The sequence below is a fragment of the Lucilia sericata genome, unplaced genomic scaffold (assembly GCF_015586225.1).
Source record: "Lucilia sericata isolate MDLA Ls3-8-SP2 unplaced genomic scaffold, ASM1558622v1 Contig000456F_arrow, whole genome shotgun sequence".
Taxonomy (NCBI): Eukaryota; Metazoa; Arthropoda; class Insecta; order Diptera; family Calliphoridae; genus Lucilia; species Lucilia sericata.
In genome coordinates this window covers 5,268-291,292 of record NW_023994471.1, presented here as the reverse complement: position 1 = coordinate 291,292, position 286,025 = coordinate 5,268, and the positions used below count along the sequence as shown (strand labels likewise).

Here is a 286,025-nt window from a genome sequence, read left to right as displayed (position 1 = left end):
CTAGTCTATAGTCTAGTCTATAGTCTAGTCTATAGTCTAGTCTAGTCTAGTCTATAGTCTAGTCTATAGTCTAGTCTATAGTCTAGTCTATAGTCTAGTCTATAGTCTAGTCTATAGTCTAGTCTATAGTCTAGTCTATAGTCTAGTCTATAGTCTAGTCTATAGCCTAGTCTATAGTCTAGTCTATAGTCTAGTCTATAGTCTAGTCTATAGTCTAGTCTAGTCTAGTCTATAGTCTAGTCTATAGTCTAGTCTATAGTCTAGTCTATAGTAGTCTATAGTCTAGTCTATAGTCTAGTCTATAGTCTAGTCTATAGTCTAGTCTATAGTCTAGTCTATAGTCTAGTCTATAGTCTAGTCTATAGTCTAGTCTATAGTCTAGTCTATAGTCTAGTCTATAGTCTAGTCTATAGTCTAGTCTATAGTCTAGTCTATAGTGTCTAGTCTAGTCTATAGTCTAGTCTATAGTCTAGTCTATAGTCTAGTCTATAGTCTAGTCTATAGTCTAGTCTATAGTCTAGTCTATAGTCTAGTCTATAGTCTAGTCTATAGTCTAGTCTATAGTCTAGTCTATAGTCTAGTCTATAGTCTAGTCTATAGTCTAGTCTATAATCTAGTTTATAGTCTAGTCTATAATCTATTTTAGTCTAGTCTATAGTCTAGTCTATAATCTAGTTTATAGTCTAATCTATAGTCTAGTCTATAATCTATTTTATAGTCTATAGTCTAGTCTATAGTCTAGTCTATAGTCTAGTCTATAGTCTAGTCTATAGTCCAGTCTATAGTCTAGTCTATAGTCCAGTCTATAGTCTAGTCTATAGTCCAGTCTATAGTCTAGTCTATAGTCCAGTCTATAGTCTAGTCTATAGTCTAGTCTATAGTCTAGTCTATAGTCTAGTCTATAGTCTAGTCTATAGTCTAGTCTATGGTCTAGTCTATAGTCTAGTCTATAGTCTAGTCTATAGTCTAGTCTATAGTCTAGTTTATATTCTAGTCTATAGTCTAGTCTATAGTCTAGTCTATAGTCTACTCTATAGTCTAGTCTATAGTCTAGTCTATAGTCTAGTCTATAGTCTAGTCTATAGTCTAGTCTATAGTCTAGTCTTTAGTCTAGTCTATAGTCTAGTCTTTAGTCTAGTCTTTAGTCTAGTCTTTAGTCTAGTCTATAGTCTAGTCTATAGTCTAGTCTATAGTCTAGTCTATAGTCTAGTCTATAGTCTAGTCTATAGTCTAGTCTATAGTCTAGTCTATAGTCTAGTCTATAGTCTAGTCTATAGTCTAGTCTATAGTCTAGTCTATAGTCTAGTCTATAGTCTAGTCTATAGTCTAGTCTATAGTCTAGTCTATAGTCTAGTCTATAGTCTAGTCTATAGTCTAGTCTATAGTCTAGTCTATAGTCTAGTCTATAGTCTAGTCTATAGTCTAGTCTATAGTCTAGTCTATAGTCTAGTCTATAGTCTAGTCTATAGTCTAGTCTATAGTCTAGTCTATAGTCTAGTCTATAGTCTAGTCTATAGTCTAGTCTATAGTCTAGTCTATAGTCTAGTCTATAGTCTAGTCTATAGTCTAGTCTATAGTCTAGTCTATAGTCTAGTCTATAGTCTAGTCTATAGTCTAGTCTATAGTCTAGTCTATAGTCTAGTCTATAGTCTAGTCTATAGTCGTCTATAGTCTAGTCTATAGTCTAGTCTATAGTCTAGTCTATAGTCTAGTCTATAGTCTAGTCTATAGTCTAGTCTATAGTCTAGTCTATAGTCTAGTCTATAGTCTAGTCTATAGTCTAGTCTATAGTCAGTCTATAGTCTAGTCTATAGTCTAGTCTATAGTCTAGTCTATAGTCAGTCTATAGTCTAGTCTATAGTCTAGTCTATAGTCTAGTCATAGTCTAGTCTATAGTCTAGTCTATAGTCTAGTCTATAGTCTAGTCTATGGTCTAGTCTATAGTCTAGTCTATAGTCTAGTCTATAGTCTAGTCTATAGTCTAGTCTATAGTCTAGTCTATAGTCTAGTCTATAGTCTAGTCTATAGTCTAGTCTATAGTCTAGTCTATAGTCTAGTCTATAGTCTAGTCTATAGTCTAGTCTATAGTCTAGTCTATAGTCTAGTCTATAGTCTAGTCTATAGTCTAGTCTATAGTCTAGTCTATAGTCTAGTCTATAGTCTAGTCTATAGTCTAGTCTATAGTCTAGTCTATATCTGGTCTATAGTCTAGCTATAGTCTAGTCTATAGTCTAGTCTATAGTCTAGTCTATAGTCTAGTCTATAGTCTAGTCTATAGTCTAGTCTATAGTCTAGTCTATAGTCTAGTCTATAGTCTAGTCTATAGTCTAGTCTATAGTCTAGTCTATAGTCTAGTCTATAGTCTAGTCTATAGTAGTCTATAGTCTAGTCTATCTAGTCTATAGTCTAGTCTATAGTCTAGTCCATAGTCTAGTCTATAGTCTAGTGTATAGCCTAGTATATAGTCTAGTCTATAGTCTAGCCTATAGCCTATCTAGTCTAAAGTCTAGTCTATTGTCTAGTATAAAGTCTAGTCTATGTGTGTCTCAAAACGTTTAAACTTCCCCAATTTATATTAAATATTACCTTATGAAAGCCCTTCTGAAATTATACGCAAAAAAAGCCAAAAACTTTTATTAGAAATATCTTGGCAAATTTGTTATATCCTCCCCCTTTTGACTTTTTCCCTAAAACTTGGCAGGATGTAAAAATAAACTTGATATTGTCAAAGTTTTCGTTTTGTAAAGCTTTTTTATTATTCTTAGAATATGATGGTCAACCATTAACAAAAACGGAAGAAAGAAAGTCTATATCCTCCCTCACACACACACACCCACAAGACAAATTACATATTTACACAATAGAAAATGCATATGTGTGGGTACCATATAAAAGCAGATGTGTATGTGTTTTTGTTGTTTTTGTATTTTTGAATTATAAGTTTGAGGTTAAATTTCATGTGATCTCTTCTTTTCTAATATGAGCCACCATTAAACTTATTTTTCTTATTCCTGAAATCAATTTGTTATCGTCCTAGTATATACATACATAGGTATCTATAGCAAACTTTATAAATTTATTTCATTGAATATTGATGAAATGGAAAATATCTCATTAAAGTTTTGTGATATTAAATGATTTTTCATTTGAATGGTTGTAGAAAATAAAAAATAATGATTTTTGCTAATAAAAAATAATAAACGGAAAATAATTTTTAAAAAGATATTTAATTTTTTATTTTAGAGGGTATGAAGAGTCAGTTGTTATCTTTAACATAAGGACGAAAAAAATAAATTGCTAAAAATTGCGATAAAAACATTTCCTTTTTTTTCTTTAGACATCTTGAAAAAATGGGTGTACTCTATAGTTAAATGAGCAAATTTTAAATGAAATTTTTGGGCATCAAGTAGGATTGGAGACAGATTTTGGAATTGAGTATAGACTACACATGATCCTTCAACGCAGACTATAGACTACACTGAAGTTTAGACTGGAGACTTAACAGTAGTGCAGGCTATAGACCAGACTATGGATTAGACTAAACAGTAGACCAGACTGCAAACCAGAATCAAAAAGAGACTACAAACCGGACTTTAGACTAGACTATAGACTACACTATTGAACAGACTAAATATAGACTAGACTATAACGCAGACAAGAGATTAGACTATAGACCAGAATATAGACAGAACTATAGATTAGATCATAAAGTAGACTATCGACTAGACTATAGGCTAAACTATAGACTAGACTATAGACAGACTATAGACTAGACTATAGACTAGACTATAGACTAGACTATAGACTAGACTATAGACTAGACTATAGACTAGACTATAGACTAGACTATAGACTAGACTAGACAGGACTAGACTAGACTATAGACTAGACTATAGACTAGACTATAGACTAGACTATAGACTAGACTATAGACTAGACTATAGACTAGACTATAGACTAGACTATAGACTAGACTATAGACTAGACTATAGACTAGACTATAGACTAGACTATAGACTAGACTATAGACTAGACTATAGACTAGACTATAGACTAGACTATAGACTAGACTATAGACTATAGATATAGACTAGACTATAGACTAGACTATAGACTAGACTATAGACTAGACTATAGACTAGACTATAGACTAGACTATAGACTAGACTATAGACTAGACTATAGACTAGACTATAGACTAGACTATACTAGGCTATAGACTAGACTATAGACTAGACTATAGACTAGACTATAGACTAGACTATAGACTAGGCTATAGACTAGACTATAGACTAGACTATAGACTGGAGACTATAACTAGACTATAGACTAGACTATAGACTAGACTATAGACTAGACTATAGACTAGACTATAGACTAGACTATAGACTAGACTATAGACTAGACTATAGACTAGACTATAGACTAGACTATAGACTAGACTATAGACTAGACTATAGACTAGACTATAGACTAGACTATAGACTAGACTATAGACTAGACTATAGACTATACTAGAGACTAGACTATAGACTAGACTATAGACTAGACTATAGACTAGACTATAGACTAGACTATAGACTAGACTATAGACTATAGACTAGACTATAGACTAGACTATAGACTAGACTATAGACTAGACTATAGACTAGACTATAGACTAGACTATAGACTAGACTATGACTAGACTAGACTATAGACTAGACTAGACTATAGACTAGACTATAGACTAGACTATAGACTAGACTAGACTAGACTATAGACTAGACTATAGACTAGACTATAGACTAGACTATAGACTAGACTATAGACTAGACTATAGACTAGACTATAGACTAGACTATAGACTAGACTAGACTATAGACTAGACTATAGACTAGACTATAGACTAGACTATAGACTAGACTATAGACTAGACTATAGACTAGACTATAGACTATACTATAGACTAGACTATAGACTAGACTATAGACTGGACTATAGACTAGACTATAGACTAGACTATAGACTAGACTATAGACTAGACTATAGACTAGACTATAGACTAGACTATAGACTAGACTATAGACTAGACTATAGACTAGACTATAGACTAGACTATAGACTAGACTATAGACTAGACTATAGACTAGACTATAGACTAGACTATAGACTAGATTATAGAACAGACTATATAATTATGGACCAGACTGTAGACTAAACTAGACCATAGACTAGACTACACTATAGAGCAGATGATAGACCAGAATGTAGACTTGACTGGACTATATGCTAGACTATAGACGAGACTAATAACTTATGGTCAGACTATAGAACAGACTATTTAACTATAGACTAAACTATAAATCAGACTATAGACCAGATTATAGACAGAACTTTAGAGCTGGCAATAGACTAGACGATAGTCCGAACTGTAGACTTTGGACCAGACTATAATACAGATGAGATTAGGGTCCTTACTATAGATTAGTTTGTAGTTTGGATTGTAGACTAGATTATAGTGCAGAATATTAGTAGCATACTTTAGGGTGTTTGAGTTTCATATTACCCAACAATAATTTAAACATTATGTATGAAAACGCTAAAATACACACACATGGCCACCAACCCACTTACACTTGAGCGAAGACTTTAACATTTACACACGAATTCAAACCAACAAACATGCATCCACCAGCACTGAACCGGAAATACATTCGCATGTAGTGTAACGAAATGCAGATGTTTAGAAAGTTAGAAGTTTTCTACCCTTTGTTTTTTTTTTTTTTTTTTTGGCTGTTTGCCTGTCTGTCCATCCGACTTCCAGTTCGTTTAGGTTGTACTGCCTTTTATCATTGCTTTACTTTTACTATAGATAAATAAATGCGAAGTAAAATAAATGTAAAAAAATAAAACGCAAACATATTTATAAAGTTATGAAATGTGTGTTTGTGTGTGTGAGAGAATCTAGTATATAATAAAAAGTGATAAAATAATAAATAATATTTATGTTTGTTTGATAAAGAATTTAACATTGAAGGGAAGTTCTTATACACTTTACTTAACTATGTTTTGGGAAAGTAAAGGAAACAGTATTAATGCTTAAAGCACACATACACATATAAACCTCATTGCCGTGCTTTGATACACTTCCTTCGCCAAACGGAAGTTTGCATATGAAACCATGAAACAGTCAAGTTAAGTGATAAAATATTATACTTCCTTTACGAAATTTTTCCACTTGTTTATTAAGAGCTTCTTCTTGTGTGTTTCTTGTCTTTGGTATGTTTTTCTTTTTTTTTTTTTTTTGGTTTTCTTGTCTTAGTTCTTTTCGAGTTATAAGTATCAGGTAGAAAGTAGCAGACGGAAGAAGTAGAATTTATAAATAATTGTTGGGGAGGAATGGACTCTTATAATGTTTAAAGAAAATAAAATTATTGAAAATAAATTTATGAAAATTACAGAACTAGCGTAACACCTTAGATTTTTTAGAATACAGACTATAGACTAGACTTTAGACAATACTATAGGCAATAATATAGACTAGACTATTGACTAGACTATAGACTAGACTATTGCCTAGACTAGACTATAGACTAGACTATAGACTAGACTATAGACTAGACTATAGACTAGACTATAGACTAGACTATAGACTGGACTATAGACTAGACTATAGACTAGACTATAGACTAGACTATAGACTAGACTATAGACTAGACTATAGACTAGACTATAGACTAGACTATAGACTAGACTATAGACTAGACTATAGACTAGACTATAGACTAGACTATAGACTAGACTATAGACTAGACTATAGACTAGACTATAGACTAGACTATAGACTAGACTATAGACTAGACTATAGACTAGACTATAGACTAGACTATAGACTAGACTATAGACTAGACTATAGACTAGACTATAGACTAGACTATAGACTAGACTATAGACTAGACTATAGACTAGACTATAGACTAGACTATAGACTAGACTATAGACTAGACTATAGACTACTAGACTAGACTATAGACTATAGACTAGACTATAGACTAGACTATAGACTAGGCTATAGACTAGACTATAGACTAGACTATAGACTAGACTATAGACTAGACTATAGACTAGGCTATAGACTAGACTATAGACTAGACTATAGACTGGACTATAAACTAGACTATAGACTAGACTATAGACTAGACTATAGACTAGACTATAGACTAGACTATAGACTAGACTATAGACTACTAGACTAGACTATAGACTAGACTATAGACTAGACTATAGACTAGACTATAGACTAGACTATAGACTAGACTATAGACTAGACTATAGACTAGACTATAGACTAGACTATAGACTAGACTATAGACTAGACTATAGACTAGACTATAGACTAGACTATAGACTAGACTATAGACTAGACTATAGACTAGACTATAGACTAGACTATAGACTAGACTATAGACTAGACTATAGACTAGACTATAGACTAGACTATAGACTAGACTATAGACTACTATAGACTAGACTATAGACTAGACTATAGACTAGACTATAGACTAGACTATAGACTAGACTATAGACTAGACTATAGACTAGACTATAGACAAGACTATAGACTAGACTATAGACTAGACTGTAGACTAGACTATAGACTAGACTATAGACTAGACTATAGACTAGACTATAGACTGACTATAAACTAGACTATAACTAGACTATAGACTAGACTATAGACTAGACTATAGACTAGACTATAGACTAGACTATAGACTAGACTATAGACTAGACTATAGACTAGACTATAGACTAGACTATAGACTAGACTATAGACTAGACTATAGACTAGACTATAGACTAGACTATAGACTAGACTATAGACTAGACTATAGACTAGACTATAGACTAGACTATAGACTAGACTATAGACTAGACTATAGACTAGACTATAGACTAGACTATAGACTAGACTATAGACTAGACTATAGACTAGACTATAGACTAGACTATAGACTAGACTATAGACTAGACTATAGACTAGACTATAGACTAGACTATAGACTAGACTATAGACTAGACTATAGACTAGACTATAGACTAGACTATAGACTAGACTATAGACTAGACTATAGACTAGACTATAGACTAGACTATAGGCTAGACTATAGACTAGACTATAGACTAGACTATGGACTAGACTATAGACTAGACTATAGACTAGACTATAGACTAAACTATAGACTAGACTATAGATTAGACTATAGACTAGAATATAGACTATATAGACTAGAATATAGACTAGACTATAGACTAGACTATAGACTAGGCTATAGATTAAACAATAGACTAGACTATAACCTAGACTATAGATTAGACTATAGACTAGACTATAGACTAGACTATAGACTAGACTATAGACTAGACTATAGACTAGACTATAGACTAGACTATAGACTAGACTATAGACTAAACTATAGACTAGACTATAGACTAGACTATAGACTAGACCATAGACTAGACCATAGACTAGACTAGACTAGACTAGACTATAGACTAGACTATAGACTAGACTATATACTGGACTATAGACTAGACTATAGACTAGACTATAGACTAGACTATAGACTAGACTATAGACTAGACTATAGACTAGACCATTGACTAGACTATAGACTAGACCATTGACTAGACTATAGACTGCACTATAGACTAGACTATAGACTTTACTAGAATTAGACTATAAACTGCTTTAAATAGCTTATGAAGAAAATTTCGTACTTAGTCTTGCCTATGAGCCCTTAAGTTAAAAATTTTTTTTGCTAACTTTTCCTAGACATTCCTTTAGCACAATTTTTCTTATTAAACATTAAATTCTCCCAATGACTTGCTTCCTTTCTATCAAAAGAATGTGAAAATTTCTTTCTTTAAATAACATTAAATTGTTTAACAAACATTAAGCATAAATTATTTGCTATTGTTTAAAATATATTGCTTTCATAACTACGAGTAGGAGGGTGGGGAGACAAACAATGTTGTGAATAATTAAAAAACAAATTAAATTATGTGAAAAAAAACAAAACGAATTTCATTTTCACTAGCACTATAAAGTGGCGGAAAGATAGACAGACAGGCAAAGCAAGACATTAACAGCAAGATTAAGATAATTTATGGTTAATATTCTAGGAAGGAGTAGGTGTAGTGTTAAGAGCTATTTTCATTTGTTATAAGATATCTGGTGAGAAAAAAGAGGCTAAAGAAATACATAAATCTTTACATTATGAAAGCTATTGTAATTTAAATTATACAGTTAAATTGTTTAGTTTTTTCGTAATTTAAAACAAATTTTCTATAAAACCCCTTTAATGTATTTGAGTTTTGCCAAAGATATTACTAGTGGCCAATAAAAAGAAATCGTGCAAAATGTTTGCAACAAAAAATGCGTAAATTACACTACAAATACACTTGCCATAAACTACTTTATCACAAAACAAACAAATAAATACACATACGTATTAGGTTATACATTAGATACATACACTTATAAACTTAAAAAGGATCCACATATGGCAGTGTATGGGGAACGAACAAACACATCAGTATATGTTTTTTAAAGAAGACTTGATGCCAACAAAATGTTGTTGTCGTTTTTTTGTTGTTGTTGTGTATTGTTTGTCTTGTATCTTTAACTAACTATAAATGGTGTTTGCGATTACAACCACTTTTGCTCTTAAATACACTTATAGACAAACTATTTTATACTTGTAAGGATTTAAAGGACACACTGGCAGTGAAATTTTATGAACCAAAGAACATTTTTTAAGAATAGTCTGGACAACAGACTAAACGTAAGTCCAAACACGACTAGACTATAGACCAGACTATAGACTAGACTATAGACTAGACTATAGACTAGACTATAGACTAGACTATAGACTAGACTATAGACTAGACTATAGACTAGACTATAGACTAGACTATAGACTAGACTATAGACTAGACTATAGACTAGACTATAGACTAGACTATAGACTAGACTATAGACTAGACTATAGACTAGACTATAGACTAGACTATAGACTAGACTAGACTAGATATAGACTAGACTATAGACTAGACTATAGACTAGACTATAGACTAGACTAGACTAGACTATAGACTAGACTATAGACTAGACTATAGACTAGACTATAGACTAGACTATAGACTAGACTATAGACTAGACTATAGACTAGACTATAGACTAGACTATAGACTAGACTATAGACTAGACTATAGACTAGACTATAGACTAGACTATAGACTAGACTATAGACTAGACTATAGACTAGACTATAGACTAGACTATAGACTAGACTATAGACTAGACTATAGACTAGACTATAGACTAGACTATAGACTAGACTATAGACTAGACTATAGACTAGACTATAGACTAGACTATAGACTAGACTATAGACTAGACTATAGACTAGACTATAGACTAGACTATAGACTAGACTATAGACTAGACTAGACTATAGACTAGACTATAGACTAGACTATAGACTAGACTAGACTAGACTATAGACTAGACTATAGACTAGACTATAGACTAGACTATAGACTAGACTATAGACTAGACTATAGACTAGACTATAGACTAGACTATAGACTAGACTATAGACTAGACTATAGACTAGACTATAGACTAGACTATAGACTCGACTATAGACTAGACTATAGACTAGACTATAGACTAGACTATAGACTAGACTATAGACTAGACTATAGACTAGACTAGACTATACTCTAACTAGACTATAGACTAGACTATAGACTAGACTATAGACTAGACTATAGACTAGACTATAGACTAGACTATAGACTAGACTATAGACTAGACTATAGACTAGACTATAGACTAGACTATAGACTAGACTATAGACTAGACTATAGACTAGACTATAGACTAGACTATAGACTAGACTATAGACTAGACTATAGACTAGACTATAGACTAGACTATAGACTATACTATAGACTAGACTATAGACTAGACTATAGACTAGACTATAGACTAGACTATAGACTAGACTATAGACTAGACTATAGACTAGACTATAGACTAGACTATAGACTAGACTATAGACTAGACTATAGACTAGACTATAGACTAGACTATAGACTAGACTATAGACTAGACTATAGACTAGACTATAGACTAGACTATAGACTAGACTATAGACTAGACTATAGACTAGACTATAGACTAGACTATAGACTAGACTATAGACTAGACTATAGACTAGACTATAGACTAGACTATAGACTAGACTATAGACTAGACTATAGACTAGACTATAGACTAGACTATAGACTAGACATAGACTAGACTATAGACTAGACTATAGACGACTATAGACTAGACTATAGACTAGACTATAGACTAGACTATAGACTAGACTATAGACTAGACTATAGACTAGACTATAGACTAGACTATAGACTAGACTATAGACTAGACTATAGACTAGACTATAGACTAGACTATAGACTAGACTATAGACTAGACTATAGACTAGACTATAGACTAGATATAGACTAGACTATAGACTAGACTATAGACTAGACTATAGACTAGACTATAGACTGGACTATAGACTAGACTATAGACTAGACTATAGACTAGACTATAGACTAGACTATAGACTAGACTATAGACTAGACTTAGACTAGACTATAGACTAGACTATAGACTGGACTATAGACTAGACTATAGACTAGACTATAGACTAGACTATAGACTAGACTATAGACTAGACTATAGACTAGACTATAGACTAGACTATAGACTAGACTATAGACTAGACTATAGACTAGACTATAGACTAGACTATAGACTAGACTATAGACTAGACTATAGACTAGACTATAGACTAGACTATAGACTAGACTATAGACTAGACTATAGACTAGACTATAGACTAGACTATAGACTAGACTATAGGCTAGACTATAGACTAGACTATAGACTAACCTAAAACCTATAGAATAGACTATAGCCCCGACTATAGACTAGACTATAGCGCAGACTATAGACTAGACTAGAATGCACCAGACTATAGACTAGACTATAGACTAGACTATAGTCCAGACTATAGACTAGACTATAGACTAGATTATAGTCCAGACTATAGACTAGACTATAGACTAGATTATAGTCCAGACTATAGACTAGACTATAGACTAGACTATAGACTAGACTATAGCCCAGACTATAGACTAGACTATAGCCTAGACTATAGACTAGGCTATAGCCTAAACTATAAACTAGACTATAGTTCAAGCTATAGACTAAACTGTAGTTCAGACTATGGACTAGACTATAATCCAGACTATAGACTAGACTATAGTCCAGACTATAGACAAGACTATAGCCCAGGCTATAGACTAGACTATAAGCCAGACTATAGACTAGACTATAATCCCGACTATAGACTAGGCAGGCTATAGACAAGACTGTCAAAATTATGAATAAGACTATTGACTATAGTCCAGAATAGACTAAGTGACTCTACTCCATGTTTTAGCCAAGAGTTATAGCCTGTAGTCCAGACTATTGCCTATAGCAGAATTTACATCTAGTGTAAACACCCACTTGCCTTTTTAAAAGTCATTTAATACTTGAACATTTATAGCAACTTTTTATATACGAAGAAAAATGGTTCTTTGTATATGGCCACCAAACAGCAGTGCTCTCTAAGAAACCAAAACCAAATACAGTAAACGTGCAACAAACACAAATACATTACAACATGTATAAAATGTTATTAGTTTTTAAGACCCTGATACAAACAGCAGCAACAACAAGAATGAACAACATTATAACGACTTTAGAAATGTTGTTCGTTCAAGTTGTGATTTTGAGTTTTTTTTATTATAAACACAATTTTATTTCTTTCTCCACAATTCTTAAACAAACCCTGCTGAGTTTTTTTCAAGTCCCTTTTAGTATTCTCTTACCAAAAGGAGCCACAAAATGTCCTGTTCAGTAGTTAATGGTAAAAGAAGGGAGTGTAGATTGTTGCACAAATGCAAACATGCTTGGTTGCAGCTTGTTGTGATAATGAATGTTTAAAATGAAGCAAAAAGAAAGAAGGAACAACAACAACATAATAGCAACAAATGCATTTAATTTATGACTTGACAAAAGCTTCAAGCATGAAAGAAAAACATTTGCAGCAGCAAGTTAAATGCACCTAAAAATATGCAAGAAAATATTAGCAATTTCCAAACATACAGAAAGTATGATATAAAAGCTTAATAATTGCAGTAAACGACTGCTGTTAATGGTTACAAACAGCCAAAGAAATAAATAATGAAGGGAACAGCAAAAGGAAGAAAAAAAAAACTGTTTTGCAAAATTAATTTTTATGAAATTAATAAAAATTTATATATTATTAAAAACAGTGGGATGAAAAAGGAAAACATAAACGATAATAGTTTTAAAATATATCTGACAAACTGGACTATAGATTGGACCGTAGCCTGGAAAAAAGACTGGAATATAGTCTAGTCTATAGTCTAGTCTATAGTCTAGTCTATAGTCTAGTCTATAGTCTAGTCTATAGTCTAGTCTATAGTCTAGTCTATAGTCTAGTCTATAGTCTAGTCTATAGTCTAGTCTATAGTCTAGTCTATAGTCTAGTCTATAGTCTAGTCTATAGTCTAGTCTATAGTCTAGTTTATAGTCTAGTCTATAGTCTAGTCTATAGTCTAGTCTATAGTCTAGTCTATAGTCTAGTCTATAGTCTAGTCTATAGTCTAGTCTATAGTCTAGTCTATAGTCTAGTCTATAGTCTAGTCTATAGTCTAGTCTATAGTCTAGTCTATAGTCTAGTCTATAGTCTAGTCTATAGTCTAGTCTATAGTCTAGTCTATAGTCTAGTCTATAGTCTAGTCTATAGTCTAGTCTATAGTCTAGTCTATAGTCTAGTCTATAGTCTAGTCTATAGTCTAGTCTATAGTCTAGTCTATAGTCTAGTCTATAGTCTAGTCTAGTCTAGTCTATAGTCTAGTCTATAGTCTAGTCTATAGTCTAGTCTATAGTCTAGTCTATAGTCTAGTCTATAGTCTAGTCTATAGTCTAGTCTATAGTCTAGTCTATAGTCTAGTCTATAGTCTAGTCTATAGTCTAGTCTATAGTCTAGTCTATAGTCTAGTCTATAGTCTAGTCTATAGTCTAGTCTATAGTCTAGTCTATAGTCTAGTCTATAGTCTAGTCTATAGTCTAGTCTATAGTCTAGTTTATAGTCTAGTCTATAGTCTAGTCTATAGTCTAGTCTATAGTCTAGTCTATAGTCTAGTCTATAGTCTAGTCTATAGTCTAGTCTATAGTCTAGTCTATAGTCTAGTCTATAGTCTAGTCTATAGTCTAGTCTATAGTCTAGTCTATAGTCTAGTCTATAGTCTAGTCTATAGTCTAGTCTATAGTCTATTCTATAGTCTAGTCTATAGTCTAGTCTATAGTCTAGTCTATAGTCTAGTCTATAGTCTAGTCTATAGTCTAGTCTATAGTCTAGTCTATAGTCTAGTCTGTAGTCTAGTCTATAGTCTAGTCTATAGTCTAGTCTATAGTCTAGTCTATAGTCTAGTCTATAGTCTAGTCTATAGTCTAGTCTATAGTCTAGTCTATAGTCTAGTCTATAGTCTAGTCTATAGTCTAGTCTATAGTCTAGTCTATAGTCTAGTCTATAGTCTAGTCTATAGTCTAGTCTGTAGTCTAGTCTATAGTCTAGTCTATAGTCTAGTCTATAGTCTAGTCTATAGTCTAGTCTATAGTCTAGTCTATAGTCTAGTCTATAGTCTAGTCTATAGTCTAGTCTATAGTCTAGTCTATAGTCTAGTCTGTAGTCCAGTCTATAGTCTAGTCTATAGTCTAGTCTATAGTCTAGTCTATAGTCTAGTCTATAGTCTAGTCTGTAGTCCAGTCTATAGTCTAGTCTATAGTCTAGTCTATAGTCTAGTCTATAGTCTAGTCTGTAGTCTAGTCTATAGTCTAGTCTATAGTCTAGTCTATAGTCTAGTCTATAGTCTAGTCTATAGTCTAGTCTATAGTCTAGTCTGTAGTCTAGTCTATAGTCTAGTCTATAGTCTAGTCTATAGTCTAGTCTATAGTCTAGTCTATAGTCTAGTCTATAGTCTAGTCTATAGTCTAGTCTATAGTCTAGTCTATAGTCTAGTCTATAGTCTAGTCTATAGTCTAGTCTGTAGTCCAGTCTATGGTCTAGTCTATAGTCTAGTCTATAGTCTAGTCTATAGTCTAGTCTATAGTCTAGTCTATAGTCTAGTCTATAGTCTAGTCTGTAGTCTAGTCTATAGTCTAGTCTATAGTCTAGTCTATAGTCTAGTCTAAAGTCTAGTCTATAGTCTAGTCTATAGTCTAGTCTATAGTCTAGTCTATAGTCTAGTCTATAGTCTAGTCTATAGTCTAGTCTATAGTCTAGTCTATAGTCTAGTCTATAGTCTAGTCTATAGTCTAGTCTGTAGTCTAGTCTATAGTCTAGTCTATAGTCTAGTCTATAGTCTAGTCTATAGTCTAGTCTATAGTCTAGTCTATAGTCTAGTCTATAGTCTAGTCTATAGTCTAGTCTATAGTCTAGTCTATAGTCTAGTCTGTAGTCCAGTCTATAGTCTAGTCTATAGTCTAGTCTATAGTCTAGTCTATAGTCTAGTCTATAGTCTAGTCTGTAGTCCAGTCTATAGTCTAGTCTATAGTCTAGTCTATAGTCTAGTCTAGTCTAGTCTGTAGTCTAGTCTATAGTCTAGTCTATAGTCTAGTCTATAGTCTAGTCTATAGTCTAGTCTATAGTCTAGTCTATAGTCTAGTCTGTAGTCTAGTCTATAGTCTAGTCTATAGTCTAGTCTATAGTCTAGTCTATAGTCTAGTCTATAGTCTAGTCTATAGTCTAGTCTATAGTCTAGTCTATAGTCTAGTCTATAGTCTAGTCTATAGTCTAGTCTGTAGTCCAGTCTATGGTCTAGTCTATAGTCTAGTCTATAGTCTAGTCTATAGTCTAGTCTATAGTCTAGTCTGTAGTCTAGTCTATAGTCTAGTCTATAGTCTAGTCTATAGTCTAGTCTATAGTCTAGTTTATAGTCTGGTCTATAGTCTAGTTTATAGTCTAGGTTATAGTCTAGTTTATAGTCTAGTTTATAGTCTAGTCTATAGTCTAGTCTATAGTCTAGTCTATAGTCTAGTCTATAGTCTAGTCTATAGTCTAGTTTATAGTCTAGTCTAAAGTCTATAGTCTAGTATACACTCTAGTTTATACTCTAGTCTGTACCCTAGCCTATAGTTTAGCCTATGGTCTAGTCTAACGTTGTTTTTCCTTTTTAACCCCACTGTCTCTTAACCAATTTCCTATTCAATGCTAAACTGACATTTGGCTTAGAATGGAAGGTCTTGTGTTTTCTCAGTTGACACACATTTTTTCTCCATATTTTATTTTTTCAAAATTATGACAAAAACATGCAAAAATTTCATATTCATTATAAAATGATTAAATACAGCATTTCTCTTTTATCCCATTCACCATTTGCACTCCCCCCTGTCCAACAGGTTTTTAACTATATGTTTCAGTTTCATCTATTCCTCATCCCAGCTTAAATGGTTTCTAACAAATCAGTGTCATTCGCCATCATGGACAAAGTTTATTCAACAAATTAATGGACCAAAATGAATAAATGACCGTCATTCTTGTTAAGGCTGGTTGACAGCGAAAAAAAAGGGAAAACTATTGAATAAAACTGGAACAACAACAAACATATTATAAAATTCGAGAGCAAAACAATGAATACCAGCGTTTAAATAGCGTACTTGATAGTAAACAATAATGGTTGGTAATAGAAAAGGTTACAAAAAAAACAGTATCAAGAAAAATAAATTGAAGGCAGAGAAAGGCTAAAAAGTTTAAAACCAAACGACAAGTTAAGCGCGTAAAGAAAACCCTGGAATTTATAGGATGAAAATGATGAAGCTGGTATCAATTTGGGTGGACTATGGACTAGATTATAGAATATACTATAACTATGCTAAAGACTAGATTATAGATTAGAATGAATATACTCCAGCCTATAGACTAGACTGCACAATAGGTTATGACTAGCTAGCTCTGAAATAGAACTGAACAGAACTGAACCAGAACTGAACTAGAAGTGAACTAGAACTGAACTAGAACTGAACTAGAACTGAACTAGAACTGAACTAGAACTGAACTAGAACTGAACTAGAACTGAACTAGAAACTGAACTAGAACTGAACTAGAACTGAACTAGAACTGAACTAGAACTGAACTAGAACTGAACTAGAACTGAACTAGAACTGAACTAGAACTGAACTAGAACTGAACTAGAACTGAACTAGAACTGAACTAGAACTGAACTAGAACTGAACTAGAACTGAACTAGAACTGAACTAGAACTGAACTAGAACTGAACTAGAACTGAACTAGAACTGAACTAGAACTGAACTAGAACTGAACTAGAACTGAACTAGAACTGAACTAGAACTGAACTAGAACTGAACTAGAACTGAACTAGAACTGAACTAGAACTGAACTAGAACTGAACTAGAACTGAACTAGAACTGAACTAGAACTGAACTAGAACTGAACTAGAACTGAACTAGAACTGAACTAGAACTGAACTAGAACTGAACTAGAACTGAACTAGAACTGAACTAGAACTGAACTAGAACTGAACTAGAACTGAACTAGAACTGAACTAGAACTGAACTAGAACTGAACTAGAACTGAACTAGAACTGAACTAGAACTGAACTAGAACTGAACTAGAACTGAACTAGAACTGAACTAGAACTGAACTAGAACTGAACTAGAACTGAACTAGAACTGAACTAACTGAATAGAACTGAACTAGAACTGAACTAGAACTGAACTAGAACTGAACTAGAACTAAACTAGAACTGAACTAGAACTGAACTAGAACTGAACTAGAACTGAACTAGAACTGAACTAGAACTGAACTAGAAACTGAACTAGAACTGAACTAACACTGAACTAAAACTGAACTAGAACTGAAAGAACTGAACTAGATTTGAACTAGAACTGAACTAGAACTAGAAATGACACTAGAAACTGACTAGAACTGAACTAGAACTGAACTAGAACTGAACTAGAACTGAACTAGAACTGAACTAGAACTGAACTAGAACTGAAACTAGAACTGAACTAGAACTGAACTAGAACTGAACTAGAACTGAACTAGAACTGAACTAGAACTGAACTAGAACTGAACTAGAACTGAACTAGAACTGAACTAGAACTGAACTAGAACTGAACTAGAACTGAACTAGAACTGAACTAGAAACTGAACTAGAAACTGAACTAGAACTGAACTAGAACTGAACTAGAACTGAACTAGAACGGAACTAGAACTGAACTAGAACTGAACTAGAACTGAACTAGAACTGAACTAGAATGAACTAGAACTGAACTATAACTGAACTAGAACTGAACTAGAACTGAACTAGAACTGAACTAGAACTGAACTAGAACTGAACTAGAACTGAACTAGAACTGAACTAGAACTGAACTAGAACTGAACTAGAACTGAACTAGAATTGAACTAGACTGAACTAGAACTGAACTAGAACTGAACTAGAACTGAACTAGAACTGAACTAGAACTGAACTAGAACTGAACTAAACTGAACTAGAACTGAACTAGAACTGAACTAGAACTGAACTAGAACTGAACTAGAACTGAACTAGAACTGAACTAGAACTGAACTAGAACTGAACTAGAACTGAACTAGAACTGAGCTAGAACTGAACTAGAACTGAACTAGAACTGAACCTAGAATGAACTAGAACTGAACTAGAAACTGAACTAGAACTGAACTAGAACTGAACTAGAACTGAACTAGAACTGAACTAGAACTGAACTAGAACTGAACTAGAACTGAATTAGAACTGAACTAGAACTGAACTAGAACTGAACTAGAACTGAACTACTAACTGAACTAGAACTGAACTAGAACTGACTAGAACTGAACTAGAACTGAACTAGAACTGAACTAGAACTGAACTAGAACTGAACTAGAACTGAACTAGAACTGAACTAGAACTGAACTAGAACTGAACTAGAACTGAACTAGAACTGAACTAGAACTGAACTAGAACTGAACTAGAACTGAACTAGAACTGAACTAGAACTGAACTAGAACTGAACTAGAACTGAACTAGAACTGAACTAGAACTGAACTAGAACTGAACTAGAACTGAACTAGAACTGATAGAACTGAACTAGAACTGAACTAGAACTGAACTAGAACTGAACTAGAACTGAACTAGAACTGAACTAGAACTGAACTAGAACTGAACTAGAACTGAACTAGAACTGAACTAGAACTGAACTAGAACTGAACTAGAACTGAACTAGACTGAACTAGAACTGAACTAGAACTGAACTAGAACTGAACTAGAACTGAACTAGAACTGAACTAGAACTGAACTAGAACTGAACTAGAAACTGAACTAGAACTGAGCTAGAACTGAGCTAGAACTGAACTAGAACTGAACTAGAACTGAACTAGAACTGAACTAGAACTGAACTAAACTGAACTAGAACTGAACTAGAACTGAACTAGAACTGAGCTAGAACTGAACTAGAACTGAACTAGAACTGAACTAGAACTGAACTAGAACTGAACTAGAACGAACTAGAACTGAACTAGAACTGAACTAGAACTGAACTAGAACTGAAATCGAACTGAACTAGAACTGAACTAGAACTGAAATAGAACTGAACTAGAACTGAAACTAAAACTGAACTAGAAGTAAATTACACTGATCTAGGTTAAACTATGTTACACGTAGTTCAATTTCTTTAACATTTAAGTAATTTAAATCTTATTAACAATATTTTCCTTTAAACCTCTTGCGGCTCTTTCAATCATTAGAGCTATTATGAAAAATAATTTCCCTCTTAAAATTTCTTATTCTATTTGGGGAAAAAGATGAAAGAAAAATGTTTAAGTACAAAAATTACATTTACTATCATTATTTGAAATCAAAAAGACATTTTGACAAAAACATCATAAGTTTTCCATACTTCTTCTAGATACGAGTATCTTACAAATTGTTACTTTGCAAGCAAGTGTATTTATACCAGTCATGGGCAAACATACCACCATGTGTATATTTGTGTGCGTTAAGCAGCAGAGAGATGACTGCACGTTTATAACAAAATGGTGGTACACTGAGAAAAATTTGAAATTTGTTTTCTATTGCAAATACTTTTTACGACGAGAAAAACTCATGAACTTTTGGGCATTTTAAACAAAAATGGAATAAAGGGAAAGAGTTTTTCATTTAAGAAAAGTAGTAGTATTTTTAAAAAGTAGTATTAAATAAAACTACTGAAATATCATTAAGAAAATCACGACTTTCTATTCGATTTCGAACTTTTAAGGGATATTACCGAGATATTAACTGAACTTAATTTAAAGTTCAACTAATCTATCCAAATCAATGTTTCCTTTATATTCCTTAATACGCAATAAGTCACCAATGTGTTGATCGGTTAACCTTTTAATTGCAACAACTTTACTTTTCTGTCATGTCCCCTAAGGTCATTTAAGGGTCCATGGCAAGTTTCATAATGCCTTTTCAAAAAAAATAAAGCTTTTCTACATATAATTTTATACATACGACGCATTGTGCCTCACCGTCCATGTTTTCTATAAAAAAGAAATCATTTTCCCAATTTATATCAAACATTTTGCTAGGTGTAATAAAAGAGAAAAAATCATAAGCATAAAAAAATCCGCAACGTGATCTTGCTTCTACAAAAGCTGAACAGCAACTGATTTGATTTTGATCTCTGAGATCGTAACAAAGCAACAAACAAGTGGTCATTTTAGTAAAACACAGACACACTAATACACACAATCTTATAGTGTAGGTGTGTCAACAAAGCGTCAGCAGAATTTCTTGGCCCATGCACGCGTGCATTAGAATTTCAGTTTTGCTCGTGACTGATTTATACACAAATGACTTTCGAGTACAAATATGCTGATTGAATAAGTCTACAAATATAGCTACAATTTCTATGAATGTAGAAGTGTACAAATTTTCAAACTACATCCTGGCAGGTGGCATAAATTCCTAGGAATCTTACAAAGTCCTCTTTCAATACGAGGGTTAAAATTTGTTTTATTTTTACCATTATGGTGACCTTCAAGAAACACTAGGGCGTATGCTTATGTTGTTAATATTGTTATAGCGACCCTCGCATTTACCAGATACTAAAGCAATCATCTTATAATTTTGCACCTGTCGTAATGTTTTTCATCTGAAATATTTCGAAAATGTCTTATCTTTAAGAGTAGCTAGATGTGTGTAAATGTATCTTATATTCCAGTATAATATCAAACGATATGTTATAAATGCATTAGTATTTGTCTGTCCGTCTGAAAGGTATGTGAGTATGTGAAGTATTAGTGGTAGAAGTGTGTAAATTCTCATTTGAATTTTTAAAGGGTGTTTGTTTAAATAGAGGAAGAAAACTAAATTTAGACCAAAATCGGGTCTATAGACTAGACTATAGACTAGACTATAGACTAGACTATAGACTAGACTATAGACTAGACTATAGACTAGACTATAGACTAGACTATAGACTAGACTATAGACTAGACTATAGACTAGACTATAGACTAGACTATAGACTAGACTATAGACTAGACTATAGACTAGACTATAGACTAGACTATAGACTAGATTATAGACTAGACTATAGACTAGACTAAAGACTAGACTATAGACTAGACTATAGACTAGACTATAGAATAGACTAAAGACTAGACTATAGACTAGACTATAGACTAGACTATAGACTAGACTATAGACTAAACTATAGACTAGACTATAGACTAGACTATAGACTAGACTATAGACTAAACTATAGGCTAGACTATAGGCTAGATTATAGACTAGACCATAGACTAGACTATAGACTAGACTATAGACTAGACTATAGACTAGACTATAGACTAGACTATAGACTAGACTATAGACTAGACTATAGACTAGACTATAGACTAGACTATAGACTAGACTAGACTAGACTATAGACTAGACTATAGACTAGACTATAGACTAGACTATAGACTAGACTATAGACTAGACTATAGACTAGACTATAGACTAGACTATAGACTAGACTATAGACTAGACTATAGACTAGACTATAGACTAGACTATAGACTAGACTATAGACTAGACTATAGACTAGACTATAGACTAGACTATAGACTAGACTATAGACTAGACTATAGACTAGACTATAGACTAGACTATAGACTAGACTATAGACTAGACTATAGACTAGACTATAGACTAGACTATAGACTAGACTATAGACTAGACTATAGACTAGACTATAGACTAGACTATAGACTAGACTATAGACTAGACTATAGACTAGACTATAGACTAGACTATAGACTAGACTATAGACTAGACTATAGACTAGACTATAGACTACTATAGACTAGACTATAGACTAGACTATAGACTAGACTATAGACTAGACTATAGACTAGACTATAGACTAGACTATAGACTAGACTATAGACTAGACTATAGACTAGACTATAGACTAGACTATAGACTAGACTATAGACTAGACTATAGACTAGACTATAGACTAGACTATAGACTAGACTATAGACTAGACTATAGACTAGACTATAGACTAGACTATAGACTAGACTATAGACTAGACTATAGACTAGACTATAGACTAGACTATAGACTAGACTATAGACTAGACTATAGACTAGACTATAGACTAGACTATAGACTAGACTATAGACTAGACTATAGACTAGACTATAGACTAGACTATAGACTAGACTATAGACTAGACTATAGACTAGACTATACTAGACTATAGACTAGACTATAGACTAGACTATAGACTAGACTATAGACTAGACTATAGACTAGACTATAGACTAGACTATAGACTAGACTATAGACTAGACACTAGACTATAGACTAGACTATAGACTAGACTATAGACTAGGACTATAGACTAGACTATAGACTAGACTATAGACTAGACTATAGACTAGACTATAGACTGACTATAGACTGGACTATAGACTAGACTATAGACTGGACTATAAACTAGACTATAGACTGGACTATAGACTAGACTATAGACTGGACTATAGACTAGACTATAGACTGGACTATAGACTGGACTATAGACTAGACTATAGACTGTACTATAGTCTGGATTGTAGTCTAGACTGTACTCTGGACTATAACTAAAGACTGCACTATTCTTTACTATAGACTAGAGTCTAGTCTATAGTAAAGAATAGTCACTAGACCATAGACTATACTGTTCTGTACTAAGTATAGATTAGACTAATTCTGGACTATGAACTACACTTTCTGAATTACAGATTTAGATTACAATTTTATTTATTCGGTAGGATGGAGCTTGGTCTCCAGTCTAACTTATTCTAGTTTATAGCCATAAGTTTAATCTATTATCAGGACAAAAGCTTGATGTCTGATTTGTAAAACTTTTGTTATCACCCTATTGTAACTCAACATCAAAAGCCAACTACTACGCCGCCTTTCTCTTTAGACATAGTTTTCATTTTTGTCTTTAACGTCTTCTTATTATTTTCATTTTGTACTTGAGAATAGTAAATGAAACTTTCAAAACTACTATATCTAGATGCAATTGTCAAGTGTTTCTATATATGCAAACATATGTATGTAGTCCTACAAGTTTCATAACTATGATATTAAATTTAAAGGAAAATAGGGAGGCTGGAAAACTTTTAAGAGAATTGGTTGAATACAAAAAATAATAATAAACAACAAATTTAAATAAAACATAATTAATATTAATCATACGCCTGAGTGTTCTTATTTTTAATAAAGTTTAAATTTTGGTAGATGTGGGATCATGGGGAGGGGGGATAATTACGCTCTTTAATTTTGAATGTTTATTTAGCTACTACCCTAATAATCGTATATGTATGTATGTATAAGAATGCATTGATAAGTATAAATATGTGTATTTCCTACTTTAAGCTGTTGTGCTCAGGTATTCGTTTGGAAAATGGCTACAATTTGTATTTCAAACTTGGATATTTTCCACATGATTTCTCCTCTTCCTATCTTGAGTAGGCTTTAAATCTTAATATGGTGTGTGTGTAAATATTACCCCATGCAAGTGTTGGGGCAAAACTATAAACTCAACCTCCTGAGCTATTTTAAACCTCTAGTACTTTTCTCTCTCCCTCTTTCTTGCTCTGTATCCATTAGTTACATTAACAGTTTGCCTGTATCCTAGGTATCTGTTTAGTGTACAAAACAGCCTTAAGGCTTTACATATTAAACTTTAAGTTACTTATGTATAGATATAGATATTTGTCGGTTGTTAAGTTTGTAGTTGTATGAAATGCATTTTTTCTTCTTCTTTTGCTTAAAGTTTGCAAGAAGGCTTAAGAATCGATACGATTTTATTTTCAAATATCCTTATGACACAACAGAAAAGAACAAGAAAAGAATAAAAGGGTACAATTTTGGTTTACTGAGACTTTAAGGCAATTTTCTTTCTTTTTTGTTGTTGTTTTTGTATAGTGGTAGTTTGTGATTGTTTGCTTGCATCTTAAGGATACATTGTAGTTGTTGGTCCTGCTGCTATTTCTTCTTTATTCTGCTTCATTTTCTTTGAATATCTTTTATGAATTCTTAATGTGACAAATGAAATGTTACTCAAATTGTATTTTTGGCCAAAAGTTTGTATCGTTATTATATTTGTATGTGAGAGAGCATGCATAGTTTTGTTAAAGACAGTGGGTTAAAGAAGGAATGACACTAGGAATACGCTACAGTAGATGAAGTCTACTACGTTCAAACTAACTAACTAACTAACTAACTAACTAACTAACTAACTACTAACTAACTAACTAACTTAACTACTAACTAACTAACTACTAACTAACTACTACTAACTAACTAACTACTAACTAACTAACTAACTAACTAACTAACTAACTAACTAACTAACTAACTAACTAACTAACTAACTAACTAACTAACAACTAACTAACTAACTACCTAACTAACTAACTAACTAACTAACTACTAACTAACTAACTAACTAACTACTAACTAACTAACTAACTAACTAACTAACTAACTAACTACTAACTAACTAACTAACTAACTAACTAACTAACTAACTAACTACTAACTAACTAACTAACTAACTAACTACTAACTAACTAACTACTACTAACTAACTAACTAACTAACTACTAACTAACTAACTAACTACTAACTAACTAACTAACTAACTAACTAACTAACTAACTAACTAACTACTACTAACTAACTAACTAACTACTAACTAACTAACTAACTAACTAACTAACTAACTAACTAACTAACTAACTAACTAACTAACTAACTAACTAACTAACTAACTAACTAACTAACTAAAAACTAACTACTAACTAACTAACTAACTAACTAACTAACTACTAACTAACTAACTAACTAACTAACTACTAACTAACTAACTAACTACTAACTACTACTACTAACTAACTACTACTAACTAACTACTAACTAACTAACTAACTAACTAACTACTAACTACTAACTACTACTACTACTAACTAACTAACTAACTAACTAACTACTAACTAAACTAACTAACTAACTAACTAACTAACTAACTAACTAACTAACTACTAACTAACTAACTACTAACTAACTAACACTAACTAACTAACTAACTAACTAACTACTAACTAACTAACTAACTAACTAACTAACTAACTACTAACTAACTAACTAACTAACTAACTAACTAACTAACTACTAACTAACTACCTAACTAACTAACTAACTAACTAACTACTAACTAACTAACTAACTAACTAACTACTAACTAACTAACTAACTAACTAACTAAAACTAACTAACTAACTAACTAACTAACTAACTAACTAACTAACTAACTAACTAACTAACTAACTACTAACTAACTAACTAACTAACTAAATACTAACTAACTAACTAACTAACTAACTAACTAACTAACTAACCTACCTAACTAACTAAACTAACTAACTAACTAACTAACTAAACTACTAAACTAACTAACTTAACTAACTAACTAACTACATAACTAACGAACTAACTAACTAACTAACTAACTAACTAACTAACTAAACTAACTAACTACGACTAACTAACTAAACTAACTAACTAACTAACTAACTAACTAACTAACTAACTAACTAACTAACTTACCTAACTAACTAACTAACTAACTAAGCTAACTAACTAACTAACTAACTAACTAACTCACTAACTAACTAACTAAACTACTAACTAACTAACTAACTAACTAAAACTAACTAACTAACTACTAACTAACTAACTACTAACTAACTAACTACTAACTAACTAACTAACTAACTAACTAACTACTAACTAACTAACTAACTAACTAACTAACTAACTAACTAACTAACTAACTAACTAACTACTAACTAACTAACTAACTAACTAACTAACTAACTAACTAACTAACTAACTACTAACTAACTACTAACTAACTAACTAACTAACTACTAACTAACTAACTAACTAACTAACTAACTAACTAACTAACTAACAACTAACTAACTAACTAACTAACTAACTAACTAACTAACTAACTACTACTAACTACTAACTACTAACTAACTACCTAACTACTAACTAACTGACTAACTACTAACTAACTAACTAACTAACTAACTAACTACTACCTAACTAACTACTAACTAACTGACTGACTAACTAATAACTAACTAACTAACTAACTAACTAACTAACTAACTAACTAACTAACTAACTAACTACACTATAAACAAGATCAATCTCTAGTCTATAGACAAGATAAATCTCTAGTCTATAGACAAGATCAATCTCTAGTCTATACACAAGATCAATCTTTAAAATATAGACAAGATCAATCTCTAGTTTATAGTCAACATCAATTTCAAGTCTATAATCAAGATCAATCTCTACTCCATAGACAAGATCAATCTTTAGTCTATAGACAGGATTAATCACTAGTTTTAACTTTACTATTAGACTACTTTAATCTCTAGTCTACCAACTATATTATTAATTTGTCCCTAGTGTTCCATTACTTTTGCCCGCTCACTGTAACTTCTCCATTAAATAAACATATACATTTCGGTATATTATTTGGTAGTTTCTATTTTTTTTTTCTTTTCACAACAAATATCTAACTATTTTTGTATACAGGACATAGAATAGAAGAAATCTTAACATTCATGAGGCAAAATCTCTAAAGTATAAAATAAACATTGAATTTCCCGTAGAAAATGATAAATTAAATTTCAGTTATTGCAACCAATGAAATAAAAATACATACATAGAAAAAGATATACAAATAATAGAATAAAAAAATCAGTTTCGTATGAAAATTAAAAAAAAAAAACTTTGCTTTTTTGCAAATAACAATAAAATTTTAAAGTTAGAAGAGCAAAAGCTGTGAATAAGTAATGAAGGTTAAAATGGGGAACATTAACAGCAATTAAAGTACTAAAATTTCAAGGGTTTAAAGAATTTATAGCAAAATGTAAACGCAGGAGATCAGGTTAATATAAGTGATTAGAGCTTAATATAGTCTATAGAATAGAGCTTAATCTAGTCTACAGAACTAGAACTTAATCTTGTCTATAGACTGGAGTTTAACTTGTCCAAAGACTAGAGATTGATCTTGTCTATTGACTAGAGCATGATCTAGTCTATAGACTATAGCTTGATCATGTCTATAGACTAGTACTTGATCTTGTCTATAGACTAGAGCTTGATCTTGTCTATAGACTAGAACTTGATCTTGTCTGTAGACTAGAACTTGATCTTGTCTATAGACTAGAACTTGATCTTGTCTATAGCCTAGAACTTGATCTTGCCTATAGACTAGAGCTTGATCTAATCTATACACTAGAGATTGATCTTGACTATAGTTAGATAGGAGTTTGAGCTTGTCAATAAAATAGAGCTTGATCTTGTCTATAGAGTAGAACTTGATCTTGTCTATAGACTAGAGCATGATCTTGTCAATAGACTAGATTTTTATCTTGTCTAAAGGCTAGAGTTTGATCTTGTCTATAGACTAAAGCATGGTTTTCTCTATAGACTAGAGCTTGATCTTGTCTATAGACTAGAGCTTGATCTTGGCTATAGACTAGATCTTGATCTTGTCTATAGACTAGAGCTTGATCTTGTCTATAGACTAGAGCTTGATCTTGTCTATAGACTAGAGCTTGATCTTGACTATGGACTAGAGCTTGATCTTGTCTATAGACTAAAGCTTCATCTTATCTATATACTAGAGCTTGATCTTGTCTATATTCTGCAGCATAATCTTGTCAATAGATTTGAGCTTGATCTTTTCAATAGACTAGAACTTTAAATTGTCAATAGACATGAGCTTGATCTTGTCATTAAATGTAAGATTAATCTAGTCTATAGACTAGACCATCATCTAGTCCATTGACTAGAGTTTAGTCTATAGACTGAAGCTTAATCTGGTCTATAGACTGGAGCTTAATAAAAACACAGCAAGTTATTATATTTTAAACGTTTTAAAAGTTTATTCTAATGAATCTTAAGCTTTTTTCAAGTTCTTACATAATTCTTAAGATTAACACTTTCAAAGTTTAGTTATCCTTCCCTTGTCTTATTTCCCAAAAGTATCCTTAGTTCTTTAATGCACTTACTTAAAGTGTTTTTAAACATGACTTGCGTTTTAGTTAAATCTTTAATATTTCATTTATTATTCCATTCCATTTTCTTGAAAATCATCTTCCGATTAAACCACAACACTTCAACCATAAAACATAAAATGGCCGCCAGCATGAAAGCAGCATAAATAAAAATAATCGTTATAAAATGACTGATACTAAAAGGTTTTTCATCCTTTTCCTCTTCAGGTTTCCAAATTTTAATCAATTTCATGCGTGTAGCCTGATAGATGCTCCAATGAGACCAGGCTTGTCTTAGACCAGAATCGGTGGTATATATAATAAACATTTCTAGACTCTGTATAAAGGGAGAATCCCATTGTAGAGGAAAACGCAAATACTGCTGCACTGTGCAAAGATGTTTGGTATGGGCAATACGAAAGCGTGGCCGCCACATTAATTGCTGTTGAAAATCATATTTACCCCATTCTTCACTATTGACCACATAGGCATAGGAGGTGTTAAGGTTGTCTTTGTGTTCTTGCAGCTCGGATTCATTGACTACATGTAAAATGGGTTTTAGAGCCGGAGGCAGAAGATTTTGATCAAAATATACCTCCTTTTCGTAGATAGTAGTCATTATTTGTAAACCTGATTCTAAGAGATCTTCTACACTGCTGATTTGTTTACCCACCAGGGTGGTGCTTAGTATAGAGGTGAGAGAAGCACTAAACCCCGAATTAACTAGAACACTTAGTAGTATAACAAATAGGTGCAGAGATCTTAATAAACCCCGGCGTTTTTCAAACTCTTGTATATTTAATGGTTGAGACATGAGCGTACGAAAGGAATAAATAATGCCACTGCCGATATCTATCCGTCCCAAATGCACGCACTGGATGATAAAAAGTGCCAACAGTTCTCCTATCCATACCAACCAAATAAAGGCGGGCATTACTCTGAGTATATACTGGCCATGAGCAATTTCTGGTATTACTGGCACTATAACACAGGCATTGGTTAAACCCACAGGATAACTGCCCTCCGTAAGATTGGCATAGGGCAGGAGCGAAGAATAGGGATGTATACCAATATCTATGAGTTTTTTCGCAGCATAAGTAAGAGTTTTCTTTTGAAAATGATAATAACTGAGACTGTGGGTAGGCTTTACTTTGATAGTACCATTAATATAATGTATATATTCGTGGTAGGTGCGTCCTGCGGTACCGGTTACGAACAACAGTACCCGTTTATTACCATGCTTTTCATAATGGGTCTTAGGGAGGTAAAATATTTTTTTAAATTATATTGGTTTTAAACTTTTCCTTTCTACTCACCAGAAACACCGTTGGTGTATCCATAAACATGGGTGTTGAAAAACTATAACCCTGCACATCCAGCAAATCGCCATTAATAAATGAACCCTCATGTTTATAGGCCTGTTCGGTAGCATTAAAAATTGTTAGCTTCGGAAAGGGTGTGTAATTGAAAACCTCATTTTTGATTTCCAACCTCATGGCATTATCTATATAACTCCATTTTCTCTGCATAATTTGATAAGTTAAGGCCACATTTAATATATTCTCCTGCCAACACCATTCAAAAAATGCTCGTATTTCCCCTAATGTTGGCGGACGATTATGTTTCCTTTTAAATATGAAAACCATGGGCATATAGTGTATACCTTCCAGAGTACTGCTCACGACAGAGAGTATAGGATCATTAACTTTTGATATATAAACGAATATCAAATTGTTAACACCTATACGATAACGTAACTTAGCCGTAGTCTGTCTGCCCCATACCACTACTGGCACTTGAAACTCTTCCATTAGGGCCTGTTCCAGAGGCCTTACTATAACATGTTCCGCTCTATTGTATTCACGCTTTTCACTAAACGCTATAAAACTATGAAAACGATGTATACGATGTAGGTAACGGGTAAAGTTGAAAACAAATTCCAAATCATAATTTCCGAGATGAACTGGCAGTATTATATCGAGTCTTTGCGTTGTATTCAAAGCATTAGTAAAGTATAGACGAGTTGTAAAACAATAGAGTAAGAATGAAATAATATTCATGTTTTCAGCTATAGTTTTTAAATGCTACTCAACTCAGTAGTTAACTAGTTAAAGGTTTTTATAGTTATTGTGAGAAGGAATATTGTTATCACATCATGCTTTTTAATTAGTTATTTACTTAATAATGCAAAAACTGTCAGTGAGTAGAAGTGAGGGAAGAGAATAGGTTTTATGGGCTTAATGAATTTAATTATCCTTGTTTTCTGGTTGGCCTGGGAAAAGTTAAAAATAGTGTGATTTTTGTAAATGTTAATTGTGGAGAATTTAATATTAACTAAATCAAGGGTAATACGTTTTAGTTTGAACATTTAATGGCTAAAATTAGCTTTACTTAAGTGATTTAAATGAACTATGTACATTCATCGGTGACGTATGAAAACAACTCTTAAACTATTCAAATGTGACGAAACACAATTCCAAACAGTTCATTAAAGTTCTGGCTTCAAATGTTCACAAAGTATCAATTCTCTTGTTTTCAATTGGAATCAGTATTGATCGCCAAAGAATGCATCATGATACCACTTCTTTGTTAGTTTAGTTTCCAGAACAAACTTTATCTTCTAGAGGTTAAATTGAAGCGTATGGATCTGATCTTAACAATCAGTGATGTGTGTCCTTCGTGTGCACATTAGTAATAATGTATTCCGAGTTATGGTAATGCTACCAATAGCAAAATGGAGTTCGTTTCCGTTATTTCGGGAAATACAAGCGAAAAATGAGGCTGTGATTGCGCAAAGTTAATATATCGAATTCTGAGCTTATTGATAGATTTCGAACCACCGGTCTCTAATCAATATTTTCACAGTATTCGTGGTGTTGTTTCCGAACCGAGATTAAAGAATTCTGATTGGTTCGATCGCATACGAAATAGTTTGGTGGCCTGATACTGCAATGTCGTAGACAGTGTTCATTGTATGACAGATCGGTTGCTTTTAGAATCAGCAGCTAACAGGCTGATGAAGTTCCTTTCTTAATCACCTGTGATATTAATCCTAACTTTAAAGGTTAAAGATATATGTTAAACTTCAAACCTTCTTTCGCATTTTGATGCTGCGATGTCTCTTTGGTTTCCTTATTACTGTCGGTGACAATATTCATAGCATGATTAATCGACATCTGGTTTCCGAATCGAAATGAAGATCCCTTAGGCTGATGAGGGTCTCAGACAAAAGTTAAATGTCTTTTGAGATTGTAATGTATCGTTAGCTTCGATTATCGAGCAATGTAATATCGACGACAAGGTTTATCACTATTCAATACATGCATTTCAAGCTGAGCCATCTATTTAGCCTCGTTTTTCAAGTGATCAGTGTCCGACTATTGAACCGAAATCAATGAATAGTTCCAATTGAACCAAAATCAAACAATGGTTCCTCTTGAGTATTCGAAGTCTCTTCAAGAAAATGTTTAGAGCAGACAGTGTTCATGGCAAGAGTAATCGAAAGTCGGCTTTAGGCCAATGTTGATTGCGACTTTTGGGTGTCGCAAACTAAGGTGAACATATGATTGGAAAGAACTGTAATTTTCAATCGGTGCAAAGCTACTTGGTCCGCAGGGTCATGTAGAAGACGGTGCCATCTGGGTGATTCTTGCAAGACATATCCTTAATGGTCCCTTTGATATCACATGTGTAAGAATCCTGTAAGATTTGCGATCTGTGGTGCCACGACCAAGGACTTCCTATAATCATCAAATTTTCTGATGTTCTCGTATTCCATCTCACCGTAAGAGAGCCCTTATCATTGTAAAAGATGCTGCCATCTGTAAAACTGATCTTCTATTGAGAGCCAAACTTTTCATGGCCCTTCATTATTGTATTTTAGTTACTGTACAATAACCTTTATCCTTTAACCTTTTCGTTATCCCTACCATTCATCCAAGGACATCCATTAGTGAAGCACAGCAATGCTCTTTATTAGTTCCACACAAGGCTATGATGTCTCTTTAGCTTCCTTGTTCGGAAAACGTATACTCAGCATGAGTAGTCGGTCTCTGGCTTTTGTATAGCTTCCGGCTGGTGTGGGTCACAAACATTTTGCCGACAACAGTACTTACAGTTTATTCCTTAACAATGAGGCGACAACATTCATATATAATGGCATCGATGGAACATTTTCTTTTTACTTCCAATGACATCAAAACCCAAACTAAATTCCAAGACGTTTCCCAATCGGCCAACTTTAGAATCTGACCATCACTGATCCCTTTGTGATACTGATACTCCTCCAAAAAAAAAGTTACATCCGCTACTACTTTCCATAAATTTATTACATCTTTATTAATTTTCTTTCCAAACTCTTATAACTTCTAATTGAAAAACTTTTGTTCTTTTCAAAAGCAAAAAGCTCACGTTTAATATTAATATCGTTTAACTCATAACACTTTTTTAATTATTTTTTCTGAAAATCTTTTAAATTAATTCACTTTTCCTGTTTTCTATTTTAGCATTTAAATAATTTTTGCATAATATACTTAATTTAATTTAAGTTTAATATTTTTCTTTATTTTCTTGCAGCCTGCTATCCATACAATTTTGAAATACGTATACGTATGACGTGATTTAAAATCTACAATTTTTCTTGCATATGATTCTCTGCTACTGACACAAGTTCATGTAGTTTTTGAAAAAATAAAGAAGGAACCTGAAGGTATTGCAGTGTAAGGAAATGGCAAAATAGAACTTGAAATTGGAAAAAAGCAAGACAGTGGTAGTAATTGTACTTTTTGAAAGGTAATAAAGGTACTTAAAACGCCCTAGTAAACGCCTAGTAAAGGTAAAAAAAATTCATAAACTTATGAAGTAGATTTAGTATTAGATAATTTAATGCCCCCACAAACCCCTGTATTTACTTTTTGCTACTAAATTGTTACCCTTCAAAAGTATTTTTTTAGTACTATTTTATAAAAAGTTATTGTAACAACGACCTACAGTACGATTAAGTTAGGTTACCGTGCTGTAGGGCATTGCAAAAAAACTCTAGAAATGTATAATTCTTAGTTAAAGTTGATGTTGATGCTGTTGCATAAAATGCTTAAGCGGCATAAATTAGTATTCAGGCAGGCAAGAAAATAAATCTAGAGAGCGAAAACATTTTAAATGTCATATTTTTTATTTAAATTACAAAACAAACAAGAAATTAAAGATAATTTCGATAAGACTTTAAATAATTTAAAGAAAAATAAATAAATAAAGTATCTCGGAACTAGAACTGATCTAAACCTGAACTAGAACTGAACTAAACTAAACTAGAATTGAACTAGAACTGAACTAAACTAAACTAGAACTAAACTAGAACTGAACTCAAATTGAACTCAAGCTAAACTCAAACTGACCTCAAACTGAACTAGAACTGAACTAGAATTGAACTAGAACTGAACTAAAACTGAACTAGAACTGAACTAGAACTTAACTAGAACTGAACTAGAACTGAACTAGAACTGAACTAGAACTGAACTAGAACTGAACTAGAACTGAACTAAAACTGAACTAGAACTGAACTAGAACTGAACTAGAACTGAACTAGAACTGAACTAGAACTGAACTAGAACTGAACTAGAACAGAACTGAACTAGAACTGAACTAGAACTGAACTAGAACTGAACTAGAACTGAACTAGAACTGAACTAGAACTGAACTAGAACTGAACTAGAACTGACTAGAACTGAACTAGAACTGAACTAGAACTGAACTAGAACTGAACTAGAACTGAACTAGAACTGAACTAGAACTAACTAGAACTGAACTAGAACTGAACTAGAACTGAACTAGAACTGAACTAGAACTGAACTAGAACTGAATTAGAACTGAACTAGAACTGAACTAGAACTGAACTAGAACTGAACTAGAACTGAACTAGAACTGAACTAGAACTGAACTAGAACTGAACTAGAACTGAACTAGAACTGAACTAGAACTGAACTAGAACTGAACTAGAACTGAACTAGAACTGAACTAGAACTGAACTGAACTAGAACTGGAAAAAGTTTCTAAAAGTTTTATTATTAAAAATTATGCATATTTTTATTAAATATTTAATTTTTCATTAATTTTCACAAAAAAATAAATTTTAAAAACATTTATTTTTGACTTACTCATTTTAAAACTGCGTTTTCTCCTAGGAGTTTAATATTTTTTAGTTTTCTTAAATATTTATTGTTCTTAATTTTAAACTAATTTTATTAATATTTTAAAATTATTTTATTAACAATTTTACTCTTTTTATTATATTCTTCTAATATCTAAATGATTTTCTTTTATATTAAACAGGTGCAAAATTTCCCCTTATTAATTCACACTTGCAATAACAAAAACAATAAAACATCACTACTACACTCTTTAATTTTCCCCTTTTCTTTACACCACAATTACTCTTTTTTATTACTTTTTATTTACTTATACTAACAACAACAACACTTTGCTAAACCATATTTTTTATTTCTTTGGCTTGGGAATTTCTTTAACTTCTATGGCAATTTTCACTAATTTCTATTATAGTTTTTAACCAGATTTTTACATAAATTTATTCAATAACATTTAAATTTTATGTTTATGCAAAAATATTTTTAATTTCTTCACTTTTTACACGATTTATTAACGTTTGAACAGGACAACTAATGAAATAACCGGCAAACTGTAGCAAATAAAAAGAATGACTGGCAAATAAACTGTCAAATGGATGAATGACTTATCGTTGTTGTTGTTATTAATGTTTTGGTAATTTGCTTATTATGATGTTATGTTTGTGCATCATTTTCTATTGAATGAGGAGAGATGGGAGAAAGAGTTTATTAAAGAGATTTAACAAAAACAAATAACATGAGCTTAACAACAGCAACAACAAACACTTGTTATTTACATCATCATCATTATTGTTGTTAATGTTTTACTAATTTGCTTATTACGATGATGATGATTGAATATGAATATGTTTGTGCATGTTTTTCTGTTGAATGGGTAGAGATGGGAGAACGAGTTTTATTGAGAGATTTAACAAAAACAACAACAAACACTTGTTATTAACATCAAAATTATTCAAGTGTTTTGTGTCTTTTTTCATAACAACTTGTAAATAGTAATAAAAAAAAAATAGTATTAATTAAACCAATTGATAATATTTTTGCATAAATATGTTAATAAATATTGTTTTAATAATTTTTTATAAAAATGTCAAAGGAATATAACGGATTAATTAGTGAAAATTCTAAGGGAAGTTGATGAAAAAAATTTGTCCAAACTTTTTAAGTAGCTGCCTCCCGGCCGGAGTTGTGTCACAAGACTGTTATGACAGTTTCATTTAGATAAGGGTCTTGTAAAGACAGTTTTCTTTAGAAAAAATGACTAGTCTGGAGAGTTTTCTTTAAAAAAAAGTCTTGTAAAGACAGATTTCTTTAGAAAAGAGTCTTGTGAAGACATTTTTCTTTAGAAAAGTGTCTAGAAAAGACCGTTTTATTTAGAAAAGTGTTGAGTAAAGACAGTTTTCTTTAGAAAAGTGTCTTGTAAAGACAGTTTTTTTTATAGAAGAGGGTCCGATAAAGACAGTTTTCTTTAGAAAAGTGTCTTGTAAAGACAGTTTTCTTTAGAAAAGTGTCTTGTAAAGACAGTTTTCTTTAGAAAAGTGTCTAGTCAAGACAACTTTCTTTAGAAAAATGACTAGTTTGGAGAGTTTTCTTTAGAAAAGAGTCTTGTAAAGACAGTTTTCTTTAGAAGTGTCCAGTAAAGACAGTTTTCTTTAGAAAAGTGTCTTGTAAAGACACTCTTCTTTAGAAAATTGTCTAGTAAAGACAGTTTTCTTTAGAAAAGTGCCTTGTAGAGACACTTTTCTAAAGAAAACTGTCCGAGTTTTTTTAGAAAGTGTCTAGTAAGGACAGTTTTCTTTAGAAAAGTGTCTTGTAAAAACAGTTTTCTTTAGAAAAGTGTCTTGTAAAGACAGTTTTTTTATAGAAAAGGGTCCAGTAAAGACAGTTTTCTTTAGAAAAATGACTAGTCTGGAAAGTTTTCATGAGAAAAGAGCCTTGTAAAGACAGTTTTCATTAGAAAAGTGTCTAATAAAAACAATTTTCTTTAGAAAAGTGTCTAGTAAAGACAGTTTTCTTTAGAAAAGTGTCTAGTAAAGACAGTTTTCTTTAGAAAAGTGCCTTGTAAAGACAGTTTTCTTTAGAAAAGTGTCTAGTAAAGGCAGTTTTCTTTAGAAAAGTGTCTTGTAAAGACAATTTTCTTTAGAAAAGTGTCTTATAAAGACAGTTTTCTTTAGAAAAGAGTCTTGTAAAGACAGTTTTCTTTAGAAAAGGGTCTTGTAACGACAGTTTTCTTTAGAGAAAAAGTATCTAGTAGGAAGAGTTTTCTTTAGAAAAGTTTTTCGAATTTTTTTTATAAATATTTTATTGTTAATTAAAAATATTATTTTTCTCAGGCATCTAACTTTTTCCCAATTTTTATTAAAAAATACTTAAAAAGACTTACCCATTTTATTACTCCTTTTTTTACTGGACATTTAAAAATTTGTTTCTTTTAAAATTAATTTGAATTTTTTTAAATTATTTTGTATTTAAAATTATTTTTAATATAATTTTTAATTTATTTAATTAATTTTCTCAAACTTTTTAATAATTTTCTTTTAATATTTAATTTTAATACAATTTTCCCTTTTAAAATCACACTTGCAATAACAACAACAAACAAGAGTATAAATTCCCTTTCTCTTTACTCCACAAACACTACACTTTTTCTATACTTATACTAAAAACAACAACAACACTTTGCTAAACCATTTTTTTATTTCTTTGGCTTTGAAATTTTTTTCCTTCAACTTCTTTGCCAATTTTCACAAATTTCCTTTATATTTTTTAACAAGATTTTTACATAAATTTATTCAATAACATTTAAATTTTATGTTTATGCAAAAATATTTTTAATTTCTTCACTTTTAATCCAATTTATTAATGTTTAATTAGGACAATTAATGAAATAACCGGCAAATTGTAACAAATAAAAAGAATGACTGACTATAAACTGTCAAATGGATGAATTACTACGTATTGTTGTTGTTGTTATTAATGTTTTACTAATTTGCTTATTATGGTGATGATGATGATGAGAGTGAATATGTTTGTGCATGTTTTTCTGATGAATGAGGAGAGATGGGAGAAAAAGTTTTATTGAGAGATTTAACAAAAACAATAACATAAGCATAACAAAAACACCAACAACACTTGTTATTTACATCAAAATTATTCAAGTGTTTTGTGTCTTTTTTCATAACAATTTGTAAATATTAATAAAAAATAGTGTTAAAATTAAACAAATTAAAAATATTTTTGCATAAATGTGTTAATAAATATTGTTTTAATAATTTTATATAAAAATTTCAAAGAAATATAATGGATTAATTAGTGAAAATTGCAAGAGAAGTTGGTAGAAAAAAATTTGTCCAAACTTTTTAAATAGCTGCCGCCCGGTTGGCGTAAAGACTGTTTTCTTTGAAAAAGTGTTTTCTAAAGACAGTTGTCTTTAGAAAAGTGTCCTCTAAAGACAGTTTTCTTTAGAAGAGTGTATTGTAAAGACAGTTTTCTTTACAAAAGTTAAAACTCTTAGACACTTTTGTAAAGAAAACTAAATTTTTCAGACACTTTACAACACACTTTCTAAAGAAGCCTGTCTTCACAAGATACTTTTCTAAAGAAAACATTCTTTAGAAGACGCTTTTCTTAAGACGTTACAAGACTATTTTTCAAGAAAACAGTCTTTACAAAACACTTTTCCAAAGAAAATTATCTTTACACAACTCTTTTCTAAAGAAAGTTGTCTTTACAAGATATTCTTCTAAAGAAAACTGTCTTTAGAGGACACTTTTCTAATGAAAACTGTCTTTAGAAAACACTTTTTCAAAGAAAACAGTCTTTACAAGACCCTTATCTCAAGAAAATTTTATTTAGAAGACACTTTTCTAAAGAAAACTGTCTTTTCTAAGAAAACTGTCTTGAGAAGACACTTTTTTAAAGAAAACTGTCTTGAGAAGACACTTTTCTAAAGAAAACTGTCTTTAGAAGACTTTTCTAAAGAAAACTGTCTTAAGAAGACTTTTTTCTTAAGACTTTACAAGACAATTTTTCAAGAAAACTGTCTTTACAATACACTTTTCCAAAGAAGACTGTTTTTACAAGACACTTTTCTAAAGAAAATTGTCTATAGAAGACACTTTTCTAAAGCAAACTCTCTTTACAAGATACTTTTTTAAAGAAAACTGTCTTTAGAAGACGCTTTTCTAAAGAAAACTGTCCTTACAAGACACTTTTCTAAAGAAAACTGTCTTTAGAAGGCACTTTTCCAATATCTTTACAAGACTCTTTTCTAAAGAAAACTGTCTTTAGAATACTTTTTATAAAGAAAACTTTCTTTAGAAGACACTTGTGGAACTTCGGCCGTCTGCTACTTAGAAAGTTATGCCAAATTTTTTTTCCACCAACTTCCCTTACAAATTTCTCTATTTTATTTGTTATATTCCTTTCAAATTTTTATATAAAACTATTAAAACAATGTTTATTAACATATTTATGCAATAATAATATTAAATTGTTTAATTCTTACACTAATTTTTTAATAAATGAACGATTTGTTATGAAAATATCACAAAACACTTGGTGTAACTATCAAGTGTTTATTATTGTTTTTTTTAGGCTTATGTTATTTGTTTTTGTTAAATCTCTTTAAAAAAAAACTCTTTCTTCCATCTCTCCCCATTCATCAAAAAAAACATGCACAAACATTCACACTCATAATAAGCAAATTACCAAAACATTAATAACAACAACAATGATAAGTCATTCATCAATTTGACAGTTTATTTGCCAGTCATTCTTTTTATTTGCTACAGTTTGCCGGTTATTTCATTAGTTGTCCTGTTCAAACGTTAATAAATCGGGTTAAAAGTGAAGAAATTAAAAATATTTTTACATAAAGATAAAATATAAATGTTATTGAATAAATTTATATAAAAATCTTGTTAAAAAATATAAAAGAAATTAGTGAAAATTGCCAAGAAAGTTAAAGGAAAAAAATTGCAAAGTCAAGGAAATAAAAAAAATGGCTAAGTAAAGTGTTGTTGTTGTTTTTAGTATAAATAAATGCAAAGTTGAAGAGAAGGAGTGATTGTGGTGAAAAAAGGAGAAGAAATTTTTCTCTGTTTTTTTTTTTTTTTTTGTTTTTGTTATTGCATGTGTGATTTTAAAAGGGGAAATTGTTTTTAAATTAAATATTGAAAGAAAAATCATTAGAAATTTAAAGAAAATTAATAATATATCACTAATAAGAGATGAAAATATGGAGTTAAAATAATAATAAAATTGATTTTAAATAAAAATAATTTTAAAAAATTACAATAACTGCAGCAAAATATTAAATTCTCAGGAGAAAAAGCAGTAATAAAATGGGTAAGTCATAAATTTATTTACAATTTTAATTGAATATTTTTGTGAAAAATTTAATTTTTATGAAAAATTAAAATGAAAGAAAACTGTTCTACAGAAAACTGTCCTAAAAACTGTTCTAAAGTAAACTGTTCTAACGAAACTGTTCTAAAGAAAACTTTTCTAAAGAAAACTGTTCTAAAGAAAACTATTCTAAAGAAAACTGTTCTAAAGAAAACTTTTGTAAAGAAAACTTTTTTAAAAAAAACATTTGTAAAGAAAACTGTTCTAAAGAAAACTGTTCTAAAGAAAACTGTTCGAAAGAAAACTGTTCGAAAGAAAACTGTTCTAAAGAAAACTGTTCTGAAAGAAAACTGTTCTGAAGTAAACTATTCTAAAGAAAACTGTTCTAAAGAAAAATTTTCTAAAGAAAACTTTTCTAAAGAAAACTGTTCTAAAGAAAACTGTTCTAAAGATAATTGTTCCATAGAAAACTGTTCCAAAGAAAACTTGTCTAAAGAAAACTTTTCTAAAGGAAACTTGTCTAAAGAAATCTTTTCTAAAGAAACCTTTTCTAAAGAAAACTTTTTTAAAGAAAACTTTTCTAAAGAAAACTGTTCTAAAGAAAACTGTTCTAAAGAAAACTATTCTAAAGAAAACTGTTCCATAGAAAACTGTTCTAAAGAAAACTGTTCTAAAAAAACTTTTCTAAAGGAAACTGTTCTAAAGAAATCTTTTCCAAAGAAAACTTTTCTAAAGAAACATTTTCTAAAGAAAACTGTTCTAAAGAAATCTTTTCTAAAGAAAACTGTTCTAAAGAAAACTTTTCTAAAGAAAACTGTTCTAAAGAAAACTGTTCTAAAGAAAACTGTTCTAAAGAAAACTGTTCTAAAGAAAACTGTTCTAAAGAAAACTGTTCTAAAGAAAACTGTTCTAAAGAAAACGTTTCTAAAGAAAACTGTTCTAAAGAAAACTGTTCTAAAGAAAACTGTTCTAAAGAAAACTGTTGTAAAGAAAACTATTCTAAAGAAAACTTTTCTAAAGAAAACTTTTCTAAAGAAAACTGTTCTTAAGAGAACTGTTCTAAAGAAAACTGTTCTAAAGAAAACTGTTCTAAAGAAAACTGTTCTAAAGGAAACTTTTCTAAAGAAAACTGTTCTAAAAAAAACTGTTCTAAAGAAAACTTTTCTAGAGAAAACTGTTCTAAAGAAAACTCTTCCAAAGAAAACTTTTCTAATGAAAACTGTTCTAAAGAAAACTTTTCTAGAGAAACTGTTCTAAAAAAACTGTTCAAAAGAAAACTGTTATAAAGAAATCTGTTCTACAAAAATCATTTCTAAAGAAATTTTTTCCAGTGAAAACTTCTAAAGTTTCTTTAGAAATATGTATTCTGTCAAAAGCATTTCTTCTCAAGAGAGTTTTCTTTAGAAAAAAGTCAATACAGTTTAAGAAATTTTAAAGTTTTAAATTAAAAAAATAAAGTAAAAAAGTAAAAAAAAAAACATTAAAGATTTACCACAAGATGACCAGGACAAACCACCCACTAAAAACTTCATGTAAAACCTTAACAAGTTGTGCACACATCTTACAGGACATTTATTCTTCTCCATTTTTTTTTTTTTTTTGGGTGAATTTTTTATTTTATATTTCCACTTTCGTTGGACGTTATTAAATTTTGCTTAATTTGCACAATTGTGTGAACACGGTCAGGAACATGAATGCCAACAAGATGCACGTACACATATAGAGCTATACCATAGTAGTGCTAGCATAAAACTGTATTGTATTGTGCAGGACATATACTCACACATACACATAAATAAGCCTTGCCGGTGTGGATTTTTTTTCTCAAAACGGAAACGGAAGCATACAAATGCTAACCGTATATTGTTAATTTAAAATAAAAACGAGAATAATAATTTATAAATAAAAATTCGCACACGCAAAAGGTAAGTGCGTTAGTCACAACAGCAACAACAACAATAACAACAATTTATCTACTGGTCCCTCTTAAAAAACAAAAAAAAACTTTTAACAAAATTGTATGTTTTTTATAAACTTTAAAAATTATCCTTAACAATGAAAACAGTAAATAAAATGAGAACAAAAAAAATCAACAATAACACTAGCTAGATATAAAGGACAACGGATATTGTGTGTTGGCTGTGTTGTTGTTGAAACGGAATAAATGAATGAATAGTGGTCGTGCAACCAAGCAACCACACAGCTGTAACGTTCAAAAAAAAAAATAAATAAATTCATGATGAAGTGCAATTTATATTCTTCCATATTAATACGAAATACATACAACAATAATAACAGGTGAGAGTGATTTATTTGGTTAAGGTGAATGTTATGTAAACTACATAGTGACTGGTCCAAAGACTTGTATATAGGCTGGTCTACAGATTGATCTATAGACTAGTCTATAGTTTGATCAATCAACTAGTCTATAGTCTGATCTATAGGCTATAGGCTATTTTATATATACTAGTCTATAGTCTGATCTATAGACTGATATATAAACTAGTCTATATTTTGATCTGTAGTCTGATCTATAATCTGATCTATAGTCTGATCTATAGTCTGATCTATAGACTAGTCTATCGTCAGCCATATACACTAGTCTATAGTCTGATCTATAGACTGATATATAAACTAGTCTATAGTTTGATCTGTAGTCTGATCTATAATCTGATCTATAGTCTGATCTATAGACTAGTCTATCTTCAGCCATATACACTAGTCTATAGTCCGATCTATAGACTGGTCTATAGTCTGATCTATAGACTGATCAATAGACTGATCTAAAGACTGGCCTAAAGTCTGATCTACAGACTGGTCTATAGTCTGATCTAAGGTGAATGTTAAAATAGTCTATAGTCTGATCTATAGATTACTCTATAGTCTGATATATAGACTAGTCTATAGTTTGATCTATAGTCTAATCTATTGATAGTCTTGATAGTTTGATCTATAGACAAGTATATAGTCTAATCTATAGACAAGTCTATAGTCTGATCTATACACTAGTCGAGACTAGTCCATAGTCTGATATATTGACTAGTCTGATCTATAAAAAAGTCTATAGTCTGATCTATGGACTAGTCTATAGTTTAATCTATAGTCCGATTTATAGACTAGTCTATAATCTGATCTATAGACTAGACTATAGTCTGATCTATTGACTACCCTATAGTCTGATCTATAGACTAGTCTATAGCCTATAATCTGATTTATAGACCAGTCTATAGTCTGATCTATAGACAAGTCTATAGTCTAATCTGTAGACTAGTCTATAATCTGATCAATAGACAAGTCTATAGTCTGATGTATAGACTAGTCAAGACTAGTTCATATTCTGATGTGTTGACTAGTGTGATCTACAGAAAAGTCTATAGTCTGTTCTATGGACTAGTCTATAGTCTATCGTTTGGCCTATAGACTAGTCCATACTCTACTCTATAGACTAGTCCATACTCTGCTCTATCGACTAGTATATAGTTTGATCTATAGACTAGTCTATAGTTTGATCTATAGACTAGTCTATAGTTTGATCTATAGACTAGTCTATAGTTTGATCTATAGACTAGTCTATAGTTTGATCTATAGTCTGATCTATAATCTGATGAATAGTCTGATCTATAGACTAGTCTATAGTCAGCCATATAGACTAGTATATAATCCGATCTATAGACTGGTCAATAGTCTGATCTATAAACTTGCCTATAGTCTGATCTACAGACTGGCCTATAGTCTGATCTATAGACTGGTCAATAGTCTGATCTATAAACTTGCCTATAGTCTGATCTACAGACTTGTCTATAGTCTGTAGTCGGTTCTATAGACTAGTCTGTAGTTGGTTCTATACACTAGTCTGCAGTCGGTTCTATACACTAGTCTGTATTCGGATCTATAGACTAGTCTATAATCGAATCTATAGACTCGTCCATATTTTTGCTGTTACATTCAATTAGCCAAATCTTGCTGTTAGTTCACATGATGTAGAGTATAACAAGGATGTCTATCGTTTGGTCTATAGACTAGTCCACACTCTGCTCTATAGACTAGTCCATACTCTGCTCTATAGACTAGTCTACAGTCTGCTCTTATAGAGCTTATAGAGACTTGTCTATAGTCTGTAGTCGGTTCTATAGACTAGTCTGTAGTTGGTTCTATACACTAGTCTGCAGTCGGTTCTATACACTAGTCTGTATTCGGATCTATAGACTAGTCTATAATCGAATCTATAGACTCGTCCATATTTTTGCTGTTACATTCAATTAGCCAAATCTAGCTGTTAGTTCACATGATGTAGAGTATAACAAGGATGTGTGATGTTGTATATTAATTTTCAAAGTGTTTGTTAGTTATCTCCAACTATTACCTACCAGCAATAGCTACATGTCCTTTTTAAACCAGTTGAAATTCGCATATAATAAATAATTCTTGATTTTTAGAAAACTTTTTGTACAGGTTAGCAGAAATTTCTATTTTTTTTTCTATATTTTTTTTAACATAGAGTGAATAATATAGTTTCTAAGATTATTTTATTAATGGTGTACTAAACTGTAGTCAAAGGATGCTAAAAAAAGGAAGTTTAAGGAAGTCTAGTTTAGTATAATTTAAAAGGAAAAATTTATCTTAGTGAAACTTAACCTTTTTTTTATAGATTTAAAATATCGTTTTTAAAAAAGGTCCTTCATTTTTAATTGTTCTTTGAATTACTTTATAACATTAGAATTATGGCACTTTCTCAACACTTGATAGACATTATACTTCCTCTTAATTTTTGGGTTTTAATGATGGTTGTTTAAATATAAAAGATATTTTGAGTGAAATTTACGTTATAATTAGCTCATTACTATGCAAAACATTAATGTTGTCATTCAAACGTAAAATTATGTGTAAAAACCTTTAAAACAAAAGTACACATACTGTATAAAATTTTAAATGCAAATAACATTAGGGAGGTTCATTTCATGAAATTTCTTGGAAAATGGTTTAGACATATAGATGATAAGGAAATAAGTAAAAGTGAGACACTATATAGTCTCGTCTTTGGGTTTTTATTATCATATAAAGATAGTTTTTCCTTTCAAAAGTATCACCCTAATACCTTCATAAAAATCCTTATGAGTATGAGGTGGCATCAAAATATAAATGAAATTTATTTCTAAGTAACTCGCTCCTTTTTAGGTTATATACATTTTAAATAACAACAACGACAACAATCTTTAATCTCGCGGTTAATTTTTGAAACAACTTAATTAAACTTAATTAAAAATTTACAAATTTGGTTAAATGAAACATTCTAACACCTTTACAAGAATACACCACGTAAAGGAAAATTTAAAGTAAAATAACATAAATTTTCATATAATTTATTATCAGGCTTATATCCTCTTAACCATCTCGATTTATTGCACGCACTTTTAAAGCACATCAATTGAGGTTGATGTGAAGGTTGTGAAAGGATTCGTTTCCTTTTACTCTCCGTATTATGTCAAGAACGTGTTAATGTGCATTTGAATAATTAAAATTCGTTTTAATTAAAGTAATAAAAAGTTTTTAAAACATAAAATATTGTTAAGAATGGAAATAAATCTCTAATTTCTTAGTTAGTCCTTAACACACAGACACTGTTGTATCGAACACTGCCTTATCCAACATTGAAATGCCATTAAATTTTCCTCTAAACTTAACATTTCCCTGTTTAATTCTTAAACAATCCATACTTATTCTTGTACTAAACTTTTAGCTTTAAAGAGGGGTCCAATAAAAACGTGTCATTTTAATTTTATTTCCTTGCACTCACTCTCTACGTCTTTGCACTCAAGTCTGACTGTCTGTCTGTCATCTTCCTTTTTCCATCTGTTTAATGGTCGTTTGCTTTTAACATGTGTGCGGTTACGAGATTTGTAAATCAAGTGTACTTTTTTCTAAAAAGGTTTCCTGAGTTAGTGTGGTAAAAACTAAATTTCTATATGATGGTTTTTCGAAAAACAAATAAAAACAGAGCAGGTTTCAGCTTCTTTTTTATGGTTTCTGCAAACATTACTTTGTTATTTTGGTTGCCAGAACATGGTCACATGTGAGTGATGTAAAGGTCATTTGGAAATGTGTTGGACAAGTGAGAGATTTTTTGATGTTATTTAATTGACAAACTATGGGTTACAGAGAGACTAGTCTGGACTGTAGTCTATAGTCTGGACTATAAACTAGACTATAGTCTGGTCTATAGACTAGACTATAGTCTGACTTATACTACTAAACTGTAGTCTGCTATATGAACTAAACTATGCATATTCTGGACTAGTCTGCACTATAGACTAGACTATAGTCTGGACTATAGACTAGACTATAGTCTGGACTACAGACTAGACTATAGGCTAGACTATAGACTATACTATAGACTATGCTATACAGTAGACTATATTATGGACTAAAAACTAGACTATATTCCGGTCTGTGAATTTGACTATAGTTTGGACTAAAGACTAAACTAAACTATTGTGTGGACCATAGAGACTATACTATAGTCCATCCTTTAGACTAGACTATAGTTTGACCTATAGACTAGACTATGGGCTAGATATAGTCTTGCCTATAGACTACACTATAGTCAGGAATATAGTCTGTACTGTAGACTATAGTCTGGACCATAGCTAACTAGATTAGTTAGTTAGTTGGTTAGTTAGTTAGTTAGTTGTGTTAGTTAGTTAGTAGTTAGTTAGTTAGTAGTTAGTGTTAGTTAGTTAGTTAGTTAGTTAGTTAGTTAGTTAGTTAGTTCGTTAGTTGTTAGTTAGTTCTTAGTTAGTTAGTTAGTTAGTAGTTAGTTAGTTGTTAGTTAGTTAGTTTAGTTAGTTAGTTAGTTAGTTAGTTAGTTAGTTAGTTAGTTAGTTTAGTTAGTTAGTTAGTTAGTTAGTTAGTTCGTTAGTTAGTTAGTTCTTGTTAGTTAGTTAGTCGTTCGTTAGTTAGTTAGTTCGTTCGTTTTTTCGTTCGTTCGTGTTCGTTCGTTCGTTTTGTTCGTTCGTTCGTTCGTTCGTTCGTTCGTTCGTTGTTCGTTCGTTCGTTCGTTCGTTCGTTCGTTCGTTTCGTTCGTTCGTTCGTTCGTTCGTTCGTTCGTTCGTTTCGTTCGTTCGTTCGTTCGTTCGTTCGTTCGTTCGTTCGTTTCGTTCGTTCGTTCGTTCGTTCGTTCTTCGTTCGTTCGTTCGTTCGTTCGTTCGTTCGTTTCGTTCGTTCGTTCGTTCGTTCGTTCGTTAGTTCGTTCGTTCGTTCGTTCGTTCGTTCGTTCGTTCGTTCGTTCGTTCGTTCGTTCGTTCGTTCGTTCGTTCGTTCGTTCGTTCGTTCGTTCGTTTCGTTCGTTCGTTCGTTCGTTCGTTCTTCGTTCGTTCTTCGTTCGTTGTTCGTTCGTTCGTTCGTTTCGTTCGTTCGTTCGTTCGTTCGTTCGTTCGTTCGTTCGTTCGTTCGTTCGTTCGTTCGTTCGTTCGTTCGTCGTTCGTTCGTTCGTTCGTTCGTTCGTTCGTTCGTTCGTTCGTTCGTTCGTTCGTTCGTTCGTTCGTTCGTTCGTTCGTTCGTTCGTTCGTTCGTTCGTTCGTTCGTTCGTTCGTTCGTTCGTTCGTTCGTTCGTTTCGTTTCGTTCGTTCGTTCGTTCGTTCGTTCGTTCGTTCGTTCGTTCTTCGTTCGTTCGTTCGTTCGTTCGTCGTTCGTTCGTTCGTTCGTTCGTTCGTTCGTTCGTTCGTTCGTTCGTTCGTTCGTTCGTTCGTTCGTTCGTTCGTTCGTTCGTTCGTTTCGTTCGTTCGTTCGTTTCTTTCGTTCGTTCGTTCGTTCGTTCGTTCGTTCGTTCGTTCGTTCGTTCGTTCGTTCGTTCTTCGTTCGTTCGTTCGTTCGTTCGTTCGTTCGTTCGTTCGTTCGTTCGTTCGTTCGTTCGTTCGTTCGTTCGTTCGTTCGTTCGTTCGTTCGTTCGTTTTCGTTCGTTCGTTCGTTCGTTCGTTCGTTCGTTCGTTCGTTCGTTGTTCGTTCGTTCGTTCGTTTTCGTTCGTTCGTTTCGTTCGTTCGTTCGTTCGTTCGTTCGTTCGTTCGTTCGTTCGTTCGTTCGTTCGTTCGTTCGTTCGTTCGTTCGTTCGTTGCTCGTTCGTTCGTTCGTTCGTTCGTTCGTTCGTTCGTTCGTTCGTCCGTTCCTCCGTTCGTTCGTCCTTTCTGCCCTCCCCTTCCTTTCCTTCCCTTTTCCTTTTTCCCTCCCCTCCCTCTCTCTTCTCTCCCTTCCGTTATTGTTACCTTTCCGCTTTGTCACACATCCTGCATAGATATGAAAACAAAAAACAATACAATAAACCTCGCTATAAGATTACTTACTGCATCTCTATACATTCTGTACAGTAACATGACTTTATCTACTGATGGAAATGCCAATTTACAACAATGTGTGTTGCACATACACACACAATAAAACCATTGTTGGAAAACCTCTAAGTAAAAAAGTAACTAAACACAAAATGTTGCAACTAGATTTATTCAACACATGCAAAGTAACAAAACGAAAACAAACAAAATAGAAAACAATGGTTACAAACTTAATTGTTCATTTGAATTGGTATTTCCGTTTTATTTTCTTGCATAAACATTTTATATAAATCTCTTGTTTTAAATTCAACCTCAAGCGCTCAGATTGAAGGGTCAGTGGATGGACAAATTGTCAAATTTTAGAAGAGATGGTAGGATAATTTAAAAAGGTACCAAACATTTTTATTTCAAAAATAGTTATGAAAAATTGGAATAATCTATTTGTATGAAATCGGTGATTTAAATCAAAATATGCATGTTGCAAATAATGGTTTGGTACTTAAATACCAAATTATTCCTTTCCCTGTATTTTAACTGAACTTTAAACAACCTCCTCACAATTTAAACTTGAGTTTGATTATTCTTTCCAAACAATTGCTATTTTTATGCCTGGTTGCTAATACACAAGTTTGTTTGTGTTGGGTTTTTTTTCCTGATCTTTTCACTATCCCCAAGAGATTGTGGAAACAATTGTATCTTTTAATTTTATTAACAAAAACAACGGCAGTAGCTTATTCGTAGTCCTTTTGCGTGGAGCTTTTAAAACAAAGGAACAAGAAAAAATTACGTTTTATTGTGGTTTTATTTTAAAAACAAACACATCCGTTTCCGCTAACTAAAACAACAAAAATGGCTAACTGGATCTTGCTTATACATGCTTTAAAGGAATTTACATAAACAATAATACTTAAACAAACACACATACATATGTATGTATGTGTGTAGTTTATACGTGAGAAAAATGACCAATGGCAATTTGGAGGTGCGACTAAGGCAAGAGTCGAAACAGTATAAAACTATTAAACTGTAGACTAGAACATAGACTAGGCTATAGACTATAGACTAGACTATAGACTAGACTATAGACTAGACTATAGACTAGACTATAGACTAGACTATAGACTAGACTATAGACTAGACTATAGACTAGACTATAGACTAGACTATAGACTAGACTATAGACTAGACTATAGACTAGACTATAGACTAGACTATAGACTAGACTATAGACTAGACTATAGACTAGACTATAGACTAGACTATAGACTAGACCTATAGACTAGACTATAGACTAGACTATAGACTAGACTATAGACTAGACTATAGACTAGACTATAGACTAGACTATAGACTAGACTATAGACTAGAATATAGACTAGAATATAGACTAGACTATAGACTAGACTATAGACTAGACTATAGACTAGACTATAGACTAGACTATAGACTAGACTATAGACTAGACTATAGACTAGACTATAGACTAGACTATAGACTAGACTATAGACTAGACTATAGACTAGACTATAGACTAGACTATAGACTAGATAGACTAGACTATAGACTAGACTATAGACTAGACTATAGACTAGACTATAGACTAGACTATAGACTAGACTATAGACTAGACTATAGACTAGACTATAGACTAGACTATAGACTAGACTATAGACTAGACAATAGACTAGACTATAGACTAGACTATAGACTAGACTATAGACTAGACTATAGACTAGACTATAGACTAGACAATAGACTAGACTATAGACTAGACTATAGACTAGACTATAGACTAGACTATAGACTAGACTAGACTATAGACTAGACTAGACTATAGACTAGACTATAGACTAGACTATAGACTAGACTATAGACTAGACTATAGACTAGACTATAGACTAGACTATAGACTAGACTATAGACTAGACTAGACTAGACTATAGACTAGACTATAGACTAGACTATAGACTAGACTATAGACTAGACTATAGACTAGACTATAGACTAGACTATGACTAGACTATAGACTAGACTATAGACTAGACTATAGACTAGACTATAGACTAGACTATAGACTAGACTATAGACTAACTATAGACAGACTATAGACTAGACTATAGACTAGACTATAGGCTAGACTAGACTATAGACTAGACTATAGGCTAGACTAGACTTTAGACATAGACTAGACTTTAGAATAGACTATAGACTAGACTATAGACTAGCCTATAGACTAGACTATAGACTAGACTTAGACTAGACTATAGACTAGACTATAGACTAGACTATAGACTAGACTATAGACCTAGACTATAGACGAATAGACTAGACATAGACTACTATGACTAGACTATAGACTAACTATATACTACTATAGACTAGACTATAGAACTATAGACTAACTATAGCTAGCTATAGACTAGACTATAGACTAGACTATAGACTAACATAGACTAGACTATAGACTAGACTATAGACTAGATAAGACCTATAGACATAGACTAGACATAGACTAGACTATGACTAGACTATAGACCAACTAGACTAGACTAAGACTAGATATTTACCTAGAGATAACTAGACTATACTAGAATTAGACTAGACGTATACACTAGACTATACACTAGACTCTACTATAGACTAGACATACATTTACTAGACTATACTATTGACCAGTATTAGACAAGACGACTCACTTTCTCCTTCCTTCACATAACACGTAAATTTGCCATTTTGTTGTTGACAACAACGACAACGATAACAACAATAAAAACACACAGCAAACAACAACGTCGAACAAGGCAGCAGAAAAAAAAATTGCTCAATAATAAAACATTTTTCGTTATTTCCTTGTTGTTTTTAATCAACCCAAGTTTATCCTGCCCCAAAACAAACCAAATAACAACAACATATACTTACTTCCACATACAACAAATGTAAAATGTTTTGAAAACGGCAGCATGTAACTAACACACACTCACACATACAATACTTTTGAATTTATTATGCACAATCGCATCAAAAACTCATTTGTTGCCGGTTTTAGCTGACTGAAGGAATGAAAGGAAATATTTGCAACCTGTAAAATGTTCACACACACTCACACACACACATAAACTCTCATACACATACTTAAATAATGCCAAGAGCACCATCATCACCACAGCTATTCGTACTATTACCGAAGTACACACACACACACTCCAAACTAAGCACTTAAGGAATTCACAATGGGATGATTTGCAATAAAACGCGATTTGATAGAGTCTAGAGTATAGTCCAGAATATACTAGTCTATAGTCCAGACTATAAACTAGACTAGAGTCTAGACTATAGACTAGACTATAGTCCGGACTATAGTATAGACTAGACTATAGTTCGGACTATAGTATAGACTAGACTATAGTCCGGACTATAGACTAGACTATAGTCCAGACTATAGACCATACTATAGTCCAGACAATAGACCATACTATAGTCCAGACTATAGACCATGCTATAGTCCAAACTATAGACCATGCTATACTCCAAACTATAGACCATACTATAGTCCAGACTATAGACCATACTATAGTCTAGACTATAGACTAGATTATAGTTCAGACTATAGACCATACTATAGTCGAGACTATAGACTAGATTATAGTTCAGACTATTGACCAGACTATAGTGCTAGACTATAGTCCAGTCTATATTCTTTACTATAGTCCAGTCTATATACTAGACTATAGTCCAGTATATATATTAGACTATAGTCCAGTATATATATTAGACTATAGTCCAGTATATATACTAGACTATAGTCCAGACAATAGACTACACTTAAGACTAGAGTATAGTCCAGACTATTAACTAGACTATAGTCCAGGTTATATATTAGATTGTTTTTCCGACCCATAGTTCTCAAACATTAAAAAAACATTTGCACAAAATATATGTTTGTGTTCTAAAACGTGTTTTTGAACTTGTTTAAACGTATGAATGTGTGACAAACTACATGTGTTAGAGAACAATATGTGAAGCCAAAACTCCTCGCTCCCTCTCTCTCTCTCTCCTTCACCCAAAAAAGCAAACGTTTTCTCGCTCACTTTACACCACAATAACCATTAATTTACCAAAACATATGCAGGCTGTGGCGTGTAGCTTCTTTATTGCTGTTGCATACTTTTCAGCTGATGTTGTTTCTCTTCTGTGTTGCATACTTTACGGCAATAGTTTAGTCTACATGGCAGTCACAGACGACATCATTTGCTATTTTACATTTCATTAAATTGTAACCTCTCACTCAATGATAATGACACATAAAACTTTTCTCTCTTCTCCCCCCATCCTTCTTCCAAACGACCACATTATTAGACCACAGGCATTTCCCGAAAACTAAAATAATATATATAGAAAAAAACTCTATTGTCGTAGTCAACCACTACAATAGTGTTAACTTTGGCAACGAAAAATTACATTAAAAATAGAAAGGGAATTATTATTTGGATTTAAGCATAAAGTTGTATTTCGTATTTTTGGGGATATAGCATACATTAGGGGGATAAAAGATAGAGAGAGCATAAATTAGGGCACAAGATTGTAGTTAAGAATTTGAACTAGATTATAATAGTGGCGATAGATTAGATTATAAACAAGATAACAGAAAATAGTCGAGACTATATACCGGATTATAGGCCAGACTAGACTAGATCATAGACTAGATTATAGTCGCGACTATAGGCTATAATAGAGACAAAAGACTAGACTATATTGTCCCGACTATAGTCTAGTCTATTCTCTAGACTAAACTATAGTCGGGACAATAGACTAGACAGTATAGTCTAGAGAATAGATTACAGTTGAGACAATAGATAAGACTATAGTCGAGACAATAGACAAGACTATATTCGACACAATAGACTAGACCACAGGCGAGACAATAGACCAGACTATAGTCAAGACTATTGTCAAGGTATTTAACGAAACTTAGTCGAGACAATTGCCAAAACTTAGTCTAGACAAGAATCTTAACTGCAGTTGAGACAATAGATTACAGTCGAGTACACTATAGTCAGGACAATCGATCAGACTAGACTAAACTTGAGTCAAAATATATTATTAAATCCTTCCCCCACTCTCAGACTACATAAACAACGCACATCATTGACAACAATAACAAAAATATCACGGAAAAAATTTATTTGAAACTATAATGAAAGACATAGGAAGGATGCATTCCAAATAAGTGACAGACGACTAACAGTTTTATATTCTCACATATATAATGACAAATAATTTTCCTTGTTAATTTTAAATTTTAATATTTTAGTCGTTATTAATTGTGTGGCAGCAGTTGTGCCATTGTGGTCATGATAGAAACCACAATAGCGCACCAAACGATAGGGCAACAAAAAACGTCGCAGACGTAAACGCTGCAATTCGGTGGAGGAGCAACTTTTTAATTTCTGTTCGATTTTATGCATACAGAGACGGCATAAATCTAAATCCTCTTCGAAATTATGCCAGTAATCTCCAAGCGGTTGTTGTTCACATTTATGGCAATGGGCGGTATTGAGGGGAGAACAAATTGTTTGTACCTGAGGAGAGATTTTACGTTGTTTACCAAAGGCGGTGTTTATTTGTAGTTGCGGGCGTTTTATATGATGCGCATAGGTGTTGGGTCTGTAAGGAGGAAAATAACCTTCAATTACTTTATTTTAATTTTAAAATAGACATCATTATTACGCTGGTGTTAGAAATTTAGGGGACTCAGCTCTTATTGCTCCCACATTAAATGGCTTGAAAGCTTTTCTTTCTCGTATCTTGACATCCACATCATAGGTACCCACACAGGGATTATTGGAGGTCTCAGTTGCTGGCAAGCGCAATAATTTACTAGCAAAAGCACTATAGCCCAGTTTAGAGGGGTACTGTTAAAGACATTTTAATGTATTAATACCTTTTTAATAGATTTCCTTTAATATACCTTAATTTCCAAATGATCTCTTTCATCTACCCGTGCCATGGGTCCTGGACTTAAAAAGACATCTCCCTGATGTTGGCGCATAAATGAAGTTAAACAGGGTCCCCGTAAAGGCAAAGTTTCACGTTCCATACAGGAACCAAAGGCCACGCGAGGTATTTCGGGAGGATTGACGACATAGACAAAGCCTGTGGGTAAAAACAAATGCTTAGTCGGGATAATAAACTAGACTTTAGTCGGGATAATAGAATGTAGTCGAGACAATAGAGTAGATTATAGTCCAGACTATAGAATGTAGTTCAGACTATAGACTATGTATAGTTCAGACCATAGACTAGACTATTGTTCTGACTATAGTTCAGACTATGGTCCAGACTATAGACTAGACTATAGTCCAGACTATAGACTTGACTATAGTCCAGACTATAGACTAGACTATAGTCCAGACTATAGAATAGACTATAGTCCAGACTATAGAATAGACTATAGTCCAGACTACAGAATAGACTATAGTCCAGACTATAGAATAGACTATAGTCCAGACTATAGAATAGACTATAGTCCAGACTATAGAATAGACTATAGTCCAGACTATAGACTAGACTATAGTCCAGACTATAGACTATACTATAGTCCAGACTATAGACTAGACTATAGTCCAGACTATAGACTAGACTATAGTCCAGACTATAGACTAGACTATAGTCCAGACTATAGACTAGACTATAGTCCAGACTATAGACTAGACTATAGTCCAGACTATAGACTAGACTATAGTCCAGACTATAGACTAGACTATAGTCCAGACTATAGACTAGACTATAGTCCAGACTATAGACTAGACTATAGTCCAGACTATAGACTAGACTATAGTCCATACTATAGACTGGACTATAGTCCACACTATAGACTAGACTGTGGTCCAGACTATAGACTAGACTATAGTCTAGATTATGGACTAGACTATAGTTCAGACTATAGAATAGACTATAGACTAGACTATAGTCCAGACTTTAGACTAGACTATAGTCCAGACTGTAGACTAGACTATAGTCCAGACTATAGACTAGACTATAGTCCAGACTATAGACTAGACTATAATCCAGACTATAGACTAGACTATAGTCCAGACTATAGACTAGACTATAGTCCAGACTATAGACTAGACTATAGTCCAGACTATAGACTAGACTATAGTCCAGACTATAGACTAGACTATAGTCCAGATTATAGACTAGACTATTGTCCAGACTATAGACTAGACTATAGTCCAGACTATAGACTAGACTATAGTCCAGACTATAGACTAGACTATAGTCCAGATTATAGACTAGACTATTGTCCAGATTATAGACTAGACTATAGTCCAGACTATAGACTAGACTATAGTCCAGACTATAGAGCAGACTATAGTCCAGACTATAGGCTGGACTATAGTCCACACTATAGACTAGACTGTAGTCCAGACTATAGACTAGATTATAGACTAGACTATAGTCCAGACTGTAGACTAGACCATAGTACAGATTACAGACTAGACTATAGTCCAGGCTGTAGATTATAGTCCAGACTATAGACTATAGTCCAGACTATAGATTATAGTCCAGATTATAGACTATAGTCCAGACTATAGACTAGACTATAGTCCAGACTATAGACTAGACTATAGTCCAGACTATAGACTAGACTATAGTCCAGACTATAGACTAGACTATAGTCCAGACTATAGACTAGACTATAGTCCAGACTATAGACTAGACAATAGTATAGATTATAGACTAGACTATAGTGCAGATTATAGACTAGACTATAGTCCAGACTGTAGACTAGACTATAGTCCAGACTATAGACTAGACTATAGTCCAGATTATATACTAGACTAGATTATATACACGCTAGACTAGATTACAGTCTAGTTGACAAATTTTGTGCACTCTTTGATTATTTCTTCATTTTCTAGAATAACTCCTAAATTTACTTCCATACTTCTTTCCTTGGCCCTGGCTCTAATTAGTTGATTCTCTTTACGCTGTAAACGAATTTTTGTTCTTTGTTCTCGGGAGATTTTCTTCAAAAACATAACGCGCACTTTTACTTAATAACAAGAACTAAATACAGAATGGAAAACCTACAGTATACTAAATGAAAATTTTGTTTTCCATAGTCCTTAAAACAATCTATCTACATAACTAATTTCCTATATGGAAAAGTTTTTATTTCTAATACAATTTATATTTATTATATTTGCAAATACACGTAATAATTTTCAATATATCGAATATTGAATAGAGAGTTCAATATCACGCACGCACGCACTTCTCTACTAATTTGACACGCTTCACTCATATTATAAAGAGACTTTGGCAATATAATGTAGCTTTTTTTGATAATAATAAATCAATAAATATTTCATAAACATAATAATAAATAAGATAATTTAAGGATATACCTATACATACATACCTTCCATTAAATATGTAAATTTTATTTATTAATCTTCAGTTTGTCTTTAAAGAGCTCCTTGGTAAAGCAAGTTTATTTGTTGTTGTAAGTAAATATTATGAATAATGCATTTATTTTTATGCTGAAATGACAAAATTTTATCACTTTTTTCTGTTTGTTTCTTTTTTGTTTATTTTGTTAGTTTTAATTACTTTTTTGTAACGAAAAAAAGGAAAAAGATATATTTTTGTAAACAAACCAAAAAATAAATAAACTTTTAAAAACAATTTGTTAAATATTTCATAGCATACTTTTAGACATTTATTTTATTACAAACACAGGCAGTTTAAATAAAATGCAACCGTTACACAAATGCATTATAAAAGAGTACAAGTGATAAAAACAGGGGCGTGTTAAAAATAAAATAAAAAATTATACACATTTTCCTAATCTAGTCTTATGTAAGTCTAGTGTATTGCCTAGAACTGAACTGAACTGAACTAGAACTGAACTAGAACTAGAACTGACTAGAAACTGAACTAGAACGGAACTAGAACTGAACTAGAACTGAACTAGAACTGAACTAGAACTGAACTAGAACTGAACTAGAACTAAACTTGAACTGAACTTGAACTGAACTAGAACTGAACTAGAACTGAACTAGAAACTGAACTAGAGCTGAACTAGAACTGAACTAGAACTGAACTAGAACTGAACTCGAACTGAACTCAACTGAACTAAACTGAACTAGAACTGAACTGAACTAGAACTGAACTAGAACTGAACTAGAACTGAACTAGAACTGAACTAGAACTGAACTAGAACTGAACTAGAACTGAACTAGAACTGAACTAGAACTGAACTAGACTGAACTAGAACTGAACTAGAACTGACTAGACTGAACTAGAACTGAACTAGAACTGAACTAGAACTGAACTAGAACTGAACTAGAACTGAACTAGAACTGAACTAGAACTGAACTAGAACTGAACTAGAACTGAACTAGAACTGAACTAGAACTGAACTAGAACTGAACTAGAACTGAACTAGAACTGAACTAGAACTGAACTAGAACTGAACTAGAACTGAACTAGAACTGAACTAGAACTGAACTAGAACTGAACTAGAACTGAACTAGAACTGAACTAGAACTGAACTAGAACTGAACTAGAACTGAACTAGAACTGAACTAGAACTGAACTAGAACTGAACTGAACTAGAACTGACCTAGAACTGAAATAGAACTGACCTAGAATTGAAATAGAACTGAACTAGAACTGAACTGGAACTGAACTAAAAGTGAACTAGAACTCAACTAGAACTCAATTAGAATTTAACTAGAACTCAAGGAGAACTCAACTAGAACTGAAAAAGTACTTGAACTAACTAAAACTTTGTGGCGTTTTTCTCCTTAGATCTTAACACACCGCTGCTTTTCTTATTCCTTACTTTTATGTGTTTTCTTGTCAAATAAAAAAGTACTTGCATTAACACAAAGTTTTTTTTCTACATTTCTAGGTTTTCTTACATTTAAAAAGTTGCAACTTAAAACATGCAACACAGTTTTTAGCGATTTACACAGAAATTTTGATTAAAAAGTCATGTTTACATGGAGAACATTTTGTAAATGCGGCAAAGACATGTAGTGGTACAACAAACATTAAGGTAGAAATGGAAAAAGAGGAAAATTTATTCGAATGAAATTCGAAAAAATGTATTTGAATAAAATTGGAAAAAAATTTATTCGAATAATTTTATTCGGTTTTTCGAATAATTTTATTCGGTTATTCGAATAATATTATCAAAAAATTTTATTCATATAATTGTTTGCTTATTATGAAATATCTTTCAACTATAGAAATTGTAATTTATTTTGCTATTCGAAATATATTATTCGAATATTCGAAAAATATTTTTCGATTATTCACACTATTTTATGCGATTATTCGAAAACTTGTTTAATTATTAAAAAAAAAACATTCGTTTATCGAAATTTATTTGATTTTCAAATAATTTTATTCGATTATTTGAAAAATTTTATACGGATATTCAAAAAGTTTTATACGATTATTCGAATAATTGTTTGCATATTATGGAATAACTTTCGACTATAGAAATTGTAATTTATTTTACTATTCGAATAATTATATTCGATTATTCGTAAAATTTTATTCGAATATTCTAAAAATTTTATACGATTTTTCGATTTTTTTTTAATTATTTTAAAATATCATTCATCTAAGAAATTTATTCGATTTTTCGAAAAATTTTATTCTATTGTTTTAATAATTTTATTCGATTATTCGAAACATTTTAATCGGATATCAAAAAATTTTATACGATTATTCGAAAATTTTTTCAATTATTTTAAAATATCATTCAACTATTGAAATTTTTCCAAAAATTTTATTCGAATATTTCAGTAATTTTATACGGTTATTTTATTCGAATACATATTCGAAAAATTTTGTTTTACATATTCATAAAATTTTTATATTAAAAAAATATCATTCGACAATTTAAATTTATTTGATTTTTTGAAAAATTTTATTTGATTATTCGAATAATTTTTTTCGTATAATTTTATCCGAATAATCGAATAAGATTATTCGGAAAATGTTATATTTTTAAAAAGTAACATTCGACTACATATTTAAATTTATTTGATTTTTTTAAAAAGGTTATTTAATTATTCGAATAATTTTATTCGTATAATTTTATTCAGATAATTTTTTCGATTATTTGATAATTGTTATAATTTAAAATAATATCATTCTACTATTCAAATTTATTAGATTTTTCGAAAAATGTTATTCTATTATTCGAATAATTTTTATTCATATACATATGTACATACATAGTTTTATTCGTATAATTTTATCCGTATAATTTTCTTTAATTATTCAAATTTATTGCTATTTAAATTTATTAAATTATTCAAGTAATTTTATTCGATTTTTCGAATAATTTTAATCGATTATTCGAATAATTTTATTCGGTTATTCGAATAATTTTATTCGGTTATTCGAATAGTTTCATTCGATTATTTTACTCAATTATTCCAAAAAAAAATTATTCGATTATTCGTAATTTATTCTTCTTTGAAACTGTTTTATTTAGAAAAACCCTTTTGTTGAAACCAAAAGATCATTTGATCTTTAGCTTAAAACATATGGCAACTTTGTTTAAATCCTACAGAGAGAGAAAAGTAACAAGAGAGCAAGGCTTCTAAAACACAAATGACCATGTGGCAACTTCTTTCAAAATCCTAGAAAGAGAATGAAAGAGAGCAAGAGAGAGATAGAGTTTTATAGAATACAAAAGATCATAAAAGTTTTTTCCACAGAATTTAGTTTTTCCTTTTTTTCGTTGTTTGTTTCACACTAATTTTCCGAATGGTGTATTGTTATTGTTGTTTTTGTTAAACCCAAAAAAGAACAGCCACTGTGATATAAACTATTGTATGTTTTAATACATCACTGCAACTGTACTCTCTTCAATTTGAACAAACAAAAAGGCATCATCTTTGAGGCCTTGCTTAAGATTTAGGAAAATTTCAAGGTTACGATTAAGATTTTTAGAAAAAAAACAAAATGAAGACTTGAAACAAACACTAGAGTTAACTATAGGTACTGATGAGTTTTATTGTAAAACTAAAAAGAACAGCCACTGTGATATATTACATATGAAAGGAAATGTTATAAAACTACATCACAAGCAACAGTTCTTTTTAATTAAACAATTAATTAATATAATTAAGGAAATTATTATACGATTAAAGGGAAAATTATTAATTATAAATATATGTTGATTAACTATTAAAAGTAAAAAGAACAGCCACTGTGATATAGACGACAAAAAAAAAGAGACTATTTCACAGCCACTGATCTCTAGACTTGAAAAAGTTTGAAACTATTTAAAAAGCGCACAAAGTAAACACTTTTTTTAACACTAGATTGAAGCTTGAAATCTTTGCAATATAAAGGAAAATCACTGTGATATGTTAATGAATTAAACTCATATCACAACGATCGTTCCTTTGATTGTAAAAGATCAGTTATTTTTTGAAATTTTTGAATTAAATGTTGCACTTTTTTTAAAAAAAGAAGAGTTAATAAACAACGAATTTCAATGGTTGTCTAGCTTTATGAGTTTTGTAACCATCACTAAAGCCTAAACTACCACTGGAATTAATTGTTTTTTTTTCACTATAACACGATCACTTTTTTGCGTTTCTCTTTCACTATAAAATGTTGTTTATTCTAAAATTATAGCACGAGTGTTCGGTCTAGTCACTTGATATTGTATAGAAAAGAGACTATACCGACAATCGCCATTTAATTTTAAAATATTTTTTTCTAAAATTCACCGAAATTCCAACACTTTTTTTTTTAAATTTCAAATATTTTAATGTTTTTCTCTTCTCACCCTTAATGAGACACACTTTGCCCAGTGTTGATCGCTTGACACTAAACAACAAACTGAGCAAATTGTATCCCACTAAAGATCAGTTAACCGTTTGTTATTTTTTTTTTCTTTTCACTCTCACACACTCTCACCAAACTATCACTTAGCACTCTTTTTGTAGTAAGACTAAAATGTAGAGTTGTTTTTAATGATTATAAGACAAACTTCACCCAGTGATGACTAGATCATTAGAAGAAGAAAAAACATCATTAAACCGGAACAAGGTTTGTCGTATAATTTAAAACTTTTTAGAAAGACAAAATTATTAAAAAATATATATTTTTATAACAAAATTTGTTTTTAAAATAAATCTTTTTCACAATTATTTGTAATGCTGTAATGTTTTGATGAACAGATGCCAATGAACTGATGTCTTCTCTCAATTTAGTTTGAGTATTTATACTAAAATTTAAATATTACATTTTAACTATAGAACATACAATAGATTTAGTATATATACCTGCTAGTTCCAAGAATTATTGTGCTAATTACCTTTGCTCTTGATCCTTATAACTTAAGCTATACTAAAGAAAACGAGAGAGAGTGAGAGGGAAGGAAGAAGAGAGCGAGTTTTAGATGGCTAGTGAGTATGTAAGTGATCATAAAAGGCTCATTTATTATTATTATTACCTGTTGCTGGTTTTTTGAAGGTCGTATGTATCATTTGCCGCAAATTGTATATCTTGTAAATATTTGCTTTTGCTACAAATTTGCTTGATCAGTCTAAATTTGTAGAAGTTTTACAAAATTTGCCTAAAATCATTTATAATTGGGTGTAAGATATATTAAAGATTATTAGAATCATATTACAAATTATGTTAATACATTTATTAAACAATTAGACAAATTCCCTAATTTAGTCTAGATTTAATTTAAACAATATCGGGAAGTTTAGAAGGACTTTAAGTCTTTCCTTAGACAAATTGATCCACACATTTTAAGTCTATATTCTACAATACATATAGTCCAGACAGTATTCTATACCATATTCTAGACATTAGTTTAAACTATATAGTCCATTGTTACCATGACAATTGGTTGTTCGCTCCGGAGCGAAGTCGAGTCATACTGAGTCAAAGTTTGTCAACTCTGCAACAGCTATACCAACCTAATGTTTTGGTAGTCTAGTATTTTTGTTAAATTTAATCTATTATATAGTCTTGTTTATAGGCTTATCTAGTCCATAATCTTAACTACATATAGTCTGCTCTATAATCCTCGACCATAGCTTTGTTTAACTATAGTTTTGTCTGTATAATGATCTTGAATTTCTTCTAGTCTAAAGCATTCTAACTATAGTCTTAAATATACATTACTCTATAGTGAGGTTTATAGTTTTGAATATAGGCTCTCTTATGGACTACAGTATAGTCAATAAATTTGACCTTCGCCCGGTTTATAATCAAGCCTATATTGTATATAATTTGCTCTATAATGTTGACAAAAATCCTAATTATAATATGGTGTGAAGTTTTGACTATAGTCTAGTCTACTATTTTGACAATCCTATATATAGTTTTGTTCATAGTCTAGTCTCGCTAGTCTTGGAGTCTAGTGTTTTGACTAGTCCATAGTGTTGACAATAAGTTAGTCTATAATCTTTACAATAATCACGTGTTGTCACTATTCTATAGGACAGCACGAGGTCAGGACTATAGCCTTCACTGTTGTCTGGACTATTAACTGAACTATAGCCTGAACAAAGTTCTTAGTTTCTCTTTTTCCATGGTCTCTGTCTTGACTACAGTGTAGTCTATAGTCTTGACTATACTTTAGTCTGTAGTCTAGACTATAGTTTAGTCTATAGTCTTGACTATATTTTAGTCTTGACAATAACATTGACTATTGTTTAATCTATAGCCTTGACTATAGTTCAGTCTGTAGTCTAGACTATAGTTTAGTCTATAGTCTTGACTATATTTTAGTCTATAGTCTTGACTATAGGTTAGTCCATAGTCTTGACTATAGTTTAGTCCGTAGTCTTGACTATAGTATAGTCTATAGTATTGACTATCGTTCAGTCTATAGTCTTGACTATAGTTTAGTCTATAGTCTTGACTATAGTTTAGTCTATAGTATTAACTATAGTTTAGTCTATAATCTTGACTATAGTTTAGTCTATAATCTTGATTATAGTTTAATCTATAGTCTTGACTATAGTTCAGTCTATAGTCTTGACTATAGTTTAGTCTATAGTCCTGACTATAGTTCAGTCTATAGTCTTGACTATAGTTCAGTCTATAGTCTTGACTATAGTTTAGTCTATAGTTTGGATCATAGTTACGTCTATGGTCTTGACTATAGTTTAGTCTATAGTCTTGGCTATAGTTCAATCTATAGTCCTAACTATAGTTCCGTCTATAGTCGTGACTATAGTTCAGTCAATAGTCCTAACTATAGTTCAGTCTATAGTCTTGACTATAGTTTAGTCTATAGTCCTGACTATAGTTTAGTCTATAGTTAGGATCATTGCTTCGTCTATGGTCTTGACAATAGTTTAGTCTATATTATTGACTATGTTTAGTCAATAGTATTGACTATAGTTTAGTCTATAGTATTGACTATTGTTCTGTCTATAGTCTTGACAATAGCATAGTATATAATCTTGACTATCGTTCAGTCTATAGTCTTGACTATAGTTCAGTCTATTGTCTTGACTATAGTTTAGTCTATAGTCTTGACTATAGTTTAGTCTATAGTCTTGACTATGGTTTAGTCTGTAGTATTGACTATAGTTAGGCTATAGTATTGACTATAGTTTAGTCTATAGTATTGACTATAGTTTATTCTATAGTAGTGACTATAGTTTAGTCTATAGTCCTGTCTATAATTTGGTGTATAGTCTTGACTATAAGTAAGTCTATAGTCTTGACTATAGTTAAGTCTATAGTCTTGGCTATAGTTCAGTTTATTATCTTGACTATAGTTTAGTGTATAGTCTTGACTATAGTTTTGACTATAGTTCAGTCTATTTTCTTGACTATAGTTTAGTGTATATTCTTGACTATAGTTTAATCTATAGTTTTGATAGTAGTTCAGTCTATAGTCTTGGCTATAGTTCAGTCTATAGTTTTGACTATAGTACAGTTTATTATCTTACTTTAGTTTAGTGTATAGTCTTGACTATAGTTTAGTCTATAGTTCAGTCTATTGTCTTGACTATAGTTTAGTCTATAGTTTTGACTATAGTTCAGTCTATAGTCTTGAGTACAGTTCAGTTTATAGTCTTGACTATAAATAGTTTAGTCCATAGTCTTGCCTATACATAGTTTATTCTATAGTCTTGGCTTTAATCTGGTCTATAGTCTAACTTTAGTATGAACTATATTTTAGTCTACAGTATTGACTACAGGCAAGTCTTTTGTCTAGACTATAGTCTGATTTATATTCTTGATATTTAATAAAGTCTTGTCTATACTCTAGACTTTAGTCAGATTACAAGCCGTTCAATAGTTTGATATTTATATTATTTCATAGTTTGCACTACACACTATACCCTAGTCTACTGTTCCGAAAATCCTATAGTTTTAACTAAAGTCTTGCCAATAGTCTTGACTACAGTCTAGTGCAGGTCATTTACATTTAAAGAGCATTTCGGATCATTTTTGGCTGAGAAAGATTGCCTTTAAGGACCTCATTTCTGTTTTTCAATTTGTTAGGACTTGAGTAATTATTAGGGTGATCGACTCGATTTTTCAACCGGTTTTAAAACCGGTTTTTTCTGCTTTACCAGTGTCGGTTTTTTCTTAATGTTGATTTTTCGAATATCGAATAACCCGGATTTTTCACTTTTTAAAAACCGGTTTCGAATACTTTTATTTGCTTTGTATTCAAAGATTATTTAAATGAAATTTTTAAGTAAATAATAATACAGCCCGCCTAAATTTTAAAAATATTCGAGTCGAGGAGCTTGCGTATATTTTTCTAAAGCTCCTTTGGTTAAACTTTTTTGATTTTCCTAATTAATTAAAAAAAATTTATTTGTAAAATTGATAACTATTTGATAAAATTTTATCAATCTTAAGATTATATTCCAATTACAATAATTAATTTACGGCTGAAATTTTATGGAAGTGTTGGAATGCCTACGCAAATTTCCTAAACAGGGCTTTTAAAATAAGCTAGGATTACATAGTACCTTATGTTTAACAGAAGTGTCCCACTTTTTTCCTAATTTTTTTATATTAATGAAATAATGTAAATCAGACGACTAGATCTAATGTTATACTCTTTTAAACTGTTAAAAATCATTTCGGGCCATGTTTTATTAATCAAATTTAAACATAAACATTAAGTTTTTCAAATTAAAATATGTTTTTTTATTTATAATGAAAAACCGGTTAACCGGTTTTTTCTGAATTTGAAAAATATCAACCGGTTTTTTTTAAATGTCAACTATTCGAACTATTCGAAAACCGGTTTTTGGAAAATGTCGAATAATCGATCACCCTAGTAATTATCAAGCAAGAAAGTATTATAGGGCATGGCCAACCATATAATATCCTAGCTAAAATCGCTAAACAATACATATTGGTACTTTAACTGAAAGAATTTCAGCTAGTAAACTCTTCCCTAAAATACACTGCAAAAATCTGCTATTGAAATATTTCATATCTACCTTAACCTTATGATTGCTTAGAAGAGAAAATGCTTTCTTTGTACATTCTCCCATCTCTGTCCCGTTAATACCTGTGAAAATTTAAATTTTGTCGCTTGTTAAATTATGTTGCTGCGCTACACTTAAGCATGTACCTAAGAACAAAAACTTCGCTATACAACCGTTAGTTAGTTATTCCTAACAATATGCAAGCTGTAAGTTGGAAACGCACACAAACACAATAGATTTACTTAATCCTGGGTCATAAAATTAAACAAGCAATAAAATTTACAAAATTTGTATTTGCTGCAAAACATGTATTGCTGCTGTTCCTAATAACTTACCAACAAAATAAGGATATTCCAAGGCTTTAAGTTATAGACTAAAATCCATATACCAAAAAGGACATTTTAGTTAATACATACAAATGTATAGGATAAAACCGAGTTTTTCCCAAAAATAAAAAAAGCAACAATAAAATTTAAAAGGTTGGTAGGAAAATGAAAGATATTATGATTTGAAAAGTAATTTCTTACATTAGTATAGTCTAGGCTAAAGACTAACAATACACTACACAAAAGACTAGGCTAGAGAATACACTATAGACTATACTCTAGTCTCAATAGTCTAGGCTAGAGACTACACTATAGAATATAGTCTAATATATAATCTAGTCTTTAGTCTAGTCTATAGTCTAGTCTATAGTCTTGTCTACAGTCTAGTCTATAGTCTAGTCTATAGTCTAATCTATAGTCTAGTCTAGTCTATAGTCTAGTCTATAGTCTAGTCTATAGTCTAGTCTATAGTCTAGTCTATAGTCTAGTCTATAGTCTAGTCTATAGTCTAGTCTATAGTCTAGTAGTCTAGTCTATAGTCTAGTCTATAGTCTAGTCTATAGTCTAGTCTATAGTCTAGTCTATAGTCTAGTCTATAGTCTAGTCTATAGTCTAGTCTATAGTCTAGTCTATAGTCTAGTCTATAGTCTAGTCTAGTCTATAGTCTAGTCTATAGTCTAGTCTATAGTCTAGTCTATAGTCTAGTCTATAGTCTAGTCTATAGTCTAGTCTATAGTCTAGTCTATAGTCTAGTCTATAGTCTAGTCTATAGTCTAGTCTATAGTCTAGTCTATAGTCTAGTCTATAGTCTAGTCTATAGTCTAGTCTATAGTCTAGTCTATAGTCTAGTCTATAGTCTAGTCTATAGTCTAGTCTATAGTCTAGTCTATAGTCTAGTCTATAGTCTAGTCTATAGTCTAGTCTATAGTCTAGTCTATAGTCTAGTCTATAGTCTAGTCTATAGTCTAGTCTATAGTCTAGTCTATAGTCTAGTCTATAGTCTAGTCTATAGTCTAGTCTATAGTCTAGTCTAGTCTATAGTCTAGTCTATAGTCTAGTCTATAGTCTAGTCTATAGTCTAGTCTATAGTCTAGTCTATAGTCTAGTCTATAGTCTAGTCTATAGTCTAGTCTAGTCTAGTCTATAGTTTAGTCTATAGTCTTGTCTATAGTCTGGTCTATAGTCTAGTCTATAGTCTAGTCTATAGTCTAGTCTATAGTTTAGTCTATAGTCTTGTCTATAGTCTAGTCTATAGTCTAGTCTATAATCTAGTCTATAGTCTAGTCTATAATCTAGTCTATAGTCTAGTCTATAATGTAGGTCTATAGTGTAGTCTATAATTTAGTCTATAGTGTAGTCTATAGTCTTGTCTATAGTCTAGTCTAAAGTCTAGTCTATAGTCTAAGTCTGACCTATAGTCTAGTGTACGCTTGTCTAACTTATAGTCTATTCAAAATTCTGTTCTATTTTCTAGTGTATAGCCTCGACTATACTTTTGTCTATAATTAGTAAAAAAATTCTTTTAAATTTCCTTTTGGGTCTTTCATTTTCCAAACCAGCAACAGGACTTTTAACATTTCTCATACTTACTTACACACTACCATCTACAACTTCAAATATTTTCATTTCATTGTCTTCTCTTTCAACACCCAAGGTTGAGGTTTATTGTATTTGTCAATTGTCTGCTGCTGCCAGGAAGAAATATACACATATTTTTATCCATTCTCATTGTTAAATACAAATCTATTGTTTTGTTTTCGAAGAAACAAATTTCCAAGAATTGACTCATTAGCATGCTGAGCCAAGCTTTAGCATGAGCTAAAAACAAGGATACTAAACAAATACCTTACTACGGCTCAACATGCCTCAAAAAAACATTTTTTACTTTAATCCAGATCTCTGCATGTTCTTAAATCCTTTTTTTGGCTCAATAGATATTTAGAATTCTGCTTGTGTTATTTTTTGGGATCTACGGTATTAGTTTAGTTAGTAACGGTTTATAAAGGTTACATATTGTTTGTTTTTTAGTTTAGTTAGTTACAATGTTAAGCAGCAGGACTTTCTTTTGGTATAAAATATTAGGGAAAATTACAACAAGGAAACTAAATCTGCTGGGTTTAAGGACAAAAACATATATTTTTGTTTAAATACAAATCTAAATTAGTTTTACATTTTACATTTAGGAGTAGGAGTGCAGCGATATAGCAATTTGGTAGAATTTGCTAGAAAATATTATATAGACTGATCTATAGTCAAGACTATAGACTGATCTATAGTCAAGAATACAGACTAATATATAGTCAAGCCTATAGACTAATCTATAGTCAAGCCTATAGACTAATCTATAGTCAAGCCTATAGATTAATCTATAGTCAAGACTATAGACTGATCTATAGTCAAGACTATAGACTGATCTATAGTCAAGACTATGGACTGATCTATAGTCAAGACTATAGACTGATCTATAGTCATGACTATAGACTGATCTATAGTCAAGACTATAGACTGATCTATAGTCAAGACTATAGACTGATCTATAGTCAAGACTATAGACTGATCTATAGTCAAGACTATAGACTGATCTATAGTCAAGACTATAGACTGATCTATAGTCAAGAATACAGACTAATCTATAGTCAATCCTATAGGGCGATATATAGTCAAGAGTATAAACTGATCTGTAGTAACACTATAGACCGATCTATAATCAAAACTATAGACTAATCTATAGTTAAGACTACTAAAGCTGAACTAGAACTGAACTAGAACTGAACTAAAACTGAACTAAAACTGAACTAAAACTGAACTAGAACTGAACTAGAACAAAACTAGAACAGAACTGAACTTGAACTGAACTAGAACTGAACTAGAACTGAACTAGAACTAAAAATGAACTTAAACTAAACTAGAAATTTACTTGAACTGAACTAGAGCAGAACTAGAACTGAACTAGAACTGAACTAGAACTGAATTAAAACTGAACTAGAACTGTACTAGAAGTGAATTAAAACTGAATTAGAACTGAACTAGAAGTGAAGTAAAACTGAACTAGAACAGAACTAGAACTGTACTAGAACTGAACTGGAACTGAACTGAACTAGAACTAGAACTGATCTAGAACTAAAGTAAAACTGAACTACATTTGAACTAGAACTAAACTGAATTAGAACTTGAACTATAGAATGATTTATTGTCAAGACTGTAGATTGATCTTAAATTCTTTTAACTCGCTATTCTTTTAAAATCCGTTAATTTTATTAACTAAGTTTTAAATTTAAGAAAAAAGACTTCAGATTTTTTTTGTAAATATTTTAATTTTCAAATAGAATTTGAAAATATGTATTTATTTAAACCTAAATACTTAAACTAATTAAATTTTGTTTAAAACTTAAAAGAGAAAAAATGCAGTTTTGTTTTAAGAAAAGAAAAGTGTTTTAAAATAAAGAACCCATTTTTAAAGTTTTGTTTTTATAGAAATTTTTTCACTTTATTTTTAATATTTTTTTTTTTGCTTTTAATTTTTTTTTTATATTTCTTTTTTTTAATATTTTTTTTATATATTTTATTTTAAATTGAAAGAAATTTATTTTATTAGTTATTTTTTTAAAAAATATTTTTTTTATATAAATGAATTTACCTTTTTTTCAGTTTTCTTGCTTTTCTTGTTTCCAAAAAAAATAAATATAATTTGTTGTACCATCAAATTAAAAAAAAGAAAAAACATGAAAAGTAAATGAAAAGGACACAAAAAAAAAAACGTAAAACTAATTAAAGATGTTAGAGAAAAGGAGTTTAGAAGTCGTTATTAAAAAAATAGGGAAATAGGGCAATGGAATAGAAAAATAATGGAAAATAATAAAAAATAATGTACTTCATTTTGTTTTTGTAAAGAAAATGGTGTCGCGGTTTACTCGTTGTTAAAGTTGTGTTGAGGGCGGCTGGTAGATTATTGCTGAAGTTGAAGTTATGTATTATGTAAAAAGAATCCTCTAGATGTAAGACCCTAAAATCCAGTGTAAACCTTTATTCAGAGCCTTCCTTAGGGGGGGATAGTTGTTGGTTGGTTGGTTGGTTGGTTGGTGGAATAACGATGTTTGAAAAAAGCTTTTAAAGCTGTAAAAATAAATATAGATTTGTTTTTTTAATAACAATTAGTTTACCATTGTTATTATTGTTGTGTGAGTCTCTGTGTTTAGTTTTCTGTAGTTTTTTTCCTAAAAATTTAAAGTTGAACACGTTGTTTGCTTAATAAACGATTTCATTTCCTTTGCTATTTTTTGATTCCAGATAAAACTCCTTTTTGTTATTGTTGCTGATCTTGTTTCTTTCATAAGTCCAGTAGTGTATTTTTTTGGGTGCAAATATTTTTGAATTTTTTGTTTTTTTTTCTGAAATTTAAATGAAAAAAAGAGACAAAAATTCAGAATAAAATAGAAATTTAAATGGAATTTGAAATAAATAACTGAACTAAAACTGAACTAGAACTGAACTAGAACTGAACTAGAATTGAACTAGAACTGAACTAGAACTGAACTAGAACTGAACTAGAACTGAACTAGAACTGAACTAGAACTGAACTAGAACTGAACTAGAACTGAACTAGAACTGAACTAGAACTGAACTAGAACTGAACTAGAACTGAACTAGAACTGAACTAGAACTGAACTAGAACTGAACTAGAACTGAACTAGAACTGAACTAGAACTGAACTAGAACTGAACTAGAACTGAACTAGAACTGAACTAGAACTGAACTAGATGTGAAGTAGAACTAGAACTGAACTAGAACTAGAACTGAACTAGAACTGAACTAGAACTGAACTAGAACTGAACTAGAACTGAACTAGAACTGAACTAGAACTAGAACTAGAACTGAACTAGAACTGAACTAGAACTGAACTAGAACTGAACTAGAACTGAACTAGAACTGAACTAGAACTGAACTAGAACTGAACTAGAACTGAACAAGAACTGAACTAGAACTGTACTAGAACTGAACTAGAACTGAACTAGAACTGAACTAGAGCTGAACTAGAACTGAACTAGAACTGAACTAGAACTGAACTAGAACTGAGCTAGAACTAGAACTGAACTAGAACTGAACTAGAACTGAACTAGAACTGAACTAGAACTGAACTAGAACTGAACTAGAACTGAACTAGAACTGAACTAGAACTGAACTAGAACTGAACTAGAACTGAACTAGAACTGAACTAGAACTGAACTAGAACTGAACTAGAATTGAACTAGAACTGAACTAGAACTGAACTAGAACTGAACTAGAACTGAACTAGAACTGAACTAGAACTGAACTAGAACTGAACTAGAACTGAACTAGAACTGAACTAGAACTGAACTAGAACTGAACTAGAACTGAACTAGAACTAGAACTGAACTAGAACTGAACTAGAACTGAACTAGAACTGAACTAGAACTGAACTAGAACTGAACTAGAACTGAACTAGAACTGAACTAGAACTGAACTAGAACTGAACTAGAACTGAACTAGAACTGAACTAGAACTGAACTAGAACTGAACTAGAACTGAACTAGAACTGAACTAGAACTGAACTAGAACTGAACTAGAACTGAACTAGAACTGAACTAGAACTGAACTAGAACTGAACTAGAACTGAACTAGAACTGAACTAGAACTGAACTAGAACTGAACTAGAACTGAACTAGACTGAACTAGACTGAACTAGAACTGAACTAGAACTGAACTAGAACTGAACTAGAACTGAACAAGAACTGAACAAGAACTGAACTAGAACTGAACTAGAACTGAACTAGAACTGAACTAGAACTTAACTAGAACTGAACTAGAACTGAACAAGAACTGAACAAGAACTGAACTAGAACTGAACTAGAACTGAACTAGAACTGAACTAGAACTGAACTAGAACTGAACTAGAACTGAACTAGAACTGAACTAGAACTGAACTAGAACTGAACTAGACTGAACTAAAACTGAACTAGAACTGACTATATATAATTAAACTAGAGTTGAACTAGAGATCACTTGCAACTTAATTATTTCATTCAATTTCCCCAATATTTACCTTTTTGTTTAAAATGTTTTCCAATTTTTTTTTCTTTAATTTTTTATATTTTGTATTTAATTAATGTGGCTTTAAACCATTAGTCCTTATATCTAGATCCTTATACTACTTTGGGGGGGTTAATTGGATAAGCCTTATTACACTGTTGGGAGAAAATTGTAAAAAAAAGTAAACGGAAAAGAGAAAAAGAAAAAAATACAAATATTTAGTGGCGTTATTCACTTTACATATTTTATTAACTACTTTTAAAACTTAAAAAGTACTTTAAAAATAGATGTACGATAGCACTTACGATTTTCTTAAGTTTTTCTTATAACAAAAACCCACTTAGACCTAGAAAAAGTTCTACTGAATGTTTTGAATAAGTAAACAACTACGAATGTTTTCAACTTTTACCAGTCAAGATATGTAACTTCTTTGTAACTGAAGGTTTTAATGTGTCATAAGAATAAAATCAAATTAATGAAATATTGATAAAATAGAATACTTCGGATGATAAGGAAGGCAAACTTTAAATCAACAGTGTCCACTGCAATCCACTGTTCCCATGACCATCGAATATTCTCTTCATAATGATATGAATTCTAATCTCACAAATATTTCAACTCAGCAATCATATACTACAAAGTCGTTTCTCCAGGGAAGAACTTGTACTTCTGATCGAAACTTAAACCAATTTCTAACTTCTGTGGAATTGACATCTGTATAAACCCAACTAAACTTGAACTGATGTACAAACAAACTATATATTAATTTAAATTGATCTTGATGAAAACTAAAACAGAGCTCGAACCTTCATAGATGTGAAATGAATAAAAACTAAACTAGAACTTAAATAGAATCGAACAAAAACCGAATTGAAACAAATATAGAGTTGAACCAGAACTGAACTAGAACTGTACTAGAACTGAACTACAACCGAAGTAGAAATGAACTAGAACTGAACTAGAACTGAACTAGAACTAAACTAGAACTGAACTAGAACTTAACTAGAACTGAACTAGAACTGAACTAGAACTGAACTAGAACTGAACTAGAACTGAACTAGAACTGAACTAGAACTGAACTAGAACTGAACTAGAACTGAACTAGAACTGAACTAGAACTGAACTAGAACTGAACTAGAACTGAAATAGAACTGAAATAGAACTGAAATAGAACTGAACTAGAACTAGAACTGAACTACAACTGAACTTGAACTGAACAACAACTGAAGAACAACTGAACAAGAACTGAACTAGAAATGAACATTTAACTGAACTAGAACTGAACTAGAACTAAACTAGAACTGAACTGAACTAGAACTAGAACTGAACTAGAACTGAACTAGAACTGAACTAGAACTGAACCAGAACAGAACTAGAACTGAACTAGAAACTAGAACTGAACTAGAACTGAACTAGAACTGAACTAGAACTGAACTAGAACTGAACTAGAACTGAACTAGAACTGAACTAGAACTGAACTAGAACTGAACTAGAACTGAACTAGAACTGAACTAGAACTAGAACTGAACTAGAACTGAACTAGAACTGAACTAGAACTGAACTAGAACTGAACTAGAACTAGAACTGAACTAGAACTGAACTAGAACTGAACTAGAACTGAACTAGAACTGAACTAGAACTGAACTAGAACTGAACTAGAACTGAACTAGAACTGAACTAGAACTGAACTAGAACTGAACTAGAACTGAACTAGAACTGAACTAGAACTGAACTAGAACTGAACTAGAACTGAACTAGAACTGAACTAGAACTGAACTAGAACTGAACTAGAACTGAACTAGAACTGAACTAGAACTGAACTAGAACTAAACTAGAACTGAACTACAACTGAACTAGAACTGAACAAGAACTGAAAGAACTGAACTAGAAATGAACTAGAAATGAACTAGAACTGAACTAGAACTATAACTAGACTAGAACTGAACTAGAACTGAACTAGAACTGAACTAGAAACTGAACTAGAACTGAACTAGAACTGAACTAGAACTGACTAGAACTGAACTAGAACTGAACTAGAACTGAACTAGAACTGAACTAGAACTGAACTAGAACTGAACTAGAACTGAACTAGAACTGAACTAGAACTGAACTAGAACTGAACTAGAACTGAACTAGAACTGACCTAGAACTGAACTAAACTGAACTAGAACTGACTAGAACTGAACTAGAACTGAACTAGAACTGAACTAGAAACTGAACTAGAACTGAACTAGAAACTGAAATAGAACTGAAATAGAACGGAAATAGAACTGAACTAGAACTAGAACTGAACTACAACTGAACTACAACTGAACTTGAACTGAACAACAACTGAAGAACAACTGAACTAGAAATGAACATTGAACTGAACTAGAACTGAACTAGAACTAAACTAGAACTGAACTGAACTAGAACTAGAACTGAACTAGAACTGAACTAGAACTAGAACTAGAACTGATCTAGAACTGAACCCAGAACCGAACTAGAACTGAACTAGAACTGAACTAGAACTGAACTAGAACTGAACTAGAACTGAACTAGAACTGAACTAGAACTGAACTAGAACTGAACTAGAACTGAACTAGAACTGAACTAGAACTGAACTAGAACTGAACTAGAACTGAACTAGAACTGAACTAGAACTGAACTAGAACTGAACTAGAACTGAACTAGAACTGAACTAGAACTGAACTAGAACTGAACTAGAACTGAACTAGAACTAGAACTGAACTAGAACTAAACTAGAACTGAACTACAACTGAACTAGAACTGAACAAGAACTGAAAAAGAACTGAACTAGAAATGAACTAGAACTGAACTAGAACTGAACTAGAACTGAACTAGAACTGAACTAGAACTGAACTAGAACTGAACTAGAACTGAACTAGAACTGAACTAGAACTGAACTAGAACTGAACTAGAACTGAACTAGAACTGAACTAGAACTGAACTAGAACTGAACTAGAACTGAACTAGAATGAACTAGAACTGAACTAGAACTAGAACTGAACTAGAACTAAACTAGAACTGAACTAGAACTGAACTAGAACTGAAAAGAACTGAAAGAAAACTGAACTAGAAATGAACTAGAACTAGAAATGAACTAGAACAGAACTAGAACTGAACTAGAACTGAACTAGAACTGAACTAGAACTGAACTAGAACTGAACTAGAACTGAACTAGAACTGAACTAGAACTGAACTAGAACTGAACTAGAACTGAACTAGAACTGAACTAGAACTGAACTAGAACTGAACTAGAACTGAACTAGAACTGAACTAGAACTGAACTAGAACTGAACTAGAACTGAACTAGAACTGAACTAGAACTGAACTAGAACTGAACTAGAACTGAACTAGAACTGAACTAGAACTAGAACTGAACTAGAACTGAACTATAACTGAACTATAACTGAACTAGAACTGAACTAGAACTGAACTAGAACTAGAACTGAACTAGAACTGAACTAGAACTGATCTAGAACTGAACTAGAACTGAACTAAAACTGAACTAGAACTGAACTACAACCGAAGTAGAAATGAACTAGAACTGAACTAGAACTGAACTAGAACTGAACTAGAACTGAACTAGAACTGAACTAGAACTGAACTAGAACTGAACTAGAACTGAACTAGAACCGAACTAGAACTGAACTAGAACTGAACTAGAACTGAAGTAGAATTGAACTAGAACTGAACTAGAAGTGAACTAGATCTGAACCAATAATGAATTAGAACACAGAACTTAACTATAGCTTAATTAGAACTGATCTGAAACTGTTGCGGAACTGATTTATAACTAATCTAGCACTGAGCTGAAATTGCAACAAAACTAGAATGAAATCACTCCCTAAACCAACATTTTTAGTAGAATTGAAAATTTAAACATTTGATAGTGTAACAAATTATTCTTTAAATATGTTAAAAGCAATTTAAAATAATTAAATTAAAATGAAAACCCTAAACCAACCAAAAAAATTAATTATAAAAAATAATCGAAAAGAAAAATAATAAAGATAAAAAATTTTGAATTTGGGTTTTTAAGTTTTTTTTTTGTTTTCTTTTTTTTTAATACTTTTCTTTTTTGATTTATTTTATTTTTTTATTTAAAAATATATAATTTTTTGTATAATTTTTTGTTTTGAAATTGTAAAAAATTTTGTACTTTTTTTCATAAAAAACTTTTTGATTTTGATTTTTTTTTTGTTTTGTTTTTTGCTCTTTTTTGTTTTTATTTTTTTAAGTTTTTTAGAAAATAAAAAAGTTTTTCGTATAATAAATATTAATAAAAAAATATATCATATTTTATATAAAAATAGTAAAGTTGTCCTAAAAGATGTTTTGTTGGTAAATAGAATTGTAAATTTATATAAAAAAATAGGAAATATTTAAAGATAAATAATAGTTAAATGTTAAGAGATATTAAGAGGTGCTGATGTGATGAGAATTGCTAAATGATCTGATTAGAGTTCTATAATGTTTAGCAAGAAATTTGATTAAGAAACAAAACAACACAAAGAATACAACAAACACACAAATATTGATGAAAAATCAAAGCAGAGTAATGAGGTGAAGTGAGAAATGTTGGAAGTATTTGATGGGAAAGAGAAGCAATCGTAAAAATATGTTGAATTTTTTTTTGAGAAAAGAAAAATCTGGTTTTAAATACAAAAAAAATAAACTTACAAGTTATGGTTGTGGTTGTTGTAGCTGTAGTTCCAGTTGTTAATAATTCATCAACATCATCATCGTCATTAACAAGATCAACTATATGATTGTTAGAGTTGTTACTGTTGTTGCTATTGTTGGTTTGATTACTGGAATTGTTGTTGTTATTATTAATATTGGTATTGTTGTTGTTGCTGCTGCTACTATTATTATTGTTGTTGTTGTTGTTGTGTTTATTATGTGTATTTAAAGACGACGTCATCATGAAAGAGTTTGAAGAATGATGTTGCAAATGATGATGTTGCTGCTGTTGTTGTTGTTGTGTATGATGCAGATGATGTGGTTGATGATACAGATGATTGCTATTGTGATTATAAGTGGCTGATAAACGTCTTGGATTACGACCATACAAAGACGTTGCATTACACGACGACAACGCCGCCGAGGCAGACAAAGAAGAACTTGTGGAGGAGGAGGAGGAGGCAGCAGCAGAAGAGGAGGACGACGTAGCCGAGGAGGAGGTTAAACGTTGACAAAAAATGCTATTGGAATTGGCAGCTGCAGCAGCATTATTGTTTTTGCGAAATTTCTGTGTATTATGATGCGGTAGTGTGGCATGGGTCAGCAACGTATGTGTGGGTGGATATAAGTGTGAATGGGGTAGTGAGGCCAGCGGTATAGTTGGCGGCGGTCACGAACATGCCACTTCAGCTGTGGGTTGTGTTGAAGCCGTATTACTATTGCTATTACTGTTGCCTCCATTACTATTATCGGAAACCTCTTCCTGCTGTGGCGTCGTTGATTGCTGTTGTTTATTAAATGTTGGTGCCGTTTGTTGCTGTGAAGTGGGTGTGGTGGGTGTAGTATTACCACCACCTCCAGCATCACTAGAAGCATTTGAATTATCTTCCTGCTATTAATATAACAACAATAAATTAAAAAAAGTCCATAAACTAGAAATTCCTATTAAACCTACCGATTCACTGACTCGTGATCGCTTGACAGTACTGCCATTGCTGCCTTCTTTCTGTTGCATCTCATTGGAGAGCCGTTTGCGATTGGCCAGTATAGCATTATTGAAACTATTGTGACTGTCCATGGATTTACGTTCACGTTTCAAGAAATCAGCATCTAAATACTGTGACAACTGTTTGCGTTTGACGTGACGGGCCTCTATGGACATGCCCTCCTTTAACATTTTAATGTTGACCTATAAAAAGTGTGAAAGATTAATAAGTTAATAAACAGCGTTGGAACTGAACTAAATCTTTAAATATAACTGGACTAGATCCGACAGGATTTGAAAGTGATCTGGAACTGATTTTAAACTGATCTAGGACTGAAGTAGAATGAAAACTGAACTAGAGCTGAACTAGAACTGAACAAGAACTGAACTAGAACTGAACTAGAACTGAACTAGAACTGAACTAGAACTGAACTAGAACTGAACTAGAACTGAACTAGAACTAGAACTGAACTAGAACTGAACTAGAACTGAACTAGAACTGAACTAGAACTGAACTAGAACTGAACTAGAACTGAACTAGAACTGAACTAGAACTGAACTAGAACTGAACTAGAACTGAACTAGAACTGAACTAGAACTGAACTAGAACTGAACTAGAACTGAACTAGAACTGAACTAGAACTGAACTAGAACTGAACTAGAACTGAACTAGAACTGAACTAGAACTGAACTAGAACTGAACTAGAACTGAACTAGAACTGAACTAGAACTGAACTAGAACTGAACTAGAACTGAACTAGAACTGAACTAGAACTGAACTAGAACTGAACTAGAATGAAGAACTCGAAACTGAACTAGAACTGAACTAGAACTGAACTAGAACTGAACTAGAACTGAACTAGAACTGAACTAGACTGAACTAGACTGAACTAGAACTGAACTAGAACTAGAACTGAACTAGAACTAGAACTAGAACTGAACTGAACTAGAACTGAACTAGAACTGAACTAGAACTAGAACTAGAACTGAACTAGAACTGAACTAGAACTGAACTAGAACTGAACAAGAACTGAACCAGAACTGAACTAGAACTGAACTAGAACTGAACTAGAACTGAACTAGAACTGAACTGGAACTGAACTAGAACTGAACTAGAACTGAACTGAACTAGAACTGAACTAGAACTGAACTAGAACTGAACTAGAACTGAACTAGAACTGAACTAGAACTGAACTAGAACTGAACTAGAACTGAACTAGAACTGAACTAGAACTGAACAAGAACTGAACAAGAACTGAACCAGAACTGAACTAGAACTGAACTAGAACTGAACTAGAACTGAACTAGAACTGAACTGGAACTGAACTAGAACTGAACTAGAACTGAACTGAACTAGAACTGAACTGGAACTGAACTAGAACTAGAACTGAACTAGAACTAGAACTGAACTAGAACTAGAACTGAACTAGAACTGAACTAGAACTGAACTAGAACTAGAACTGAACTAGAACTGAACTAGAACTAGAACTGAACTAGAACTGAACTAGAACTGAACTAGAACTGAAATAGAACTGAACTAGAATTGATCTTAAACTAAACTAGAATTGATCTTAAACTGAACTAGAACTGAAATAGAACTGAACTGGAACTGAACTGGAACTGAACTAGAACAAGAATAGAAATGAACTAGAACTAAACTGAAACTACAGTAAAACTTAAGTAGAATTGTTCGGGTTCTGAACTACAACTTATCTAAGACTAAACTACAACTACTTTTAAAATCTTCTTCTGAATAACATTGAAAACCATTTCTTAATTTTAATCATACTTACACCATGCTGTATAACATGCTCTGTAAAATTCTGTATACTTTCGGTTAAATCAACATTTAAATTTTCCGTCCGTTCAAATTCCAAACCAATAAACCACATCGAACAGTAGGGCGATGTAGATAATGAGGCCTGGCCGGCAGCAGGAGCTGCATTACCACCAGCTGCTGTAGCAGGATTTTGAGATTTATCATCTTCATTGCCGCTACTGCTATTTTGCGAACAGGAATTATTACTATTACTATTGCCCTTTTTATGATCAAAACACTTGGGATTGACATGGGCCAATGAAATGTGTTGATTGCGCTCTAAGTTTCCAATCAAGAGACGTATCTTAGACTCGACCAGACCGCACCATTCCAAATGATCGTCGGCGGTTTGTGAATTAACCAATAAAACAATAAAGTGGCGATATCTATAGAGAAAGAAAACAGAATCATAAAATGATATGTTGGGGAAAGAAGTGTAGTGCTTTACCTATAAAAGAAACTGGGAGCCTCAAATAATCTATCCCACGAAGCTCTGCCCAACATAATTTCATCTGTTGTCGACATGCCCCTATTAAACTCCATTAATATAACTTTCTTTGTTGATTCCGAAACGTTAAAAGTGGAATTTTGTTGTGGATATGCTGGCGTTATAATCGGCATTAAATGATAACGATCTGAGGCATTAACACGAGGATCCCATACCTTTATTTAATAATGACAATAAAATGTTAGTTGTTCTAGTAGTTGTAGAGTGCGGAAACTACTTACGGGAAATCTTAAATTAACATTATCGGGATGTTTTAGCAAGACGGGATTTGGCCACTTCCAACGTGAGAAAACTAAAAAGAACTTATGAACCAATGTGGAGGCTGTGGCATTCGGATACAATTGACAGGTACGAGCCACCAACATGGCCCAAGTAACACCACCAAAATAACCCAATGAATTTGAATAGATGCCATGTTCTGAAAAAGGAAATAAAAGGAAAATCGTAACAAATTAAAAAGAACTGTAAATAAGTAATAAAATTCCTAGATACTTTTCAAATTTCTAAATACAATTTATGAATTTCCATTTAACTTATTATTCCACAAAACTGTTTTACTCTTTCAAAACCTTTTACTCACTTTTAGCCCATAACTTTATGGAACGCAATGCTAAACGAAAATTCTCTATATTCGGTACTAACGACAATATCTCATCTGTCACCCGACAACCGTTCAAACTGCGCACCGAACGTGGATCCAAATTCTTTAATAGGTTGTCATCGCGCAAATCAAAATCGTCCGGTATCTCTTTGAGAGATAAACGAGCGAAAAGTAAATCAATTTCGATGCCATCGAAATTCATTTTTATAACCGGTACAAAAGCCTCTTCAACGGCTCGACATTCGGTTACTTCAGGTTGTTTTTTCAACAGTTCAAAGAATGATGTGAAATAATCAGCACGTTCTATATTGCGTGGTGCTACACACAATGCGTCAATATCAGCTCCTTTATGGTGAACTCCCAAACGATACGAACCGAAGGTATAGATTTTACCACCCAACTTTTGGGCCGCCACTTCGGGCATATTCTTAGCTAATGAAATCTCTTTAACCCACTGCTTGACCAGAGTATTAAGTTTGGCAAGTATTTCCATGCGATGATTCAATTCTTCTTCAGTTTCAAAAACCTTATAAGGCTCTAAAGCCTTGCGTAACTCTTCAGTTTTTTGTAAATCTTCTGGTCGTGGTCCCGCCAAACTTATGGCTGAAGTCATACCCAGCTGTTTGGCCTGCTGCTGTGACGAACCATTGCTGCCACCATTATTCTGTGCATTTTGTCCAGAAGAATTGTGTATTGTATTGGATGTTGAGGTAGTAACACCATTTTGCTGCTGTTGTCGCGCCTCCGAATTCCACATGTTTCTATAGTTTGTCTTACTGTTAAGTAAAAGAAATGTTTCTTTTGTTTAATACCTATATATTATAATTTACTATTGATAAGCTTTTTTTCAAACTTACCCTTTAGTTAGGCAATTGTTTGCAAAATTTTTCCTATTATCTAAGTATGTTTATTGTATAGAAAAAAATCTAAAATATTGCTGCTATCTTCTTTTTCTTACTTGTTCTGCTGCGTCTTAATTTAATGCGTTTCTTTTTATTTTAATTATTTTAAATAAAAAAAATCTTTTTCATCAATTCTTGAGTTTTTAACTATGTAGTTGTTGCTGTAAGAATAACAATAATAAACATAAATAAATATGAAAGCGTGGATAAAGGAAATTTATTTTGATAAACAATAGAAATATGAAACTGCCAACTCCTACTGTAGAAAAATCTTTAAATTTGAACAACATTTGAGTTCTAGTTGTAATTTGACTCTAGCTCAGTTGTTGTCTTCTTCTAGTTCAGTTATCAGTTCTAGCTCAGTTTTAGCTCAGTTCTAGTTCAGTTCTAGTTCAGTTCTAGTTCATTTCTAGTTCATTTCTAGTTCAGTTCTAGTTCAGTTCTAGTTCAGTTCAAGTTCAGTTCTAGTTCAGTTCTAGTTCAGTTCTTGTTCAGTTCTAGTTCAGTTCTAGTTCAGTTCTAGTTCTAGTTCAGTTCTAGTTCAGTTCTAGTTCAGTTCTAGTTCAGTTTTAGTTCAGTTCTAGTTCAGTTCTAGTTCAGTTCTAGTTCAGTTCTAGTTCAGTTCTAGTTCAGTTCTAGTTCAGTTCTAGTTCAGTTCTAGTTCAGTTCTAGCTCAGTTTTAGCTCAGTTCTAGTTCAGTTCTAGTTCAGTTAGTTCATTTCTAGTTCATTTCTAGTTCAGTTTTAGTTCATTTCTAGTTCAGTTCTAGTTCAGTTCTAGTTCAGTTCTAGTTCAGTTCTAGTTCAGTTCTAGTTCAGTTCTAGTTCAGTTCTAGTTGAGTTCTAGTTCAGTTCTAGTTCAGTTCTAGTTCAGTTCTAGTTCAGTTCTAGTTCAGTTCTAGTTCAGTTCTAGTTCAGTTCTAGTTCAGTTCTAGTTCAGTTCTAGTTCAGTTAGTAGTTCTAGTTCAGTTTCTAGTTCAGTTCTAGTTCAGTTCTAGTTCAGTTCTAGTTCAGTTCTAGTTCAGTTCTAGTCAGTTCTAGTTCAGTTCTAGTTCAGTTCTAGTTCAGTTCTAGTTCAGTTCTAGTTCAGTTCTAGTTCAGTTCTAGTTCAGTTCTAGTTCAGTTCTAGTTCAGTTCTAGTTCAGTTCTAGTTCAGTTCTAGTTCAGTTCTAGTTCAGTTCTAGTTCAGTTCTAGTTCAGTTCTAGTTCAGTTCTAGTTCAGTTCTAGTTCAGTTCTAGTTCAGTTCTAGTTCAGTTCTAGTTCAGTTCTAGTTCAGTTCTAGTTCAGTTCTAGTTCAGTTCTAGTTCAGTTCTAGTTCAGTTCTAGTTCAGTTCTAGTTCAGTTCTAGTTCAGTTCTAGTTCAGTTCTAGTTCAGTTCTAGTTCAGTTCTAGTTCAGTTCTAGTTCAGTTCTAGTTCAGTTCTAGTTCAGTTCTAGTTCAGTTCTAGTTCAGTTCTAGTTCAGTTCTAGTTCTGGTTCCGTTCTAGTTCAGTTCTAGTTCAGTTCTAGTTCGGATCTTCTTTCCTTCGAAATCAGTCTAGTTGAGTTTTAGTTCAATTCTTCTTCAGTTTAAGTTCTACTTAGTTCGGTTCTTCATTCCTTCGAAATCAGTCTAGTTCCCTTCTAGTTCTTATCTAAATCACTTTTAGATCAGTTCTAGTTTAGTTCTATATCAGTTTTAGTTTAATTCTAATTCATTTCTATTTCAGTCCTAGATGACTTCTAATTCAGTTCTAAAATTTATCACAATTTTGTGTTAGTAAAATTGTCAACATTTTCTTTAAGAATATTTGTCACAATTTTTTAGTAAAAAAAAACTCATGTATTTATTTGACCAATTATAAAATTGGGAAACACAATTTACCATTTAGTTGTCAACAAAAATATACTGAGTCACTATTCCGGGAAAAACTCTTTGAATCATATTAGTATGTTTAGTCTAGTTAGAAAATCTAAAACAGAAATAGTTTTTTCCCTTTGAGTCGCATATTTATTATGCATCCCCAATAACAATTGAAATCTCATGTTCGGTTTCCCCCATTTTATTTATGTATTTATTTTCAATTAACATTTATTGTATTTTATTTCGATCAAGAATTTCCGGATAAGAGGAGAAACATAAGAAGATAATGTAAAACTGAACTAACAATAAGACAAATAGACAGACAGACAAACTAACAAGTAAACAGAGACAAGACAAATGTACACAGCCACACACTCCAACACTAACAAATTACTCTCGTTTATTGGTGTTGTTATTGTTGTATACAACATTTATAACTTCCTGTTTATGCAGCCGAGAGAAGAGATAAAACAGGGAATAAATAACAAAAATTCGTTCCATTATCCAGCACCTGCACTCAAACATCAGGAACAGATATATTTTTGTTAACAACATTTTCAACCCCTAAACTAAGTTTGGAAAATATAAAAATAGCTTAATTTTTAAGAAAAATCTGTATTTCACTGAACTCAACTCAAAATAACTTAGAATTTTTTTTATTGATAAAGAAACATTTTTTATATATTTATTTGTTTACCTTCCTCTTTTTGTATTAATTATTTATTATGTGTATGTATGCATGTGTGTATATATAATTTTTCTTTCTTTTCTTTTAGTTTTTTGCAATGCCAATGTATTTTCTTTATTTTATTATTTTCTTATAGCCTCCATAAACATTACAAAGCGTTTTACTTTTATTATTTTTTGCTTATTATTTTTTCTCATTTGCTATCCACGCATTTAATTTCTTCTTTATTTCTCTCTATATTTTGCTTCGTTTCTTTTTTTTTTTTTCAAGCCACTGCTTTTTCTTATAAAAAAAATTTAATGTTCTTTTTTTTTCTTCTCCAGTCCTTCGAATGGGAATTTTTCACTTGATTTTTTTTAATATAAATTCATTAAATTAACACTTTATTTCTATTAATTCATAAAGAACAAACATTTATTTACATGTTTATTAAAAATTTAATTAAAATTTTAACACATTTACTGCTAATAATTTAATATTAAAAATCGCGTAATTTTATAGAAACGCTTCTTTTTCGTTTGCAGAAAAGTAAAAACACGATAAGAAAGAATACAAAATACACATACAAAAATTCAATCAGAGTGTGTGTTGAAAACTTGGCAGCACTGTTGCAAAAGGTGAGTTTCTCTGGAGCGAATGAAAAATCATAAATACGGGTGAGTTTTATTATTTGTAAAAAGTAGGGGGAATCACTTTATGAAAGATTTTTTTAAGTAAAATAATAGTAACAAATTAGTTAGTTAGTTAGTTAGTTATTTAGTTAGTTAGTTAGTTAGTTAGTTAGTTAGTTAGTTAGTTAGTTAGTAGTTAGTTAGTTAGTCAGTTAGTTAGTTAGTTAGTTAGTTAGTTAGTTAGTTAGTTAGTTAGTTAGTTAGTTAGTTAGTAGTTAGTTAGTTAGTAGTTAGTTAGTAGTTAGTTAGTTAGTTAGTTAGTTAGTTAGTTAGTTAGTAGTTAGTTAGTTAGTTAGTTAGTTAGTTAGTTAGTTAGTTAGTTAGTTAGTTAGTTAGTTAGTTAGTTAGTTAGTTAGTTAGTTAGTTAGTTAGTTAGTTAGTTAGTTAGTTAGTTAGTTAGTAGTTAGTTAGTTAGTTAGTTAGTTAGTTAGTTAGTAGTTAGTTAGTTAGTTAGTTAGTTAGTTAGTTAGTTAGTTAGTTAGTTAGTTAGTTAGTTAGTTAGTTAGTTAGTTAGTTAGTTAGTTAGTTAGTTAGTTAGTTAGTTAGTTAGTTAGTAGTTAGTAGTTAGTTAGTTAGTTAGTTAGTTAGTAGTTAGTTAGTTAGTTAGTTAGTTAGTAGTTAGTTAGTTAGTTAGTTAGTTAGTTAGTTAGTTAGTTAGTTAGTTAGTTAGTTAGTTAGTTAGTAGTTAGTTAGTTAGTAGTTAGTTAGTTAGTTAGTTAAGTTAGTTAGTTAGTTAGTTAGTTAGTTAGTTAGTTAGTTAGTTAGTTAGTTAGTTAGTTAGTTAGTTAGTTAGTTAGTTAGTTAGTTAGTTAGTTAGTTAGTTAGTTAGTTAGTTAGTTAGTTAGTTAGTTAGTAGTTAGTTAGTTAGTTAGTTAGTTAGTTAGTTAGTTAGTTAGTTAGTTAGTTAGTTAGTTAGTTAGTTAGTTAGTAGTTAGTTAGTTAGTTAGTTAGTTAGTTAGTTAGTTAGTTAGTTAGTTAGTTAGTTAGTTAGTTAGTTAGTTAGTTAGTTAGTTAGTTAGTTAGTTAGTTAGTTAGTTAGTTAGTTAGTTAGTTAGTTAGTTAGTTAGTTAGTTAGTTAGTTAGTTAGTAGTTAGTTAGTTAGTTAGTAGTTAGTTAGTTAGTAGTAGTTAGTTAGTTAGTTAGTTAGTTAGTTAGTTAGTTAGTTAGTTAGTTAGTTAGTTAGTTAGTTAGTTAGTTAGTTAGTTAGTTAGTTAGTTAGTTAGTTAGTTAGTTAGTTAGTTAGTTAGTTAGTTTACTTTTACCGATTTTATCATATTTTAAAAAAATACTTCACATTTTTTCTTTAATCTACAATTTACCACAAGTAACGGTAATTTGCATTAAAAACGCTTATTTCCAGCAAATTACCAGAAATAACTATTGGCAACACTTTCAACATGGTGAATTTCTTTAAAGCAGACAAGCAAAAAAACTTTCGAGTCGAATTTCTTGTTTTTCCCAAAATACTACTAAAGAAAATTGGTTTTTCCAATTATCCTACTGTTTCCTCTTTTTTTTGTAAACAAAAGGATAAAAACTTGTTAAAAAAAATGTAAAGATTCATAAAAATTCCTTAACATTCTATTAAAAAAAAGAAATAAAATGTTTAAAATGTTAAAATATAAAATAAGAACATAAAAGTGTTGCAACTAGAAGTATTACTATTTGGGGGTCATTGCTGGAAGCAATGATTCCATGGGTACGTGAAAAATTTGCAGAACGTCGTGCCAAATGGCTGGCGGCCCGTAATAAACGTTCCACGAATAAAAGTGAAGATGAAGATGATAATTCATCGACTAGTGCCAGTGATATAGCGCCCAGACTGCATCGTCTGCAAGATAATCCCGAAGAGTCGGCCAATAGTTCAAACGCCACCGTAACGGTAGCGGCCCCTGCCAGTGGCCGTTTACCACTAACACCACAAACCGCCCATAGATCAATGAGAGGGTCTTCAGCAACATCACATTGTCATCATCATCACCATTCATCGTCATCATCATGTTCCTTGACCAACTCAACGTCTAATAATATTAAGTTAAATAAAATGTAAGTGGGCCGAGAGAATTAAGTTTGATTTGGATTATTTTTTATTACAACAAGTGTCAAAATTTTCAGTTATGCAAAAATTACGAAATTTATTTGCAAAGTACTTAATTTTCAATGGAATCTGTACAATTTTTATAATTTTTACTAATTGCAGAAGAAGTTCTCGTCGTTCTTCGGCTGCCTCTTCATCTGTGGGTTCTTGCCACAACAACGATGATGTCCTTAAAGGTCCATCCACCAAAGAGCGTATCAAGGTACGCATTGTTTGTCCTTCGGCCCGTATTTTGGTTTTCCAAACGGATATCAATAGACGTTTGCTAGAGTTAAAGAGTGAAATACTTTTAGAGCTTAAAGATGATATGGGCTCTATGCCCCTTTTCGCCACAGATCCACGCTCGCTGGGTCCTAGGTTTCGTTTACTAAAGGCTGATTATCAGGGTTCGGAGCTAAATGAGAATTTGACATTGGCTCAATTGGAGATAGGCAATAATGATACTTTAGTGTTGGTGGCTAAACGTAATCATTTGCAGAATTTAATGACTCAAACGCGAGAGACGCGTACACCGCCCGAGGTTGAAATTGAAATGGCTACGAGAAGTTTGCCCGTACGTACCAGTGAGATACCAATGGTTGATATTAATGAGATATTTCAACAGTCTAATGTAAGTGGAATATTTTTAAAATTTGTCAAATTTAAAGAAACCTTTTTGAAGTAGAATAGAACAAGAACTGAAGTAGAACTGAACTAGATTTGAACTAGAACTGAACTAGAACTGAACTAGAACTGAACTAGAACGAACTAGAACTGAACTATAAGAACTGAACTAGAAATACTAGAACTGAACTAGAACTGAACTAGAACTGAACTAGAACTGAACTAGAACTGAACTAGAACTGAACTAGAACTGAAACTAGAACTGAACTCGAACTGAACTAGAACTGAACTAGAACTGAACTAAACTGAACTAGAACTGAACTAGAACTGAACTAGAACTGAACTAGAACTGACTAGAACTGAACTAGAACTGAACTAGAACTGAACTAGAACTGAACTAGAACTGAACTAGAACTGAACTAGAACTGAACTAGAACTGAACTAGAACTGAACTAGAACTGAACTAGAACTGAACTAGAACTGAACTAGAACTGAACTAGAACTGAACTAGAACTGAAACTAGAACTGAACTAGAACTGAACTAGAACTGAACTAGAACTGAACTAGAACTGAACTAGAACTGAACTAGAACTGAACTAGAACTGAACTAAACTGAACTAGACGAACTAGAACTGACTAGAACTGAACTAGAACTGAACTAGAACTGAACAGAACTGAACTAGAACTGAACTAGAACTGAATCTAAGAACTGAACTAGAACGGAAACTAGAACTGAACTAGAACTGAACTAGAACTGAACTGAACGAACGGAACGGAACTAGAACTGAACTAGAACTGAACTAGAACTGAACTAGAACTGAACTAGAACTGACTAGAACTGAACTAGAACTGAACTAACCTGAACTAGAACTGAACTAGAACTGAACTAGAACTAAACTAGACTGAACTAGAACTGAACTAGAACTTAACTGAACTGAACTAGAATGGAACTAAGAATTGAACTAGAACTGAACTAGAACTAAACTAGAACTGAACTAGAACTGAACTAGAACTGAACTGGAACTGAACTAGAACTGAACTAGAACTGAACTAGAACTGAACTAGAACTGAACTAGAACTGAACTAGAACTGAACTAGAACTGAACTAGAACTGAACTAGAATTAACTAGAATTGAACTAGAACTGAACTAGAACTAAACTAGAACTGAACTAGAACTGAACTAGAACTGAACTGGAACTGAACTAGAACTGAACTAGAACTGAACTAGAACTGAACTAGAACTGAACTAGAACTGAACTAGAACTGAACTAGAAATGAACTAGAACTGAACTAGAACTGAACTAGAACTGAACTAGAACTGAACTAGAACTGAACTAGAAATGAACTAGAACTGAACTAGAACTGAACTAGAACTGAACTAGAACTGAACTAGAACTGTACTAGAATTGAACTAGAACTGAACTAGAACTGAACTAGAACTAAACTAGAACTGAACTAGAACTGAACTAGAACTGAACTAGAACTAAACTAGAACTGAACTAGAACTGAACTAGAACTGAACTAGAACTGATCTAGAACTGAACTAGAACTGAACTAGAACTGAACTAGAACTAGAACTGAACTAGAACTGAACTAGAACTGAACTAGAACTAAACTAGAACTGAACTAGAACTGAACTAGAACTGAACTAGAACTGAATTAGAACTGAACTAGAACTCAACTAGATCTGAACTAGAACTGATAGTATTGACTATATATAGTCTTGGCAATACTTAGTCTTGACTATAGACAGTTCTTGATGAAATTCTGATTTTTGTACCAAAAAGTTTTCTTAAATTTCTCTTCCAATTCCAGTTGCAATTTGATGTCCGTAAAGTTTTAATTTCCTTGGCACAAGCCTCATCCGTTATTATTGGTTCCGGCCCCTATGCTAATCGTTTGATAGCCATGCTCAAGCAAAAACTTATCAATAAACGTAACTATCAAAATGATACTCTACAGTGCCTTGTGGACATGGGTTTTAAAAAAGAAAAGGCTGAATATGCTCTAAAAATACACAAGTAAGTGTTAAACAAGAAACTAAAAGGAAACAAGATTTAAAATTATTGCAAAATTTGGTTTGATTACAGCAATATCTATTCAAATGCTTTGGAATGGCTTATTTTACGGCAATCAGAAGAGATGGGCATAGAAGAAACGGTCATGGGTTTGCCAAGAACTAATTCTATAGCCTCACCATCGGGTATAATGTCAAATGATGTAAGTTGTGTGTTAATTTTTAAAAATTCTTTAAAAGTATTCATGATTATTTGTGTTTTTTTAACAGGGTCCTATTGATAATATAGCAGCTTTATTAGAAATAGTGCGTATTTATAGTCATCGTGATATACCGCCCACACCGGAGACCATACAAAATCTTGTCGAAATGGGCTTTCCTGAAACAGAAGTTATAGAAGCTTTAAAAAAGACTTGCAATAATAAGGCAGCTGCTTGTGAATGGTTGTGTGGTAATCGTACCGGTAGTTTAGTTGAATTACGTGAAGGTTTAGCCCAAGATTCTCCCATATTAAAAACAATACTTGAATTACCACAAGTACAATTGAGCCTAAGCAATCCCAAGATATTATTAGGTAAGTTTAAACACTTTTATTTTTTTAATAAATTATTATATAGCAACATAACTTTCTTTTTGGCTCAAATAAATAAAGCCTTTTTAGCAATATTGGAAAATGAGCATACTATACGTGTTTGGGGTGGTGATAATGATACCACCTCGGTGATAACACATATCCTGCAAAAATACCATGAAGAAAAACATGTTTTAGGCATCAATCAATTCTATAGTAGTCGATAGTTTCTTTTTAATTTTACAATTCTATTTCTTGGTTTTCTTTAACAACTTGTTAACACTAAAAAAATCTACTAAATACTTAGAAATAAATACAATTTTTATTTCAGTTTTCTTCTATAACTTAAACCATAATAGTAATTATTAATTAAATTATTCTATTAAATAAGATTGACACCACCTAAAGCCCCCAACAAACACAAATTAATTGCAAAAATAAAAACAACAACTTTTTAGCTTAACATTTACTCTTAGTTAATATTTTATAAACATTACTAACGCACAGCCTCTTAAATTTATAGTAAAACTTAATGAAAAAGTAAAATTATTAATTTGTAGTTGTTATGCTTTTTTAAAAAAGTCTTTAGCTTTCTTAAACTAACGTTTTAAACTAAAATTTAACTTATTAACAAAACAAAATATTAAAAAAAAACAAAAGTGCAATTCTCTTAAAAAACATAAATAAATAAAATATATTTACAATTAAATATTATACACCAAAAAAGAAAAAAAAAAACAAATAACAACAAGCATTATCAAATCAAGTAAAACTCATCATCATCATCAAATCATATTAAATTAAAAATAATGAAACATATTGTAGATGGTACCTAATTTTAGCATTTTAGCTTTTAAACAAACAAAAAAACACAAACAAATATAAAATTTTAAACCACAACAAAAAAATAACAAATTATCATGCTTTTGAAACCCATAAAAAAATATAAATTTTAACCCAAAATATTCTTAATTATAAACTAAAATTTATCGTATTATTACTGCTTATGTGTATGTTTAATAATTTTGATAGTTTTAAACACTTAAATTAAAACTAAATTATGCCAAAAAAAATTAAATAATTAAACAAAAAATTATTAAAATAATGATCTCTACTTTTAAATAAAGCAAACAAAAAAATCTTAATTTTGAAATAAAAATTAAAATAATAATAAACAATAAAACAATCAATTTTAAAAAAGTATCAACTAAACATCTGTAATGAATTATTTACGAGCATAGGTTATCTCAGAACAGCGTTATAGACTTTAGATTAGACTAAACTGAACTAGAACTTAACTAGAAATGAACTATAACTGAAAAAGAACAGTAGTAGGACTGAACTGGAAATGAACTCAAGTTGAGTTACTCAACTATAAATTAGAACTGAACTAAAATAGAGCTGAATATGAACTCAATAGAATTGAACTAAAACTAAATTAGAACTGAATAAGAACTGAACTAGAACTGAAGAAGAACTGAACTAAAACTCAACTAGAACTTAACTAGAACAGAACTAAACTAGAAGTGAACTAGCACTGAACAAGAACTGAACTAGAACTGAACTAAAACTAAACTAGAACAGAACTAAACTAGAACTGAACTAGAACTGAACTAGAACTGAACTAGAACTGAACTAGAACTGAACTAGAACTGAACTAGAACTGAACTAGAACTGAACTAGAACTGAACTGGAACAGAACTAGAACTGAACTAAAACTGAACTAGAACAGAACCGAACTAGAACAGAACTAGAAAAGAACTAGAAAAGAACTAGAACAGAACTAGAAGAGAACAAGAACAGAATTAGAACAGAACTTGAAAAGAACTAGAACAGAACTAGAACAGAACTTGAATAGAACTAGAACAGAACTAGAACAGAACTAGAACTGAACTAGAACTGAACTAGAACTGAACTAGAACTGAACTAGAACTGAACTAGAACTGAACTACACTGAACTACAACTGAACTAACTGAACTAGACTGAACTAGAACTGAACTAGAACTGAACTAGAACTAACTAGAACTGAACTAGAACTGAACTAGAACTGAACTAGAACTGAACTAGAACTGAACTAGAACTGAACTAGAACTGAACTAGAACTGAACTAGAACTGAACTAGAACTGAACTAGAACTGAACTAGAACTGAACTAGAACTGAACTAGAACTGAACTAGAACTGAACTAGAACTGAACTAGAACTGAACTAGAACTGAACTAGAATTGAACTAGAACTGAACTAGAACTGAACTAGAACTGAACTAGAGCTGAACTAGAACTGAACTAGAACTGAACTAGAACTGCACTAGAACAGAACTAGAACAGAACTAAAACAGAACTAGAACAGAACTAAAACAGAACTAGAACAGAACTAGAACAGAACTAGAACAGAACTAGAACAGAACTAGAACAGAACTAGAACAGAACTAGAACAGAACTAGAACAGAACTAGAACAGAACTAGAACAGAATTAGAACAGAACTAGAACTGAACTAGAACGGAACTAGAACTGAAATAGAACTGAACTAGAATTGAACTAGAACTGAACTAGAACTAAACTGAACTAGAACTGAACTGGAACTAAACTAGAACTAAACTAGAACTGAACTAGAACTAACGTAGAACTGAACTTGAACTGAACTACATAGAACCTAACTAGAACTGAACTAGAACTGAATTAGAACTGAACTAGAACTTAATTAGAACTGAACTAGAACTGAACTAGAATTGAACTAGAACTCAACTAAAATTAAACTGGAACGGAACTAGAACTGAACTGGGACTGAACTAGAACTATACTAGACTGAACTAGAACAGAACTAGAAGATTATAGTCTAGTCTATTGTCTATTCTACAGTCCAGTTTATAGTCTAGTCTGGAGTCTTTTCTATAGTTTAGGCTATAGTCTAGTTATGGTCTAGTCCGGATTACTGTCTATTTCTTGAAAATTATTTGAATTAAAACAAATTTGTTTACTTTTAAATAACATGTTTTCGTTTTATTAGACGTTTGGTTTTTCAATACATTTTAATTTTTGTGGTTTTGTGTTTGTTTTATTTTTTTTCGTATATAAAATAATTTAAATCGTATTTAAGCTTAACAACAAAATTTTCTTAACTAATAATAAAAGTTTTTTTATTTTTTGTTCTTTTGTTAATATTCAACTAAAAACTAAACTTACTAACTGTACAAAGAGGTGGTTGGTTAATTTTTTTAATTTTCAGTTTTGTTCTTCGAGGTTAGTTTAATATTTTACAAATTTTACATAAATACAAGTTTTTCTTATTTTTAGGGATAATTTAGAGTTAAAATTAAAAAGTTCGTTCGTTAAATCGTTAAATTTTAAATAAATCGTTTAAAAGAAATTAAAATTAAAAAGAACACAGCTGTAGAGAAGAAAAGTTGTAGAAGGTTTGCAAACAAAATTTTGAGATAAAAAGCCAAAAATTTTTGAAATCTTTTTTACAGCATAACTTCAATATCTTCTTGAAAGCAGGAGGCAGGCTATAGAAAATTAATAAAATTGCAGCAGGCAAAATAAAAAAAGAATAAATTAAAAAAATAAACATTTTGAGTAAAAAAATTAAATTAGGAAAAAATTATAATTTATTTATTTATTTAGAAAAAGTGTTTTTCATAAAATTAGATTTATATTTGCATTCAATATGAATGGTTTAGTTGTAGCATTAAGGTTAAAAGGTTAAAATATTAATATTATTTTGTAAGAAACAATACATTGAAATGAGAAATAATTTGACAATACACAATTATTTAATAGTTTATTAAATTAATAAATTAAGTAGTTAAGAGGGGAATACAAAGTTTATAAAGTTATAATTAGTAAAGTTAAAATTAATATGGCTTTTTAGTTCAAGAGTTTTATGTTAAAGGTCAGACTTGACAAAAAGTCTTCTTTTTCAATCAGTAAAACAATTATTCCAGGTTTTAGTATTTTTTGTTAAAATGATGCTTTATAAAAGGGGGGGGGGGGGGGGTCTTCTATGGTTAATTCCTTTAGCACCTTCAGATCGCGTTTCGTTTTCTAAATTCAGACTTAAATCGTATATACTTATAAACTAAATTAAAATTATTTTCAATCAAACAAAATTAAAAAAAAAAATGCTCAAGAAAACTCATAAATGGAAATTAAAAAAATTTCCCTTCAAAAATTAAAAACAAAAACTTTGTTAAACAAAAGTGTCTTTAAGTGTAACAGGTGCAAAAACTCCAGTGTGTATATAGATATGTTATGAAATGAAATCTATTTTTGAATATGTGTTAAAAATATTAAAGTGGTAACAGTGGATGTTGGCAATGATGACAATAATGATTAAACGTACGTTACAATTCATTTTCCATATTGGAACGTACGTTCTTAAGGACATTGTGTGTTTTGAGTATTTGATTTTTAATGTCTTTTTCAATTTGTGCCTTGCGTTGATTAGCATTGCGTAGTTTTTCATATGTGTCTTCAAAGGCACGTTTGGTGCGTAATAATTTACGACGCAATTCAGCGTTTTCTTGTTCTACCTTTAGGCAATCGTGTTTCTTGGCCAGCTGCTGTGTTGTCAGTTGTCCATTGTTGGCATCTGTGTTATTATTGGAAGGTTTAATGTTTTCGGTACTGCTGTCATGGAGACCTGAAAGGAAACAAATATTTAGAAATATATTTTAAACAAAAGACTGTAAGAAGAAATTTGATGAAAAATTTAACAGAGAAAATAAGGCAGTATAAAGACTATAGATTAGGACTATAGACTAGACTATAGACTAGGCTATAGACTAGACAATAGACTAGACAATAGACTAGACTATAGACTAGACTATAGACTAGACTATAGACTAGACTATAGACTAGACTATATTATAGACTAGATTATAGACTAGACTATAGACTAGACTATAGACTAGATTATAGACTAGACCATAGACTAGATTATAGACTAGACCATAGACTAGACTATAGACTAGACTATAGACTAGACTATAGACTAGACTATAGACAAGACTATAGACTAGACTATACCCAAGACTATAGACTAGACTATAAACATAACTACAGACTAGATCATAGACCAGACCAGAGTCATAGTCAATAGTCTAGTCTATAGTCTACTCTATAGTCTAGTCTATAGTCTAGTCTATAGTCAGTCTATAGTCTAGTCTATAGTCTAGTCTATAGTCTAGTCTATAGTCTAGTCTATAGTCTAGTCTATAGTCTAGTCTATAGTCTAGTCTATAGTCTAGTCTATAGTCTAGTTATAGTCTAGTATAGTCTAGTCTAGTCAGTCTAGTCTAGTAGTCTAGTCTATAGTCTAGGTCTATAGTCTAGTCTATAGTCTAGTCTATAGTCTAGTCTATAGTCTAGTCTATAGTCTAGTCTATAGTCTAGTCTATAGTCTAGTCTATAGTCTAGTCTATAGGTCTATAGTCTAGTCTATAGTCTAGTCTATAGTCTAGTCTATAGTCTAGTCTATAGTCTAGTCTATAGTCTAGTCTATAGTCTAGTCTATAGTTCTAGTCTATAGTCTAGTCTATAGTCTAGTCTATTAGTCTAGTCTATAGTCTAGTCTATAGTCTAGTCTATAGTCTAGTCTATAGTCTAGTCTATAGTCTAGTCTAGTCTATAGTCTAGTCTATAGTCTAGTCTATAGTCTAGTCTATAGTCTAGTCTATAGTCTAGTCTATAGTCTAGTCTATAGTCTAGTCTATAGTCTAGTCTATAGTCTAGTCTATAGTCTAGTCATAGTCTAGTCTATAGTCTAGTCTATAGTCTAGTCTATAGTCTAGTCTATAGTCTAGTCTATAGTCTAGTCTATAGTCTAGTCTATAGTCTAGTCTATAGTCTAGTCTATAGTCTAGTCTATAGTCTAGTCTATAGTCTAGTCTATAGTCTAGTCTATAGTCTAGTCTATAGTCTAGTCTATAGTCTAGTCTATAGTCTAGTCTAAGTCTAGTCTATAGTCTAGTCTATAGTCTAGTCTATAGTCTAGTCTATAGTCTAGTCATAGTCTAGTCTATAGTCTAGTCTATAGTCTAGTCTATAGTCTAGTCTATAGTCTAGTCTATAGTCTAGTATATGTCTAGTCTATAGTCTAGTCTATAGTCTAGTCTATAGTCTAGTCTATAGTCTAGTCTCTAGTCTAGTCTATAGTCTAGTCTAGTCTATAGTCTAGTCTATAGTCTAGTCTATAGTCTAGTCTAGTCTATAGTCTAGTCTAGTCTATAGTCTAGTCTATAGTCTACTCTATAGTCTATACTCTATAGTCTAGTCTATAGTCTAGTCTATAGTCTAGTCTATAGTCTAGTCTATAGTCTAGTCTATAGTCTAGTCTATAGTCTAGTCTATAGTCTAGTATATAGTCTAGTCTATATTCTAGTCTATAGTCCAGTCTATAGTCTAGTCTATAGTCTAGTCTATAGTCTAGTCTATAGTCTAGTCTATAGTCTAGTCTATAGTCTAGTCTATAGTCTAGTCTATAGTCTAGTATAGTCTAGTCTATAGTCTAGTCTATAGTCTAGTCTATAGTCTAGTCTATAGTCTAGTCTATAGTCTAGTCTATAGTCTAGTCTATAGTCTAGTCTATAGTCTAGTCTATAGTCTAGTCTATAGTCTACTCTATAGTCTAGTCTATAGTCTAGTCTATAGTCTAGTCTATAGTCTAGTCTATAGTCTAGTATAGTCTAGTCTATAGTCTAGTCTATAGTCTAGTCTATATAGTCTATAGTAGTCTATAGTCTAGTCATAGTCTAGTCTATAGTCTAGTCTATAGTCTAGTCTATAGTCTAGTCTATAGTCTAGTCTATAGTCTAGTCTATAGTCTAGTCTATAGTCTAGTCTATAGTCTAGTCTATAGTCTAGTCTATAGTCTAGTCTATAGTCTAGTCTATAGTCTAGTCTATAGTCTAGTCTATAGTCTAGTCTATAGTCTAGTCTATAGTCTAGTCTATAGTCTAGTCTATAGTCTAGTCTATAGTCTAGTCTATAGTCTAGTCTATAGTCTAGTCTATAGTCTATAGTCTAGTCTAGTCTATAGTCTAGTCTAGTCTAGTCTATAGTCTAGTCTATAGTCTAGTCTAGTCTATAGTCTAGTCTATAGTCTAGTGTATAGTCTAGTCTATAGTCTAGTCTATAGTCTAGTCTATAGTCTAGTCTATAGTCTAGTCTATAGTCTAGTCTATAGTCTAGTCTATAGCTAGTCTATAGTCTAGTCTAGTCATAGGTCTAGTCTATAGTCTAGTCTATAGTCTAGTCTATAGTCTAGTCTATAGTCTAGTCTATAGTCTAGTCTATAGTCTAGTTTATAGTCTAGTCTATAGTCTAGTCTATAATCTAGTCTATAATCTGGTCTATAATCTAGTCTATAGTATAGTCTTTAGCCTATTCTATAACATGGTCTATAGTCTAGTTTTAATTCAATTTGTTTTTCTCCCCACACTTACCTTCTTTCTCATCCGATTCAGTACTACTAAGTTGTTTCGAGGACGGACTCATTTCCACGGTCTTCAATTGAGGACGTTGTACACTATTCAGTTCCACACTACTAACACGTCCCGCATCACTTTCTATACCCAAATCGGGTGATGAATTCTGTATACGTTGCTCACCCAAGCGCTGTTGAGCCACGAGGCTTTGTGCATTAGCAGCAGAGGAATGCGGTAGGGGTACTTCTTCGGAAGTGTAACCGGATTGGCAATTTTGATCGTCTGGCTTAACCAAACGTTGTTTAGTTTGCAAGACGGCCAAACGTTCGAGTAGCGATTGCTGTTCTTGTTCCAAATGATCAATTTGTTGTTGCATTTGTAAACGTTGTTCTTCATGTTGGTTTATTTCCAGGGTTAATTCTTCGACACGTTTTTCCAATTGCAGTTTATCATTTAGAGCCTTTACACGTTCCATAGCGGCCTTGGAGGCTCTTAAGGTGCTTTCATCGATTTGTTTTTGTAGATTACGTGAGGTTAGTTCAGATTCTACCAGGGTTTGTTTAAGTTCCTGCTCATTTTCCTGCAAACAATCGATGGTTCTTTGAGCTTCTATGTATTGTTTTTGTAATTCATTTAGTTGTTGTGAACACTCTTCGTAGAGTTGTTTTGCTATGTAATCTCTTTCGAGACATTCTTCATATTCTTGTTGTTTCTCCATTAGAGTTTGTTGCAATTGTTGTTGCATTTCTTGTTTGAGGGCGTTCAGTTGTTGCTGCTCTCTTTCGGCTGCTTGCTGCAGAGCTTCTTCATAGGTTTGTTTGACAATTTCCATATCGGCCTTTAGGGAATTGATTTGTATTTCTGCTAATCTTGACTCTACCGTAAGGCGTTCACGTTCTTCTTGTAGTTTTTCTAGAGAACGTGACTTTTCATCGATTTGCCTTAACAGCAAGGATTCATTGTTTATATTACTGGGTTCTTGGGAACCTATGGCTATTAGATCATGATGCAGTTCTTCATTGCGTTGCTTTAGTTGCTCCAATTCTTGATTGGCTTCTAATACTTTCAAATTTTCCTTTTTCAAACGATTATCAGCTTCCACCAGCTGGCATTGGATTTCGAGAATACGTTGATCTCTCTGCTGAAGCTGTTGCTCTAATTGGGCAATGCGTTCTTGGCTGCGGGCCTTAAATGAGCGACTATTCGATTCACTGTAGTCACTATCGGTTTCATTGTGTTGTGCCGCCAAAGGCTGCTCTTTGGCCATCAAGGAGGCTGAATGATCTTCTAATCCTATGCGAGCCAAGGACACCTTACGATCAGGCTCGGACCAGGCTTCGGATTCACTTTCCCTATTTTCCGCCATCATGGGCAAAGGCAAAGAACGTCGCTCCTTCTTTGAATCTGCTGTACGGCGTTTATCCAACTCCTTTTTAAGAGCCTTATTTTCAGCCTTAAGTATTTCGATAGACTGGCCGTGTATGTCTTCGTGTGAATTGAAAGTTTTATTTTCCAAATCTATATCTAAGTCACCCAGAATATCCGACAAATTATGCAATTCTGCCAAACTTTGGTCAATCATAGAAAGACCCGAAACCGATAAAGTCATATTAAGACTCTTGGACAAGTCCAAACTACGATCCACTGCCCTACGCATAGCCTTGCGTTTCTCTACCGCCAAAACACCCAAAACATCTTTGTGTTTGAGTAAAGAATTAAGGAAACCAGCCAATTCTTCCAGGCGGGTAGATAGAGTTTGACACAAATCGGCACATTGACGACGCCATTTCTCCGCAGTCTCTGCATCCAAACGGGCCTGCTTCAGTTCAGTTTGCAGTTGAGCTATTAAAGCATCATTTTGTCTTTCTGTACCCAAACGTTGTATTAAAATATCCACTTTACGCTGCAATAGCTTATTGCGTTGTAATGCCTTGGTATATTCCACATCAGAGAAAGACTGTTGTAACTCACCATTCACCTCTCCTTGACTAACATTGTGCGTCTGAGGCGACATAGGGGAAGTGGTGGTTTTGTTAAGGATTTTATTGAGACGCTCAATTTCACGATTTTTCTCCCAAAGTTCTTTGTTAACAAGATTCTGGAGTGATAAAAGATAAAGATTTAATAGGTGTTTAGGGAATATAAAGGACCTTTTTTGGACCTTACCTGCAAATCGGCAGTTTTCTTTTTCACTTCAACTTTGAGATTTTTAATGGTGACCTCTTGCTGTTCGATTATATGGTCGTATTTTTGTTTTTGTAATGATGTCAAATCATTTAAAGCCTCTGTATCGCTAAAGGAACGACAAAAGCCGGTACACTCCAAGCCACTGATACCAACGGCAGTGTGATGCTATAAAAATAGGTTTAAAGAGAGGATTAGTTTGAGTAAAACTAGAATTGAGAACTGAAATTGAACTGAACTAGAACTGAACTGGAATTGAACTAGAACTGAACTATAACTGAACTAGAACTGAAATAGAACTGAACTAGAACTGAACTAGAACTGAACTAGAACTGAACTAGAACTGAACTAGAACTGAACTAGAACTGAACTAGAACTGAACTAGAACTGAACTAGAACTGAACTAGAACTGAACTAGAACTGAACTAGAACTGAACTAGAACTGAACTAGAACTGAACTAGAACTGAACTGAACTAGAACTGAACTAGAACTGAAATAGAACTGAACTAGAACTGAACTAGAACTGAACTAGAACTGAACTAGAACTGAACTAGAACTGAACTAGAACTGAACTAGAACTGAACTAGAACTGAACTAGAACTGAACTAGAACTGAACTAGAACTGAACTAGAACTGAACTAGAACTGAACTAGAACTGAACTAGAACTGAACTAGAACTAGAACTGAACTAGAACTGAACTAGAACTGATCTAGAGCTGAACTAGAACTGAACTAGAACTGAACTCGAACTGACCTAGAAATGAACTAGAAATGATCTAGAACTGAACTAGAACTGAACTAGGACTAGAATTAGAACTGAACTAGGACTAGAATTAGAACTGAACTAGAACTGAACTAGAACTGAACTAGAACTGAACTAGAACTGAACTAGAACTGAACTAGAACTGAACTAGAACTGAACTAGAACTGAACTAGAACTGAACTAGAACTGAACTAGAATTGAACTAGAACTGAACTAGAACTGAACTAGAACTGAACTAGAACTGAACTAGAACTGAACTAGAACTGAACTAGAACTGAACTAGAACTGAACTAGAACTAAACTAGAACTGAACTAGAACTAAACTAGAACTGAACTAGAACTGATCTAGAGCTGAACTAGAACTGAACTAGAACTGAACTTGAACTGACCTAGAAATGAACTAGAAATGATCTAGAACTGAACTAGAACTGAATGAACTAGAACTGAACTAGGACTAGAATTAGAAACTGAACTAGGACTAGAATTAGAACTGAACTAGGACTAGAATTAGAACTGAACTATAACTGAACTAGAACTGAAATAGAACTGAACTAGAACTGAAATAGAACTGAACTAGAACTGAACTAGAACTGAACTAGAACTGAACTAGAACTGAACTAGAACTGAACTAGTACTGAACTAGAACTGAACTAGAACTGAAATAGAACTGAACTAGAACTGAACTAGAACTGAACTAGAACTGAACTAGAACTGAACTAGAACTGAACTAGAACTGAACTAGAACTGAACTAGAACTGAACTAGAACTGAACTAGAACTGAACTAGAACTGAACTAGAACTGAACTAGAACTGAACTAGAACTGAACTAGAACTGAACTAGAACTGAACTAGAACTGAACTAGAACTGAACTAGAACTAGAACTGAACTAGAACTGAACTAGAACTGATCTAGAGCTGAACTAGAACTGAACTAGAAACTGAACTCGAACTGACCTAGAAATGAACTAGAAATGATCTAGAACTGAACTAGAACTGAACTAGAACTGAACTAGGACTAGAATTAGAACTGAACTAGGACTAGAATTAGAACTGAACTAGAACTGAACTAGAACTGAACTAGAACTGAACTAGAACTGAACTAGAAGTGAACTAGAACTGAACTAGAACTGAACTAGAACTGAACTAGAACTGAACTAGAACTGAACTAGAACTGAACTAGAACTGAACTAGAATTGAACTAGAACTGAACTAGAACTGAACTAGAACTGAACTAGAACTGAACTAGAACTGAACTAGAACTGAACTAGAACTGAACTAGAACTGAACTAGAACTAAACTAGAACTGAACTAGAACTAAACTAGAACTGAACTAGAACTGATCTAGAGCTGAACTAGAACTGAACTAGAACTGAACTTGAACTGACCTAGAAATGAACTAGAAATGATCTAGAACTGAACTAGAACTGAATGAACTAGAACTGAACTAGGACTAGAATTAGAACTGAACTAGGACTAGAATTAGAACTGAACTAGGACTAGAATTAGAACTGAACTATAACTGAACTAGAACTGAAATAGAACTGAACTAGAACTGAAATAGAACTGAACAGAACTGAACTAGAACTGAACTAGAACTGAACTAGAACTGAACTAGAACTGAACTAGAACTGAACTAGGACTAGAATTAGAACTGAACTATAACTGAACTAGAACTGGACTAGAACTGACTAGAACTGAACTAGAACTAGAACTGAACTAGAACTGAACTAGAACTGAACTAGAACTGAACTAGAACTGAACTAGAACTGAACTAGAACTGAACTAGAACTGAACTAGAACTGAACTAGAACTGAACTAGAACTGAACTAGAACTGAACTAGAACTGAACTAGAACTGAACTAGAACTGAACTAGAACTGAACTAGAACTGAACTAGAACTGAACTAGAACTGAACTAGAACTGAACTAGAACTGAACTAGAACTGAACTAGAACTGAACTAGAACTGAACTAGAACTGAACTAGAACTGAACTAGAACTGAACTAGAACTGAACTAGAACTGAACTAGAACTGAACTAGAACTGAACTAGAACTGAACTAGAACTGAACTAGAACTGAACTAGAACTGAACTAGAACTGAACTAGAACTGAACTAGAACTGAACTAGAACTGAACTAGAACTGAACTAGAACTGAACTAGAACTGAACTAGAACTGAACTAGAACTGAACTAGAACTGAACTAGAACTGAACTAGAACTGACTAGAACTGAACTAGAACTGAACTAGAACTGAACTAGAACCGAACTAGAACTGAACTAGAACCGAACTAGAACTGAACTAGAACTGAACTAGAACTGAACTAGAACTGAACTAGAACTGAACTAGAACTGAACTAGAACTGAACTAGAACTGAACTAGAACTGAACTAGAACTGAACAAGAACTGAACTAGAACTGAACTAGAACTAAACTAGAACTTGAACTAGAACAACAATTTCTTGAAAAAGTTGTTTTTATCACTTACCTCCTTTTCATTATTTGAGACATTCGAAGCCTGTGTACTGTTCTTCAAGCGACTATTTTCCACTTGTTGATTTTTAATGCTCAGCATTAATTTCTGTATGGTTAAACGTGCCTTTTCGTAAAGTTGATCACGATTTTTAAGTTTCTCCTCAAGATCTTGGATCATGCAACTTTTATCGGCAGCATCCATTTTATGTTTTTGTAATTCTTCGCGTAGTTGTTGAGCCTTAACAGGGGGAGAAGGAAAATTTTAGGGATTTTATGGGTTTTATTAAAATTGAACAAATGAAATGAAGCTTCACCTTTTACCAAACCCATTTTATAATGCGACATGAAATGGCCAAAAGCCGTAGTGAATTTATTGTGAATTTTATTGACAAATGAAAATTATTAGATGATTTCTTACCAGTTGAAACATAAATGTTATTTTACAGATAAAATATTTATATATTGGAGAAATGTGATGATTAATACAGATAACAATAGAAAATATATAAAGCTTTTGAAAACATACAACAAAATATAAAATGATTTAAACAATCGTTAACAAAAGGTCCTATTTTTAATCGTTTAATTATTTAACCAACTTCTTTGAATTCTATCTTAGTTCAAATGTAATTTTGCAAATCTCTTGTAATAGAATTAAGGAAATTTTCCAAATTTTGAATACACATAACGTATGCCATCTAATGCTGAATATTTGCTAATATTTTGTTTGCTCTGCTGCTGCTTAATATCAGTATCCTTGAGGGAAAATAGAAAAGGATGTTTATTTAAACTTTAAGATAAAATTTCGAAACGAATCACCTTTAAACAAAATACTTCTTCCATATCATTCGTATTGCAGCAACCCAAAAGACTTGAGGAAAATCTGGGAGTCGATAAGGTTAGTGAAGTGCAACTACTATTGGATTTTGTTAAACTTATGCCAACTGCATTATCAATATTACCAAATAAACTACTATCACTAATGGTATAACGTATGGGTATAACCGGTTCATACTGATGATTTACATCCCAACAATAATTGTGCCAATAATCACCCACACCTTGACCAGAAGTTGTATTCAAATTAAAATCTCTTAAACAATTAAAATCTGTTAAATCATGAGAACAATGAGGCGTTACTTCTTCATATAAAGAAGGCGGCGAACACTTAAAACATTCCGAGGAGGAGTTAGATTTCTTGCTATGAAATTGACACTTATCATTATTACAAATATTAACACATAATTTTTGTTTTAATTTAAAAGCTGCTCCCTCGGATCTCTTAGCAAATTTATCCTCTTTTTTCGATAATGGCAAAGTTTGTTGATTCGTATAATCTTTTTTGTTTCTTTTATTACTCTCATATTTTCGATAAATTTCTTGAGTTTCATAAGTATAACATTCATTATTATTCGCATTATTACTGCTGCTGTTGTTGTTCGCTGCTTGCAATTTACTGATTATGGTTCTAAAGAAACGATTTTCTCTTTTAACAATATTACGTTCTATATTCATTTTGTTCACCAATTTTTCATAATCCTGTATACGTTCCAGCAGGCGGGCTGTATTTTCGGTTTTCAAAGAGATTGTGGACTAAAAAAAGGGGTTGGAGTAGGGGAATGTTATTGAAATAAGCGGATAAAGTTTGTATGTGTTTTTATTTTCATTTCATTAAAGTGGCTTTAAATTGTAACAGTTTTTATGAAATCATTTTTTTTTTAATTAAAACATTTATTTATATTTTTTAATTCTATTTAATGAATGCATAATGAACTTTGAAAGCATATGAATATGATGAAATTATTTGCAAAAAGCTTGTGCAACCAAAACCTTATGGATGATAAAGACAAAGCAGCAGAAATGGAAAGGAATGTATTGTACAAATGGATGATACAAAAAAGTTCTGAACTAGAAGTGAACTAGAACAAAACTAGAACAGAACTAGAACTGAACTAGAACTGAACTAGAACTAAACTAGAACTGAACTAGAACTGAACTAGAACTGAACTAGAACTGAACTAGAACTGAACTAGAACTGAACTAGAACTGAACTAGAACTGAACTAGAACTGAACTAGAACTGAACTAGAACTGAACTAGAACTGAACTAGAACTGAACTAGAACTGAACTAGAACTAGAACTGAACTAGAACTAACCTAGAACTGAACCAGAACTGAACTAGAACTGAACTAGAACTGAACTAGAACTGAACTAGAACTGAACTAGAACTGAACTAGAACTGAACTAGAACTGAACTAGAACTGAACTAGACTGAACTAGAACTGAAACTGAACTAGAACTGAACTAGAACTGAACTAGAACTGAACTAGAACTGAACTAGAACTGAACTAGAACTGAACTAGAACTGAACTAGAACTGAACTAGAACTGAACTAGAACTGAACTAGAACTGAACTAGAACTGAACTAGAACTGAACTAGAACTGAACTAGAACTCAACTAGAACTGAACTAGAACTGAACTAGAACTGAACTAGAACTGAACTAGAACTGAACTAGAACTGAACTAGAACTGAACTAGAACTGAACTAGAACTGAACTAGAACTGAACTAGAACTGAACTAGAACTGAACTAGAACTGAACTAGAACTGAACTAGAACTGAACTAGAACTGAACTAGAACTGAACTAGAACTGAACTAGAACTGAACTAGAACTGAACTAGAACTGAACTAGAACTGAACTAGAACTGAACTAGAACTGAACTAGAACTGAACTAGAACTGAACTAGAACTGAACTAGAACTGAACTAGAATGAACTAGAACTGAACTAGAACTGAACTAGAACTGAACTAGAACTGAACTAGAACTGAACTAGAACTGAACTAGAACTGAACTAGAACTGAACTAGAACTGAACTAGAACTGAACTAGAACTGAACTAGAACTGAACTAGAACTGAACTAGAACTAGAACTAGAACTGAACTAGAACTAGAACTGAACTAGAACTGAAATAGAACTGAACTAGAACTGAACTAGAACTGAACTAGAACTGAACTAGAACTGAACTAGAACTGAACTAGAACTGAACTAGAACTGAACTAGAACTGAACTAGAACTGAACTAGAACTGAACTAGAACTGAACTAGAACTGAACTAGAACTGAACTAGAACTGAACTAGAACTGAACTAGAACTGAACTAGAACTGAACTAGAACTGAACTAGAACTGAACTAGAACTGAACTAGAACTGAACTAGAACTGAACTAGAACTGAACTAGAACTGAACTACTAGAACTGAACTAGAACTGAACTAGAACTGAACTAGAACTGAACTAGAACTGAACTAGAACTGAACTAGAACTGAACTAGAACTGAACTAGAACTGAACTAGAACTGAACTAGAACTGAACTAGAACTGAACTAGAACTGAACTAGAACTGAACTAGAACTGAACTAGAACTGAACTAGAACTGAACTAGAAGTGAACTAGAACTGAACTAGAATTGAACTAGAATTGAACTAGAACTGAACTAGAACTGAACTAGAACTGAACTAGAACTGAACAGAACAGAAATAGAACAGAACTTTGGACTCTAGACGAGCCAATAGTAAGGACTATAGTTTCTTCTATATAGACTACGGTATAGTCCAGCTAAAAGTTAGGACAGACTATTGACAGGACTATTATTTAAAAAAATACACTCCTTTCCAACACTGCCTTCGAGTTAAACATTATACCCACTCCGAACATTAATAACAAAGAACTCAAGTGTTTGTGATATAATATTACATAAAGTTACAGACGAACGAAACAAAGGAGACCCTCTTTAAAAAAAGAAACAAAAAAAAAAAACAACTTACTTGCATTCTCGATAAAACGTCTTGTTGATCACGCATTTGACGTTCATACGTTTGTATGTTCGACATTTCTTTAGAGAAATTGTCTTGAGTATGTTTAAAGGCGACCATAAGTTTTTCATTATCAGCTTTAAGATCTGCATTCTTAGAGCGTAAACCTCTTAAAAAACGCTTTATGTGGTTTTGTTCAATTTTTTTTAAGTTATAAAATGGGTTGGTTGGTATGAGGCATCATTTACAAAAACATTTATACAAATTATTAAGAAAGAAAGACTTACCTCATTATTAGCAATTTCCGCATCCTTGGTATCGATGGTTTCTAAAAGTTCATTATTTTGGAAGACAAGTTCTTTGACTTTTTCCTCATATTCCTTAATGGTTTCATCACGTTTCACTAGAAGTTCTTCTAGGCTATAGATTTGTTGTTGAAAATCCAAAAGTTTGTCATCGGACTGTTTAAGCAAACCCTCCAATTCGTGTAACTAAATAAAGAGAGAAATTTTGAAATTGTTTTAATAAAATTTATTTTTGCAGAATTTTTACAATTAATATTTGAAAAATTTCTTTTAAAAATATACACACTTTTTGCAAAGCATTTAGATTTTCTGCTAAATCCGATCTTTCCATTAACTCGTTGAATTCTTGAGCTCCTCCGGCCGGTATATTAATACGTGATTTTTCCATTTCTCTTTCCATTTCCAAATATTGTATTTTCTGATTTAGTTCCTCGACTACATGTTGATATTTTGTTTCAGATTCTTTAAGAATTTTCTCCATTTGTATCATACCCTGGGCGGCCTCTTTAAGTAGATCTTGTTTCTCCTGAACTTCTTTGCGTAGAATTTCCATTTCTACTTTGGTGTCGATCAATTGTTTCATGAGAGTATCTTCCGAAGAGGTATTATTGGCTTGTTTATAACCGGGTATACTTTCTTCGATGAAATACAGACGCAATTTCAAATTGAAATTTTCTTTACGCAAAGTGGCCATTTGTTCTTCGAATTCCCGTACTGAACGACCCTGAGCGGCGGGCGAGGTGGAACCCTGATAGGGTTGTAGACTAACGCAAGGCGAACGATAACCGACGCCATCTGTGAAAATATAAGAGAAGAATTATTAGTTAAAAAGAGAATTTTAAAAATGTCTTCTAAAATCTCCCATAATAAGGGGAAATTGTTCTGCAAATCACATCTGTATTATAATTTTAATGAATTACAATAAAATTTTGATTAAAATTGTAAAAATAAAAATTTCCCTTTAAGGGAAATTTTGAAAATTTTTTCTGGAAATTATATATTTAACACGATTTCAATAAAATGCTATAAAAATTATTTTAAAATTGTGAAATTTGTGAATTCCCTTGAAGGGAAATTTTCTAAACAAAGGGAAATTTTGAAAATTTTTCTGGAAATCATATATTTAACAAGATTTCAATAAAAACCTATAAAATTTATTTTAAAATCGTGGAAAATAAAAATTTCCCCTCAAGGGAAATTTTCAAAACCAAGGGAAATTTTAAAAATTCTTGTAAAAATCAAAAAGTTAACAAGATTTCACAAAATTCCAATAAAATTTACGTTAAAATCTTAAAGAAAAAAATTTCCCTTTAAGGGAAATTTCGAAAAATTTTCCAGAAATCAAATATTGACCATAATTTTAATGAATTAAAATATAATTTTTACTGAATTTGTTAAAAATACAAATTTCCCTTCAAGGGAAATTTTCTTAGCAAAGGGAAATTTTTAAATTTTTTCTAGAAATCAAAATTTTACTAAAATTTTAATGAATTACAATAATTTTTTTATTAAAATTGTGAAAAATAAAAATTTCCCTTCAAGGGAAATTTTGAAAATTCTTGTAAAAATCGAAAAAGTTAACAAAGTTTTACCCCCTCATTTTATAAAACGAAACTTTCGTTAACGTAAAAAATTTGTATGAAGAATACTGGGAAATTTTTGAAAATATGAATTTTTTCCATACAAATTTTTTTGAACGTTTGTCGTTTCGTTTTATAAAATGAGACCCTTAATAAATTACTATCAAATTTGCATTAAATTCTTTAAAAATAGAAATTTCCCTTCAAGGGAAATATTGTAAACAAAGGGAAATTTTGAAATTTGTTCTAAAAATAAAAAATTTAACATTATTTTAATAAAATATTAAAATCTTTGAAAATAAAAATGTCCCTTAGGTCAAGGTTTCAAAAGGGTCTCTAAATTCTTCTTCAGATTTTCACAAAAACCTACCCCCACTTTCGGTAAAATTATAATCTCCATACATTAGTGTTACATTCTCTTTTAACAATTCAATTTTATCCATTTCCTTGCTCTCATCAACATCATTATTATCTTCATTATGATGAACTGCTGCAGTTTTACTATTATCACTTAATTTCATAGAATTTTTATGCATTTTATTTGTGAAATTCAGCAGCGTCCAACTAGCCGAACGCTTGAGTTTTTTATCTATTTATTTTGTTTTGTTGCTGGTATTCAATTAATAATTATTATCAAATATTTTTATTTCCGCTAAATAAATTTTTAAACACAAAATTCTTATGTTGAAATGCTCAGTTGTGAGATGAGGAGGTAGAAGAATATTTGCAAAATTTTGTATTTATTTAATATTGAAATATTTGTTTGCTTTTTTTGAAGATTATTATTTTTTTTCTTTGACGTTTATGTTTTCTTATTTTTTCTATAAATTTCAAGGTTTTCTTTGAAGAAAAAATGTTTAGAAAACTATTGTAAAGTGATTTTTTTATACTTTAAGGGAAAAGACAGTGTTCACACTAAACTGTGCTAAAACAAAAGTTTTGTATAAAAAACTGTGTTCACATTTTTCTAAAGAAAACTGTGTTCACATTTTTCTAAAGAAAACTGTGTTCACATTTTTCTAAAGAAAACTGTGTTCACATTTTTCTAAAGAAAACTGTCTTCACATTTTTCTAAAGAAAACTGTCTTCACATTTTTCTAAAGAAAACTGTGTTCACATTTTTCTAAAGAAAACTGTCTTCACATTTTTCTAAAGAAAACTGTGTTCACATTTTTCTAAAGAAAACTGTCTTCATACTTTTCTATAGAATACTGCTATAGTTCAGTTCCAATTCAGTCCTAGTTCAGTTCTAGTTCAAGTCCTAGTTCACTTCTAGTTCAGTTCTACTTCTGTTCTATTCTGTTATAGTTCTGTTTCATTTCTGTTCTAATTCTTTTCTAGTTCTGTTCTAGTTCTGTTCTAGTACGGTTCTAGTTCTGTTCTAGTTCTGTTCTAGTACTGTTCTAGTTCTGTTCTAGTTCTGTTCTAGTTCTGTTCTAGTTCTGTTCTAGTTTTGTTCTAGTTCTGTTCTAGTTCTGTTCTAGTTCTGTTCTAGTTTTGTTCTAGTTCTGTTCTAGTTCTGTTCTATTTCTGTTCTAGTTCTTTTCTAGTTCTGTTCCAGTTCTGTTCTAGTTTTTTTCTAATTCTTTTCTAGTTCTGTTCTAGTTCTGTTCTAGTTCTGTTCTTGTTCTGTTCTAGTTCTTTTCTAGTTCTATTCTAGTTCTGTTCTAGTTCTTTTCTAGTTCTTTTCTAGATCTGTTCTAGTTCTTTTCTAGTTCTTATCTAGTTCTTTTCTAGTTCAGTTCCAGTTCTGTTATAGTTCTTTTCTAGTTCTGTTCTAGTTCTTATCTAGTTCTGTTCCAGTTCTGTTCTAGTTCTGTTCTAGTTCTTTTCTGTTCTAATTCTGTTCTAATTCTGTTCTAGTTCTGTTCTAGTTCTGTTCTAGTTCTATTCTAGTTCTGTTCTAGTTCTGTTCTAGTTCTGTTTTAGTTCTGTTCTAGTTCTGTTCTAGTTCTGTTCTAGTTCTGTTCTAGTTCTAGTTCTGTTCTAGTTCTGTTCTAGTTCTGTTCTAATTCAGTTCTACTTCTGTTCTAGTTCTATTCTAATTCTTTTCCAGTTCTGTTCTAGTTCTGTTCTAGTTCTGTTTTAGTTCTGTTCTAGTTCTGTTCTAGTTCTGCTCTAGTTCTGTTCTAGTTCTGTTCTAATTCAGTTCTAGTTCTGTTCTAGTTCTGTTCTAGTTCTGTTCTAGTTCTGTTCTAGTTCTGTTCTAGTTCTGTTCTAGTTCTGTTCTAGTTCTGTTCTAGTTCTGTTCTAGTTCTGTTCTAGTTCTGTTCTTGTTCTGTTCTAGTTCTGTTCTAGTTCTGTTCTAGTTCTGTTCTAGTTCTGTTCTAGTTCAGTTCTAGTTCAGTTCTAGTTCAGTTCTAGTTCAGTTCTAGTTCAGTTCTAGTTCTGCTCTAGTTCTGCTCTAGTTCTGTTCTAGTTCTGTTCTAGTTCTGTTCTAGTTCTGTTCTAGTTCTGTTCTAGTTCTGTTCTAGTTCTGTTCTAGTTCTGTTCTAGTTCTGTTCTAGTTCTGTTCTAGTTCTGTTCTAGTTCTGTTCCAATTCTGTTGTAGTTCTGTTGTAGTTCTGTTCTAGTTGTGTTCTAGTTCTGTTCTAGTTCTGTTCTAGTTCTGTTCTAGTTCTGTTCTAGTTCAGTTCTGTTCTAGTTCTGTTCTAGTTCTGTTCTAGTTCTGTTCTAGTTCTGTTCTAGTTCTGTTCTAGTTCTGTTCTAGTTCTGTTCTAGTTCTGTTCTAGTTCTGTTCTAGTTCTGTTCTAGTTCTATTGTAGTTCTGTTCTAGTTCTGTTGTAGTTCTGTTGTAGTTCTGTTCTAGTTCTGTTGTAGTTCTGTTCTAGTTCTGTTATAACTCAGTTCTAGTTCTGTTCTAGTTCTGCTCTAGTTCTGCTCTAGTTCTGTTCTAGTTCTGTTCTAGTGCTGTTCTAGTTCTGTTCTAGTTCTGTTCTAGTTCGGTTCTAGTTCTTTTCTAGTTCTTTTCTAGTTCTGTTCTAGTTCTGTTCTAGTTCTGTTCTAGTTCTGTTCTAGTTCTGTTCTAGTTCTGTTCTAGTTCTGTTCTAGTTCTGTTCTAGTTCTGTTCTAGTTCTGTTTTAGTTCTGTTCTAGTTCTTTTCTAGTTCTCTTCTAGTTCTGTTCTAGTTCAGTTCTCGTTCTTTTCTAGTTCTTTTCTAGTTCTGTTCTAGTTCTGTTCTAGTTCTGTTGTAGTTCTGTTCTAGTTATGTTCTAGTTCTGTTCTAGTTCAGTTCTAGTTCTGTTCTAGTTCTGCTCTAGTTCTGCTCTAGTTCTGTTCTAGTTCTGTTCTAATTCAGTTCTAGTTCTGTTCTGTTCTAATTCTGTTCTAGTTCAGTTCTAGTTCTGTTCTAGTTCTGTTCTAGTTCTGTTCTAGTTCTGTTCTAGTTCTGTTCTAGTTATGTTGTAGTTCTGTTGCAGTTCTGTTCTAGTTCTGTTCTAGCTCTGTTCTAGTTCTGTTCTAGTTCTGTTCTAGTTCTGTTCTAGTTCTGTTCTAGTTCTGTTCTAGTTCTGTTCTAGTTCTGTTCTAGTTCTGTTCTAGTTCTGTTCTAGTTCTGTTCTAGTTATGTTCTAGTTCTGTTCTAGTTCTGTTCTAGTTCTGTTCTAGTTCTGTTGTAGTTCTGTTCTAGTTCTGTTCTAGTTCTGTTCTAGTTCTGTTCTAGCTCTGTTCTAGTTCTGTTGTAGTTCTGTTCTAGTTATGTTCTAGTTCTGTTCTAGTTCAGTTCTAGTTCTGTTCTAGTTCTGCTCTAGTTCTGCTCTAGTTCTGTTCTAGTTCTGTTCTAATTCAGTTCTAGTTCTGTTCTGTTCTAATTCTGTTCTAGTTCAGTTCTAGTTCTGTTCTAGTTCTGTTCTAGTTTTGTTCTAGTTATGTTGTAGTTCTGTTGCAGTTCTGTTCTAGTTCTGTTCTAGTTCAGTTCTAGCTCTGTTCTAGTTCTGTTCTAGTTCTGTTCTAGTTCTGTTCTAGTTCTGTTCTAGTTCTGTTCTAGTTCTGTTCTAGTTCTGTTCTAGTTCTGTTCTAGTTCTGTTCTAGTTCTGTTCTAGTTCTGTTCTAGTTCTGTTCTAGTTATGTTCTAGTTCTGTTCTAGTTCTGTTCTAGTTCTGTTCTAGTTCTGTTCTAGTTCTGTTGTAGTTCTGTTCTAGTTCTGTTCTAGTTCTGTTCTAGTTCTGTTCTAGTTCTGTTCTAGTTCTATGTGTGTGTTCACACTATTCTAAAAGAAGCTTAGTTCACACTTTTCTCTAGAAAACTGTGTTCAGACTAAAAAACATTTCCTTTTAAAATACATTTTATTGACTTTGTTTAGCGATCATTAAAAATTCGTTTAATATTTAAAAAAAAATTCTGTTTATTTTATATGATTTGGACTCGAGCCAACATAATTTTTATTGTTTGTTTTGTGGTCTAGCCATTCAGGCATGAGGTTTTTTTGACAGATTTTTATTTTTCTTTTATTATTAAACACTTTTGAAAATTTGCCGCAAAAAATAAGAAAATAAGAGACGAAAAATAAATAAAATATAAAGAAAATGAAAACAACTTACAGGGATTTTCCATGGTTACATCTTGTAAAGTACCGGGACTAGAGCTAGAAAGAGTAATAAAAAAAGATAAATAAAAATGTAAATAAAAATTTTAATAAAATGTTTAATAAAAATTTTCCAAAAATTAATTAAACAATGATTTATTACAATTATTAATTCATATAAATTAAAACATCAATTAAACTATTAAATTCCCCCAAAATTAACTTAATTATGTAGAGATGAAATGTTTTGTTAAAATGACCTCATATAACAATTATTTAAATTGTCCACTATTTGAGTTAAATTTGTCATCATCAGCAAAAAAGTGATGAATCTTAAAAAAGCTACACATGCTAAAGAAATATTCTTTTTAATAATAAATTCATAAAAGCTTAAAGAGGAAAACAACAATAACAAAAGAAAGAAAGAAAGAAGCTTGATTTATTTAACATGATTTTTTTGATTATAGAGCAATTTAAAACTTTTGTCACAAAATGGAAAATTTTTTTGAAGAGTTTATTTAATGCAAAAAAATTATTCTTGTTAAACATTAAAGCAGACCTAAAGGCGTTAATTTAATTTCAAAAATTAACATTGAATTTCTAGTTCCTTAAATAATAAATTTTCCCTTTTTTTCGTATAAAAGTCTCAAGGTTTTCATTTAAAATGTTAGGCCGCGTAAAGAAAATCTATTTAAAAAAAAAAATGTATACTCAAGCATGAAATGTGTTTGTGTGTTTTTTTATAAATTTATTTAAAAATAGATTTTCCTGAAAAAAACTAAAACAAAAATCAACCATGTTACATGTCTAATTCAAAAGAAACGAAACTAAAACGAGCGTCTGACAATCAAGAACATTTCAAATGCTGGAGAACTGTTAAAGTTCAGGGCTGATTTTGTATGTGAATAAAAAAAAAAAAACAATTTTCTATAGAAAAGAAATTAATCTATAAAAAACTCTGTTCACACTATTCTAAAGAAAACTGAATTTCTATAGAAAAGTGTGTTCCCACTTTTCTGCACTCAAAATTTTCAAAAGAAAACTGTGTTCATATTTTCTATAAAAAATGTGTTCATAGAGACTATAGACTACACTTTAGACTAGACTATAGACTAGACTATAGACTAGACTATAGACTAGACTATAGAGTAGACTATAGACTAGACTATAGACTAGACTATAGACTAGACTATAGACTAGACTATAGACTAGACTATAGACTAGACTATAGACTAGACTATAGACTAGACTATAGACTAGACTATAGACTAGACTATAGACTAGACTATAGACTAGACTATAGACTAGACTATAGACTAGACTATAGACTAGACTATAGACTAGACTACAGACTAGTCTATAGTCTAGACTAGACTAGACTATAGACTAATTAGACTAGACTATAGACTAGACTATAGACTAGACAATAGACTAGACTATAGACTAGACTATAGACTAGACTATAGACTAGACTATAGACTAGACTATAGACTAGACTATAGACTAGACTATAGACTAGACTATAGACTAGACTATAGACTAGACTATAGACTATACTAGACTAGACTATAGACTAGACTAGACTAGACTATAGACTAGACTATAGACTAGACTATAGACTAGACTATAGACTAGACTATAGACTAGACTATAGACTAGACTATAGACTAGACTATAGACTAGACTATAGACTAGACTAGACTAGACTATAGACTAGACTATAGACTAGACTATAGACTAGACTATAGACTAGACATAGACTAGACTATAGACTTAAACACAGTTGTCTATAGAAAAGTATGAGCACAGTTTTCTTAGAAAAGTTTTTGTCTATGCAATTTTTAACCTAAATTTCGCACTGCATCTATCGCTTTCTTTGTGTTTACTTGCATAAATTACACAATTTTATTTCTATTTATAAAATCTTTTGCGGTTTTCTCAACAAATTAATTCGGTTTCTTTAAGCAAACTCAACAAGCTGGTCAGCAAATAAAAAATATTATAAAATTTACTTAATTATATGCTTTAAAAAAAAAAAACAGTGGGTAATGCATTTTTTCTACTTCAACAATTGAGCAATGTATAAACAAAACGTTGATAAAAAGAAACTCAATCTAAGAACTCTTTAACAAAAAAACTAAAATTTCCAAAAATCTTTTGATCTAGAAACGTCATTTATATTATCAAAACAAAACAAATGGACGCTATTTTGTTTGTAACCCTTAAATAAACATAATATATAAGACGGCCCATAGAGCTGGACAGTTTATGGGAACTATTCTTTAAAAAAAAATACTTGAGTTTTCTTTTTGAATAGAGTTTGTACTTTTTTTATAAATTGTTTATTTTAGTAACCAATACCTGTGGTCGATGTTGTCCATTATATAAACAATTTCTTGTTTTATGGAATTTTAAATGCATTTTTTATAAAAAAAATGTACAAGGCATAAAACTGCAGTGACTCAAGAAGTTTAACATTTATCGAATAATAAAAATAAATGTAAAATAATAAAATGCTGCGCTATTAATTGCAAAACAAGTTGGCAGCATTGCATAACAATAAATTGCCTAAAATACTGCTAAATGTCAAAGAGTGATGTAAATTGTTTAAAAGTTCTTTTGAGAGTTTGTTTTATGGTGTGAAAACAGTTTTCTATAGAAAAGTTTGATCACAGTTTTCTATAGAAAAGTGTAAACACAGTTTTCTATAGAAAAGTGTAAACACAGTTTTCTATAGAAAAGTGTAAACAAAACAGTTTTCTATAGAAAAGTGTAAACAACACAGTTTTCTATAGAAAAGTGTAAACAACACAGTTTTCTATAGAAAAGTGTAAACAACACAGTTTTCTATAGAAAAGTGTAAACAACACAGTTTTCTATAGAAAAGTGTAAACAACACAGTTTTCTATAGAAAAGTGTAAACAACACAGTTTTCTATAGAAAAGTGTAAACAACACAGTTTTCTATAGAAAAGTGTAAACAACACAGTTTTCTATAGAAAAGTGTAAACAACACAGTTTTCTATAGAAATTGTAAACACAGTTTTCTATGGAAAAGTGTAAACACAGTGTTCTATAGAAAAGTATAAACACAGTTTTCTATGAAAAGTGTAAACACATTTTTTATAGAAAAGTGTAAACACAGTTTTCTATAGAAAAGTGTAAACACAGTTTTCTATGGAAAAGTGTAAACACAGTTTTCTATGGAAAAGTGTAAACACAGTCTTCTATGGAAAAGTGTAAAAAAGTTTTCTATAGAAAAGTGTAAACACAGTTTTCTATAGAAAAGTGTAAACACAGTTTTCTATAGAAAAGTGTAAACAACACAGTTATCTATAGAAAAGTGTGAACACAGTTTAATGTAAACATAAACATATTTTTCTTTAGTGTGAGCACAGTTTCCTATAAAAAAGTTTTGTGTGAACACAGTTTCCTATGAAAAACTTTAGTGTGAACATAGTATTTTAAAGAAAAAGAGTTATATGAACACAGTTTTCTCTAGAAAGGGGCCTAAAAAATAAACATTTCTCTAGAAAACTATCATTCTTATTAAGTTTGTCTTAAAACTTTTTTCGTAACCTTCCTATTTATAGAACTTTTATAACTCTATTATAGACTTTTATGTCACAATTTTTTTGTTTGTTATTACAAACATAAAGACACATGTTTAAATATTTAGCAACAATTTAGGGTGTTGTTCTATAAAACAAGTTTTTTTCTAAAGAATTATTAATAATCTTGTTGTTGTACTCATTTTAAATATTTTATTCTTAAACAAACACAAAACTTTTAAGTTAGGCTTAAAACGCTTTAAACTAAATTATGCAGTTTTAGTAGAAATATTGAAATTCTTAAACAAACAACATTAAAGCAAGAAAACGTCTTCAAATGTTTTGCAAAAATTTTGTTAAAATCTTTTGTGTTATTATAATCAATATATTATTTTTATGCGAGGGTCGCATTTTAAAACGCTGTGATTTGGCTCGAGAAATGTTACGTTTGGGTACTTCTAAACATGAACTTGCCACCTGGTGTTGCATTGCACAATTTGAAAGTAAATTTAATACTTCGGCGGTGGGCCAATTAAATGGCAATTGGTCTAATGATTATGGTCTTTTTCAAGTTAGTGATCGTTATTGGTGTCAATCGAGAGCTTCAAGACCCTCTGCTAATCTATGTAAAGTTTCATGTCAATCTTTAATAACTGACAATATAGCAGAAGCTGTTAAATGTGCTCATAATGTTAAGAAACGTCAAGGTTGGCGAGCTTGGGCTGCTTACAATGGTCGTTGTAATAAATTGAAATCTTTGCCGTCTATAGAAGAATGTTTTTAAAGTTTAAAGTAAAATATGAATAAAAAATTTTGTTTACAAAAAATAAAAAACTGAATATGATCATTTTACTTTCTATATGAACAAGTGTTTTAGTTTCGTATAGTATGAGAGGGAAAAAGGGCTAATGTGCATCGTTGTTTTTTCCTTATGTATTCTTTAAAGTTTAAACAATGCCCTACTGTCTAAAGAATGATAAATTAAGACAGTTTTATCTTTATTTTTTTTTTTTGTTACAAAGCAATGCATTGAATGAAGCAAACTATACATAAACAAATTTTTTATTGTAATTGTTGTTGTTTTATTTAAAATTTATTATACATAATTTTTATTCATTCATGCTTGTGCGAATTGAAATGTTTCATATTTCGCCAAATGTTGAATTTTTTTAAAGAGTTTTCCTTATATTTTTTTAGTAATTTTTGTTACATTTTCAAAAAATTTTCTATAAACGAACAAAATTTAGGCCATTTAACTCAAAAATTTTGTAATTTTTTAGCTATATTTTTAGAACATTTTAAAATTACAATATTTTATTACAAAATCAATAATTTTTATGGCGAAATTTAAATAAACTGCAGGAAATTGTTTAAGTTAATAATGTGGAACGTGCTTTTATTAAAATAAGAAATATTTAAGAAAAATTAACACTTAAGCAGACAAAAGGATGTAAATAAAAGTGTGAACACAGTTTTCTATAGAAAAGTGTCTGAACAAAGTTTTATCTATAACCTAGTCTAACTTAGTATAGTCTAGATATAGTCTAGTCTATAGTCTAGTCTATAGTCTAGTCTATAGTCTAGTCTATAGTCTAGTCTATAGTCTAGTCTATAGTCTAGTCTATAGTCTAGTCTATAGTCTAGTCTATAGTCTAGTCTATAGTCTAGTCTATAGTCTAGTCTATAGTCTAGTCTATAGTCTAGTCTATAGTCTAGTCTATAGTCTAGTCTATAGTCTAGTCTATAGTCTAGTCTATAGTCTAGTCTATAGTCTAGTCTATAGTCTAGACTATAGTCTAGTCTATAGTCTAGACTATAGTCTAGTCTATAGTCTAGTCTAGTAGTCTATAGTCTAGTCTATAGTCTAGTCTATAGTCTAGTCTATAGTCTAGTCTATAGTCTAGTCTATAGTATAGTCTATAGTCTAGTCTATAGTCTAGTCTATAGTCTAGTCTATAGTCTAGTCTATAGTCTAGTCTATAGTCTAGTCTATAGTCTAGTCTATAGTCTAGTCTATAGTCTAGTCTATAGTCTAGTCTATAGTCTAGTCTATAGTCTAGTCTATAGTCTAGTCTATAGTCTAGTCTATAGTCTAGTCTACAGTATCGTCTATAGTCTAGTCTATAGTCTAGTCTATAGTCTCGTCTATAGTCTAGTCTATATTCTAGTCTATAGTCTAGTCTATAGTCTAGTCTATAGTCTAGTCTATAGTCTAGTCTATAGTCTAGTCTATAGTCTAGTCTATAGTCTAGTCTATAGTCTAGTCTATAGTCTAGTCTATAAACTAGTCTAGTCTATAGTCTAGCGTATAATCTAGTCTATAGTCTAGCGTATAATCTAGTCTATAGTCTAGTCTATAGTCTAGTCTATAGTCCAGTCTGGTCTATAGTCTATTCTAGTCTAGTGTATAGTCTATTCTAGCGTATAATCTAGTCTATAGTCTAGTTTATTGTCTACTCTATAGCCTAGTATATAGTCTAGTCTATAGTCTAGTCAATAGTCTAGTCTATAGCCTACTCTATAGTCTAGTCTATAGCCTATTCTATAGTCTAGTCTATAGCCTATTCTATAATCTAGTCTGTGTTCACACTATTTTAAAGTTTTCTCAAGAAAACTTTTCCATAGAAATCGGTGTTCACACTTTTGTAAAGAAATTTGTATTTAAAGTTTCCTATAGAATATAGTGTTCACATCTTTCAGTAGAGATATGAAGCTTAACGTCTTAATTATGTTTCTATTCTCATATAAATATGCTTTTCACGGTCGCAAACTTTAAACACGCAAAAAAAGTGCAACAGAAATTTAAACATCTATTGTTTTATAAATAAAAATCTATGTTGAAACTCGAAACCGGTTTCTTGTTGTTAAAATTATTGTTTAAAAGAAAGAAAAAAAACTATTAATTAAAGTAACTAAATTTTTTTTTTAACTTTACTCAGATTTAACTTGCAAAGTTGTTTTTTTTTAATAAAATAAACAATAGACAACAAATAAACAATAAAATACAAAAAAAAAATCTAATAATTAAATAACAATTGTAGGAGAGTGAGAGATGGAATTGAACAATATGTACTTTTAAAATAACATTTTTCCTGTCATTCATTGTTAAACAATTGGTCATAAATACACAACATTAAAATTAAAAAGTTTTATTTCTTAATAAAATGCTGCTTATAAATCCTAATCAAAATTCCAATAAAAACTCATATTGTCAACAACGCCTGCCATCAAAACAATTTATTTTAGCACGTGCTGTTCTTTACCGGATTTGCATATTAGTGACGTTTTTACAATTTATTCATATTGCGCAGACGCGTCGTCTACAGCCATGTGAATTTGCAGGTCAACTGTATATATTGGACGTGCCCAAAACGGAATTACCTTTGTGGTCGTGTATAGCGGAATACGAGAGTCGTTATCATACCGATGCCATTGGCAAACGTAATTTAGATGGTTCCTTTGATTATGGCATATTTCAAATAAGCGATAAATATTGGTGTCAACCACAAAATAAATCTCGTGATTTATTCTTTTCGGCTAATGAGTGTAATGTTAATTGTACGGATTTACTGTTGGATGATATAACACAAGCGGTTCGATGTGCTCGCATTATATTGAAACAGCAGGGTTGGACGGCTTGGTCAGTGTATGGAGAGTTTTGTAATGAAACGTCGACGAGTTTAAGTGATATTGAATATTGTTTTGTGTAAGATGGAAATTGGAAAAGGAAATAAATGGATTTTTTTGAAGAAAATTATTGAAAGTTGATGAGTTATTTTTTAATCTTAAACTTTCTAAAGAAAACTTTGTTAACATTATCCAATAAAACTGAACTAGAACTGAACTAAAACTGAACTAAAACTGAACTAGAACTGAACTAGAACTAGAACTGAACTAGAACTGAACTAGAACAGAACTAGAACTGAATTAGAACTGAACTAGAACTGAACTAGAACTGAACTAGAACTGAACTAGAACTGAACTAGAACTGAAATAGAACTGAAATAGAACTGAACTAGAACTGAAGTAGAACTGAGGTAGAACTGAAGTAGAACTGAAGTAGAACTGGAGTAGAACTGAACTAGAACTGAACTAGAACTGAACTAGAACGGAACTAGAACTGAAATAGAACTGAAATAGAACTGAACTAGAACTTAACTAGAACTGAATTAGAACTGAATTAGAACTGAACTAGAACTGAACTAGAACTGAACTAGAACTGAACTAGAACAGATCTAGAACTGAACTAGTACTGAACTAAAACTGAACTAAAACTGAACTAGACTGAAAAATGAACTACTAGAACTGAACTAGAACTGAACTAGAACTGAACTAGAACTGAACTAGAACTGCACTAGACTGAACTAATAGAACTGAACTAGAACTGAACTAGAACTGAACTAGAACTGAACTAGAACTGAACTAGAACTGAACTAGAACTGAACTAGAACTGAACTAGAACTGAACTAGAACTGAACTAGAACTGAACTAGAACTGAACTAGAACTGAACTAGAACTGAACTAGAACTGAACTAGAACTGAACTAGAACTGAACTAGAACTGAACTAGAACTGAACTAGAACTGAACTAGAACTGAACTAGAACTGAACTAGAACTGAACTAGAACAGAACTAGAACTGAACTAGAACTGAACAAGAACTGAACTAGAACTGAACAAGAACTGAACTAGAACTGAACTAGAACTGAACTAGAACTGAACTAGAACTGAACTAGAACTGAACTAGAACTGAACTAGAACTGAACTAGAACTGAACTAGAACTGAACTAGAACTGAACTAGAACTGAACTAGAACTGAACTAGAACTGAACTAGAACTGAACTAGAATTGAACTAGAACTGAACTAGAACTGAACTAGAACTGAACTAGAACTGAACTAGAACTGAACTAGAACTGAACTAGAACTGAACTAGAACTGAACTAGAACTGAACTAGAACTGAACTAGAACTGAACTAGAACTGAACTAGAACTGAACTAGAACTGAACTAGAACTGAACTAGAACTGAACTAGAACTGAACTAGAACTGAACTAGAACTGAACTAGAACTGAACTAGAACAGAACTAGAACTGAACTAGAACTGAACTAGAACAGAACTAGAACTGAACTAGAACTGAACTAGAACAGATCTAGAACTGAACTAGAACTGAACTAGAACTGAACTAGAACTGAACTAGAACTGAACTAAAACTGAACTAGAACTGAACTAGAACTGAACTAGAACTGAACCAGAACTGAACTAGAACTGAACTAGAACTAAGCTAGAGCTGAACTAGAACTGAACTAGAACAGATGTAGAACTGAACTAGAACTGAACTAGAACTGAACTAGAACTGAACTAGAACTGAACTAGAACTGAACTAGAACTGAACTAAAACTGAACTAGAACTGAACTAGAACTGAACCAGAACTGAACTAGAACTGAACTAGAACTAAGCTAGAGCTGAACTAGAACTAGAGTTTTCTTGAGAGGAGTGTAATTACAATTTTCTATATAAAAAGAGTTTTCTATTAAGAATTATTTGATAAGATACTTAACTATTCTATAAAGAGTAAAAAATGTTGTTGCTATGTTGTACAAATTACGGTTCTAATCTTAATTAAAAAACAACTAAAATTTGAAATCCCACCCAAATATTTCTGCTTGAATAGATTTCATAATTTCCATTTTTAAATGTGACACAAACTTCCGTTACAGTTTCAATTCAATAAAAGATAATGTTAAAAAAAATTAACCAAATAAGTACTTTTAAGAAAATTTATATAAAATAAAGCTTAAGCAAATTTAAATAATTTTAATTAAATTATTGATAAAATTCGTAAAATTCAACAATATTTTTTTTAATTATACTCAAATAAACCCTAAATCCTCTTAAAACTTTTCTAAAATTTTAACTTCATTTAAATTTGAAATAATTTTTATTTAATTTATTTACAATTTTTTTGCAACTTTGCTCTTTTATTCGTAGTAAAACTCATTTGACTTCATTATGAATGTGTTTTGTTTTAAATTGTATATTTTATAGTCTTGTTGATGTGTTCTTTACAAAGTGATTATTTGCTTGAAATCAAATGAATTTTTTTTTTTTTTTTTTTGTATAAAAATAAATGTAAAAATACGTCGTCTTACTTGTTGTTGTTTTCAAAGACGTCGTCTATTTGTATTGTAAAGTCATATAAATAAATAAAAATTTATACGAAAGAAAAAATCTACAATGTAAACAATGTTATCGCGCTTGCATAGGCATGCTTTAGAGGGAATAGTGTGAAAAAGTAATCGGTTTATTTATAAAAGCAAAATTATGCCAATTTTTAATTGAATATATGAAATTTTGAAAAATGAAAATTTCATGGAAAAAAATATTTGAGTAACCATTAAAGTCAAGCGGGTAACCGGTTCCCAATTAATATTTAACTCAACTTTAACATCAACTCTATACTTTTATAGCAAAGTTTCTAGGTTTTCAAAGATTTTTATGCAGAAAAATTGTGAGTAACCACTAAAATTGAACGAGTACTCGTTTAAATCTATTAACTAATCGCTTGCCGTTTAATATTTTTGTGAATTTTTTCTGAACGTTAACATATTTCCACAATTCTAAAGTATTTCTAATGATTTTTATGAAAAATTATTGCGAGTAACCAATACTCAATGAATGTTAGAATAGTTTTTTCTATTATTTTTACTTTTTATAAAGATTTTAAACACAATTTTAATGATTTTTATCTATAAAAGTGCGAATACTCAGTAAAATTTAGCGAGTACCCGTTTAAATCAAGCGATTAACCGATTAATATATAATATATTCTTGATTTTTTCAACTATTTATACATTATTCTATGATTCTAAACAAATATTTATGATTTTTGGGGGGAAAAAGTGCGAGTACCCACTATAATTTAACGGGTAACCAGTACTCAATTGATATTATTTTTGTATTTTATGTATTTTTTTATTTATTTTTATGATTTTAATAATAATAAACATGTTAATAAATAATTTTCAACTAAAAAGTTCAAGTAACCACTAAAATTTGACGAGTAACCGCTAGTTCTTTAATAAGTTTATTTGTTTAGCTTAAAATTTACGTTTATTTTTATGATTTTAAACATATTTTAAAGATTTTTAGCAAAAAAAAGTGCGAGTACCCATTAAAATTTAACGAGTACCCGGTTAAGTCATTTCATAAACTGATTAGTCTTACATATTTTCATGACTTTTTATCATTATTATACAAATTTTTAAGATTCTTTAAACTATTTTATGGTTTTTGTGAAAAAAAGGAAGAGTACTCACTAATATCAACCAAGTAACCGGTACTAATTTAATATAATAATTGGTTTTATTAAATTTTATACTTATTTTTATGAATGTGAAAAAATTTTAAAGATTTTTTCTCAAAAAGGTCGAGTAACCACTAAAATTTATGAGATTTGTCACAAAAAAATGTGAGTACTCATTAAAATCTATCAAGTAACCGTTATTCATTTAATATATTTCCTTATTTTTCTTAAATTTCTACTTATATTTAGGAATCTAAACAAATTTTAATGATTTTTATTAAAAAAAATGCGAGTAACCACAAAAATTCGCTGAGTAACCGGTAACCGTTTAATATGTTTCGCTCTTCTGCTTAAATTTTCTATATATTTTAAAGATTTTAAACACGTTATAATGGTTTTTATCTAAAAGAGAGCGAGTACCCATTAAAATTTCAGAAGTAACCGGTATTCATTGAATATATTTTTTATATTTTCTACTAATAATCTAAAAATAATATGTATCTTAACAAATTTTAATGATTTTTATCGAAAAAATACGAGTACCCATTAAAATTTGCCGAGTAACCGGTCCCCGTTTAATATATTTCTTTCTTTTGATTGAAATATATGACTATTTGAAAGATTTTAAACATGTTTAAATTACTTTTAGCAAAAAAAAGTGGGAGTACCCACCAACATATAACAAGTAACCGGTACCCGTTTAATATATTTCTTTCTTTTGCTCAAAACTATTTGCTTGACTATTTCAAAGATTTTAAACATATTTTATTTACTTTTACCAAAAAAAGTGTGAGTACCCACCAAAATGTAACAAGTAACCGATATTCATTTACTATATATCTTTCTTTTCGGTAAAATGTATAACTATTTCTATCATTTTAAAGGTTTTAATGTTTTTTATCAAAAAATAAGCAAGTAGCTATTCAAAATTTAACGAGTAATCGAGTAACCATTATATCCATTTTTAAGATTTTAAACCGTTTTATGGATTTTTTGTAAAAAAAAACTACTTTTCTTAGTAAAACTATATAAAAAAGTTAATTTTCTTGGTTAATGGCTCGGTTACTCATAACAAGTAACCGGTTAACTGGTTAATAATATTTTTTAGCTTTAAAAAGTTGTGGTTTTTGAACGGTCATGCTTTAAAAATGTTTTTTCTTAAGACGTAATAAGAATTTCTTAAAAGTAATAAATAGAAAAATTTGAAAGCGGAAAACAAATCGGTTAATGGTTAACCACTAGAGGTTAGCGTAAACAAATCATAAAAGTATTTTTAATACTAGACGAAGAAATTTTGCATGCTCTATAAAGAATTTAAAATAAATAAATAAATAATAATATTAATCTTACCAAAATGCACTGAAAGAAAAACGTTTATTGGGTGTTGAATCATTTGTATGATTCGAAGTTGAATTACTACGAAATATACCCGACATATTTAAGGCATTAATTATTAAAATAAATCTAATTGTTAAAATAATAAAAATTATTTTGTTTGTTTTTGGTAGTTTTGGTCGAATATTTAAAATATTCTTTTTTTTTTTCTTTTGTTAAACTTTTTTTTCAGACTCTTTGGTTTCACTTATTTTTGTTTTGAAATTCTTTGCAGTTTACAAAATCTTTGGTTTCAACATTCAATATTTTATTGAAAAAGTTTATTATAATATCAATTTGATATGCTGTTTGTTTGTTAATTTGTTGTTGGTGAGTAGTATTTTATTTGTAAATTATTTTCTTCTTTTACGTTTTTTTGAAATTTCAGTTTGAATTTTATATTTCAATCTAATTAAATTAAGTTGTTGTTGCGTTGTTCTTGCAGGCATATGATGATGCAGCAGCATGAGTGAGTCACTTTAAATTTTGATCACACACGCAGCCAGTAGAGGCAGAAAACGTAAACGAAAAACAAACAAAAAAACGATGAGTGAGTCCGTCGTGTTTGCCACATGTAGTAAAAACTCCTCTATTAAGGGTTCATCATTTATAATATTTGGTTGTTGTTTTCCTGTGTGTGTATGTCTGCGTTCACACTAATTGTGTTTTATTTGATCTAGAATTAGAAATTGTTTAAAAATAAATTTTCTACATCTAAATAGTTTTAATTGGTTTGATGTTTTCTTTTAGCCTTTTTTACCATTCAAAAAATACATTTTGCAAATTATCTACACAAGTTTATTCACACCCAGTTTTTTTCGCTAAAGGAAAAGTAAATTTTAAATAAAAAATTCAAAATAAAATCAAATTAAAAATAACAACTGTCAATGTCGTTTTTAATTTGACTAAATTTGGCAAAAATACTTAAAATTTTAAAGTTTAAACATGTCCTTAATGTTTGCTAAATGATTAATTATTATAAATATCATTTAAAATTATGCAAAAACAATCATAAACATGTAACGAGTACCCGGGTAACCGGTATTCGCTTGATATTTTTTCACTTTATTTCAATAATTTCAAACTTATTTTAATGATTCCAAAAGTTTTATGCAGAAAAACTACCATTACCCAATAAAATTTAACGAGTATTCGTTTAAATCAAGCGAGTAACCATTTTTCTGCTTATATTAACCCACACTTTTCATTAATTTTGTACTCATTTAAAAGTTTCTACGAGTTTTATAAAGAAAAATTGCGATTACTCACTAAAATTTAACGAGTAATCGTTTTAAACAAGCTTGTAACCGCTATTTGATTAACATTTTCCTGGAATTTTCAATAATTTAATACTTTTTTTAAAAATTCCATTATTTCTATAAAGGAAAAATGCAAGTAACCGCAACAATTTATCGAGTAACCATGTAAATCAAGCGTAAGAGTATCCGGTCAATAACTTTCCTCCCCTTTCATTAATTTTGTACTTATTTCAAAGATTCCATTTGTTTTAAAAGAAAACACCCGAGTACCCACTAAAATTTAACGAGTAACCGTTTAAAACAAGCAAGTAACTGCTATTCGATTAATATTTTTTTCCTTTTTTCAATAATTTAATACTTATTTCGAAGATTTCATGATTTTTATGAAGAAAAAATGCGAGTACCCGCAAAAATTTTTCGAGTAATCGTTTAAATCAAGCGAGTAACCAGTTTTCTGCTAATAATTTTCCTCCCTTTTCATTAGTTTTATACTCATTTCAAAGTTTCCATAAGTTTTATAAAGAAAAATTGCGATTACGCTCTAAATGTTAACGAGTAACCGTTTAAAACAAGCAAGTAACCGGTTTTCGACTAATACTTTTTCTTCCCTTTCATTAGTTTTATACTCATTTCAAAGATTCCATGAGTTTTGTAAAAAAAAATTTCGATTACCCACTAAAATTTAACGAGTAACCGTTTAAAACAGGCAAGTAACCGCTACTCGATTAATATTTTTCTTCCTTTTTCAATAATTTAATACCTATTTCCAAGATTTCACGATTTTTATGAAGAAAAAATGCGAGTACCCGCAAAAATTTTTCGAGTAATCGTTTAAATCAAGCGAGTAACCAGTTTTCTGCTAATAATTTTCCTCCCTTTTTATTAGTTTTATACTCATTTCAAAGTTTCCATAAGTTTTATAAAGAAAAATTGCGATTACGCGCTAAATTTTAACGAGTAACCGTTTAAAACAAGCAAGTAACCGGTTTTCGACTAATACTTTTTCTCCCCTTTCATTAGTTTTATACTCATTTCAAAGATTCCATGAGTTTTATAAAGAAAAATTGCGATTACCCACTAAAATTTAACGAGTAACCGTTTAAATCAAGCGAGTAACCGGTTTTCGATTAATAATGTTCCTCCCTTTTCATTAATTTTATACAAAGTTCCCATAAGTTTTAGAAAAAAATTCCATGAGTTTTATGAAGACAAATTGCGATTACCCACTAAAATTTAACGAGTAACCGTGTAAATCATGCGAGTAACCGCTATTCGATTAATATTTTTCCTCTTTTTTTGAATAATTTAATACTTATATCAAAGATTCCATGAGTTTTTATGAAGAAAAATTGCGAGTACCCGCAAAAATTTATTGAGCAATCGTTGAAATCATGCAAGTAACCGGTTTTCGCCCATTAATTCTCCTCCTCTTTTAATAACTTTATAATAATTTCAAAGATTCTATGAGTTTTATGAAGAAAAAATGCGTGCACCCACTAAAACCGATCACGTAACCGTTATCCATTTGCTATGTTTTCTGATTTTGCTTAAAATTGTTAACTATTTTTGAAATATTAAACCAGTTTTAATAATTTTTACCAAAAAAAGTTAAAGCAACCACTAAAATTTACCGGGTAACCGGTACCCGTTAGATATTAACCTTCTTTTTTCCTATAACTTTGCACTTATTTTTATGATTTTAAAATAATTTTAATAATTTTTATGAAAAATCGAGTACCCACTAAAATGTATAGAGTAACTGGTAACTGCCTTGGGAAGAGACTTTTGTAAAGAAAAAGCAGCTCTTCCAAAGAATAAATAAAGACACCAATCTATTAGTCAAGAGATCAATGGGATTGATCCATAATGAAGAGGCCTTGGATTATTCTATAGACAAGATACTATATATTGATCTATAGTAAAGACACTTTAGAGTGATCAATGAGATCAATGATTAGTATGAGATTATAGAGTGATCTGTTGTCAGACGACTATAGATTGATCTTTGATCAGAAGATTATAGGCTGATTGATCTATAGAAAAGATACTACTGATAGATCTATAGAGAAGGTACTTTAGATAGATCTATAGAGAAGGTACTCTAGATCGATCAATAGACAAGATAAATAGGACTTTGGTCATGATATCATAGATTGGTGTCTAGGGAAGAGACTGTAGATAGATCTATAGGCAACTGACTTTGGATTGATCTATGGTTCTCAAACTTTATATTGATCTACGGTTAGGAGACTGTAAATTGATCTATAGTAAAGATACTTTAGACTGATCAATGGTCAGTATGGGATGGATTATAGAGTGATCTGTTGTCAGACGACTATAGATTAATCTATGATAAGAAGATTATAGGCTAATTGATCTATAGAGAAGATACTATAGATAGATCTATAGAGAAGGTACTCTTGATCGATCAATAGACAAGAGACTATAAATTGGTCTTTGGACAAGAAACCAGATTGATTGATCTACAGTTGTGAGGTCATATATTATATAAGGCTATTGATTGCATTCTAGTCAAGAGACTACAAAATTGAGATTATTGTCAAGAAACTATAGAACGATCAATCGTTCAAAAACCATAGTCAAAAGACTATAGATTAATCAATTGCCAAGCGATATCGAATTGATCTAAAACCAGGAGAGTACCAATCGATCTTTTATCAAGAGTATTTATATTGATCTATAGAGATTACAAATTGATCAAGAAACCATAAACTAACGATCCAATCTATTGTATAACGATTCTTGTAAAGTCTTCAAAATCTATGTATGTATATGTAATAAAATGATTTGTTCTCATTCCATCAGTTTTGTGCTACTTTTGAACTCAAAATAAACAAATTTGAATTAATATTTAATTAAGAAATTAAATTGTAAAATGTAAATTGCATTAAAACGCACGTATACGCCACCGTGTATATAATAATTATTAATGATTTACAAAAATTCTCATCATTATTAAGCAGAAAATGCTAAAATTTACACAATTATTAAGGAAAAAACCTAAAGCACACAAAAATCATGTCAACATATTAAAATTTTACCACAACTTAAAGAAAAAATCAAAATAAATTAGAAAATGTCTGAAAAATATAACAAATTATTATTAATTTAAATGCATTTGTAAAGAAAAAGTTTATTAAAAAAACAGGCATGTTTAGAACATGCACAGACAGGCCTGTTATTAATAAAAATAAAACAAGTGTAACTGCAAGTACTCACTTGTAAGAATATGATGACAAAAACAAAAAAAGTAAAAAAAAATGAAGAAAAACTAGAGCACAATGATTTCAAAGAACAAGCAAAGACGAAATTCTTGCCAAAATGACAACCAAATGAGATTTTTAGCACTTACTTGTAAGTAGTAGTTGCTGTTGTTGTAGTTAGCTAAGATTTGTTGCTTTTTAGTCAATTGTAGACTGGCTGCCATTTTTTTTAATATTACATTAAATTTTTTTTAAACAATATAAATTATTTTGGGGCAAACATCATGTTTTTTTGTAGTTATTTTTGGAAATTAGCAAAATATCAAGATTTTGTTTTGAAAGCTTAAATGAAAATTTATTTTTGAATGAAAAATTTTGGGAGCACTTGTTTTTTTTTAGTTATTCCTTTAAAAAACTATATACTTTGAAAAAAAAAAAACAAAATACTGAAGTGGATTTGTTGTGCCAACAGTTTTAGTCATGGTAACCTCATGTTTAAGGAGTAAGTACAAATAAAATAACCTCAAATTGTTAAACTGTCAATGGTTATGGAAATCAAAATAAACTGTAAAAGAGAGCAACAAGTTGTGAGCACCAAACACATAAAAAATGGCTTCCCTTATATATAATTTCCCCAAACTAAAATTTTATAACAAAATTTTACTTTTTTCTGTTTAAAAAAAATATAATTTAAATTTTAAAATTTAGTGAATTTTAAAATAGTATTTAATTTATACGTCAGTTTGACGCCTGCACGAGTTTTTAAAATACAATTATTTTAAATAAAATAAATATTTCTTTATACAAAAAGTGTGCCGTTTAAAAAGTGCTCTGCACTCTAAGACAAGGTGTTTTCACAAAAGGTGTTATTTAAACAATAAATTGAGTCAGGAGAGTACAAACTCATCTAAAGATCATTCTATAGTTAATAGTACTTAGACTGTTTTACAGTCAAAAGACTAAAGGTTACTCTATAGTCAGAAGACTACAAATTGTTCGTTATTTAAGAGTCTAAAGATTCATCTACAGAAGAGAATACAGATTGATCTATAATCCAGTGACTATAGTTGAGATCTGCAGGCAAGAGACAAAAGCTTAATCTGTTGTCTAGAGACTTCGAATTGAGATCGTTAGTTCAGGCATTTACAACTAAAAGGCTATACATTGATCTAGAGTCAAGAGAAAACAGATTGTTCTATAATCCAGGGCCTACAGATTGATCGTTAATCGAGACACTACAGATTTACTTATAGTCATGAGACTGCAGATTGATTTTTATCAGAGACGGTTTTTATTTCTGTTTTACCAACACAAATAAAACTATAGTAGTCTATGGTAGTATGTGTTTGAGCACCACTGATCCATATTAAATGTTTGGGTCACTTCAGTTCTAGTTCAGTTCTAGTTGTATTCTAGTTGTGTTCTAGTTGTGTTCTAGTTCTGTTTTAGTTCTGTTCTAGTTCTATTCTAGTACTGTTCTAGTACTGTTCTAGTACTGTTCTAGTTCTGTTCTAGTTCTGTTCTAGTTCTGTTCTAGTTCTGTTCTAGTTCTGTTCTAGTTCTGTTCTAGTTCTGTTCTAGTTCTGTTCTAGTTCTGTTCTAGTTCTGTTCTAGTTCTGTTCTAGTTCTGTTCTAGTTCTGTTCTAGTTCTGTTCTAGTTCAGTTCTAGTTGTGTTCTAGTTGTGTTCTAGTTGTGTTCTAGTTCTGTTCTAGTTCTGTTCTAGTTGTGTTCTAGCTGTGTTCTAGTTGTGTTCTAGTTGTGTTCTAGTTGTGTTCTAGTTGTGTTCTAGTTCTGTTCTAGTTCTGTTCTAGTTCTGTTCTATTTCTGTTCTAGTTCTGTTCTAGTTCTGTTCTAGTTCTGTTCAAGTTCTGTTCTAGTTCTGTTCTAGTTCTGTTCTAGTTCTGTTCTAGTTCTGTTCTAGTTCTGTTCTAGTTCTGTTCTAGTTCTGTTCTAGTTCTGTTCTAGTTCTGTTCTAGTTCTGTTCTAGTTCTGTTCTAGTTCTGTTCTAGTTCTGTTCTAGTTCTGTTCTAGTTCTGTTCTAGTACTGTTCTAGTTCTGTTCTAGTTCTGTTCTAGTTCTGTTCTAGTTCTGTTCTAGTTCTGTTCTAGTTCTGTTCTAGTTCTGTTCTAGTTCTGTTCTAGTTCTATTCTAGTTCTGTTCTAGTTCTGTTCTAGTTCTATTCTAGTTCTGTTCTAGTTCTGTTCTAGTTCTGTTCTAGTTCTGTTCTAGTTCTGTTCTAGTTCTGTTCTAGTTCTGTTCTAGTTCTGTTCTAGTTCTGTTCTAGTTCTATTCTAGTTCTGTTCTAGTTCTATTCTAGTTCTGTTCTAGTTAGAGTTTTGTTCTGTTTTGTTCTGTTCTGTTCTGTTCAGTTCTAGTTCTCTTCTAGGTTTTGATTTTATTTGCCACCTCCTACTACTTTACCCTGTTTTTAATTCGTTATAGAAATGCAGTTTTTTTACGATTTTTTCCCTACTCCAACTCTAAAAAAAACATAAAAAATAATTTTATATTCAAATGTACACGCAGCACATACATATTTATTTTATTTATTTATTTTTCTGTGTAGGTTGTTTTGTGCGGCTATAATTGAATTATAAACACTGTGGTTTTATTTCGATCCAAAAACGCTCATCACCACCTCATTCATAATCAAAGGAAACAACAAAAAACAACAGCAGACAAAAAATTGTAGGCCCCAACATAGATGGAAGAAAATTAACAAATTATAACACACTAAAACATAACTGCAACTTGCATATGTACAACAAACGAAATAAAAAAAGAAATACCTACTTTAAATTAAAAATGAATGTCTAGAAAATCGGTTTAAAACTACAAAAAAACGCCCAACATCAGACGTTTTTCTTTCAACACCCGCATCAAGAAAGAAAAAATCGAAAAAATAACATTTAAATCGCACTATCATGATTACAACTGGACTCTTTGGGCTGCTGCAGCATTAAAGTCATTTAATGTTTGCTTAAATAAATAATAAACACTTTTTTTTTGCTGCTTCATCTGACTCCTCCTTGGTCCATCTTTCATCAATAAAGTTCTTAGCAAAATTGCAGTATAGTCGCCGATAAAATGTTTGAGTTTATTTGAAAATGATTGTTGTTTATAATTGAACGACGAGACATCCTGCTTGAAATTGTGAAATAATCGATAATAAACATAAACAAAAATTTCGAAATAAAAATAATTACTGACCATTTGGTGGAAGAAGAGGAAAAGTATTTTGATTTGTTATTTGTGTAAACAACCTAATTAAATGATAAATGACTAATAAACGAGCTGTAAAGAGTGTGTTAATGATCGAAGGAAATTAATCTTGTGAATCGTTTCAAAAAACTGCTCAAAGAAGAAAGATTTCTAGAGGAAAAATTTATTTAGAAAACTTTTTTCCATACGAAACAGTTTCAGAAGTCAAGAGATTACAATCATGAGAGTAAATATTGATCTACAGTTAAGAGAATACAAAATGATCGTTAACCTGGAGACTAGAGATTGGTCTGAAGTCTGTAGACTATAGATTTATCTGCAGTTTTGAGACTATAGATATATAGATTGATCATTCAAGAGTTTAAAGATTGATCTAGATTTGACAGAATATAGATTGTTCTGCAGACTAAATACTACTATTGAGAAACTGTGAATTGCTCTACAGTCAAGAGACTAAAGATTGAATTTCCGTTGAGAGATTATAGGTTGATCTATAGTAAAATGAAAACAGATTGATCTATAAACAAGAGACAATATTGTAGATTGATAGGGAGTTTAGAAACAATTGACTTGATCTATCCACAATAGCCTATCTGTACCCTAGATAGTCAAGAGAGACAATAGATTAATCGTTAGTCAAAAGATTATAGATTGATCAGCAGTCAAGATATCAAATTTTCACTGTAGATACTATAGATAGATCTGATCTACATTTGAGAGAATATAGATTGTTCTGCAGACCAAATACTACTAATGAGAAACTTTGGATTGCTCTACAGTCAAGAGACTAAAGATTGAATTTCCGTTGAGAGATTATAGGTTGATCTATAGTAAAAAGAATACAGATTGATCAATAAACAAGAGACAATATTGTAGATTGATAGGGAGTTTAGAAACAATTGACTTGATCTATCCACAATAGACTACAAACTGATCTGTATCCTAGATAGTCAAGAGAGACAATAGATTAATAGTTAGTCCAAAGATTATAGATTGATCAGCAGTCAAGATATCAAATTTTCACTGTAGATACTATAGATAGATCTGAAGTCAAGAATCTAAAGACTGATCGTCAGTCAAGAGACTTTATTGAAGATTGATCTGAACTCTAGATACTATAGACTGATTCTCATCAAAATCTACATTGATCTATAGCCAAGAGACCATAAAATGATCTAAATTTGATCTACACTTGAGAGACAATAGACTAAATATTAATCTACAGATGACAGACTATAGACTAAAGATTGATCTACAATTGAGTTACTATAGATTGATCTGTACCTAAGAGAATAAAGATTGATTTACAACAGCTGAGAGATTATGGATTGATCAAAAGTCAAGAAACTAAAGAACGATTGTTGATCAAGAGAATATGTTGTAGATTGATGTGCAGTTCAGATACTATAGACTGATCTATTTTCAACGTACTATACATTGATCTATAGTTAAGAGGCTTTAGAATGATCTATGGTCAGTTGATCGTTAGTAAAGAGACTTCAAATTGATCTACAATTGATAGACCATAGAGTGTTCTACAGTCAAGAGACTAAGGATTGATCTTAAGTCAATCATTTCAATTGTAATTTACATATAATTCTGCTCAAAACTGAACAACTTACTTAAAAGTTTGAACAATTTTTAATCACTTTTTTTTAAAATATTATTAAAAAAAATTAAAGTATTTAATTAATCTATAAAGGAAATCATTAAATAAAAATAAAATACTTAAGCTATTTGACACACATAAATCATTAAGCTTGGTTTTTATATTAAAACCAAAACGTTTAATTGTTAAAATGCACACACATTTAAAAAAAAATATTTAAAAAACACTTTCCATTTATGATAAAAATCGCTTGTAATAAATTGTTAATTAAATGCCATTTAAGGTGTTTTAAAGCAGCTCCCATACTTTTATATATGAATGCATTCTAGAGCGGCTCAAACTCATTAGTATTAAATAGTTTTTTTTTGTTTTTCCACTTTTTTGCTTAAATTATTTGTGCAATGACATTAAGCTTAGAATTGAAAACAATTCAGTGTTTTCAAAACTACACGTTGATGGCTTTTTGTGTCAGACATCTGTGTATAATGTTTTGTTTTGTGAATTTTCATGAACAAGTTCATACCTTAATTGTGTGGGAAAACTTTAGTAAATGTATAGAAAAAAAAAAAAAAACAAAACATATTGTTATTCTTTTTATCTAAACAAATGTGAGCAATTTGTTAGACGAAAAGATAAATCTGGTTTTTCAAATCAATACTGATTTTGGTAACTGAACTGGTAGTAAGTTACTGAATTACGTTGCAAAAATAATTGTTATGAATAGTTTTATTTGTTTAATTAAAATGAGTTTAAACTATAATTGCAACTCGATCGTTTTAAATGACAATTTCGGGGGTGTTTCTCTCTTGGCTAAAGATCAAAACTGCCGTATTCTGACCATAGATATGTTCTAGTCATGATATGATCTACAGTCAATGTGTATTCTCTGGACTACAGATTAATCTGTAGTCTTTTGACTATAAATCAATCTGTAGTCTTTTGACTAAAGATCAATCTATAGTATCCTGACTATAGATCAATCTGTAGTCTCTTGATTATAGAACAATCTGTAGTTTCCTGACTATAGATCAATCTATAGCCTTTTAGCTATAGATCAATATATAGACTTTAGACTATAAATCAATCTCCTGACTATAGATCAATCTATAGCCTTTTGACTATAGATCAATCTGAAGATTCTTAACTATAGATAAATATGTGGTCTCCTGAGAATAGATCAATCTGTAGTGTCTTGACTATAGACCAATATATACTCTCTTGACTTTAGACCAATATGTAGCCTTTTGACCACAGATCGATATGTAGACTCTTGACTATAGATTAATCTGTAGTCTTTTGACTATAGATCAATCTATAGCTTTTTGACTATAGATCAATCAATAAATCAATATATAGTCTCCTGTCTATAGAGTCATATGTAGTCTCTAGACTATACATCCATCTGTAGTCTCTAAACTATAGATCAATCTGTAGTTTCTTGGCTACAGAGTAATCAATAATATTCTGACTATAGATCATTCCCTATCTATCTATCTATCTATCTATCTATCTTATCTATCTATTCTATCTATCTATCTATCTATCTATCTATCTATCTATCTATCTATCTATCTATCTATCTATCTATCTATCTATCTATCTATCTATCTATCTATCTATCTATCTATCTATCTATCTATCTATCTATCTATCTATCTATCTATCTATCTATCTATCTATCTATCTATCTATCTATCTATCTATCTATCTATCTATCTATCTATCTATCTATCTATCTATCTATCTATCTATCTATCTATCTATCTATCTATCTATATATCTATCTATCTATCTATCTATCTATCTATCTATCTATCTATCTATCTATCTATCTATCTATCTATCTATCTATCTATCTATATATATATATATCTATCTATCTATCTATCTATCTATCTATCTATCTATCTATCTATCTATCTATCTATCTATCTATCTATCTATCTATCTATCTATCTATCTATCTATCTATCTATCTATCTATCTATCTATCTATCTATCTATCTATCTATCTATCTATCTATCTATCTATGATTTTTTATTACATTTCAATTTATTGACTCTGGATCAATCTACCTGTCAACTCCTCTAATTTCGATTTTATTTTATTATTCGATTAAAATTTCACCACTGCCTCACCAATTTTGCTAATTAAATAAAATTTATTTTTAATGATTTTTAATTCGAAATTTTATTTCAAGAAAAATATACAAAATTGAAAATTAAACAAAAATTATTTTAAACTAAATTAAATTTCAAAATTAATGAAAACCTGTTTACAAAAGCCTTTTTACTAAAAGCTATTAATTTTCGTAATATTCACCTCCTGAGGTGAGTATTAGCATTTCATATTGACACCTTAATACAGAGTTTTAGTTTATACTAAATTTGAATACAAAATTGGAAAACTATAATACCTGGTGAGTAGAAAAACATCTTTTGGTTTTAAAAACATAAAAATTAAAAGAAATCTTTTCACCTTTATGGATTCCGTTAGTAGAAAGTAAATACATTAAAGTAGTTTTTTTCAGTAATAATTTTGTGTGAATGATTATTAAAATGAAAAGGTGCTAGAATACCACCAAAGTAATTTATCTATCAATTTTTTTCTAGCCCATAAATCTATAACAAAAAAAATATGTATAATTTGTATATAAAAAAATGTGTAATCACCTGAGATTTGAGGTTTCTACAATATTTTTTTCAAAATGCATTATTAACCTATATACAAAACAAAAATCAATAAAAACTAACAGTTCTAACATAATATTTATTACAAAATATTGTATCAAATGATAAAAAAGTTAATGAGTGCAGTTCGTTTGAACTATGTATAACAATAAGTACGAAAGGGGGGGGGGGGGGCAGTAGTTGTATGATTTAACATTAAATGTTATTATAATATTTTTCCAACAAAATTTACTCATTCTCAAATGCTATTACAAAAATAAATTAAATACAAACCGTAAATGTTTATTTTAATATAAAACTTCTTATTTTAATATTACTAAACTAAGCTGTCGTATCGACTGATAAGAAATTGAATACATTCATGCATTATTTAAGGGAAATGAGTGAATGAATACACTGATAACCCCTCAAATAAAAACAAATGACAAAAATATTTATATAGATATAGGGGGCAGTTGTTTTTCAATTGTTGTTTTGTATTTAGTCATTAGATTTCCTTAAATTTATTCCATAAGATAAACCCATGTTAGAAAGCGGAGAGTATGGGTTAATAAACTGTTTTATATTTGCTTAAACTTTAATCTTTTGTGACCTCTTTCAAAAAATGATGCATTTGAAATATTGACAATATGTGGCCTTATCTTTGCACTAGGTCCGATTACTTTGATTTGTTGACAAAACAGAATTATAAATGTTTAATAGGGTGAGACAAGTTGAACAAATATATAGTTTGAAGTATTGACTAGTATAGAGTATAATTTGGACTATATTTTACTTCACAGTCTAGGCTATAAACAAGTCTATAGTCTGGGCTAGAACTGAATTAGAACTGAACTAGAACTGAACTAGAACTGAACTAGAACTAGACTAGAACTGAACTAGAACTGAACTAGAACTGAACTAGAACTGAACTAGAACTGAACTAGAACTGAACTAGAACTGAACTAGAACTGAACTAGAACTGAACTAGAACTGAACTAGAACTGAACTAGAACTGAACTAGAACCGAACTAGAACTAAACTAGAACTGAACTAGAACCGAACTAGAACCGAACTAGAACCGAACTAGAACTGAACTAGAACTGAACTAGAACAGAACTAGAACTGAACTAGAACTGAACTAGAACTGAACTAGAACTGAACTAGAACTGAACTAGAACTGAACTAGAACTGAACTAGAACTGAACTAAAACTGAACTAGAACTGAACTAGAACTGAACTAGAACTGAACTAGAACTGAACTAGAACTGAACTAGAACTGAACTAAAACTGAACTAGAACTGAACTAGAACTGAACTAGAACTGAACTAGAACTGAACTAGAACTGAACTAGAACTGAACTAGAACTGAACTAGAACTGAACTAGAACTGAACTAGAACTGAACTAGAACTGAACTAGAACTGAACTAGAACTGAACTAGAACTGAACTACAACTGAACTAGAACTGAACTAGAACTGAACTAGAACTGAACTAGAACTGAACTAGAACTGAACTAGAACTGAACTAGAACTGAACTAGAACTGAACTAGAACTGAACTAGAACTGAACTAGAACTGAACTAGAACTGAACTACAACTGAACTACAACTGAACTAGAACTGAACTAGAACTGAACTAGAACTGAACTAGAACTGAACTAGAACTGAACTAGAACTGAACTAGAACTGAACTAGAACTGAACTAGAACTGAACTAGAACTGAACCAGAACTGAACTAAAACTGAACTAGAACTGAACTAGAACTGAACTAGAACTGAACTAGAACTGAACTAGAACTGAACCAGAACTGAACTAAAACTGAACTAGAACTGAACTAGAACTGAACTAGAACTGAACTAGAACTGAACTAAAACGGAACTAGAACTGAACTAGAAATAAATAGAACTGCACTAGAACTGAACTAGAACTGAACTAGAACTGAACTAGAACTGAACTAGAACTGAACTAGAACTGAACTAGAACTGAACTAGAACTGAACTAGAACTGAACTAGAACTGAACTAGAACTGAACTAGAACTGAACTAGAACTGAACTAGAACTGAACTAGAACTGAACTAGAACTGAACTAGAACTGAACTAGAACTGAACTAGAACTGAACTAGAACTGAACTAGAACTGAACCAGAACTGAACTAAAACTGAACTAGAACTGAACTAGAACTGAACTAGAACTAGTAGAACTGCACTAGAGGATAACTAGAACTGAACTAGAACTAGTAGAACTGCACTAGAGGTTAACTAGAACTGAACTCGAACTATATAGACTAGAACTTTATAGACTAGACCAGTCTGTATTCTGAACAATAGTCTAGTCTATAACCAGTCTAGTTTATAGTGTGATCTGGATTATAATCCAATCTATAGTCTGCAAGTCAGAAAATGACATTGAAAATTTATAAAAAATTCCTTGAATTAATAAATTTGTCAACCAAAAAACAAACTTGTTGATAAAAATTCCCCCCGAAAAACAAATAAATATTCTAATAAAAATGATGATGAATCATAAACCCCAACAAAAAAAAATAATTTCAAACAATTAGAAAAAATCCTTCAAAATAACGCAGATGAGAAGAAAACATGAAAATGTAAAGAAAAAAAGATGAAATAGAATGAATGGAATAGAAAAAGAACTGAAATGCGTAATTTGTAAAGAAAGTAAGGGATGAAATGCAAAAACAACAAATAGCAATAGTTGAACAGATGTTAAAAATTAACAGAAAAGATGTAACAGAAAAATCCCTAAAGCAAACAAATAGGAAACTAAATTTTAGGGGGTGAAAAAAACACTAAAAGAAATACTTTTAAAAAATTTTTAAAATTTGTTTGAATTTATTAAAAGAGGCAAACGTATTTTTTGAGGCATAAAAGAAGGCTTAAGATTTTCTTATAATAAATAATTTTTAAAACTTACCTTTGGTGTTTAGCAGCAAAAAAAATCCTTTTTTGTTTAAGAATTTTTTAACACAATTTTTTGTTTAAGTGTAAAGAGTATAGTTTACTCCAAGAGAGAGTGTGTTTTTTTTTTTCGCAGAGGGGTGTTGTGGTGATGATGTTGATAATAAAGAGGAGATGATGGTGTTTGATGATGCTTGTGTGTATGTATGCTGCTGTTTACAATAACAACAACACTAATATTAATAAAGTTCAATTAATATAAATTAAAAATAAAGAATTTATTTCTTTTTTTTTTGTCATAAATTCAAATTAGAACTTTTTTGCACTTTTCAAAATTTTTAGAAATTCTTTGGTTTTTGTTATAATTTTTTTCAAAAATTTTTTAAACAATAATTTTAAACACAATTTTTTTCTTAAAACAGCTTCCGCAACAAAAAAAGACTTTTTGCAACGTAATTTAAAATTTATTAATTTTTATAAAAAGTACTTCATACTTAAAATTTGTTTTTAAATCTTTATTCTTACGCGCACTTTTTTTTGGTTTAAAAATTCTTTTTTTTTTCACAATTCTTTTTCAAAAAATCTTTTCTTATTTTTCCTTTCTTTTAAAAAAATTTAAACACAATTTATAAGAAAAAAGCTTTTTTATTTTAATGTTATTTTGTTTTTATTCTTGTATTTTGGCATCTGTTATTTTAATCTTTCTTTTTATTTATTTATATTTCACTGTATTGTGTATAAAACTTTTCTCTTGTATTTGTAAAGAAAATTTTTATAAAAGTATATTTTTGTTAAAGAATAAAATAAGCAATTTTTTGACGTATAGTAGTTTTTTTTATTCAGCCAGCAAACTTAACAAAATGTATGTGTAATTAAACCGAAAGCAAGAACATAACTGAATATGAAATGTTTAAACATACACTCTCCAAGTTGTTCCACAAATGTACTCTCATCCTCACAGCAAAAACAAAATACAAAAACATTTAGGCAGGCATTCAGTCAGTCAGGCAGATGTGTTGTTTTCCTCAATATATTGTGTGACAAATACCATCATCATTCATTTTCTAACAATATGTGTGTATAATTGGGATGTTTAGTGGGGTGAGTTTTCTCTCTTTAGAATATATCATACACTCTCTCATTTAATCAATTTCTCAATATGGTTGTTTGTTTTTCTTTAATCTACTGTACAAACAGGGTTGGAAAATTCACTGATATGGTGCTTTGTTAAATACTTTTTGAGACTTGTCTATAATGGACTATCACATGGACTAGACTACTCCATAGACGCTCACTTCTCTTTCAGCTGTAGGTCAGTTTTAGTTTAGTTCTAGTTTAGTTCGAGTTTAGTTCAGAGTTAGTTCTAGTTTAGTTCTAGTTTAGTTCTAGTTTTGTTCTAGTTTTGTTCTAGTTTAGTTCTAGTTTGTATCTAGTTTATATCTAGTTTAGTTCTAGTTCTGTTCTAGTTCTAGTTCTGTTCTGTTCTAGTTCTGTTCTAGTTCTGTTCTAGTTCTGTTCTAGTTCTGTTCTAGTTCTGTTCTAGTTCTGTTCTAGTTCTGTTCTAGTTCTGTTCTAGTTCTGTTCTAGTTCTGTTCTAGTTCTGTTCTAGTTCTGTTCTAGTTCTGTTCTAGTTCTGTTCTAGTTCTGTTCTAGTTCTGTTCTAGTTCTGTTCTAGTTCTGTTCTAGTTCTGTTCTAGTTCTGTTCTAGTTCTGTTCTAGTTCTGTTCTAGTTCTGTTCTAGTTCTGTTCTAGTTCTGTTCTAGTTCTGTTCTAGTTCTGTTCTAGTTCTGTTCTAGTTCTGTTCTAGTTCTGTTCTAGTTCTGTTCTAGTTCTGTTCTAGTTCTGTTCCAGTTCTGTTCTAGTTCTGTTCTAGTTCTGTTCTAGTTCTGTTCTAGTTCTGTTCTTGTTCTGTTCTAGTTCTGTTCTAGTTCTGTTCTAGTTCTGTTCTAGTTCTGTTCTAGTTATGTTCTAGTTCTGTTCTAGTTATGTTCTAGTTCTGTTCTAGTTCTGTTCTAGTTCTGTTCTAGTTATGTTCTAGTTATGTTCTAGTTCTGATCTAGTTCTGATCTAGTTCTGTTCTAGTTCTGTTCTAGTCCTGTTCTAATTCTGTTCTAGTTCTGTTCTAGTTCTGTTCTAGTTCTGTTCTAGTTCTGTTCTAGTTCTGTTCTAGTTCTGTTCTAGTTCTGTTCTAGTTCTGTTCTAGTTCTGTTCTAGTTCTGTTCTAGTTCTGTTCTAGTTCTGTTCTAGTTCTGTTCTAGTTCTGTTCTAGTTCTGTTCTAGTTCTGTTCTAGTTCTGTTCTAGTTCTGTTCTAGATCTGTTCTAGATCTGTTCTAGTTCAGTTCTAGTTCTGTTCTAGTTCTGTTCTAGTTCTGTTCTAGTTCTGTTCTAGTTCTGTTCTAGTTCTGTTCTAGTTCTGTTCTAGTTCTGTTCTAGTTCTGTTCTAGTTCTGTTCTAGTTCTGTTCTAGTTCTGTTCAAGTTCTGTTCTAGTTCTGTTCTAGTTCTGTTCTAGTTATGCTCTAGTTATGTTCTAGTTATGTTCTAGTTCTGTTCTAGTTCTGTTCTAGTTCTGTTCTAGTTCTGTTCTAGTTCTGTTCTAGTTCTGTTCTAGTCCTGTTCTAATTCTGTTCTAGTTCTGTTCTAGTTCTGTTCTAGTTCTGTACTAGTTCTGTTCTAGTTCTGTTCTAGTTCTGTTCTAGTTCTGTTCTAGTTCTGTTCTAGTTCTGTTCTAGTTCTGTTCTAGTTCTGTTCTAGTTCTGTTCTAGTTCTGTTCTAGTTCTGTTCTAGTTCTGTTCTAGTTCTGTTCTAGTTCTGTTCTAGTTCTGTTCTAGTTCTGTTCTAGTTCTGTTCTAGTTCTGTTCTAGTTCTGTTCTAGTTCTGTTCTAGTTCTGTTCTAGTTCTGTTCTAGTTCTGTTCTAGTTCTGTTCTAGTTCTATTCTAGTTCTATTCTAGTTCTGTTCTAGTTCTGTTACAGTTCTATGCATATAATCTTATTGGTTAAAGTTAGTTTCCAATTCCAATTTTCCATCCCTGTTTTACAGTAGTTGTAGTTGTTGCTGTTTTAGTTCTAGGGGGTACATGTAGCAGTACTTTACATACCCACATACACATTTTCTTATTCAACATTAATATGCCTATTCGTTAATAAATGTTAACGTACATCCATGAAGAGCAAGGAGAATGGAAAAATAGACTCGTGTCATACACTCTTTGAAAGACACACACACACATAGATACATATGTACTCATACAACGACCCTGTAGAAGATGCTGTTTTTCCTCAATAAATAAATATACACATTTTGTAAAGCAAAATGAGATGACAATAGGAATAATTACACGCTCTCTATGCCCTATAGGAAATTTGAGAGTTGAACAAAAAGAGGAAAGAGAAAGCGAAAATAATATTGCAGGATGATGTTTAATTATCTGTAGTTAACCATCGCTCATTTTAAAATTTAGTTAAACATTTTGAAAAAGTAAACATTATATGAAGTCAATCTGAAAAGTTCTTTAAAATGTTCCAATATTAGAACGATATTAACATGCGAGAAGTGATCTTTCGCGGATCAGTTTGCAGTTTCTTGTAGAACATTCGAAATATTGCAGATTCCGCAAATTACATTCGTCGATTTCGAGAGATCTTTTGATAAAAACTGAAGGCCAACTATATGGACAACGTTTCGAAATAAAACATTTTTTCACTCTCTCTTTTGACTCTCCGGTCTATCTCCTATTTCTAATATGGCAACTTAGCTGATCGTCTTCATTTATAGTTGGGTAGGCAATAGATCCCCAATTCCCAATCCTTGGTAATTGTAGTTCAATGTGAAATATTTTCGAATCGAAAGTCACTTCCAGAAGATGTTTTCCTAGTTTCCATTGTCCAGAATGTATTTTTTAGAAATAAATCTTAACAATGGAATTAGTAACACTATAAAGGACTCCTACGACCACTAGAGGGATCCACGTGAGCCGCTCTTTAAAGTTTGAAGGTTTTTAAATGGTTGAATTCCTCTCACGAAACAAATACTGATTATTGACTTATCTCTTTAAGACACTGCAAATTACAACAAACACATAATTTGCCATCTGTAGGAAAAATTCCTCAGCCGGGCCCAATGTCATTGTTTATCTTGTTTTGTTCTCTTACTACAGTTTCTTCAGTTCCGTCATATGATAAACATATGTCTATTCCGTAAGATATGTGTTAAAAAACGGATGTTGGTTTGCACTCCAAAAAATTCATGGCGTAGGGTCATAAACTACTCTAAGCAAATAGTCTGTGTGTGCGAGTCTTCATCTAAACCACTAATTGTTATGTGCGAAAAAATAATATTTTTGAAATGTTTGTGTTTTTGTAAACATATGAAAATGAAAAACATACATATATTTTCATAACAACAATAAAGTGAAATGTTAGGAAAAGTCCAATGATTTCTTATTGTTTGTTTGCTTTTTTCTGTTTGTCAACAACTTGTTTACAATAAAAATTATAAAATTTTGGTTTGTCAATAACACCACGAGACCGCCAGCAACAACTAACAAACTAACTACCTGTTGTTGTGGTTACCATTCCAACATTACGGCATTAATTCATAATGGGGTAATAAATATTGACATTACAAACAGGTAAGCGCTTGTGGAAGTAGTAAATGATCTATTTATTATTTGCTAGTGTAAACAAACAAGATTAAACATGTTTAAACAAAATTCTTATCAGTTTCGCACGAGGATCTAAAAAACGATTTCCACGTCTCTTTCGAAAATTCAATGAAATGAATTTTGGTTCATGGATCAATTGCATCTTTTTGGTAAAAACTATGATTTTTAAAAATATCGTCTCGAGCTTGGAGAGATTGAGAATGTCGCTCTCGTTTTCTCTCTTGATTTTCGTTCCAAAACCATGTCTTCAAATAAACAGCAAGGATTACCTCGGTCAGTGGATTTTTTATGTAAGGTTCTAGACAAGCCATCACACAATCTAGATAGACAATACACGTTTCCTCTGCCTTGACTTTCAGTTCCTCAAATGAATAACTCGACAAGATGAAATCTCCATAATTTGCTCATAAACAACAATGTTATGCTTAACGCTTCCCGATTGTTGATTTGTCAAGCGAATTTGGGATCCTTTTCCAAAGGTTCCGCGAAAAATTGCAATTTGTTCGGTTACGCAGACAAATTTCTCGATTCTTCATTAGCTCTGTTGTCGGACATCAAAAAATCGGCTGCATTTGATTCTCATTCATAAATGACGTTGCCTTTCCCTGTCAATCTGGAGTTTCTTTATCGCACTGGCATTGGCATTTTGTTTATCAAAGTGGAGACCTGGAATATCTCTTCAAAACCTTTGAGAGTAGTTAAGGGGAAGGATTTTCCATGCTAAGTTATAGTTCACTTTCAAACATTTGGAAGCAATTCCACTCATTCCACTAAACACATTTTAAAACAGCGTCGAAATTATTGCCGTTTCCAGATTCGGATTATTTTCTAAGTGATCAGTGAAAAATCAGCATTATATTCGATCTTTAACTTTAAGGTTGTGGATCAGTAGATTATTGTGCGATTGCACATTGCACAACGAAAAATAGACTGCCTTTGGCGCTTCTTCATGGATAGCGTTGGTTTTCTATCCTAATCTGGAATTCCTTTTAATTTAACGAAGTGATCACCTTAAATTTTACTTAAAAAAACCTCGGGTCATTTCAAAGACTTTAAACTCCTGATGTTACAAGAAAAAAACTCTAGTCTCGACGAGTTTTTTCTTGACTTCTCAGGCTAGTTTGGGTTAATTTTCCATATGATCAATGAAAAAGTGGAGTTCTAAACGATCTTCAATTTTAAGTTTGTGGATCAGTTGATTCCAGTGCAATTGCTCAGATTAGATCACCGCAAAATCGACTTGTTTCTCCTTCACGGAAAGCGTTGGCTTTCCCTCTAGATCTTGCGTTCCTTTACCACACAAGTGTTGCTGTCTTAATGCTTCCCGAAGCTATCATCTTAAATTTGTACACACACGTTAGATTTGTTTAAAAAGGACATCCATGCAATGTTATATTTCTCTTCACAACATTCCAAGGACTGTAAACTCCGAAGCTACTGGCGTTTGAAGATTGTGTATGTTGGATTGTCGACTTTGAAGTGTCAATCTTCTACGTTAAAAGCCTTAAAACTGTTTTTGCTACTTCTTTACACTTTAACGCATTGTACGTGCGTTCTCGACCGATCTTACTTTCCTTGAATATGTAATTTTTTGTTAAAACTGAGGTTTATTTGCAAATAGATAAAAAAGATAGGATTCCTTACTTCAACACACAATCTTCAACATCTTCAAATCCTGAGAACAATGGAGGAAATGGGGCGTAAATTCTTAAAACTCTACACCGCGAAAGGTATGATTACAGAGGAAGTACGTCAACTAAAACGATAAAGGAAATCCGAAGTGAGTAACGCAACTTGGAAAGAGTGTTGTCACTCAATTTTCAAAAGATCCGAAAAAGGTTCCTCTAACCACATTTTCGTACAAAGTTTAGTTAGAATTAGGATAAAATTGAAGAGCTTCTTTTCCATCGCCGGGATGAAAGATTTTTAATATCTCTAATACTGTAGAACAATGTTTAACTGAAACTTCTTTCAGTTTCAATGTCGAAATTAAACTTCTTTCATCTAGATATAATTAAGGTTTGGGATATTTCTCAGTAGAGACTGTAAGACTGAATACGAGAAGATCTATCTTATCCACTAATCTTGGATTACTGATCTTTTCCGCTTTTTTTCCTTCTGATTACTTAAAGAATAAAATGGAGAATAATGATCATGTGTATGATCTTTAAAAGTAAAATCTTGGTTTACTGATATAAAAAACCCACAGATCTCCGAAATCACTTGATTATTATTCTCCAGATCAATGTTCTTATCAGTTAAAATATAAATGAATTAAAATATTTGATTACTGAAAACCATTGATCTCTTATCTTTTCAACAAAAAATTCTAAAAATCTATAATCACTGATCTTTTCCACTAAAAGCTTTTAAAGCTCTATCAGCTTCATATCCATAAAGAAATGAATTTTTCCACTTCAATTTCTTCGAAGTTCTAAACTGACTTTTAATCAACATTTAAGAATCAAATGACTTTTTCACCTATTAACACACATATTTTTGTCGTATTATTTATGTAACCAATTAACGACTGACATCAACAACGTCAATATATATGATAATATATTGATGATCATCATCATTCTAAAGACAATATCGTTACGGTTTTGTGATTATGTTTACACACCCTATAGAGATGAGAAATTAAGTCAAGCTTGACATTAATCAATTTTGTTACTATTTTAATTTAATTTTTCTATTCTATGTTTTGTATTCTACTTTTTTGTTTTTCAAAGTTTTAATAGATTTTCAATTTGATTGTTTTTTTTCCCACCAGCTATTTGTAGTGGTTTTAAGAGAAATATAAAATCAATAAAACAGCTTTTTGTGTTTAAAATATTACAAATATAATTGTTTTTTCTTCTTCCTAAAACACTTACGGTTGCATAAGGCAATTGTGTTAAGAAAAGTGGAAATAAAAAATAACCCTTAGAGGATGTGGTACTTAATTTGGAGACACGTTTTAATAAGGAAATTCAATTTGTGGGAAAAAGTGTTAAGTGTTTTAATAAGTGATTCAAAAAACAAAAGTAAAAAAGAAAAGCATAAAAGTCCATTTTCTGGCTAAACAAGAGGAGCTAGGGCCTAAAGGATGAATATCTGTGATCATTTTTATTTCCTACCAAAACCCAATATTTGAGTCAAAACATAAAAGTCCATTTTCTGGCTAAACCGGAGGAGCTAGGGCCTAAAGAATGAAAATCTGTGATCACTTTTATTTCCTACCAAAACTCAATATTTGAGTCAAAACATAAAAGTCCATTTTCTGGCTAAACCAGAGGAGCTAGGGCCTAAAGGATGACAATTTGTGATCACTTTTAATTCCTACCAAAACTCAATATTTGAGTCAAAACACAAAAGTCCATTTTCTGGCTAAACCAGAGGAGCTAGGGCCTAAAGAATGAAAATCTGTGATCACTTTTATTTCCTACCAAAACTCTATATTTGAGTGAAAACATAAAAGTCCATTTTCTGGCTGAACCAGAGGAGCTAGGGCCTAAACGATGAAAATCTGTGATCAGTTTTATTTCCTAATAAAACTAGATAACTCGATAAATAATGAAAATCTGTGATCACTTTTATTTCCTAATAAAACTCGATATTTGAGTCAAAACATAAAAGTCCATTTTCTGGCTAAACCAGAGGAGCTAGGGCCTAAAGAATGAAAATCTGTGATCACTTTAATGCCTATCAAAACTCTATATTTGAGTGAAAACATAAAAGTCCATTTTCTGGCTAAACCAGAGGAGCTAGGGCCTAAACGATGAAAATCTGTGGTCACATTTATTTCCTACCAAAACTCGATTTTTGAGTGAAAACATAAAAGTCCATTTTCTGGCTAAACCAGAGGAGCTAGGGCCTAACGGATGAAAATCTGTGATCACTTTTATTTCCTACCAAAACTCGATTTTTGGGTGAAAACATAAAAGTCCATTTTCTGGCTAAACCAGAGGAGCTAGGGCCTAAAGAATGAAAATCTGTGATCACTTTTATTTCCTACCAAAACTCTATATTTGAGTTAAAACATAAAAGTAAATTTTCTGGCTAAACTAGAAGAGCTAGGGCCTAAAGAATGAAAATTTGTGATCACTGTTATTTCCTTCCAAAACTCAATATATGAGTCAAAACATAAAAGTCCATTTTCTGGCTTAACCAGAGGAGCTAGGGCCTAAAGAATGAAAATCTGTGATCACTTTTAATTCCTACCAAAACTCGATTTTTGAGTGAAAACATAAAAGTCCATTTTCTGGCTTAACCAGAGGAGCTAGGGCCTAAAGGATGAAAATCTGTGATCACTTTTATTTCTTACCAAACCTCGATTTTTGGGTGAAAACATAAAAGTCCATTTTCTGGCTAAACCAGAGGAGCCAGGGCTTAACGGATGAAAATCTGCGATCACTTTTATTTCCTACCAAAACTCGATATTTGAGTGAAAACATAAAAGTCCATTTTCTGGCTAAACCAGAGGATCTAGGGCCTAAAGAAGGAAAATCTGTGATCACTTTAATGCCTATCAAAACTCTATATTTGAGTGAAAACATAAAAGTCCATTTTCTGGCTAAACCAGAGGAGCTAGGGCCTAAACGATGAAAATCTGTGGTCACATTTATTTCCTACCAAAACTCGATTTTTGAGTGAAAACATAAAAGTCCATTTTCTGGCTAAACCAGAGGAGCTAGGGCCTAAAGAATGAAAATCTGTGATCTCTTTTATTTCCTACCAAAACTCGATTTTTGGCTGAAAACATAAAAGTCCATTTTCTAGCTAAACCAGAGGAGCTAGGGCCTAAAGAATGAAAATCTGTGATCACTTTTATTTCCTAATAAAACGCGATATTTGAGTGAAAATATAAAAGTCCATTTTCTGGCTAAACCAGAGGAGCTAGCGCCTAAAGAATGAAAATCTGTGATCACTTTTATTTCCTACCAAAACTCGATATTTGAGTGAAAACATAAAAGTCCATTTTCTGGCTAAACCAGAGGAGCTAGGGCCTAAAGAATGAAAATCTGTGATCACTTTTATTTCCTACCAAAACTCGATTTTTGAGTGAAAACATAAAAGTCCATTTTCTGGCTTAACCAGAGGAGCTAGGGCCTAAACGATGAAAATCTGTGATCACTTTTATTTCCTAATAAAACTCGATATTTGAGTGAAAATATAAAAGTCCATTTTCTGGCTAAACCAGAGGAGCTAGGGCCTAAAGAATGAAAATCTGTGATCACTTTTATTTCCTAATAAAACTCGATATTTGAGTGAAAATATAAAAGTCCATTTTCTGGCTAAACCAGAGGAGCTAGGGCCTAAAGAATGAAAATCTGTGATCACTTTTATTTCCTACCAAAAATCGATATTTGAGTGAAAACATAAAAGTCCATTTTCTGGCTAAACCAGAGGAGCTAGGGCCTAAAGAATGAAAATCTGTGATCACTTTTATTTCCTACCAAAACTCGATTTTTGGGTGAAAATATAAAAGTCCATTTTCTGGCTAAAGCAGAGGAGCTAGGGCTTAAAGAATGAAAATCTGTGATCACTTTTATTTCCTACCAAAACTCGATATTTGAGTGAAAACATAAAAGTCCATTTTCTGGCTAAACCAGAGGAGCTAGGGCCTAAAGAATGAAAATCTGTGATCACTTTTTTTTCCTACCAAAACTCGATTTTTGAGTGAAAACATAAAAGTCCATTTTCTGGCTTAACCAGAGGAGCTAGGGCCTAAAGGATGAAAATCTGTGATCACTTTTATTTCTTACCAAACCTCGATTTTTGGGTGAAAACATAAAAGTCCATTTTCTGGCTAAACCAGAGGAGCCAGGGCCTAACGGATGAAAATCTGCGATCACTTTTATTTCCTACCAAAACTCTATATTTGAGTGAAAACATAAAAATCTGTGTTCACTTTTATTTCCTAATAAAACTCGATATTTGAGTGAAACATAAAAGTCCATTTTCTGGCTAAACCAGAGGAGCTAGGGCCTAAAGAATGAAAATCTGTGATCACTTTTATTTCTTACAAAAACTCGATTTTTGAGTGAAAACTTAAAAGTCCATTTTCTGGCTAAACCAGAGGAGCCAGGGCCTAAAGAATGAAAATCTGTGATCACTTTTATTTCATACCAAAACTCTATATTTGAGTGAAAACATAAAAGTCCATTTTCTGGCTAAACCAGAGGAGCTAGGGCCTAAAGAATGAAAATCTGTGATCACTTTTATTTCCTAATAAAACTCGATATTTGAGTGAAAACATAAAAGTCCATTTTCTGGCTAAACCAGAGGAGCTAGGGCCTAAAGAATGAAAATCTGTGATCACTTTTATTTCCTACCAAAACTCTATATTTGAGTGAAAACATAAAAGTCCATTTACTGGCTAAACCAGAGGAGCTAGGGCCTAAAGAATGAAAATCTGTGATCACTTTTATTTCCTAATAAAACTCGATTTTTGAGTGAAAACATAAAAGTCCATTTTCTGGCTAAACCAGAGGAGCTAGGGCCTAAAGGATGAAAATCTGTGATCACTTTTATTTCCTAATAAAACTCGATATTTGAGTGAAAACATAAAAGTCCATTTTCTGGCTAAACCAGAGGAGCTAGGGCCTAAAGAATGAAAATCTGTGATCACTTTTATTTCCTAATAAAACTCGATATTTGAGTGAAAACATAAAAGTCCATTTTCTGGCTAAACCAGAGAAGCTAGGGCCTAAAGAATGAAAATCTGTGATCACTTTTATTTCCTACCAAAACTCGATTTTTGAGTGAAAACTAAAAGTCCATTTTCTGGCTTAACCAGAGGAGCTAGGGCCTAAAGGATGAAAATCTGCGATCACTTTTATTTCCTACCAAAACTCTATATTTGAGTGAAAACATAAAAGTCCATTTTCTGGCTAAACCAGAGGAGCTGGGCCTAAACGATGAAAATCTGTGATCACTTTTATTTCCTAATAAAACTCGATATTTGAGTGAAAACATAAAAGTCCATTTTCTGGCTAAACCAGAGGAGCTAGCGCCTAAAGAATGAAAATCTGTGATCACTTTTATTTCCTACAAAAACTCGATTTGTGAGTGAAAACATAAAAGTCCATTTTCTGGCTAAACCAGAGGAGCTAGGGCCTAAAGAATGAAAATCTGTGATCACTTTTATTTCCTACAAAAACTCGATTTTTGAGTGAAAACATAAAAGTCCATTTTCTAGCTAAACCAGAGGAGCTAGGGCCTAACGGATGAAAATCTGTGATCACTTTTATTTCCTACCAAAATTCAATATTTGAGTCAAAACATAAAAGTCCATTTTCTGGCTAAACCAGAGGAGCTAGGGCCTAAAGAATGAAAATCTGTGATCACTTTAATGCCTATCAAAACTCTATATTTGAGTGAAAACATAAAAGTCCATTTTCTGGCTAAACCAGAGGAGCTAGGGCCTAAACGATGAAAATCTGTGGTCACATTTATTTCCTACCAAAACTAGATTTTTGAGTGAAAACATAAAAGTCCATTTTCTGGCTAAACCAGAGGAGCTAGGGCCTAACGGATGAAAAACTGTGATCACTTTTATTTCCCACCAAAACTCGATTTTTGGGTGAAAACATAAAAGTCCATTTTCTGGCTAAACCCGAGGAGCTAGGGCCTAAAGAATGAAAATCTGTGATCACTTTTATTTTCTACCAAAACTCTATATTTGAGTGAAAACATAAAAATCTGTGTTCACTTTTATTTCCTAATAAAACTCGATATTTGAGTGAAACATAAAAGTCCATTTTCTGGCTAAACCAGAGGAGCTAGGGCCTAAAGAATGAAAATCTGTGATCACTTTTATTTCTTACAAAAACTCGATTTTTGAGTGAAAACATAAAAGTCCATTTTCTGGCTAAACCAGAGGAGCTAGGGCCTAAAGAATGAATATCTGTGATCACTTTTATTTTCTACCAAAACTCTATATTTGAGTGAAAACATAAAAATCTGTGTTCACTTTTATTTCCTAATAAAACTCGATATTTGAGTGAAACATAAAAGTCCATTTTCTGGCTAAACCAGAGGAGCTAGGGCCTAAAGAATGAAAATCTGTGATCACTTTTATTTCTTACAAAAACTCGATTTTTGAGTGAAAACATAAAAGTCCATTTTCTGGCTAAACCAGAGGAGCTAGGGCCTAAAGAATGAAAATCTGTGATCACTTTTATTTCATACCAAAACTCGATATTTGAGTGAAAACATAAAAGTCCATTTTCTGGCTTAACCAGAGGAGCTAGGGCCTAAAGAATGACAATCTGTGATCACTTTTATTTCCTACCAAAACTCTATATTTGAGTGAAAACATAAAAGTCCATTTTCTGGCTAAACCAGAGGAGCTAGGGCCTAAACGGTGAAAATCTGTGGTCACATTTATTTCCTACCAAAACTCGATTTTTGAGTGAAAACATAAAAGTCCATTTTCTGGCTAAACCAGAGGAGCTAGGGCCTAACGGATGAAAATCTGTGATCACTTTAATGCCTATCAAAACTCTATATTTGAGTGAAAACATAAAAGTCCATTTTCTGGCTAAACCAGAGGAGCTAGGGCCTAAACGATGAAAATCTGTGGTCACATTTATTTCCTACCAAAACTAGATTTTTGAGTGAAAACATAAAAGTCCATTTTCTGGCTAAACCAGAGGAGCTAGGGCCTAACGGATGAAAAACTGTGATCACTTTTATTTCCCACCAAAACTCGATTTTTGGGTGAAAACATAAAAGTCCATTTTCTGGCTAAACCCGAGGAGCTAGGGCCTAAAGAATGAAAATCTGTGATCACTTTTATTTTCTACCAAAACTCTATATTTGAGTGAAAACATAAAAATCTGTGTTCACTTTTATTTCCTAATAAAACTCGATATTTGAGTGAAACATAAAAGTCCATTTTCTGGCTAAACCAGAGGAGCTAGGGCCTAAAGAATGAAAATCTGTGATCACTTTTATTTCTTACAAAAACTCGATTTTTGAGTGAAAACATAAAAGTCCATTTTCTGGCTAAACCAGAGGAGCTAGGGCCTAAAGAATGAATATCTGTGATCACTTTTATTTTCTACCAAAACTCTATATTTGAGTGAAAACATAAAAATCTGTGTTCACTTTTATTTCCTAATAAAACTCGATATTTGAGTGAAACATAAAAGTCCATTTTCTGGCTAAACCAGAGGAGCTAGGGCCTAAAGAATGAAAATCTGTGATCACTTTTATTTCTTACAAAAACTCGATTTTTGAGTGAAAACATAAAAGTCCATTTTCTGGCTAAACCAGAGGAGCTAGGGCCTAAAGAATGAAAATCTGTGATCACTTTTATTTCATACCAAAACTCGATATTTGAGTGAAAACATAAAAGTCCATTTTCTGGCTTAACCAGAGGAGCTAGGGCCTAAAGAATGACAATCTGTGATCACTTTTATTTCCTACCAAAACTCTATATTTGAGTGAAAACATAAAAGTCCATTTTCTGGCTAAACCAGAGGAGCTAGGGCCTAAACGGTGAAAATCTGTGGTCACATTTATTTCCTACCAAAACTCGATTTTTGAGTGAAAACATAAAAGTCCATTTTCTGGCTAAACCAGAGGAGCTAGGGCCTAACGGATGAAAAACTGTGATCACTTTTATTTCCCACCAAAACTCGATTTTTGAGTGAAAACATAAAAGTCCATTTTCTGGCTAAACCAGAGGAGCTAGGGCCTAAAGAATGAACATCTGTGATCACTTTTATTTCCTACCAAAACTCGATATTTGAGTGAAAACATAAAAGTCCATTTTCTGGCTAAACCAGAGGAGCTAGGGCCTAAAGGATGAAAAGTCTGTGATCTCTTTTATTTCCTACCAAAACTCGATATTTGAGTGAAAACATAAAAGTCCATTTTCTGGCTAAACCAGAGGATCTAGGGCCTAAAGAAGGAAAATCTGTGATCACTTTAATGCCTATCAAAACTCTATATTTGAGTGAAAACATAAAAGTCCATTTTCTGGCTAAACCAGAGGAGCTAGGGCCTAAACGATGAAAATCTGTGGTCACATTTATTTCCTACCAAAACTCGATTTTTGAGTGAAAACATAAAAGTCCATTTTCTGGCTAAACCAGAGGAGCTAGGGCCTAAAGAATGAAACTCTGTGATCACTTTTATTTCCTACCAAAACTCGATTTTTGGGTGAAAACATAAAAGTCCATTTTCTGGCTAAACCAGAGGAGGGCCTAACGGATGAAAATCTGCGATCACTTTTATTTCCTACCAAAACTCTATATTTGAGTGAAAACATAAAAGTCCATTTTCTGGCTAAACCAGAGGAGCTAGGGCCTAAAGAATGAAAATCTGTGATCACTTTTATTTCCTACCAAAACTCGATTTTTGGGTGAAAACATAAAAGTCCATTTTCTGGCTAAACCAGAGGAGCTAGGGCCTAAAGAATGAAAATCTGTGATCACTTTTATTTCCTACCAAAACTCGATTTTTGAGTGAAAACATAAAAGTCCATTTTCTGACTAAACTAGAAGAGCTAGGGCCTAAACGATGAAAATCTGTGATCACTTTTATTTCCTACCAAAACTCGATTTTTGAGTGAAAACATAAAAGTCCATTTTCTAGCTAAACCAGAGGAGCTAGGGCCTAACGGATGAAAATCTGTGATCACTTTTATTTCCTACCAAAACTCGATATTTGAGTGAAAACATAAAAGTCCATTTTCTGGCTAAACCAGAGGAGCTAGGGCCTAAAGAATGAAAATCTGTGATCACTTTTATTTCCTACCAAAACTGTATATTTGAGTGAAAACATAAAAGTCCATTTTCTAGCTAAACCAGAGGAGCTAGGGCCTAACGGATGAAAATCTGTGATCACTTTTATTTCCTACCAAAACTCGATATTTGAGTGAAAACATAAAAGTCCATTTTCTAGCTAAACCAGAGGAGCTAGGGCCTAAAGAATGAAAATCTGTGATCACTTTTATTTCCTACCAAAACTCGATATTTGAGTGAAAACATAAAAGTCCATTTTCTAGCTAAACCAGAGGAGCTAGGGCCTAAAGAATGAAAATCTGTGATCACTTTTATTTCCTAATAAAACGCGATATTTGAGTGAAAATATAAAAGTCCATTTTCTGGCTAAACCAGAGGAGCTAGCGCCTAAAGAATGAAAATCTGTGATCACTTTTATTTCCTACCAAAACTCGATATTTGAGTGAAAACATAAAAGTCCATTTTCTGGCTAAACCAGAGGAGCTAGGGCCTAAAGAATGAACATCTGTGATCACTTTTATTTCCTACCAAAACTCTATATTTGAGTGAAAACATAAAAGTCCATTTTCTGGCTAAACCAGAGGAGCTAGGGCCTAAACGATGAAAATCTGTGATCACTTTTATTTCCTAATAAAACTCTATATTTGAGTGAAAACATAAAAGTCCATTTTCTGGCTAAACCAGAGGAGCTAGGGCCTAAAGAATGAAAATCTGTGATCACTTTTATTTCCTACCAAAACTCTATATTTGAGTGAAAACATAAAAGTCCATTTTTTGGCTAAACCAGAGAAGCTAGGGCCTAAACGATGAAAATCTGATCACTTTTATTTCCTACCAAAACTCGATATTTGAGTGAAAACATAAAAGTCCATTTTCTGGCTAAACCGGAGGAGCTAGGGCCTAAAGGATGAAAATCTGTGATCACTTTTATTTCCTACAAAAACTCGATTTTTGAGTGAAAACATAAAATTCCATTTTCTGGCTAAACCAGAGGAGCTAGGGCCTAACGGATGAAAAACTGTGATCACTTTTATTCCCTACCAATACTCGATTTTTGGGTGAAAACATAAAAGTCCATTTTCTGGCTAAACCAGAGGAGCTAGGGCCTAAAGAATGAAAATCTGTGATCACTTTTATTTCCTAATAAAACTCGATATTTGAGTGAAAACATAAAAGTCCATTTTCCGGCTAAACCAGAGGAGCTAGGGCCTAAAGAATGAAACTGTGTGATCACTTTTATTTCCTACCAAAACTCGATTTTTGGGTGAAAACATAAAAGTCCATTTTCTGGCTAAACCAGAGGAGCCAGGGCCTAACGGATGAAAATCTGCGATCACTTTTATTTCCTACCAAAACTCTATATTTGAGTGAAAACATAAAAGTCCATTTTCTGGCTAAACCAGAGGAGCTAGGGCCTAAACGATGAAAATCTGTGATCACTTTTATTTCCTAATAAAACTCGATATTTGAGTGAAAACATAAAAGTCCATTTTCTGGCTAAACCAGAGGAGCTAGGGCCTAAACGATGAAAATCTGTGATCACTTTTATTTCCTCCCAAAACTCTATATTTGAGTGAAAACATTAAAGTCCATTTTCTGGCTAAACCAGAGGAGCTAGGGCCTAAACGATGAAAATCTGTGATCACTTTTATTTCCTAATAAAACTCGATATTTGAGTGAAAACATAAAAGTCCATTTTCTAGCTAAACCAGAGGAGCTAGGGCCTAACGGATGAAAATCTGTGATCACTTTTATTTCCTCCCAAAACTCAATATTTGAGTCAAAACATAAAAGTCCATTTTCTGGCTAAACCAGAGGAGCTAGGGCCTAAACGATGAAAATCTGTGATCACTTTTATTTCCTACCAAAACTCTATATTTGAGTGAAAACATTAAAGTCCATTTTCTGGCTAAACCAGAGGAGCTAGGGCCTAAAGAATGAAAATCTGTGATCACTTTTATTTCCTACCAAAACTCGATATTTGAGTGAAAACATAAAAGTCCATTTTCTGGCTAAACCAGAGGAGCTAGGGCCTAAAGAATGAAAATCTGTGATCACTTTTATTTCCTACCAAAACTCGATTTTTGAGTGAAAACATAAAAGTCCATTTTCTGGCTAAACCAGAGGAGCTAGGGCCTAAAGGATGAAAATCTGTGATCACTTTTATTTCCTACCAAAACTCGATTTTTGGGTAAAAAACATAAAAGTCCATTTTCTGGCTAAACCAGAGGAGCTAGGGCCTAAAGAATGAAAATCTGTGATCACTTTTATTTCCTAATAAAACTCGATTTTTGAGTGAAAACATAAAAATCTGTGATCACTTTAATGCCTATCAAAACTCGATATTTGAGTGAAAACATAAAAGTCCATTTTCTGGCTAAACCAGAGGAGCTAGGGCCTAAAGAATGAAAATCTGTGATCACTTTTATTTCCTACCAAAACTCGATTTTTGGGTGAAAACATAAAAGTCCATTTTCTGGCTAAACCAGAGGAGCTAGGGCCTAAAGAATGAAAATCTGTGATCACTTTTATTTCCTACCAAAACTCGATTTTTGGGTGAAAACATAAAAGTCCATTTTCTGGCTAAACCAGAGGAGCTAGGGCCTACCAAAACTCGATTTTTGAGTGAAAACATAAAAGTCCATTTTCTAGCTAAACCAGAGGAGCTAGGGCCTAACGGATGAAAATCTGTGATCACTTTTATTTCCTACCAAAACTCAATATTTGAGTCAAAACATAAAAGTCCATTTTCTGGCTAAACCAGAGGAGCTAGGGCCTAAAGAATGAAAATCTGTGATCACTTTTATTTCCTACCAAAACTGTATATTTGAGTGAAAACATAAAAGTCCATTTTCTGGCTAAACCAGAGGAGCTAGGGCCTAAAGAATGAAAATCTGTGATCACTTTAATGCCTATCAAAACTCTATATTTGAGTGAAAACATAAAAGTCCATTTTCTGGCTAAACCAGAGGAGCTAGGGCCTAAAGAATGAAAATCTGTGATCACTTTAATGCCTATCAAAACTCTATATTTGAGTGAAAACATAAAAGTCCATTTTCTGGCTAAACCAGAGGAGCTAGGGCCTAAAGAATGAAAATCTGTGATCACTTTTATTTCCTAATAAAACTCCATTTTCTGGCTAAACCAGAGGAGCTAGGGCCTAAAGAATGAAAATCTGTGATCACTTTTATTTCCTAATAAAACTCGATATTTGAGTGAAAACATAAAAGTCCATTTTCTGGCTAAACCAAAGGAGCTAGGGCCTAAAGAATGACAATCTGTGATCACTTTTATTTCCTACCAAAACTCGATATTTGAGTGAAAACATAAAAGTCCATTTTCTGGCTAAACCAGAGGAGCTAGGGCCTAAGGAATAAAAATCTGTGATCACTTTTATTTCCTACCAAAACTCGATTTTTGAGTCAAAACATAAGAGTCCATTTTCTGACTAAACTAGAAGAGCTAGGGCTTAAAGAATGAAAATCTGTGATCACTTTTATTTCCTACCAAAACTCGATTTTTGAGTGAAAACATAAAAGTCCATTTTCTGGCTAAACCAGAGGAGCTAGGGCCTAAACGATGAAAATCTGTGATCACTTTTATTTCCTAATAAAACTCGATATTTGAGTGAAAACATAAAAGTTAATTTTCTGGCTAAACCAGAGGAGCTAGGGCCTAAACGATGAAAATCTGTGGTCACTTTTATTTCCTACCAAAACTCGATTTTTGAGTGAAATCATAAAAGTCCATTTTCTAGCTAAACCAGAGGAGCTAGGGCCTAACGGATGAAAATCTGTGATCACTTTTATTTCCTCCCAAAACTCAATATTTGAGTCAAAACATTAAAGTCCATTTTCTGGCTAAACCAGAGGAGCTAGGGCCTAAAGAATGAAAATCTGTGATCACTTTTATTTCCTACCAAAACTCTATATTTGAGTGAAAACATAAAAGTCCATTTTCTGGCTAAACCAGAGGAGCTAGGGCCTAAACGATGAAAATCTGTGGTCACATTTATTTCCTACCAAAACTCCATTTTTGAGTGAAAACTTAAAATCCATTTTCTGGCTAAACCAGAGGAGCTAGAGCCTAAAGAATAAAAATCTGTGATCACTTTAATGCCTATCAAAACTCTATATTTGAGTGAAAACATAAAAGTCCATTTTCTGGCTAAACCAGAGGAGCTAGGGCCTAAAGAATGAAAATCTGTGATCACTTTTATTTCCTAATAAAACTCGATATTTGAGTGAAAACATAAAAGTCCATTTTCTGGCTAAACCAGAAGAGCTAGGGCCTAAACGATGAAAATCTGTGATCACTTTTATTTCCTAATAAAACTCGATATTTGAGTGAAAACATAAAAGTCCATTTTCTGGCGAAACCAGAGGAGCTAGGGCCTAAAGAATGAAAATCTGTGATCACTTTTATTTCCTACAAAAATTCGATTTTTGAGTGAAAACATAAAAGTCCATTTTCTGGCTAAACCAGAGGAGCTAGGGCCTAAAGAATGAAAATCTGTGATCACTTTTATTTCCTACCAAAACTCGATATTTGAGTGAAAACATAAAAGTCCATTTTCTGGCTAAACCAGAGGAGCTAGGGCCTAAAGAATGAAAATCTGTGATCACTTTTATTTCCTAATAAAACTCGATATTTGAGTGAAAACATAAAAGTCCATTTTCTGGCTAAACCAGAGGAGCTAGGGCCTAAAGAATGAAAATCTGTGATCACTTTTATTTCCTACCAAAACACGATTTTTGAGTGAAAACATAAAAGTCCATTTTCTGGCTAAACTAGAAGAGCTAGGGCCTAAAGGATGAAAATCTGTGATCACTTTTATTTCCTACCAAAACTCGATTTTTGAGCGAAAACATAAAAATCTGTGATCACTTTAATGCCTATCAAAACTCGATATTTGAGTGAAAACATAAAAGTTCATTTTCTGGCTAAACCAGAGGAGCTAGGGCATAAAGAATGAAAATCTGTGATCACTTTTATTTCCTACCAAAACTCGATTTTTGGGTGAAAACATAAAAGTCCATTTTCTGGCTAAACCAGAGGAGCTAGGGCCTAAGGAATGAAAATCTGTGATCACTTTTATTTCCTACCAAAACTCGATTTTTGAGTGAAAACATAAAAGTCCATTTTCTGACTAAACTAGAAGAGCTAGGGCCTAAACGATGAAAATCTGTGATCACTTTTATTTCCTACCAAAACTCGATTTTTGAGTGAAAACATAAAAGTCCATTTTCTGGCTAAACCAGAGGAGCTAGGGCCTAAACGATGAAAATCTGTGATCACTTTTATTTCGTAATAAAACTCGATATTTAAGTGAAAACATAAAAGTTAATTTTCTGGCTAAACCAGAGGAGCTAGGGCCTAAAGAATGAAAATCTGTGATCACTTTTATTTCCTAATAAAACTCGATATTTGAGTGAAAACATAAAAGTCCATTTTCTGGCTAAACCAGAAGAGCTAGGGCCTAAACGATGAAAATCTGTGATCACTTTTATTTCCTAATAAAACTCGATATTTGAGTGAAAACATAAAAGTCCATTTTCTGGCGAAACCAGAGGAGCTAGGGCCTAAAGAATGAAAATCTGTGATCACTTTTATTTCCCACCAAAACTCGATTTTTAAGTTTTTTAATTTTCTAAAAAAACTCGATTTTTGAGTGAAAACATGAAAGTCCATTTTCTGGCTAAACCAGAGGAGCTAGGGCCTAAACAATGAAAATCTGTAATCACTTTTATTTCCTACTAAAACTCAATATTTGAGTCAAAACATAAAAGTCCATTTTCTGGCTAAACCAAAGGAGCTAGTGCCCTAAGAATGAAAATCTGTGATCACTTTTATTTCCTACCAAAACTCGATTTTTGGGTGAAAACATAAAAGTCCATTTTCTGGCTAAACCAGAGGAGCTAAGGCCTAAAAGATCAAATATTTTTAGTTTTGAATTATCAGATTCAGTGTGATTGGAACCACCATAATAAACTTATTTATAGAATAAGCACTCAAGATGTATTACGTGATTCTTTCGTTCATTAACTATTACTTTACTATAAAAATCATTAATAATTTCATTCAATTTTCTTTACATCAGTTTAATTTTATATATTTCTTTAAGTTTGTTAATCTTATTTTTTAATAGATTAAAGAGATGATGACGAATTGATAGTTCGTTGGCCTCTTTATTGTTTATTTGCACTATTTATGTTATAAAATCGACAAATTTTTTGTAATTAGTGTGTGTCTCTCGTAAACGAATTTTGTCAAAAAAAGCAATTTACATATAGTTCTACATACATAGAGAAGAGATACCTCTAAAGTACTGAGGAGTTCTTCTCAAAATGTGGCGTCATTTTGTCACCGCAATGTAAATGTTGTTGGGGTCGTTTTTCCCTCCCAGCGAAAAAAAAAGCGTTTGCTCATAGTTTTGGCATTAGTTGTATGCTTTATGGGTGATAGTTTTTGTTGTTTTTCTAAAGGTGGTTATCCTCGCCGTGTATAGAAAACAACTTTGAAATAGATGTAATTTTTTGGTTAAGTGCCAACAAGTTTTTCTTTTTGTTTTTCATTTAAGAGTAAAATATATGGGAATAGCATAAAAAATCAAAATCACGGCTAGTTAAAGAAAATTGTATAGATTTTTGTTTTCTATATTTAATTGAAATGATTAAAGAAATTGGGAGAAAAAAGAAAAACACAAACAAAACATTCTTAAGAAGTTACTAAGTTATAGATTAAGGTCTTTACTCGGCAATACACATTTCAGTATAGTTCCATTTCCTGTAGTAACATAATTTAACAATGAAAACATTAAAAACAATTGGTTTTAGAGTAGACCATAGACTAGACTGCAGTGTATAATATAGACTAGATTATAGTCTAGACTTTAGACTAGACTACATAATATAACTAGATTATAGTCTAAACTAGACTAGTTTAACTAGACTAAACTAGATTAGCAAATAGCCTAATCTATAGACTAGTCTATAAACTAGTTGATAAACTAGACTATAGACTAGTTGATATACTAGACTATAGAATAGTTGATAGACTAGACTATAGACTAGTTGATAAACTAGACTATAGACTAGTTGATATACTAGACTATAGACTAGTTGATATACTAGACTATAGAATAGTTGATAGACTATTCTTTAGATTAGTTGATAGACTAGTGTTTAGACTAGTTGATAGACTAGTCTTTAGACTAGTCTTTAGACTAGTTGATAGACTAGTCTTTAGACTAGTTGATAGACTAGTCTTTAGACTAGTTGATAGACTAGTCTTTAGACTCGTTGATAGTAGAGTCTATAGACTAGTTGATAGTACAGTCTATAGACTATTTGATAGTAGAGTCTATAGACTGTTTGATAGTAGAATCTATAGACTAGTTGATAGTAGAGTCTATAGACTAGTTAATAGTCTAGTCCATGAACTAGTTGATAGACTAGTTGATAGTCTAATCTATAGACGAATTGATAGTCCAGTCTATACACTAGTTGATAGTCTAGTCTATAGACGAGTTGATAGTGTAGTCTATAGACTAGTTGATAGTCTAGTCTATAGACTAGTTAATAGTCTAGTCTATAAACTAGTTAATAGTCTAGTCTATAGACTAGTTGATAGACTAGTCTATAGATTAGTCGATAGCCTAGTCTACAGAATAGTTGACAGTCTAGTATATAGACTAATTGATAGGCCATATACTAAACTTTAAACTAGTCTATAAACTTAAGCCCAGCAATACATCGCCGTATACCTACACTTGAAATAAAAGTTCGTCATTTTTAATCCTGATGACCTCACTCTACCAAGAAATCATTATGTTCTATAACAAACCAGTTTAATTTCAAATTTCTTTATAGGTACACCACAAAATCATTCCTTTAAGCTTTACATATATTATTTATATTTAAACAAAAACAAGTTTTCTACTTACTCATTCAAATGCTTAGTCAAGGCCACTGCCATATTCCTTAAAACCTTCTTGTCTACATCCTCAGCGCCATTAGCCTCCAAGAAACTAGTCATATTATAGATAAGTTCATATTCCACAAAACTTGGAGAACCGGGTTTACACTCTTCTATCGACAAGTCTTTTGCCAAATCTTCAGCAGCTTCAGCGCCGGCGCCTGTTGCTGCTTCAGAGGCACAAGTATTAGGTGAACTCATTTCGTTTGGTACACAATTTTAGACAAGCACAAAGAAAAATCACTTTATTTTAAGTACAACAACACAAAACACTTTTAATTGCTATAAGAATAGTTTTATTTTTAAGTTTAACTTTATTTAACACAAAAATCTAGAAACTTTTCGTATATTTCGCCAAGCAAAGCGAAAATTTAATTTTCTGCACAAATTTGGCGGTTAACGACCAAAGCCCTGCGCCGATGAATATTAACGGCGTCAGCGGCTGACACTAAAAATATCGGCGTCGGCTGAAAATCGACTGTAAGACGGCTAAGTTCTCAAGTAGTTTAATTTTAAATTTTCCAAGATTTTAAATCAATGGTGCCCAAAATCACTATTCCCTATCACGCGAGATAGGGCAAGAATATTCTGCTGACGTTGCGTTGACTCACCTACACTATAAGCTTACTTGTGTATTTTCTTATTTGAGCATGTGCTAGTTGATTATCTCTCAACTTGCAAAACAAAATCAACTCAGTTGCTGATCAGCATTTGTCGAAGTAAGATCTGTACGCAACTTTTTTAAAATCCACACAGAAATACAACAACAAAATTTTGAGAAAGCCGAATTTATGTAGGTGAATGAGAGAGCACAGCTGATAGTTTTTTATATATGAACTTTAATGTACGCTGTCTGTCAAAATCCATAATATCAATTTGACAGTTAGAATATACTTTTTAGTATGCAGTCATTTTATTAGTGCAGTTTTATTTTGGGTTACATTTTGTTCTCTGCTGCTTTACCAATACAAATGAATGTGTAACAGTGTGTGTATGGGCAACACTGTTTTAAATAAAAACGGAATCCGAGAGATAAAAAGTATAATATAATTTATAACAAAGGCTTTTCACATGATATCGGCGGTAACATGGCAGTAGGGTTCTATAGTTGAAACGAAAGTAGACTTTTCGACGTTTTGCATTTAGTTAAAAGTCGACTTTTTGCATTTTATAAATGCTGCTCAGTTTTCTATAAAAAACTGCCCTCGCTATACAATTTTCTATAGAAAATTGTCCTCACATATAAAAATCTGTCGTCGGTTCATAATTTTATATAAAAAACGGTACTCGCCACCAAATTTTCTAAAAAAAAAAAAAACTATCCTCGTCTATAAAAAACTGCCTTCGCCGCTCATTTGTCTACAGAAGACTGCCTTCGTATCTTTATTTTCTATAGAAAACTATTAAAACAGACGTCTCTCTTGAATTTTAAACCAAAAAAGTGTTATTTTTCCTCAATAGCACTTTGTGTTGCCACTTATAAAAATCCCAAGAAAATCGCTCATTTCACTTGTCACACACTACTGACAGCTTCTTTGGCAGCATTGCCATAACAAACACACAATTGAGAAGAAAAACAACAAGGTGTCATAATTCTTTTTTTTTTCTTATTGGGAAATACAAATAAAAAAAAGTAGGAAAATTTGCATAATTACTTGATAAGTAAAACCGAAAAATACACAAAATAAACTACAAAATTGATAAAAATTTAATTAGTTCAACATGTTTAACGAAGTGTAAATTAGAAAAAACGAAAATTTCAAACAAAAACCTAACATTAGTGAAAGAAAAACCCAACATTCCAAATGGCTTAAACAAAAGAAAAAAATTCTAGGCCAAAAAAATAATAATTGTTCATATCCTTACATGTTAAAATAGACTGAATACATAACTAAACCAGTAATTAGTGCAATAATTTAAATATAGTAAAAAAAAAACGAAAAAATGTTTGCTTCTTTGAAAAATAAAATAAAAGAAGAGACGGGCTCCGAAGTGGCTGGACCAGGAGTTGTTAACATGCCACAGCTGCAGCCACATCAGCGTACAGCTATGAATCATACAGCAAACAATAATAATAACAATAATAATCGTCTTAAAAGTCGTTTCTCCTCTACCATTAGTGTTAATTCCAATGATGAAAGTTTACAGGTTGGTAATTTTAAAACAAATTGTAATTTAATGTTAAATATTAATGTTTTTCTTCTTTTTTTTTTGTTATAGTCTGAATCATTAATAACTCTTAGACAACAGTGCCAGGAGCTTACCGCCAAAGCCTCGGAGCTACAAAATCGTATTAGTCAATTACAGGAGGAAAAATTACGTGTGGAAAAGACAAATGAAATACTTTTGGAAACAGTTAAAGTGGCTCAAACCCAAAAGGATATCTATTGTGAGGAACAGGAGAAAATACAAAATATGCAACAGAATGAAATTGATAAACTGCGCAGTCTGTTGTCATTTCGTGAGCAAGAGGCGGTCGATCGTTTAAATGCTATGCGTCAGCATCAAACGCAGGTGGAGAATCTTACATCCGAGTTGGAAAGATTTAAACATTATGAAACGGAAGTGGAAGATTTGAAGGTAATTCTAATCTATGGAAAACTACTTATAGGACAAAAGGCTGAGAAAAATGTCTTTATTCTATTTATTTTCTATAGAAAACTGTTCTCATTAGGCAAATTTCTATAGAAAACTGTTTTTATAGAAAAGTGTTCAAATTTGTCTCTGCTTTCTTTCCCTATTTCAGGACGAATTACAACAACTAAGACATTCCTCTCAACAAGATAAAAATAATTTAACCACAACCCTGGCGGCCATAGAAGAAGAAAATCGTCATTTGAAAATGCGCCTACAAATCGTGGAAAAGGCACGCATTGAATCCCTCAGCACACTCAGTGGTGATGACAAGCTACAGGCTTTGGTGCATGAACGTAAATTACTAGAACAGCACCTTGAAGAGGCTCATCTACAGCTTTCCGATATAAAAAGTTCTTGGAGTGGTCAGAATTTGGCTTTAGAAACGCAAGTGAGTCGTCTATCGAAACAAGTAGCCGAAGAAACCACCGAAAAGCGAAAAATCCTAAAAACAAAAGATGACCTCATCGAAAGGGTGAAGCATGTAGAATTTGAATTGCTGAAAGCTAAAGATGAAATAAAACAAAGAGATGATAAGGTGAGGGAGTGGATTCGCAGCAACATTATAAATATTTATAATTGTAATACATTTTTTTTTGTTATAGATTAAACTCTTGGAGGAGGAAATTGATGAATTAAATTTAGCTTTAAAAGAGTGTCGTGAGGAAAATGAACAGCAAATTGTCTACGAACGCAATAAATCCGTGAGTATTTCTACAGACGTAGACGAGTTGCAATGGGATATCTAACTAACAATTGCTTGCCTACCATACCAAATACAGTTACACTTGCCTATAAACATTTAAAAGCACCATGACTAAAACTAAATCCTCCCCCCACCAACCAACCAAAAAACCCCATAATCCAAAGATTTTATGTTTAATTTCATATTTATTTTTTTAAATAACTGTTTATTGTTTATTTATTTTAAATAAAACTCTTTAATTTTACGTTTTTTTCCGTTACAAACCTAAAAACTAAATTTTGAAATTGTTTTCTTATTTTACTTCCTACAATTGGAGATTGGAACAGAAAAAATGGAGTCAATTAATTTTCAATTTAAATGAAAACTTACTATTTCATTCTTGTCCAATGTTTTCTTTAAATACCCCCCAACAGGCCTCTTTAGAAGCAGAAAATCGTGATTTAAAAAATCGCCTTGAAGCGGCCGATGAACGTTTTGGTAACTACGCTGCCGATGCTGCTAATGTTTCCCAAACTCTGCGGCAACAATTAAACGAAATGCAACAACAACTAAACGATACCCAATTGTTGTTGGAAAGCGAAAAAGAAGAGAAACTTACTGCTCTGCTGAAGAATGCTGAAATCTCACAAAGTGAAGAATTGCTAAAGAAAGAATTACGTGATGAAAGAGATGAAGCCAATGAAATCCATGAAAAGAATGCTACTTTAGAGGGACAATTAAAGTCGAAACAATTGGAAATATTAGAATGTAAACAGCAGTTGGAGGAAATGGAGAGAAAAGTGGAGGAGAGTAAAACGAAAATTAAGGAATATGATGAACTGCAAAGTGATATAACGGAAAAGAATAAGGTGAGCGTTATGTGAAGTGAATTCTAGTAACGATTTTAAAAAAATAATTAATTTAAGATTATAAAGAATACTACTCTAAAGAAAGTTTTCTATAGAAAAGTCTTTTCTATAGAGAGTTCTAGAAGTCTCTTTTAAAGTGAGATTTTTATTGAAAATTCTCTTCTAAAGAGAGTTTTCTATAGAAAAACTTCATGTAAAGAGGGTTTTCTATAAAAAAAACTTCTTGTAAAGAGAGTTTTCTATAGAAAAACTTCTTATAAAGAGAGTTTTCTATAGAAAAACTTCTTGTAAAGAGAGTTTTCTATAGAAAAACTTCTTGTAAAGAGAGTTTTCTATAGAAAAACTTCTTGTAAAGAGAGTTTTCTATAGAAAAACTTCTTATAAAGAGGGTTTTCTATAGAAAAACTTCTTGTAAAGAGAGTTTCCTATAAAAAAACTTCTTGTAAAGAGAGTTTTCTATAGAAAAACTTCTTGTAAAGAGAGTTTTCTATAGAAAAACTTCTTGTAAAGAGAGTTTTCTATAGAAAAGTGTCTTTTAAAGAGAGTTTTCTATAGAAAAGTTTCTTCTAAAGAAATTTTGTTATAAAAAAAGTATTCTAAAGAGAGTTTTCTATAGAAAAGTCTCTTCTAAAGAAATTTTTCTATAGAAAAGTGTCTTACAGAAAATCTCTTCTAAAGAAAGTTTTCTATAGAAACGTCTCTTCTAAAGAGAGTTTTCTATAAAAAAGTCTCTTCTAAAGAAAGTTTTCTATAGAAAAGAATTTAAAGAAACATTTGTGATTAATTTATTTTCCAGACTATTAAAGTTTTAAATCAACGTTTAACCGATTTAAAAAAGACTTTACAAAAAGAATTCTCTTCGGCCAAATCACTTGAAGAGTCCAGCGAAAACCAAAAGACTCCCACAACAACACCAGCAATAATCGCCACAACAACAACATATTCTAATGATAATACAAAATTATGTCAAAATTGTGGTTGTTTAATTAAAAATAGTATTATTATGGATGAAGTTAATTTTAAATATTTAAAGCATGTCATTGTTAAATTTCTAACAAGCCGAGAGGTAATCATTTTCAAATTTAACTTACTAATTATGTAATATTAATTAGCTAATTCTCAGGTTGAAGCTCGCCATTTAATACGTGCCGTTGCCACGCTACTTAAACTAACCAAAGAGGAGGAAAAACTTCTGCATGACACTTTAAATTGGAAAATGAGCTGGTTTGGTTCGAAACCCAATCATGGCACCGGTCAAAGAGCCTTTTCAATACCACCTACCAGTTAATAGTAGTTATAGGGTATTTTGAATACTACGTAAAATCGAATTTTATTGTTTTCATTCCATATTTATTTTTGTATTTATACTAATTTTACTAATATGCTTTTTTTTAATGCAAAACATAAGTATATTTTTATAATATTTATATATATTTTGAATTTGAAACGAAAAAGTTGTGTATTTATATAATGATCTCTATGCTAAACAAACGTAATTTGTATTAAAAACCAAATTGTTATACAATTGCATTTTTTAACAATTTATTATTATGTTTTTTCCCTTTTTTTGTTATGTTTATTTATATTTTTTTGTAAAACTTATTTGTTTATTATGATTTTTTTGGAGTAAAATATATAATTGCTTAAAATTTAGTACGAAAAATAAGTGGGTTTCATTAATTAACAAAAAAATGTTTAATTTTAGGTAAATTTCTATAGAAAATTAACTTTTAAATACTTTTCTAAAGGAAATTTCTTTTTAACGTTACATTTCTAACGAAAACTACCTTTCCCAGTATTTGCTTACAAAAAATACTACTATTTTATTACTACGCTTAGTTTGTTTACTTCTTGTGCTACACTTAACACACAAAAAAAACTTGTGTCACCCTATCTATCTCTCTTTTCAACTGTCAAATTGAGGTTATGTCATAACAGCTGTTTACATATTTTTTCTAATGTAAAAAAGCAGAGAACACTGTGCCAATCTAAAAACGAAGAAAAAAGTAATGTCTTTGGGTAATTTTGGTAGAATCGCTGTCGGTTGGTACGATTTTTACTTAAATGTTTTTAATTAAAACAACAATTAAAACGTATTAATTATAAAATTTCATTAAAAATACTCTCTTTTTAAAGGACTGTTATAACTGTGGTAGGTGTGTACTCGTTTGTAATATCGAAAAATTCTGTGGATAAGCGACGTTACGAGGATATGCAAATACGGGAACGCATGAAAAAAGCAAATATTGGTGATTACGAATCCGTGGGAACTAGACGTTTTAACGCTTAATTAACAACATAAAAAGAAATATATATATAAAAACTAACACCTTAAAATCTTCCTGAGTTAGCAGCAAAGATTTTTAATCTAAAATTTTTTAAAAAACTTTAAACTACACACGTGTATTTGGAATACTATTTAAAAAAAAAATGGCCATGCCCCAGATTAGTCCCGCCGAACAGGCTAAATTACAAATGATGCAAGAAATGGAAATTGAAATGATGTCGGATTTATATAATCGCATGACAAATGCTTGTCACAAAAAATGTATACCACCACGTTATGGAGAAGCTGAATTGGGTAAGTGTTTAAGGGGTGTTGGACGATATTATAGATGTGTTTTATTTTGATAACGAAACATGTTAAGGGGAATAGGAAATTGGGTTAACTTTAAATTTCTATATCAAAAAATCTCTCGGGATGACACATTTCTATAGAAACGTTTCTCGGGAAGAAACTTCTCTATAGAAAATCCTCTTGAAGACAATTTTCTATAGAAAAATCTATTTTGAAGACACTTTTCTATATAAAAGTCTCATAGGAAGACACTTTTCTATGGAAGTCTCAGAACAGTATCTCGGGAAAGCAAAAACCTAATTTGAAGACTCTTTTCTATCCTCTTGAAGACAATTTTCTATAGAAAAGTCTCATAGGAAGACACTTTTCTATAGAAAGTCTCTTAGAAAGATACTTTTCTATGGAAAAGTGTCATAAAACAGTCTCTCGGGAAGACAAAAGCCTCTTTTGAAGACACTTTTCTATAGAAAATCCTCTTGAAGACAATTTTCTATAGAAAAATCTCTTTTAAAGGCAATTTTCTATAGAAAAGTCACTTAGGATGGAACTTTTATATAGAAAAATCACTTAGCAAGACACTTTTCTATAAAAAAGTCTCACTCTTCTATAGAAAGGCCTCTCAGGAATAACCTTCTATAGAGAAGCCTCTCAGGAAGACACTTTTCTGTAGAAAAGTCTCTAAGGAAGACACTTTTCTATTGAAAAGTCTATTAGGAAGACACTTTTCTATTGAAAAGTCGATTAGGAAGAGATTTTTCTATAGAAAAGACTTTTTTGAAGACACTCTCTCTTGAAGACATTTTTTAATATATAAAAGTCTCTTGTGAAGTCACTTTTCTATAGAAAGAGTCTCTTGTGAAAGAGCTTTTCTATGGAAAATTTTCCTTAGAAAATCTCATTTATAACAATATTTTCTAATCTCTGAACTTTACTTTTCATTCCAGGCAAAGGTGAAATGGTTTGCATTGATCGTTGTGTTGCTAAATATTTGGATATTCACGAAAAGATTGGCAAAAAACTTACCGCCATGTCTATACAAGATGAAGAACTAATGAAGAAAATGTCCAATTAAATTTAGTTGTAATCATATTTCTTTTTTCTTTTGTTCATTTTTAATATTAAAATACAATTAATCGTTTTTTTTTTAAACTGTACATAGCAATATTTGCTAATTTAGTTTTGTCGTTGTTAAACGCTTTTTATTGCATATTATTGTTTAATGGCTTTCTTCTCGGGGAAAATACAAAAACACAACATGTTGAATAAAACATAAATAAACAGACAATTAAATATTAACTAAAATTTGTTATATAGCGTGAAAGTTCGGGTATTAAAACGGAAATATCCTGGAAGAGAAAGAGACATAATAAAGGAAATTACAAATTAACTAAATAAATAAGGTTTTCAAAAAGGCACAGTGCTTGAAGAAGAAAGACTTTTAGTCCTTATAATGGCAAATTTGTATAGTCTAGCTAAATTTGTTTATTATTTGTTTCTATTAGTTTTTTTCGTTTCTTTATTTCATAATTTACCTCTACATCATTTTCCGGACTACTTTCATCGGTGGTATCTAAATCACTGGTCTCAATACTATTTTCCCAATCAGATAAATCCTCATCATCGTCTTCATTATTATCATTATCATCTAATAAATCATCCATGTTGGTTGTATTTGTATGATCTTTTGTATCACAGAGAATATTGCCATGTTCCTTAAAAGAAAAATAAAAGTGTCTTTACAAGAAACTTTCGTATAGCAAGGAGTCTTGGACAATAGTTTTCTATAGAAAAGTGTCTTAGAAAGACACTTCTATAGAAAAATCTCCTAGAAGGACCCTTTTCCTATAGAAAAGTCTCTTGGGAAGACACTTTTCTATAGAAGTCTCTTGGGAAGACACACAAGCCTCTTTAGAAGACACTTTTTTATAGAAAAATCTCCTTAGAAGACACTTTTTTATAGAAAAATCTCCTTAGAATACACTTTTCTATAGAAAAGTCTCTTTAGAACACACATTTCTATAGAAAAGTCTCTTTATAAGACACTTTTCTATAGAAAAGTCTCTTTAGAAGACAATTTTCTATAGTAAAGTCTCTTAAGAAGACACTTTTTTGTAGAAGTCTCTATAGGAGACACTTTTCTATAGAAAAGTCTCCTGGAAAAACAATTTTCTATAGAAAAGTCACTTGGAAAGACAGTTTTCTATAGAAAAGTTTCTATACAAGAAAAGTCTCTTGGGAAAATACTTTTCTAGATACTTGGGAAGACACTGTTCTATAGAAAAGACTCCTTAGAAAACACTTTTCATTTCCGCCTTTAACTTACCTTTAATTGCATTTTAGTTGCCGTTATATTACACAATGGATTATCACATATATTCAACATTCTTATAAATTCCAATTCCTTTAACAATTCTTCCGTAACGGGCCCAGCAATACGATTGCAATTGAGAAAAACATACTGTAATCTTTTCATACGTTTCAAACAATGTGGGATAGCAACCAAATGATTACTTTTCAAATTTAAATGTATAAGATTTTTTAAATCTCCCATACATTCGGGCACAAAGGAAATTTGATTATTTTCCAAAGTTAACCATCTCAATTTGCGTAAACGTTTTAAAGATGAAGGAAGACTTTTTAATTGATTGCCTCTTACACCTAAAGTCTCCAAACACTCACAATTTCCCAATGCTTCGGGTAACTGTTGCAGACCGGTATTATTACACCAAAATGTTTCCAATTGTGTTAATTGACCAATTTCATTGGGTAAAGTATTGATATGATTACAGCTAATGTTTAATACTTTTAGATTTGTTAGCTGGCAAATAACCAGGGGAAATTCATTTAATTTATTAAAGTCCAAAGTTAAAATTTGCAGACGTGTTAGGTGGCTGACAAAGGCAGGTAACTGCAAATTAACAAGAAATTAGAAACGTTTATTTATTAGCTTAATTTAATTATGTATAGAACTTACTTGTGTCAAATGATTATGATTTAAAAATAATTTAAATATTATATCGCATTTTTCCACCAAATCAGGCACCTCGGGCATTTCAAAACGTGATAAATTTAGGGTAAATGATTTTTTGCACAAAACATCTTCACATATTGCCAAAATATGATTATTACGAAAGAACTCATATACGATATTCATGTTAAATTTGTGTTTTACTCAATAAATTTATTAAAAATATAAAAATTCCTTGTTTTTTTTTGTAAAACTTTACCAATTTATATATAGTTGCAGAATGCAACAAATTTTGTATTGATGCAGATATTTATTTTTGTTTACTTTTTGAACTTTTTCTTTTTCACTTGCATTTTGTTGGTTTTTTAACAGTTTTTTTTTTTGTTCTACTGTGTTGACTTTTTGCGCTCTACAAATTTGCAGAGCTATAAAAATAAGTGTTGTTAATTTAGCTTTTTTTAAGGTTAGAATTTAGTGTATTTTTTATGGGTTGAAAAGCTGAAAGATAAAGTTTGTTAGATTTTAACTATATTCCATAATATTTTCTTGAAAAATTATTAACAAATTTTTCCTAAATGTGTAAGATTTGTGCAGCAAAAGAAAAATTCTAAAATCTTCTTAAAATTTCAATTTTAGAGCTTTTTTTTGCCATATTTTTCACAATACCAATTAGCAGGTTATGTTTTTTGCCACTCTCTTTGGATTTTTTAAACTTTCTCTTTATTAACTGTTGCTCGTTGTTTTATCAATCATGTTAAGTTCTGTTTTTTTTATACCCTACACCACTTTAGTGGGGAGGGTATATTGGATTTGTGCTGATGTTTGTAACATATAAAAATATTCGTCCTAGACCCACCTTAAAGTATACCAATCGGCTTAGAATCGTTTTCTGAGTCGATTAAGCTATGTCCGTCCGTCCGTCCGTCCGTCCGTCTGGCTGGCTGGCTGGCTGGCTGGCTGTCCATGTAAACCTTGTGCGCAAGCTACAGGTCGCAATTTTAAAGATAATTGGATGAAATTTGGCACGCACGTTTTATTTGACCCAAGGACGAAGCCTATTGAAAATGGTTAAAATCGGTCCATTATTTCACCTAGCCCCCATAGAACAGAACCCCCCGAAAAGGGCTTCTGAGCTCATAATTATGTTAAATATACAGATATATCGATAAAATACGGCATAACTAAGTTTTATAGAAGTCTTGATAACCCTGCCAAATTTCATAAAGATCGGGCCCCATTTGACCCTAGCTCCCATACAAAGTCCCCTTCAGAAAATTACTTGAATGTCCCAAATTAACTTATAAACACAAATATCCCGATGAAATTCAGCACAATAAAATATTATGTAAATATAAATATATTCACAAAATTTTATCGGGCTTGGTCCATATTTGCCCCTAGCCCCCATATAAAGCCTCTTTCAGAAAATTAGTTTTTCATCCATAAATTTCTTAAATGTATCGGAACCAGGGAATATTGAAGATAAATGCGATATTATGAAAAATAAATCACATTTAATATTCATAACTGGTGTAGGGTATCATATGGTCGGCCACGCCCGACTATACTTTCTTACTTGTTTAATATGTATCTAAAAATAAAACAAGTAAGAAGTCTATATTCGCCTTTGCCGAATCTTATATACCCTTCACCATATTGTGTTTAAAAAATATTAATTTTATAAAATGTCAGTTTATTTCATATTCCCGACCCTGTCATAACTTAAGCAAAACAAGAGAAACAACAACAATGCTAAACGAAATAAAAAACAGAAAAAACAAAATACACAACGTAATGAAACCACAGCCATCCAAACATTCGAAACAATATACACAAAAAAACAAAATACACAAGGCAATGAAACCACAGCCATCCAAACATATGAAACGAAATACATACACAAAAAAACAAAAACAAAATACACATCGCAATGAAACCAACCTTTTATACAATAAGCAGTGTTGTTGTTGCTTTTTTGATGAAATTTTCAGAGGTTGTCTCGGATTTTTGCTCATATCTCCGTTATTTATGGACCGATTTTGCTGATTTTCAATAGGAAACTTCTCGAAAGTATGTCCAACAGAATTATTGAAGATTTGGATCCTGAAGATATCTGGGGTCTTCAGAAAATTGATTTCAACAAACACACAGACAGACGGACAGACAGACAGACAGACAGACACGGACATAGCTTAATCGACTCCGCTATCTATAAGGACTCGGAATATACTTTATAGGGTCGGAAAATTATATTGTAGAAATTACAAACGGAATGACAAACTTATATATACCCTTCTCACGAAGCATTTTTATCATACTTGCGATATTTTAATAAAATCCCCTACCATATTCAAGTAGTAATGTTCAATTACATATGAAAACCTAGAGAAACTTTTTAGTATAAAATATCTAGGAAGACACTTATATAAAACTTTTGATTTTAGGACTATAGTCTGTTCTATAGTGAGGACTACTGGAATATTGTCTTGTTCATAATCCGAACTATGGACTATATACTAGTCTGTAGGCTAGACTATTGTCTAGTTTATAGTTTGAACTATTTTTTAGTCTATATTCTGAATTATAGTCGGTAGATCGATAATAATATAAAAATTAACCACTTTTTTGTAATTACTTTAATTTTTTTTTTATTAATATTTTATTTCAATTTATTATAAAAATTGTTTACAAAGTGAAACTACTTCATTTAAGTTATTATAAATTGTATGATCTCTTATAATTCAACTAAATAACTACATATTTTACCAATCCATTCCATATTTATGTTACTTTTTCTAAAAAAGTTTCTTAAAATTAACCTTAAACGAGGTAAAGCTATAATGTTCGATTAAACGTGCCAATAGCAAATTGTTGACCATAAAGAAAAAGGCACTTTGAGCGCCGATCCAATAAAATGTATTCCAAGTCTTAAATTCCAATAGATAGGCAGGCAACAGCCATAAACCCTGGGCCACTAACCATAAAGCAAAATAGGCTGCTGATTGAAGCCATGTAATAGATTGTAGATTATTCAGACATAACGGTAATAGGGCCAAATACCAAACAAAATATTGTGAGGTAACCACCGAATTAAAAGTAACCATAACAAAGGCCAGGGAAAAGATGCAAAACGGTAAAGTTTGTCTAAATTGACCAAAGGCAAAACTTAGATATAAAATCAGTAGCAATTGAGGCAACAGAATAAGGGATTTTTCTAATAGAGAAGTTTCTACAGCAGCACCACTTAGGTATTGCATCAAGAAGTACAAAGAAAAATTGTGTCTAGCATCTTTGCGTACAAAATGATATAAGTAGGCCTCATAGATATATTGCCAACCATAGAGACAATAGAAAAAGCCGGTTATTAAAAATAAACTTAAAAAGGTACCAAAAACTAATAATAACTGTTTGCTAGAGGGAAATAATACAATACGTAAGAACTCCTTTAAAGAGCGCACTAAACGCTCAGATAAACTAAGATAATAGGCTAAACTAAAGAGTAGAGGATAAAGCCGCAAATGTATGGCAAAACCATGTGACAAACCGGCCAATAAAATAAACCAATTGCGTGTACTTTTGCGCGAACAATCCTCCGATTTGGCTAAAAGATATAGGGTTAAGATAACAAAGAAACTGGAAAAACTATCACCATTGCCACGGGTAGAAATAACAGCGGTTAAAGGATTATAAAGCCAAAAGCAGGCTGATAATTTGGCTATTTGGGCAGGTCTATTGCGTTCATCGGTATCACCATAATTGGCACTTGAAGTAGATTTATTAGATTTACCATATTTGGTTAGTAAATATTGTACCGCCTTATTGCATTGTGATTGTAATTCGGCTTTGACAATAGCATAGATTAACACTGCTACTAGCAGATCAAAGGAGGAGTATATAAGTTTACCCACACATGGATGCAATATAACATTGGGTAATTGCATATAAGCCAGCAGGGGACTATAACGATATGTGTGCCTTTTAAAGGGTGTATTACCCTGGAGTATTTGTCTAGCTCCATCGGTTACTACTTTATAATCTATATCCGTATAGGGCACTTCTGAGTGTTCGTCATGTAATTGTCCATAGCAAATTAAAGCCAAGCGTATAACTATAGATATTAATAAATGGAAACGAAAGGAAAGATTCGTTACATTCTCTTTTAAATGTTGCAGTTTCATTGTTTTGGCCGCCATTTTGTGTTTTTTAAAAAATATGTGGAAAATCTTATTATTTTATAATTTCTTAAGAGTGTTTATTGCAATTTTTTCTCTCTATTGCTTTATAATTTTGTTTTCATTTCATGTGCTGCCTTTTGTAGACATTCCTTAAACAGTTGGAACTCTTTGTCACAGGTTTTATGTTGTACATTCAAATCACGACTTACACAGGCTGCATAGACCGTAGCCGTTTCGGCACATTTTCCTAAGAGTATGGGATAGTTGCGTAAACGTTGTTTAGCCTTACGTACTGATTCCATTACTCGCGTTTTTTGAATTTAATAGAATCCTCTAGAGCTGGAAATGATTCTTCGATGAAGGCGTCGTAGAGTGGTCGAGAGAATAGCACCAGCAATGAGGTGGTTATAAAGGTGATTTGAAAGAGACGAGGATTTCTTTGTATCCAATTACGTTTGGGTAATTGGGCGGTACGTTTACGTTGTGCGGCTTGTTGTTTTAGAATTTCTTGCAATTCTTGTGGTGGTTTATAAGGCGGTATGGAAGGATTTGGCATTATTTCTAGCTGAAAGGAAGATAATAAAATGTAGAACTATGTTAGGATTTTTTGATAACAAAAAACTGCAGGGCTAGGCTATAGACTGTAGTGTACACTTTAGTCTGGAGTCTAGTCTAGTTCATAGTTTGGACTATAGTCTAGTCTATATTCTGGCCAATAGTCTAGTCTATAGTCTGGACTATAGAGTAGTCTAGTGTAGTCTATAGGCTGGACTATAGTGTAGTCTATAGTCTGGTATGGTCAATAGTTTGTACTGATAGGACTAAATTATAGATATTGTCCAGTCGATCGTCTGTACTAAAATGTTCCCTTTAAGCTTTAAAAGCCCCTCCTTGTAAAGTAGATTATTAATCATTATAGATTTATGCCGCTTTACCTCTTTAACACAAACGTCTTAACGTTTTCCTTTGGTTTTTTCCTCCTCGGTTTGTTTTTCTTCACTTTTAATATATGGACGTTCCAAATAAATACCCGAACAACATAAAGATTGTTTGTGCCACTTCAAGCAGCATTGGCGCATCTGCTCCAAAACCTCCAAACACTTGTCCTCCTGATAATTATTCTCTATAAATTATATAATAATTACAAGTTACAGGCAATTATTTGCAAATGTTTGATAAACTTACCCTTTAAACAAGCTTGAATTCTACAGGCATTGGCTTTGCAAGGATCTTTTTTGGTATTATATTGGGACATCAATTTTTGCACAACAATTTATGAGACAAGCGAAAAAAGTTGTACAATTTTTCGCATGCAAAATGACTTGATAAGAATGCAAAAAAGAATGAAGAAAGAAAAACACGGAAAAAAGGCAAAAATAAAACAGCTGATCGAAAAGCAAATAGTGATGAGAAAATAATTGTAAAATAATAAAAAGTAATCGAGTATGAGGTGAGAAATAAGTAATCTCGTATAAAACGTATGCTCTACGTGGAGTAACATATACATTAAGTAGAGATATTTGCTAATAAAAAAGTAAAAATAAACAACAACACATAATACATATACAAACACACAAATTTATTTAAAAATTTTGAAATATGTTTAAAAAATAGATGTTTTATTTTCCACACTACGATACTTTTACGTATCATAATATTTACGTTTGACTAATCTGTCAACACTAGTCTCCAAATGGTTACCCATTTTACTATTAGTTGTAGAGTATTCACATCTGTCAATAATTCAATTTTTCTATTAATACGGCATCACTCACTAAGCACGCCAAGTCAGATTTTTTTTCTATCAGTTCTTTACGTGAAAAAAATTATTGGAAAAATAACTTTTATTTTTATACAAAAATAATACAATTTTTTAGAAACAAACAAAATGTATTTAGTTTATAATTAACAAAAGTTTTTATGGTTAATAATTTACATGTCAAGATAAAAAGTTAAAATACTTTAAGAATAATTCTCAACAAAAAAAAAAGAAAAAAGTGTAATAGAGACAAGCAAAAGCCATCTTTTGCAACTGTCATAGAGATTTTTTAGAACACAACAACACAAAGCATTTTAGGTGATAAAAAAAGAAGGAAACATTTAGAAAATTAAAAAGCAAAAAAAAAAAAACAAAAGTGAATTGTGCAAACTCTTTTTTTTTTGCATTAGGCAACAGAAAACAAAACCACTAGGAAAGGAAAAACAAAAATGCCATCCAAAAAGAAGAAATATAATGCACGTTTTCCAGCGGTAAGTGTTTTCTTTTAATAAAAATTAATAAAAAAGAAGAGGAAGAATTGCTAAAACAAACAAAAAAAGCAAAAAATAAATTATTAGAAAAAACAATTATAGTGATAAACAAACTGCCTGCACTAAAATAAAGCAAGCAAAAAAAAACATTTTTAAAGAATTCCATAAATATTAATGAAAAATAACAAAAAAAAAATACAAATGAAACTGTTATAATGAGACTACCCCTTCTAAAATAGTTCTTTTTTGTTGTCTTGCTCATAGCAAGACCTACAGTGTGTTAAATGTATGAGTTTGTGTGTTTGTTTTCCATAAGTTTATGTTATTTTCGTTTTGTTTACTTACAGGGCCGTATCAAAAAGATCATGCAAAGTGATGAAGAAGTTGGAAAAGTGGCCCAAGCTGTTCCCATTATAATTTATATCCTTTTCTAAACAAACAAAATATTTAATTTGAGTGTTTAAAGACACTTATCTAGAATTGAACTAGAACTGAACTATAGCTAAACTAATCTAGAACTAAATTAGGTATAAACTAGAACTAAACTAGAACTGAACTAGAAATGAACTAGAACTGAACTAGAACTGAACTAGAACTGAACTAGAACTGAACTAGAACTGAACTAGAACTGAACTAGAACTGAACTAGAACTGAACTAGAACTTAACTAGAACTGAAGTAGAACTACACTAGAACTGAATTAGAACTCAAATATAACTAAGTAGGTACATTTAATTAAAGTAGAACTTAACAAAAACTGAACTAAAAATAGTAATATTTTTTAAAAATTATATCACATAAAATGATTTCCTTAACTGCAGATTTTATCTGGGATCTTTCGGTCCTATGCCTTTTTTCTCATGTTTACCTAGAACATTAGAGCTTTTCGTCGATTCGCTACTAACAAAAACCCTTAAAATAACCAACTCTCGAAATGCCAAGACACTGTCTACATCCCACATGAAACAGTGCATTATGTCGGAACAACGTTTTGATTTTCTGCGTGAACTGGTACGTAATATACCCGATATAAGTGTTGCCGAAGAGGCGGCTAATTATCAAGAAGAGGATAATCAAAGTTCACCAGAAGAACAATATCCAGATTCGGATACACCATACGATTTAAGTATGCCCTCGACATCGTTAAGAGCTGGACGTCAACAACAACAACAACAGCATACAATTTCAAATGGCCACAATGGTGGAGGACATCATGCAACACAAGTGCATGCTGCTCATCAACCCCATGAGTATCAAAGAAATTATTTAAAACGTTCAATGAGTTCGAATCCCAGTTCGGTTATAAGACATACAACAGCGATGGCTCAAACAAATGTTGATTGTTTGCCAGCCAAATTAGCACGTTCCGATTCAACACCAGTTCCTCAACAACAGCAGTTGTCTACGGCAGCGTCGCTAACAACAGTACAACATCCCCGACTGAAACATCAATCATACTCAATGCCGACGCATATGGAGAACAGTAATAATAATAACAACAACAACAATAACAATAAACCAAATACCCAAACCCCTCTAAAAACGTTACGTACACCCTCGCAACAGACTGCCATACCTGCGCCTATTGTTAACATCGATTATTGCAGTAAGCCAGTAGTTAAAATAGACTATAGTAATCTGCCGTTAGCAGGTGTAACGGCGTCAGCCAATGCAGTGGCTGCACCCTTGAGTGCACCTGCCAATATAGCTAGTACGGCCTTTAATTTCTCAGCCGAACCAGTCATCAATATAGATCTGTCCAATATAGTGGCCTCACCCACATCAGCTATACCCAGCATGGCTACTATAAGTATTGGTACTCCAACCTTACCGCCGCCACCAAAATTACCAGCATCATCGTCATCAGCATCATCTTGCACAGCCCCATCAACATTAACAACTTCGTCATCATCATTATCATCATTAATTAATAAAACAAAACCTTTAACAGCTAAAACAGCTGTTGTTGAACAACAATCTCGTAATTCCAAAGCTGCAATGGCGGAGCCATTCAATTCTACTTCTTCTTCTTCTACTACAAATACTACCAAGGCTACGGCACTAGCTGCTGCAGTTGCTGCCGCCACAACCATGACTACAACGATTTCAGCGACAAAAAGTGATTCATATTTAGACATGGACGAAGATTATGACAATATTTAAAACAAAATTATAATAATAATCCAAAAATTATATTAAAAAAAAAAACATTCATTTAACATACAATCCCAAGGTAATTTTAAGTTATAACTACATTTTTTCTTCTTATTTTATACATATGACCCCACTTTTCTATTTCTAAACTTTAGTTGATTTCGTTAAATATTTCTCTTTTTAATTTTTCACCATCTATTTGAATTTTTATTATTTATATTTATATCCTTGTTTAGCAAGGATTTAATAAAGAAATTTTTAATTGTATGTTATTTAAATATTGTAAAAAACAACAAAAAAAATAAACAAAAATATGAACTTTTTTCTCGTTTTAATTGATGTTAAAGAAAAATATGTTAATGTTTTATTTTAAGATTTTAAAAATAATTACAAAATTAAGGTATGTATTATTAAACTGTTTAAGGAGAACATTTCTCAAAAGAAAACTGTTAATTAAAGACAACTTTCTAAAGAAATGAGTTTCCGATAAATAATTTTCTATTGAAATTTATATAAGAAAAGCAAATTTTCTAAATTCAACTTAAAAAAAAAAGAAAATTTTATATAGAAAACTGAAGAAGTAACTTTTGAAGCAAACTATTTAGCGAAGACACATTTCTAAAGAAAAATGTCTAGCAAACTAAATTTTCTTATAAAACGTCTTAGCGAAGACACTTGTTTTGGGAAAAAGTAAATACTTTTATAGAATTATCCCAACAAAAGGAAATTTTCTAAAACTTTTTTTATAAAGGAACTTTTACTGAAGAATATATCTAGCGAAGACAATTTTCTAAAGTAAACACTTTAGTGAAGACACTTTTAATAAATAACGGTCTAGCCAAGATATATTTTAAACAAAACTCTCCATCCAAGATACTTTCCTAAAGTAAATCATATAGTCTAGTCTTTAATATAGTCTAAACTCTAGTCCAATCTATATTATAGTCTATAATCTAGTTTAGTCTATAGAGTATTCCATATTGTGGTCTTTAGCCCAGTCTATAGGCAAGTCAATAGCCTAGTCAATTGGCAAGTATATATCCTATATATAGGTTATTATATAGCCTAGTCTATAGGCTATTATATAGCCTAGTCTTTAGTAGCCTAGTCTATATGCTAAACCAGAGCCAAGTATATAGGCTAGTCTATAGCCTAGTTTATAGGCTAGTCTATAGCTTAGTCTATATGCTAGTCTATAACCTAGTCTATAGTCTAGTATATATTTTAGTTTATAGTCTAGTCTATTGTCTAGTCTAGTCAAGTCTAGTCAGGTCTAGTCTAGTCTATAGTCTAGCCTATAGTCTAGTCTATAGTCTAGCCTATAGTCTAGTCTATAGTCTAGCCTATAGTCTAGCCTATAGTCTAGTCTATAGTCTGGTCTATAGGCTAGTCTACAGTCTAGTCAATAGTCTGATCTATAGTCTAGTCAATGGTCTGATCTATAGTCTAGTCTATAGCCTAGTCTATAGTCTAATCTATAGTCTAGTCTATAGTCTAGTCAATAGTTTAGTCAATAGTCCAGTCTATAGTCAAGTCTAGTCTATACTGTAGCCTATTATCTAGTCTATAGTCTATTCTATACTTTAGTCTATAGATTAGTCTAACGTATAGTTTATAGCCTATTATATAGCCCAGTTAATAGTATAGTCTAGTCTATAATATTGTCTATAATCTAGTTTATAGTTCAGTCTATGCTCTAGTCTATAGTCTACTCTGTAGTTTAACCTATACTCTTGCCCTATAATCTAGTATATAGCCTAGTTTGTAGTCTAGTATATAGTCCATTATACAGTTTTTTTATACAAAACGTTCTAGCGAATATAACCTTCAAGAAAACACTATTTAGCGGAGACACTTTTCTATAAAAAAAAAAACTATCTAGTACAGACACTTTTCCAAAGATCACAGTTTAGCCAAGACACCTTGTACCAGTTGCGTTATTAAAAATTTATGTTAAAAATAAAAACATTTAAAAATATTTCTTTAAAAATTTGCTTTATTTATTTTTGTTTTTTTTTTTAATTTTATTTTAACCATTTTCAAAAATATATAATTTTTTTTAATTGTTTTTGTTTTTTTTTTTTTAATTTTTTTTGTGTCCTTTAAAGTACTTTTTGTAAAATAAATATATTTTAAGGGATTTTTTTTTAATCATGTTCCTTTTTTTTCTCTCTTTTTTTTTTAAACAAATTGAGCGATTTTTCTTTCAAAGAGGGACATTATCATTTGTGTGTTTGTGTAATTGGCGGTGTTGCTTGTTGTTTTTTTTTTAATTTTTTTTAATATAAAATGTCTAAAACAAAAAATCTAACAAAATACAATCAATATAATATAGAATATATATAAAGTTTTGTGTAAAGTCTGAAACAAAATAATCATCACTAAAAAGAGAGTAGGGGGATAAGTGGTTATATTTAAAATGGTAAAACTTTTTTCTCACGGTTCGGTGTCAGTTTGTACTTTGTTTTTTTTTTCTTCTACTTTTGTCTAATAATTTTTTTCTGTGTAAAAACGACGGTTTTTTTTTCATCAAATGATTTGTAATTTAGTTTAAATGCTGCTTAATTTTGTTGTTGTTTGTTATTTCTCAATCCTCGGGTACTTTCCATTGCAATTGTTTGCCACGATCATAAAGATTTTTCAAGGCGGCAGTGAATTTCTTTTCAGCCTGTAACTGCAAATAGTGTTTGTAGAGCTGTAGGGTGGTGCGTGCATCTTCTACAGAATCATGGGTCTCAGATTGGATTTTAGTGCCCAAGAAATGCCAGGCTAAGAATCTTAAAGATACCATACGATGATGGGGTAAATGGAACAGATGGACAGTGTCTATAATTTGCTCGGAAGGTACATAGATATTAATGACTCTAAATGTAAAGAAAAAAAGCAATAAATTTTTGTGCTGCGATAAATGTAATTAGGAAATACCCACCGGAAATCATTTTTCAAACCATGACCCACAAATAAAACACCCACATCGACCAAATACTTAAGTTTTTGATATGAATTCTTAAGAGCTGTCAAACGTTTGCTGCTGAAATTTGCATCTAAATCGCCTGGTTTAATACCCGAAAATTGTGTTAGATAATCCACCACCTTTTCTTGGGTTGATATGTAATCATCCATAAAGGGTATGCCCTCATCAGGACCTTGTCTAAAGTTTTTGCATTTAAGTAAACAAAAAAATACAAAATATCGAAAAAAAAAAACAAAAACAAAAAAAATCTAAATTAAAACATTTGTTTTATAGCAAAAATTAACAGCTTACCCTCGTATACATGAAATACGCGCAACGCTCATGTGACATGGTTTTATGGTTGCTGTTTTGCCATCCGGACGTATTTCATTCTCTTCGGGATTTAAGGTGACAAATTCAGCATCCATAGCAACCAAATCACCAGCCTGCGGCATTTCATTCGCTTGCAATGGTTTAAATAATGTATCACCAGGATTAAGCGGGTGTACAGGATTAACAATATCCTGAAATATAATACATACATATAAATACATTATTTAAACTCATTCGTTTAGCAAATTTTCATGCTCTATCTCTTTCTTTTTCTGTTAGTCTTACTTAAAAAAGAAGGAGATAATTTATGAAAAAAGAGATGAACATAAAAAAAATATTACTTTTATAAATGGATTAAACAGGGGCTGTGGCTCATTGTGGGGTATTTCTAAATCTTCTGAACCTACGCCCTCATATTGACATTTTTCTGAATTTATACTACTGTAAAATAACACGCAAGGCACTTTCCAATCTAAGGTAAACCAAACGGATTCCTGATTTGATACCGGTGAAATGCTGAAAAGGAAATAAAAGAAAAAATTTCCTAAAAGTTCGATTTTTACAATAATATAAGTTTATTCGCTAGAAGTTTCTACAGAGAAATGTTTAGTTTAGGTTTTACACAGCTCACTGCCAGGAGTAAGCTTTACTTCAGTCGTATGGGTCCCCTTTGCATTGTCTAGTCTATAGTCTAGTCTATCGTCTAGTCTAGTCTATAGTCTAGTCTATCGTCTAGTCTAGTCTATAGTCTAGTCTATAGTCTAGTCTATAGTCTAGTCTATAGTCTAGTCTATAGTCTAGTCTATAGTCTAGTCTAGTCTATAGTCTAGACTATAGTCTAGTCTATAGTCTAGTCTATAGTCTAGTCTATAGTCTAGTCTATAGTCTAGTCTATAGTCTAGTCTATAGTCTAGTCTATAGTCTAGTCTATAGTCTAGTCTAGTCTATATAGTCTAGTCTATAGTCTAGTCTATAGTCTAGTCTATAGTCTAGTCATAGTCTAGTCTATAGTCTAGTCTATAGTCTAGTCTATAGTCTAGTCTATAGTCTAGTCTATAGTCTAGTCTATAGTCTAGTCTATAGTCTAGTCTATAGTCTAGTCTATAGTCTAGTCTATAGTCTAGTCTATAGTCTAGTCTATAGTCGTCTATAGTCTAGTCTATAGTCTAGTCTATAGTCTAGTCTATAGTCTAGTCTATAGTCTAGTCTATAGTCTAGTCTATAGTCTAGTCTATAGTCTAGTCTATAGTCTAGTCTATAGGTCTAGTCTATAGTCTAGTCTATAGTCTAGTCTATAGTCTAGTCTATAGTCTAGTCTATAGTCTAGTCTATAGTCTAGTCTATAGTCTAGTCTATAGTCTAGTCTATAGTCTAGTCTATAGTCTAGTCTATAGTCTAGTCTATAGTCTAGTCTATAGTCTAGTCTATAGTCTAGTCTATAGTCTAGTCTTATAGTCTAGTCTAGTCTAGTCTATAGTCTAGTCTATAGTCTAGTCTATAGTCTAGTCTATAGTCTAGTCTATAGTCTAGTCTATAGTCCTAGTCTATAGTCTAGTCTATAGTCTAGTCTATAGTCTAGTCTATAGTCTAGTCTATAGTCTAGTCTATAGTCTAGTCTATAGTCTAGTCTATAGTCTAGTCTATAGTCTAGTCTATAGTCTAGTCTATAGTCTAGTCTATAGTCTAGTCTATAGTCTAGTCTATAGTCTAGTCTATAGTCTAGTCTATAGTCTAGTCTATAGTCTAGTCTATAGTCTAGTCTATAGTCTAGTCTATAGTCTAGTCTATAGTCTAGTCTATAGTCTAGTCTATAGTCTAGTCTATAGTCTAGTCTATAGTCTAGTCTATAGTCTAGTCTATAGTCTAGTCTATAGTCTAGTCTATAGTCTAGTCTATAGTCTAGTCTATAGTCTAGTCTATAGTCTAGTCTATAGTCTAGTCTATAGTCTAGTCTATAGTCTAGTCTATAGTCTAGTCTATAGTCTAGTCTAGTCTATAGTCTAGTCTAGTCTATAGTCTAGTCTAGTCTATAGTCTAGTCTAGTCTATAGTCTAGTCTAGTCTATAGTCTAGTCTATAGTCTAGTCTATAGTCTAGTCTATAGTCTAGTCTATAGTCTAGTCTATAGTCTAGTCTATAGTCTAGTCTATAGTCTACTCTATAGTCTAGTCTAGTCTAGTCTATAGTCTAGTCTATAGTCTAGTCTATAGTCTAGTCTATAGTCTAGTCTATAGTCTATAGTCTAGTCTATAGTCTAGTCTATAGTCTACTCTATAGTCTAGTCTAGTCTATAGTCTAGTCTAGTCTAGTCTAGTCTAGTCTATAGTCTAGTCTAGTCTAGTCTATAGTCTAGTCTAGTCTAGTCTATAGTCTAGTCTAGTCTAGTCTAGTCTATAGTCTAGTCTAGTCTAGTCTAGTCTAGTCTAGTCTATAGTCTAGTCTAGTCTAGTCTATAGTCTAGTCTATCTAGTCTAGTCTAGTCTAGTCTAGTCTAGTCTATAGTCTAGTCTAGTCTAGTCTATAGTCTAGTCTAGTCTAGTCTAGTCTAGTCTAGTCTAGTCTAGTCTAGTCTATAGTCTAGTCTAGTCTAGTCTATAGTCTAGTCTAGTCTAGTCTATAGTCTAGTCTATAGTCTAGTCTATAGTCTAGTCTATAGTCTAGTCTATAGTCTAGTCTATAGTCTAGTCTATAGTCTAGTCTATAGTCTAGTCTATAGTCTAGTCTATAGTCTAGTCTATAGTCTAGTCTATAGTCTAGTCTATAGTCTAGTCTATAGTCTAGTCTATAGTCTAGTCTATAGTCTAGTCTATAGTCTAGTCTATAGTCTAGTCTATAGTCTAGTCTATAGTCTAGTCTATAGTCTAGTCTATAGTCTAGTCTATAGTCTAGTCTATAGTCTAGTCTATAGTCTAGTCTATAGTCTAGTCTATAGTCTAGTCTATAGTCTAGTCTATAGTCTAGTCTATAGTCTAGTCTAGTCTAGTCTAGTCTATAGTCTAGTCTATAGTCTATAGTCTAGTCTATAGTCTAGTCTATAGTCTAGTCTATAGTCTAGTCTATAGTCTAGTCTATAGTCTAGTCTATAGTCTAGTCTATAGTCTAGTCTATATTCTAGTCTATAGTCTAGTCTATAGTCTAGTCTATAGTCTAGTCTATAGTCTAGTCTATAGTCTAGTCTATAGTCTAGTCTATAGTCTAGTCTATAGTCTAGTCTATAGTCTAGTCTATAGTCTAGTCTATAGTCTAGTCTATAGTCTAGTCTATAGTCTAGTCTATAGTCTAGTCTATAGTCTAGTCTATAGTCTAGTCTATAGTCTAGTCTATAGTCTAGTCTATAGTCTAGTCTATAGTCTAGTCATAGTCTAGTCTATAGTCTAGTCTATAGTCTAGTCCATAGTATAGTCTATAGTCTAGTCTATAGTCTAGTCTATAGTCTAGTCTATAGTCTAGTCTATAGTCTAGTCTATAGTCTAGGCTATAGTCTAGTCTATAGTCTAGTCTATAGTCTAGTCCATAGTATAGTCTATAGTCTAGTCTATAGTCTAGTCTATAGTCTAGTCTATAGTCTAGTCTATAGTCTAGTCTATAGTCTAGTCTATAGTCTAGTCTATAGTCTAGTCTATAGTCTAGTCTATAGTCTAGTCTATAGTCTAGTCTTTAGTCTAGTCTATAGTATAGTCTATAGTCTAGTCTATAGTCTAGTCTATAGTCTAGTCTATAGTCTAGTCTATAGTCTAGTCTATAGTCTAGTCTATAGTTAGTCTAGTTAGTCTATAGTCTAGTCTATAGTCTAGTCTATCGTCTAGTCTATAGTCTAGTCCTATAGTCTAGTCTATAGTCTAGTCTATAGTCTAGTCTATAGGTCTAGTCTATAGTCTAGTCTATAGTCTAGTCTATAGTCTAGTCTATAGTCTAGTCTATAGTCTAGTCTATAGTCTAGTCTATAGTCTAGTCTATAGTCTAGTCTATAGTCTAGTCTATAGTCTAGTCTATAGTCTAGTCTATAGTCTAGTCTATAGTCTAGTCTATGTCTAGTCTATAGTTAGTCTAGTCTAGTCTATAGTCTAGTCTATAGTCTAGTCTATAGTCTAGTCTATAGTCTAGTCTATAGTCCTAGTCTATCTAGTCTTTAGTCAGTCTATAGTCTAGTCTAGTCTAGTCTATAGTCTAGTAGTCTAGTCTATAGTCCTAGTCTATAGTCTAGTCTATAGTACTAGTCTATGTCTAGTCTATAGTCTAGTCTATAGTCTAGTCCTATAGTCTAGTCTATAGTCCTTAGGTCTATAGTCTAGTACTATAGTCTAGTCTATGTAGTCTAGTCTAGCATAGTCTAGTCTATAGTCTAGGTCTATAGTCTCGTCTATAGTCTAGTCCTATAGTCTAGTCTATAGTCTAGTCTATAGTCTAGTCTATAGTCTAGTCTATAGTCTAGTCTATAGTCTAGTCTATAGTCTAGTCTATAGTCTAGTCTATAGTCTAGTCTATAGTCTAGTCTATAGTCTAGTCTATAGTCTAGTCTATAGTCTAGTCTATAGTCTAGTCTATAGTCTAGTCTATAGTCTAGTCTATAGTCTAGTCTATAGTCTAGTCTATAGTCTAGTCTATAGTCTAGTCTATAGTCTAGGCTATAGTCTAGTCTATAGTCTAGTCTAGTCTATAGTCTAGTCTATAGTCTAGTCTATAGTCTAGTCTATAGTCTAGTCTATAGTCTAGTCTATTGTCTAGTCTATAGTCTAGTCTATAGTCTTGTCTATAGTCTAGTCTATAGTCTAGTCTATAGTCTAGTCTATAGTCTAGTCTATAGTCTAGTCTATAGTCTAGTCTATAGTCTAGTCTATAGTCTAGTCTATAGTCTAGTCTATAGTCTAGTCTATAGTCTAGTCTATAGTATAGTCTATCTAGTCTATAGTCTAGTCCTATAGTCTAGTCTATAGTCTAGTCTATAGTCTAGTCTATAGTCTAGTCTATAGTCTAGTCTATAGTCTAGTCTATAGTCTAGTCTATAGTCTAGTCTATAGTCTAGTCTATAGTCTAGTCTATAGTCTAGTCTATAGTCTAGTCTATAGTCTAGTCTATAGTCTAGTCTATAGTCTAGTCTATAGTCTAGTCTATAGTCTAGTCTATAGTCTAGTCTATAGTCTAGTCTATAGTCTAGTCTTATAGTCTAGTCTATAGTCTAGTCTATAGTCTAGTCTATAGTCTAGTCTATAGTCTAGTCTATAGTCTAGTAGTTAGTCTAAGTCTAGTCTATAGTCTAGTCTATAGTCTAGTCTATAGTCTAGTCTATAGTCTAGTCTATAGTCTAGTCTATAGTCTAGTCTAGTCTAGTCTAGTCTATAGTCTAGTCTATAGTCTAGTCTATAGTCTGTCTATAGTCTAGTCTATAGTCTAGTCTATAGTCTAGTCTATAGTCTAGTCTATAGTCTAGTCTATAGTCTAGTCTATAGTCTAGTCTATAGTCTAGTCTATAGTCTAGTCTATAGTCTAGTCTATAGTCTATAGTCTAGTCTATAGTCTAGTCTATAGTATAGTCTAGTCTAGTCTATAGTCTAGTCTATAGTCTAGTCTATAGTCTAGTCTAGTCTAGTCTATAGTCTAGTCTATAGTCTAGTCTATAGTCTCGTCTAGTCTATAGTCTAGTCTATAGCTAGTCTATAGTCTAGTCTATAGTCTAGTCTATAGTCTAGTCTATAGTCTAGTCTATAGTCTAGTCTATAGTCTAGTCTATAGTCTAGTCTATAGTCTAGTCTATAGTCTAGTCTAGTCTAGTCTATAGTCTAGTCTAGTCTAGTCTATAGTCTAGTCTATAGTCTAGTCTATAGTCTAGTATAGTCTAGTCTATAGTCTAGTCTATAGTCTAGTCTATAGTCTAGTCTATAGTCTAGTCTATAGTCTAGTCTATAGTCTAGTCTATAGTCTAGTCTATAGTCTAGTCTATAGTCTAGTCTATAGTCTAGTCTATAGTCTAGTCTATAGTCTAGTCTATAGTCTAGTCTATAGTCTAGTCTATAGTCATAGTTTATTCTATAGTCTAGTCTATAGTCTAGTCTATTCGTCTAGTCTATTAGTCTAGTCTATAGTCTAGTCTATAGTCTAGTTTATAGTCAGTCTATATCTAGTCTATAGTCTATTCTATTTAGTCTAGTCTAGGTCTAAAGCCTAGTCTGTAGTCTAGTTCTATAGTCTAGTCTATAGTCTAGTATATAGGTCTAGTCTATAGTCTAGTCTATAGTCTAGTCTATAGTCTAGTCTATAGTCTAGTCTATGTCTCAGTCTATCGATATAGTTATGTCTAGTATATAGTCTAGTCTATAGTCTAGTCTGTAGTCTAGTCTGTCGTCTAGTCTATAGTCAGTTATCGTTAGTCTGTTAGTCTAGTATTAGGTCTAGTCTATAGTCTAGTATATAGTCGAGGCTATAGGTCTAGTCTATAGTCTAGTCTATAGTCTAGTCAATAGTCCTAGTCTATAGTCTAGTCTATAGTACTAGTCTATAGTCTAGTCTATAGTCTAGTCCTATAGTCTAGTCTATAGTCTAGCTCTATAGTCTTAGTCTATAGTCTAGTCTATAGTCTAGTCTATAGTCCTAGTCCTATAGTATAGTCTATAGTCTAGTCTATAGTCTAGTCTATAGTCTAGTCTAGTCTATAGTCTATATAGTCTATATAGTCTATAGTCTAGTCTTGTCTATAGTCTAGTCTATAGTCTAGTCTTGTCTATAGTCTAGTCTATAGTCTAGTCTATAGTCTAATCTATAGTCTAGTCTATAATTTATTATATAGCGTGGTCCTTAGTCTGGTGCATAGTCTATTTTATAGTCTAGTTTCTAGTCTAAATTCTCGTTCGTTATATTACCTGAAATCATTGAAAATATACCACTGTTGCTGATCTTCACCAAAGCTACCACTGCCTGTTTTCATAGTATGATATTTTCTGCTGACATTTATCAAAGAAACCAAATTCTTTTGACTGCCATCGTCGATTTGGCAAACCACGGCATGTAAAGCATATTCACGAAATGATTCATTGATATTTTGAGCTAAAAAGGGAAAATTTTACAAATTTCAAAAATAAAATACAAAAAATCTTTTTAACTTACGCTTAACACTAGAGGCCTGTTCGACATTAGCAGCTCCTGTGGATCCCTCTGCATTCTTACTATTATCCAACTTGGTATTACTATTATCGGTTTGAACACTCAATTCACCTTGTTCATCAATTGCCATGGAAAAGCCCAGAGGAAACCAAGAATTTTGTCTACCACTAGGTGAAATATTTGTCGTTTGATTTACAGTTGTTGTCGACACTGAGGGAGACTTACGATCGGGATGAACAAAATGACAATCACTACGAGAACAATTTACACCATAACGACAAGGTTTATTTGTATTCAAAGTAGCTGGACTTTCAGACATGGTATGATTATTGCGATTCAATTGTTTGCGCAAAAAATTTAAATCTTTTTCATTATTCAAACCACAATTAATGGTTAGCAGTTGAGGAAGACCAGTGACCTAAAATATATACATATAAAACGATGACTATATATTGTTATATTTATATTCAATTTTTTTCTTTATACTTTAACTGTCTGTTTAGTGGGTGAAAACTTTTTACAATTTTCACAGAACGCTTGTATGCTCTTCTCACAGCCTAATGATCCCTTAAGGATGGTACCGAAATTCATAAATTCTGGTGTTTCTTTTGTTGTTGTAGCGGGATACGTTAGATTGCAGGTTAAAAGAATGCTGTGCTTTGATTTCTCCTCATTACATTTGAGGCAACGATTGATGCTGATTTGTTTGGTACCAAAGAGACGACTGATTTCAGTTTCTTCATTAATTTTACTACGTTCACGTTCATCTTCACGATTGTTTTCATCTGGGGAAAAAGAGGTTTATTTAAAATTGAAAAACATTTCTAAATCCTAGTCTATAGTCTAATCAATAGTCTAGTTTAGTCTCAATTTGTGGAGGTTCCTGTCTATAATCTGGTTTATACTCTTATTTTGTTATACCCTTACCTTGTTTAACATCAATTGCCTGATATATATCAGCACCGGTTTTACTTGAATCTGCATTTGCTTCCTCCGAATATGTTACATATTGTTGTTTGCCTAAAAGTGAGGGTTTTGTGAAAGAAGAAAAAGTTACAATTTTATTCTCAAAACATCAATTTGAGGGAAAATTGTTAAACAAAATATTTACCATAACTATGGCCCACAAATTGTACACCACAAACATGGCTATTCTTATGAGAATCCAAATTTTCATAATGCATTTGATGCAAAATGAAACGATTCCAATTCTAAGAAATATAAAAACACAAAACGTAAAGAAAAAACATAAAAACAAGTTGTTTTTTTTGTACCCACCTGTATTAAACTAATTAAATTAATATTTGATGATCTATCGGATAAAATGAGGCCCAAGGCAGAAGCCTCGGGTACAGTACGAAAAGATCTTAAGAAATTGCTGGCCTGGCAAGGTGTAGAAGCTAAAAGTAAAGTCCATTAAACTGTTGCTTTTAATAGCAATTTATTAACCAAACTTACCACTACTTTTATCCAACATATAGAAAAGAAAACCCAATTCACACGATAAACAAAACTCTTTGGCACAACTATGATTTAATAATTTCTGGCGCAAAGGTTCTATGAAATATAAAATCTGCAACATGGCATTGCAATAGGAATTGGGCAAGGTGGCCTCTAGGCCAGCAAAACAAGTTTGATTGTGTTGCTCAAAATCAAAGTCTTGAGTACCCAATTTGGTGTATTTCAATTCCACCTTGCGATAACGTCTTGGTATAATTTTCACGCCGGATTCAGAAGACTTGACCGCATTATTAAGACCATTACCACTGCCTGAACTTAAGCCGGCACCATTTTCCAAAATGTACGGTATTTGATTACGTCTTAAAGTGCGCGGATTGGGTGAATAGCCAATGGGTCCTTGCATTTTCATGTTATTCAAAACCTCCTGTTCAATGGGTTTGGGGCGGCGATATTGATAGCGCAACAATTCAGTGGGCCAGTCGGAAAACCAACGTGATCCAGTTACCAAGTGTGGCAATACTATAGACGATAATGGGAATGTGGTGTCTGTAATGGGTACTATAGGCAACTGGGGCACTGGATCGGCAAATTCGGTGTCACGTGAAAAGTTATTGAATTGTGGTTGTGGCGTATTCACCGCTGCTATGATACTTATATGACCTGACTGATCACCAAACGCCATAACTTGAGACGAAGAACTGACATCAAAACACTGGTTACCGGTCGTATTTATCTGATACATAGAGACACGCGGTTCACTTAATTCCACCGTATCGACCAATTGCACTTGACCATAACTGGAAACAACGGCCAAACGTGAAGCTTGTGAGGGTAAAAATTTCAAGAGTTGTGGATCGAGGAGTACTTGTATGGGTGATACTAGACGCAACATGCGTAAATCATAGACCATTAGAAAACGGTCAACGGCCAGAGTACCTTGACGACCACTATAACCACAGGATATTAAATAATTGCCCTGAACATCGAAATCCGATAAACTGCCGGTGTGGGTCTTGATGGTGTGTTCGACATGAAGAGAATTTAAGTCGCGCAAGGTAATGGTGCCATAAGGATCGCCAGCAAAAAGAAAACGGGAATTCTGTCTTAAGACCGTGCAGCCTGTTGAGCCAACATGTTCCTATTTAGTAGAGGAGATTATCTATCTAACTATCTACATATTTCTCAACTAATAAGAACCTACCAAATTAGTTTCCTTTAAAGTTCTCAAATCAAAATCAATCATTTCATCTTGCAAACCCGCCATAATTAAACGTTGTGGTGACAACTGTTGCATACAGACCATTTCCGTCATATTCTTCGATTTATGGGTAAATTTTGGAATTCCGCGACGTATTTGATGCCTTAACGATGTTTGAGTTAAAGCCAATATACCCGAATCTATAGTAGAAATTTGACGTACTATATCGGAGGGATGAACCTGGAAGGAGGTGTACTTTTGTAGATTGCTGCTAAAGTACGAGGTGACATGACCCTTGAAAAACAAAGAACATTTTATAATGATTAATCACTGTTCCGTATTTTTTTTTTCGAAGAAATTAAGTGATTAATACCCCTTGATTGCCCATCCAAAGTAATTCTTCATAGTCGTCAAATGCCACCGCTGAAACACCAAAATTCTCACCACCATCGGCCAAAATGGGCACCAGTTCCATGTAGTCGGCATCCCCTGAACCCAAATTAAAACCGGGAAAATTGGGAGAATAGTGATTATTGCTACGTTGGCCACCACCATCATAAACATCTAAAGAAACAACAAAAACTTAACTCTTAAATTTCTCACAAATCATTTTCCCAACTCACTCAACATGTCATCTGCTGGTGGCCCTATACTATCGGCACCACAATACACATAATCCATAATTTATTTATTTTGATTTTTGTCTAATTTTTTAATTTTTCTTCTACTATATTTTTTCTTGTTGGATTCATGGAGTCTTCTTTGTTTGTTTGTGTCGCAATTTTTCTTGTACTTCTGTTTTCACTTGCATTCGTATTATGGTAACTTTCCCTTGGGTATATGAATAAGTGTGTGTGTGTGTGCTGCAGTTTTGTTTTCGTGACCTTTTTTCTTATTGTTTGTTTTTTTTTTTTTCTTTGTTTTTATATATATTATATATTTTTGTATATTTTTTAAATTTCTAACACTTTTTTCAGTTTTATTTTATTTAGTTATAAATTATTTTCACAATAACCTTTAATATTTTGCTTTTTTATTAGTTTTTTGATAATTTTCCCAATTTTTTTGTGTAAAACTTGTAAAAAAATTTCTTTTTCTTTGCTTAAGTATTGCCAGACTAAAGTTATATATGACAAGTTGGCTTTTCTTTGTTATTGTTTTTTCTGTTGATATATATTAAATAAATTATGAAACACTCTGTTGTTAATGAAAATGACAACAAGGCGTATAAGTATAGGATGTTTTGGCACCTCTATTGTTTACATAGAGAAATGTCAAATTTCATATATAAAAAATATTTCTAAAATATGTTTTGTCAAACTCTTTGGATAAAAAACTAATGGATTTGTTGTGTGGCGGTGACCTTACTTAATTTGTTTCGCTAATGACAATTTCATTATTTCTAACAATTGTTTAGTAAAAATTGAGTCATTTTATATTCATTTAACAAGTTTTACATAAAAATGCCTTGCGTTGAAGAAAGTCCCAAGGAAGTAGATGTTGCTTTGCAAATCTTGGATATTGTTACACCACGCATCAATGTATCGGCTGACACGGATTCAGAGGTGGTACGAGAAACCTCACAAACCGATCATTTAAACAAACGTTTGTTGCAAACTTTTCTACAACGCCTTAATGTTATGTCCGTCGTACCCACTAACAATACCGAACCGGAGGAGGATAATTCCCAAGAATTTGAAGATTAATTGTTTATATATTAAGTATTACTTTGTATTTTAATAAAAAAAAATTGAAACTAAAATCTAATTGTAAAACTATGAATATGAAAAAATGTTAAAACATGAAAATTCGCTTAGTTTATGGTGTTTTTAGAGGGGGTGAAATGTTTTAGGGGATATTAAATTAAATGCGACGCCTTTTATTGCTTTGTATAGGTGGTGGGGTAGTCGAAGGACTACTGGACTCCAAAGACATGGAACCTCTAGTACGTTTAGGTGTTCTTTTGGGAGCATCGGTTAACTTCGACGTAAGTTTCTTATCCAATTCCTTAGAAGTAATTAAACTTGAAGAGGTTTTTGTTTGTGAACTCAAAGTTTTATCTAAAATATGAAGAAAATGTCAAAAATTAAATTAAATTTTTTTTTTGTCAGTATTTACCCTTACTGATGGTATTATCTGTTACCACTGCTATTATTGAGGGAGGACCTTCATTACTCTGACGACTTTCCTCACTGGCAGCACGTTTTTTCGATAGCAGCGTTGAAAATTCCGCTTCTGGCAGTGAAAATTCTCTTTCTTCGTTGGGAAATGGTAATGGCTCTAAATCCTCTAAAGCTTCTAGATTATACATTGTTCTCAAGTGCACCCATATACTTTCTGTTGTGTAGTCGCGATTTAAACTTCTGGACAGACGATCTGTTATACAGGCAATGTAAAAATGTCTATTAACTCCTACCGGTTTTAAGCCACCCATGGCATAGAATAACTGTATTTCCTCTTCTGCAGTCCATTCATGATCGGCAGCGGCTAGTAGACTTTTTTCTCGTGCCGTCATAGTCATTTTTCAAGGAATGGTGAAATATGTGTTTTTCGTTTATAAAAAAAGACAAAGCGCGTTTGAAATATTTTCCTACGGAACCAGAGCCCTGCGCCGACAAATATTAACGGCGGCGGCGACTGACACTAAATATGTCGGCGCGGCTTAAAATCGACTGTAAGCCGGCTAAGTTTTCAACTACGTTTAATTTTTAATTTTTCAACGATTTTAAATAAAAACGGAATCCGAGAGATCAGAAAGTGGGATTTTGGAAGCAAATATATTGTTTATAACAACAAAACAGAGCAAGCTCAAAAGTTGTGTCAGAAATTATGCAGGGATGAATTCTTAAAAATTAAAAACAAATCCTTTCTCCAAGTTTTACTAGGATCTGCCGATATTTAACCCTATCTTCCATATAAAACATCTTGCAGAAAATCAGTTTCTAAAAAATTTTGCATTAAGAAAATGATCAATAACGTAAAAACAAAGATATTTTATTTGTTTATTTACTAGCTATACCCAGTGTGCTGTGCTACCCTTAAAGCAATATAAATAAGAAACCCACTTAACGATTTTGATGATTCTAACTACAATGGTTTTCCAGATATACAATTTGTTACATATGGGAGATTCTACGCAAATTATTGCAATTTCGCCAATTATTCCGAACGTTAATTAAGATTTTAATTTAATCTATGAAAAATTTGAATAATCTAATAGTTTCCCAGATATACAAAATTTTGTTTTTAATTCATATGGGAAGTGCCAAGCCCCCCATTGAAAGTCCGTCCGTTATTCTCTAAATGTTCTTCAGTAAAATTTGAAGATTCTAGCTCTAATAGTTTCTCAGATATACGAATTTTTCTATTTAATTCATGTGGAAGCTCCAAGCCCCCCAGATGAAAGTCCGCCCTTTTTTCTCCAAAATGTTCAGATGAATATTAAAGTTCTTCGTGCAAAATTTGAAGAATTTAGTTCTATTAGTTTCCCAGATAAACGAATTTTTGTATTTAATTCATATGGGAGGTTCCGCTCCCCTCATTGGTAGTCCCCCAATTTATTACCCAAAAAGTTTACATGGATGTTAAAGTTCTTCCAGAACAACATCATTTAAAGGGATCACAAAGAGATTGAAAAATATTCCAAAAGTTTCACTTTGAAAACATTATTAGAATGTATGAAAACTCGCAACTCCAAAGGCAGACTATTGCTATTTTAGCGGTAATTTATGATTAAAATAAGTAAGAAGTAAGAGTTATATTCGGCAAATCATATGTCGTAAAAGGTGTAGCTCCGTTGACGTCAACGAAGCTGGTTTGAAGTCAAAGCAGCGACTCGAATTAGGCGCGAAAACACGAAAATATCTGAGGCGAAGCATATACATCGAACGTTTTTAGCAAAGTTCTACACCGGCCAAATTTCAATGAGCGGCTTATTATTAGATAAAAGAAAACTTGCTTAAATGAAAACAAATTAATTTTATATTGTAAAATTCCACAAATTTAGCGAAAGTATTCTATAAATTGTACAAAATATTGGCGAAACTTTCAAGCCGTATTAAGCTGAAAAATTTTCGGCGGCGGCGGCTTTGACATTTTGTTCGGCGGCTAGGCTTAGTCTCTGTACGGAACTTGCCAAAAAACTACAAAAAATAAAAACAGGGTAATTACAATAAAATAAACAAATGAAATAGTGTGGCTAACAAAATAAAAGTAAATTAAACGCTAACCAGTTTTGCAGTTATGCGATTTTTAGTATTATTTTAAAATTTTTTAAATAATTTCTACGTTTAAAAGCTTAAATTTTAGGACTATAAAACTTTAATTTAAAATGTTTAAAAAAATACAATAATTTATTAAGTCGATTGCTAAAACCCGTCTAATTAATTTATATAAAAAATTACTATACTTGTTACACCCTGTTTAGCTTACTTTGTAATTTGTTGTTTGAGAACAACTGTTTTGACAGATGACAACAAAGTGGTAATATACAAGATGACAGCAGTTACAAATTTATTTATTTTTTATGTATGTACTTTGACATAACAAATGCCAGGCGATTGCTTTTTATTCTAAGAATTTGACATTTCTTTGTGCAAATGCCAACAGCTTGTTTAATTTTTATATAAAAAACACACAAAATTCTCACTCACACTCAGAGAGATGGCTTTAGGAATACAGCACGTGTTGGGGTTTTCACCCAATGGTAAACTATTTGCCCTCATCAATGACCAAGGTATCCTAAGGATCTGGGATACCGATACTAATGAATTGAAACAAGAATATACCCCAAATTTACATTTGTCTGGACCCTGCTCAGCTTTGGTATGGATATCGGTGGCCGCCACTTCCTCAGCAACACAAGACAAAAAGGTAAGCACACGTTTTATTAAAAGAAAACAAATTTTTTACAATTTTATCTTTATTTTAAATAAAAGAAAAAGGCTAGAAAATCTTCAAATGTCAAGGAATCTTTGTATATAGCTTTGGGCACCAGCAAAGGACAAGTCTCTTTATATTCCTATAATGAAGCCAAGGTTAGTAATGCTTTAATTTAACCATAAAAACTTCAATTAAAATGTTAATTTTTTGTTTAGATCGAACGCAATCTTAAGGGTGAAGGCCACAGCGGAAAAATTACTTCTATTATTAGCGATACACAAGGCAGACTTTTCACCTGTGGCGAAGATTGCCAGGTGGTGATATGGTCTATAGCTGAGGAGAAACAATTGTCCAATTGGTCGGTGGGCCCAGAAAAACCCTTTAGCATAAACTATATGCCAGTTTCCAATACATTGGTGGTGGGCTCTCGCACCGTTAAAGTATACTCGGTGGAAACACAAGAATTAGTGCAAACCTTTACCGGCCACACCTCCGAAATCAATTTTATGGAATCTTTTGTGTTTGGAGATAAAATAGAGTATGCCTTGACTACCTCACGCATGGAACGTATTATTTGTTTGTGGAAAATTGGCAAAAAGGGTAGAAATAAGGCTGCCGCTTGTACTTTACTAATGGAGGATATAGCTCATTGTCTGTCGTGTCAAATGGAAGAGGAAGGTAAACTAAAAGTGTCCAGTGTAACACGCAGTGGTGTTATACATGTATATGTCATAGATTTGGAGAGGTAAATAAACTAAAAATTTATTTCTATATTTATGAATTCATATCTCCCCTTTGCACACTTCCAGCATTAAAGCCGATAAACCGCTTAAACCCAAACTCACCATAAGCATTGCCTCCGACAGTGCCACCGTTATAGAACCCATATCTGCTGTGGCCTCCTCCCTCAAACATGCTGCCAAACCGGGTGAACTACTCTTTGCCTATGGCGATAAACATTTTATGGTCTTCGAACAATTAAAACCAAATTTCAGTGAAAAACTACAAGTTTTGGTGCGTAAAGATCCCAAAAGTTTAATAAAAGCGAAAATGGGCGGTAAAGGTGATAAAACCTCCTCGGATGCTGCTTTAAAAATCCTTACACCCATTATCAATAACAATGATGTGGATTATAAATCAGCATTAACAGTTTCGAAGAAAAAAATTAAATCATTAGATTTGCCCATGGAATCAAGGCTGCAGAATTTGAATTTAAATGCTCCCGACGGTAAGGTGGTGCCACAGTCACAAAGTAAAGTACAATTGCTGGTGCAATCGCTGCACAGTAAAGATGCCGAGTAAGTATTTTGCCATAATAAATAATTTTTTAACATTTACTATTAAATGTTTTCTCTTAAACAGACTTTTGCGTTCCGTTTTATTTACAAAAGATATGCAAACCATACAGCTTACCTTGCAAAAACTACCCGTGCAATATGTGGGCACACTGGTCAATGAATTGACTTTGTTAATGCAACAGAAACATGCCAAGTAAGTGGTATATTCTTTACTTGATTTAGATCGGAATTTATTTATTAATTTTATTTGTTTCCAGCGTTGAATTTGCCATGAATTGGTTAAAGGTTTTGGCCCAAACTCATTCCAGTCAATTGATGGCTTTGGGAGCCGATGATTTACTTAATAAATTGGGTCCCTGCATTGGTATAATTGAACATCGCGCAAATTGTCTAAAGGAATTGTCAAAGTAAGTATCTATAAAAATAAACAAGAAGTGAACTGAACTAGAACTGAACTAGAACTGATCTAGAACTGATCTAGAACTAGAACTGACTAGAACTGAACTAGAAACTGAACTAGAACTAAACTAGAACTGAATAGAACTGAACTAGAACGAACTAGAACTGAACTAGAACTGAACTAGAACTGAACTAGAACTGAACTAGAACTGAACTAGAACTGAACTAGAACTGAACTAGAACTGAACTAGAACTGAACTAGAACTGAACTAGGAACTGAACTAGAACTGAACTAGAACTGAACTAGAACTGAACTAGAACTGAACTAGAACTGAACTAGAACTGAACTAGAACTGAACTAGAACTGAACTAGAACTGAACTAGAACTGAACTAGAACTGAACTAGAACTGAACTAGAACTGAACTAGAACTGAACTAGAACTGAACTAGAACTGAACTAGAACTGAACTAGAACTGAACTAGAACTGAACTAGAACTGAACTAGAACTGAACTAGAACTGAACTAGAACTGAACTAGAACTGAACTAGAACTGAACTAGAACTGAACTAGAACTGAAGTAGAACTGAACTAGAACTGAACTAGAACTGAACTAGAACTGAACTAGAACTGAACTAGAACTGAACTAGAACTGAACTAGAACTGAATTAGAACTGAACTAGAACTGAACTAGAACTGAACTAGTACTGAACTAGAACTGAACTAGAACTGAACTAGAACTGAACTAGAACTGAACTAGAACTGAACTAGAACTGAACTAGAACTGAACTAGAACTGAACTAGAACTGAACTAGAACTGAACTAGAACTGAACTAGAACTGAACTAGAACTGAACTAGAACTGAACTAGAACTGAACTAGAACTGAACTAGAACTGAACTAGAACTGAACTAGAACTGAACTAGAACTGAACTAGAACTGAACTAGAACTGAACTAGAACTGAACTAGAACTGAACTAGAACTGAACTAGAACTGAACTAGAACTGAACTACTGACCTAGAACTGAACTAGAACTGAACTAGAACTGAACTAGAACTGAACTAGAACTGAACTAGAACTGAACTAGAACTGAACTAGAACTGAACTAGAACTGAACTAGAACTGAACTAGAACTGAACTAGAACTGAACTAGAACTGAACTAGAACTGAACTAGAACTGAACTAGAACTGATCTAGAACTGAACTAGAACTGATCTAGAACTGAACTAGAACTGAACTCGAACTGAACTAGAACTGGACTAGAACTGGACGAAAACTGAACTAGAACTGGACTAGAACTGGACTAGAACTGGACTAGAACTGGACTAGAACTGAACTAGAACTGAACTAGAACTTGAACTAGAACTGAACCAGAACTGAACTAAAACTAGAACTGAACTAGAACTGAACTGGAACTGAACTAGAACTGAACTAGAACTGAACTAGAACTGAACTAGAACTGAACTTGAACTGAACTAGAACTGAACTAGAACTGAACTAGAACTGAACTAGAACAGAACTAGAACAGAACTAGAACTGAACTAGAACTGAACTAGAACTTGAACTAGAACTGAACCAGAACTGAACTAGAACTGAACTAGAACTGAACTGGAACTGAACTAGAACTGAACTGGAAATGAACTAGAACTGAACTAGAACTGAACTAGAACTGAACTAGAACTGAACTAGAACTGAAATAGAACTGAACTAGAACTGAGCTAGAACTGAACTAGAACTGAACTAAAACTGAACTAGAACTGGACTAAAACTGGACTAGAACTGAACTAGAACTGGACTAGAACTGGACTAGAACTGAACTAGAACTGAACTAGAACTGAACTAGAACTGAACTAGAACTGAACGAATAAACTAGAACTGAACTAGAACTGAACTAGAAATAAACTAGAACTGAACTACAAATGAACTAGATGTGAACTAGAAATGAACTAACATTGAATAGAATTAAACGAAAACATAAGTAGAAATGAAAAAGAACGGAAAAGATCTGAACTAGATCTGGGTCTAGAACTGAAACAGGACTAAAATGGAACTGAACAGAACTAAAACTAAATTAGACCTGAACAAGAACTGGACTAAAAGCGAACTATAACTGAACTAAAGCCGAAATAGAAGTGAATAAATTTCTTCTTCTAGACTTAATGGTCGCCTACAATTGTTGGTCAGTCAAATAAAACGCAATACCCAGGAGGAGGATAATCTTAAGAGTGATAATGTTTTAGTATTCGAAGACAATGATGGTAAGTTTTAAATTGTGGTACCACTATTGAAAATCCAATTACTAAGTTATGTAAATTTCTAGATTCCTCAAATTCTGATTTAGATGATGCCATTAACAAATCTTCTTCAGATGATGAATGGGAAGAGGGTGCTGGGGAGGATGATGATGAAGAGGAACAAGAAAATGGTGATGAAAATATGGAGGAAGACGATGATGACGAAGATATGGAAATGTAAACCAGTTTAGTTTTGTCTTTCATCATTTGTTAAGTTAAGTTTTGCAAATAAAAATACATTTATTGTAAGTACAATTATGAGGAGAGGAGGTTAAGCAACAATTTACAAGAAACCTTTAACTGTCCTTTTAGATAACTATAATAGAAGAAAGTTTTAATAAAATAACATTTATAGTTTTTTTTGTAACATCTAACAATTATGCTTTATTTTTGTTTATTTAGTTTTTTTTTTTTCAAATAATAATGCCATTGATTGATAAATTGATGAAGTATCTGTTTTTTTTTTGTTTACTACAACAAAGTGTTTAATAACAATCGCATAACATTTTCATATTCTTTTTGGTTTCAAAATACATTAAGCCAATTATTATTGTAAGTTAAATTTCTATAAATTTTTGGGGAATTTACTTAATTAGTGAGATTTTTCTTGTTTGCTAACCAATGTTTACAACTAAAAGGGTTTTTTTAAATGAACTAATTTAAAGTTAAAAGCAAATGTTGTTTTGTTTGTGATGTTTTTTGTATTTGTTTGTTGTTTGTGGAAATGTTGAAAAAAAGGATTCAAATCCTTAATAGCTTTCCATTACTATATAAAAATTGCACTTGACCGTTTTAAATACATTTCTGTTGCTTTTCGCTGGGTTTAAAAGTTGTGCGGGGGGTGTTTGTGATAAAAACCCCTGGCTGAGTATAAGAAATGTGGAAATGTGCGCGTGAGTCTTCATTTAAATGTGTTGCTTTAAGGTAGTGTTAGTAGTAGTAGCAGTAGGAGAACTAAATAGGATTTTTTTGCTTAGGAATTTATGGTTTAAGACCAATTCGATTTGATGAAGTTGATAAGACCATTGGTGGAGGCATCGTGACTAGTAATGACATCCTTATTAGCCAATTCTGGTTCAATAGCCTTGGCCAATTGTTTGCCCAATTCGACACCCCATTGATCGAAGGAGTTGATATCCCAAATAATACCCTGGGTAAAGATTTTGTGTTCATACATGGCTAGAAAAAGAATAAATAAAATGTTAGATAAAATAGTGTACGAAAGAAGTTAAACTTTCGAACTTACCTATCAAAGCTCCCAAAATGAAGGGTGTTACTTTTTTCACTACAATCGAGTTGGTGGGACGATTGCCGGTGAAGACCTTATGTGGCAATAGCTGTTCCAATTTCTCACCCGATAAGCCCGACTTAACCAATTCAGCCTTAGCTTGTTCGGCAGTTTTGCCAGCCATTAAGGCTTCAGTTTGAGCCAAAAAGTTGGCCAATAAAATCTTGTGATGTACACCACCAGCAATGGGATTGTGTGTCTCAGCTGGAGCGATAAAATCGCAAGGAATCAAACGTGTACCCTGATGGATGAGCTGATAGAAAGCATGTTGTCCATTGGTACCAGGTTCACCCCAAACAATGGGTCCAGTATTGTAGTCCACAACTTTGGAACCGGTTTTAGTAACAAATTTACCGTTGCTCTCCATATCGCCCTGTTGGAAGTAGGCGGCAAAACGATGTAAGTATTGGTCGTAGGGCAAGAGGGCGTGGGTCTCAGCATTGTAGAAGTTGGAATACCAAATGCCCAAAGCGGCTAAAATGACAGGAGCCTGGAAGGAAAAAGAAAAAATACATTAAAAAATGTTTAAATTTTTATTATTCTGCACTTTTTGAACCAAATTAAGACTGTAGGCTGAGCTTTGAAAATTCGAACTTAATTTCGAAAAAGGATTTTTCATTAAAACTCAATATTCATGTTCGAAATTAATTTCAAAAATTTGAATTTCTTAGATTTTGAATGGAAAATTTTACTTACATTTTTCTCGAAAGGTGCATTTTTAAAGTGATTGTCCATAAAGTGGGCACCCTCCAACAATTGTTCAAAGTTCTCAAAACCAATCGACAAACAAATAGAAAGACCAATGGCAGACCACAAAGAGTAACGGCCACCAACCCAATCCCAGAAACCAAACATATTCTTGCTGTCAATACCGAACTCAGTAACCTTGGCTTTGTTGGTGGACAAGGCCACGAAATGTTTGGCAACGGCAGCGGGCTAGAAAAATTAAAGAGAATGAGATGAATATAAAGTTAAAACAAATATTTTCAATAAAAAAAACCCACATCTTTAGTTTGTTCCAACAACCAATTCTTGGCCGAGGTGGCATTGGTAATGGTCTCCTGGGTGGTGAATGTCTTGGAGGCAATAATAAACAAGGTGGTCTCATAGTTGACCTTCTTCAAAACTTCCGCCATATGAGTACCATCAATATTGGAAACGAAATGTGAATGCAAACCCTTGCAGTAAGGTTTCAAAGCTTCTGTAACCATAAGAGGACCCAAATCCGAACCACCAATACCGATATTAACAACATCGGTAATTTGTTTACCGGTAAAACCACGCCAAACGCCGGATATAACTTGATTGGTGAACTCCTTCATATGGGTCAATTCAGCGCGTACATCAGGCATTACATTTTTGCCATCAACCAAAATTTCCTGATCACCACGATTACGCAAAGCAATGTGAAGAACAGCACGATTTTCAGTGATATTGATGGGTGCGCCAGACATCATGGCATCACGGGCCTCAGCAACACGTCTTACTTTAGCCAATTCCAAGAGAAGACTCCATACCTCGGGAGTAATGCGATTTTTGGAATAATCTAACAAAATATCACCATCCTTGGGGGTGCTAATGCGCAAGCTGTAAGGCATTTTTTTAAGTAACGGAAAATTTGAATTTGAATTTAGGTTTTTTAATAAAGAACATCGAAATAACAAATTATAAAATAAATTTATAAGAAAATGTTATGAAATCTTTATGAGGGAATGAAAAGAATTTGTTATTGTCCCCCTACCCCTCCACAAGAGTTTTAATTGAAATTGAATACAATTAATTTAAAACAAGTCTTATTAATGTTAACAATTAATAACAACAAACAATACAATGTTGAATGAAATATTCAATATTGTTCTAGAAATAAAATGTATGTACATATGACCGGCCCATTAATGTTCGCCCCAAGTATACGTCATTGTTTTTATTTTATTTTTTATTTGAAGATTTGTATTCAAACTCGTTCAAATTTTTGGCAAAATTGTTGTTGTTTAAGCACACATATACAAAGGGAAATTAAAAAATATTATTGCTTTATTATTATTTATTTAATTCTAAACATTTTTAGTGAATTCTATTCAAAAATTTTGAAAATTTCTGTAATTTGAACATTTAAATCTCAAAAAATACAAAAACTCGCTAAATTAGAAAACCGGTTATTTTTCTAACATAAAGATGTTATATCATGTAAAAAAAGAAAAAGGATCAATAAAAATATCTACTCTAATGATAAAACATCGGTTAAATAATAGATTTTCATTATTTACATACAAATGTCAAAAAAAAAAACTGTTATCATTTCCCCCCAAAGTTACCATATCAATTAATTTAAGTAAAAAAGGATCAATAAAAATCTCTATACTAGTGGCAATGTTAATGAAAATTTATTACAGAATAATAAAAATAAACACGAAAAAAACCGTTAACTCTTGAAAATCTCTATATAAACAAATAAGTGACACTATTAGCTAACAAATTATGAAACAAAACTTTAATACAAATTAAAAATTTACATATTTAACTTATAAATATGTAAAAGCACATAGTATACCACTTATTTTACATACATACATATGTATATAGAAAGCTATTAATATACAATTAATATGACCCTGTTTTGTTACATATTACAAGAGAAAGTAAAAGTAAACTTTCAGGGTATACTACTATTGCTTTTTCAAGTGGATCATGAGCAAAGGACACAAAAATTGTATATATGTACATATGTACATATATATTTTCCAATTTAAAGGTATACACACATTACTAAGTGAATATATAAAATTTTGTTATCAATACCAAACCAAGCAACCAACCATATGATATGATAGTGGGGCAAGTTCAATATTGAAATGAAAAAAAATGACCTTGACAGTAACCCCTAAGTTAAATTAAATATTTAATTAAATTACGTTTTCTTTGTTTATAAAACAAAACTAATATTAAACAAATAAAACTAATTGCTGTTATAAAATGCCATGATTATAAATTAATACCCAGTATGCATTAAATAAAAAGAAAAAAACACCGGCTCCTAACTACTTGAAATACATTTAGTTGGTGGGGGTGGTTGCTGTTTTTGTAGATTTCAGTTTTTTATATATATTTTAAAGGGTACATACCTGAATTTATTAAAACGTTCAGCATCTTGTTGGAATAAATCCTTAATGTTAATTTTTTCACCATTGGCTTGATAGTATTCTTGCAATTTTTTGTAAACTGCTTCCGTGGTTAATAAAGGTAGTGGGCCAGCCATTGTTGTTGTTTTAATGCTAATTTATTTGTTTAGTTGGTATATATTTTTTTGAAGTACACAAAAAATTTAAAAAAATATGTTATATTATTAAAATAGATATTACTTTGTTAGCGTACGCTTGCAATATGATTCAAATAATAAATGAAATTGTAATTTTCGGTTTAAAATATGAAATATTCCAGCGACTTTAAACATACCACCTCAATGTCAAATGAAAAACAAAAGTATTCAGTGTGAACAAACAACTTAAAGCAATAAAAAACGCTTACTAAAAAAACTAAAAAAATCACTGATTTTTATAAACTCAGCTAAAGTTTTAAAAATTACTTTAATAACACCAAAATTTAACAGAAGTGAACAATATTTTTAAGTCAATATAACAATAAAATCAATTTCTAAACTTTATTCTACAAAAAACCTACTTATTTGTTGAACAAATATATAAAAATAAATAAAGTAGACCACACTGTTAAGTTAATAAACAAAAAGAAAAGAAAACAGTTGTTTAAGGATAAAGCAGTGTTTCTACATTACGGATTATGGTAATGCCGTATCTAAAATAAAAAGTACTGCCAAGTTTACTTTACATTTACTAACGCAAATACAACACTGTAAATGTCAAGTAGGGCAAAAATAAAGCAAGATGGCGACGCGTAATGTGTGTAATTAAGAAGTCGAAAATCAAGTAAAAAAATTCTTCAGCTCTTTTATTTTATGTGTAAAAATTCGAAAATTTTAAAAGTGATTTAAATATTTAAACAAACAAAATGTTATTTAAACAAAAAACCTAATTTTTTGTAAATGAGAAATGTGGCTAATAAAGGAATTAAAGCAAAAACAACAAATGCTTAGTAAGATCATTAAAGAAAAACAAGCAAAAACAAAAATAGTGACACTAACAGTTTAAAAGAGAAAAAAAAGGTAAATAATAATAAATGGTAACAAATAAAGAGAAAAATTTATAAATTTTTTAATAAAATAAAACAAAATTCATAAAAACTAAAGAAAATAATAAAAAATAAGTGTGTAAACTAAAGTGCTACCTTAAAATAACTCCGCCTAAGCAAAATGCACACGTAACCTTGTGAATGCGTAGCACGGTAGCACCTTTTGTCCCATGGCATCATAGAGTTGCTACAAAGAAAAAGAAGCAGCTTATGGTGATGCTTAAAATAAATTTCTTTATATTGAACCCAAAAATTTCTAAAAATTTTGTTGTTTTTGTGTAATTTTAGCTGAAAAAAGAAACAAAACAACAGTGTGTAAATTCTGGCCGAGAAGACTGGTAGAAAAACTAAATTATATTAATAATATTGTGGTAGTGTTAAGGAAAAGCGTCCGGAACGCTAAAACACTACGGCAACTATGTCTTCTTCAGCGGAACAGAATAATAGAACACAAAAGGATATATTATATGGCCAAACCAATGGCATAACTCCCACTAATGCTAATAATAACAATATTACCACCTCCAGCAATTTGGTAGCTAATAATTTAAACAATAACAATAATAATGGACATAATGCAGAACAGCCCCAAACAAAAAGGCAAAAAATAGAAAAAATCAAACCTTTAAATGGCAGTTCCAAAGCAAAGTTATCTCCACCTCCAGATATTATAGATACAGGAGAAAATAACAAAAATTTAAGCTCTTCATGTTCATCATCAACGTCCTCAACGGATAGCTCACCCAGCTCTACACCCTCATCCTCTAGAGCTGCCTCCCTAACGCAGCTATTAAATGTACAAAATTTAACACACATCTTGCCTATAACAAATGGTCACCTTCATCATCTTCAGCAGCAGCATCTGCATAATCTACATGAAGCGGATGATATTATGTCTAATAGTTTAGTAAATTATACTTCTTCCTCCGCCTCCTCCTCCGCATCCTCCTCCAGCAGCAATTCACATGATGAAGTAGATCGCAGTAGTTTACCTGACTTATTAGCACTTAGTAAACATAGTGTTAACTCCTCTAACCATAAACCCCGATTTACATTCACACAACAACATTTGGATGAGCTGACCGCTTCACAAGATATGCGTGAATTTGAGGAATCCCTTAACAAACAATGTCTATGTGGTGTCTCGGAACGTATGCTAAGAAAACCTTTTCAATCTCACTATTCCCTGGATGCCAATGGCCAAAAGCGTGTGGCCAATCTTAGCGAATGGCCCACCAATAAATTACTGCAATTTCTCTCGAATCTACAGTTAATGTTTGATATTTATTTGAAACAAAACTCAAAGGGTTTCATTTGTGCCCGCATAATGGATGTTTGTGATGCTCTCATACGAAATGATCACAATCTGATCGATGAGATTATAGTGTTGGCCGGCTATAGTAATTCGTATGTACAGTTTTTGGCCGGACGTGTATTGGCTTCTTTTTTGGTTATAGCCAAACAGGAAATGGATGATGATTGGCTAAAGAAGCTGGTGGATAATTTATTTAATTTTGATCGTCTAGATCATAAAGCGGTGCAAAAGATACATTTTAGTTTGGAAATTATTAAGCGCATAGTCGAATGGAAAGATATTGACTTGCATCCGTTGGAGGAGGAAATTGCTGATACACAAAACGACAGTCTACCTTCGCCTTCCACTGCCACATTTCATAGTAATAACCATAATGCTGCAGCGGTAGATGATAGCCATCTGGGTTATTTGCATTTTCAGGCCCAACAGCCCTCGCTAGAGTCCAATTATTTTGCAGTACACTATCGTTCCCATGAAAATCTGGCAGAGGGTCCCTCCTCCTCTACAGCAACAAATCAACAACATCATCCTCCTCCCCATCCTCATCATCATTACAACAATTTGCCAAATCCAGCCTTTCATCATCCTGCTCATCATCTAACAACGTCTCATCCCCACCTGGTACAGCAACAGGGCTGTCATTTAATTACCCTTACCGACTCGGAAAGTTTCGATACCACCCATCTCAAGTGCATAACCATAAAAATACTCGAAAATAAATGGCCCGCTTTGGTTAAGAACATGTCATCGCTTATAGCCAATCATTTGACGGTGGAGAATGCCGAAAATTGTATATTAAATTTCCTGCAATTATGGGAGAACATTATCTCGGTAAAGGCCAATCTCTCCATAGTAGAAACTTTGCCTTTTTATGCTCAATTGGATAAGTTTGAATTGTTACTAAATCAAAATCTATCCTGCACCGTTTATAAGCAAATGCTCTGTCTGTTTAATGAGGCTCTTTGCTATGGCTCCACCTTAGCCTTGCAGGATATGCTGCCCGATGAGACTTGTATGCTGGCCCATCAAATAGTGCGGCATGTTAAGGATTTTCGCATTTTAGAATCTCTACCTCGTCGTCAGCCGGAAAACATAGTGGGTCTTATTGGCTTCAAAAGGAAACCCATTAACTATGGCCTAAATACATTGCAGACACAATTTTCCCTTAACACGGAAAATGCTTTAAACTCTAGCGATGTCATAGAAATGGATAAAACTATTCTACAGAAAATTGTTCTACTGGTGCTTAAATCCATTGCCGTCACTGTCAAGGAAATACGCAGTGATTCTTCAGACTCTTCTATAGACTCCACCGACTATGATGCCTTTCAGGATATGGTGCTGATCGAACGTTCCATACGTGATGTATTGCGTAAATTGGAATCATTCATTAAACACACCTTGGAATTTCATCCGGAGTGTCATTTTAGTAAAATCCTAATACATTTATTCGATGATCAAGATGATCATCTCATTGAGGCCATGGTGTGTACGCTGGACGTCACGGCTGGCATTTCATTTCGCAATAATGCCTTTCCCGAACTAGTGTCAATGCTCAATCCGGTCTATACGTTTCTAGAGTTCCTGAAAATGATATCGAATAGTTCTGATTTACTGTTGGATCTATTGGTCAGCAATGAGACATGTTTTCTGTTGTATCTCTTGCGTTTTCTTAAGTATATACGCATGAATTGGTCAATGTTTGTACAGAGTTGTCATGACTTCGGCATGGGCTCGTCGACACTGGATGAGGCCATGAGTGTGTTGATACGTTTACGTTTGCAAATATCACGTCTGGTATCGCGACAACTGTATCCGTATGATATATCACCGGTGTTACGTTTACTGGAAAGTTGTGAGAGCCTGTATGAAGGTAATGAACTTAGTTAGCCAGTTACCAGTTAGTTTTGTAGTTAGTTTTTGTAATTTTTATTTACACTATTTATATAAGTCTAACTTTTTAAGTTAGTTAAAAGAAAAGTGAGACGAAACGAAACACAAATGGGCCTTAAATTTGTTTATATAAAAATAGTTTTATTTTTTTTTTTTGAAGTTCTATTTAATTTCTATATCAGCTGCAGATCATAGCCCAATTATAGTTCAGATCATGATTACTATTATTCCAATTTTAAATCAATTCCAAATAAATTTCAGATCTGTTGTAGATAACTTCTACTTCAGTTCTGTTTATTCTGCTTATTCTCAACCAAGAGCCGTTTTAATCAAACTGTCTTCCATAAAAAACAACAATTCAAATATTTTACCATTAAATCAAACCTTTTTAGGGTTAATTTCAAATATATTATCATTATTTTATATAAACATAAAAAGCCTGAAAATTTAATATATTTACTTTGAATAAAACAAAAAAAACGAAAAAAATAATCTTGCCTTACTATTGTTTAGTTAGCTTTACATTTTCTAAGTATATTTTAAAAATTAATATACATAAGATAACTAAGTTACAACATATTGTTTCACACAAACATTTAAACTTCTTTACGAAATTAACAAAACATGTAAATCTAATTTAAAACGTAAATTTTTAAACTATTTTTATATTCTACAAATACAAAATTATATTTTTTTTATAAAAAGCTAAAAAAATACTATTTTTATAATAATTTTGTAATTTTATTGTTTAATATTTAGCTGTATTGTGTTTAATTTAGTAAAATAAATTAAATTATATAATATAGTTTGTAAATAATATTTTAATTAATACATTTACCTATAAGAGTACATATATAATAAATATATATTTATAATAAATTTATTTTTTTTTAATTTGTTTAAATTATACAAATTATATACTACTACGCTAAAAAAAAGACAAAAAAAAAAACATTCATTTACGTACATATCCTTTCTCCTTATACTATCATACATTTAAATTTATATATATTAAAAAAAATAACTAATTTAAATAACATATACACAACATTCTAAACATTTATTTAAGAAAACATCTTATTGAATAAAAACTACTACTTTTTTGTAAAATTGTTTTATAATTAAATGAAAATGTTTGTTTTTTTCCTATTAATTACACTATCTTTAAAGTATAAGTAAATGTTTTGGCTTTGGAGGAAAGGTAGGAGGATTTGGTAATAAAAAACATTTCCAAATTATCCACTATTTTGATGACCTTTTCTAAACTTTTTTCTCAAATTTAACAAATTTTAAGGAAAATATATTAAATTAAAATTTTAAATCAGTTCCTATCGAGATCCCGTTCAGTTTTAATTTATTTCTAATTCAGTTCTAGTTTACTTCTAGTTCGGTTAACTTCACATCTAGTTCATTTCAAGTTCAGTTCTAGTTCAGTTCAAGTTCAGTTTCTAGTTCAGTCTAGTTCAGTTCTAGTTCAGTCTAGTTCAGTTCTAGTTCAGTTCTAGTTCTCAGTTCTAGTTCAGTTCTAGTTCAGTTCTAGTTCAGTTCTAGTTCAGTTCTAGTTCAGTTCGAGTTCAGTTCTAGTTCAGTTCTAGTTCAGTTCTAGTTCAGTTCTAGTTCAGTTCTAGTTCAGTTCTAGTTCAGTTCTCAGTTCAGTTATAGTTCAGTTCTAGTAGTCTAGTTCTAGTTCAGTTCTAGTTCAGTTCTAGTTCAGTTCTAGTTCAGTTCTAGTTCAGTATCTAGTTCAGTTCTAGTTCGTTCTAGTCAGTTCTAGTTCAGTTCTAGTCAGTTCTAGTCAGTTCAGTTAATTCTAGTTCAGTCTAGTTCAGTCTAGTTCAGTTCTAGTTCAGTTCTAGTTCAGTTCTAGTTCAGTTCTAGTTCAGTTCTAGTTCAGTTCTAGTTCAGTTCTAGTTCAGTTCTAGTTCAGTTCTAGTTCAGTTCTAGTTCAGTTCTAGTTCAGTTTTAGTTCAGTTCTAGTTCAGTTCTAGTTCAGTTCTAGTTCAGTTCTAGTTCAGTTCTAGTTCAGTTCTAGTTCAGTTCAAGTTAAGTTCAAGTTCAGTTCTAGTTAAGTTCTAGTTCAGTTTAGTTCACTTCTAGTTCAGTTCTAGTTCAGTTCTAGTACAGTTCTAGTTCAGTTCAAGTTCAGTTCTAGTTCAGTTCTAGTTCAGTTCTAGTTCAGTTCTAGTTCAGTTCTAGTTCAGTTCTAGTTCAGTTCTAGTTCAGTTCTAGTTCAGTTCTAGTTCAGTTCTAGTTCAGTTCTAGTTCAATTCTAGTTCAGTTCTAGTTCAGTTCTAGTTCAATTCTAGTTCAGTTCTAGTTCAGTTCTAGTTCAGTTCTAGTTCAGTTCTAGTTCAGTTCTAGTTCAGTTCTAGTTCAGTTCTAGTTCAGTTCTAGTTCAGTTCTAGTTCTAGTTCAGTTCTAGTTCAGTTCTAGTTCAGTTCTAGTTCGTCTAGTTCAGTTCTAAATCAGTCTGTCAGTTCAGTCAGTTCTAGGTCAGTTCTAGTTAAGTTCTAGTTCAGTTCTAGTTAAGTTCTAGTTCAGTTTTAGTTCACTTCTAGTCAGTTCTAGTCAGTACTAGTACAATTTAACTTAATTTTAGATTAGTTTTGTTAAAAAACCATAAAAAAGGAACTTTGGTGACGTATTTTCCTAAAAATAAAGATTGTACTTGAGTTGGCGGTCTGTTTTCTGTAGTCAACAAATACATTTTGGCCAATTGCATACTTTTTACTTTATCAAAATTATATATTAGCAATTTTCATTCATGATTTTCATAAAATATCTAAATTTCTTTACCAAACTGCATTTTTGGAAAAGTAATTTTTTTGTTTTGTTTTGCTTTCCTGTTTCCTATTTATTTTATAACAGAGTTGCCTTAGCAAGAATTTAGGGTTTATGACTAACAAATATCTCTTAATTTCATACTTGCTTTAATGATGGTAATCCTATTGTAATTGTTATTTGTTAACCTGTCATTTGTTTTCTTGTTTCCTTTGGCACTAGGATTGCCAAAGCTCTCAATGTTGAAGTAAAGTAAAGTAAAATTTTTTTATGCTAATTTCATATAAGCTGTAATAATGGTAATCTTGTTATAAATATTATTTGACAATTGTTAATAATAACGCGAATTTTAAAGCGGGAGTTGTGGCGTTCGAGAAAATTTAGAGAAAAAATTAATATAATGAAATAAAATGAAAATAAATGTAATAAATGTAGTTAAAACAAAAATTTATTATTAAAGTGTTGTGTTAATAAAGTGAAGTGTAAAATAAGTGTTTAAGGGGCATTAGTTAAAAAAAGGTGTTTAAGTGTTGTTTAGTCTCAAATCTTTTTATTGTAATACATGAAAAGCCCTCTGAGCCACAAAAAAATGAAATAAAATTAAAATAAATGTAATTAAAAGAAAATCTATTTATTAAAGGGTTGTGTTAATAAAAGTGAAATGTAAAATAAGTCTTTAAGGGGCATTAGTGTTTAAGTTTTTTTTTTAGTCCCAAATGCATCAAAAGCCCTCTGGGCCACAAAAAAAAAAAAAAAAAAAATGAAATAATTGTGTCCAGCTAACATTTAACATCTTCTAGTTTATCTTAGGTGAGTAATTTAAATGATTTCTTAATATCTATTTAATATTTAAAAAGTAAACATCAATATTTTTCCATTAAAAAAAAAAACGTCTACTCCACACACAACCCCACCTAATGTCTATTTATCATACGTACTCTACGTTTGGTTTCTGGTGCCAAACTATCTGTAGGATCCATTGTGGCTAAAGGTAAGGATGATGTTATAGAGGTGCGTCTACTTAGGGATACATTAACATGATCATTAACAATACTTAATGGTGAAACATTGGTGGATAACTTTTGCCTTTGATAGCTTAGGGCAGCTGGCACTGAACAAACGTCTGGCCATCATTGTAGCATGTATTTCTTAAATTAAAAGTTTTAAAGAAATTTTCATCAACATTTAACAAATATTCTAAAACTAATTTCAATTTACCCTGCATTACCCACGTGCGCCAATCAATAGATCAGAATTATCCACAGATTGTGTGGTGGTATGCTGTCTTAATAATTGCCAATTGCTTGAATAGTAAACTTTAGGACGTACGGGAGAGCCAGTGCATTGAATAACATGTTGTTCAGTTTTTTGTGGTGATGCATCCATTAAATGTTGTTGCTGTTGATGATGATGATGAGTATAATGATAACTTTGTTGTTCTTGACTGGAGGAGCGGGATAATGTTTTTAAACGTTGTTGTTTGTTGTTGTTGTAGCTGTTGTTTTTGTTTTAAAGCCAATTCTGTTGTAGTTTTTGTATATTTTTATATAATTTGTTAGTTGGGAATGATTAAAGGATGTTAGAAAGGATAATTACTAGTAAATTGTTAAGTTTCTAATAATTTTGTTTGATTTTTTTTTTAATTAAAATTTAAGAAAATTAGCAAAACAACACAAATATAATTTGTTTGTGTAAAGAATTTAGTGTGACAAATGTTGTGGAAGGAAATTTATAAAAATGGAATTCAATAGATTAAATAGAACAAATTTTACAAAGCTTAAATGGAAAATTTAAATAAATTATAGTAATTTAAAAGAATAACAATAAAATTAACTCAAAATGTGTAGAGTGGGAACATGTTCATTTTGAGTTCAGTTTCTAGTTCAGTTGTAGTTCAGTTCTAGTTCAGTTGTAGTTCTGTTCTAGTTCAGTTCTAGTTCAGTTCTAGTTCAGTTCTAGTTCAGTTCTAGTTCAGTTGTAGTTCTGTTCTAGTTTAGTTCTAGTTTAGTTCTAGTTCAGTTCTAGTTCAGTTGTAGTTCAGTTGAAGTTCAGTTCTAGTTCGGTTCTAGTTCAGTTCTAGTTCAGTTCTAGTTCAGTTCTAGTTCAGTTCTAGTTCAGTTCTAGTTCAGTTCTAGTTCGGTTCTAGTTCAGTTCTAGTTCAGTTCTAGTTCAGTTGTAGTTCTGTTCTAGTTTAGTTCTAGTTCAGTTCTAGTTCAGTTCTAGTTCAGTTCTAGTTCAGTTCTAGTTCAGTTCTAGTTCAGTTCTAGTTCAGTTCTATTTCAGTTCTAGTTCAGTTCTAGTTCAGTTCTAGTTCAGTTTTAGTTCAGTTCTAGTTCAGTTCTAGTTCAGTTCTAGTTCAGTTCTAGTTCTCAGTTCAGTTCTAGTTCAGTTCTAGTTCAGTTCTAGTTCAGTTCTATTTCAGTTCTAGTTCAGTTCTAGTTCAGTTCTAGTTCAGTTCTAGTTCAGTTCTAGTTCAGTTCTAGTTCAGTTCTAGTTCAGTTTCTAGTTCAGTTCTAGTTCAGTTCTAGTTCAGTTCTAGTTCAGTTCTAGTCAGTTCTAGTTCAGTTCTAGTTCAGTTCTAGTTCAGTTCTAGTTCAGTTCTAGTTCAGTTCTAGTTCAGTTCTAGTTCAGTTCTAGTTCAGTTCTAGTTCAGTTCTAGTTCAGTTCTAGTTCAGTTCTAGTTCAGTTCTAGTTCAGTTCTAGTTCAGTTCTAGTTCAGTTCTAGTTCAGTTCTAGTTCAGTTCTAGTTCAGTTCTAGTTCAGTTCTAGTTCAGTTCTAGTTCAGTTCTAGTTCAGTTCTAGTTCTAGTTCAGTTCTAGTTCAGTTCTAGTTCAGTTCTAGTTCAGTTCTAGTTCAGTTCTAGTTCAGTTCTAGTTCAGTTCAGTTCAGTTCTAGTTCAGTTCTAGTTCAGTTCTAGTTCAGTTCTAGTTCAGTTCTAGTTTAGTTCTAGTTTAGTTCTAGTTCAGTTCTAGTTCAGTTCTAGTTCAGTTCTAGTTCAGTTCTAGTTCAGTTGTAGTTCTGTTCTAGTTCAGTTCTAGTTCAGTTCTAGTTCAGTTCTAGTTCAGTTCTAGTTCAGTTGTAGTTCTGTTCTAGTTCAGTTCTAGTTCAGTTCTAGTTCAGTTCTAGTTCAGTTCTAGTTCAGTTCTAGTTCGTTCTAGTTCAGTTCTAGTTCAGTTCTAGTTCAGTTCTAGTTCTAGTTCAGTTCTAGTTCAGTTCTAGTTCAGTTCTAGTTCAGTTCTAGTTCAGTTCTAGTTCAGTTCTAGTTCAGTTCAGTTCAGTTCAGTTCTAGTTCAGTTCTAGTTCAGTTCTAGTTCAGTTCTAGTTCAGTTCTAGTTTAGTTCTAGTTTAGTTCTAGTTCAGTTCTAGTTCAGTTCTAGTTCAGTTCTAGTTCAGTTCTAGTTCAGTTCTAGTTCAGTTCTAGTTCAGTTATAGTTCAGTTCTAGTTCAGTTCTAGTTCAGTTCTAGTTCAGTTCTAGTTCAGTTCTAGTTCAGTTCTAGTTCAGTTCTAGTTCAGTTCTAGTTCAGTTCTAGTTCAGTTCTAGTTCAGTTCTAGTTCAGTTCTAGTTCAGTTCTAGTTCAGTTCTAGTTCAGTTCTAGTTCAGTTCTAGTTCAGTTCTAGTTCAGTTCTAGTTCAGTTCTAGTTCAGTTCTAGTTCAGTTCTAGTTCAGTTCTAGTTCAGTTCTAGTTCAGTTCTAGTTCAGTTCTAGTTCAGTTCTAGTTCAGTTCTAGTTCAGTTCTAGTTCAGTTCTAGTTCAGTTCTAGTTCAGTTCTAGTTCAGTTCTAGTTCAGTTCTAGTTCAGTTCTAGTTCAGTTCTAGTTCAGTTCTAGTTCAGTTCTAGTTCAGTTCTAGTTCAGTTCTAGTTCAGTTCTAGTTCAGTTCTAGTTCAGTTCTAGTTCATTTCTAGTTCAGTTCTAGTTCAGTTCTAGTTCAGTTCTAGTTCAGTTCTAGTTCAGTTCTAGTTCAGTTCTAGTTCAGTTCTAGTTCAGTTCTAGTTCAGTTCTAGTTCAGTTCTAGTTCAGTTCTAGTTCAGTTCTAGTTCAGTTCTAGTTCAGTTCTAGTTCAGTTCTAGTTCAGTTCTAGTTCAGTTCTAGTTCAGTTCTAGTTCAGTTCTAGTTCAGTTCTAGTTCAGTTCTAGTTTAGTTCTAGTTCAGTTCTAGTTCAGTTCGAGTACAGTTCTAGTTCAGTTTTAGTTCAGTTCTAGTTCAGTTCTAGTTCAGTTCTAGTTCAGTTTCTAGTTTAGTTCTAGTTAAGTTCTAATTACAGTTCAGTTCAAGGATTAGTTTAATTCAATAAAGAAAAATTTAAAAAATGGTTTAAAGTGAATAAATTGCAAATTATAGAAAATTGTGTCAGGTTGTGAGATTGATAGTGTTCTAAGTGTTAATAAAAGAAATGGCAAACAACATGAGACAGTAGTTAAAGGCAACAATAGAGTTTTGATAATAGTTTTTTTTTTATTAGTTTAAAATTCACTTATTTTTTCTTTTTTTTGTTCATATAATTAAATTACACATTTATAGTAAGTTGCAATAAAATTTCTAATTTCATACATTGTACAATATATATAGTTAAATATATTTTTCTAAAAACAAATTATAAATATATAATTAAATAGTCTATATAATAAGTATATACAAAAATACAGTCAGGGAGAGATCAGTTGGTTTATTAAGAAAATGTTTGTGAGTGTGTGATTTAGTAGAAAATTTCACAAAAGTGTTTTAAAAATGAGGCAAAGAGATAAAAAGATAGTAAATATTAAAAAAGTTGTATTAATATTAAATCGAAAAGAAAAAGAGTAGAATTTAATTCTAACTTTAAACTCTTTTTTCGATTTATTATCAATACTTTGTTTTTAATTATAAAAAAAAGTGTTACATTAAATATTAATCACATTTACAGTACATACATTCAGAGATAGTTAGAAAAGTTGGAAACTTTTTCTTTATTTTTTATTTGTTTTTAACTACAAGTACATTTAAAATTGCACACATTTACTATTGATATTGATAAGTCTATAATATTTAATATGAATATAAAGTGTATGGGGGTAAAAATTCCATTTAGTTAAAATATACTTGGTTTTAAAGCTATTAGTTAAAGTTTTTTTTTTGTGTTTTCAATAAAACTTTTTGAAATTATAACATTTTTACTAGTTTAGAATTTGTTCTTTAATTAAGGACCTTTTTAGTAATTTGTTTTTTGATTTTAATTGGAATACTTTTTCATTTTGATTTGATTATAGTTTGTATAAATGCTATAGTTGACATTGACATTTTTTTAGAATTTCGGCAAACTTTTAGCTGAAATACCTTTTGAGGCTCGACGATCCGGTCGATGGGTTTGGGCATAGGATTGTAAAGAGCAACGTCTTAAACGTTTATCGTTTTTATTTTGCTAAAAGTTGTAGAAGAATGAAAGAAAGGCAAAAAAGTGTATTAAAGACATGAAGGAGTTCTTAAAAAGGAAGTAGTTGTTATATGAATAACCTAAAGTCTTAATTAAGTCTCAAATTGAGATACAGTTTTAGGTTCAGTTCTAGTTCAGTTCTAGTTTAGTTCTAATTCAGTTCTAGTTCAGTTTCAGTTCAGTTCTAGTTAAGTTCTAGTTAATTTCTAGTTAATTTCTAGTTCAGTTCTAGTTCAGTTCTATTTGAGTTCTAGTTCAGTTCTAGTTCAGTTCTAGTTCAGTTCTAGTTCAGTTCTAGTTCAGTTCTAGTTCAGTTCTAGTTCAGTTCTAGTTCAGTTCTAGTTCAGTTCTAGTTCAGTTCTAGTTCAGTTCTAGTTCAGTTCTAGTTCAGTTCTAGTTCAGTTCTAGTTCAGTTCTAGTTCAGTTCTAGTTCAGTTCTAGTTCAGTTCTAGTTCAGTTCTAGTTCAGTTCTAGTTCAGCTCTAGTTCAGTTCTAGTTCAGTTCTAGTTCAGTTCTAGTTCAGTTCTAGTTCAGTTCTAGTTCAGTTCTAGTTCAGTTCTAGTTCAGTTCTAGTTCAGTTCTAGTTCAGTTCTAGTTCAGTTCTAGTTCAGTTTTAGTTCAGTTCTAGTTCAGTTCCAGTTCAGTTCTAGTTCAGTTCTAGTTCAGTTCTAGTTCATTTCTAGTTCAGTTCTAGTTCAGTTCTAGTTCAGTTCTAGTTCAGTTCTAGTTCAGTTCTAGTTCAGTTCTAGTTCAGTTCTAGTTCAGTTCTAGTTCAGTTCTAGTTCAGTTCTAGTTCAGTTCTAGTTCAGTTCTAGTTCAGTTCTAGTTCAGTTCTAGTTCAGTTCTAGTTCAGTTCTAGTTCAGTTCTAGTTCAGTTCTAGTTCAGTTCTAGTTCAGTTCTAGTTCAGTTCTAGTTCAGTTCTAGTTCAGTTCTAGTTCAGTTCTAGTTCAGTTCTAGTTCAGTTCTAGTTCAGTTCTAGTTCAGTTCTAGTTCAGTTCTAGTTCAGTTCTAGTTCAGTTCTAGTTCAGTTCAGTTCTAGTTCAGTTTTAGTTCAGTTCTAGTTCAGTTCTAGTTCAGTTCTAGTTCTAGTTCAGTTCTAGTTCAGTTCTAGTTCAGTTCTAGTTCAGTTCTAGTTCAGTTCTAGTTCAGTTCTAGTTCAGTTCTAGTTCAGTTCTAGTTCAGTTCTAGTTCAGTTCGAGTTCAGTTCTAGTTCGTAGTTCAGTTCTAGTTCAGTTCTAGTTCAGTTCTAGTTCAGTTCTAGTTCAGTTCTAGTTCAGTTCTAGTTCAGTTCTAGTTCAGTTCTAGTTCAGTTCTAGTTCAGTTCTAGTTCAGTTCTAGTTCAGTACTAGTTCAGTTCTAGTTCAGTTCTAGTTCAGTTCTAGTTCAGTTCTAGTTCAGTTCTAGTTCAGTTCTAGTTCAGTTCTAGTTCAGTTCTAGTTCAGTTCTAGTTCAGTTCTAGTTCAGTCTAGTTCTAGTTCAGTTCTAGTTCAGTTCTAGTTCAGTTCTAGTTCAGTTCTAGTTCAGTTCTAGTTCAGTTCTAGTTCAGTTCTAGTTCAGTTCTAGTTCAGTTCTAGTTCAGTTCTAGTTCAGTTCTAGTTCAGTTCTAGTTCAGTTCTAGTTCAGTTCTAGTTCAGTTCTAGTTCAGTTCTAGTTCAGTTCTAGTTCAGTTCTAGTTCAGTTCTAGTTCAGTTCTAGTTCAGTTCTAGTTCAGTTCTAGTTCAGTTCTAGTTCAGTCTTAGTTCAGTTCTAGTTCAGTTTAAGTTCAGTTTTAGTTCAGTTTGGTTGAGTTCTAGTTCAGTTCAGTTCTATTTTAAGTTCAGTACTAGTTCAGTTCTGTGTCCATAATGCTATGATGGAAATCTATTTCATATTTTCTCACAAAAATCGGTTTTAAACCTGTTTAGATTCTTAAATAACGATTCAATTGATCATTATTAAAAATACTTGAATAGCAGTTTAAAAGTTTAATAGAACTTACCGATTTATAATGCTGATTAATATCCGAGGCAGCCTTTAAAAGTAAATAGATAAAAACTAGAGCGAATAGATAAATAATTGGTTCTGCTGTAGAGTTCTTTTTATTGAGATTCAATTCCTTTTTGTGATTTTTTTGATATTTGGCTTTGGTCGATTTATTATATTTATTGAAACCATTTTTAGAATTTGTCGTCTTAATAGAATATTTTGATTTTTAAGTTTACGGCGTGAGGACTTAACACAGTCACCACTACCACTGGCACCACTACTACTTTCACTACTGCCCTCCTCATCCTCTCTTCCTCCTCTCGACCAGCAACATCACCAACACCGCTGACCTCTATAACCTTGAGAACTTCATTTGCATTATCTTCATTATAATGATTTTCATCTACGTCTTCTTCATCTTTCTCCTCGTCATTTGGCTTTATATCCTTGGTAAATACTTCTAAATCTTTGCATATATCTTTGTATTCCAAAAGTCTTTCGAGAATTTGTGAATTATCGAGTTTTTCCGCTTTTTGTAAATAACTTAAAATGTCGTCTTTATGCTGCAGTTCTGGCTCGGTCATTAGAGTATTTTCCACACAACTTACTAGACATTTTTGTACACTGGTCATACCCAAATAAATGGTCACTAAGCAAATTATTACCCCCACGGGTACAACATGATGATTGTTATTGGTTTTGGATTGGTAATTGTTAAAATCTTGCAATTCTTCATCAGTTGTGGCACTTAGAGCCTGGAAATTAAGGTCATGCAAGGATTCTTCATTCTCGTCCTTAATTGTTTCCATGTTATTGCATTCCTCAAAGATGTCTGTTGTTTCCTCTTGTTCGTTTTTTTCCATTGTTCGTTTATTTTATAGGTCAAATTCGCGTTGTATTTTACCGTTATTTATATAAGATTTAACATATGTATGTTTAGGTGAGTGTGATATAGTTTTTTTTAGCAACAGCTGTTGGCTTCGTTTCAATATGACTCCACTGGGATTAAATGCAATTTGGAAAAATCAATATTTTTCTCATTACTATTAAGTTTGCATTTGCATAGTTTTCTTTATTTAAAAGTGTTTTTAATTAAATTAAACTTTTTTGATTTAAATACCAATTACAGTTTAGAAGATTTTTTTATTTTATTATTATATTCTCAATTAATTTTTCACATTTTGTTTTAAATTTATCTTTTTACTTTAATTTTGTCAACCGACCGTCTAGTACCGTTATGTTTTAACTACTACATGTATCGAAAACTTCTATTTTGATATTTGGTATATGGTAAATACATAGTTAATACTAAAATGTACAACTCTGAGTATTTTTTACACTTAGAAAAAATTGTATAGACTATACTCCAGTCGAGCTTTGATTCTAGTTCAGTTTTAGTTCAGTTTTAGTTCAGTTCTATTTCAGTTCTAGTTCAGTTCTAGTTCAGTTCTAGTTCAGTTCTAGTTCAGTTTCTAGTTCAGTTCTAGTTCAGTTCTAGTCAGTTCTAGTTCAGTTCTAGTTCAGTTCTAGTTCAGTTCTAGTTCAGTTCTAGTTCAGTTCTAGTTCAGTTCTAGTTCAGTTCTAGTTCAGTTCTAGTTCAGTTCTAGTTCAGTTCTAGTTCAGTTCTAGTTCAGTTCTAGTTCAGTTCTAGTTCAGTTCTAGTTCAGTTCTAGTTCAGTTCTAGTTCAGTTCTAGTTCAGTTCTAGTTCAGTTCTAGTTCAGTTCTAGTTCAGTTCTAGTTCAGTTCTAGTTCAGTTCTAGTTCAGTTCTAGTTCCAGTTCTAGTCAGTTCTAGTTCCAGTTCTAGTTCAGTTCTAGTTCAGTTCTAGTTCTAGTTCAGTTAGTAGTTCTAGTTCTAGTGCAGTTCAGTTCAGTGGTTCTAGTTCAGTTCTAGTTCAGTTAGTTCAGTTGTAGTTCAGTTCTAGTTCAGTTCTAGTTCAGTTCTAGTTCAGATCTAGTTCAGTTCTAGTTCAGTTCTAGTTCAGTTCTAGTTCAGTTCTAGTTCAGTTCTAGTTCAGTTCTAGTTCAATTCTAGTTCAATTCTAGTTCAGTTCTAGTTCAGTTTCTATTCAGTTCTAGTTCAGTTCTAGTTCAGTTCTAGTTCAGTTCTAGTTCCGTTCTAGTTCAGTTCTAGTTCAGTTCTAGTTTCAGTTCTATTTCAGTTCTAGATCAGTTCTAGTTCAGTTCTAGTTCAGTTCTAGTCAGTTCTAGTTCAGTCTAGTTCAGTTCTAGTTCAGTTCTAGTTCAGTTCTAGTTCAGTTCTAGTTTCAGTTCTAGTTCAGTTCTAGTTCAGTTCTAGTTCAGTTCTAGTTCAGTTCTAGTTCAGTTCTAGTTCAGTTCTAGTCAGTGTCAGTTCTAGTTCAGTTCTAGTTCAGTTCTAGTTCAGTTAGTTCGAGTTCATTTTTATGTTAAGTTCTAGTTACTTTATGTTTTAGTTCTGTTCCATTTCAGCTCAAGATTAATTCAAATTCTATCCATTACCCGAACGATCCTAAACAAGGTCTTAAATAAGATATATTCTGAAAATTAGTTTCATTATTTATTCTACTATTTCTAAATTAAATGAAGGATTATCAAATGATTGCTTTACATTTGCTAAACATATTACAGAAATTTCCAGCTCCTTGTCGCACACTTTTTCCCTGACTCGTCACATCCAAAGTGCTTTCATCTGGTCCATTTTCGTTCTCCTCATAACAATGAATATCACTCAAACTATGCCCGTTAAAATCAGTACTCGCATTATTTGTGCCCTCATTATTAGCACACTCTGAATTTTTATGTTTCTTCTTCCTTGAACTGCAAGTTTTATGCCAACAGCTTGCCAAGGCCAGACAACCATAAAGCGAAAGCAGACATCCGAAGCACCCTTTAGGCAATTAAAAAATTCTGGCACAAAAGAGGGATTTATCACAGCATATACTATAATATCATGCTAAGTTGTATGGCATTTAGCGTCTATACATATGACCTCTAAACGTTGCATGGTTTTAAAATCTACTTTAGAAACATCACCACCATAAAGTAGATTAACGGCACTTTTGCGTGAGGTTTAAATGGGCGGGCAACTCACCCACTAGATAAAGTGTTATGACAATGATAATGGTAACGGTTAGTTTCATTTGATGCTGAAAGTAAAACATTTTCAAGTAATTAATCGATTTTTTAGTCATTCATTTATTTATTTACCTTATAACGATTTTGGGCATTTTTATTGCTAGCATTGGCATAATTACTTTGACATTTTTTACTTTGTTTAGTTCCATTGGCAGAAGGCTATTAAAATGGCTGTATTGCCTACCATTAAAATATGGCCGGCAATAGTGTAAGCAAAATAAAAGTAAACCAATTGTGGATCATATAATATCTGTAAGAGAAAATAAAATATTTCTATTATTTCCTGTTTTTCAATGTCGGAAGAAAAAGTCATTCAAAAATATGGTTTTTAAGTTTGTAGGACAATTCTTAGCTAATTACAACAGTTTATGTTATTTGCTCTAACAAAGAAATCATATTAAATTACAATTAATTCATCAATTGATTTGTTTGATTGTTTAATATGACATATAATTCTGGGAAACGTCACTGATTAGACATGCTTCCATTTTAATCTATGTTAAGTGTGTACTTGCTGCTTTTGTTATGAAAATATATATTCATTTGTATATGTATGAATATTTAGACGGTATTTTACTTAACGTCACTTATAGTTAGAGATAATGATTTTTTGACCGTCTCTCCTACATTTTATCTCTAAAAATCTTTTTATCGACAGTGAATTGGCATAATCTATATGTTACCAGTTAAAGGGGATAAAAGTTAGATTGTAATCAAGACTATATATAGTACAGATTGTTCGCTAGACTATATTCCATACCACAGTAAAGACTAGAATAAGTGAAGACTTATTATAGACCATACTATATACAAGATTATAGTCCAGACTTAGAATATAATTAATATATTCTAGACTATGAACTATTTACGAAAATATAGTCCTGACTATAGACCAGACTGAAGTCAAGATTATAGACTAGTCCAGACTAGTGTATTTTTTTCAGTTCTAGTTCATTTCTAGTTCAGTTCTAGTTCAGTTCTAGTTCAGTTCTAGTTCAGTTCTAGTTCAGTTTAGTTCAGTTCTAGTTCAGTTCTAGTTCAGTTCTAGTTCAGTTCTAGTTCAGTTCTAGTTCAGTTCTAGTTCAGTTCTAGTTCAGTTCTAGTTCAGTTCTAGTTCAGTTCTAGTTCAGTTCTACTTCAGTTCTAGTTCAGTTCTAGTTCAGTTCTAGTTCAGTTCTAGTTCAGTTCTTAGTTCAGTTCTAGTTCAGTTCTAGTTCAGTTCTAGTTCAGTTCTAGTTCAGTTCTAGTTCAGTTCTAGTTCAGTTCTAGTTCAGTTCTAGTTCAGTTCTAGTTCAGTTCTAGTTCAGTTCTAGTTCAGTTCTAGTTCAGTTCTAGTTCAGTTCTAGTTCAGTTCTAGTTCAGTTCTAGTTCAGTTCTAGTTCAGTTCTAGTTCAGTTCTAGTTCAGTTCTAGTTCAGTTCTAGTTCAGTTCTAGTTCAGTTCTAGATCAGTTTCTAGATCAGTTCTAGATCAGTTCTAGTTCAGTTCTAGTTCAGTTCTAGTTCAGTTCTAGTTCAGTTCTAGTTCAGTTCTAGTTTTAGTTCAGTTCTAGTTCAGTTCTAGTTCAGTTCTAGTTCAGTTCTAGTTCAGTTCTAGTTCAGTTCTAGTTCAGTTTCTAGTTCAGTTCTAGTTCAGTTCTAGTTCAGTTCTAGTTCAGTTCTAGTTCAGTTCTAGTTCAGTTCTAGTTCAGTTCTAGTTCAGTTCTAGTTCAGTTCTAGTTCAGTTCTAGTTCAGTTCTAGTTCAGTTCTAGTTCAGTTCTAGTTCAGTTCTAGTTCAGTTCTAGTTCAGTTCTAGTTCAGTTCTAGTTCAGTTCTAGTTCAGTTCTAGTTCAGTTCTAGTTCAGTTCTAGTTCAGTTCTAGTTCAGTTCTAGTTCAGTTCTAGTTCAGTTCTAGTTCAGTTCTAGTTCAGTTCTAGTTCAGTTCTAGTTCAGTTCTAGTTCAGTTCTAGTTCAGTTCTGTTCAGTTCTAGTTCAGTTCTAGTTCAGTTCTAGTTCAGTTCTAGTTCAGTTCTAGTTCAGTTCTAGTTCTAGTTCAGTTCTAGTTCAGTTCTAGTTCAGTTCTAGTTCAGTTCTAGTTCAGTTCTAGTTCAGTTCTAGTTCAGTTCTAGTTCAGTTCTAGTTCAGTTCTAGTTCAGTTCTAGTTCAGTTCTAGTTCAGTTCTAGTTCAGTTCTAGTTCAGTTCTAGTTCAGTTCTAGTTCAGTTCTAGTTCAGTTCTAGTTCAGTTCTAGTTTAGTTCTAGTTCAGTTCTAGTTCAGTTCTAGTTCAGTCTAGTTCAGTTCTAGTTCAGTTCTAGTTCAGTTCTAGTTCAGTTCTAGTTCAGTTCTAGTTCAGTTCTAGTTCAGTTCTAGTTCAGTTCTAGTTCAGTTCTAGTTCAGTTCTAGTTCAGTTCTAGTTCAGTTCTAGTTCAGTTCTAGTTCAGTTCTAGTTCAGTTCTAGTTCAGTTCTAGTTCAGTTTAGTTCAGTTCTAGTTCAGTTCTAGTTCAGTTCTAGTTCAGTTCTAGTTCAGTTCTAGTTCAGTTCTAGTTCAGTTCGTTCAGTTCTAGTTCAGTTCTAGTTCAGTTCTAGTTCAGTTCTAGTTCAGTTCTAGTTCAGTTCTAGTTCAGTTCTAGTTCAGTTCGTTCAGTTCTAGTTCAGTTCTAGTTCAGTTCTAGTTCAGTTCTAGTTCAGTTCTAGTTCAGTTCTAGTTCAGTTCTAGTTCAGTTCTAGTTCAGTTCTAGTTCAGTTCTAGTTCAGTTCTAGTTCAGTTCTAGTTCAGTTCTAGTTCAGTTCTAGTTCAGTTCTAGTTCAGTTCTAGTTCAGTTCTAGTTCAGTTCTAGTTCAGTTCTAGTTCAGTTCTAGTTCAGTTCTAGTTCAGTTCTAGTTCAGTTCTAGTTCAGTTCTAGTTCAGTTCTAGTTCAGTTCTAGTTCAGTTCTAGTTCAGTTCTAGTTCAGTTCTAGTTCAGTTCTAGTTCAGTTCTAGTTCAGTTCTAGTTCAGTTCTAGTTCAGTTCTAGTTCAGTTCTAGTTCAGTTCTAGTTCAGTTCTAGTTCAGTTCTAGTTCAGTTCTAGTTCAGTTCTAGTTCAGTTCTAGTTCAGTTCTAGTTCAGTTCTAGTTTGTCAGTTCTAGTTCAGTTCTAGTTCAGTTCTAGTTCAGTTCTAGTTCAGTTCTAGTTCAGTTCTAGTTCAGTTCTAGTTCAGTTCTAGTTCAGTTCTAGTTCAGTTCTAGTTCAGTTCTAGTTCAGTTCTAGTTCAGTTCTAGTTCAGTTCTAGTTCAGTTCTAGTTCAGTTCTAGTTCAGTTCTAGTTCAGTCTTAGTTCAGTTCTAGTTCAGTTAAGTTCAGTTTTAGTTCAGTTTTGGTTGAGTTCTAGTTCAGTTCAGTTCTATTTTAAGTTCAGTACTAGTTCAGTTCTGTGTCCATAATGCTATGATGGAAATCTATTTCATATTTTCTCACAAAAATCGGTTTTAAACCTGTTTAGATTCTTAAATAACGATTCAATTGATCATTATTAAAAATACTTGAATAGCAGTTTAAAAGTTTAATAGAACTTACCGATTTATAATGCTGATTAATATCCGAGGCAGCCTTTAAAAGTAAATAGATAAAAACTAGAGCGAATAGATAAATAATTGGTTCTGCTGTAGAGTTCTTTTTATTGAGATTCAATTCCTTTTTGTGATTTTTTTGATATTTGGCTTTGGTCGATTTATTATATTTATTGAAACCATTTTTAGAATTTGTCGTCTTAATAGAATATTTTGATTTTTAAGTTTACGGCGTGAGGACTTAACACAGTCACCACTACCACTGGCACCACTACTACTTTCACTACTGCCCTCCTCATCCTCTTCTTCCTCCTCTCGACCAGCAACATCACCAACACCGCTGACTCTATAACCTTGAGAACTTCATTTGCATTATCTTCATTATAATGATTTTCATCTACGTCTTCTTCATCTTTCTCCTCGTCATTTGGCTTTATATCCTTGGTAAATACTTCTAAATCTTTGCATATATCTTTGTATTCCAAAAGTCTTTCGAGAATTTGTGAATTATCGAGTTTTTTCCGCTTTTTGTAAATAACTTAAAATGTCGTCTTTATGCTGCAGTTCTGGCTCGGTCATTAGAGTATTTTCCACACAACTTACTAGACATTTTTGTACACTGGTCATACCCAAATAAATGGTCACTAAGCAAATTATTACCCCCACGGGTACAACATGATGATTGTTATTGGTTTTGGATTGGTAATTGTTAAATCTTGCAATTCTTCATCAGTTGTGGCACTTAGAGCCTGGAAATTAAGGTCATGCAAGGATTCTTCATTCTCGTCCTTAATTGTTTCCATGTTATTGCATTCCTCAAAGATGTCTGTTGTTTCCTCTTGTTCGTTTTTTTCCATTGTTCGTTTATTTTATAGGTCAAATTCGCGTTGTATTTTACCGTTATTTATATATAAGATTTAACATATGTATGTTTAGGTGAGTGTATATAGTTTTTTTTAGCAACAGCTGTGGCTTCGTTTCAATATGACTCCACTGGGATTAAATGCAATTTGGAAAAATCAATATTTTTCTCATACTATTAAGTTTGCATTTGCATAGTTTTCTTTATTTTAAAAGTGTTTTTAATTAAATTAAACTTTTTTGATTTAAATACCAATTACAGTTTTAGAAGATTTTTTTATTTTATTATTATATTCTCAATTAATTTTTCACATTTGTTTTAAATTTATCTTTTTTACTTTAATTTTGTCAACCGACCGTCTAGTACCGTTATGTTTTAACTACACATGTATCGAAAACTTCTATTTTGATATTTGGTATATGGTAAATACATAGTTAATACTAAAATGTACAACTCTGAGTATTTTTTACACTTAGAAAAAATTGTATAGACTATACTCCAGTCGAGCTTTTGATTCTAGTTCAGTTTTAGTTCAGTTTTAGTTCAGTTCTATTTCAGTTCTAGTTCAGTTCTAGTTCAGTTCTAGTTCAGTTCTAGTTCAGTTCTAGTTCAGTTCTAGTTCAGTTCTAGTTCAGTTCTAGTTCAGTTCTAGTTCAGTTCTAGTTCAGTTCTAGTTCAGTTCTAGTTCAGTTCTAGTTCAGTTCTAGTTCAGTTCTAGTTCAGTTCTAGTTCAGTTCTAGTTCAGTTCTAGTTCAGTTCTAGTTCAGTTCTAGTTCAGTTCTAGTTCAGTTCTAGTTCAGTTCTAGTTCAGTTCTAGTTCAGTTCTAGTTCAGTTCTAGTTCAGTTCTAGTTCAGTTCTAGTTCAGTTCTAGTTCAGTTCTAGTTCAGTTCTAGTTCAGTTCTAGTTCAGTTCTAGTCCAGTTCTAGTTCAGTTCTAGTTCAGTTCTAGTTCAGTTCTAGTTTAGTTCTAGTTCTAGTTCAGTTGTAGTTCAGTTCTAGTGCAGTTCTAGTTCAGTTCTAGTTCAGTTCTAGTTCAGTTGTAGTTCAGTTCTAGTTCAGTTCTAGTTCAGTTCTAGTTCAGATCTAGTTCAGTTCTAGTTCAGTTCTAGTTCAGTTCTAGTTCAGTTCTAGTTCAGTTCTAGTTCAGTTCTAGTTCAATTCTAGTTCAATTCTAGTTCAGTTCTAGTTCAGTTCTATTCAGTTCTAGTTCAGTTCTAGTTCAGTTCTAGTTCAGTTCTAGTTCCGTTCTAGTTCAGTTCTAGTTCAGTTCTAGTTCAGTTCTATTTCAGTTCTAGATCAGTTCTAGTTCAGTTCTAGTTCAGTTCTAGTTCAGTTCTAGTTCAGTTCTAGTTCAGTTCTAGTTCAGTTCTAGTTCAGTTCTAGTTCAGTTTTAGTTCAGTTCTAGTTCAGTTCTAGTTCAGTTCTAGTTCAGTTCTAGTTCAGTTCTAGTTCAGTTCTAGTTCAGTTCTAGTTCAGTTCTAGTTCAGTTCTAGTTCAGTTCTAGTTCAGTTCTAGTTCAGTTTAGTTCGAGTTCATTTTATGTTAAGTTCTAGTTACTTTAGTTTTAGTTCTGTTCCATTTCAGCTCAAGATTAATTCAAATTCTATCCATTACCCGAACGATCCTAAACAAGGTCTTAAATAAGATATATTCTGAAAATTAGTTTCATTATTTATTCTACTATTTCTAAATTAAATGAAGGATTATCAAATGATTGCTTTACATTTGCTAAACATATTACAGAAATTTCCAGCTCCTGTCGCACACTTTTTCCCTGACTCGTCACATCCAAAGTGCTTTCATCTGGTCCATTTTCGTTCTCCTCATAACAATGAATATCACTCAAACTATGCCCGTTAAAATCAGTACTCGCATTATTTGTGCCCTCATTATTAGCACACTCTGAATTTTTATGTTTCTTCTTCCTTGAACTGCAAGTTTTATGCCAACAGCTTGCCAAGGCCAGACAACCCATAAAGCGAAAGCAGACATCCGAAGCACCCTTTAGGCAATTAAAAAATTCTGGCACAAAAGAGGGATTTATCACAGCATATACTATAATATTCATGCTAAGTTGTATGGCATTTAGCGTTATACATATGACCTCTAAACGTTGCATGGTTTTAAAATCTACTTTAGAAACATCACCACCATAAAGTAGATTAACGGCACTTTTGCGTGAGGTTAAATGGGCGGGCAACTCACCCACTAGATAAAGTGTTATGACAATGATAATGGTAACGGTTAGTTTCATTTGATGCTGAAAGTAAAACATTTTCAAGTAATTAATCGATTTTTTAGTCATTCATTTATTTATTTACCTTATAACGATTTTGGGCATTTTTATTGCTAGCATTGGCATAATTACTTTGACATTTTTTACTTTGTTTAGTCCATTGGCAGAAGGCTATTAAAATGGCTGTATTGCCTACCATTAAAAATATGGCCGGCAATAGTGTAAGCAAAATAAAAGTAAACCAATTGTGGATCATATAATATCTGTAAGAGAAAATAAAATATTTCTATTATTTCCTGTTTTTCAATGTCGGAAGAAAAGTCATTCAAAAATATGGTTTTTAAGTTTGTAGGACAATTCTTAGCTAATTACAACAGTTTATGTTATTTGCTCTAACAAAGAAATCATATTAAATTACAATTAATTCATCAATTGATTTGTTTGATTGTTTAATATGACATATATATTCTGGGAAACGTCACTGATTAGACATGCTTCCATTTTAATCTATGTTAAGTGTGTACTTGCTGCTTTTGTTATGAAAATATATATTCATTTGTATATGTATGAATATTTAGACGGTATTTTACTTAACGTCACTTATAGTTAGAGATAATGATTTTTTGACCGTCTCTCCTACATTTTATCTCTAAAAATCTTTTTATCGACAGTGAATTGGCATAAATCTATATGTTACCAGTTAAAGGGGATAAAAGTTAGATTGTAATCAAGACTATATATAGTACAGATTGTTCGCTAGACTATATTCCATACCACAGTAAAGACTAGAATAAAGTGAAGACTTTATTATAGACCATACTATATACAAGATTATAGTCCAGACTATAGAATATAATTAATATATTCTAGACTATGAACTATTTACGAAAATATAGTCCTGACTATAGACCAGACTGAAGTCAAGATTATAGACTAGTCCAGACTAGTGTATTTTTTTCAGTTCTAGTTCATTAGTCAGTTCTAGTTCAGTTCTAGTTCAGTTCTAGTTCAGTTCTAGTTCAGTTCTAGTTCAGTTCTAGTTCAGTTCTAGTTCAGTTCTAGTTCAGTTCTAGTTCAGTTCTAGTTCAGTTCTAGTTCAGTTCTAGTTCAGTTCTAGTTCAGTTCTAGTTCAGTTTCTACTTCAGTTCTAGTTCAGTTCTAGTTCAGTTCTAGTTCAGTTCTAGTTCAGTTCTAGTTCAGTTCTAGTTCAGTTCTAGTTCAGTTCTAGTTCAGTTCTAGTTCAGTTCTAGTTCAGTTCTAGTTCAGTTCTAGTTCAGTTCTAGTTCAGTTCTAGTTCAGTTCTAGTTCAGTTCTAGTTCAGTTCTAGTTCAGTTCTAGTTCAGTTCTAGTTCAGTTCTAGTTCAGTTCTAGTTCAGTTCTAGTTCAGTTCTAGTTCAGTTCTAGTTCAGTTCTAGTTCAGTTCTAGTTCAGTTCTAGTTCAGTTCTAGATCAGTTCTAGATCAGTTCTAGATCAGTTCTAGTTCAGTTCTAGTTCAGTTCTAGTTCAGTTCTAGTTAGTTCTAGTTCAGTTCTAGTTCAGTTCTAGTTTTAGTTCAGTTCTAGTTCAGTTCTAGTTCAGTTCTAGTTCAGTTCTAGTTCAGTTCTAGTTCAGTTCTAGTTCAGTTCTAGTTCAGTTCTAGTTCAGTTCTAGTTCAGTTCTAGTTCAGTTCTAGTTCAGTTCTAGTTCAGTTCTAGTTCAGTTCTAGTTCAGTTCTAGTTCAGTTCTAGTTCAGTTCTAGTTCAGTTCTAGTTCAGTTCTAGTTCAGTTCTAGTTCAGTTCTAGTTCAGTTCTAGTTCAGTTCTAGTTCAGTTCTAGTTCAGTTCTAGTTCAGTTCTAGTTCAGTTCTAGTTCAGTTCTAGTTCAGTTCTAGTTCAGTTCTAGTTCAGTTCTAGTTCAGTTCTAGTTCAGTTCTAGTTCAGTTCTAGTTCAGTTCTAGTTCAGTTCTAGTTCAGTTCTAGTTCAGTTCTAGTTCAGTTCTAGTTCAGTTCTAGTTCAGTTCTAGTTCAGTTCTAGTTCAGTTCTAGTTCAGTTCTCGTTCAGTTCTAGTTCAGTTCTTTCTGTTCAGTTCTAGGTCAGTTCTAGTTCAGTTCTAGTTCAGTTCTAGTTCAGTTCTAGTCAGTTCTAGTTTCAGTTCTAGTCAGTTAGTTCAGTTCTCGTCAGTTCTAGTTCAGTTCTAGTTCAGTTCTAGTTCAGTATTCTAGTTCAGTTCTAGTTCAGTTCTAGTTCAGTTTCTAGTTCAGTTCTAGTTCAGTCTAGTTCAGTTCTAGTCAGTTCTAGTTCAGTTCTAGTTCAGTTCTAGTTCAGTTCTAGTTCAGTTTTCTGTTCAGTTAGTTCAGTTCTAGTCAGTTCTAGTTCAGTTCTAGTTCGTTCTAGTTCAGTTCTAGTTCAGTTCTAGTTCAGTTCTAGTTCAGTTCTAGTTCAGTTCTAGTTCAGTTCTAGTTCAGTTCTAGTTCAGTTCTAGTTCAGTTCTAGTTCAGTTCTAGTTCAGTTCTAGTTCAGTTCTAGTTCAGTTCTAGTCAGTTCTAGTCAGTTCTAGTTCAGTTCTAGTTCAGTTCTAGTTCAGTTCTAGTTCAGTTCTAGTTCAGTTCTAGTTCAGTTCTAGTTCAGTTCTAGTTCAGTTCTAGTTCAGTTCTAGTTCAGTTCTAGTTCAGTTCTAGTTCAGTCTAGTTCAGTTCTAGTTCAGTCTAGTTCAGTTCTAGTTCAGTTCTAGTTCAGTTCTAGTTCAGTTCTAGTTCAGTTCTAGTTCAGTTCTAGTTCAGTTCTAGTTCAGTTCTAGTTCAGTTCTAGTTCAGTTCTAATTCAGGTTTAGTTCTGTTCTATTTCAGTTCTGGTTCAGTTATAGTTTAATTCTGAGTAATCCATTATGTGTTTTAAAAGTTTTTGGCGATTTTTTATTTTCCGTTTTCGGTGTTATGATTTTCAAACATCTGGCCACTTTATTTCATTCTTATCTTATCTGGCATTAAAAAAATTACATTAATTTATAACGGTAGTAAATTTTTGAAGCGACAAAACAAATCCATTATTATCAAAACATCACAACAGAAAGAAAACCTTATCCTTTTCCTTTCATAATCACAAATAAAAAACCAAATAAATGCAAACTTAGAACGTAAATTACTCACTTGGAAAAGTAAAATGCCGTTGTTTCAAATGTTCCATCATCATTTACCACAAATACACAAAAATAGGGCACATTCACTATAATCGCTAATAAAATCACAGCCAAAATCATTCTTCTAGCCACAAAACGTCTACAAAACTTAGGTGTGCCATTCGGTATGCCCCAACGCAAATAAATAAAACGATCCAAACTAACACAGGCCAATATGAGATTTGCTGCTCCGGTGGTTATGCCAAACAAAGGGGTTTGCCACTGAAAATCATAGGCCATCCAAAATGTGCTCGAATAGAGGAAACTGCGTGAAAAGGCTGTCAGGGTAATTAGCATGCACGATATACAGTCTAGCCAAGAGAGAGCAGCCAAGTAACTAAAAGCTGATGGTGTCATTTTGGGCCTCATAAAGACAATGGCATTTATAAAGTTGGCACATAAACCGAAAAAAGCCAACGAAGGCACCACAAAAGCATAAATAACAAATTCCAAAGCCGATAACTCACTACGACGCCAAACACATTCTGTTATTTCACCCGATTCTTGGCTAAAGGAGTGTGAGTTTGAGATCTCCTCAGAATGGGAGGAGTTGTTGTTAGTGCTAGTGGCTAATATAGAGGCTAATAGTGCTGACGAGGTATTGTTGTAATACGATTTTGTACTTTCTATACATTGCATACTTTTAGGCTGTAGTTCTAGATATTTTCCGTTTCCTTTTCCCGTTTAATTACTTTCTCTGTGTGCTTTTTTGCGTTCAAACTTCACCTGCTGAAGACTGTCAATCAACTGTTTTTCATATTTGTCAGGTTTTTTGGTTTGACATGCCAAAAAAACCGTTACACTTGCTGTTTCTTCTCTTCGTTTTTCCTGTTTTATTTTGTTTATATAGCATGTACCCGCTGTATGCGTGTGAATGTTAATTGTCTAGCGGGATAAAAGATAAGAAACATGTTTTGTTTTTTTTTTTTTGCAAAAAATAAAAGAAAAATTAGTAATTGTTTTGTTTGAATACACAAGCAAAACAAATGTACTCATTATATGGTAATTTATGACAATATTACGTTGATATTTATGATAAAAATACTTGTGCTTTTTTTCTGTTTTATTGTAAGAGAGTTATACTTAAAAGAGAATATGTGTATATGAGAGAGAAGAATAGACTAGATACTAGATAGACTGGATATGACAGTTCAGACTATACTGAAGTATAAAAAGTATATAGTCCATACTATTGACTAAAGTCCAGACTATAGACTAGATTATAGCCCAGACTATATACTGCACTATAGCCCAGACTTTTGTATATAGTCCAGACTATAGACCACACTATAATCCTGACTAGACTATAGCCTAGTATATAGAATTGATTACAGTCCAAATAATAGAGTAACATATAGGCTGTAGAATCTAAGTTGAGTATAATCGCGACTACAATCTGATCTGTTCTAGTTCAGTTCTAGTTCAGTTTTTAGTTCAGTTTCTAGTTCAGTTATAGTTCAGTTCTAGTTCAGTTCTAGTTCAGTTCAGTTCTAGTTCAGTTCTAGTTCAGTTCTAGTTCAGTTCTAGTTCAGTTCTAGTTCAGTTCTAGTTCAGTTCTAGTTCAGTTCTAGTTCAGTTCTAGTTCAGTTCTAGTTCAGTTCTAGTTCAGTTCTAGTTCAGTTCTAGTTCAGTTCTAGTTCTAGTTCAGTTCTAGTTCAGTTCTAGTTCAGTTCTAGTTCAGTTCTAGTTCAGTTCTAGTTCAGTTCTAGTTCAGTTTCTAGTTCAGTTTCTAGTTCAGTTGTAGTTCAGTTCTAGTTCAGTTTCTAGTTCAGTTTTAGTTCAGTTTCTAGTTCAGTTCTAGTTGAGTCCTAGTTCAGTACTAGTTCAGTTCTAGTTCAGTTCTACTTCAGTTCTAGTTCAGTTCTAGTTCAGTTCTAGTTCAGTTCTAGTTCAGTTCTAGTTCAGTTCTAGTTCAGTTCTAGTTCAGTTCTAGTTCAGTTCTAGTTCAGTTCTAGTTCAGTTCTAGTTCAGTTCTAGTTCAGTTCTAGTTCAGTTCTAGTTCAGTTCTAGTTCAGTTCTAGTTCAGTTCTAGTTCAGTTCTAGTTCAGTTCTAGTTCAGTTCTAGTTCAGTTCTAGTTCAGTTCTAGTTCAGTTCTAGTTCAGTTCTAGTTCAGTTCTAGTTCAGTTCTAGTTCAGTTCTAGTTCAGTTCTAGTTCAGTTCTAGTTCAGTTCTAGTTCAGTTCTAGTTCAGTTCTAGTTCAGTTCTAGTTCATTTCTATTTCAGTTCTAGTTCAGTTCTAGTTCAGTTCTAGTTCAGTTCTAGTTCAGTTCTAGTTCAGTTCTAGTTCAGTTCTAGTTCAGTTCTAGTTCAGTTCTAGTTCAGTTCTAGTTCAGTTCTAGTTCAGTTCTAGTTCAGTTCTGGTTCAGTTCTGGTTCAGTTCTAGTTCAGTTCTAGTTCAGTTCTAGTTCAGTTCTGGTTCAGTTCTAGTTCAGTTCTAGTTCTAGTTCAAGTTCAAGTTCAGTTCTATTTCAGTTCTAGTTCAGTTCTAGTTCAGTTCTAGTTCAGTTCAGTTCTAGTTCAGTTCTAGTTCAGTTCTAGTTCAGTTCTAGTTCAGTTCTAGTTCAGTTCTAGTTCAGTTCTAGTTCAGTTCTAGTTCAGTTCTAGTTCAGTTCTAGTTCAGTTCTAGTTCAGTTCTAGTTCAGTTCTAGTTCAGTTCTAGTTCAGTTCTAGTTCAGTTCTAGTTCAGTTCTAGTTCAGTTCTAGTTCAGTTCTAGTTCAGTTCTAGTTCAGTTCTAGTTCAGTTCTAGTTCAGTTCTAGTTCAGTTCTAGTTCAGTTCTAGTTCAGTTCTAGTTCAGTTCTAGTTCAGTTCTAGTTCAGTTCTAGTTCAGTTCTAGTTCAGTTCTAGTTCAGTTCTAGTTCAGTTCTAGTTCAGTTCTAGTTCAGTTCTAGTTCAGTTCTAGTTCAGTTCTAGTTCAGTTCTAGTTCAGTTCTAGTTCAGTTCTAGTTCAGTTCTAGTTCAGTTCTAGTTCAGTTCTAGTTCAGTTCTAGTTCAGTTAGTTCTAGTTCTAGTTCAGTTCTGGTTCAGTTCTAGTTCAGTTCTAGTTCAGTTCTAGTTCAGTTCTGGTTCAGTTCTAGTTCAGTTCTAGTTCTAGTTCAAGTTCAAGTTCAGTTCTATTTCAGTTCTCGTTCAGTTCTAGTTCAGTTCTAGTTCAGTTCTAGTTCAGTTCTAGTTCAGTTCTAGTTCAGTTCTAGTTCAGTTCTAGTTCAGTTCTAGTTCAGTTCTAGTTCAGTTCTAGTTCAGTTCTAGTTCAGTTCTAGTTCAGTTCTAGTTCAGTTCTAGTTCAGTTCTAGTTCAGTTCTAGTTCAGTTCTAGTTCAGTTCTAGTTCAGTTCTAGTTCAGTTCTAGTTCAGTTCTAGTTCAGTTCTAGTTCAGTTCTAGTTCAGTTCTAGTTCAGTTCTAGTTCAGTTCTAGTTCAGTTCTAGTTCAGTTCTAGTTCAGTTCTAGTTCAGTTCTAGTTCAGTTCTAGTTCAGTTCAAGTTCAGTTCTAGTTCAGTTTTAGTTTAGTTCTACTGACTAAATAAAACCGCTGAATATCCAAAAAAAAAAATCTCTTAATTAACAACATTTTGTAACAGCTGTTCAGCTATTGTGATTCGTTTACACTCACCCCTACACACAAACAACAAATGGCAAAACAATAACAAACTATTGTGAATGTTTTTAAATGTCATCACGTCACCCCTTAATAAATTGCAGCAAAGAAATGTTTTGATTTTTTTCGTAAAATTTTCATTCATAAAAAAATAAAATATGAAATTAGCAACAAATATAAATCAATTATGGTTTCGAAAACGTACCAATAGTGATGAAAACTTGTGTACTTATTTATTTTTTGCCGTGTTGCGTATAGTGCTAGTGTTTATACCCCAGTTGGGTTATGTGCATCCCGATGAATTTTTCCAAACGGTGGAAGTCATAAATGGTAAGTTTTTTTAAGGTTATTAAAGACAAAGATAATTCTTTACTTTATGGTATTGCAGGTGATCATTTTCGTTTGGAGCATGTAAGAACCTGGGAATTTAACAATACTTTGCCGGTGCGCAGCATAACGCTGCCCTTTATGCTGTTAAGAGTGCCCTGGAGTTTTTTGGAATTCTTTGCTGTTTACTTTAAGGAATACCTAAGTATAGATATATTGGTTAGTTATACTTATTTGGTATTCCCGCGTCTAATCTATTGTTTATTGTCATTTGTTAATGATTGGTCTTTGTATCGGGTGTGCTGTTTATATAGTTTAAGATATGAGATACGTTTATTGGCTTTGGGCAGCAGTTGGGTTATGTTAGTGTTTGGCACTCATACCTTTTCGAATACCATAGAAATGGCTTTGTGTTCTTTGCTTTTGTATATGGTGGCTGAATGTATGATTACCACCAATACAGTGGTTTATAAAAAGGAATTTCTGGAGGAAAAATACGATAAGGCTGCTTCCATAGGAGAACGTGTTAAGATATGGAAACTAAAGACCGCATTACCGCCTCATAACTTTAATAGACTCTTCGCCATGTCTTCTGTTTGCGTGGCAGGCGTGTTTAATCGTCCTACTTTTCTTTTGTTCGGTGCACCCATGGTTTTCTATTGGCTGCTAAGGGGTATGGGCACTAAGACTGTTACCTTTTTAGATTTTCATTTACGCATGATTTTATTTTGTTTAAGTGCCATACCTTGCACTGCTTTCTTTATATTTTGTGATTCCTTATATTATCAACATTTAACTGCAGGAGAAATACAAACTGGCCACATAGGCATAGATAATTTTGTCTTTACTCCTTGGAATTTTATTAAGTACAATTTGGATTCCAAGAAAACCGCCGAACATGGTTTACATCCCAAGTATATACACTTATTTGTTAATATACCCTTACTTTATGGCATTTTGGGTGTCATAGCTTTGGTTTCCTTTGCCCACATGATGATTAGGTTCTTTCGCGCTGAATACCAGGGTTTGCCTAGAGCTCAAAGTATAGTGGGTCTTATGTCGGGTGCCATATTTATACCTTTGTTCTTTCTCTCTCTTATCAATCATCAAGAGCCTAGATTTCTTATACCCTTTACCTTTCCCATTATACTTTTACATGGGCCTAAGTTATTAACTGGTTTCTCTGCTCACTATCCCTTTCGCATGGAACATCCTTGGCTTCGGCTTTTATATGACAAAGTTCTTTGTTCTAAAGTCTCTGCTATGCATGTTCTGAAAATCTGGTATATTACCAATATAACCTTAACCGTATTCTTTGGCTTCATCCATCAAGCCGGCATATTTCCTTTGACCCAATATTTCGAGCAAGCGGTAAAATTAAAATCTCCCGATCAACATTTTCATTTAATTACCTCACACACCTATATGGTACCGCTCTCCTTTATCAACTTACCCAGCTCTCAGACCATCCACTTTAATCGTCAGACCAAACAACGTTATAAAAAACAAAAAGATTTCTATCTTTATGAATATGGCGGCATGGATTTGAAAACTGTTATTTCCAAACTTAAACTTATAATAGCCAATAATGAATTGAAAAAGGAAAGTAAAAAAATTCGATATCGTGTTTTTCTAGCCCTACCTTCTTCTTTAAGCGATGACCTTGACTATGTTTTGCAACAAAGTAATATATCCTATCTAAGTTATGATCTCAAGCGTGTATTTTACCCTCATCTATCTACCGAAGCATTTCCCCAGTTTTTGGGTCGCCATCCTGCCATAATAGATCCTCCTCATTGGTCGGAAGATAATCTAAAGGGTTATTGTAGTTTAGAACAAGAACCTGAATTAAGTTTCTCTTATTTTAGTAAACAGTTTTCTTCGTTTATACATCAATTCGGTTTGGCTTTATATGAGTTTGAATTGAAACGTAATCGTCCTAAAGTAAGGAATTCTCTAACAAATGGCAAATGTTATACCTGATCTGCAGAGAACAAAAATAACACTAGTGGTTAGTTTTAAACCAAAGATTTAGTTTAGTTTTAGTTTATTTGTTTACTTTTTTATGTTAATTTGAAATAATCTTAAAATGCAAGACATCTAAGTGAAGACAATAAGAAAGTTTTACTATTACGGCTGCTATCTTAATTGTTATAAGGATCTCCTAAAATATAACGTCGCCAGTGTCTTTCTCTTAGTATCTTTTATGGCCTTTAGTTTTAAAAATTTTTTTTTAATAAGACATTCCTGTAATTATATCATGTGGCACTTTTTGGTAACTTTTTTCTTTTTAAGAAATAATTATATGCTTTTTATAATGTTATATTTACACTTGATATATCTGTATGTATTTTTTTTTATAGCTTAATAAAATTTTTCAGCTTAAAGCACGCAATCTCTTATTGTTCTTAATAAATAATGTAGCGGTAAACATGTCAAGTTATTTGTCATGTAAAAGTTTTAAAACTAAATTAACGAAAAAAGTGTTTAAATTTGTAAAAGAAGGTAAAAAGATACGACGTTCTGAAATTGAGGACAAGGTTGTTATCAATGAGCTTTGGCGGCAGACAGGCGAAAGTTGTAAAGCATGTTGAAGAACTTAACCCAAAGGATGTACAAATTTGGGAGCAGCTCAGAGTGTAGTCTTAATCTAGTTTATAAACTTAGTTTAGTATGTACTTAGTTTACTATATATTCTAGTTTGTATTTTGTGTTATAGTCTAGTATATACATAGTCTAGTCTATAGTTTAGTCTATAGTTTAGTTTAGTCTATAGTCTAGTCTGTAGTCTAGCTTGTAGTCTAGTCTATAGCTTATCTCACAGGATACTGTTTAGTTTATAGCGAAGCTATAGTCTAGTTAGTATATAGACAAGTTAAACTGGCTTACTATAGTCTATCCTATAGTTTAGTCTAAACTTTATTCTAGTTTATAGTTTATTCTATAGTCCAGTCGGCAATCTAGTCTATAGTCTAATATAGGTTAAGGGTATTATTTAGTTAATAGTGAAGCCTATAGTCCAGTTAGTAAGTTGTCAAGTTGAACTATCCTTCTAAAGTCTATCCTATAGCTTAGTCCAAATTCTAGTATATAATGTAATCTAATGTCTAACCTATAGCCTAGTCTATAGTATACATTCTAGTCTATATTCTACTATATAATCCAGTCAATAGTCTAAAGTCTCCTCTATTATTTAGTCTGCAGTATAGACTGTAGCCTAGTCTAGGCCTAAAAATAAAACAATCTCTTAATTTTACGATTTAAAGAATTTATTTTTTAATTTCTTTATTTTATTGTATAGTATAATTTTAGGTTTTTACTTAATCTTTTTTCATAATTTGATTCTTTTTTTTTTCTTAAATTTTTTTTCTCATCATTTTCTTTTTCATACAATTAAAGTTATACAATTTATTTAGGCAATTGATAGTTTTATTATATTAATATATTGAAATGAGCATTACATTTAGATTTCTGATTTTTATTTATTAATTTTAATAAATTGTTTTAAATTTATTTATTTTATTATTTTACTTTTTTTTTTTGATTTGTAATTCAAAATTATATAATTTTATGGAAAATTTTTTTTTGAAAACTTACTACTATTTCAAGTTGAAAATTGTGTTCTATATAAGTATTAAATTGTATAATAAAGATGAGTTTATTTAAATATGTTTCAAGTATATTATTTATGTAATTTTAGTAAAATTTATTTTTAAAATAGGTTTTATAACTTTGTTTTAAACTAGTGATTTATTAAAAAAAAAGTTAAGAAAATTATTTATAAGTAATATAAATTAATTAAAGTTACTAACCATGATTCAAAAATATTTTTTTTTTTGTAGATTTTTCTGTTAAATTTTTAAAAATTTCTAATTTAATTTTAATATATTAAATAATTATAATAAAAAGTGTTAACATTTGTTGGGATAAGACTAAACTATAGTCAAGACCTTAGACTAAACTATAGTCAAGACTATAGACTAAACTTTAGACAAGATTATAGACTAACCTATAGTTAAGTTTATAGACTAAACTATAATCCAGACTAGAGTATGTAATATTTGGTACCCTTTTTTAACTCTAATTTTTTGTTTTAATAATTTAGTGTATATAAAGTTGTTGTATTATAAAGTCTATAATTTGTTTTATATAATTATATTCATATAATTTACCTTTTAATAGAAGAAAATATTTTTTTCTTTTTGGCTTAAACTTAAGATAGTATAGGTACTAATGCTCCGAGTTTTTATGTTTTATTAAATATTAATAATATTTTATATTAAATAGTTTTATTTTTTTTATTAGTTTAGTTATAAATATAGCTTTGCTACTAGTATTTAATTATTTTTATTTTAGTTTTTAATATTTATAAAGTAAGTTATAAAATATATTTATATATGTAGTATGATTTACTTTTATTTCGCTTGATTGATAATGATATTTAGCTTAAAAATTGTCTTAAATTTAGTTTAGATAAGGTCTTTTTTAAGTTGTTTAGTAAAGCTAAAGAAAATTTGAGAAAGTTGCATTTTGGAGAACCTCAAAAACAAGGAAATTTGATCACTATATATAGAAAACTTTAATTATAGGCTAGAAAAACTAGTCTCTAGAGATACTAAATAATATATATCATATTAACTTCTCATGTTTTTTCACACAATTCCTTTAAAATTTTCAATTTATATTAGCCTTAAAGTATGCTAAACCTTTTAGCAAAAACGGCTTAAGTGTGAGGTTTTAATAAACTATTTTAGAACCATACCATAACGTGCTTCCACCACCCTTTACAATACTTAACTTTATGTTAATTTATATGTCTAAATTTTATTTGAAAAAAGGAAAATGCTAATTCTACTAATTTAAAAAAAATACATATTTATAGATTTCCTAAAAATATGCTTCATTTTATATGCATTTTTGTAGAGAAAATATTTATTTTAAACCTTTTTTTTCAAGCGTTGGGTCATTCGTAAAATTTCAGTTTCTGTATTTGTATGTAAATGTAGGCAACACTTTGTTTTTGCTAATGTTACCCTAAAGTATGCTTTAGTATTTGGGTTATACGATTAAAGCTAAAGTTTTGCTTTCAAAGAAATGTAAGAGAATTCTGTGTTTTAAGTGAAATTTTAAAGTACCTGCTGTAGGTCAGTTCTAGTTTTTTAAAGTAATAGTTGCATGGGAAGTGGATCCATGAAGAAGTTACAGTAAACTATAGGATATAGGCTAAAGATTAGCAAAGGCTATATACTTAACTATAGAACAAACTATAGCTGAAACTATAGACTAAACTATAGCCGAAACTATAGACTAGACTAATAACTACTGTATAGGCTATAGACTAAGTTATAGTCAATACTATAGATAAAGACAAAACTATAGCCTAGACTTTAGACTAAACTATAGGCAAGACTATAGAATAAACTATAGTCATGACTATAGACTAAACTATAGTCAAGACTATAGAGAAAACTAAAGTTAAGATTATTGACTAAACAATAGTCTTGATTATAGACTAAACTCTAGTCTTGAGAATAGACTTAACTATAGTTTTGACTATAGTCAAGACTATAGACTAAACTATAGTTAAGACTACAGACTAAGCTATTGTCAAGACTATAGACTAATCTATAGTCAAGACTGTGGACTAAACTCTAGTCAAGACTATAGACTAAACTATAGTCAAGACTATAGACTAATCTATATTGAAGACTATAGACTAAACAATAGTCAAGACTATAGAATAAACTATAGTCAATCTATAGACTAAACTATATTCAAGACTACATACTAAACTATAGTCAAAACTATAGTATAAACTATTGCCAAAACAATAAACTAAACTATAGTCAAGGCTACAGACTAAACTATTGTCAAGACTATAGTCAGGACTATAGACTAAACTATAATCAGGACTATAGACTAAACTATAGTCAAGACTTTGGACTAAACTATAGTCAAGACTATAGGCTAAACTATAGTCGAGACTATTGACTAAACTATAGTCAAGACTATAGACTTAACTGTAGTCAGGACTATGGACTAAACTATAGTCAAGACTATAGACTAAACTATAGTCAGAATTATGGACTAAACTATAGACTAAAGTATACACTAAACTATAGTCAAAACTATAGACTAAACTATAGTCAAGACTATAGACTAAACTATAATCAGGACTATAGACTAAACTATAATCAAGACTATAGCCTAAACTGTAAACTTAACTATAGTCAGGACTATAGACTAAACTATAGTCAAGACTATAGACTTAACTACAGTCAGGACTATGGACTAAACTATAGTCAGGACTATAGACTAAACTATAGTCAAGACTATGGACTAAACTATAGTTAAGACTATAGACTAAACTATAGTCAAGACTATAGACTAAACTATAGGCAGGATTATGGACTAAACTATAGACTAAAGTATAGAATAAACTATAGACTAAACTATAGTCAAAACTATAGACTAAACTATAGTCAAGACTATAGACTAAACTATAGTCAGGACTATAGACTAAACTATAGTCAAGACTATAGACTAAACTGTAGACTTAACTATAGTCAGGACTATAGACTGAACTATAGTCAAGACTATAAATAAACTATAGTCAAGACTGTAGTCTAAACTATAGTCATGACTATAGACTAAACTATGGTCAGGACTATAGACTAAACTATAATCCGGACTAGAGACTAAACTATAGTCAAGACTATAGACTAAAAGATTATAGTCAAGATTATAGACTAAAAGATTATAGTCAAGACTATAGATTAAAAGATTATAGTCAAGGCTACAGACTAACAATAGCTAAGACTATAGAGTAAAATATGGTCAAGACTATAGACTAAACTATATTCAAGACTGTAGACTAAAAGACTATAGTCAAGACTATAGACTGAACTACAGTCAAGACTATAGACTAAACTATAGTCAGGACTATAGACTAAACTATGGTCAGAACTATAGACTAAACTATTGTCAAGACTATAGCTAAACTATAGTCAAGACTATAGCTAGACAATAGTCAAGACTGTAGACTAAACTATAATCAAGACTATAATCAAGACTACAGACTTAACTATAGTCAGGACTATAGACTAAACTATAGTCAAGACTATAGACAAAACTATGGTCAAGACTATAGACTAAACTATAGTCAAGACTATAAACTAAACTGTAGTCAAGACTATAGACTAAACTATAGTCAAGACTATAGACAAAACTATAGTCAAGACTATAGACTAAACTATAGTCAAGACTATAAACTAAACTATAGTCAAGACTATAGACTAAACTATAGTCAAGACTATAGACTAAACTATAGTCAAGACTATAGGGTAAACTATAGTCAAGGCTATAGATTTAACTGTAGTCTGGAAGAAGACATTGTTGTTATTTTTTTCTAGAATAAAAATATAAAATTTGAAAAAGTTCTAAACATTTTTTTAATAAGTTTCAAAAAGTTGAAAATAGTTCCCTAGTTAAATGTAAATTGTTTCTTAAATAGTTAGGTTATGTTTATCTAACACTCATAAATTAGTTTAATTTATTTAAGGCTTAAAATATTTAATGATTTTTATTAATGTATGAGTTTTTTTGTTTAACCACCTATATTAATAATATTTTGAAGACTTGTTTTTCTTATAAATCTTAATTTCTTTTTTCAATATTTTTTTTGTAGGTTTTTTTTCAATTCTTAAATTATTTTTTAGTTTTCTATTTATTTCACTTGTGGTACTTGTAGACTCCTATTTAATAAATTTAGTTATTGCTTAAAAACACCAAAAATAATTATTTAATAAAAAAAATTTTACTTTAATTTTTAATAATTTATTATTTATTTTTAATAAAATTTTTAAATAAAAACTTATTCGTTTTCTTTTTTTCGGTTAAAGTTTATAAATTATACTCGTTTTTTTTGTAATGCAGGGGCAGACATTATTTATAAACGAGTTTGTTTTTTTTTGTGGTATTTTTATATATTTACTAATATTTTTCTTAATAAAATTTTAAAGCTCCCTTGTTTGGAAGCTTTTTTCCAAATATTTTTTTCATATTTTTAATTTAGTTAAGAAATCTTTAGTTTAAGGGAAGAAAGTTTCGAAAATTTTGTTGAAAGTTTAAGTTAGTTTTGAAATGCGTTAGCTTTTTCTAATATCAATAAAAGTTGAGTTTTTTTCTAGATATTTAAGGAAATATGTTTAAGCTTATTTGAGCTTAATTTTTAATAGAAATATTAGCAATAAATAGTTAAAACTATCTTGAGCTTTTTAGCTATTATTTGAAAGAAGGTTTGTTCTACCTTTAAAGAAAATTCAGGTGGAAATAAAATGTAAAGCTTTAAAGCTTTATTACTCTTATTGAGTTACTGAGCAGGATCAAAAAGAAATGTGGAAACATCAGGGAAATTTTCAAAAGTTAAAAGCTTTTCAAAGTTTGATTTTGTAAAGAACAATTCTTAAAGCTTTAATACAAAAAGAGATACCAAAAAGTTTAATACAAAAAGCTTTTATTTTTAATATCAAAGCTTACTTATTATTTAAAGAAAATAAATCTTTTTAAAACTTTTAATAAAAAGCTTTTCTAAAAGAACAGCTTATAAAAGCTTTCAAACATTTTAAGGCAAAAGTTTTGTTAAAAACTATTCTTCAAATAAAAAGCTTTATTCAAATCATGCAAAAAGCTTTATTTAAATATGACAAAAGCTATAAAAAGAAATCTTTAATTAATAAGAAGCTTTTTAGAAGTTCTTTCTTTAAAGTTTTAATGAAAAATCATGTTTAAAGCTGTAAACAATAAAACTTAAACAGCTTTTATAGTATAATAAACGAGTAGTTTCCTGAATGTCAAAAGCTTTTAAATCAAAACATTCATTCATAAGTGTTTTAAAAGATCTAATGAATAATGTTTATAAAAGCTTTAAAGCTGTAAAAAGCTTTTAAAATAAATATTAAGTTCAAACGCTTTTTAGAAGCACTTGTTGAGATTAATTTTGAAAAGCTTCAATTTAAAAGATAGAATGAAAAATCTGACTTCATGAAAAAAAGCTTTTAAAAATGTCAATTTGACATTCTAATGTCTAAAATCTTTAAATTAAAAGCTTTCTAGAAGATCTAGTTAAATAAGCTTTTTAATAGCTTTAATGACAAGCCAAGTTTAAAGCTGTAGTCAATAATGCTTAAAAATCTTAATTAAGGTCTAACAAACTGAAGTTCTTTCTCAAATTTTAAAAGCTTTTATGGAAAAAAAGTTTCAAAAAAGCTTTAACAAGAAGCTTCTAATATATAAAAAGAGTTTGAAATCTTTAATTAGACATTCAAATATCCAAATTTTTGAAATCAAAAGCTTTCTTCTATTGAAATAAGCTTTCTAATAGCTCTAATAAAAAAATCATATTAAATGCTGTAGTTAATAAAGTTAAAAGAGCTTCTTTAATTTAAAAGCTTTTACCAGATCTAAGAAAAAAAGATTGTAAAAAGCTTTAAAATCTTCTAATATGTAAAAAGCTTTTTAAACAAAATCAGAAGCTTAACAGAAACTCTAGTGACGTATACTTTGTTAAAAGCTTTAATGAAAAATCATGTTTAAAGCTGTATTCAATAAAGCTTTTAAAGTTTCTAACGAACAAAGGTTCTTCTTTAAAGGTAGAAAGCTTAAACAAGTTTGTAAAAGCTTTCTTAAACTTTAATGGAAAAAATTTTTAAGGCAAATCTTTAATTCAAAAGCTTTTTAGAAATTTCGGTGTATAAAACTATTTAAAAGCTGTAATGGAATAGGTGTCTTAAAAGCTTTTTAATGAATAATGCTTTCATATGTAAAAATCTTTTAAGTATATTTTTATTACAAAGACTTCGTAACAGCTGTGGGGAAAAACCTTTTTTAAAGGATCTGCTTTAAATCTTTATGAAAGCTTTAATGAAGAAAGTAACTTCTAAAAAATTATAATAAACAAGATATTAAAAAGCTTTTAACGGTTTAACTAGTTTGTTTTGTCTACCGCTTTTAAACAGTCCTAAGTTTGTAATGTAGAAAAATGTAATTTTAATACCATAGGCTATTAAAAGCTAACAAAGCTTTTCTTTTAGAAATAAGTTGATTTTAATGTGTGTCAAGACTTTGGAAAAGAGTTTTGATAGAACGTGTTCGTAAGAATTTATAGAAAGTTGTTGGGTACTTCAACAAGATGGGGAGTTCTTTATAAACTGAAAAGCTTTCTTCTTGGTCATTGGTTTCAAGACGGTTTTACAGTTCCTTTCATTATTTTCTTTAACTTTGAAAAGTATTAGAAATTAGCAGGAATTAGTTTATTTAGTTTTATTTTTTTTTTGAGTTTCTAAATCTTTTTTGTTTATTATTTTTAAAGTGATGTTAAAGATATGTATTTGATTCTGTTCTATATAGCAGTTTTAATGGTGATTTCTGTTAAATTTTTAATTGTGTCTAATGTTCTTAAAATTTAGTTTTATTTCAATTTAAACTATACGATGTAGCGCATATTGCTTTGGTTTTTAAAGTAATAACGAGTTTACAGAATTTTTACAAAGTTTTTTGTTGTGATTTAATGTTTTTTTGAGGGTTATTTTTCTATGAAAATTATTTGCTGCATTTGTTATGAAGTTAAAGCCTTAAAGTAGGCTTTGATTTTTTTAAGTTTTATAAGTTAATGTAACAGCCTAGATATAGGCTAAAGTTTTTTTAAGTAAAAAAAAAAAAAAAAAAAAAATTATTGCTGAATATGTAGTAGAGTTTTATAAAGATGATGATTGTTATGTAAAGAAAGCTTAAAATCTATGGTTTTATTTTATAAAATAAAAATTTATTTTATATAAAAAAATTTTAAGAAAAATGTTAAAAAGTAAAATTAATAATTTCATGAAATAGTTGGAGAAATATTTTATATTGCTTTTCTTGTTCGATATGTTGTTAAATAGTTCGGAAAAGCTTAGCATTAAAGCTTTGAATAGAACGTAAATAAACTTAAAACTTTTATAAAAGGAAACATAATTGAAAAATAAGATTTTCAAAAGCTTTAATGCCAATATACAACTATAAAAGCTTTTCTTTTAAACAGTTTCAAAAGCTTTCTTTTAAAACTGCTGCAAAAGCTTTAAAGAACAAAAAGCTTTTGATAAAAAGTTTTAACAAAAACCGTTTAAAAGGTTTAAAAAAACAATATTAATGAAAAAGTGCTTTTAAAATATTTTTAGAAAAAAGCTTTTTATAAACAAATATTTGAGAAAAACTTTTAAAGCTTTAGAGTTAATAAAAAACTTTAATAAGGTTGAATAAAAAACTTTAGTGAAAAAGCTTTTAAAATATTTATAAAAAAAGCTTTTTATGAAAAAACATATTTAATGAGTAAAACTTTTAAAGCTTTAGAGTTAATAAAACTTTAAAAAAATCAGAAAAAACAACTTTTGTGAAAAGAAGCTTTTAATGAATTAAATTATATATAATGAAGAAACTATCAAAAAGTTTAAAGTTTAAAGAGAACAGCTTAATTTAAAAACCTTTTAATAGCTTTATAGGAAAAAAGCTTTAAATTAAAAATTATTGAAACAAGAAAAATCTTTAATGAAATTCACTTTATTAAAAATAGTTTTACAGATTAAGCTTTTAATCACAAATCATTAAAACAGGAAAAAATGCATGCAAAAGCTTTATAAAAAAAGCTTCAATAAACCTTAAGCTTTAATAAATAAAGGTTCATAAATTTAAAGAAAAAGAAAAATGAAGAATTAATTCAAAGAAAAGATTAAATTAAAAGAGCTTTTAAAAGTTTTAAATCTTTTTAAATTATTAAAACAAAAGCTTTATAAAAAAAGCTTTATAAAAAACACTTTAATTAACTATAAGCTTTAATGAAAAAAAAAGCTTTACTAAAGTATAATTTCAGAAATTCAAAGAAAAACTTTGAAAGCTTATATTAATAAAGCTTTTAAAAGCTGTATTTGAAAAAACTTTAAATAAAAACTTATTAAAATCAATTAAAAGAAGTTTTCTTTAATTAGAAAAGCTTTATATGAAAACTTATTAAAAACAAATAAAACGTGTTTTCAAAAGGTTTAAGTCAAAAAGCTTCAACAAACTTTAAGCTTTAATGAAGCAAGCTTTTATAACAAAAGTTTGTAGAAATTTAAAAAAAGGCTCTTCATAAACTTAAAGACTAGTACTTTAATAACGAAAGCTTCAAAGGCAAATGCTTTCAGAAGTTTTATTTAACAGAAAATGTTTTCAAAAGCTTCAAAACAGAAAGCTTTTGTAAATATAAAGCTTAAAATTAAAAAAAGAAAACAAAATTTTTTAAAGCATTAAAAAAAATACAGTAATTCAAAAAGCTTTATAACAAAAAGCTTCTTTTGGGTTAACCAAAGAAAAGAGCTTTTAAAAGTTGTAATAAAAAGTAAATACCAAAAAAACCAAATAATAAAATGAAAACCTTTTATAACACAACAAAAACTAAAAAAGCTTCTTAAAGCTTTTCACGAAAAGAAATTCTAATTCATACACAAAATAATAAAACCAAAATCATTTTATAACAAAATTAATTTTTTTTTAATTAAAAATTTATTGTTTGTTTTTGTTTTTGTAATAATATTTTCTTTACTATAACTTAAAACTTAAATAATATTGCTTTGTCTTTTTTTAATTCGCATAAAGTTTTTGTTCTTTTAAATTATACAAATATTTTTTTAACTTAAAAATATAATAATAACAATAATAATAATAAATTTCTTTTAAATAAACAATATCAATTCTTTTAAGATTACATTTGAATTTTGGAGAGACGTGCCAATGTTGTAGAGTGTTTGTTTGGCTCAAACAAACTTTTTTCTTCAATATTCTTTTCTGTTTTTTTTTTTTTTTTAAATTTCAATCATTGGACTTGTGTTATTCCTATACTCGAGTAGTAGTAGTATTTTGTACCTAGAGCTTTTGCCGCTTAATTTTTTTACTGTTGTTTGTTTTTGTTCGTTTTACTTGTTACTGCAATCGCAGGCTTTTTATAGTGGCACTACATAGTCGGGATTCATGTAGGAGAAACCAACAAATTCGCTTTGATCTAAATTCATCATGAATACTTTGTCAGTGGGTGTTAGATCGGTTTTTTCCGAAGTAAATTGTTTATCGAAATTGGAGACATCTTTGCGGTGTTTCTGTAAAGGAAAGAGAAGACAGAAGAATATAACATTATATATTATATAAAGACTTAAAGAAAATAACTTTAATAATATTTCCTTAAAAAATAGTATCCAAATGCTTTAGCAAAGCTTTTAGAAGCTTAAACAAACTTTTCAGATGCTTTAGAAAAGCTTCTTGAAACATTAAAAAAAAACTTCTTAAATGATTACAAATGCTTTTATAAATATTAATAAAAGCTTTCTTAAGCTTTAAAAAGCTTTTTGGAACTTTCTAAAAGCTTTCTAAAACTTTTAAATATTTATAAAATTTAATAAAAGCTTCTTTAAAGCTTTTTGGAACTTTCTAAAAGCTTTATAAAACTTTTAAATATTTATAAAACTTAATAAAAGTTTCTTTAAAGCTTTACAAACGACTTCTAAAGCTTTAACTATCTTCCTCTAGTTTCAAATACGTTTTTTAAGCTTTAACTAAAAGCTTGTTAAAGTTAGACCACAAAATATTTTAACGCACTACAAGCTTCTTTAAGTTTTTTAAAACTTTTCTAAAAATTTCTTAAAATTTTTCTGAAAGCTTGGAATTTTTCCAAAAGCTTTTTAACATATTTCTAAAAGCATCTTAAAAGCATTCTAAAGGATTTTTATTAAAGCTTCTTAGAGAAAAATACTTTAATAATGAAGGAATGCTTGCATTATTAAAAAAAATTTCTTAAAATGTTTCTAAAAGCTTAAAATTTTTTCCAAAAGCTTTTTAACATGTTTCTAAAAGCTTCTTAAAAGCATTCTAAAGAATTTTTATTAAAGCTTCTTAGAGAAAAATACTTTAATAATGAAGGAATGCTTGCATTATTAAAAAAAAAATTATTAAAGCTCCAAAGCTCAAAACATTTTATTAAAGTTTAAGCTTTACAAAAGCCCCATAAAACTTTTACTAATTTTCTTGAATTTTTAGACACATTTTTCAAGCGTTTCTTTAAATCTTTCCCAAAAGTTTCTTAACACTAAATTTTTATGAAAAAGAGGCTTAAAGTTCAAACTTTATAAAAGCCTCGTAAATCTTTTAATAATTTTCTTGAATTTTTAGACAAGTTTTTTAAGAGTTCCTTAAAAGCTTTTCTGGAAGCTTAATGCTTTTTCTAAAAAATTCTAAAAGTTTTTCCTAAAAGCTTTTCTTAAAAATATCTTTTAAAAGCTTTGTAAAACTTTTTCTTCAAGCTTCGTAAACATTTTGTTAAAAGCTTTGTAAAACTTTCCCTAAAAGCTTTTCAAAGCTTTTCCTAAACTATTTTTAAAGCTTTCCTTAAAGATGTTTCTTAAAGCTTCTAAAGTTTTTATTAAAATATTGTTAGCTTTTTAATTTTGTTCTCTAAAAGCTTCTTTTAGAAACCTTTGAAAGCTTTTTGATACAAATCTTAAAGAATTAAAAAAACTTTTTTAGAGTTATAAAAAATAGTTCAATGCCGTAAAATAATATTCATAATTCGGAATAAAAGCTTAAGAAAAGCTTTCTGAAATGGTTTTCGAAACTTTATATAAAATTATTGAAGCTATAGGTACGTTCTTTTTTCAACTTTTTCTAAAAGTAAAAGCTTCTTGTAAGCTTCTTAACGCTGTTTATAATAGTTTCTTGAAGCTTTAGTTTTTTGAAAAAATCTTCTTAGAACTTAAAAAAAGGTTTTTTAAACTTTTTCTAAAAGCTGCTTCAAGCTGTTTATAAAAGTTTCTTGAAGCTTTAGAAAGCTTTTTAAAAAATCTTCTTGAAACTTTAAAAACGTTTTTTTAAAGCTTTTTGAACTTTTCTAAAAATAGAGAAATATTTCTAAGCTTTAAAAAAACTTCATGAAGATTCTAAAAGAGTTTCTAAAGCTTTTTATAATTCTTTGCTAAAAAACTTACAATTTTCGGTTTAAACGGTGGCTGAACTTCACGATTTTCTATTTTCTCCCAGTCTATGCGTCTAAAGAAGGGGTGCAAACGCACATCTTCCTCACCCGATGGTCCACAGCCCAAACGTTTATTAGGTTGTTTAGTTAAAAACTGTAAAAGAAAATAAAGTTAGAAAAATACTTTGATCTGCAACTAAATTTAAAGAAAAAACTTACGCCTTTGCAAGCCTCTTTGGCCTCTTTACTTAAACTCTTGGGATAGGAAACATTATGATCTGTTATAGCGGCAAACAATTCCTCCTCATCCTCACCATCGAAAGGTGGTTGACCCACCAGCATCTCATACAGTAAAACACCATAAGCCCACCAATCTACCGATTTGCCATAAGGTTGATATAAAATAATCTGTTTACAAGAAATAACAATTTAATAAAAAAGCTTTAAGTGAATCGTGGCAAAAATCTCTACCTCTGGTGCTATATAATCCGGTGTGCCACAAAAGGTTTTTGTCGTCTTATCACCTAAAATATTCTCTTTACACATGCCAAAATCGGCTATTTTCACATGACCATCTGAATCCAATAAAACATTATCCAATTTCAAATCTCTATATAAAATGCCCTTGCTGTGCAAGAAAAACAAACCGGCCGCTATTTCGGCAGCATAAAATCTATAAATTTAAATAAAATATCACATCAAAATATATTCCTCGATCATGAGTTCCAAACGAAAAACTTACACAGCAACTGGCTCTTTAAATTTGCCAAACTGTTGTATTTGAAACATTAAATCACCGCCATTAACATATTCCATAACGAAAAATAGACGATCCAATGTCTGGAAGCAGGAATGTAATTGTACCAAAAATGGTGGTTTTTCACTCAAGGCCAAGACACGCTTCTCAATCATGGTACACTCAACATCATCGTCTTGTATTATGACATCTTTTTTTAGGATTTTAATGGCATATAGTTCCTCAGTGCCCTTGCGTTCTGCTAGTAAGACCTTTTGATAGATAAGTAAATAATATTAAAAGCTTTTTGAAAAGAGCTATCTTTATGCAAAATCTCACCTTGCCAAATGAACCTTTGCCTAAAACTTTTATGAAATTAAAATCTGATGCTCTGATCATATCAGTTTTGCCAACATTTTGATTTGTTTCGGAGCGCATAACCATGGGTTTTCTTTGGGAAGATTTCTGGAAGGAAAGTTTTTGTATAAAAGCTTTTTATAGTCTGTAGTCTGAACTTTAGTCTAGTATAAACTATAGTCTAAATCATAGTCTGGACTATAATCTGAACCATAGTCCGGATTATAAACAGAACTTTAGTCTGAACTATAGTCTGAACTATAGTCTGGACTATAGTCAGGTCGATAGTCTAAACTATTGTCTGAACTACAATCTGGACTATAGTCTGAACTATAGTCTGGACCATAGTCTGAACTATAGTCAATATTATAGTCTGGACTATAGTCTGAACTATAGTCTAGAGTATGGTCTGAACTATAGTCTGGGCCATAGTTTGAACTATAGTCTGTACTATGGTCTGGACTATAGTCTGAACTATAGTCTGGAGTATAGTCTGAACTATAGTATGAACTATAGTCTGGAGTACAGTCTGACCTATAGTATGAACTATAGTGTAGTATATAGTCTGGACTATAGTCTAGTCTATAATCTGAACTATAGTCTGAAGTATAGTTTGGATTGGAGTCCACCTATAGTCTGGATCATAGTCTGAACTATAGTCTTAACTATAATCTGGACTATAGTCTGAACTTTTATCTGGACTATAGTCTGAACTATAGTCTGGACTATAGTATGAACTATAGTTAGGACTATATTCTGAACTATAGTCTGGACTATAGGCTGGACTATAATCTGAACTATAGTCAGGACTATAGTCTAGTATATAGTCTGGACTATAGTCTAGTCTATAATCTGACTATAGTCTGAACTATAGTTTGGACTATAGTATGCCTGGACTTAAGTTTCTTCTATATACAGTCTGAAAAATAGTTTAGTCAGTAGTCTAGACTGTAGCCGAGACTATAGTCTAGTCTAAAGTTGGAATTAAAGTCTGCTTTATAATCCAGACTAGTCTACTCTAGTCTCTTAGAAACTTACTCTCATTTGCGATTTAAGTTTGAGTAGATCTTGTGTAGCATCAGCACATGGCACATTATAGTATTCACCCTCTTCTTGGGTTAGCAATTTGAACCAGCCATTGGCAGGATTCTAGAAAATATTAAAGTTTCAAAGTTTTTTTAATGCATCTTTCAAACAATCATTTAATGAATCTTGAAAACATTACCTTGATAATTTCCGAAATGCCAAACGATAAAGCACCCATAAAATCGTTACGTGAAGTACGATCCCAATCCCAAACTTCTATTAAAACGCGACGATCTTTGTCCTCAGCTTTAAGTTCACTAAAAATAGTATTAAATAATAAGTTTTAAACTTTGACTTAAATCTGATCGTTTAGTCTGGTTCAGCTATAAACCTAGGAGAATTGTTTTAAGCTCCTTAAAATATCTATGTTATAGTTTTTTTTACTTACTATGTTATAGTTTCATTCCATATTGGATTCAATGATGCCTTTATGGTGCGTGTCTTCTTTTTGCCTTTATCATGTTCATCGGGTATTAATTTAACTTTAACATATGGATCACTTAAGCCATTTGGATCCATTGGAATGAGATTACGTCCCTCTTTGACTGTTGAACGACACCAAAGAAAATAAAAGAAATTTTAAATTCTTTTCATATGAACATGGAAAATGTTAAATAGAAAAATATGTATAATCACGTGAGATTAAGATTATTGCAGTAGAGCTATTGTAACAATAGCCTTTTCAGTATTATAACAATAAAACCTTCAATTTGTTTGGAATTTTTACGCAATCGTAGGCACAGTGGGAGCAATTGATAAGAAATAACTCTTAAATTGGAGATTAAACTAGATTATAAACTAGACTATAGTCTAGAACATAGACTTGACTATAGTCCAGACTAGAGACTTGACTATAGCCCAGACTATAGACTAGACTATAGTCTAGACTATAGTCTAGAACATAGACTTGACTATAGTCCAGACTATAGACTTGACTATAGCCCAGACTATAGACTAGACTATAGTCCAGACTATAGACTAGACTATAGTTCAGACTATAGACTAGATTATAGTCCAAACTAAAGCGCAGACTATAGACTATAGTCCTGACTATAGCCCAGAAAATAGACTAGAATATAGCCAAGACAATATACTAGACTACAGTCCAGACTATATACTAGACTACAGTTCAGACTATTGTCCAGACTATAGTCCGGACTATTATCCAGACTATAGTCTAGACTATTGTCCAGACTATAGCTCAGACTATAGACTATAGTCCTGACTATAGCCCAGACAATAGACTAGAATATAGCCAAGACAATAGACTAGACTACAGTCCAGACTATATACTAGACTACATTTAAGACTATTGTCCAGACTATAGTCTAGACTATTGTCCAGACTATAGGCAAGACTATTGTCCAGACTATAGTCAATACTATTGTCCGGACTATAGTCCCGACTATAGTTCAGACTATAGTCCCGACTATAGTTCAGACTATTATCCAGACTATAGTTTAGACTATATCCCAGACTACATCATAGTTCAGACTATAGTTTAGACAATATCCCAGACTACACCATAGTTTAGACTTTAGATTAGACTATAGTTCAAACTATAGTCTAGACTATTGTCCAGACTATTATCCAGATTATAGTGCAGACTATTGTCCAGACTATAGTCCAGACTATTGTCCAGATTATAGTCAAGACTATTGTCCAGACTACTGTGGAGACTATAGTCCAGACTATTGTCCAGACTATAGACTAGAATGTAGTTCAGAATAGACTATAGTCCAGATTGTTGATTAGACTATGGGCTAGACTATAGAGAAAACTATAGTCCAGACTATAGGTCAGATTATATAGAAAACGATAGGCCAAACTATAGATTACATCCATACTATTGACTAGATTATAGTCCAGACTATTGACTAGACTGTAGTCCAGACTCTAGACTAGACTATAGTCCAGACAATACACTATACTATAGTCCAGACTATACACTAGAATATAGTCCAGACTATACACTATATTATAGTCTCGGATTTACACTAAAGTCTAGTTGATCCCGTAAAACAAAATTTTCTGCTTTTACTTTAAACTGTGAGCATCCCTATTAAAACATTATTTTTCATTTACCCCTTTAATAAAGTTCAACTATTACATTTCACAGGGACTTCATTACATTTAATGAGCGTTAACTTCCTAAGCTTTCATGGCATAGATAACAGTTAAAGTTTATTAAAAAAAAAACTCAACACTTCCAACTAAAAATTATTTTTTTTTAAACATTTTCATAATGTCTTATTATTAAATTAAACATTTGTTTTTAGTTTGTTTCGCATTATACTCTACTTACTCTGTACGGTTAGAGTATTTTCCTTAACAACTAATTCCAATAGAATACGTCCACGTCGTTCAGTGTGATCACATCCGCATAAGCTGGGCACGTTCTCTTTGCAACGTGCATGTACGTTCATGTCACATGCTATTTAGTTTAAACATTTTGTTTTTTTTTTGATATTTAATTTGGAAAATGTTTACAAAAATAAATAAAACAAAAATATAAAATAAAATAAAATTGCATTTAGTTTATTTGTTAAAAATTATATTTTATACATTTTAGAATTTTTAATTGTTAGAAAAGGTATTAGCTTTCAAACTACAAAGTTAAATTAGTTGGTGGTTGGGTGGGTTAGTGGGTTTTTTTAATATAGTAAAATAGTAAGTTTTGTTAATAATAGAAAGTGTTTTTGTGGTAGGAAGATGATTTAAAAGGATACAACAGGACTTGAAGATACACTCTCACACACTCTTAAAGACACAATCACTCGGAAGCTCAAACATACAGACATTTAAACATTTTCCTCAATTTATATAGAAAACATAAAAACCATTAAAATTCTTGATCCGGATATTCTACTTACCTTTTCTTTCAAAGGAAAAATTTATTCAATACTTACCTTGTTTTTGTAGGAAAAAGCCTTTGCTTTTAATTCAACTTATTTTTTTCTTATCTAATTAGCAATATTTTTCAACATTTTATTTAATTTTAATTATGACGTTTTCCCCCTAAAACTATGCAGTAAAGTTTTTAATAACAAATGCTTAAACATATGCAGTGATTTTTGTTTTGCGTGCTGACCTTAATAAAGTTGGATTTTTGTTTAACTATAAAGTAAAACTGCCTAATTAAAGATAAAGTTGGTCGGTTATATTAATATTTTTTTCGTATGAGATTTTGTTTTTTAATAATGACCCCTAAAGTAGGCAATATTAAAGGATATTTTAATTGCAAAAGAATGGTTTGAATGTTATAATCAAGGAAATAGAGATATATATATTTATATTATTTTACAGAAAGTTAATGTTTCCTGTTAAATATGTTTATGGACTCTAGTCCAGGATATAGTCTTGACTACAGTCTAGTCTATAGTCTGGACCACAGTCTAATCTATAGAATGAACTACACTCTAGTCTATAGTTTGGACTATAATCTAGTCTATAGTCTGAGTCTATAGTCTAGTCTATAGTCAAAAATACAGTAAATTCTATAGTCTGGCGAATAGTCTAGTTTATAGTCTATATTACTATATAGTATGTTGTCTAGTGTATAGTCTGGACTATAGTTTAGGCTATAGTGTAGTCTATAGTCTAGACAATAGTGTGGACTATGGTTTGAACTATAGTCTATAGTGTAGTCCTTATACTGCACTAAAGTCTAGTCTATACTCCGGGTTATTGTATAGCCTGTAGTTAGCCGTCTGAACTGTATTGTAGTTTGTATTGTAGACTAAAGTCTGGGCTATAGTAAAGTCTATAGTCTGGACTATAGTCTAGTCTATAGTTTGGACTATAGTGTAGTATATAAGTGTAGTATAGTGTAGTCTATATAGTGGAAAATAATCTATTCTATACTCCGGATTTTTGTATAGTCTGTAGTCTAGTCCATCGTCTGCACTATATTGTAGTCTGTAGTGTAGACTATGCAACATAGTCTTGTCTATAGTCTAGTCCAGTTTATAATCTGGACTATAATTTAGTCTATAGTCTAGTCTATAGTCTAGTCTACAGTCTAGTCTATAGTCTGGTCTACAGTCTAGTCTACAGTCTAGTCCATAGCCTAGTCTATAGTCTGGTCTATAGTCTGGCCTACAGTCTAGTCTATAGTCTAGTCTATAGTCTAGTCTATAGTCTAGTCTATAGTCTAGTCTATAGTCTATTCTATAGTCTAGTCTACAGTCTAGTCTATAGTCTAGTCTATAGTCTAGTCTATAGTCTAGTCTATAGTCTAGTCTATAGTCTAGTCTATAGTCTAGTCTATAGTCTAGTCTATAGTCTAGTCTATAGTCTAGTCTATAGTCTAGTCTATAGTCTAGTCTATAGTCTAGTCTATAGTCTAGTCTATAGTCTAGTCTATAGTCTAGTCTATAGTCTAGTCTACAGTCTAGTCTACAGTCTAGTCTATAGTCTAGTCTACAGTCTAGTCTATAGCCTAGTCTATAGTCTAGTCTACAGTCTAGTCTATACCCTAGTCTAGTCTATAGTCTAGTCAACAGTCTAGTCTACAGTCTAGTCTACAGTCTAGTCAATAGTCTAGTCTACAGTCTAGTCTACAATCTAGTCTATAGTCTAGTCTACAGTCTAGTCTACAATCTAGTCTATAGTCTAGTCTATAGTCTAGTCTATAGTCTAGTCTATAGTCTAGTCCACAGTCTAGTCTATAGTCTAGTCTATAGTCTAGTCTGTAGTCTAGTCTATAGTCTAGTCAATAGAATAATCCATAGTCTAGACTATAGTCTAGTCTATAGTCTGGTCTATAGTCTATAGTCTAGTCGATAGTCTAGTCTATAGTCCAGTCTATAGTCTAGTCAATAGTTTAGTCTATAGTCTAGCCTATAGTCTAGTCCATAGTCTAGTCTATAGTCTAGTATATAGTCTAGTATATAGTCTAGTCTATAGTCTAGTACATAGTCTAGTATATAGTCTAGTATATAGTCTAGTCTATAGTTCAGTCTATAGTCTAGTCTATAGTCTAATCTATAGTCTAATCTATAGTCTCGTCTATAGTCTACTATAGACTATATAGTCTAGTCTATAGTCTCGTCTATAGTCTAGTCTATAGTCTCATCTATAGTCTAGTCTATAGTCTAGTCTATAGTATAGTCTAGCCTATAGTCTAGTCTATAGCCTAGTATATAGTATAGTCTATGATCTAGTTTATAATATATAATCTAGTCTAGTCTGGTCTACAGTCTAGTCGGTTTTCGAGTCAATTATTTAGTCATGGTCTACGCTATAGTCTAGTCTTCTATTTCAGTTTTATAAACTATGTGCAACAAATTGTAAAACCCCACAAAGTATACTTCAGTTTTCAGTTATAAACTGACCTTTAATTTAAACTTTTCTGATTTAAAACCCACAATTTTATACTTTACTTGTGACATTTAAAAAGCCTCAAGGTATACCACACATTTAAAAAAATAATCAACTCTTAGTACTTCTTAGAAATTTGATTGTTTAAGGAGAGATTTTTTTAATTTAATTTAATATTTTTACAGAAAACTATCCCTTTACACACATGATCTATAAACATATTCCTTTTAAACCTTAAAATACCATATCAGTAAAAGCTTTAAGATTCTTCAGGCTTCATTTTTTTGTCAATATTTTCAATTTAAATAACGGAAATTAAAGCATACCTTTTTTGTCAAGGTAAAATAAGCAACAACCAGAAAAAATATAAAAAACAGTTGCATATTTTACGGCTGCAAAATTAGCACATACATAAATATACAACGAAAGTGTTTTTATTTGTGTTTCCTTTTGAAATAAATTTTCGAATTTTTGTCTTTTTGTTATAGTGTATATGAGTACGCAGATTAAACGATCATAAGTAGTTATAAAGTCAATGTAATAAATTACGAAATTTATTGAAAATTGAATTTTAATCAATTTTAATTACATATGGTAAGGGTTAGTGAAAGTAATTGCTTGAAAAAGTGAGGTAGATATACTCGATATATAATATGTGAGACCATGAAATATAATTAAGCTCATTGATATAATCACATAGTTTAAATGGCATATAGATATAAATTTTAATATAAGTTTTATGTATGTAAAAAGTTTTAAATATATTACGATGAGCATACTTTTTGGCTGTAATATTAAATTTTTAACTTTCTTAAGAGTTATGATAAATTGCTGTCAGTGGTTATAGTCTGACACTAGTCTGGATTATAGTTTGGACCATAGTCTGGTATATATCCTATGCTGTAGTCTATAGTCCCGTCTATAGTTTAGTCTATAGTATAGTCTATAGCTTAGACTATAGTCTAGTCTATAGTTTGGACTATAGTCTAGTCTATATTCTAGTCTTTTGTCTAGTCTATAGTCTGGTCTATAATTAAGTCTATAGTATGGTCGACAGTTTGGTCGATAGTCTAGTCTATAGTCTAGCCTACAATCCAGTCTTATAGTTTAGTCTGTAGTTTAGTGTATAGTTTAGTCTATAATTTAGTCTATTGCTTAGTTTATTTATTAGACTATAGATTAGTCTATATTCTATTCTAGTCTATAGTTCAGTCTATAGTCTAATCTTTAGTCAGACTATTGTCTAGTCTTTAGTCTCGTCTATAGCTTAGTCGATTGTCAAGTCTATAGTCTAGTCTATTGTTTTACCTATAGTCTAGTCGATAGTCTAGTTATTAGGGTAGAATATAATCTAGTCTACTATATAGTCTAGTCTCTGGTCTGGTCTAGTATATAGTCTAGTCTAGTCTATAATCTAGTCTATAATCTAGTCTATAATCTAGTCTATAATCTAGTCTATAGTCTAGTCCATAGTCTAGTCTGTAGTCTAGTCTATAGTCTAGTCTATAGTCTAGTCTGTAGTCTAGTCTATAGTCTAGTCTATAGTCTAGTCTAGTCTATAGTCTAGTCTATAGTCTAGTCTATAGTCTAGTCTATAGTCTAGTCTATAGTCTAGTCTTTAGTCTAGTCTTTAGTCTAGTCTATAGTCTAGTCTATAGTCTAGTCTATAGTCAAGTCTATAGTCAAGTCTATAGTCTAGTCTATAGTCTAGTCTTTAGTCTAGTCTATAGTCTAGTCTATAGTCTAGTCTATAGTCTAGTCTATAGTCTAGTCTATAGTCTAGTCTATAGTCTAGTCATTAGTCTAGTCTATAGTCTAGTCTATAGTCTAGTCTATAGTCTAGTCTATAGTATAGTCTATAGTCTAGTCTATAGTCTAGTCTATAGTCTAGTCTATAGTCTAGTCTATAGTCTAGTCCATTCTATAGTCTAGTCCAGTCTATAGTCTAGTCCAGTCTATAGTCTAGTCTATAGTCTAGTCCAGTCTATAGTCTAGTCCATAGTCTAGTCTAGTCTATAGTCTAGTCTATAGTCAAGTCTATAGTTTAGTCTATTGTCTAGTCTATAGTCTAGTCTATAGTCTAGCCTATAGTCTATTCTATAGACTATTCTATAGTCTAGTCTATAGTCTAGTCTGTAGTCAAGTATATAGTATAGTCTATAGTCTAGTCTATAGTCTACTCTACAGTCTAGTCTATAGTCTACTCTATAGTCTACTCTATAGTCTAGTCTATAGTTTAGTCTATAATCTAATCTTTATTCTATGGTTTTGTCTATATTCTAGTCTAGTCTATAGTCTAGTCTATATTCTCTTCTATAGTCTAGTTAATAATTGATAATATTTTATTCTAGTCATTTAAGAAGTGATTTGTTATCAAATTTCTATTGCATACCTTAAGCTATTTAATAATTCTTTTAAAATTTATTTGCAAACTTTTAGGCGCCAATTTTAAATTTACTTCAAAGTCTACCTTTTACAATTTAAGAAGTCATTAAATTTGTAGTTTTACTTTCAAAATCAAGTACCCGCCTACTGTCACTTACTACACCTGTCTGTCTGACCATGTCAGCTTCTATTTTATATCGCACATGTCTGCATACACCAGCTACGTGTATATATAATTATTTTATTCATTATTCGCTCTTTTGAAAAATTATTGCTTAATCATGTATGTGACAAAAATGTTTTTATATTTTTATATGTATTTGCTTTACACTCTTTTTCCCCATATGATTAAATTTATAATCAATAAATGTAGTAATTAAAAAGGACGTGTGTTTACATTATTTCCATTTTGATTATAAACAAATCAATGTATGTACATATGTGTGTGTATAAATATTTGTGGAAAAGTGATAAAAATAGTTAAATATTTATGTAACAATAGTTGACACGCATTAATTGTTTGGAAATTTTTACGAAAATATAGGTTAAACTATTAAAGGATGTTGTTTACTGTTAAAGCCTAAAATTAGGCAATGATTTGTTAAAAGAAGTAATGCCTGGATTGTAGGCAACAGTTTTTATTAGAAATTTATTTCGGCCTCTCGAAAATATGCTTTATTAACTTACTTAAAGACTTTCACTCCTAAAAGTATGCTTTATTATTGAAAAATGGCAATTATAATGAATCTTATATTGGAATTGAAATGCACAATAATTTATTGAATTATTCTACTTTTTTCCTTGAAATCTCCCATATAAAACTCTACCACAAACATAATAATATTTCAACTTTCAATTTCCTTTTTGTTTTTGTGACATTTTGCCTGAAAACCCAATTTCTTTTCTTTCACTCATTCATCCATCCATCCATTCACTTATTTAACTGGAAAAAAATGTGTTAAACCAGAAATGACACATGCATGTAACAAATGTCCTACAAATGTACAACCAAACAAAAACTGCCAAATAAAAAAATATTAACTCCCTACAACAGGCTAAAGAAGTAAAATTTCCGCCAAACAAATGTTTTTCTCTAGGCATCATTCATTTTATTTCCCAGAAACTAAATCATGTGGAAAATTGTTTTTATTTCAAATTTCTTATCCTTCTTGCCTTTTTGTAATAAAGTACCAAATAATCCTTAAGAAAATCAATATAACAAAAAATCCTTGTGTTGACCGTACTGTCGTCGTCCATCAATAAAACTTTGACCATGTGTTGCTTGCTACAACATTGTGGGAGTAATTTGTTTTTAGTTTTTCCATTTTCTATTAAAATAAATATTTTTGTAGCCAAACATAGAAAATGTTTGTTAGTTAAGAGGTCAAGGCATAGAGTAGTGTAATCATTGTGCTAAAGGGAATTGTTGTGCCTGGTTTAAGGGTTAAATAAATGGTTTCTGGCTACTATTTTAGCAATATGTTAGTTTATTTATGAGCTGCATAATGTATGTAGCTACCGAGATAGTAAACAAATCTTTTAGGTTATTATAAACTTAAAAGCTTTTACTTTAAAAGGGCAGTTTTTTTTTTTTTAAAGAAGTTTCAAATAAAGATCTTTCTATACCTTTAAGTACAAAATGGAAGCTAACCTTATTATAGCACAGGTCATGTTAGTAAGCTGCTTGTAGTTTAGTTAGTTTAAGAAAAATTTAATTTAAATATTTCTCCTTATAACGAAAATTTATTGCATTAAACATTTTGTTTAAACTAAAGTCAAAAAATATGCAAGAAAATCATCGTTTTTGCAACTTCCAAAAAGTATGCAATAGAAAAAAATTTATGTTTAAACCCAAAAAATATGCAATTGAATTTAGATGAATATTTTTTACTCAATGGACTACAGGTTATACAATAAAATACACTATAGACTAGGCTATAGACTAGACTATAGACTAAACTATAGACTAGACCATAGACTAGACTATAGACTAGACTACAGACTAGATTATAGACTATATTATAGACTAGACTAGACTATAGACTAGACTTGACTTGACTTGACTTGACTTGACTTGACTTGACTTGACTTGACTTGACTAGACTAGACTAGACTATAGACTAGACAAGACTAGACTATAGACTAAACTATAGATTAGACTATAGACTAGATTATAGACTAGATTATAGACTAGATTATAGAACTAGATTATAGACTAGACTATAGACTAGACTATAGACTAGCTATAGACTAGACTAGAACTAGACTATAGACTAGACATAGACTAGACTATAGACTAGACTATAGACTAGACTATAGACTAGACTATAGACTAGACTATAGACTAGACTATAGACTAGACTATCGACTAGACTATAGACTAGACTATAGACTAGACTATAGACTAGAATATAGACTATACTATAGACTAGACTATAGACTAGACTATAGACTAGACTATAGACTAGACTATAGACTAGACTATAGACTAGACTATAGACTAGACTATAGACTAGACTATAGACTAGACTATAGACTAGACTATAGACTAGACTATAGACTAGACTATAGACTGACTATAGACTAGACTAGACTATAGACTAGACTAATGACTAGACTAGACTAGAATAGACTAGACCTCTAGACTAGACTATAGACTGACTATAGACTAGACTATAGACTAGACTATACTAGACTTAGACTATAGACTAGACTATAGACTAGACTATAGACTAGACTATAGACTAGACTATAGACTAGACTATAGACTAGACTATAGACTAGACTATAGACTAGACTATAGACTAGACTATAGACTAGACTATAGACTAGACTATAGACTAGACTATAGACTAGACTATAGACTAGACTAGACTACTATAGACTAGACTATAGACTAGACTATAGACTAGACTACTATAGACTAGACTATAGACTAGACTATAGACTAGACTATAGACTAGACTATAGACTAGACTATAGACTAGACTATAGACTAGATAGACTGCTATAGACTAGACTATAGACTAGACTATAGACTAGACTATAGACTAGACTATAGACTAGACTATAGACTAGACTATAGACTAGACTATAGACTAGACTATAGACTAGACTATAGAACTAGACTATAGACTAGACTATAGACTAGACTATAGACTAGACTATAGACTAGACTATAGACTAGACCATAGACTAGACCATAGACTAGACCATAGACTAGACTATAGACTAGACTATAGGACTATAGTCTAGTCTATAGTCTGGACAATAGTCTAGTCTATAGTCTGAACAAAAGTGTAAACAATAGTCTGGACTATAGTCTTGTCTATAGTCTGTACAATAGTCTGGACTATAGTCTGTACTATAATCTAGTCTATAGTCTGGACTATAGTCTAGTCTAGTCTGGACTATAGTCTAGTCTATGTTCTGGACTATAGTCTAGTCTATAGTCTGGACTATAGCCTAGTCTATAGTCTGGACTATAGTCTAGTCGATAGTCTGAACAAAAGTGTAAACAATAGTCTGGACTATAGTCTTGTCTATAGTCTGTACAATAGTCTGGACTATAGTCTATAGTCTGTACTATAGTATGGACTATAGTCTAGTCTATAGCCTGGACTATAGTCTAGTCTGGACTATAGTCTAGTCTATAGTCTTGACTATATTCTTGTCTATAGTGTGAACTATAGTCTAGTCTATAGTATGGACTATAGTCTTGCCCATAGTCTGGACTATAGTCTAGTGACTAGACTAGACTCTAGTCTGAATTATAGTCTATAATCTAGTCTATAGTCTAGTCTATAGTCTAGTCTATAGTCTAGTCTATAGTCTAGTCTATAGTCTAGTCTATAGTCTAGTCTATAGTCTAGTCTATAGTCTAGTCTATAGTGTAGTCTATAGTCTAGTCTATAGTCTAGTCTATAGTCTAGTCTATAGTCTAGTCTATAGTCTAGTCTATAGTCTAGTCTATAGTCTAGTCTATAGTCTTGTCTATAGTCTAGTCTATAGTCTAGTCTATAGTCTAGTCTATAGTCTAGTCTATAGTCTAGTCTTTAGTCTAGTCATAGTCTAGTCTATAGTCTAGTCATATTCTAGTCTATAGTCTAGACTATACTCTAGTCTATAGTCTGGACTGCAGTCTAGTCTATAGTCTGGACTACAGTAGTTCAGACTGTATAATCTTTATAATATTGTTATTATATATAATCTTTATTGTAGTGTAGGATATAGTCTAGACTATAGTCTGGACTATAATCTAGTCTATAGTCTTTATTGTAGTTTGGGCTATTGTCTAGTCTATAATCTGAACTTTAATTTTGTCTATAGTCTTTATTGTAGTCTAGGATTTAGTCTAGACTACAGTCAGTGGAATGGTCTATAGTCTAGTGAAAACTCTGGAATCTTTTCGGGTATATATAATATGTTCTATACTCTAATCTATAGTCGAATCAACAGTTGCATCTATCGTCGCATCAACAGTCGATTCTATAGTCTGGACTGGACTTTAACCTGAACTATAGTTTAATCTGTATTTGAAAGTTTTCAGTATATAGTTTAGTTTAAAGTTTTCTTAATTTTCCTGAATGTTAGACATATATAGAGCAACTTGTATATTACATATTTCCCTTTTACAGCCATTATGTAGGACTCTATAAGCGTATCATGGCATTGTATATATTTTTAATTTTCCTCTTTACCACAATTTTTATTTAACAAAAGTTTTTTTTTTATATTTTTTTATATTTTTATATTTTACAACCATTGCAATGAATGGCATACATGACTGCCTGGTCTTGTTTTTAAATAAAAAATTTTACGCTTCTTTACATTTTTGTATATTTTTTTGCTCTTTGTCCCTCAGCAACTGGCTGTTGCTGCTGTTGTGTGGCAGTAACATAAAAATAGATTGATTGTGTTCTCTTCTTTTTTTTTGTTCGTTGTTTTATTTATTTGTAGAATTCATTCATTAAAAATTATATTGTTTAAAATTGAGCAACAGTAACAATTGTGGTCATATGTTGGTGTTGGTGGCCAAGTTGCTTTTGGTTAAAAAAAGGACTTTTTAGAGGGGAAATACTACTTTATAAAGGTACTTTTTTCTTTCCCTTGCTACAAATCGGGACATTATAGTACTTTTTCTAGATTCAATTTTTTGTAAAAAGTTTTCTATTCTTTTTATTTTCTTAGTTTAACTTTATTTCTTCCACTTAAGTTGAAATATTTCTTTCTATAAAGTGTTGAATAATGAAGAAAAGTTTTTTGTTAACTCTCTCTCCCTCTCTGTTTTTGTCCTCATTTGCTTTATAATTTATTATTTGTTGCATACTTTTAGTTGCTGTTACTATTACACTACTGTTGCAGTTCATCAATCTTGTATGGTTTAATAGTTGTTGCTGTTGTCTGTTTGAGTGGATTGTGTGGCATGCAACAGCATTACTGACAAATACTATATTTTATCTTTTTGTGGCGTAATTGCATAAAAGTAAAAAATGGATTTAAGTTAAAAGAAATACTTTTTTTTATTCATTAATTTTATTTATTTTTAACGTAGTGAATGAACACACAGGTGTTGAAGCTTTACAATTGCTATACGTGCTGGCTTTTCATCAGCATTTTTTCCGTTTTGGAAAAATCCTATTTTCTTTATTGGTTTTTAAAAGCTATTAACGAATTTGAGCGTCGTAAGGTCTGGTTTATTTGAACATAATGACAAGAGAATGATAATTTTTTAAAATTGGAAATGTTAAGACTAACTACAAAAGTGAGATAAATGACAAAAATTGAAAAATATTTCTTCTGAATTATAAAGACAACAACATAAGCTTTAAAAAACTAAAAACATTTTTTCAAAATATTTATAAATTTTTTTTAAAATATAACCCCAAAGTTAGAAAAATTTTCCATTTTTTTATTTTTTCAAAAAAGTGTTTTTAATTTTTATCTCAAAACTTTGACAAGTAACAAAAATCGTCAAATATTTCTTCTGCATTATAAAGACAACAGCATAAGCTTTCAAAAACTATAAATATTTTTTCAAAATATTTATATAATTCTTCTTAACATACCCTCAAAGTTATAAGTTTTTTGTAATGATTTTACTTAAAAAAGTGGCTTAAGTTTTATTTCAAAAACTTGATAACAAACACAAAAACTCAAAATTTTTATTTTCTTTTTTAAAAAAAACAACATAAGCTATCAAAAACATTATTTAAAACTATTAATATTTAAAGAATTTCAGCATATAATCAAGGACTTGCCGCCATATTTTCATATTTTTAAAGCCTTAACTTTTAGAATTCTGTTTTTATTTAAATCATATATTAACTGTCATGTTTTCCTCTAAAAAATTTTAAAAATTTCCATAAATTTTTTTCCAAGAGAGTTTAGTTTTTTCATATTTTATATTTGTTTGTTAGCTGGTTTATTTGTATAACTTAATTTAAGCGGAAAATTGTGAAAAAAAAATACACAAACTTCTAAATATACAAATACATACATATACTTATGTATGTACACATATAGAAAGCACTCATACATACATACAATTTTTTAAAATCATGTCCTGCGAATACTGCCATTTAAAGCATAGTGTGTGTTTATAATATTTTTTCTGAAATTATTTATGCATGTATTGTGTCTGAAGTTGTATGTTAAATTTAACTGGTTTATAGCAGTGGTCGGCTGAAAGGGATCGCTAAACTTTAGGCTAGATTATATACTAGGACTTAGACTAGATTATAGGGTAGACTATAACCTAGACTATAGGTCAGACGATAGGCTAGACACAAGACCAGACTATTTATCAGAATAAAAGCTAGTCTATAGACTAGACTATATACTACACAATTGACTAGAATATGGATTATACTATAGACAGACTAGAAAATACTCTAGACTATGTACTAGATAACAGACTAGACTATAGACCATGTCAGAGGCTAGACTATATACAGGACTATAGATTAAACTGTAGACTAGAATATAGACTAAACTGTAGACTATAAGCTAGACTGTAGAATAGACTATAGGATAGACTATATACAAGACTTTAGACTAGACTGTAGACAAGAATATAGACTACACCATCGAATGGATTGTAGACTATAGACTAGACTATAGACTAGACTATAGACTAGACTATAGACTAGACTATAGACTAGACTATAGACTAGACTATAGACTAGACTATAGACTAGACTATAGGCTAGACTATAGACTAGACTACAGACTTGACTATAGACTAGACTATAGACTAGACTACAGACTAGACTTAGACTAGACTATAGACTAGACTATAGACTAGACTAGACTTTAGACTAGACTATAGACTAGACTATAGACTAGACTATAGACTAGACTATAGACTAGACTATAGACTAGACTATAGACTAGACTATAGACTAGACTATAGACTAGACTATAGAACTAGACTATAGACTAGACTATAGACTAGACTATAGACTAGACTATAGACTAGACTATAGACTAGACTATAGACTAGACTAGACTATAGACTAGACTATAGACTAGACTATAGACTAGACTATAGACTAGACTATAGACTAGACTATAGACTAGACTATAGACTATAGACTAGACTATAGACTAGACTATAGACTAGACTATAGACTAGACTATAGACTAGACTATAGACTAGACTATAGACTAGACTATAGACTAGACTATAGACTAGACTATAGACTAGACTATAGACTAGACTATAGACTAGACTATAGACTAGACTATAGACTAGACTATAGACTAGACTATAGACTAGACTATAGACTAGACTATAGACTAGACTATAGACTAGACTATAGACTAGACTAAGACTAGACTATAGACGACTATAGACTAGACTATAGACTAGACTATAGACTAGACTATAGACTAGACTATAGACTAGACTATAGACTAGACTATAGACTAGACTATAGACTAGACTATAGACTAGACTATGCTCTAGACTTTAGGCTAGACTATAGACTAAACTTTAGGCTAGACTATAGACTAGACTATAGACTAGACTATAGACTAAACTATAGACTAGACTATAGACTAGACTATAGACTAGACTATAGACTAGACTTTAGGCTAGACTATAGACTAAACTTTAGGCTAGACTATAGACTAGACTATAGACTAGACTATAGACTAGACTATAGACTAGACTATAGACTAGACTATAGACTAGACTATAGACTAGACTATAGACTAGACTATAGACTAGACTATAGACTAGGCTATAGACTAGACTATACACTAGACTACACATTAGACTATACACTAGACTATACACTAGACTATACACTAGACTATACACTAGACTATACAATAGACTATACACTAGACTATACACTAGACTATAGAATTGACTATGGACTAAACTATAGACAACACTAGGTCCTCGTTGTTCCTATTTGCCTATCACTGCTTTATAAAAGAATCGGGTAACACATGTATATTGTTCTGTATATTAGTTATATATTTTGTTTATATATTTGCATTTTTTAGAGGGGATTTATGCAAATGTGTTTGTTATCCTTTCTATACTCCTTATTTTAACAAACATTCACTCTATATAAATGCATACATATGTATGTATATGTGTTAAAAAAACCCAGAGTGTGTTCTACAATAGAAACGCAAAAGGGTGAAGAGAAACATAAACAGCAACTGAGTAATAACAGCATTGCTAGTTGAGTATCACTAAACAATATCAGTTAAATAAATCACATGCCTTTAATGTTGATTTTCTATTGTATTTGTTTAGAACAAGAAATAAAATAAAACAACACAACAACAAAAAGTTATAACTATATGTGCATGATGTTGTTATAGATATTTATGAAACTTTTTAACACGTCCTTCAAATTTATACAAAAAAAATCTCATAGACAAACGAGGTTATTGAGAAAGGTTGTTTTAAAAACGTACAATCAAACACTCTTAGCCTGCTTTATCTAAAACTGCATTAACGACTGCTTTATCGAGTACTGCATTAGAAAAGGCGATAGTTTTTAATATTTCATATAAAAACTTTTTAATTAAGAAATATAATAATTTTTTTCTTTTATAAAATTTCAGTTTAAAATGATCTTTTCAAAATCCTTATCCGTTTGCCATCGTAAACAACAATTTTGCACACATGTAAGTACTTTGCCTGAATAAATACAAACATATAATTTTTTCTATATTTTTTGCTATTTGTTTAACATTATAATGGCCTTAACAATAACTACAAAAAAAGCTACAGATTTGCCTTGTAGAGGAAAAAAAAAATAGGATAATCAGCATAAAATCTGAGAAAATATTCAACGGCATGATTAGTATTAAATAAATGACATGCTAATGTTAGCTAAAAGTATAAAACAAATTATATAAAAAAACATTAAAAATAAATATTTTAAGCATGTGTAAATACACAAGCTGAAAATTCTGTGGGGGTCACGATTGCTTAAAAGCAAATAAGCCGCCTAAAAGTATGCTAAGTTTTACTCCTTAAAGTATATTATGTTTTCTCATTATATTGCTTATTAACATTCCAAACTAAAGAATAGACTATAGTACCAATTATAGACTTTAGACTAGACTATAGACACGACTATAAACTAGACTCTAGACTAGACTTTAGACTGGAATATAGACTATAGACTAGACTATTGACTAGACTTTAGACTGGAATATAGACTGGAATATAGACTGGAATATAGACTGGAATATAGACTAGACTATAGACTAGACTATAGACTAGACTATAGACTAGACTATAGATAAGACTATAGACTAGACTATAGACTAGACTATAGATAGACTATAGACTAGACTATAGACTAGACTATAGACTAGACTATAGACTAGACTATAGACTAGACTATAGACTAGACTATAGACTAGACTATAGACTAGACTATAGACTAGACTATAGACTAGACTATAGACTAGACTATAGACTAGACTATAGACTAGACTATAGTCTAGACTATAGACTAGACTATAGGCTAGACTATAGACTAGACTATAGACTAGACTATAGACAAGACTATAGACTAGACTTTAGACTGGAATATAGACTATAGACTAGACTATTGACTAGACTTTAGACTGGAATATAGACTGGAATATAGACTGGAATATAGACTGGAATTAGACTGGAATATAGACTGGAATATAGACTGGAATATAGACTAGACTATAGACTAGACTATAGACTAGACTATAGACTAGACTATAGACTAGACTATAGACTAGACTATAGACTAGACTATAGACTACTATAGACTAGACTATAGACTAGACTATAGACTAGATTAGACTAGACTATAGACTAGACTATAGACTAGACTATACTAGACTATAGACTAGACTATAGACTAGACTATAGACTAGACTATAGACTAGACTATAGACTAGACTATAGACTAGACTATAGACTAGACTATAGACTAGACTATAGACTAGACTATAGACTAGACTATAGACTAGACTATAGACTAGACTATAGACTAGACTATAGACTAGACTATAGACTAGACTATAGACTAGACTATAGACTAGACTATAGACTAGACTATAGACTAGACTATAGACTAGACTATAGACTAGACTATAGACTAGACTATAGACTAGACTATAGACTAGACTATAGACTAGACTATAGACTAGACTATAGACTAGACTATAGACTAGACTATAGACTAGACTATAGACTAGACTATAGACTAGACTATAGACTAGACTATAGACGACTATAGACTAGACTATAGACTAGACTATAGACTAGACTATAGACTAGACTATAGACTAGACTATAGACTAGACTATAGACTAGACTATAGACTAGACTATAGACTAGACTATAGACTAGACTATAGACTAGACTATAGACTAGACTATAGACTAGACTATAGACTAGACTATAGACTAGACTATAGACTAGACTATAGACTAGACTATAGACTAGACTATAGACTAGACTATAGACTAGACTATAGACTAGACTATAGACTAGACTATAGACTAGACTAGACTAGACTATAGACTAGACTATAGACTAGACTATAGACTAGACTATAGACTAGACTATAGACTAGACTATAGACTAGACTATAGACTAGACTATAGACTAGACTATAGACTAGACTATAGACTAGACTATAGACTAGACTATAGACTAGACTATAGACTAGACTATAGACTAGACTATAGACTAGACTATAGACTAGACTATAGACTAGACTATAGACTAGACTATAGACTAGACTATAGACTAGACTATAGACTAGACTATAGACTAGACTATAGACTAGACTATGACTAGACTATAGACTAGACTATAGACTAGACTATAGACTAGACTATAGACTAGACTATAGACTAGACTATAGACTAGACTATAGACTAGACTATAGACTAGACTATGACTAGACTTAGACAGACTATAGACTAGACTAGGACTAGACTTAGACTAGACTATAGACTAGACTATAGACTAGACTATAGACTAGACTAGACTAGACCTATGACTAGAATATAGACTAGACTATAGACTAGACTATAGACTAGACTATAGACTAGACTATAGACTAGACTATAGACTAGACTATAGACCTAGACTATAGACTAGACTATAGACTAGACTATAGACTAGACTATAGACTAGACTATAGACTAGACTATAGACTAGACTATAGACTAGACTATAGACTAGACTAAGACTAGACTATAGACTAACTATAGACAGACTATAGACTAGACTATAGACTAGACATAACTTAGATACTAGACTAGACTATAGACTAGACTATAGGACTAGACTATAGACTAGACTATAGACTAGACTATAGACTAGACTATAGACTAGACTATAGACTAGACTATAGACTTAGACTACTATAGACTAGACTATAGACTAGACTAGACTATAGACTAGACTAGACTAGACTATAGACTAGACTATAGACTAGTCTATAGACTAGACTATAGACTAGTCTATAGACTAGGCTATAGACTAGACTATATAGAATAGACTAGCCTATAGACTAGAATATATACTATATACAAGACTATAGACTAGAATATAATCTATATACAAGACTATAGAATAGAATGTAAACTAGACTATAGACTACTATTATCTACTATATATACTACTACTCATATCTACTATATATATCAAGTCATTAATCTTGAAGTTTAAGTTTTGTTAGAACCCTCCATAAAGTAATGCTATGTCTTTGTAATTGTTTTGTTTTATAAAAATTTCATTTGTTGGGTCATTGGGTCATTGTACTACTTAGTAAAATCCTTAGATATACGATATCACATATGACCGCAGTAATAAATTTAATTCTATAACAAAATTATTAATAAAATGCTAATTTTTATGTTTTTATTAAGCAATTTATGATAATTTTTAAGATTAAAACTTACCTTTTTTGTTTATGTTTCGTTTATTTATAAGGGTTATAAATAAATTAAGAGGCAAAAATAACACTTTTTTAGCAAAAATATAAAAAATAATGGTTTATTACAACTTTTGTATTTAAATCATTTTTTGTTAAATTTTTTGACCCTTTGCTGAGAGTTAAATGATTAATAATTTGCAAAAATTCTATACTTACCCAACAATAATAAAAGGATTTTTTTAGAGTAACATGTAAAGTTAGCTTAAGTAAACAAAATACGTGTAAATTTACATGAAAACAACGGAAAAAGTAAATGAAAACAAACCACACATACACACACGCACACCTATAAAACACTCTTCTATTAGACATGCAAACATTATAACAAAACGATAACAAAAACCGTTATAGAGATGTAAAACAGCATTATGATGAGAGCAGGTAATAATAACAATAATGATGATTTTATGTTAATGATCATTTAAGTTAAATGGAAAAATGATGTATGTTTTTATGAATGTATTGGTAGCCATATAATTTACATTAGCAACAACAACAACAATACGAGAAAATTATCCAAAAATATAAACAAAACACCACAATAGTAATAACAGCCACAACAATAATAATATAATGAAATTCCGTATACGTCTGTAGGTATCACTGTAACAGTATGCAAATGTTTTAATGGGTGGCGAAAGAGAGGGTGTAAGGCTTTTCCTACGTTTGTTTATTTTCTCTCTCGTTGTTTACTTTAAAAAGCCATGATTTTTTTCTGGTTTTGTTTGTGTAATTTCATAGAAATGACTAAAGGTGATATTAAAACCACTACTAACAGGAACAACAACAACAATAATAGTAAAAACACAGTAACAGCATCAGTAATATAATGTAAATTTGACAAAGAAATAAGAAAACCAACAATAACAATACAAATAAAACTCTTTTACAGGAAAATGGAAATAAACGAGTAAGAGGAGAGAGAACAAAAAAACAAAAACAAATAATAATTTGAAAACCCACAAGAATTTCAGAAAAACAGAGTGACAATAAGAGCAGATCACTAAAGACTACAGACCCTAGTCCAGATTGAAAAACTAGACTAGAGACTAGACTATAGTCCAGTATTTAAAGTAGACTAAAGCTTAGACTATAGTCCAGACAATGAACTAGACTTTAGTCCAGACTTTGCACTAGACTAAAGACTAGACTATAGTCCAGACTATGGTCCAGACTATAGACTAGACTATAGTCGCGACTATAGACTAGACTATAGACTAGTCTATAGTCCAGACTAGCCTAGTCTATAGTCTAGTCTATAGTCTAGTCTATAGTCTAGTCTATAGTCTAGTCTATAGTCTAGTCTATAGTCTAGTCTATAGTCTAGTCTATAGTCTAGTCTATAGTCTAGTCTATAGTCTAGTCTATAGTCTAGTCTATAGTCTAGTCTATAGTCTAGTCTATAGTCTAGTCTATAGTCTAGTCTATAGTCTATCTATAGTCTAGTCTATAGTCTAGTCTATAGTCTAGTCTATAGTCTAGTCTATAGTCTAGTCTATAGTCTAGTCTATAGTCTAGTCTATAGTCTAGTCTATAGTCTAGTCTATAGTCTAGTCTATAGTCTAGTCTATAGTCTAGTCTATAGTCTAGTCTATAGTCTAGTCTATAGTCTAGTCTATAGTCTAGTCTATAGTCTAGTCTATAGTCTAGTCTATAGTCTAGTCTATAGTCTAGTCTATAGTCTAGTCTATAGTCTAGTCTATAGTCTAGTCTATAGTCTAGTCTATAGTCTAGTCTATAGTCTAGTCTATAGTCTAGTCTATAGTCTAGTCTATAGTCTAGTCTATAGTCTAGTCTATAGTCTAGTCTATAGTCTAGTCTATAGTCTAGTCTTAGTCTAGTCTATAGTCTAGTCTATAGTCTAGTCTATAGTCTAGTCTATAGTCTAGTCTATAGTCTAGTCTATAGTCTAGTCTATAGTCTAGTCTATAGTCTAGTCTATAGTCTAGTCTATAGTCTAGTCTATAGTCTAGTCTATAGTCTCTATAGTCTAGTCTAGTCTAGTCTATAGTCTAGTCTATAGTCTAGTCTATAGTCTAGTCTATAGTCTAGTCTATAGTCTAGTCTATAGTCTAGTCTATAGTCTAGTCTATAGTCTAGTCTATAGTCTAGTCTATAGTCTAGTCTATAGTCTAGTCTATAGTCTAGTCTATAGTCTAGTCTATAGTCTAGTCGATAGTCTAGTCTATAGTCTAGTCTATAGTCTAGTCTATAGTCTAGTCTATAGTCTAGTCTATAGTCTAGTCTATAGTCTAGTCTATAGTCTAGTCTATAGTCTAGTCTATATCTAGTCTATCTAGTCTATAGTCTAGTCTATAGTCTAGTCTATAGTCTAGTCTATAGTCTAGTCTATAGTCTAGTCTATAGTCTAGTCTATAGTCTAGTCTATAGTCTAGTCTATAGTCTATCTATAGTTTAGTCTATAGTCTAGTCTATAGTCTAGTCTATAGTCTAGTCTATAGTCTAGTCTATAGTCTAGTCTATAGTCTAGTCTATATCTAGTCTATAGTCTAGTCTATGGTCTAGTCTATAGTCTAGTCTATAGTCTAGTCTATAGTCCTAGTCTAGTCTAGTCTAGTCTAGTCTAGTCTAGTCTAGTCTAGTCTAGTCTAGTCTAGTCTAGTCTATAGTCTAGTCTAGTCTAGTCTAGTCTAGTCTAGTCTAGTCTAGTCTAGTCTAGTCTAGTCTAGTCTAGTCTAGTCTAGTCTAGTCTAGTCTAGTCTAGTCTAGTCTATTCTAGTCTAGTCTAGTCTAGTCTAGTCTAGTCTAGTCTAGTCTAGTCTATAGTCTAGTCTATAGTCTAGTCTATAGTCTAGTCTACAGTCTAGTCTATAGCCTAGTCTATAGTCTAGTCTATAGTTTAGTCTATAGTCTAGTCTATAGTCTAGTCTATAGTCTAGTCTATAGTCTAGTCTATAGTCTAGTCTATAGTCTAGTCTATAGTCTAGTCTAGTCTAGTCTATAGTCTAGTCTATAGTCTAGTCTATAGTCTAGTCTATAGTCTAGTCTATAGTCTAGTCTATAGTCTAGTCTATAGTCTAGTCTATAGTCTAGTCTATAGTCTAGTCTATAGTCTAGTCTATAGTCTAGTCTATAGTCTAGTCTATAGTCTAGTCTATAGTCTAGTCTATAGTCTAGTCTATAGTCTAGTCTATAGTCTAGTCTATAGTCTAGTCTATAGTCTAGTCTATAGTCTAGTCTATAGTCTAGTCTAGTCTAGTCTATAGTCTAGTCTATAGTCTAGTCTATAGTCTAGTCTATAGTCTAGTCTATAGTCTAGTCTATAGTCTAGTCTATAGTCTAGTCTATAGTCTAGTCTATAGTCTAGTCTATAGTCTAGTCTATAGTCTAGTCTATAGTCTAGTCTATAGTCTAGTCTATAGTCTAGTCTATAGTCTAGTCTATAGTCTAGTCTATAGTCTAGTCTATAGTCTAGTCTATAGTCTAGTCTATAGTCTAGTCTATAGTCTAGTCTATAGTCTAGTCTATAGTCTAGTCTATAGTCTAGTCTATAGTCTAGTCTATAGTCTAGTCTATAGTCTAGTCTATAGTCTAGTCTATAGTCTAGTCTATAGTCTAGTCTATAGTCTAGTCTATAGTCTAGTCTATAGTCTAGTCTATAGTCTAGTCTATAGTCTAGTCTATAGTCTAGTCTATAGTCTAGTCTATAGTCTAGTCTATAGTCTAGTCTATAGTCTAGTCTATAGTCTAGTCTATAGTCTAGTCTATAGTCTAGTCTATAGTCTAGTCTATAGTCTAGTCTATAGTCTAGTCTATAGTCTAGTCTATAGTCTAGTCTATAGTCTAGTCTATAGTCTAGTCTATAGTCTAGTCTATAGTCTAGTCTATAGTCTAGTCTATAGTCTAGTCTATAGTCTAGTCTATAGTCTAGTCTATAGTCTAGTCTATAGTCTAGTCTATAGTCTAGTCTATAGTCTAGTCTATAGTCTAGTCTATAGTCTAGTCTATAGTCTAGTCTATAGTCTAGTCTATAGTCTAGTCTATAGTCTAGTCTATAGTCTAGTCTATAGTCTAGTCTATAGTCTAGTCTATAGTCTAGTCTATAGTCTAGTCTATAGTCTAGTCTATAGTCTAGTCTATAGTCTAGTCTATAGTCTAGTCTATAGTCTAGTCTATAGTCTAGTCTATAGTCTAGTCTATAGTTTAGTCTATAGTCTAGTCTATAGTCTAGTCTATAGTCTAGTCTATAGTCTAGTCTATAGTCTAGTCTATAGTCTAGTCTATAGTCTAGTCTATAGTCTAGTCTATAGTCTAGTCTATAGTCTAGTCTATAGTCTAGTCTATAGTCTAGTCTATAGTCTAGTCTATAGTCTAGTCTATAGTCTAGTCTATAGTCTAGTCTATAGTCTAGTCTATAGTCTAGTCTATAGTCTAGTCTATAGTCTAGTCTATAGTCTAGTCTATAGTCTAGTCTATAGTCTAGTCTATATAGTATAGTCTAGTCTATAGTCTAGTCTATAGTCTAGTCTATAGTCTAGTCTATAGTCTAGTCTATAGTCTAGTCTATATAGTATAGTCTAGTCTATAGTCTAGTCTATAGTCTAGTCTATAGTCTAGTCTATAGTCTAGTCTATAGTCTAGTCTATAGTCTAGTCTATAGTCTAGTCTATAGTCTAGTCTATAGTCTAGTCTATAGTCTAGTCTATAGTCTAGTCTATAGTCTAGTCTATAGTCTAGTCTATAGTCTAGTCTATAGTCTAGTCTATAGTCTAGTCTATAGTCTAGTCTATAGTCTAGTCTATAGTCTAGTCTATAGTCTAGTCTATAGTCTAGTCTATAGTCTAGTCTATAGTCTAGTCTATAGTCTAGTCTATAGTCTAGTCTATAGTCTAGTCTATAGTCTAGTCTATAGTCTAGTCTATAGTCTAGTCTATAGTCTAGTCTATAGTCTAGTCTATAGTCTAGTCTATAGTCTAGTCTATAGTCTAGTCTATAGTCTAGTCTATAGTCTAGTCTATAGTCTAGTCTATAGTCTAGTCTATAGTCTAGTCTATAGTCTAGTCTATAGTCTAGTCTATAGTCTAGTCTATAGTCTAGTCTATAGTCTAGTCTGTAGTCTAGTCTATAGTCTAGTCTATAGTCTAGTCTATAGTCTAGTCTATAGTCTATCTATAGTCTAGTCTATAGTCTAGTCTATAGTCTAGTCTATAGTCTAGTCTATAGTCTAGTCTATAGTCTAGTCTATAGTCTAGTCTATAGTCTAGTCTATAGTCTAGTCTATAGTCTAGTCTATAGTCTAGTCTATAGTCTAGTCTATAGTCTAGTCTATAGTCTAGTCTATAGTCTAGTCTATAGTCTAGTCTATAGTCTAGTCTATAGTCTAGTCTATAGTCTAGTCTATAGTCTAGTCTATAGTCTAGTCTATAGTCTAGTCTATAGTCTAGTCTATAGTCTAGTCTATAGTCTAGTCTATAGTCTAGTCTATAGTCTAGTCTATAGTCTAGTCTATAGTCTAGTCTATAGTCTAGTCTATAGTCTAGTCTATAGTCTAGTCTATAGTCTAGTCTATAGTCTAGTCTATAGTCTAGTCTATAGTCTAGTCTATAGTCTAGTCTATAGTCTAGTCTATAGTCTAGTCTCTATAGTCTAGTCTATAGTCTAGTCTATAGTCTAGTCTATAGTCTAGTCTATAGTCTAGTCTATAGTCTAGTCTATAGTCTAGTCTATAGTCTAGTCTATAGTCTAGTCTATAGTCTAGTCTATGGTCTAGTATATAGTCTAGTCTATAGTCTAGTCTATGGTCTAGTATATAGTCTAGTCTACAAAACTGGAATTAAGATTATTGTCCCCCTTAATACATGTTACTCTGTTTTTCCAATTGCATTTGTTAAAGGTGGGATATTTTCCGATTGTGTTGTAGACCTCAACCATTGAAAAACAAATACACATAGCAAAACCTACAGTACAAAACCAACAAACCCACAACCACCCACTCTTCACACACTCTCCAGCAACAACAACAACACTTTTTATTATCCTACTCACACACGCACACATACTCATACACACTTACATACTCTTATACTAAGGACATAACACTCTCTTGCTTTTTTTGTATGCAAATTTGAACGACCACTAAGAGACAATACAATAAATAAGTGTTTTTGTTTTTATTTTATTTTTGTTGTTGTTAATCTAGTGGTGTATATGTTTTTCTTTTTTTTTTTTGTTATTGCAATATGTATGACTTAAAGAGTAAAAACACCACCACACAAAAATAAATTATGTTTAAGTAGAGAGAGAGAGAAAGAACAAAAAATTTACCTCGACATTTTAGACCTTTATGTGTGATACCGTGTAAAAGAGAACCGCAATGATCACAAAACATCGGTGACAGGAAGGTTACATTCTGCCATTTGTGTGGCATCTGATGGGCCTAAGGATAAGGTGAGAAAACTAATGGAAAATTAACACTCTTATTCGCTTTGGTTTTGGTTTGTTTTTTTTTTTAATGTTAAAACTACTAACACACACATACATACATGGCTATTAATTAAGAGTAAAATTTCTAAAAATTTGGTCTAAAGTTCCTAGATTTCTTCTTTTATAAATTTTCTTTTGTTTTTAAGGTGATTAAATAATAACTTTTGCATTTTGCTACAAATTAAGTTTTTTTTATGGTGTGAGGGACAATGACATTTTTAAACTTAAAAATTTATATAAAATATTTTAAATTTATAATTAATTTATAAATGTGCTCTGTGAGTGTTAAATAACTTTTTTAATAAAAAATGTTTTACTTTTTAATACATTGGTGATGTAATGAAATCAAGTTCTGTTTTGGCCGGCAGATTTGTTTTTTGTTTTCTTTTTTTTTAAAGGGGTCAAGGTCATCTTCGATAAGGGAATTTATAAAACGAAACTATTTAAAACTTCACAAAAATTCCCCAAAGTTTTATTGATTTCAACTTTGAAAGATGCGATAAAATTTTAAAATATTTTATTTAGAACAGAATGAGAAAAGAACTAGAACAGAACTAGAACAGAACTGGAACAGAATTGGAACAGAACTAGAACAGAACTAGAACAGAACTAGAACAGAACTAGAACCGAACTAGAACAGAACTGCAACAGAACTGCAACAGAACTGGAACAGAACTAGAACAGAACTAGAACAGAACTAGAACAGAACTAGAACAGAACTAGAACAGAACTAGAACAGAACTAGAACAGAACTAGAACAGACTAACTAGAACAGAACTAGAACAGAACTAGAACAGAACTACAGAACTAGAACAGAACTAGAACAGAACTAGAACAGAACTAGAACAGAACTAGGAACTAGAACTAGAACAGAACTAGAACAGAACTAGAACAGAACTAGAACAGAAACTAGAACAGAACTAGAACAGAACTAGAACAGAACTAGAACAGAACTAGAACAGAACTAGAACAGAACTAGAACAGAACTAGAACAGAACTAGAACAGAACTAGAACAGAACTAGAACAGAACTAGAACAGAACTAGAACAGAACTAGAACAGAACTAGAACAGAACTAGAACAGAACTAGAACAGAACTAGAACAGAACTAGAACAGAACTAGAACAGAACTAGAACAGAACTAGAACAGAACTAGAACAGAACTAGAACAGAACTAGAACAGAACTAGAACAGAACTAGAACAGAACTAGAACAGAACTAGAACAGAACTAGAACAGAACTAGAACAGAACTAGAACAGAACTAGAACAACTAAACAGAACTAGAACAGAACTAGAACAGAACTAGAACAAACTAGAACAGAACTAAACAGAACTAGAACAGAACTAGAACAGAACTAGAACAGAACTAGAACAGAACTAGAACAGAACTAGAACAGAACTAGAACAGAACTAGAACAGAACTAGAACAGAACTAGAACAGAACTAGAACAGAACTAGAACAGAACTAGAACAGAACTAGAACAGAACAGAACAGAACAGAACAGAACTAGAACAGAACTAGAACAGAACTAGAACAAACTAGAACAGAACTAGAACAGAACTAGAACAGAACTAGAACAGAACTAGAACAGAACTAGAACAGAACTAGAACAGAACTAGAACAGAACTAGAACAGAACTAGAACAGAACTAGAACAGAACTAGAACAGAACTAGAACAGAACTAGAACAGAACTAGAACAGAACTAGAACAACTAGAACAGAACTAGAACAGAACTAGAACAGAACTAGAACAGAACTAGAACAGAACTAGAACAGAACTAGAACAGAACTAGAACAGAACTAGAACAGAACTAGAACAGAACTAGAACAGAACTAGAACAGAACTAGAACAGAACTAGAACAGAACTAGAACAGAACTAGAACAGAACTAGAACAGAACTAGAACAGAACTAGAACAGAACTAGAACAGAACTAGAACAGAACTAGAACAGAACAGAACTAGAACAGAACTAGAACAGAACTAGAACAGAACTAGAACAGAACTAGAACAGAACTAGAACAGAACTAGAACAGAACTAGAACAGAACTAGAACAGAACTAGAACAGAACTAGAACAGAACTAGAACAGAACTAGAACAGAACTAGAACAGAACTAGAACAGAACTAGAACAGAACTAGAACAGAACTAGAACAGAACTAGAACAGACTAGAACAGAACTAGAACAGAACTAGAACAGAACTAGAACAGAACTAGAACAGACTAGAACAGAACTAGAACAGAACTAGAACAGAACT

At 31.6% G+C, this 286,025-nt stretch overlaps 26 protein-coding genes across 43 annotated transcripts; 11 read left to right on the top strand and 15 right to left on the bottom strand.

Annotated features, from left to right (window-relative positions):
* Positions 1–28,884: 28,884 nt before the first annotated feature.
* Positions 28,885–30,880, bottom strand: LOC119605101. The gene is made up of 2 exons (XM_037958048.1): positions 30,137–30,880; positions 28,885–30,075 (listed from the first exon to the last, which is right to left on the bottom strand). Exons 1-2 carry the CDS (start codon positions 30,878–30,880, stop codon positions 28,885–28,887), a joined length of 1,935 nt encoding a protein of 644 aa, XP_037813976.1.
* Positions 30,881–53,806: 22,926 nt separating this feature from the next.
* LOC119605086 lies at positions 53,807–57,234 on the bottom strand. The gene is made up of 4 exons (XM_037958026.1): positions 57,057–57,234; positions 54,597–54,781; positions 54,356–54,540; positions 53,807–54,292 (listed from the first exon to the last, which is right to left on the bottom strand). The coding sequence occupies exons 1-4, from the start codon at positions 57,061–57,063 to the stop codon at positions 53,884–53,886; spliced, it is 786 nt and encodes a 261-aa protein (XP_037813954.1). The 5' UTR covers positions 57,064–57,234; the 3' UTR covers positions 53,807–53,883.
* A 15,261-nt stretch (positions 57,235–72,495) lies between these two features.
* LOC119605084 (poly(A) polymerase type 3) lies at positions 72,496–85,046 on the bottom strand. Of its 2 annotated transcripts, none has more exons than XM_037958021.1 (9): positions 84,526–85,046; positions 81,942–82,147; positions 81,064–81,860; positions 80,705–80,901; positions 80,424–80,638; positions 79,950–80,361; positions 78,127–78,360; positions 77,169–78,063; positions 72,496–72,637 (listed from the first exon to the last, which is right to left on the bottom strand). In XM_037958021.1, the coding sequence occupies exons 3-8, from the start codon at positions 81,839–81,841 to the stop codon at positions 77,842–77,844; spliced, it is 2,058 nt and encodes a 685-aa protein (XP_037813949.1). In that variant the 5' UTR covers positions 81,842–81,860; positions 81,942–82,147; positions 84,526–85,046; the 3' UTR covers positions 72,496–72,637; positions 77,169–77,841. The 2 variants fall into 2 exon arrangements, with proteins under 2 accessions (XP_037813949.1, XP_037813950.1); XM_037958022.1 differs by lacking the exon at positions 84,526–85,046 and adding an exon at positions 83,850–83,980.
* LOC119605085 (ubiquitin-associated domain-containing protein 1) lies at positions 85,040–133,550 on the top strand. 3 transcript variants are annotated; one of them, XM_037958024.1, is made up of 7 exons: positions 85,040–85,172; positions 86,548–87,233; positions 87,388–87,895; positions 89,705–89,910; positions 89,980–90,109; positions 90,177–90,480; positions 132,816–133,550. In XM_037958024.1, exons 2-7 carry the CDS (start codon positions 86,875–86,877, stop codon positions 132,833–132,835), a joined length of 1,527 nt encoding a protein of 508 aa, XP_037813952.1. In that variant the 5' UTR covers positions 85,040–85,172; positions 86,548–86,874; the 3' UTR covers positions 132,836–133,550. The 3 variants fall into 3 exon arrangements, with proteins under 3 accessions (XP_037813952.1, XP_037813951.1, XP_037813953.1); XM_037958023.1 differs by lacking the exon at positions 132,816–133,550 and adding an exon at positions 90,559–91,275; XM_037958025.1 differs by lacking the exons at positions 85,040–85,172; positions 86,548–87,233; positions 132,816–133,550 and adding exons at positions 87,252–87,333; positions 90,559–91,275.
* On the bottom strand, positions 93,463–164,478 carry LOC119605083 (centrosomin). 6 transcript variants are annotated; one of them, XM_037958017.1, is made up of 10 exons: positions 164,017–164,478; positions 113,555–113,598; positions 107,723–108,231; positions 107,419–107,622; positions 107,144–107,311; positions 103,336–103,560; positions 100,070–100,255; positions 97,922–100,001; positions 95,009–95,118; positions 93,542–93,982 (listed from the first exon to the last, which is right to left on the bottom strand). In XM_037958017.1, the coding sequence occupies exons 1-10, from the start codon at positions 164,247–164,249 to the stop codon at positions 93,941–93,943; spliced, it is 3,801 nt and encodes a 1,266-aa protein (XP_037813945.1). In that variant the 5' UTR covers positions 164,250–164,478; the 3' UTR covers positions 93,542–93,940. The 6 variants fall into 6 exon arrangements, with proteins under 6 accessions (XP_037813942.1, XP_037813947.1, XP_037813946.1 ...); XM_037958016.1 differs by lacking the exons at positions 93,542–93,982; positions 164,017–164,478 and adding exons at positions 125,742–126,441; positions 140,682–141,004 and having other exon boundaries at positions 94,820–95,118; XM_037958014.1 differs by having other exon boundaries at positions 93,463–95,118.
* LOC119605088 (lysozyme P-like) lies at positions 117,367–117,922 on the top strand. 2 transcript variants are annotated; one of them, XM_037958030.1, is made up of 2 exons: positions 117,367–117,591; positions 117,661–117,922. In XM_037958030.1, exons 1-2 carry the CDS (start codon positions 117,426–117,428, stop codon positions 117,870–117,872), a joined length of 378 nt encoding a protein of 125 aa, XP_037813958.1. In that variant the 5' UTR covers positions 117,367–117,425; the 3' UTR covers positions 117,873–117,922. The 2 variants fall into 2 exon arrangements, with proteins under 2 accessions (XP_037813958.1, XP_037813957.1); XM_037958029.1 differs by having other exon boundaries at positions 117,367–117,922.
* On the top strand, positions 120,148–120,840 carry LOC119605087 (lysozyme 1). The gene has a single exon (XM_037958027.1). The coding sequence runs from the start codon at positions 120,253–120,255 to the stop codon at positions 120,796–120,798; it is 546 nt and encodes a 181-aa protein (XP_037813955.1). The 5' UTR covers positions 120,148–120,252; the 3' UTR covers positions 120,799–120,840.
* Positions 164,479–165,610: 1,132 nt separating the features above from the next.
* Positions 165,611–169,885, top strand: LOC119605096 (golgin subfamily A member 1). Its single transcript, XM_037958040.1, has 7 exons — positions 165,611–166,196; positions 166,269–166,628; positions 166,795–167,220; positions 167,288–167,386; positions 167,802–168,236; positions 169,033–169,302; positions 169,360–169,885. Exons 1-7 carry the CDS (start codon positions 165,993–165,995, stop codon positions 169,522–169,524), a joined length of 1,959 nt encoding a protein of 652 aa, XP_037813968.1. The 5' UTR covers positions 165,611–165,992; the 3' UTR covers positions 169,525–169,885.
* A 251-nt stretch (positions 169,886–170,136) lies between these two features.
* LOC119605098 (mitochondrial import inner membrane translocase subunit Tim10) lies at positions 170,137–171,976 on the top strand. Of its 3 annotated transcripts, none has more exons than XM_037958044.1 (3): positions 170,137–170,242; positions 170,373–170,817; positions 171,759–171,968. In XM_037958044.1, exons 2-3 carry the CDS (start codon positions 170,667–170,669, stop codon positions 171,884–171,886), a joined length of 279 nt encoding a protein of 92 aa, XP_037813972.1. In that variant the 5' UTR covers positions 170,137–170,242; positions 170,373–170,666; the 3' UTR covers positions 171,887–171,968. The 3 variants fall into 3 exon arrangements, with proteins under 3 accessions (XP_037813972.1, XP_037813971.1, XP_037813973.1); XM_037958043.1 differs by having other exon boundaries at positions 170,149–170,279; positions 171,759–171,976; XM_037958045.1 differs by having other exon boundaries at positions 170,194–170,283.
* Positions 170,149–170,656, top strand: LOC119605099. The gene is made up of 2 exons (XM_037958046.1): positions 170,149–170,283; positions 170,373–170,656. Exons 1-2 carry the CDS (start codon positions 170,246–170,248, stop codon positions 170,524–170,526), a joined length of 192 nt encoding a protein of 63 aa, XP_037813974.1. The 5' UTR covers positions 170,149–170,245; the 3' UTR covers positions 170,527–170,656.
* Positions 171,948–174,181, bottom strand: LOC119605097 (leucine-rich repeat-containing protein 40). The gene is made up of 4 exons (XM_037958042.1): positions 173,789–174,181; positions 173,138–173,722; positions 172,347–172,526; positions 171,948–172,160 (listed from the first exon to the last, which is right to left on the bottom strand). The coding sequence occupies exons 1-4, from the start codon at positions 173,966–173,968 to the stop codon at positions 172,107–172,109; spliced, it is 999 nt and encodes a 332-aa protein (XP_037813970.1). The 5' UTR covers positions 173,969–174,181; the 3' UTR covers positions 171,948–172,106.
* A 2,231-nt stretch (positions 174,182–176,412) lies between these two features.
* LOC119605091 (GPI mannosyltransferase 1) lies at positions 176,413–179,348 on the bottom strand. Its single transcript, XM_037958034.1, has 3 exons — positions 179,143–179,348; positions 178,893–179,080; positions 176,413–178,522 (listed from the first exon to the last, which is right to left on the bottom strand). Exon 3 carries the CDS (start codon positions 177,973–177,975, stop codon positions 176,578–176,580), a length of 1,398 nt encoding a protein of 465 aa, XP_037813962.1. The 5' UTR covers positions 177,976–178,522; positions 178,893–179,080; positions 179,143–179,348; the 3' UTR covers positions 176,413–176,577.
* LOC119605095 lies at positions 178,013–178,393 on the bottom strand. The gene has a single exon (XM_037958039.1). It carries the CDS (start codon positions 178,257–178,259, stop codon positions 178,062–178,064), a length of 198 nt encoding a protein of 65 aa, XP_037813967.1. The 5' UTR covers positions 178,260–178,393; the 3' UTR covers positions 178,013–178,061.
* On the bottom strand, positions 178,013–179,080 carry LOC119605092. Of its 2 annotated transcripts, none has more exons than XM_037958035.1 (2): positions 178,893–179,080; positions 178,013–178,522 (listed from the first exon to the last, which is right to left on the bottom strand). In XM_037958035.1, the coding sequence occupies exon 2, from the start codon at positions 178,511–178,513 to the stop codon at positions 178,259–178,261; it is 255 nt and encodes an 84-aa protein (XP_037813963.1). In that variant the 5' UTR covers positions 178,514–178,522; positions 178,893–179,080; the 3' UTR covers positions 178,013–178,258. The 2 variants fall into 2 exon arrangements, with proteins under 2 accessions (XP_037813963.1, XP_037813964.1); XM_037958036.1 differs by having other exon boundaries at positions 178,013–178,518; positions 178,893–179,037.
* Positions 178,232–179,327, bottom strand: LOC119605094 (cx9C motif-containing protein 4). Of its 2 annotated transcripts, none has more exons than XM_037958037.1 (3): positions 179,143–179,327; positions 178,893–179,080; positions 178,232–178,522 (listed from the first exon to the last, which is right to left on the bottom strand). In XM_037958037.1, exons 1-2 carry the CDS (start codon positions 179,210–179,212, stop codon positions 178,911–178,913), a joined length of 240 nt encoding a protein of 79 aa, XP_037813965.1. In that variant the 5' UTR covers positions 179,213–179,327; the 3' UTR covers positions 178,232–178,522; positions 178,893–178,910. The 2 variants fall into 2 exon arrangements, with proteins under 2 accessions (XP_037813965.1, XP_037813966.1); XM_037958038.1 differs by having other exon boundaries at positions 178,240–178,518.
* Positions 179,349–179,726: 378 nt separating the features above from the next.
* On the top strand, positions 179,727–182,645 carry LOC119605105 (dr1-associated corepressor homolog). The gene is made up of 4 exons (XM_037958054.1): positions 179,727–180,034; positions 180,127–180,207; positions 180,555–180,627; positions 181,075–182,645. Exons 2-4 carry the CDS (start codon positions 180,166–180,168, stop codon positions 182,367–182,369), a joined length of 1,410 nt encoding a protein of 469 aa, XP_037813982.1. The 5' UTR covers positions 179,727–180,034; positions 180,127–180,165; the 3' UTR covers positions 182,370–182,645.
* A 1,854-nt stretch (positions 182,646–184,499) lies between these two features.
* Positions 184,500–196,518, bottom strand: LOC119605081 (PAN2-PAN3 deadenylation complex catalytic subunit PAN2). The gene is made up of 14 exons (XM_037958012.1): positions 196,023–196,518; positions 195,773–195,963; positions 195,403–195,693; positions 194,199–195,339; positions 194,019–194,140; positions 193,852–193,951; positions 193,668–193,760; positions 193,227–193,525; positions 192,744–193,158; positions 192,500–192,683; positions 185,988–186,162; positions 185,626–185,837; positions 185,290–185,511; positions 184,500–185,224 (listed from the first exon to the last, which is right to left on the bottom strand). Exons 1-14 carry the CDS (start codon positions 196,078–196,080, stop codon positions 184,948–184,950), a joined length of 3,780 nt encoding a protein of 1,259 aa, XP_037813940.1. The 5' UTR covers positions 196,081–196,518; the 3' UTR covers positions 184,500–184,947.
* A 212-nt stretch (positions 196,519–196,730) lies between these two features.
* Positions 196,731–197,161, top strand: LOC119605107. Its single transcript, XM_037958057.1, has one exon. The coding sequence runs from the start codon at positions 196,863–196,865 to the stop codon at positions 197,103–197,105; it is 243 nt and encodes an 80-aa protein (XP_037813985.1). The 5' UTR covers positions 196,731–196,862; the 3' UTR covers positions 197,106–197,161.
* On the bottom strand, positions 197,094–198,019 carry LOC119605106 (MRG/MORF4L-binding protein). 2 transcript variants are annotated; one of them, XM_037958055.1, is made up of 2 exons: positions 197,518–198,019; positions 197,094–197,459 (listed from the first exon to the last, which is right to left on the bottom strand). In XM_037958055.1, the coding sequence occupies exons 1-2, from the start codon at positions 197,918–197,920 to the stop codon at positions 197,263–197,265; spliced, it is 600 nt and encodes a 199-aa protein (XP_037813983.1). In that variant the 5' UTR covers positions 197,921–198,019; the 3' UTR covers positions 197,094–197,262. The 2 variants fall into 2 exon arrangements, with proteins under 2 accessions (XP_037813983.1, XP_037813984.1); XM_037958056.1 differs by having other exon boundaries at positions 197,524–198,019.
* Positions 198,020–199,985: 1,966 nt separating this feature from the next.
* On the top strand, positions 199,986–204,646 carry LOC119605103 (WD repeat-containing protein 43). The gene is made up of 8 exons (XM_037958049.1): positions 199,986–200,271; positions 200,337–200,435; positions 200,496–201,025; positions 201,090–201,578; positions 201,643–201,771; positions 201,836–201,985; positions 204,130–204,233; positions 204,296–204,646. The coding sequence occupies exons 1-8, from the start codon at positions 200,062–200,064 to the stop codon at positions 204,448–204,450; spliced, it is 1,866 nt and encodes a 621-aa protein (XP_037813977.1). The 5' UTR covers positions 199,986–200,061; the 3' UTR covers positions 204,451–204,646.
* LOC119605104 (glucose-6-phosphate isomerase) lies at positions 204,647–209,257 on the bottom strand. Of its 3 annotated transcripts, none has more exons than XM_037958051.1 (6): positions 209,011–209,257; positions 208,680–208,829; positions 206,562–207,144; positions 206,254–206,493; positions 205,516–206,047; positions 204,647–205,448 (listed from the first exon to the last, which is right to left on the bottom strand). In XM_037958051.1, exons 2-6 carry the CDS (start codon positions 208,811–208,813, stop codon positions 205,258–205,260), a joined length of 1,680 nt encoding a protein of 559 aa, XP_037813979.1. In that variant the 5' UTR covers positions 208,814–208,829; positions 209,011–209,257; the 3' UTR covers positions 204,647–205,257. The 3 variants fall into 3 exon arrangements, with proteins under 3 accessions (XP_037813979.1, XP_037813980.1, XP_037813978.1); XM_037958052.1 differs by having other exon boundaries at positions 208,917–209,039; XM_037958050.1 differs by having other exon boundaries at positions 208,680–209,031.
* A 179-nt stretch (positions 209,258–209,436) lies between these two features.
* Positions 209,437–213,835, top strand: LOC119605089 (protein lines). Of its 2 annotated transcripts, none has more exons than XM_037958032.1 (2): positions 209,437–209,731; positions 210,047–213,835. In XM_037958032.1, exon 2 carries the CDS (start codon positions 210,179–210,181, stop codon positions 212,963–212,965), a length of 2,787 nt encoding a protein of 928 aa, XP_037813960.1. In that variant the 5' UTR covers positions 209,437–209,731; positions 210,047–210,178; the 3' UTR covers positions 212,966–213,835. The 2 variants fall into 2 exon arrangements, with proteins under 2 accessions (XP_037813960.1, XP_037813959.1); XM_037958031.1 differs by having other exon boundaries at positions 209,437–209,734; positions 210,049–213,835.
* Positions 213,836–215,511: 1,676 nt separating this feature from the next.
* Positions 215,512–224,025, bottom strand: LOC119605108. Its single transcript, XM_037958058.1, is given in 6 exon segments — positions 215,512–216,872; positions 216,982–217,225; positions 217,227–217,270; positions 221,063–221,147; positions 223,139–223,350; positions 223,352–224,025. Coding segments are annotated over 6 exon segments (1,431 nt in total). The 5' UTR covers positions 223,989–224,025; the 3' UTR covers positions 215,512–216,663.
* Positions 224,026–225,663: 1,638 nt separating this feature from the next.
* On the bottom strand, positions 225,664–236,694 carry LOC119605082. The gene is made up of 7 exons (XM_037958013.1): positions 235,990–236,694; positions 232,949–233,126; positions 232,351–232,887; positions 230,098–230,289; positions 226,314–226,400; positions 226,198–226,252; positions 225,664–225,770 (listed from the first exon to the last, which is right to left on the bottom strand). Exons 1-7 carry the CDS (start codon positions 236,655–236,657, stop codon positions 225,664–225,666), a joined length of 1,824 nt encoding a protein of 607 aa, XP_037813941.1. The 5' UTR covers positions 236,658–236,694.
* A 2,959-nt stretch (positions 236,695–239,653) lies between these two features.
* On the top strand, positions 239,654–242,276 carry LOC119605100 (GPI mannosyltransferase 4). Its single transcript, XM_037958047.1, has 2 exons — positions 239,654–239,943; positions 240,002–242,276. Exons 1-2 carry the CDS (start codon positions 239,772–239,774, stop codon positions 241,921–241,923), a joined length of 2,094 nt encoding a protein of 697 aa, XP_037813975.1. The 5' UTR covers positions 239,654–239,771; the 3' UTR covers positions 241,924–242,276.
* A 10,462-nt stretch (positions 242,277–252,738) lies between these two features.
* Positions 252,739–283,760, bottom strand: LOC119605090 (protein kinase C, brain isozyme). The gene is made up of 11 exons (XM_037958033.1): positions 283,610–283,760; positions 259,453–259,581; positions 257,536–257,692; positions 257,287–257,404; positions 257,100–257,210; positions 256,044–256,169; positions 255,711–255,976; positions 255,440–255,641; positions 255,188–255,376; positions 254,982–255,122; positions 252,739–253,103 (listed from the first exon to the last, which is right to left on the bottom strand). Exons 1-11 carry the CDS (start codon positions 283,710–283,712, stop codon positions 252,951–252,953), a joined length of 1,695 nt encoding a protein of 564 aa, XP_037813961.1. The 5' UTR covers positions 283,713–283,760; the 3' UTR covers positions 252,739–252,950.
* Between the last annotated feature and the right edge of the window lie 2,265 nt (positions 283,761–286,025).

What these genes read in the sequence shown, in the direction of transcription:
- LOC119605101 (XM_037958048.1), bottom strand. Translation starts at nt 30,880, where the DNA reads ATGAATATTATTTCATTCTTACTCTATTGTTTTACAACTCGTCTATAC. An exon ending in ATACACCAACGGTGTTTCTG is followed by an intron (nt 30,076 to 30,136) that starts GTGAGTAGAAAG and finishes TACCTCCCTAAG; the next exon opens with ACCCATTATGAAAAGCATGG.
- LOC119605086 (XM_037958026.1), bottom strand. An exon ending in GAGATCATTTGGAAATTAAG is followed by an intron (nt 54,541 to 54,596) that starts GTATATTAAAGG and finishes TGTCTTTAACAG; the next exon opens with TACCCCTCTAAACTGGGCTA. An exon ending in CCTAAATTTCTAACACCAGC is followed by an intron (nt 54,293 to 54,355) that starts GTAATAATGATG and finishes TCCTCCTTACAG; the next exon opens with ACCCAACACCTATGCGCATC.
- LOC119605084 (XM_037958021.1), bottom strand. Translation starts at nt 81,841, where the DNA reads ATGTGGAATTCGGAGGCGCGACAACAGCAGCAAAATGGTGTTACTACC. An exon ending in CATAAAGTTATGGGCTAAAA is followed by an intron (nt 80,902 to 81,063) that starts GTGAGTAAAAGG and finishes TTCCTTTTTCAG; the next exon opens with AACATGGCATCTATTCAAAT. An exon ending in AGCATGTTATACAGCATGGT is followed by an intron (nt 78,361 to 79,949) that starts GTAAGTATGATT and finishes CACTTTTTATAG; the next exon opens with GTCAACATTAAAATGTTAAA.
- LOC119605085 (XM_037958023.1), top strand. Translation starts at nt 86,875, where the DNA reads ATGATTCCATGGGTACGTGAAAAATTTGCAGAACGTCGTGCCAAATGG. An exon ending in AATATTAAGTTAAATAAAAT is followed by an intron (nt 87,234 to 87,387) that starts GTAAGTGGGCCG and finishes TACTAATTGCAG; the next exon opens with AAGAAGTTCTCGTCGTTCTT. An exon ending in CGGGTATAATGTCAAATGAT is followed by an intron (nt 90,110 to 90,176) that starts GTAAGTTGTGTG and finishes TTTTTTTAACAG; the next exon opens with GGTCCTATTGATAATATAGC.
- LOC119605088 (XM_037958029.1), top strand. Translation starts at nt 117,426, where the DNA reads ATGTTTTGCAAAAATTTTGTTAAAATCTTTTGTGTTATTATAATCAAT.
- LOC119605087 (XM_037958027.1), top strand. Translation starts at nt 120,253, where the DNA reads ATGCTGCTTATAAATCCTAATCAAAATTCCAATAAAAACTCATATTGT.
- LOC119605083 (XM_037958014.1), bottom strand. Translation starts at nt 164,249, where the DNA reads ATGAGTTCACCTAATACTTGTGCCTCTGAAGCAGCAACAGGCGCCGGC. An exon ending in TTGACTAAGCATTTGAATGA is followed by an intron (nt 113,599 to 164,016) that starts GTAAGTAGAAAA and finishes TACTCTTTCTAG; the next exon opens with CTCTAGTCCCGGTACTTTAC. An exon ending in AGAAAACTGCCGATTTGCAG is followed by an intron (nt 100,002 to 100,069) that starts GTAAGGTCCAAA and finishes TTATCACTCCAG; the next exon opens with AATCTTGTTAACAAAGAACT.
- LOC119605096 (XM_037958040.1), top strand. Translation starts at nt 165,993, where the DNA reads ATGTTTGCTTCTTTGAAAAATAAAATAAAAGAAGAGACGGGCTCCGAA. An exon ending in CCAATGATGAAAGTTTACAG is followed by an intron (nt 166,197 to 166,268) that starts GTTGGTAATTTT and finishes TTTTTGTTATAG; the next exon opens with TCTGAATCATTAATAACTCT. An exon ending in AATTTCTAACAAGCCGAGAG is followed by an intron (nt 169,303 to 169,359) that starts GTAATCATTTTC and finishes GCTAATTCTCAG; the next exon opens with GTTGAAGCTCGCCATTTAAT.
- LOC119605099 (XM_037958046.1), top strand. Translation starts at nt 170,246, where the DNA reads ATGTCTTTGGGTAATTTTGGTAGAATCGCTGTCGGTTG. An exon ending in GGTAGAATCGCTGTCGGTTG is followed by an intron (nt 170,284 to 170,372) that starts GTACGATTTTTA and finishes CTCTTTTTAAAG; the next exon opens with GACTGTTATAACTGTGGTAG.
- LOC119605098 (XM_037958043.1), top strand. Translation starts at nt 170,667, where the DNA reads ATGGCCATGCCCCAGATTAGTCCCGCCGAACAGGCTAAATTACAAATG. An exon ending in TTATGGAGAAGCTGAATTGG is followed by an intron (nt 170,818 to 171,758) that starts GTAAGTGTTTAA and finishes TTTTCATTCCAG; the next exon opens with GCAAAGGTGAAATGGTTTGC.
- LOC119605097 (XM_037958042.1), bottom strand. Translation starts at nt 173,968, where the DNA reads ATGAATATCGTATATGAGTTCTTTCGTAATAATCATATTTTGGCAATA. An exon ending in ATCATAATCATTTGACACAA is followed by an intron (nt 173,723 to 173,788) that starts GTAAGTTCTATA and finishes GTTAATTTGCAG; the next exon opens with TTACCTGCCTTTGTCAGCCA. An exon ending in GTCCGGAAAATGATGTAGAG is followed by an intron (nt 172,161 to 172,346) that starts GTAAATTATGAA and finishes TTTCTCTTCCAG; the next exon opens with GATATTTCCGTTTTAATACC.
- LOC119605091 (XM_037958034.1), bottom strand. Translation starts at nt 177,975, where the DNA reads ATGGCGGCCAAAACAATGAAACTGCAACATTTAAAAGAGAATGTAACG.
- LOC119605095 (XM_037958039.1), bottom strand. Translation starts at nt 178,259, where the DNA reads ATGGAATCAGTACGTAAGGCTAAACAACGTTTACGCAACTATCCCATA.
- LOC119605092 (XM_037958035.1), bottom strand. Translation starts at nt 178,513, where the DNA reads ATGCCAAATCCTTCCATACCGCCTTATAAACCACCACAAGAATTGCAA.
- LOC119605094 (XM_037958037.1), bottom strand. Translation starts at nt 179,212, where the DNA reads ATGTCCCAATATAATACCAAAAAAGATCCTTGCAAAGCCAATGCCTGT. An exon ending in AATTCAAGCTTGTTTAAAGG is followed by an intron (nt 179,081 to 179,142) that starts GTAAGTTTATCA and finishes TATAATTTATAG; the next exon opens with AGAATAATTATCAGGAGGAC.
- LOC119605105 (XM_037958054.1), top strand. Translation starts at nt 180,166, where the DNA reads ATGCCATCCAAAAAGAAGAAATATAATGCACGTTTTCCAGCG. An exon ending in ATAATGCACGTTTTCCAGCG is followed by an intron (nt 180,208 to 180,554) that starts GTAAGTGTTTTC and finishes GTTTACTTACAG; the next exon opens with GGCCGTATCAAAAAGATCAT. An exon ending in AGCTGTTCCCATTATAATTT is followed by an intron (nt 180,628 to 181,074) that starts ATATCCTTTTCT and finishes TCTCATGTTTAC; the next exon opens with CTAGAACATTAGAGCTTTTC.
- LOC119605081 (XM_037958012.1), bottom strand. Translation starts at nt 196,080, where the DNA reads ATGGATTATGTGTATTGTGGTGCCGATAGTATAGGGCCACCAGCAGAT. An exon ending in ATTTGTGGGCCATAGTTATG is followed by an intron (nt 193,761 to 193,851) that starts GTAAATATTTTG and finishes CCTCACTTTTAG; the next exon opens with GCAAACAACAATATGTAACA. An exon ending in GGTTTGAAAAATGATTTCCG is followed by an intron (nt 185,225 to 185,289) that starts GTGGGTATTTCC and finishes CTTTACATTTAG; the next exon opens with AGTCATTAATATCTATGTAC.
- LOC119605107 (XM_037958057.1), top strand. Translation starts at nt 196,863, where the DNA reads ATGCCTTGCGTTGAAGAAAGTCCCAAGGAAGTAGATGTTGCTTTGCAA.
- LOC119605106 (XM_037958055.1), bottom strand. Translation starts at nt 197,920, where the DNA reads ATGACTATGACGGCACGAGAAAAAAGTCTACTAGCCGCTGCCGATCAT. An exon ending in AGATAATACCATCAGTAAGG is followed by an intron (nt 197,460 to 197,517) that starts GTAAATACTGAC and finishes TTCATATTTTAG; the next exon opens with ATAAAACTTTGAGTTCACAA.
- LOC119605103 (XM_037958049.1), top strand. Translation starts at nt 200,062, where the DNA reads ATGGCTTTAGGAATACAGCACGTGTTGGGGTTTTCACCCAATGGTAAA. An exon ending in TATGTCATAGATTTGGAGAG is followed by an intron (nt 201,026 to 201,089) that starts GTAAATAAACTA and finishes GCACACTTCCAG; the next exon opens with CATTAAAGCCGATAAACCGC. An exon ending in CTGCACAGTAAAGATGCCGA is followed by an intron (nt 201,579 to 201,642) that starts GTAAGTATTTTG and finishes TCTCTTAAACAG; the next exon opens with ACTTTTGCGTTCCGTTTTAT.
- LOC119605104 (XM_037958052.1), bottom strand. Translation starts at nt 209,008, where the DNA reads ATGTTTAAAGTCGCTGGAATATTTCATATTTTAAACCGAAAATTACAA. An exon ending in TGCAAGCGTACGCTAACAAA is followed by an intron (nt 208,830 to 208,916) that starts GTAATATCTATT and finishes CAAATAAATTAG; the next exon opens with CATTAAAACAACAACAATGG. An exon ending in TGTTGGAACAAACTAAAGAT is followed by an intron (nt 206,494 to 206,561) that starts GTGGGTTTTTTT and finishes TAATTTTTCTAG; the next exon opens with CCCGCTGCCGTTGCCAAACA.
- LOC119605089 (XM_037958032.1), top strand. Translation starts at nt 210,179, where the DNA reads ATGTCTTCTTCAGCGGAACAGAATAATAGAACACAAAAGGATATATTA.
- LOC119605082 (XM_037958013.1), bottom strand. Translation starts at nt 236,657, where the DNA reads ATGCAATGTATAGAAAGTACAAAATCGTATTACAACAATACCTCGTCA. An exon ending in ATGCCCAAAATCGTTATAAG is followed by an intron (nt 232,888 to 232,948) that starts GTAAATAAATAA and finishes TTTTACTTTCAG; the next exon opens with CATCAAATGAAACTAACCGT. An exon ending in CTGTAATATGTTTAGCAAAT is followed by an intron (nt 230,290 to 232,350) that starts GTAAAGCAATCA and finishes ATTTACAAAAAG; the next exon opens with CGGAAAAAACTCGATAATTC.
- LOC119605100 (XM_037958047.1), top strand. Translation starts at nt 239,772, where the DNA reads ATGAAATTAGCAACAAATATAAATCAATTATGGTTTCGAAAACGTACC. An exon ending in AACGGTGGAAGTCATAAATG is followed by an intron (nt 239,944 to 240,001) that starts GTAAGTTTTTTT and finishes ATGGTATTGCAG; the next exon opens with GTGATCATTTTCGTTTGGAG.
- LOC119605090 (XM_037958033.1), bottom strand. Translation starts at nt 283,712, where the DNA reads ATGCCACACAAATGGCAGAATGTAACCTTCCTGTCACCGATGTTTTGT. An exon ending in GCATTTCGGAAATTATCAAG is followed by an intron (nt 257,211 to 257,286) that starts GTAATGTTTTCA and finishes AATATTTTCTAG; the next exon opens with AATCCTGCCAATGGCTGGTT. An exon ending in CGGATTATATAGCACCAGAG is followed by an intron (nt 255,377 to 255,439) that starts GTAGAGATTTTT and finishes TCTTGTAAACAG; the next exon opens with ATTATTTTATATCAACCTTA.